The sequence below is a fragment of the Rana temporaria genome, chromosome 11, assembly GCF_905171775.1.
Source record: "Rana temporaria chromosome 11, aRanTem1.1, whole genome shotgun sequence".
NCBI classification, from domain to species: domain Eukaryota; kingdom Metazoa; phylum Chordata; class Amphibia; order Anura; family Ranidae; genus Rana; species Rana temporaria.
The window spans coordinates 113,580,613-113,859,604 of record NC_053499.1 but is presented as its reverse complement, the minus strand read 5'-3'; the positions used below and the strand labels follow the sequence as shown (position 1 = coordinate 113,859,604).

General features: G+C 45.6%; 2 protein-coding genes across 8 annotated transcripts; both read right to left on the bottom strand.

Annotated features, from left to right (window-relative positions):
* Positions 1 to 56,241: 56,241 nt before the first annotated feature.
* LOC120917511 (transmembrane protein 272-like) lies at positions 56,242 to 75,851 on the bottom strand. Of its 2 annotated transcripts, XM_040328855.1 has the most exons (4): positions 69,787 to 69,846; positions 69,522 to 69,698; positions 61,563 to 61,714; positions 56,242 to 56,438 (listed from the first exon to the last, which is right to left on the bottom strand). In XM_040328855.1, exons 1-4 carry the CDS (start codon positions 69,827 to 69,829, stop codon positions 56,376 to 56,378), a joined length of 435 nt encoding a protein of 144 aa, XP_040184789.1. In that variant the 5' UTR covers positions 69,830 to 69,846; the 3' UTR covers positions 56,242 to 56,375. The 2 variants fall into 2 exon arrangements, with proteins under 2 accessions (XP_040184789.1, XP_040184790.1); XM_040328856.1 differs by lacking the exons at positions 69,522 to 69,698; positions 69,787 to 69,846 and adding an exon at positions 75,752 to 75,851 and having other exon boundaries at positions 56,247 to 56,438.
* A 30,575-nt stretch (positions 75,852 to 106,426) lies between these two features.
* On the bottom strand, positions 106,427 to 271,942 carry LOC120917509 (transmembrane protein 272-like). Of its 6 annotated transcripts, none has more exons than XM_040328849.1 (9): positions 271,851 to 271,934; positions 271,584 to 271,598; positions 271,048 to 271,135; positions 246,577 to 246,630; positions 162,329 to 162,384; positions 130,348 to 130,407; positions 130,070 to 130,246; positions 122,220 to 122,383; positions 106,427 to 106,731 (listed from the first exon to the last, which is right to left on the bottom strand). In XM_040328849.1, the coding sequence occupies exons 5-9, from the start codon at positions 162,369 to 162,371 to the stop codon at positions 106,690 to 106,692; spliced, it is 486 nt and encodes a 161-aa protein (XP_040184783.1). In that variant the 5' UTR covers positions 162,372 to 162,384; positions 246,577 to 246,630; positions 271,048 to 271,135; positions 271,584 to 271,598; positions 271,851 to 271,934; the 3' UTR covers positions 106,427 to 106,689. The 6 variants fall into 6 exon arrangements, with proteins under 6 accessions (XP_040184783.1, XP_040184782.1, XP_040184784.1 ...); XM_040328852.1 differs by lacking the exons at positions 106,427 to 106,731; positions 122,220 to 122,383; positions 130,070 to 130,246; positions 130,348 to 130,407; positions 162,329 to 162,384 and adding exons at positions 208,311 to 208,610; positions 214,660 to 214,823; positions 216,264 to 216,440; positions 216,542 to 216,601; positions 241,813 to 241,862 and having other exon boundaries at positions 271,851 to 271,936; XM_040328848.1 differs by lacking the exons at positions 271,048 to 271,135; positions 271,584 to 271,598 and having other exon boundaries at positions 271,851 to 271,942.
* Between the last annotated feature and the right edge of the window lie 7,050 nt (positions 271,943 to 278,992).

Genomic DNA, 278,992 nt, shown 5'->3' with positions numbered 1-278,992 from the left:
CTGCCTGCACAAGTCATCAGTTTAAAAAAAAAAAAAAAAGACACATACTGTAAGTGGTTTGTGGAGCAATATAGTAAACAAGACAACAGCAAGTAGTATTCTTTCTCATTTACAGAAAACATTGAAGACGGAAAAGGTGAACAAAAGAATGCAGGCCTAAGTTATCCATAGGTGAATTGTAATGAACTTGTAATAAATAGTGGGCACAATTGAGGGCCCACAACATGGGTTTGTGGTCGCCACAATTTTTATTAGATTGAAGCTTTTAAATAATAAAAAAAAGAACAAAAAGAGTGGGCTTTCAGGCAGGAAACACATTTTTCCACAGGTGTTGGGATTTAACAAAAACCCCTGTTGTGACAAGACACACTCACAGTTGTCCTGGATCGGCTTGGCTGGAGCTCCGCTATCATACTAAGCTATTCATACTACTGCTCGCCAAGCCGTGACAGGACATAAAGTCCTTAGTGCGGAAGGTATTGGAGAAGGCAGCGTCTGAAGGTGGCGATGAATGGTTACAGTGGCCTGGCAATTAGTGATGGATGAGCATCCGACGGGACGGTTTGTGAACGTAAACTTTCACAAATGTCCGCAAGTTTGTGGCGGGCCCCATTGACTTTAATGGCAGGCGAATATTAAAAACCTTCAGGTCATATTTGCAGCCACAAAATACTTACTAGCTGTGCACAAATAGTCCCACAACATGGACACTGACCTACCAGAAGTATTAAGTGAAAAACTGGATACGAAAGTAAGTGCCGCCTATTACATGCCCCAAAAATGAGCCCACAGGCCTTCACGGGACAGCAAACAACTTTGTATTCTGTGGCTGGTGGTACATTAGGCATTCACCGGATACAGAAGTAAGTGTGGGCCATTACAGGCCTCAAAAATTAGCCCACGGCTACAGGTATTCACCTGACAGCAAATGACCTTGTATTCTGTGTATGGGGGCAGGAAAATAAGGAGTCAGCCGAGGAGGAGAGGGAGGATGGATTAGGAGGAGGAGGAGAAGAAGAGGCAAGCCTGCATGCAATCCGTGGCGGTAAAACCAAATCTAGATTGGTGCCACAGGTTACATGCTTGACGGCCGTCAGAAGGTTCACCCAGTGGTCAGTGAAAGTTATATCCCTTCCCTGCCCGTGTTTGCTAGACCACATGTCTGTGGTCAGATGTATCTTGGCACCTGTTATTTCTTTCCTTGTAATCAATCGAAATCCAGGTGTTTGAAAGTGAAGATCATTTAATCCAAAATGCAGTAATACATTTTAGTGATGCTTACAAGGTGAGAGAAAAAGCAAAAAAGAGTGAGAAGAAGGGAGCCCCCACCTTCTCATCCTAAGGCCCGGTACACACGAGCAAACATGTACGATGAAAGCGGTCCGTCGGACCGTTTTCGCCGTACATGCCTGCCAGAGGGCTTCTGTACGATGGTTGTACTAACCATCATACAGAAGTCCGCGCGTAAACACTACGCGGGGCGTGTCCGCGTCGTCGCCGCGACGATGACGCGGCGATGACGCGGCGACGTGGGCGGGCCTGCCATTTAAAGGCTTCCACGCATGCGTCTAAGTCATTCGACGCATGCGAGGGACGGTGGGCGCTCGGACATGTACGGTAGGTCTGTACTGACGACCGTACATGTCCGAGCGGGCAGGATTCCAGCGGACGGTTTTAAAACACGTCCAGGAATATTTGTCTGCTGGGAAAAGGCCCGGCGGGCAAATGTTTGCTGGAATTCGGCCCGCTCGCGCCTACACACGACCGAACATGTATGCTGAAACTGGCCCGCGGACCAGTTTCAGCATACATGTTTGGTCGTGTGTACGGGGCCTAAGAGAAAAACAACAATAACACTTCTTATTGGCTAAATTAGCTAAGGAAGATCTGTCTGTACCTGGCACAGACTGGCACTTTATTACCAGACAGAGCTTCCTGCACAATCTGTTATCTATATATTACGTATGGGGTTAGTTAGAACAAAAGAATATAACAAGTTAGTAACATGTGCTCGGAAGCCATGAGTGTCAGCTCTGTTTTAAATAGACGCACAAACAAAACTTTTCTAACACACTGACACTGTGTGCCAGAGATACATTCACTTGCCGCTGAACATGGCCATATAGCTCTGGGATGCCCTTCTGTGAAAAACAATTCCTTCCTGGGACCTTCCATTGTGGTGTTTCAATGGCCATAAATGTTCGAAAGGCCTCTGACTCCACCAGTTTATATGGCAGTAGTTGGCGGGCTATCAGTTCCGACAAGCCAGCGGTCAACCGTTGGGCAAGAGGGTTATCCGGCATCATCGTTTTTTTTACAATCGACCATTTGAGCCACGGAAGCCTGCCTTTTTGCAGAAAAACGTGAGGAAGGCATGATGGAAGGTGGAGTGGAGGACAATTGTGAGCATAGAGGGGAAGGAGATGGATAAGAGGCTGGACGGTGAGAGCCTGGAGTGTAGCTTTGTGGGTTCTGATGGCGTTACTCCCACTGGGCTCGGTGATGGGAGGCCAGCTACCTTCTTAAGGTGGTCGTCCCTAGGTGTTGTGTTGGGCTTACCACGACTTATGCGCTGACTGCAGATGGCAACACTATTGTCTGCAGCGGACACGTTAAAAAAAGCCTACACTGCGGAGCCATGGGCCGGCGTCCTGGGAGCGCTGGATGTGACCGTACATGGTTGATGGCTCACTCCTGATACATTAGGAGTCTGGTTTGTCCCTCCTGTGCAATGTAAGTTTGGCCTGCTTCTCCTCCCTACCCACAAGGGGCACTTGTCCCCATCAACAAAGCACCCCCCATATTGAGTGCATTTGGCCTGGTATGGTTCAGGAGGGGGTGCTCTCTCGCCCCCTCTTTTCTGACCTGCCGGGCTGCATGCTCGGATAAGGGTCTGGTAGGCGTTATGGGGGGCACGCCTTTTAAAAAAAAATTGGCTTGTTTTTTTTCTGAATTTTCTATTGGTCGGCAAGCCCGCTGACAGCTGTCTCCTTGTTAAGCCACTCCTTAACAACCAGCTATTCTTCACACAGAATTTGAATAGGTCGATATATTTTTGACCGATCTGAATTTGAATCACTCCGAAAATTTGGAATTCGTTATAAAATAATAAAACAAAACTAAACTAAATGAATTAGGAAATTCATCAACGGCACAAAATTAACATAACATATCTATCTAAAACAAGAAAATAAATTCTGTTGAGCACATGTAAATTTTCAATTCTCTATTAAGGTGAGTCAAGTTGAAAAAAAGAAAAAATGTATACCACTTTTGAAAAATACGATTTTATTCAATATTTCAATGAACACAAGAACAATTTCCAACATTTTAACAAAACTGAGTTTTATAGAACATTTGTTTAGCTTATTACATGGAAGTAAGGTTAATATACAATATAACTTATGCCCCGTACACACCATCACTTTATGTGATGAAAAAAAACAACGTTTTTAAAAACGTCACTTTAATTGACCGTGTGTGGGGGAAAACGTCATTTTATGTCTTGTAAAAAACGACCAAAAAAAATTGAACCATGCTTCAATTTTATGTGTCGTTTTTCAAAACGTCATTTTTTACTTCACAGAAATTGACCGTGTGTAGTAAAAAACGTTGTTTAAAATGACGTTTTTTCACCCGCGCATGCCCAGAAGCTACTTATGAAGCAAGCTTCAATGGAAAAAGTGGTGAGAACGTAACCTCGCTTTGCTAGAACATTGTGAGAAAAACTATCTATCTTTTCCATTCTTCAACGACCTCTTTTAGAGATTGGATGCTGGTCTGCTCAACTGGTCTCTTCAGAATTCCCCATTGATGTTCGATTGGGTTAAGATCAGCAGACATACTTGGCTGCTGAAAAACGTTCACCCTTTTCTTTTTCAGAAATTCAACAGTGGCCTTAGATGCTTGTTTTGGATTATTATCATGTTGGAATAGTGCACGACGATCAGGAGCACGGAAAGATGGTAGCATCTTATCATTCAATATAGGGGCAGTACATCTGTGATTTCATGATACAATGAAATGCAGCTCCCCAACACCAGCAGCACTCATGCAGCCCTACAAAAGGACCCTGCCAACACCATGTTTCACTTTAAGCACCATGCATTTTTCTTTGAACGCCTCACCTTTGCGGCACAATACAGTTTTGAAGCCATCAGTTCCAAAAACATTTATCTTGGTCTCATCACTCCAGAGTACAGAGCCCCAGTAGTCGTCTTCTTTTTCAGCATGGGCCCTGGCAAATTCTAGGCAGGTTTTTTTGTGCATAGGCTTTAGGAGAGGCTTCCTTCATGGATGACACCCATACTGTACATGTCATTCCTCTGCAGTGTACGCCATATTGTGTCATTGGAAACAATCACCCCAGTTTGGCTTTCTACTTCTTTAGCCAACTACAGTGAACTTGCATGGTGATTTTCTTTAACCCTTCCCATCAGAAGACACGCTTGTCGAGGTGTTAACTTCTGTGGACCACCTGGATGTCTCTGTGAGATGGTTGCAGTACCATCATCATAAACATTTTTGTATCACTTTTGCTACAGTTTTCTGACTGATAAGTAAAGCTTTGCTGATCTTCTTGTAGCCTTCACCTTTCTTGTGTAAAGAAATTATTTTCTTTCTCAGGCCTTGTGACATTTCTCTTCCATGTGATGCAATTGCTGACAGCTTGAAATAGGAAGTGGTCAGTGGCGGCTGTCCATTAGGGGTGGAGCCCCCCTATACATATGTCCAGCCCCCTTATCTACATGTAGGGTGCCGGACGCATGGATTCCAATGGGGTTTTTTTCCCATCAAGCTCAGAAAAAATTGCAGAGTGTGAACTTTACTCTGAACCCAATTGAAGTCAACAGAGAAGTGTAAACCTTTTAAATCTGGAAATTTTTAAGGTTAGGATTATCAAACAAAGGGCATGGGGAACTAGGCATTCCTATATGGGACATTTACCAATGGAATAAGCAACTTTAAGAAATACCTTCAGTGGGAAAGGGTCCTCCATTTTATGCAATTGCGAGTCTGATGTGGGAAAACCACAAATTCTTCAAATTACACGCTTGAGGAATCCCTAAAGCTTTATCAAGTAATATAATAATAATCATAAAAATAATAAAAAACACAAGTTAATATACTATAAAACAAATAAGACCATTAGAATTAAGGTGCACCTTTACACTATGCTCAATCTTTAGGCATTTTTTGTTCACTACATTACACCATATTATTTTATGGTTTATGCATCGTCCTTTATATGGTTCACCGTCATATTCACCCTTATTTTTTCCCTTTTTTTTTCTCCCCCTTTTTTCCCCATTTCACTTTGAATTTGTTTTTCTTTCTTCTTTTTTAATTAATTTCACTTTACTTTATCGCACTTCAATTCATATCATATTTTTCTGTTTTCTTAATATCATTTTATTTGTTACTTATACAAGTTATACATGTTTTACACATATCATTCCATTTCCTGTCCACTTTAATTCACTTCTCTTACACTCAAATATATTTCTTCACACTTACACATACTCCTACACTCTCTTTCACATTTTTCTGCACCCCACTTCTCTATTGGGTCAACACATCATTTTATCCAATGTTCACATCACTATTCACTATGAATTTGCATGAGACATAGTCCACATGAGACACTCTCTGATTGTCTGTCGAGACACACCCAAACTTCACAGGGGACCCTGTTTAACTTAATTGTTTCCAGAGCCCCCTCCCACTCATTGGGTTGTAAGGTATATATTCACTCATTTTACTGTTTACACACTAGCTATGAAGAAGCACTAAGGCATAGTGCGAAACGTCAGCTTTTCTTTTGTTGTGCTGTTTTTTGCTGTGGCATGTATTTTGTGATTTTTAATTAAAGGAGGAGTTTTTTTGGAGTGCGGCTGTCCCAGCTTTTGTCCTGATTGGATAGATTGAGAACAGCACAGCCATTGGCTCCTGCTGCTGTCAATCAAATCCAATGATGCTGGAGTCAGGGGCTGGACCGAATCCTGCTGTCTGTGTCAATAGATGCAGCAGCAGGACACGGAAGCGCACCCGCACGGTTCCCGCTGAGGGAAAGTGCTTCTCCAACAGGGCACTTAAGAAGAGGAGGAGCCAGGAGCACTGCCAGGGAACCCCAGAAGAGGAGAATCGGGGCCACTCTGTTCAAAACCAACTGCACAGAGGAGGTAAGTATGACATGTTTGTTTTAAAAAAGAAAAAACATTACCTTTAGATATCCTTTAACATAGATATGAAGCTAAAGTCTTCAACTTTGTAACAATTGCCAAAGAGTGGCAACACATGTTTCATAGCATAGCCTTTGATCGTCTTTTGTGAAATATCACACTGTACTGTTCGCAAAGTTTGATCAAATCAAAAGGATAAGTGCATCCTCACATGTAGTGCACATGTGGATGCACGATAGTATCGCGTATGCCACGTCCTAAACAAAATTTTTAAAGAAAGAATGACCTAGGGGCTAGTCATGGACTTTAACGGCATAGTAGGTTGGTAAGGATAACAGTCACCACAAAAGGGAATTTTTATATAAAAGGTTATTTATTACAAAAATATACTTTAAACAAATTTAAAAATTAGTCTCCACGAATGTGCACATGATGTCAAGATTGCACAGCGTTAACAGTGATTATGGAGGCTTTGTCACAGAAGATTACATATGGTCATGATGAGATAACATCCAATTCAAACATTTCAATACTAAAAACATATGTTTTCAGTATTGAAATGTTTGAATTGGATGTTATCTCATCATAACCATATGTAATCTTCTGTGACAAAGCCTCCATAATCACTGTTAACGCTGTGCAATCTTGACATCATGTGCACATTCGTGGAGACTAATTTTTAAATTTGTTTAAAGTATATTTTTGTAATAAATAACCTTTTATATAAAAATTCCCTTTTGTGGTGACTGTTATCCTTACCAACCTACTTTGCCGTTAAAGTCCATGACTAGCCCCTAGGTCATTCTTTCTTTAAAAGTTTGATCAAATGTTTACACACAAAAACAGTTCAAAACCACAACCCCACATTCCAGACATTACAGTAAATAATTGTAGCGCCACCCCCTCAGGAGCCGCTGGTTGTTGTTGGGATCGGCATATTAAGTTACCCTTTCAGTGTTGTCTAGGGGTGTAGTTGATAAGTAGAGTAGCTTAGAGTAGTGAGCGAATGTCCAGTCATTGAATGAAGGTTTTCAAATGCTTTATTTCCAGGCCCAACATGGCCAACATCAACATCAAATGAGGAGAAAAAGGTTGATGAAGCAAGAGAGAACTTTGCAGTATCAGGCCTGGATATGAACCGAGCAATCCTGCTCTCAGTAACACAGTAGTGATAAACACAATTCGTCGCCACTCTAGCCAGAGTGGGTGAAGTGCCCCCGGACAGACTTCTGCTACAAGCCTGGCAGCTGAAGTGTCACATTTAGATTTCTGGGAGGAACAAAGGAGTTGTGAAAAAAATGGGTCGTTCGCGCCAAATTCGAGTGACGCACAACGGCCCATAATTCCCTGCGGCATTGCGCGGTGATGATTGGTCAAGCATGCACTATGACCCTGCATGCTTGGCCAATTACAGCGCGCAAAAAACAGAGAACAATAATTGGCCAAAGCCAGGATAGCTTTGGCCAATTATGGCTCAGGGGGTTTAGTACACGCCCCACACTATATAAGGCCGCCTACAAGGCGGCCACGTGTAGTGTGTTGCGGCGTTGTTACAGATCAGACAGTCAGTCAGTTAGAGAGAGAGAGAGAGAGATAGAGAGAAACACAGTGTCTTTTCTACCAGATAGATAGATAGATAGATAGAGCAGGCAGGCTAGTCAGTTTAGTTAAATTTACAGTGCGTAGAGGATATATATACATCCTAGGAGTTGTACATATATTTATACACTGTATAGCTTAGCTAGATCAGCTATTCCTATTTGTCAGGCAGTAGATTGTGCTAGCTGCAGCGTTCTAACGTGTTGTATTGCCTGTGTACTGTTTAGTTTACACCTAAACGTACTTCGTCTTACTGCACGTGGGCTGTTTAATTGCACATAAACGCAGTTGCTGTTAGTGCACGTGTGCTATTTAATTGCACATAAACGCAGTTGCTGTTACTGCACGTGTGCTATTTAATTGCACATAAACGCAGTTGCTGTTACTGCACGTGTGCTATTTCATTGCACATAAACGCAGTTGCTGTTACTGCACGTGTGCTATTTATTTGCACATAAACGCAGTTGCTGTTACTGCACGTGTGCTATTTAATTTCACATAAACGCAGTTGCTGTTACTGCACGTGTGCTATTTAATTGCACATAAACGCAGTTGCTGTTACTGCACGTGTGCTATTTGTTTGCACATAAACGCAGTTGCTGTTACTGCACGTGTGCTGTTTAATTGCACATAAACGCAGTTGCTCTTACTGCACGTGTGCTGTTTAATTGCCCATAAATGCAGTTTCTGTTACTGCACGTGTGCTGCTTAATTGCCCATAAACGCAGTTCCTGTTACTGCACGTGTGTTCTTTATTTGCCCATAAACGCAGTTGCTCTTACTTCACGTGCGCTATTTATTTGCACATAAACGCAGTTGCTGTTACTGCACATGTGCTGTTTAATTGCACATACACGCAGTTGCTCTTACTTCACGTGCACTATTTATTTGCACATAAACGCAGTTGCTGTTACTGCACGTGTGCTGTTTAATTGCACATACACGCAGTTGCTGTTACTGCACGTGTGCTGTTTATTTGCCCATAAATGCAGTTGCTCTTAGTGCACGTGTGCTGTTTAACTGCACATAAACGCAGTTGCTGTTACTGCACGTGTGCTCTTTATTTGCACATAAACGCAGTTGCTGTTACTGCACGTGTGCTATTTATTTGCACATAAACGCAGTTGCTGTTACTGCACGTGTGCTATTTAATTGCACATAAACGCAGTTGCTGTTACTGCAGGTGTGCTATTTATTTGCACATAAACGTAGTTGCTGTTACTGCACGTGTGCTATTTAATTGCACTTAAACGCAGTTGCTGTTACTGCACGTGTGCTATTTATTTGCACATAAACGCAGTTGCTGTTACTGCACGTGTGCTATTTGCACATAAACGCAGTTTCTGTTACTGCATGTGTGCTATTTATTTGCACATAAACGCAGTTGCTGTTACTGCACGTGTGCTATTTATTTGCACATAAACGCAGTTGCTGTTACTGCACGTGTGCTATTTGCACATAAACGCAGTTTCTGTTACTGCATGTGTGCTATTTATTTGCACATACACGCAGTTGCTGTTACTGCACGTGTGCTGTTTAATTGCACATAAACGCAGTTGCTCTTACTACACGTGCTGTTTATTTGCCCCTAAACACAGTTTCTGTTACTGCACATGTGCTGTTTAATTGCCCATAAACACAGTTGCTGTTACTGCACGTGTGCTCTTTATTTGCCAATAAATGCAGTTGCTCTTACTTCACATGTGCTGTTTATTTGCCCATAAACGCAGCTGCTCTTACTGCACGTGTGCTGTTTATTTGCTCATAAACGCAGTTGCTGTTACTGCACGTGTGCTGTTTATTTGCCCATAAACGCAGTTGCTCTTACTGCATGTGTGCTATTTATTTGCCCATAAACGCAGTTGCTCTTACTGCACGTGTGCTATTTATTTGCACATAAACGCAGTTGCTGTTACTGCACGTGTGCTGTTTAATTGCACATAAACATTTTTGCTGTTACTGCACTTGTGCTGTTTATTTCTGATTTTGTCCTGTGCAGGCCATTAAAATGTCTGGAAAGACAACAAAGAGTCAGAGAGTCACGAGGCAATGCTGGTGGTGGACACGGTGCATCCTCTTCAGCACGTGGCCGTCTGACACGCTCGTGCTTCTTTTTGGGAGCTGGCCGTGTTGAGCCTCAACATGCAGAGAAATTAGTAGAGTGGATGACCAAGCCGTCCTCATCCTCCTCATCCTCTCTCACCCAGGCTGAGCTTAGTTTGTCTGGCAAAGCAGCTGCCTAGGCGTCCTCTTCCCTCTGCACAATGGCATCACACAATCCTTCCCTAGTCCCACCATGTCCTCCTGAGGAGTCCCCCGAACTGTTTCAACACAGTGTTGGGTACATGCTGCATGAAGATGCGCAGAATTTTGAAGGCTCTGATGATGGAACACAGATAGAGGAAGGCATTGCTGTGAGCCCAGAGAGAGGGGGTGCCCGAGAGGGACAGCAATCTGGCAGTCATGTTCCCCCAGCTGCAGCATACTGCCAGGTTTTCGACAGTGATGAGGAGGGAGGGGATGATGAGGTTACTGACTCTACATGGGTGCCTGATAGGAGAGAGGAGGAGGAAGAGGATGAGGCACAGGCACATCTCCAAAGAGGCAGGATGCCTTCCAGGCACCAGCTTAAGGGCAGCACACCAACTGCATTACATCGCAGAGCTACGCCTGTGCAGGGCGCTGCTGTGTCTCAACGTTACAGCAAAAGTTCTTTGGTGTGGGCCTTTTTTGAGGCATGTGCATCAGATCGCACCGTTGCTATTTGCAACATATGTCTCAAGCGTGTCTCGCGTGGCCAAAACATCACCCGCTTGGGCACCACATGCTTGACCAGACATATGTCGACCTGCCATGCAGTTCGTTGGCAAGCATACCAGAAAGACCCACACCAAAGAACAAAGCGGACCTTCCTTGCCCCTCATCAGCTGGGACCTCCAACCCCACTAGACACTCAGTCCTCTCTGAAGCCTGCACTGATACGACTAAAGGTGTAGAAATAGGTGTGTCATAACCTAGTAGTACATGCGGGAAATCTAGTGATGGTAGCAGACAAATTTCCCTTCCCCAGCTGCTGCAGCGCCGAAATAAGTACTCTCCCAGCCATCCACATGCCCAGCGGTTGAATGCTAGCTTAGCGAAATTGCTAGCACTTCAACTGCTACCTTTTCAGTTGGTAGATTCTGCCCCCTTCCGTGAGTTTGTGGAATGTGCGGTACCTCAGTGGCAAGTACCCAAACGCCACTTTTTCTCACGGAAGGCGATTCCCGCTATCTACCGGCATGTGGAAAGCAATGTCCATGACTCGCTGGACAGGGCGGTCAGTGGTAAGGTGCATCTTACCGCTGACTCATGGTCCAGCAGGCATGGACAGGGACGTTACCTCTCTTTCACGGCGCATTGGGTGACTCTGCTGGCAGCTAGGAAGGATGCAGGGCAAGGTACAGTAGTGTTGGAGGTTGTTCCGCCACCACGCCTTCAAAACACTACTACTGGTTGTGACACACCTCTCTCCTACACCCCTCCTCTTCTTCTTCCTCTGTGGCCTCTTCCTGTGCTGATGTGCTCGGGAGACATGAGCCACACTGGGGCAGAGGTTCTGTCAGCTCTACAGGGGCAGGTTCAGAGGTGGTTGATGCCACGCCAGCTTAAGCCAGGAATGGTGGTTAGCGACAATGGCACCAACCTCCTCTCTGCCCTGCGACAGGGAAAACTGACCCATGTGCCCTGTTTTGCTCATGTTCTGAATTTGGTGGTGCAGCGGTTCTTGGGCAGGTACCCGGGCTTACAGGATGTCCTGAAGCAGGCCAGGAAAGTCTGTGTGCATTTCCGAAGGTCATACAATGCCACTGCTTGGCTGACATACCTCCAAAGGGAATACAACCTGCCCAAGAACCGCCTAATCTGTGACATGCCCACCAGATGGAACTCTACATTGGCCATGCTGCAGCGGCTGCACACGCAGCAGAGGGCCATCAATGAGTACCTGTGCCAATTTGGCAGCAGAACTGGGGCAGGGGAGCTTGTTTTTTTCCCCCCGCCAGTGGGCCTTGATCAGGGATGCATGCACTGTCCTGTCACCATTTGAGGAGGCCACAAGGATGGTGAGCAGTGACAGTGCATGCATCAGTGAGACTGTCCCTCTTATTCACATGTTGGAGCACACGCTACGTGGAATATTGGACAGGGCCCTTGAGGCAGAACAGAGGGAGGAAGAAGAGGTCTTCCTTACCTCTCAAGGCCCCCTTTATCCAGACAGTGCTCCTGCTTGCACGCCTAGCACACAGGAAGAGGACGAGAAGGAGGAGGTGGAGGAGGAGGAGGATGATTGTATCAGCAGCATGGAGGTGGAGCCTAGCACTCAGCAGCAGCAGTCTTCAAGGGATCACTTACAGTCCCAAGGAACCCGTGGACTTTTACGTGGCTGGGATGAGGTGACTGCGGATCCTGTCGTCCTCAGTGACCCAGAGGACTGTGCCCCGAATGCCTCAGCAAACCTACACTGCATGGCCTCCCTGATCCTGCAAAGCCTGCATAAGGATCCTCGTGATCGTGATATCAAGGAGAGGGACCATTACTGGCCGGCAACTCTCCTTGATCCACGTTACAAGAGTAAGGTTGCGGAGCTTATCTTGCCGTCGCAGAGGGAGCAGAAGATGAAACATCTTCGGGAGGCCTTGCAAAAGGGTATGTGCAATGCGTTCCCAGAACCTGGGGGATTACCAAATCCTGTTCCTGGACAACGTGTTGCTGAGGCTTCGGTGAGTCACAGAAGGAGCGGTGGAGAAGGTGGCCATCTGACCGACGCGTTCAGACAATTTTTTAGTCCGCAGCCCCAAGGTATGACCGGTTCCAGCAACCATCGCCAGTGTTTGGTTTACATGGTGCGTGAATACCTAGTTGCAAAATCAGACTTCGACAACTTCACCACTGAAAATCCTCTGGCTTACTGGGTCTTGAGGATGGATCACTGGCCAGAGCTTGCACAGTGCGCAATTGAGCTACTGGCTTGCCCTGCATCCAGCGTTCTTTCAGAACGCACATTCAGTGCTGCTGGAGGCTTTGTGATCGATCACAGGGTGCGCCTCTCCACCGACTCCGTCGATCGACTGACCTTCAAAAAAATGAATCAGGCTTGGATCAACACCAGCTACCAAGCACCTGATGCTTATGTAACTGAATAATTTTTTTGAAATGTCAGATCCCTTTGAGACAGCCTATGCTAATGCTGAGTGACATGTTATGCTGCTGACTGAATATCCTTTTCCTCCTCACTGATCTTGCTGATAGCTAGTAAGACAATTTTTGTTTCTGGGCTCCGCCACCAGTGCCTAAGGCCCAATTTTTCTGCCCCTGTTCAACAGGGGCGTCTAATAAAAAAATTTGATGCAATACTTTGCATGTGGCTCTTTGTTGCGCTCCAATTACAGTATCTGTGAGGGGTTGCAGTGTTGTGTTGTGCCTAAGGCCCAATTTTTCTGCCCCTGTTCAACAGGGGCGTCTAATAAAAAAATTTGATGCAATACATTGCATGTGGCTCTTTGTTGCGCTCCAATTACAGTATCTGTGAGGGGTTGCAGTGTTGTGGCACGGCCACCAGTGCCTAAGGCCCAATTTTCTGCCCCTGTTCTAGTATTTTTCTTTGTTTGATTCTTTTCTAATTTGAGTTCATTTTAGCTTTCTCCTACGTTATCATAGTGTCATGTTTATTTTCCTGTACTAAATACTCATCATTGTCAATGTAAACACCACAAATCTAGATTTGTTCTTTTAGGCAGCATTGATATAATAATAAGCCACACATTGTTGAGTATCCAAAAATATTTATTGTATCACACTTAAAAATGTGTCATTTTTATTTTTTCAAAAAATATCTTAATAGAAATTCTTTAATTTTTTGTCAAGAAATATATTTTTGCTTTAAAATACTTGTCTACATCTATTTTTTTTTTATTATTTTTTTTATATATTTTTTATTATTTTTTTTTAAACCCTCCCCAGCACATCAATGAGATTCTTTAGTTTTTGGTCCACCTTTTGGTTTTTCTTTTTAAGCTTCTCTAAGGCGAGGTTTGTGTCCTCTATTTCTGCCCTGCAGGACAAGATCTCCCCAATTAAGACCTGGGCACTGTAGGTGTCCAATCCGCCCCCAACAGCTCGAACACCTCCTGAAATTTTGAAAAAAAACATGTATTAAAATTATGCAGGCCTACATGTATTACCTGAAGCTGTGCTGTATGACACTGACCTGATGTGGTGGCATTTTCCACTTCCTGCACATCCGGCGAGGGTGGGGCTTGCCTCTGTGTGGGGTTAGTCAGCTCCACTGCTGCAGCTTGATTGCGCCCTATGAGATTGTAAAAAAAGGGATACATAAATCAAAAAGATTAGAGGTCTGAAAGAGGAATATCAATCATTCTGTTTATAAAGTGTGGTACAATTGTCTGTTTTTACAATGCTTCTAAGCTTAACACAGGATTTTATCCATTACCAAAGCTGCTGCATTTCTCTATCTTTGGCCAAGTTTCCTACATGGAAAAACAACAAGTATCCACTGGATCACCTGTGTGACACCCTAACTAGGTTGTTCTTGTGGCCAACACTCAGTGCCGATCCTGCCCTTCCTGGGGCCCTAAGCAAAATTACATGGCACATTAAAAATGAGAAGCGGGGGGCGCTGACGACAGTGACATGTCACATTAAAGAAAGTGAGAAGTGGGGGGAGGGGGTGTTCTGCTGTCGGAAATTACATCTTACATTAAATTGAGAAGCAAGGTGTGCGGACTTCTTGCCTCTTCTCCCATGCAGTCAGCGAGTTGAGAAGCGGGGTGAGGGGGCGAAAATGACTTCTTACCAGGCGGGGCCTCTAGTAATTTGGGGGGCCCTTCCCAGCTTTGCGGGGCCCTAAGCGGCTTGCATAGTGAGCCTATAGGGCGGATCGGCCATGCCAACACTTCTGCTACTGAGTCCATATGTGTAACCAACTGCTGAGCATACTCTCCTTTTACTGTATATTGACTTAAGTTGGATTATTTAAATCTAGTTAATAACACATCTACATTAAATAAAAAATTGGTCTCACATAAAAAGATCTTAAATAGAATGAACAACCAATTATAATGCCGACAAACATGAACCTTGAGACATCTATTCTTGAACTGTATATATACACAACCTGAAATAAAAAGCACATGCCGCAAAATAATAAAAACAAATATTCAAAGTACACATGAAAATTACTTATGTCTTCTGATGACTCTTCAAATTCTCTCCATCTGGTCCGGCTCTCTTATTTTCAAATCAGACCATCTCTTGCGCAACTGCTCCCTGGACCTCTGCACCCTGAATTTTGCATGGATAGTCCTCCGTACCTTCTCCATGATCTCGGCCTTGACTTTATTTGGGTTCTTGTAAGGCCCTTTTTTGCAGTCGTAGTCCTCCTTTTTAAGAATAGCCACCATCACAACCATCTCGTCGAAGGTCATGTTGGTGGCTTTGTACCTCCTGCTCCTCCTGGTGTGTGACTGGCCTCTCTCCTGCCTGGTTGCAGCTTGCTGTCTCTCCTCCATCATGTCTTCACCGTCTTGCATTGACCGACTGAAAAGGGGCGTGGCAATCACTAGAATGATCGTCATGGGCGGGGAAACGTGCAGAGCTTCTCACATGCGCAGTGTATAAAGGGATATTGCGTGAGTGAGCACGCCGTTCACAGTCGGTAGAAAACGTCGGAAAAACGATCGAGCAGTACGACGATACGAAACTTGATTTTGGACTTCATGATCAGTGGATGAGTTTGTGTGTTAGATATGGGGAGAAAGCTAAGGCTTGACTGACATTAGCTTTTTTTGCTTAATTTTGAATTGCAGAAATAATGGAGGCCTTCAGAGAACAGGAGTTCTTCACAGAATTTGTTCAAAGGGGGCCCCAGATGGCAACCCCCCCTTTTTTCTAGAATTTTTATTTCCCCCCCAAAAATGTTTTAAGCCAAGATGTGGCATTGTAATGCCCCCCCCCCAGCCCCCCCCCAACCCTAAAATAATCGACATATTGTTGCCACACAGCACGTGCGCTTTGGGGGGCCAAGCCTGTATGGACAGTCTCACGGGTCACCACCACTGGAACATCAGTGGCCTCATAAGGCACAAGTGTCATGTAGTTTGTTGAGGGTCTCTTTAGGAATTTGTGCAATATGCAGCAGCAAAGTATGACATGGTTCAGATTCTACCTAACAAACCTACAGTCCATATCTTGTTTGCACCGCCTGTATACTGCTGTTCAAAGTATATAGGGCCAAAAGGTCTTGTCAGGGCCGATCCTCACTATAGGCTCACTATGCAAGCCGCTTAGGGCCCCGCAAAGCTGCAAAGGGCCCCCAAATTACTAGAGGCCCCGCCTGGTAAAAAGTCATTTTCACACCCTCACCCCGCTTCTAAACTCGCTGGCTGAGCCATTTACGACAGCTCTCCCCCCGCTTCTCAACTTTCTTTAATGTGACATGTCACTGTCGTCAGCGCCCCCGATTCTCATTTTTAATGTGCCATGTCATTTTGCTTAGGGCCCCAGGGAGGTCAGGATCGGCACTGGGTCTTGTAATGACCTGGGGGGAGTGGTGGCGGGGAAACTCATGCTATTTTTTTCAATGATTTTTATCCATATTACAGGGACCAAACATTACATTAAAGCCGCAAGCAGTATTAAATTAATTTTTCTGAGAGTAATCTCATGTTGTGCAGGGACATTTCTAAACACGTGCCACTACTATAGAAACCCAGCAGGTACGATATTTAAAGGAATTTTTCATTTTTTTTTTCACTTTAAGCATCATTAAAATGCTCCAGAAAAAAAAAAACAGTTTTTAAAACTTTTTTTTTCATTGATACATGTTCCCTGGGGCAAGACCCGGGTTCTCAAAGACGTTTTCCAACAATAACTTGAATATTGGGCTTTAAATGAGCACTTTTGAATTCGAAAGTCCCATAGGACTTCAATGGGGTTCTAAATGTTCGGGCGAACGTTCGGTCTGTTCGAAAGTTCTGGTGCGAACGTTCGGCTCATCCCTAGCTTAGAGTAGTGAGCGAATGTCCAGTCATTGAATGAAGGTTTTCAAATGCTTTATTTCCAGGCCCAACATGGCCAACATCAACATCAAATGAGGAGAAAAAGGTTGATGAAGCAAGAGAGAACTTTGCAGTATCAGGCCTGGATATGAACTGAGCAATCCTGCTCTCAGTAACACAGTAGTGATAAACACAATTCGTCGCCACTCTAGCCAGAGTGGGTAAAGTGCCCCCGGACAGACTTCTGCTACAAGCCTGGCAGCCGAAGTGTCACTTTTGGATTTCTGGGAGGAACAGGACTCTGCCACAGACCTGGCTCTAGGGCCTCTGCCACAGGCCAATTACTTGAATGAGCTAAATGGACGGATTGAGATTAAGCGAATCCTCCCAGTAGATTAAGCATAGGTCACCGGATGACAGCAATAGTGTACCTGTCAACATTCCGGTCACCAGATCCCCGATGGTTCGTTCAAGCCCTGTTGGACAACCTGCCTCCGGGTTCTCCTCAAGCCGACCCCCATCGAACGGCACACAGCCTGGGGTCTCCTCAGTCAAACTGGGGACCCAGCAAGTCACTGGGGCCCCTTTCAGCAACATGGAGCCATCACCGGGGTCCGTTGAATGCGCACACCCTGAAGGTGGGTGCCGCACCTGGAACCTAGAACCCGCGAAGAACCAAAGAAAATGGCGTCTGCCACAGATATACTCTCCCCCAGCATGCACCGCAAGGACAAACTCCTCTAATTGGCTGCTGGGGAAAAGTGGCTCTGCCAGAACCCCTCTAGCGCCAACTGTCGCCCAGGGGTGGAAACAACACCCCTGGAGCGCAGACTGATCTACAGGACAGTTCAGGAATGACAGCAGCCCAAATTTAGAAAATTGTGAATGGGAGCAAGATAACTCTCCAATTCCCCACTAACTTTAGCGTAGTGCCCATACTGAAAGTAAGTGGGCGCTACATAATATTCTACAGACTCACTGCACGTCACGTAAGCTTTTTTACTAGCCCTCAATGTAAGAAGTAGAGACTTGCCAGCCTTTATTGTGCAATAAAAAGTTCAACTCATCAGAGAAAACAGACACACATCACATAAATTATTTTACAAGTCTATAATGTAAGCAGGAAAAGTGAGGCAGGTTTTATTATTGTCAAATAGAATTTTGGGTGTGTTTTTTCAGGTTTAAACAGCAAGGAGACCAGACACATAGCTGCACAAGTAAACTGAGACCAAACAAACAAAGTATACAGTATCTCACAAAAGGGAGTACACCCCACACATTTTTGTAAATATTTTATTATATCTTTTCATATGGCAACACTGAAGAACAGGGGCGGACTGACAACTCATGGGGCCCCCGGGCAATAGAAGATTATGGGGCCCCCAGGCTTACAGGTGGCCGCCATGCCAGGAGTAAGTAACAAACATAATAACATAGAGTACAGCAGTCAGGATGAGTGCCACGCTCACATCAGAATCCTCCCTTACATCAAAGTCCCAACATTCTCCCTATACATCACAGTCCACAGAGTCCTACCCTATGGCAGAGCCCCTCCAGCGTATCACCTTCCATCAGGGTCTCCTTACACATACACACCTTTGCACCTTAATGCTTGGTGTGGCAGGCAGCTGGCAGGAAAAGGCATTTAAATTAGAAAAAAAAAATCCACTTGTTGCAGGCTCTGAACTGTGCAAGCGAGTCTTAGAGCCAGCGGAATAGTGAACTGCTGTGGTTGGCCTCAGATCGGGCAGTGGGCGTGTGAATAAAAGCCATGCTTGATGTGTGCCATGATATCACCACACAGGTGTGTACCCAGACCTGCCCTACTGCCTGATCTGAGGCCGAACTAGCAGTTCACCATTCAGCTGCCTCCGAATGGCAACAAGTGGATTTTTCATGGGAACGGGATTGTTAGATCGACTTCTGTTTAGCGGCAGTAGGCACAAATGAAACATACACACACACACACACACACACACACATTATACCAGGGATTGACAAATTTGCTTGGAATCTAGGAGCCAGCTAAAAAAGTTAGGAGCCAGGAACGCGCCCCGTCCCGCCAAGCTCGCATGCAGAAGCGAACGCATATGTGAGTAGCGCCTGCATATGAAAGTGGTGTTCAAACCAAACGATTGGTAGAGCGAGAGCAATAATTCTAGCCCCAGACCTCCTCTGTAACTCAAAACATGCAACCTGTAGAATTTTTTAAACATCGCCTATGGAGATTTTTAAGGGTAAAAGTTATATATACACATAGGGCCATATTCTCAAACAAGTTACACCGGCGTATATGGAGATGCGCGGCGTGCGTGTAAAGATGCGCCGTCCTATCTATGCGCCATAGTCACAGAACCAGATCCGCCAGAAATCAGGCTACTCCTGTCCGTCTTAACTAGTTTAAGTTTACGCAGCGTAGGCGTATATTTCAGCTGATGGCATCCTAGGCTGCCATAGAATTAGTATTCAAATATGCAAATGATGTAGATGCGCTGATTCCCGAACCTACGCGCGATCGGCTTAGGCTACGCGCTGTGCGCGTAAGACGATTGTCCGGCTGAAAGTTACCCCTTATAAAGCTCGGTTAACTTTGCTCCAGACCTGAGTAAGTTAGCTTGAAAAAAGCAAATACAGCAGCACCATCCCGGACGAGCTGAGCAACCAAATTTTACGGACAACACATTCGTATGCCAACATGCCAGGGGCAGGCGTGGTCTTAGCACTGCTAGTGTGTGAGGAGGAAGAGGCACTTAGAAGGAGGAGGGCACGGAGGAGGGCACGTGAGAGGATCTACCCACAGCGCATTAGCCTCTTTGGCATGGCTGATGTGGATGTGTATCACCGTTATAGATTCAACCCTGATGCCATCCTTGAAATTACCAGAGCCCTGAAGAATGACATCAGCAGCCCAACACAACGATCCCATGCAGTGCAGCCACTGGTGAAGGTCCTGGCAACATTGCATTTTCTTGCCACAGGCTCTTTTCAAAGAACCAGTGGAGACGTGGTTGGGATATCCCAAACCAGCATGAGTAGATGCGTGCACCAAGTTGTCCCCGCAATACTCCGACGCATGTCGCACCACATAATCAGACCCACCCAGGAGGACATGCGGCTGAAGGCAATGACAGATTTCTGCCTAATTGATGGTTTCCCACGCACTGTGGGTGCAATTGATTGTACCCATGTGGCAATACAGCCCCCCCACGAGACCGAGCACATATACCGCAACAGAAAACATTGGCATTCTATCAATGTCCAAGTGATCGTGGATGCACATGGCCTCATATGGCAGGTCCGTGCAAAACACCCAGGATCCAGCCATGACAGCTTTATATTCAGGCAAAGTGACATCCCAAGACAATTTGAGCAGAATGTGTATGGGGACAGCTGGCTGGTTGGTGAGTGACATGGGTGTCAGGTATGACTGTCCCCCCCCATGATGCAGACATCACGAGGGTCACATGCATGACTAACATCCTCCTGTCTTTTCCCTTCCAGGTGACTCTGCCTATGCACTGGGACCTCATCTCATGACTCCATTCCGCAATCCTCAAACACCAGGAGAGAGAAGATATAACGAAGCACACGCACGCACCCGTGCAGTGGTTGAGCGAACATTTGGCCTCCTTAAGTCACGCTTTCGATGCCTGGATAAGACTGGGGGTACCCTGCTGTATTCCCCCAACTTCGTGTGCCAAATCATCGCTGCATGTTGCATGCTGCACAACTTCGCAGTGAGAAAGGGCCTGCAGATTGACCTACGTGAGGACCTGACCCCCCAACCACCATGTCCCCCCCTAACCGAGGCTACCCCGTCTGCTGATGGTACAGCAGTCAGGAGATGTCTCGTGGAGCGAATCTTTGAACGTTAAACACACACATTAAACATGGCACACAGAAAATGCACGCATGCACACCACTGTGGTCCCTAGCACACACACCCCACATGCACATCCCATTGGATTAGACCGAAGTACACCGCACGGTACTAAGGAGCAGCAACGCCGCGTCAAGGCTCCAATGATGTTGCTGTCCATTCATACACCTTTCACACGGACCTGGGGAGAACTTATCCCCAGCGACCGAGGGTGACACCCCTTACTGGCAGGAGTGTCACCCCCCCCACATTCACACACCATTCACACTGTGCTATGCACTACTTTGTGCAGCACAAAAAATACAACAGCTCTTACTTAGAGCATAAATAAAATAATATTAAAAAGCTCTTACTTAGAGCATAAATAAAAAATCATACTTAGAGCATAAAGAAGCCCAAATAAATCACCGGCCCCGGCGCGGACTCTGCCTGGTGCCCAGGTTCCTGGCCCTCGCTTGTCTGGGGGGAGCCTCATTTGGGGGTGGTGGGGCATCAGGTGGAGGAGCCTCCCTCGGTGGATAAACATCCCCAGGTGCCTCCCTGGCTGGCTGTCTGCCCTCTAGAGCCACTGCTATACGGCTGAGCAGGGCCTCCTGGCATGCAGTCTGGGCCTGCACAGCCATCCGCAGGCCCCTGACCTCCCCCACAAGTTCGGCTGTGGTGGTTTGCAGCTCACCCAGACTTGTAATGGTGGCTGCAGAGTTTCCTGCCACATCCTGCAGAGCGTCGGGCACTGCTCCAGAGGAGGACAGGCTATTATTGAGCCGCCTCAACTCCTCCAAAATGTCCCCCATATGGCGGCTCTGCTGGTCCTGCTGCCTGACCAGCTTTTCCTGCAGGACTCCTGCCACACCCCTGGTCTTATGGGTGGCCTTCCTGGGGACAGGAGTGCCTGGGGCCCTTGAATAGGGGGAGGGCCGTGAGGGGCTGGTGGTGAGGGGCATGGGACGGGAGGGGCTGGAGAGGGTGATGGAAGACCCTGAGGGGCTGGTGATTGGGTGGTGCTGTGATGTTCCGGGCATCTCATGTGAGTCGTCAAGAAATAAAATGACCTCCTGCACACTCTGGGCCACCTCCTCTTCATTGCCCACCACCTCCTCATGGGCAATATCCTCCTCAACCACCTCCTGTGCGGAGGACTGGCCACTCCCCTCCAAAAAGGCCTGTAGGCTTCCCAGGGGGTCAGCCACTGTAGCAGACTGCTGGGGGGATGGTGTTGGACGGACAGCAGAAGACGGCCCAGCTCCCTCCTGCACACCTGTGGATGACACAAAAAAATCCCATGTTGGTGGACCCACACACTTGTCACATGTCCCCCCCCCCCAAACATGCTACACACCATATAGAAGATAAAACACACTTACCTGTCCTCATGGGTGGGTCACTGGAGTCATGGCCCTCCAGGCCCTCCACCTGCTCCCTCCGCAGGCATCTGGCAATAATTTCCTCCTCCTCTGACAGCCGGATCGGACAGGGTGGCCCACCTCCAGTGCCCCTGGCATGTTTGGCAATGGTGGCCATTTTATTTCTGACCACCCCCCGCAGGTCATTCATTTTTTTTAAGATGTCCTGGGGGGTCCTCACCTCATGGCCAAGGGCATTGACCTGTGCCGTCACTTTGCGTAAGATTTCTTCCTTTTTGATTTTGCTGGTATTGCCACTCTCAGCACCATGGAGCCTGGCATCAAAGCGCTCCATTGCTGAGATAATAACTTCCCTCTCAGCAGGGCTGAAGTTTTTTTTCCTGCGGTCTTTCCTTGGCATAGCAGCAGCAGCAAAGTGAAAACTCCAATAGGGAAATACAAGGGAGTCACTTTGCACTAGCTGGGCGGATGCTTGAAGCTTTTATACACTGGGCCGGCCCAACTTAGCATGGATTTACGCCTATTGTCATTGTGCGCATGCGCAGAGGGCGGAGCACGTCCGGCACATGCGCCGTTAGGTCTGGACATCATTTGCATGGGGTCACGGATCATTATAATGCTTCACGCCCACATCCCTCCTACCGTCACTTGCGCCTACTTACGCCAACACATTTAAGTTACGCGAGCGCAGCGTAGGACGCAGGGGGTTCGGGAATATGGTTCGGCTCTCGCCAAGTTAAGCCGGCGGTGCGCATCGGAGGTCCGCTCCGCCTCACTAAATATGCGCCGATCTACGAGAATATGGCCCAGAGACACCAGTGGCGGTAGGTGCTCAAATTTTTTGGGGGGCGCAAGCAAACGGAAAAAAATAAAAACATTAATTGCAGCCACTGTGTCCATCAAGCACAGCCACTGTGCCCATCAATTGCCGCCACTGTGCCCATCAATTGCCGCCACTGTGCCCATCAATTGCCGCCACTGTGCCTATCAAATGCTTCCAGTGTGCCCATCAATTGCCACTACTGTGCCCCATCAAATGCTGCCAGTGTACATCGCCCGGCACTTGCCTGTCTCGCAGCAGGTCAGCGGCAGGGTCCTGAACGTCAGTGATGTCTTCTTCCGTCCCCTCTATCACAGCGTCTGGCGTTTCAGCCAATCAGGTGATCGGTAACAGAACCGAGCACCTGATTGGCTGAGAGGCGGTTTAGTGTAAGCAAAGTGAATTCCTTCACTTTCCTAACACACAGCTGAGTGCACAGCGAATGTCCAGCATGGCGCCCGCTGTTCACCTTTTTGGGCGCATATTAGAGCCTGTGGCTCTAATCAGGTGCTTCCAAAAAACACCCCCGCCACTGTAATTCAGGTGCCCGGTGCCCAAAAAGGTTCTGAACACCTGAATAGGGGGTATCAGTGGCAACCATATGTAGCGCTACCCCCGCAGGAGCCGCTGATTGTTTTTGGGATCAGCATATTGAGTTACCTTAATGTGGCGTATGGGTGCAGTTGGAGAACAAAGCAGTGAGCGAGAGTCCAGACAGTGAATAAAGAGTTTTCCAATGCTTTATTCCAGGCCAAACACGGCCAACATCAACATTAAGTGGGAAGAGCAGGTTGATAAAGAAGAAAGGAGAACCTTGCAGTGTCAGGCCCGGATATTAATTGAGCAGTGCTTGCTCAATAGAGTACCAAATTGTTATTCGTCGCCACTCTAGTTGGAGTGGGTAAAGTGCCCCTGGACAGACCCCTCTCACAAGCCTGGCAGCCGAAGCGTCACTTAGGATTTTCTGGGAGGAACAGATCTCTCTCACAGACCTGGCTCTAGGGCCTCTGCCACAGGCCAATTACTTTTAAGTGAGCTAGATGGATAGATTGAGCGAATCCTCCCAGTAGGTTTGTAGCATAGGTCACCAGATGACAGCCAAGCGTACCTGTCACCATTCAGGTCACCAGATCCCCGATTGGTTCGTTCAAGCCCTGTTGGACAACCTGCCTCCGGGTTCCCCTCAAGCCGACCCCCCAATCGAACGACACCCAGCCTGGGATCCTTTCAATAGAACCGGGAATCCAGTAAGTCACTGGAATCCCTTTTTACCTCAGGATGAGGGTTTATGTAGACTTGTGGGCTTTGCTGGCGGGGTCCATGGATGCGCGCACCCTGAAGGTGGATGCCACACCTGGAACTGGGACCCCGCGAGAACTCTGTTAGCACATGACACCTGTCACAGATATACCCCTCCCCAGCATGCCTTGCGAGGGAGAAACTTCTCTGATTGGCTGCTGGGGAAAGTTGCTCTGCCAGAACCCCTTTGGTGCTAACTGCTGGCCAGGGATGGTATTGCATCCCTGGAGCACAGACTGACCCAGTGGATGTTTCTGGAGTGACAGAAGTCCCAATTTTAACAAATTCAGAATGGGAGCAAAGTAACTCTCCCATTCCCCACTAACTTTAGCGCAGTGCCCATACTGAAAGTAAGGGGGCGCTACACATAGATAGATTAATGCAATACATGGACAGGTGGAGGAGAGAGGAGGCGGCGCCCGTTATGGACGCACCACCACTGATAGACACACAGTATACACATAGACACATAGACGCACATATATATATATATATATATATATATATATATACACACACACATACACACACACACACATACATAGACACACAGTATACACATAGACACACAGTATACACCAGTGGCGGCTGGTGCTCAAAATTTTTGGGGGGGCGAAAACGAAATAATAAAAATAAAAATTTCAGCCTCACTGTGCCCATCAAATGCAGCCACTGTGCCATCAATTGTCACCACTGTGCCATGCCATCAAATGCAGCCACTGTGCCAATTGTCATATGGGTCTCTCTTAAAATAGGGGATTATCTGAACCTCAACTTGGTCACTGTATTAAATAAATTCAAAGTAAAGTATGGACTAAATTATCTCTCTCTGTGAATGGGCGAGCAAATTTAATAAAAATGTTCTGGGCCCCACAGTCACTTTATGTTTTGCATAACTTGCCAATGTGCATTTCGTTTAAATGGTTTAAAAAAAATGATTCTCTGTCCCCTTTGTCGCCTCTGTGCCCAATGTCGCCGCTGTTCCCTGTAAAATGCACTTACCTGAAGCTTCCATGTCCTCCCTCGATGTCTTCTTCCGCCTTGGTGACGCTTCAGCCAATCAGGTTCCTCATAACCAGAATCCGGAACCCGATTGGCTGAAACGGCCGTCAGTCTTATCCAAGAAACGCAGGGGGGCTGCTGGCTCTGATAGGCAGTTCCGCTCAGCCAACCAGCTGCCTTTATTCAGGTAACCGGCGCCCTATGTCCGGTTATCTGAATAGACCAGGCAGCTTGCAACCAACAATAACATACATTCGTGCAATACAATGCATGAATGTATGTTATTTGCGAGAGGGGGTGGCGCTGCAGCGCCCTCTATAGGCGGCCGCCAGAACTGCAGTTAAAATGTAAAAATGACATTTTAGCCAAATAAAAGTTCTTAAAGGGCCCGTTTTTTTTTTTGTGTGACTACGGGAGGGGGGGGGGGGGGCACCCTGGCGTCCCTATGGACGGACCGCCACTGGTATACACATAGACCTAGAGACACACAGCAGCACTTTTCCCCCAAAAATCAGCCTGATTGAACAGAAGCAAATAAGTTCGCATGTGCCGCGCTATATAAGTTTTTCATTCATTCATTCATTCAACACACTGCTGCCCCATCTCCTGGCATGCTGGGACTTGTAGTGCCCCATCAGCTCACAGACACATTAGGTGGTAATGCAGGAGAGGAGGGGACTGTGCCTGTGTGTTGGTGGGCAGCTGAGTAGGCAGGGTAGCAGAGATTGGGGGAGAAATTCAGAACATCCTTCCTCCATAAGCATGGCACTTCTCACACAGAAAATCGATCTATCAGCTTCATAGACAGGAGGAGCCATGCTAGAGGAAAAACACATCCACCCCTCCCCCCTGCTCACCAGGGTAAGCCAGTGACAAAAATAAACTCTTCTGAGTTCTGCTTAGCAAGCTTACCTTCAGGCACACTGCAACCCTTCCCACACTGCAGGCTGTGTCTCCTCCTTCCTCTCCTCTCCTTCAGCTGTTGGCAATCTCCCGCTCAAAAATCAAATAAGCCGCGGGAGGGGAAGGGGCGTGTACACTATGTTCCCATTGGCTGAGGAGACAGAGGCGGGCAGCTATAGCCGCACAATTTTCACAGAAAAATGATGTCGGCAAGGGACATATCAGAGATAGATGTAAAAATATACATATTTTTACATACTGTCCCTGGTTTTACTGAGGCTGGACATCCTGATGGTGCCCCCTAGTGGCATGGGGCCCTCGGTCCGTGCCCGAGTGCCCTAATGGTCAGTCCGCCCCTACTGAAGAAACACTTTGCTACAATGTAAAGTCGTGAGAGTACAGCTTGTATAACAGTGTAAATTTGCTGTCCCCTCAAAATAACTCAACACACAGCCATTATTCGAACACTGTTAAAGTCTATGGGACTCGAACGTGAGAAATCAAAAGTGCGAATTTTAAAGGCTAATATGCAAGTTATTGTCCTAAAAAGGTTTGGGGACCTGGGTTCTGCCCCAGGGGACATGTATTAATGCAAAAAAACGTTTTAAAAACGTCTGTTTTTCCAGGAGCAGTGATTTTAACCACTTGACAACCGGGCCTATTTTGGCACTTCTCTCCTTCATGTAAAAATCTAATTTTTTTCGCTAAAAAATTAATCAGAACCCCCAAACATTAAATATTTTTTTAGAAGACACCCTAGGGAATAAAATGGCGGTCATTGCAACTTTTTTTCTCGCACGGTATTTGCGCAATAATTTTTCAAACGCCTTTTTTTGGTAAAAAAAAAACAGTTTCATGAATTAAAAAAAAAAAAAACAGTAAAGTTAGCCCAATTTTTTTGTATAATGTGAAAGATGATGTTACACCGAGTAAATAAATACCTAACATGTCACGCTTTAAAATTGCGCACACTCATGGAATGGCGCCAAACTTCGGTACTTAAAAATCTCCATAGGTGACACTTTAATTTTTTTTACAGGTTACTATTTTCGAGTTACAGAAGAGGTCTAGTGCTAGAATTGTTGCACACGCTCTACCGCACGTGACGATACCTCACATGTGGGGTTTGAACGGCGTTTACATATGTGGGCGGGACTTGCATGCATGTTCGCTTATGAGCGCGAGCTACCGGGGACAGGGGCGTTTAAAAAAAAACCACAAAAAAAAACATTTTATTTTACTAATTTTTTTTTTTTTACACTTTTTTTACATATTATTTTTTGATCACTTTTATTCCTATTACAAGGAATGTAAACATCCCTTGTAATAGGAATCACTGTGGCAGGTCCTCTTATTGACCCCACATCTCTCCTCCAGGCTTACAAGCATTAGATTGTGAAAAAAATTCACCAATCTAACGCCGACACCTGCGATTGCGGCTTTGTTTACTTCTGGGTACCGGGCGTGACGTCATAACGTCGCGCCAGGACCTCCGACGTGCATAGAGATGACTGGTGACCATCTAGCCCGGAGAAGCACCGGATGGCGGCGGGGGGGGTGGTCCCCTCCCGCTGCCTATAAGAACGATCAAGTGGCTGAACTGCCACTTTGATCGTTCTTATCGTGCAGAGAATCGGCGACTGAAGACGGTGATATCTGAATGATGCCTGTAGCTGCAGGCATCATTCAGATATCACCGCACAAAGTCGAGGACGTCCATGGACCTCCTCGATCGTCAAGTGGTTAATGATGCTTAAAGTGAAAAAATAAAAGTGAAATATTCCTTTAAATATCATACCTGGGGGTGTCTTTAGTATGCCTGTAAAGTGGCACATGTTTCCTGTGTTTAGAACAGTCCCTGCACAAAATGACATTTCTAAAGGAATAAAAGTCAATTAAAATTGCTTGCGGCTGGCTGTAAGGTTATGTCGGGTTCCGGCAATATAGATGAAAATTATTGAGAAATACAGCATGGTCCCCCCAGCCCATTACCAGGCCCTTTGGGTCTTGTATGGATATTAAGGGGAACCCCCGCACCCAAATTAAAAAAAGAAAAGGGATGGGGACCCCAGGCCCTATATACTCTGAACAGTAGTATACAGGTGGGCCAAACAAGACAGGGACTGTAGGTTTGTTCTTAAGTTGATTCTGTTTGTAATTTGGAACAGGTACATTTGTAAGTGTAACTCCAGCCAAAAAAATAAATTTAAGCTTTTTGGATAACATAGGGAAGGGTTATCATCACCCCTGTAACATTTGTTTTGCTGTCTGTGCCCCTGTTCAGAAGATTTCACCTCACTTTCTGTCCCAATGACAATTGTATTTAGAAAATTTGGGGTTTTTAGGGAAACAAGGATTGGTGATAAAGCATCAGTGGAGACACATTTTTCCCATATTAACTCTAACAGTAGAGAATTTCACTTCCTAGGGGTAGATTTCCTCTCACTTCCTATTGTCTCCCTCCGTTTGAAAGTAGGAGTCGTTTGTAAGTCGGATGTTTGAAAATAGGGGACTGCCCTATATACTCTGGAGAAATTTTGGCCTTAGGTGTTGGTGGTACCAGAATACTGTAAGCCCTCACAGTTACTCCTGGTAGGCGCTGGAACGGGCCCTGCTGTGAAATATATCAAGAATTGTAATTACACGCCCCTGTTAAACAGGGGCAGAAAAATTGGGCTTTAGGCACTGGTGCTGGTGCCACAACACTGCAACCCCTCACAGATACTCCACTTGAGAGCAGAAACGAGCCCTGCTGCGAAATATTGCAGCAAAAATTGCAATTACACACCCTTGTCTGCCACAGATGAGGCAGTTCTTGGGAAGGTTGCATTCATTTTTGAGGTTAGCCAGCCGAGCACGGGCATTATATGTCCTGTGGAAATGCCCACAGACTTTCCTGGCCTGCCTCAGGAGATCCTGTAAGCCCGGGTACCTGCGCAAGAACCGCTGTACCACCAAATTAAGGACGTGAGCCAAACAGGGCACATGGGTCAAGTGTCCTTGATGGAGGGCGGAGGGGAGGTTGGTGCCATTGTCGCAAACAACCATTCCTGGCTGCAGCTGGCATAGCGTCAACCACCTCTGAGCCTGCCCCTGCAGACCTGACAGAATCTCTGCCCCAGTGTGGCTCCGGTCCCCTACGCAGACCAACTGAAGCACTGCATGGCATCTTTTGCCTGGGTGCTTGCGTAGACCCTAGAATGCCTACGGAACATCGCTGGTTCCAAAGGACAAATCTGCACAGGAAGAGGCCCTAGAGGAAAAAGAGGAGGGGGTGGAGGAGAGAGGTGTGGCAGAATCAACACTACCAGCATTTTGGAGGCGTGGTGGTGGAACAAGCTCCAACAATACTGCACCCTATCTTGCATCCTTCCCAACTACCAGCAGAGTTACCCAGTGCGCCGTGAAAGAAAGATAACGTCCCTGCCCATGCCTGCTAGACCATGAGTCAGCGGTAATATGCACCTTACCGCTGACCGCCCTGTCCAACGAAGCCAAAACATTGCCTTCCACATGCCGGTAGAGAGCCGGAATAGCCATCAGAGAAAAAATGGCATTTGGGAACCTGTCACTGAGGTACCACACATTCCACAAACTCTCGAAAGGGGGCAGTCTACCAGCTGAAAAGGCAGCAGTTGGAGTGCTAGCAATTTAGCCAAGCTAGCATTCAGCCGCTGGGCATGTGGATGGCTGGGGCCAAATTTCTTTTGACGGTTTAGCAACTGGGGTAGGGAAATTTGCCTGCTACAATCGGATTTAGGTGTACCACTAGCAGATTGCCTGCAAGTGCTTGGGACTAGGGATGAGCTTCGAGTTCATGTCGAACCCATGTTCGACTCGAACATCGTCTGTTCGGACGTTCGCCGAATTTCGAACATTAAGGGCATTCACGCCAAATTTGAGTGGCGCGTCATGGCCCATAATTCACTGCGGCATCACAGTGCATTGCTTGCTGATGATTGACCAAGCATGCACTATAACCCGCATGCTTGGCCAATCACAGTGCCGTAAGCAAAGAGAGCCATAATTGGACAAAGCCAGGGTGGCTTTGGCCAATTATGTCTCAGGGAGTTTAGTACATGCCCCACACTATATAAGGCCGCCTGTGCGATGATGACCTTGTGTAGTGTGTTACGGCAGTGGTGAAAGACAGACAGAGAGAGAGAGACAGTGTTATTTCAATTGAGTTAGATAGAGCAGGCAGGCGAGTCAGTTAGCTGCAGTTACAGTGAGTAGAGGATATATATGCATCCCAGGTGTTGTATATATATTTATACACCATATTCAGTTTAGCTAGATCCGTTCCTGTATTCTCTTCCTAATATACCGACAGGCAGGCAGGTGATTGTGCTAGCTGCAGTATTTTCACTTAGTGTAATGTGTCCTTTGCACAGTGTTCACCTAAAGCTACCTGAATACAATTGCTGGTGTTCTCATATCAATACCACAGGCAGGGTTCTGCAAGTATTGTCAGTGTACTGTGTCTTTGCACAGTGTGCACCTAAAGCTACCTGAATACAATTGCTGGTGTTCTCATACTAATACCACAGGCAGGGATCTGCAAGTATTGTCAGTTAGTTTACTGTGTCATTGCACAGTGAGCACCTAAAGCTACCTGGTCGTGGACATGGTGCATCCTCATCAGCATGTGGCTGTGGGACATGCTTGTCCATTTTTTCGGCAGCTGGCCTTGTTGAGCTGCAACATGCCAGAGACTTGGTAGAGTGGATGACCAAGCCGTCCTCATCCTCATCCTCTCTCACCCATGTTCAGGGTACTTTGTTTGGCAAAGCAGCTGCCAACGCGGCCTCTTTCCTCGGGTCAATGGCATCAGTCACTCCTTCCCTAGCCCCACCAGGTCCTCCTAATGAGTCCCCCGAACTGTTTGACCACAGTGTTGGGTACATGCTGCATGAGAATGCGCAGCGTTTTGAAGGCTCCAATGATGGTACCCAGCTAGAGGAAGGCAGTAACGTGAGCCCAGAGAGAGGGGGTACCCAAGAAGGACAGCAATCTGGCAGTCATGTTCCCCCCGCTGCAGCATACTGTCCGGTTTGCTCCAGTGATGAGGAGGGAGGGGATGATGAGGTCACTGACTCCACGTGGGTGTCTGATAGGAGAGAGGATAAGGAGGAGGCGGCACATCTCCAACAAGGCAGGATGTCCTCCAGGGGCCAGCTTAAGGGCAGCACACCGACTGCATCCCATCGCAGAGCTCCGCATGTCCAGGGCGCTGCTGTCTCTCCGCATTATTCCAAAAGTTCTTTGGTGTGGGCCTTTTTTTGAGATGAGTGCATCAGATCGCACCGCTGCTATTTGCAACATATGTCTCAAGCGTATCTCGCGTGGCCAAAACATCACCTGCTTGGGCGCCATGCAGTTCGTTGGCAAGCGTACCCAAAGGACCCATACTAGGCTAGCAGTCATAAAGGAGCCCAAAAGGGGCTTTATCTGGAGGAATAGGAAATGTATAGTGGTAAATCTAGGGTGTATGGTCTTAGGCAAGATAAGCTAGATATAAAGGGTTTCTTATACACTAAGTGTATGTAGAGCTAAACCTACAAATTGAATAAAGTTTATTTATATATATGTGTATGTATATATATATTTATATATATATATATATATATATATATATATATATATATATATATATATATATATATACATACACACACACACACATTTCCTATTCCTCCATATACAGCCCCTTTGGGCTCCTTTGTGACCGCCAGCCTAGTATCTCCACACAGACCCTGCTGCCTGTTCTGACTTGTTCCGTGGCGATGTCCATGCACTTCGCCCCCTCAGCTCCCGATATGGATACACATTTTCCGCCTCCCTGGTATACAGCGATTGGTATCTCAGCCCAGCACAGTGGTGAGTATGTGGTCTTCCCTAGGGTCTGACCCCTTACCATTGTTTGTGCCTCTAAACCACCAGTTTTATACATCCTACCTTTTTTACTATTTTTATAACAGATGCAACCTACATGCATCTCCCCTTGAGGAAGCGAGCGGAGCTCGCAAAACACGTGGGACACTCACAATGCGTTTGTACACCTGTTTACAATGAGGACCCATGTTGTCGGCTCTATGCTCACACTTTGTCCCAATATCAACAATTTCTTTATACAGTAACCTTGTACTGTGTGCGTGTTTTTATTGGCTGAGTAATTTACAACCTTTTATTGTTTCATTTTGAGTTATTTTTAACCATCTGTATTGTTGTTTTATGGATGTACCATATTTGCAATGTAACAACATTTATTTGGCTATTGTGCCTGGTGACGCACATTTATTGCTGTCTCCGTTTTTGTCATATTCCATTTGCTACCATTAAATTGTTTTTTATTGCAATATGTGTGAGCTTGTGCCCATTCTCTTCCACCTCACCCAAAGTCCCAGGGCGACCTCTCTTTCTGTTTTGTTTTACTACAGGGATGTAGGTGGTTGAGTGGTTGCAGCAGACCTTATTTCTCTTTTTTGCTTTATCCAGACAGTGTTCCTGCTTGCCCGCCTATCACACAGGCAGGGCCGCCATCAGGGGGGTACAGACAGTACACCTGTAAGGGGCCCGGAGGTCCCCAGGGGCCTGGATGGCAACCCCCCTTTTTTTTTTTTTTTTATAAAAAATTTTTTTTTTAATATATTTTTATTTTATTTTTTATTAAAGGGCCAATTATTATTATTATTTTTTTTTTTTAGAGGTCCGGAGGTCCCCAGGGCCCCGGATGGCAACCCCCCTTTTTTTTATTAAAAAAAAAAATGTTTCTATATATTTTTTTATTTATTTTATATGTATATATATATTTATTATTAAAGGGCCCAGAGGTCCCCAGGGCGCCGGATGGCAACCCCCCCTTTTTTATAAAAAAATATATATTTTTTATATATATATATATATATATATATATATATATATATATATATATATATATATATATATTAAAGGGCCCAGGGCCACGGATGGCTACACCCCTTTTTTTTTATATATATATTTTTTTCTTTATTTCTTCTTTTTTTTGTGTAAAGGGCCCCCCCCCGCTTCTTAATTCGCAGCAGCCCCCCCTTCTCAATTTCAGGCGACAGCACCCCCCCCCTGTTCTCTGCTCTATGGGGCCCGAAGCTGTGTAAGGGGCCCCATAATTCCTGATGGCTGCCCTGCACACAGGAAGAGGACGAGGAGGAGAAGGAGGAGGAGGATTGTGTCAGCATGGAGGTGGAGCCTAGCACTCAGCATCAGCAGTAGTCTTCAAGGGATCAATTCCAGTCCCAAGAAACCCATGGACTTGTATGTGGCTGAGAGAAGGTGGCTGCGGATCATGTCGTCCTGAGTGACCCAGCGGACTCTGGACCAAATGCCTCAGCAAACCTATGCTGCATGGCCTCCCTGATCCTGCAAAGCCTGTGGAAGGATACTCATATTCATGGTATCAAGGAGAGGGACCATTAATGTCTGGCAACCCTCCTTGATCCACGTTACAAGGGTAAGGTTGTGGACCTTATCTTGCCGTCGAAGAGGGAGCAGAGGGTGACACATCTTCAGGAGGCCTTGCAGAAAGGTCTGGGCAACGTGTTCCCAGAGACTGGAAGGTTACAAAATCCTGGTCCTCTGCTGGATTTTAACAGGAACCCCTACACCGAAAAAACGTTGTGGGGGTCCCCCCAAAATCCATACCGGACACCTATCGGTATGCGGCAACCCCCACCCCAAAGCACCCTGTCCCCATGTTGATGAGGACAGGGCCTCTTCCTGACAACCATGGCCGTTTCGTTGTTGGGATCTGCGGGCGGGGGGGGCCCAGATCACGGCCCCCCAAGCTATGTGAATGAGTATGGGGTACATCATACTCCTACCCATTCACCTGGTGGAAGAAAAATGTCAATAAAAAAAACACACTACACACACTATTTTTAAAGTAATTTATTAGGCGACTCTGGGGGGCTTCTTCTGACTTCGGGGATCTCTTCCAACTCTACGGCCTCTTATCCTGCTCTCCGGTAAGGATGAGCCGAACACCCCCCTGTTTGGTTTGCATCAGAACTTGCGAACACACCAAATGTTTGTGTGAACTTTAGAACCCCGTTAGAGTCTATGGGACTCGAACATTTGAAAATCTAAAGTGTTAATTTTAAAGGCTAATATGCAAGTTATTGTCCTAAAAAATGTTTGGGGACCTGGGTCCTGTCCCAGGAAACATGTATCAATGCAAAAAAAGTTTTAAAAACTGACGTTTTTTCAGGAGCAGTGAATTTAATAATGCTAAAAGTGAAACAATAAAAATGTAATATTACTTTAAATTTCGTACCTAGGGGGGGTGTAAAGTCAGCATGTGAAAAAGCGCATGTTTCCCGTACATAGAACTGTCCTTGCACAAAGTGTCATTTCTGAAAGGAAAAAAGGCATTTAAAACCAGCTTTGCGGCTCTAATGAATTGTTGGCTCTGGCAATTACAGAGATGATTCATTCATAAAAGATAAAAATAAAAAAGCTGGGGGTCCCCCCAAATTCCATTAACAGGCCCTTCAGGTCTGATATGGATATTAAGGGGAACCCCGCTGTCAATTTAAAAAAAAAATGACGTGGGGTTCCCCCCAAATATCCATACCAGACCCTTCAGGTCTGGTGTGGATTTTAAGGGGAACTCCACCCCAAAATAAAAAAAAATGGCATGGAGTTCCCCCAAAAATCCACACCAGACCCTTATCCGAGCATGTTAACCTGGCCGGCCGCAGAAAAGAGGGGGGGGACAGAGTGCGCCCCCCCTCTCCTGAACCGCACCAGGCCACATGCCCTGAACATGGGGAGGATGTCCCCATGTTGATGGGGACAAGGGCTTCATCCCCACAACCCTTGCCCGGTGGTTGTGGGGGTCTGCGGGTGGGGGGGCTTATCAGAATCTGGATGACCCCTTTAACAAAGGGGACCCCCAGATCCTGGCCCCCCCCTATGTGAATTGGTAATGGGGTACACTGTACCTCTACCATTTCACGAAGGAAGTGTTAATAGTTAAAAAAAACACAGACACCGTAGAAAAAAATCCTTTATTAATAAAAAATAAATACAAAAATCCAGCGATGTGAATCCACTCTCGGCCCGGGCCCTGCTCCAACGTTGTCTTCTATCCTGCGACGGATGATCTCTCCAGCGACGGACGGGTGATCAGCGGTCCGGTCCAGCGATGAGAAGATCCATCCGTCCAGAGCGCAGCAGGCAAGCTCCACTCTCTGCTGGACACAGCCCAGCGGAATGAAACGCAGGAGCTGTGACATTTCTTATATAGGGGAAGCGGCCACCCGTCACGTGACCCCGCCCCCTCTGAGGCACCCTCGTACGTCACTGGGAAAGCACGGTCTTTCCGGGCAACATACAATAGTTTGAGTGCTAGCGCGATAAGCAGAGCGGGCCCGGTCAAGAGTAAAGCAGCGTGGGAAAGAGATTTGGGAACAATATCACCCGAACAGTGGGATAGGATTCTTTAACAAGGCGCTTTGGTCTCAATTGCCCCAGCGCAAAGACTGTCCCACTTGTTCTTACTGCATAGGGTATACTATACCCCGCATAAAATGTTTAAATTGGGGTGGAGACAAAATAATGAATGCCCGAGATGCAAAGATAAAGAGGATCTAATACACATGGTCTGGAAGTGCCCTAAACTCTATGGCTTTTGGGTGGAAATAATAGAGAGGATAAATGAAGCATTTGGAATATCCCTTGACCCAGTGGCTAGGATTTGCCTCCTGGGGTGTATAGAGGACATAAGAGTACCTCAAGACAACTTGGAAGCTGTACTGAGATGCCTCTTCCAGGCACGAAAAACGATAGCCCAAAAATGGCAGGCGCAGACTCCTCCGTCGGTAGAAAACTGGTTAGCGGCCATGAAATTAACAATCTCAAATGAGAGAGTGTACTTCACTAGACAGGGGAACTACGGGAAATTTGCTAGTATATGGGGGCCGTGGCAGAGGGGGGTAGGGAACCTATGCTAGGGGTACCGGAGAAAGTGCCTCCAGGATATCATGCCCCCCCCCCGTTAGCGATGGCTGGCACCCATTGCGGCAGGAGAGGGACTGCCGGGAGCTCCAATAGGGTTCAGTACCCTCGGGTACCTGACCCTTAACATCAACACAAAGAGATAAGTGTAAAGCACAATGGCCTCCTCTCTTCTCTTCTCGCCTTCTCGCTCAGTGGATCAATTAATGGGGTAATACGTTCCCTTAGTAACGGGTAGGGAGGGGGGAGGGGGGGGAGATTAGATTCATGGCTAGGAGACCTAGCAGGCATCAGGTACATTCGGCTATACAAGCTAAGAATATGCTCAGTATTGGCTGCAGTTTGTTGTCTGTTTCTCCTCTGCACCCATCAATCAATACATACATTCATGCATGCATGTTTGGCAGAAGTGACATCTAGGGCGGGAGAAGACTTCGAGGGAGCGTTGATGTCTGGAGGATGATGGCTGACCCGAGAAAGGTAAGTGCCGGGTGGGGGGCAAACTGGCGGTTTTTGTGGAGGCAAACTGGTGTAAATTGATGGCATGGCACAGTGGCGACAATTGATGGCATGGCACACTGGCTGCGTTTGATGGCACAGTGGCGACAATTGATGGCATGGCACATTGGTTACAATTGATGGTACAATGGCTGCGTTTGATGGCACAATGGCGACAATTGATGGCATGGCACAGTGGCGACAATTGATGGCATGGCACAGTGGCGACAATTGATGATACACTGGCTGCGTTTGATGGCACAGTGGCAACAATTGATGGCATGGCACAGTGGCAACAATTGATGGCATGGCACAGTGGCGACAATTGATGGCACAGTGGCTGCGTTTGATGGCACAGTGATGACAATTGATGGCATGGCACAGTGGTGACAATTGATGGCATGGCACAGTGGTGACAATTGATGGCATGGCACAGTGGTGACAATTGATGGCACAGTGGCAACATATGATGTCACAGTAGCGACAATTGATGGGCACAGTGAGGCTGCAATTGATGTTTGTTTGAGCCCCCCAAAAAATTTGAGCACCAGCCGCCACTGTGTTTCACTGTTGGTGATATTCTACCTGAAGTATTTTAGAGTGTACCAGCCAGATTCAAGTAGACTTACGATGGCGTATCAGTAGATACGCCGTCGTAAGTCCGAATGAGCGCCGTCGTATCTTTGCGCGCATTCTTAAAATGAGATACGCCTCACTGTTGCTAAGATATGACCGACGTAAGTCTCCTTTGCCGTCGTATCTTATGTGCATATTTACGCTGGCCGCTAGGGGCGTTTACGTGTTGAATATGTAAATGAGCAAGATACGCCAAGATACGCCGATTCACGAACGTACGTACGCCCGTCGCAGTAAGCTACGCCGTTTAAGTAAGACATACCCGGCGTAAAGATAAACCACCAAAAAGATGGCGCAGCCCATGCAAGGTATGGACGACGGAACAGCCATCGTATTTTACTTCGTTTGCGTAAGCGTACGTGAATGGGGCTGGGTGTAGGTTACGTTCACATCGAAAGCATTGAGTATTTGCGACGTGATTCTGAGCATGTGCGTGCATGCGCCGTACCAATGGCTCTCATTTACATGGGGTCACGGTTAATTAAAATGTAGCCTGCCCACTACCTGCCTAATTTGAATTAGGCGGGGTTACGCCGGGCCATTTGTGCTACGCCAACGTAACTTAGGGAACAAGTGCTTTGTGAATACTGGCCTTTGCCTCACTATGTTACGTCGGCGTAGTGCAAATGGGATGCGCTACGCCGAACTAAAGATGCGCCCGTCTCTCTGAATCTGGCTATAAGTTTATACTGTTCATCTTCAACTATCTTTATCATATTAGTAAACAAAGTCTCTTGGTTCAACAGATTGTAGTGTGTACTGATTCTACCAGCAGCCCTTAACTACATGAGTATCTTAGCAAACACAGTATACAAGGATACGGGAAATTATTTTTTAAATGAACACACACACACACACACACAGGTTGAACTGGATGGACTGATGTCATTGTTTAACCTCATTAACTATGTTGAGATCCTCCTTAATGTGAACCTGAACTCCAGAAAAAAAAAGAAAAAACCTTTTGCCCAGAATTTCTTCTTAGAAAAATAAAAAAAACACTACAATTTCTGTACCATAGCTCTATATCTGCAGTGAGAGGTCATCTAGGGCACCATCAGACTACTGCAGAAGGATTTGAGGACCTTTAGTACAGAGATCTTCCTGCCTCTGATTTAGTCAGTCATTCTGGCCCAGATTCACGTAGAAGTGCGGCGGCGTAACGTATCGTAGTTACACCGCCGCAAGTTTTCATCGCAAGTGCCTGATTCACAAAGCACTTGCGAGAAAACTTCGCCGGCGGCCTCCGGCGTAAGCCCGCGTAATTCAAAGGGGCGTGTGCGATTTAAATTAGGCGCGCTCCCGCGCCGGACCTACTGCGCATGTTCCCTTTTGAATTTCCCGCCGTGCTTTGCGCGAAGTAACGTAATTTTTTCGAACGGCGACGTGCGTAGCGTACTTCCGTATTCCCGGACGTCTTACGCAAGAAGGAAAAATTTTCAAATTTCGACGCATACGTGTGCTGTGTAAAGTTAGGGCAGCAAAAACGACGACTAACTTTGCGACAGGAAAATAGACTAGCAGCGACGTAGCGAGCGCGGAAAACCGCTGTGGATCGCCGTAACTACTAATTTGCATACCCGACGCTGGTTTACGACGCAAACTCCCCCCAGCGGCGGCCGCGGTATTGCATCCTAAGATCCGACAGTGTAAAACAATTACACCTGTCGGATCTAAGGGATATCTATGCGTAACTGATTCTATGAATCAGTCGCATAGATACTCTGAGAGATACGACGGAGTATCTGAGATACTCCGTCGTATCTCGGCTGTGAATCTGGGCCTGTGTGCTCCCACCACCTCTCCTCTCCTGCTTTTTGAATTTTCTCCCACCGGTCACCAGGGAGGAAGCCCTGACATGAGGAAGCAAAGCCCCGCCACTAGTAAGCTGGTAATCTCCACAAGAGAGAGTGCAAAACAAGGCATAATTCTTTAGTAATGGGAAGCAATCAAATGTAGGGACTCGATTTGCCATATCGGCATCTAGTCCTTTGTCATCTGTTTGCCTTTTTTTGGCACAGTTTAAGTCATTTTATATATATATATATATTATATATATCTATATATAAAAAATATATTGCATTGTCACATACACATATTTACAGAGGCAATAAAATGTGCAATTCATGCATTGCTTGTTGTATTACACCCCTGCAACTAAAAAGATGTTGTTTACATGCTAAATAATAACATACGTGATTAGAACAAAGCATAATCATGCAGTAAACAATACTTACATATCCAAAATCATCTTACTTATGCAGGAAACAAAGCCGAAAGATACCTGTAATAGAACGGACTACGAGTTTAAGCTTAGACATGGAGAGAATGCAGAATGTCTGCTTTTACTTGTTTCATGCATTTATATTTAAAATGAATTCAAAATGTGTAACAAATAACAGCTTCAAGCATTTGTGTCATCTTAAAACCGGTTTTGTGTAAAAAAAAAAAAGGGCAGAGAAAAGCCTGTGTAGTGAGCAATTATGGCAATCTGATCAGTTCAATATTTTCCCAGAGTAGTTCACAAATGTAATCAGATGAACCTATGGCATCTGAAAGATAGTGTTAAAAAGCTACTGTTACTTTAAATTATTTCTAGTTCTAGCCCTAATCAATAGGAGATGGACTGCCGATTCGCGGCAAACTTTGCGTGTTCGCGGTGCGCCGAACCGGCGGACATCTGGCGATGTTCGCGGCGGTCCGCAATGTTACATGGGTAAGAACTTTGACCTATGACACATCCATCAGGTGGTGCAGGACAGCCAATTGAGACATTTCAGCACATAGACATACCCCCTACCTTATAAATAGACCTGATCTGGCGGCCATCTTACATTCTGCTTTTTGTCAGTATAGGGAGAGGATGCGGTTTGGAGCAGGGACAGGCTGTATTCATTCAAATAGCTATCTAAAAGGTCCACAGAAGTCCCTTTAAGGACTGGTATAGGTGTGCTACTTGCTCTGCAGTATATAGGTGTCCAATACATTCATATACTTTTTGTCAGTGTAGGGAGAGGTTGGCGTTTCCAGCAGGGACAAGCTGTATTCATTCAAATAGCTATATAAAAGGTCCACAAAAGTCCTTTTAAGGACTGGTATAGGTGTGCTACTTGCTGTGCAGTATATAGGTGTCTAATACATTCATTCATATAATTTTTGTCATTGTAGGGAGAGGTTGGCGTTTCCAGCAGGGACAGACTTTAACGACACAAATCGCTACCTAACAAGTCCACAAAAGTCCTTTCAAGAACTGGTATAGGTGTGCTACTTGCTCTGCAGTAGATGATAGTGTGTAATACATTCATATATTTTTTTGTCAGTGTAGGGAGAGGTTGGCGTTTCCAGCAGGGACAGACGTTAGCGACACAAATCGCTACCCAACAGGTCCACAAAAGTCCTTTCAAGCACTGGTATAGGTGTGCTAATTGCTCTGCAGTATATAGGTGTAATATACACTTAGGCCCCATGCACACGAGACGCTGTTAAACTCGAGTTCAGAGGCATTTGGGCATTTTTTTCAACTGCCCCTGAACACATTTAATGTTATCCTATGTGTCCATGCACACAATCACGTTTTTTGGCGTTTTAAAGCAGTTGGGTTTATGTCCGTTTTTTCAGACGCAAAATTTTGGGTTCAGAAGCATTCAGTTTTCGCGTTTCAGACGCAAATCGCGGCAAAACGCCGCTAATCGCGGCAAAACGCAGGTGACGTGAAAAGTGGACAATCCACAACTTGTGGCAGGTGTCGTGGTCAGGTGATGTGGCAAGTGGACAATCCACAACTTGTGGCAGGTGACGTGGCCAGGTGACGTGGCCAGGTCATGTGGCAAGTGGACAATCCACAACTTGTGGCAGGTGACATGGCCAGGTGACGTGGCAGGTGATGTGGCCAGGTGACATGGCCTGGTGACGTGGCAAGTGGACAATTCACAACTTGTGGCAGGTGACGTGGCCAGCTGACGTGGCAGGTGATGTGGCCAGTTGACGTGGCAGGTGACGTGGCCAGTGGACAATCCACAACTTGTGGCTGGTGATGTGGCAGGTGATGTGGCCAGGTGATGTGGCAAGTGGACAATCCACAACTTGTGGCAGGTGACGTGGCCAGGTGATTTGGCAAGTGGATAATCCACTTGTGGCAGGTGACATGACAAGTGGACAATCCACAACTTGTGGCAGGTGTCGTGGTCAGGTGATGTGGCAAGTGGACAATCCACAACTTGTGGCAGGTGACGTGGCCAGTTGACGTGGCAGGTGACATGGCCAGTGGACAATCCACAACTTGTGGCAGGTGACATGGCCAGGTGATGTGGCAGGTGATGTGGCCAGGTGACGTGGCCAGGTGACATGGCAAGTGGACAATCCACAACTTGTGGTAGGTGACGTGGCCAGTTGACGTGGCAGGTGACATGGTCAGTGGACAATCCACAACTTGTGGCAGGTGACGTGGCCAGGTCACGTGGCAGGTGACATGGCCAGGTGACATGGCAAGTGGACAATCCACAACTTGTGGCAGGTGACATGGCCAGGTGACGTGGCCAGTGGACAATACACAACTTGTGGCAGGTGGCGTGGCCAGGTGACGTGGCAATTGGACAATTCACAACTTGAGGCAGGTGACGTGGCAAGTGGACAATCCACAACTTGTGGCAGGTGACAAGGCCAGGTGATGTGGCAGGTGACATGGCCAGGTCACGTGGCCAGTGGACAATCCACAACTTGTGGCAGGTGACGTGGCCAGTTGATGTGGCAGGTGACATGGCCAGTGGACAATCCACAACTTGTGGCAGGTGACGTGGCCAGGTGATGTGGCAGGTGACGTGGCCAGGTCACGTGGCAGGTGACGTGGCCAGGTCACATGGCAAGTGGACAATCCACAACTTGTGGCAGGTGACGTGGCCAGTGGACAATCCACAACTTGTGGCAGGTGGCGTGGCCAGGTGACGTGGCAGATGACGTGGCAATTGGACAATTCACAACTTGAGGCAGGTGACGTGGCAAGTGGACAATCCACAACTTGTGGCAGGTGACATGGCCAGGTGATGTGGCAGGTGACATGGCCAGGTCACGTGGCCAGTGGACAATCCACAACTTGTGGCAGGTGACGTGGCCAGTTGACGTGGCAGGTGACGTGGCCAGTGGACAATCCACAACTTGTGGCAGGTGAAGTTAGCCAGGTGACGTGGCAGGTGATGTGGCCAAATGACGTGGCCAGGTGACATGGCAAGTGGACAATCCACAACTTGTGGCAGGTAACGTGGCCAGGTGACATGGCAGGTGATGTGGCCAGGTGACGTGGCCAGTGGACAATCCACAACTTGTGGCAGGTAACGTGGCCAGCTGACGTGGCAGGTGACGTGGCCAGTGGACAATCCACAACTTGTGGCAGGTAACGTGGCCAGGTGACATGGCAGGTGACGTGGCCAGTGGACAATCCACAACTTGTGGCAGGTGGCGTGGCCAGGTGACATGGCAGATGACGTGGCAATTGGACAATTCACAACTTGAGGCAGGTGACGTGGCAAGTGGACAATCCACAACTTGAGGCAGGTGACGTGGCAAGTGACACACTAAATACACGTACACTGCTCTCTCAGCTGCTCTGGTCTCACAAAATGGCTGAAATGGTTAAATAACACTGTTTTTTGAGCTTAGGGAGGGTCTTATGATGTTTCTTAACAAATGCTTATAAACGCAAACGCGGTAAAACGCGGTAAAACGCAGCGAAATTCGCGGCAAAACGGGCGTTTTAAATGCCGTTTTTTGCGTTTGAAAACTTGTGTTTAGTTGAGTTTGCATTTGCTTCTCGTGTGCATGGGGCCTATATTCTTTCGAATATAGAAAGCATATTATAGTGGATTTGTATTGTGCAGCATTGTGACTGGCGGTGTATTTGGTTACTGCTGGATTTTTACCTCTTTTGCAGCGTTACCTCTGCTACACACATAAAAAAAAAAATCCTGAAAAAAAAGTTTCATAACTGGTGCGATAAACCAGTGGCCCCCCAAAACGACAGATTTTTTTATATACAGTACCTTCTTCCACATATACTGCACTTCTCTAGAGACTTTTATTGTCACAGGGTCATTTCAAAAAATGACAGGCAGGGGTGGTAGGGGTAGAACAGGAGCACCAGGCTGGAGCCAAAGTGGGGAGTGGCACAATGTTTGTTTGATTACGTCAAAGGACGCACCAGACTTGGTTGAGTGGCTCGCCACCAACACCACCACCACCATATACCCTCCGCTTGAGTCACAGGAATTATTTTCCGATCCATCAGAAGACATTTCGGATGCGCAGCCATTTTTGGCATTGGATCAGGAAGAGGAGGTAGCAAGAACCGGCACGCAGCAGTCTGACGACAGTACTCAGATCAGCCCAAGGAGGTTGGTGCCCGCTGTTGCTGCCTACTCCGAGATCTCTATTGTTAGTGATGGGGAAGGTGACGTCGATGATGACGTGTCTACAGACGTCACGTGGGTGCCCACAAGAGAGGAAGAGGAGGGAAGTTCAGAGGAAGAGATGGACCAGCAGATAGGGAGGAGAAGCAGGCCAAACTTACATTGCACAGGAGGGACAAACCAGACTCCTAATGTATTAGGAGCGAGCCATCAACCATGTACGATCACATCTGGCGCTCCCAGGACGCCGGCCCATGGCTCCGCAGTGTGGGCTTTTTTTAACGTGTCCGCTGCAGACAATAGTGTTGCCATCTGCAGCCTTTGCAGTCAACGCATAAGTCGCGGTAAGCCCAACACTCACCTAGGGACGACCACCTTAAGAAGGCACCTGGCCTCCCATCACCGAGCCCAGTGGGAGCAACGCCATCCGAACCCACAAAGCCACACTCCAGGCTCTCACCATCCAGCCTCTTCTCCTTCCCCTCTATGCTCACAATTGTCCTCCACTCCACCTTCCATCATGCCTTCCTCACGTTTTTCTGCAAAAAGGCAGGCCCAAATGTTCGATCGTAAAAAAAAGACGATGCCGGATAACCCTCTTGCCCAACGGTTGACCGCTTGCTTGTCGGAACTGATAGCTCGCCAACTACTGCCTTATAAACTGGTGGAGTCGGAGGCCTTTCGAAAATTTGTGGCCATTGGAACACCACAATGGAAGGTCCTAGGAAGGAAATCTTTTTCACAGAAGGGCATCCCAGAGCTATATGGCCATGTTCAGCGGCAAGTGAATGTATCTCTGGCACACAGTGTTGGTGCCAAGATACATCTGACGACAGACACGTGGTCTAGCAAAACACGGGCAGGGAAGGTGTATAAAACTTTCACTGCCCACTGGGTGAACCTTCTGACGGCCTTCAAGCATGTAACCCGTGGCATCCATGTAGATTTGGTTTTACCGCCAAGGATTACATGCAGGCCTGCCTCTTCTTCTCCTCCTCCTACTCCATCCTCCCTCTACTCCCCCGGTACAAACAAAACATGGCGGAAATGTTACCACCATCACAGAGGGCTATCAGAATGCAGCACTTCCAGGCCTTGCTTCGAGAAATGCTGCATTCTGCTTTTGCGTCCGCTGGCAGAGGAATTTCCACTCACAGAGAAACAGTTTCAGGTACCAATCCAACAGAGCCTGCAAGAAAAGGGCGGTTTGAAGATGTCTTAGTCACTAATGATATGAGATCATTCTTTCAGCCGACCCATTAATAGCTGTCCTCCGGATCCAGCATCAGGGAACACCTAGACCGACAGGTGTCCAACTACATCGGGTTAACAGCCAATGTGGACGCACTGAGAAGTGATGAACCCCCCAAAAGGACATTCAGCGCAGCAGGGGGGTCGTGACTGATAAGCTCACAACAGTGTTGACTACCTCACATTTATAAAAATGAATGAAGCATGGATCTCGGAGGAATTCAACACATGTGACCAGTAGACCATGTTTAATTCAAATTCTGGTGAACGCCTGTGGGCGTAAGGTTGTTCCTGCTATTAGGAGGCGCAGCCAATGTTAAGTATGGACGTCGTTCCCGCTTCGAAATTTGAATTTTTTACGTCGTTTGCGTAAGTCGTTCGCGAATAGGGCTGGACGTAATTTACGTTCACGTCGAAACCAATACGCCGTTGCGCCGTACTTGGGAGCAATGCACACTGGGATATGTACACGGACAGCGCATGAAAATCACGTCAGGTCATCATATATTTACATAAAACACGCCCCCCTTCCACATTTGAATTACGCGGGCTTACGCCGGCCCCATTTATGCTACGCCGACGCAACTTACGAAGCTTTGTGAATACAGCACTTGCTCCTGTAAGTTACGGCGGCATAGCGTAAATACGATACGCTGCGCCGCCGTATCATTGCGCGCCCCTACCTGAATCTACCCCTATATGTACTCTCAAAGTACCTGAGCTATATTGCCTCTCATACATATCTATTAGTTGCCAGTACAACTTGTGTATTATACGTGTATCCTCAAAGTACCTGAGCTACACTATCTCTCTTATGCAATTAATACTTGTTACTACAAATACAATTTACCACGTGCTTGACAGAAGTATAAAATACTTATAGGCCTCGTCCTAATTGTTGAACATGTTTGCTTTTCTATGCTAGGGGTTGATGCTATTTCATAGCATCTCCCCTAGTGGCCTAAATACATCTCTACATGCTAAGGTTGATATGATGTAGAGAACCCCCAAATTCCTGTTGCTAGGATTGACGCCTGGGGTCCCTTACTGATAATCACCTGCATGTAGTGGTGTATTGGGATATTGACCTTGAACTAATTTTAAACGCTAAGCCTTGGTCGCATGTTGTAATATCGTCCATGCTTAGTAGCTAGGAATTTACGACTGGGGCCTAATACTGAGTTGTCGCATAGATAATCGCATTGAATTCCTTGATAACCGCAGTTGTGGTTCACTCCGTTCACCAGTGCTGTTACAATGCCTAATGTACTACCAGCCACAGAATACAAGGTTGTTTGCTGTCAGGTGAACGCCTGTGGGCTAATTTTTAGGGCCTGTAATGGCCGACACTTCTGTATCCGGTGAATAGCTTAATGTGCCTCCAGGAAAGAATACGAAGTTGTTTGCTTTCAGGTGAACGCCTGTCGGCTAATTTTTGAGGCTTGTAATAGCCGGCACTTACTTATGTATCCGGTTTTTCACTTAACCTCCCTGGCGGTATGATTCTGTCTGGAATTACGTACCAAAAGCGGTACAATTATTTTGCAAGGAAATTTGGCGTTTTATACTGTAGGCCTGCAATTCTTAGGCCGAGTACTCACGAGCAAACATGTCCGTTCGAAATGTCCGACGGGCTGTTTCCGGCGTACAAGGCAGTTTTTTCATTTGGCCCGCTGGCTTGTACACACCAGCGGACGATATTTCCCTGCGGACCTGAACGCGTGCACGTAATCCACGTTTGACGTCACTATAAAGGGAAAGGCCAAAGTCAATGGCGACGCCCTCTGTTCCGCTTTTGCTAGTTACGGCTTTGCTCGTGTTAGTGAAGGTTTGGTTAGAGCTGATTCGCGCTTCTCGGTCTCCAGGCTTTAGCAGGTAGTATTTTCTCGTTCAGTGCGTGTGCTTGTGGGTACGTAGTTGGCATTCGGGTACAGGCGTGCAGTTCGTTCTGCTTAGCAGATTCGTACTGTGCGTTCGTATCTGTGTGTCGTGCGTTCTTTGCAGGTCCCGCTGGATTTGATTGTGCTTTCTGTTGGAGTGTGTTCTTGACTGACCAGCCGGCCGGTTTGAAGCCATGATGGAGCAGCAGCGTCAATTTTCGCGAGTTGGTGCTGTTTATGGGATGGCTGCTGGATATGTTCATTTGTCCAGTACTTTGGCCAGAAACAGGGGGCGGAGGCGTTTCTGGACCAAGAATTGGTTGCGCCAGCGTGACCAGTTCTCTCATATGCCTCTGCTTAGGGAAATCCAGGAGAATAATCCTAATGACTATAGGAATTTTCTCCGCATGACGGACCCCGTATTCAACAGTCTGCTGGAACTTCTGTCCCCCTATATCACGAGGCAGGACACTGTGATGCGCCAAGCCATCACGGCCGAGCAGAGGCTTATTGCCACGTTGCGGTACCTGGCGACTGGGAGGAGCCTGCAGGACCTCAAGTTCTCAACAGGCATCTCTCCGCAGGCGCTTGGGGTCATCATACCGGACACGTGTGCTGCCATCATTAAAGTTATGCACGAGGAGTATATGAAGGTAAGTTTCCTCATTTTAACCTCACAATGTGTCTATAATAATGTGGCAAACTAACTTTTTATTTTATTTCCCAGATATGCTGTGTGTTTAACTAACGTTCCCTTTTCTCCCTATGCATGTTGATATCAGCTTTTACATGTTATTTTTATTTTGGCCTACCTGCATATTTTGATCTTACCCAATATTAACCTGTCCAGCATGCTATCTTCGGGCCAACCCCCACCATGCCATTTTTTTTTTTTTTTTTTGGTTTTCTAAAAACAGTTTAAACACCCCCCACCCCCCTTCAAAGTGTTTTTGTCCCCATCAGAGGGCTGTGGAGTCTCTTATTAATTAAGTGGGCCTATATATTTGTGCCCCGAAATTCTCCCTTCCTAATTTGCAAATGCTATTTTAAAAATGTAAAGTTGCACAAGGATGCTTGTATGATTATGTTTGCAATGTTTATGTGCCAAAGTACTAAATCTCTTTTTTTGTTTGTCCCCACAGCTACCCTCCACACCACAGGAATGGCAGTCTGTGGCTTCCCAATTTGCCGAGCGGTGGGATTTTCCTAACTGCGGTGGAGCAATAGATGGGAAACACGTCCGCATTGTGCCCCCACCCCACTCGGGGTCCTACTATTATAATTACAAGGGTTATCATAGTATCGTGTTGATGGCGGTGGTGTCGGCACAGTATGAGTTTCTATATGTGGACGTGGGGAAGAACGGCCGGATGTCAGATGGGGGAGTGTTCGCACGGACTGATTTCTATGATCGTCTCCAAACTGGTGGTCTGGCATTGCCACCAGATGAAGATAATGTGGAAGGACTTCCGTTTGTGTTCCTAGCGGACGAGGCTTTCGGCCTTGGACCTCACCTAATGCGGCCTTTTCCCCAGAGGACCCTCACCTTAGAGAGGAGTGTGTTCAATTTTCGGTTGTCCAGGGCTCGGAGGGTAGTCGAGAATGCCTTTGGGATCCTCAGCAACCGGTTCCGCCTGTTCCTGACATCGATACATTTGGCGGAATATAAATTGAACACCGTTATATTTGCCTGCTGCATTTTGCACAATTTTCTACGCAGGCACTCCCAGACGTACCTAGCCTCCATGGGCTCTGAGGCAGGACTACCCTCAGAGAACATTCCTGGCCTGGACACTGGTCGCGCTGGCTTGGCCCCCCAATCTGCTCGTGAGGTACGCGACAAATATGTTGAGTACTTCATGGGTCGGGGGGCCATTGCTATGCCAGATCATATTTCTTTCTAATTCGGCCCCCAAAGAAAGGAATATTCTCACAACTAATAAATAATTAGACCATTGGACTTTATACAGTTGTTTGTCATTACTGCTTTTTCTCTATTTTTCTGTCTTCCAGGTTCTCTCCAAAAATTGTGCACTTCTAGTGCCAAATTTACTTCATCAGATGTATTAACTAACCACATTTGCACATTATTCACTCATCTACAAACTGGGTATTCAGTCTAGAAATAAGAAGCCACTCATTTTTCTGCTTTTGATGTCACATTTTTTTTTTTTTATTTTAGTCATTTTTTAACAAGAAATGTGTATTTTTAGGCAGAAAACATTTCCTGCAAATTTTTGACACAAAATATTGGCTTTTAATTATTAATTTTTTTGTCTTTATTGACAGTGATTAGCAATAAGAATGTTCGAAACACAATGTAAGAATCATTTCATTGAAACTATACGCAAGAATTTTTGGGCTTGTCTCCTATATATCTATCTCTAGATATATAATATATATATATATATATATATATATATATATATATATATATATATATATATATATATATATATATATATACACACTTCTAAACAGAATTTTTTGAGACTTTGGTAAAAATTTTTAGTTCTTATTTAGTTTGGTTTCCAATAACCCAGACTAATTTATGTAGTAATTTTTTGGGTTATTTTTTATTTTCAAATATTTTTTTGGGTATTTGTTTCGAAGACATTTATTTACATTTAGAAATTTTTGTGTATTGTTTTTCTACAAAACATTTTTTGTCTTTGTATTTGTTTGTGTCTAATTTTTTCTACAAGATTTTAACACAACACAAATTTTTCTATTTTTTTTACAAAAATTAGTTAACTTCTTTCTTTAGGTGAGATTTCTTGTTCGTTTTGTGATCTGAAACTGGAAACATTTACAAACCAAAAAAGATCAACACCAAACAAAAATTTAAAAAAAGAACAGCAGTCAGTCATATGGATGGTGTGCTTTCACACTGGAACACGCCAAAATTTCTAAATGCACACATTCAGTGAAAACTCGCCAAATGTCATTGGTTAAACAGACAAATGGCCACATGTGCTATCTGACATCATGGGTGATCAATGTCTGTGTTTTGTGGGAGCAAACCCTTCCTCTCAACTACTTGAGGATCGAGGAGGGGTTTGTACCCACAAAGCACAGACAATAGATAGTCTGTGATGGCAGATAGCACATATTGGCACACTGTGTGTGCATTTAGAAATTTTGGCGTATTATAAAGTACAAAAAGTAAAAAGGGTTTTGTGGGCGGGGGATGGGCGGGGGATGGGCTTCTGTGGTTCAGTCTTTGACACGGCCCATCATGTCAATGATATTTTTGTAATTTTGTTCGATGACTAGCATCCTTTGTCGCATGTTCTCCATTTCCGTGCTACACTCTGAAATGACATTTCGCACATTCTGCTCCATGACTAGCATCCTTTCCCGCATAATGTCCATTTCCGTGCTGCACTCCATTAGTTGCTGTACAATTATAGAAGCACTTGCACGTGAAAAATGTGCGACTCCATCTTCATCCCCTAAAAATAAACAAATTGTCATTCAAAATATGTAAATAATTTCCAGCCTATCTGCATATGTTTGGCCCTATTAATATAGGGGTGACACTGACCTGATGGGCTGATAATTTCCACATCCCCAATTTCTTCATCTTCTATCACTCCTCCTTCTTCCACCACCTCCCCATCATCTTCTATCACTCCTCCTTCTTCCACCACCTCCACATCATCTTCGACTCCTCCTTCATCCATCAATCCACCTTCTTTCAATTCTCCAAATTGTTCTTCCGCCACTTGCCCTTCATCTGATATAAATTCTAAGTCCAAAATAACTTCTTCCTCCTCTCTTCCTTCCTCCTTTCTTCCTTCCTCCTCTCCTTCCACATCCTCTTCTCCTTCCACATCCTCTTCTCCTTCCACATCCTCTTCTCCTTCCACATCCTCTTCTCCTTCCACATCCTCCTCTCTTCCTTCCCCAGCCTCCTCTCTTCCTTCCACAGCCTCCTCCTGCTCAACATGTGGAGGTGTTTGATGTTCCGGGTGTCTGGCCCTCTCTGCCTCCTCCAATTGCTGGCGTCTTCTTTCCCCTATAAGAAATAATAAAAAACAAAAGGTATACTCATCAGCACACAGATATTGTATATCATAAATCGCACACATTGCATAGACGATACATTTATGATGATTTTTGGTTGTTTATTCTTTCAGCAATCCTCCATTTTTGGCGTAGTTCTAGGCCAAGCTCTGATCCTGCCCCTTTTTTGCAAAGAAGTGACACAAATGGATGTCCCCCCAAAACATTAATTCTCGTCGACCCTCCAAATAAATATAGTTTGATTTTTGAGACACAGGTGCTTTGCATTTCAAGATGTTAAAACATCATCTTTATTTGCATTTTGGAGAATGAATCTTGTTTGCCTGTCACATTCACTCAATTTAATTTCTGTGATTTTGCTAGTCAACAATGTTTTTTAAACCAAGTTTGGGGCCAGTCAGCCATGTCCAGGTGTGTTGTTCCTGGAGTAACGTCACATTTTTGATAAACAATGTCATATTACGCGTGTTTACTATTTCCCAAAATTTGTTTAAGGTTGTTATTTGACATAAACACAATACAGTATCTACACGTGTTCAAAAGTACAAGCAGGCCAAGGATGCAGATGTGAAAAAATACATGTCAACACATTATTGCAGACATTCCCCCCCCCCCCCTTAAATAATATGGACTTACTTTTACGCAGAATTTTGAGGATCTTCTTCATGTGATGTGGCTCCCTCAATTTTAAATCGGACCAACGCTTACGTAGTTGCTCCTTTGACCTGGTGACACCAAACATTCTCCTCATTCTCCTTGCCACCTTGTCCATTATGTGTGACTTCCTACGGTTCGGTGTTTTGTAGGGCCCACATTCACCATCATAATCCTTCCTCCTCATGATGTAAACCAACTCCACCATTTCTTCGAACGCCATATTAGTGGCTTTATATCTTTTAGGCCTGGATCGGGACGGTCCTGCCTCTGTCCCTTCACTTGCGCCATGAGAGCTCCGTGCCCGCTCGTGTGACATCGCCATCTTTCCTTCCCACAGAGATTAGGGGCGTGGAAACGAGGAAATGTCCCGTCAGGGGCGGAGATGAGGGCGGGGATTCTTGCATATGCGGAGTGTCGCGAATGCCAACAACGTATTGACGTAGGTTACGCGGAGAATATTCGCGCGATTCCAGAACCTACACAGTTAACGCCATATTTACTTTTTCAATTGATTAGGGGCATGGCAAAGGTGACGAGGGCGGCGTTTCATACATACGCGGAGTGGATAAAAGGCGCTTGACGTGATTACGTAGGTTACGTGTTAATTCAGCGAGCGGAAGAAACGAGGATTGTGAGAGAGGCAGGTAAGAAATTTAAACATGGGATCAGCAGCGGGCTCTAAAATGTAGAGCAATGGGATGGGGGTTTGGTCTGTTGGTTGCACAGTTTTATTAAGCTATTATGTCTCTTGGATACCAGAATGTGATTTTCGTACCCAAATGCTTTTGTAGACATCACAAAATAGAGAGGTCAAAAATGCTGTGACTCATTATCAATTATGTAGGGTGTATTCAGATCAGGCCAAGTATTGTTCTGTGTTGGTTGGACAGAGGTCATTAGGAAGTTTCTTTCATGTAATCAATGCTGAGGGGCAGGATATCTACACATGCAATAGTGCCTTGATGAATGCTGTCATTTGTAATAATTGTGTATGGTTGTAGATTTATATTATTTCCTGCAATGTAACCAAAGGGGCGGCATGTCTAAAAAAAATGTTAGCTAAAACCAACCAATGGGGCAGAGCTGGCCAGCATTTTCTAAACAAGAGACACTGTGTTTGTATTTCTATATAGGTACTACTTTTTAAACAACATATTCTATCAATGTAAATGCTGAGGCTTTTTTTAATTGTGTTTTTGGTTTCTTTTCATTTTTTCAATCTAGAATAAAAAAAAGTTAATCATAACTTCACAATGGATCTCCTGCAGAGCCAAGACATTATCCAGCATTTGCTGGATAATTTTAGGGAAATGCCCATCCTGTGGGATTCAAAGCAGGACCATTATCATAACAAGGACATACGAGCGGCAGCACTTGAACAGCTAGCAGCATACATGAGGACATGGGTGCCAGAATGCAGTGCCAACATGGTGAAGGATAAACTTGCCAACCTCAGGGGCACATATAGGAGAGCGTACAAAGCTCACCAAAAGCAGCTAAGATCTGGAGCAGCAGCAAGACCACCAAAGGAACCCAAGCTGTGGTATTACAACCAGATGTCATTTTTGCGGGATCAACTGGAAGGCAGGGCATCAATGTCAAGTCTCAATCCCAACCTTTCCTCCACGCTACCTCCCAGCGGGACTTCCCCAGATCACCACAGCCCTGCAGAGTCAGATGAAGAGGGCCTGGCTGACAGAGAGGCAGATCTGCGCCTCTACGATGATGAGGTATAGTAGTTTCATAACTATTTATGTAATAATCTTAATTATTGTTTGATTCTTGACTTGATATTGGTTAATAAAATACAAGCTGGGAAGTAAAAATCTAAAATCGTGGGCAAACAAATAGGTGTCAGGGATGACAACTGCAGGGGTCAGAGGGTGAGTCTGTTTTCAAGTTTAAATTCAAGGCAAAAAATAAGATTCAAGCATGAAAATGTGAGTGAGTATATTCCTAAATATATTACAACATGTCCCTTTTTTTTACACAGGAAGAAGAGACCAGCCAGGAGGTGGCAGATCCTCTCCTCACTGTCAGCCAGGACGAAGGGGTCAGTGGCAGCCAGGAGGAGGCCGGGCCCAGTGGCGTTCAGCAGCTCCCCAGGACAAGCACCACCAGCCAGGCTCCTCCCCTTTATATTAGGCCACCAGGCCGTAAGAAGAAATTGGGGGCAGTAGAGGAAGCCAGCCTGAAAATGATTCAGGAGGCGAGTGCCATCATGAGGGCCCCCCTCAACCCCACTGAGGCCTACAGTGCCTCCGTGGCACATGACCTCAATAAAGGCACGGAGGAGCAGAGGCAATTGGCCAAGGGCATCATCAACCAGGCCCTTTGGTGGATGCAGAGGGAGCTGCTGACCCCAGACACTGGGCTATGTGACCCGGCCCGGCTTGCTGAACACCATTCTCCTGCTGCCACATCATCCCCACCTGCAAGGGCCCAGGGAAGACCCGCTGGAAGGCAGCCTGGAAGGAAGGTTGCAAGGAAGAGGAGACGTTGATGCCCTGCCTTCCATTTGATCCCCCACAAATGGCATCTTGTTTGGACTACCACAGCTTGGGTTCCTTTGGTTATGTGCTGCTGCTTCAGATTTTATTTTGTGTGCTTCCTGAGGTTGGCTAGTTTATCCTTCACCATGTTTCAAATGCAAGTTTGCATGTATGTTGCTAGCTGTTCAAGTGCTGCCATTCTGTTTTTGATCCTTTTTATAATTTGCTCAAATAAAAGCCTTTTTGTTGATTTGAAAAACGTGCCTATTGTTTGTAATACTGTGGGTATTATTTTAGGCATCAAACATTACAAACAAATAAAATGTTTAATCTAAAATATTCACTAACACATGGGGGGGGGGGGGGTCATTTGGTGTGCCAACATGGTAGACAATTTAAACAACCTTCAAAAAATTCATGTTAAATATACAAACAAAAGCTAAATCAAAACTATTTGCTATTAAAATATTCTAAATGGTGACATAACTATAAACACCTAAAGAAAGTGGGAAAGATAACCATTAAACATTAAAAGCAAAAAATTTGAAATGTGGAGGACCAATAAAAATATGATACGTCGGGACAATAAAAGTTTGCAAAAATCTTACTACATCACAGCGAACAAATGTCACTTTTCAGTATGGAACAACTCAGTTGAAATAACATGAGCTAAATAACTGATTAGTTAGAGCAAGAGAAGAATGAATAAAACGACGGCATCAAGCGTTGGTTATTGTGTGTTTTGCTTCAGTGTTCTATTGCTAGAATTAATCTTTCTATTGACGAATGTGCCATATCCCAAACAAACGTGAGTTTTACCTGAACGAGCGCTCCCGTGGCCTCATTTAGTCTGAGCATGCGCGGGGTTTTTGTACGTTGGTTTTGTGTACTCACCACCAAACATGTACGTTCGGACAGGATTTGAGCGGACGGTTTTAAAACAAGTTTGGAAATAAATGTCTGCTGAAAAACGGCCCGGCGGGCAAATGTACGGCGAAATTCTGTACGCTCGTAACTACACACGACCAAACATGTATGCTGAAACTGGTCCGCGGGCCACTTTCAGCAAACATGTTTGGTCGTGAGTATGGGGCCTTAGGAATAACTCATTTAAATCTGACCAAACAAGAGTCTAGTAGGCATCCCGGGTATGATTTTTTTTTTAAAACAAAATTATAAATTATAATATAATAAATAATTATAACAAATAATAATATAATTATAATCAAAATTATTCAATAATGTAATCAACTCAAAATCACTGAAATTTGCTCAGTTGCAGAATTGTCGCTGTCATTACTTTTATTTTTTTATTACGAATTTCCCCACAAATCGCTATCGCACAATTCTGCAAGTGATTATAATTTATTATCGCTGTTTTCTAGCTGCTCTAAAACCATTTTTGACATAAAGGGACACTTTTGGTTGCTATGGACAATCTACAGTTTGCAGTCAGAAAGAACAGTTTTTATTATATAAAAGAACATGTAGGGCACTGGGCAGACCACTAGGGACAAGGGGGGTGTGTATTTTTTACATACAGTACTGTAATCTATAAGATTACAGTATACTGTATGTAATGTGTTTGTTTCCTTTTTTGAATTTGGTGCCGTTCTCCGCCCCCGTGCGTCGTAACGTCGCAGGGAACGGAGATCGGCGGCACACGGGGACACTGTGAATCGAGCGAGGACCCGCTTGCTCACACAGCGGGGATGCATCGCAGGATCCAGGGACAAGGTGAGTAACTTGTCTGTGGATTCAGCGAGCAGCTAAGCCGCGCCGCTGCACATCTACCCAGACTCGGGGATACCGATCCTGGCATGGAAAAAACACCCCGAGTCACGCTCGGGGATACCGCCAGGGAGGTTAATACTTCTGGTAGGTCAGTGTCCATGTTGTGGGACTATTTGTGCACAGCTAGTAAGTATTTTGTGGCTGCAAATATGACCTGCAGGTTTTTAATATTCGCCTGCCATTAAAGTCAATGGGGCCCGCCGCGCACTTGCGGTTCGCGGACATTTGCGAAAGTTTGCGGTTAGCGTTCGTGAACCGTCGGATGTTCGTCCATCACTACTAATCGTAACTTGTGAATAGAGATGGGCTTTATGTTTGAGTTGAACGTATGTTCGGCTTGAACATCAGATGTTCGTTTGTACGTTGAACAAATGGTGCGCTCGTGGTTCATCCACCGCCGAGCGCCCCATAATGCACTGTGAGATCACAGTGTTTAGAATACAGTCATTATGCAATATTTTTCAGAGTTTTACCTAAAGAAAATAATAGTACTACATTTAGGATGCAATTACATTTATATATAACAAAACCATCATCAAAAGACAAATATATTAACTTTTTAAGATTTTTTATGTACAATGTATTTCTTCCAATTTAATTATCCATCAAAATGCAGTTATTTCAAATAAGTGTGTCAACTTAGTTTTCTGCCGAGACCAGATGGGCGGTTTCTGTTTTAGCATCCATGGGCATTCGTGCAGACTAAAAGAAAAAAAAGTACACCGTTATATTTTGTTAGGCACAAGTAACTATTTGAATGTTTCTAGAAAATAATCTACATTATAGTGATGCATGCAATAATGGTTTGAGAAATTAGTATTAATATTAAAGCTGACCATCAGTCATTTTTGTCAACTTTCCATCTATTAAATCTTCTGCCCTTGTCGTTTTAACTTTGAAATAGTAAAATCATTTTTGACGTCAGCAGGGAGGACAAGAGGAGAGCTCCAGCGTGTCACATGAGTGCTATAAATAAGGTATTTTTTTACAATAATGTTACATAAAGACACAAACTGGACATTATATAATAATTTTACAGCATGGATTACATGATTTTACAAGGGCTTGATTTCGGGGTAGGGCTTATATTGCAGCCATCCTAGAAAATTGAGATGTCTTATTTTAAGTGAAGCTCTTATTTTTCGGGGGAAACACAGTATCTAAGAAAAGTTCAATATTGTAGACTCATGGTGTCACACTCTAATCAGCTAATTAACTCAAAACACCTGTAAGGATTTCCTAAACCTTTAAATGGTCTCAGTCTGATTCAGTAGGTTACCCAATCATGGGGAAGACTGCTAACTTGACATTTGGGATGGGTCAAACATCCCCCGGTTTGGTTTACACCAGAACGCCTCGAACAGGCAAAAAGTTCTAGCGAACATGCGAACCCTATTAACCACTTCCCGCCCGCCCACCGTCAAATGAAGGAGAGATGGTATGGTCTCGTTCTGGGTGGACATCATATGACGGTGCCCCAGAAGGGGCGCGGTGGCGCGCAGCACGGCGATCATGGCAACGATGTGTTGCTAACCATGCGATTGGTTGTGTCCAATCACAGCCGGTCACATGTAAATACGGAAGTGCCGTGAATCATCTCTCCTTGCCTCACACTGACAGAGTGTGTGGTGAGAAGTGCTGATCAGCAGCATCTCCTTGCAGGGGAGACCAGGGCAGGTAATCACAATCAGGGCACTGTTCATCAGTGTCCCGATTACAGGAAAGCCCCATCAGTGCCCATTAGTGCCACCAATCATCGCCCAGTGCCACCAATCAGTGCCCAGTGCTAATCAGTGTCCAGTGCCAAGAATTAGTGCTTTGGGGGGGCACTCCATGTTGAGGGCAAACGGCCTGGTATGGTTCAGGAGGGGGGACCCCACGCAGTTTTTTTCTTAATTCTGCCATAGGGTTCCCCTTAACCACTTTAATACACTGCATTATATACTCTGCACTGCATTATATACACCAGTGGTTCTCAACCCTGTCCTCAAGTACCCCCAACAGGCCATGTTTTGGGAGTTTCTCCTAGATAAAAATAACTGTCCAAAAAACCAAGCCATTGACTCCGATTTAAAGCACCTGTGCAAGATAAAGGAAAATCTGCAAACATGGCATGTTGGTGGTATTTTGGGATAGGGTTGAGAACCACTGATATACACTACACTAATTGCACTATATTATATACACACACACACTCTACACTGACTGCACTATATGTTCTATTTTTGTCGGCAGTAGCCAGACCACGCTACATACAAACTACTGGCAATATCCCCATACCTGGATATCACTGCAGCCCGGATCCATGCCACCTCTAAGTTATCCACTAGCTGCACCCACCCTGCCATCCTATCTGCAGTTGCTGGGGACACCCTAAGATATCTTCCACCAGAAGACCCTCCATGACAGAATCCCATTGTTGCTACAATATTATGCTTACTGGAGAACTCTCATCCTCTGCAAACGGATAAGTACCATTACTACGTTACATTTATTTCTCTAGAATTAATCGGTTCACATATAGCTTTACTAAGTACTGTATTTGAATCTGCCTCTACTTCATACTTCCATGCTGCTTGGGATTACTTGTTGTGCTTTCATCTAACAGTTGTGGAATATCTTAAAGGGACATACTCTCTTAACCACTTAAGCCCCGGACCAATATGCAGCCTAAAGACCCAAGGGGTTTTTACAGTTCGGGACTGCGTCGCTTTAACAGACAATTGCGCGGTCGTGCGACGTGGCTCCCAAACAAAATTGGCGTCCTTTTTTCCCCACAAATAGAGCTTTCTTTTGGTGGTATTTGATCACATCTGCGGTTTTTAGTTTTTGCGCTATAAACAAAAATAGAGCAACAATTTTGAAAAAAAAGCAATATTTTTTACTTTTTGCTGTAATAAATATCCCCCAAAAACATATATAAAAACATTTTTTTTCCTCAGTTTAGGCCGATACGTATTCTTCTACCTATTTTTAGTAAAAAAAATCGCAATAAGCGTTTATCGATTGGTTTGCGCAAAATTTATAGTGTTTACAAAATAGGGGATAGTTTTATTGCATTTTTATTTTTTTTTATTTTTTTACTACTAATGGCGGCGATCAGCAATTTTTTTCGTGACTGCGACATTATGGCGGACACTTCGGACAATTTTGACACATTTTTGGGACCATTGTCATTTTCACAGCAAAAAATGCATTTAAATTGCATTCTTTATTGTGAAAATGACAGTTGCAGTTTGGGAGTTAACCACAGGCGGCGCTGTAGGAGTTAGGGATCACTGTGTATGTGTTTACAACTGTTTGGGGGTGTGGCTGTAGGAATGACGTCATCGATCGTGTCTTCCCTATAAAGGGAATGACGCGATCGATGCGCCGCCATAGTGAAGGACGGGGAAGCCGTGTTTACACACGGCTCTCCTCGTTCTTCAGCTCCGGGGAGCGATCGCGACGGAGCGGCTATAAACAAATAGCCGCGCCGTGGTCCCGGATCGCTCCCCGAGCGGACCCGACCTCCGCATGTAGCGGGGGGGGTCCCGATCGGACCCCCCACCCGCTAATAGGGGAGGACGTACCCATACGCCCATGTGCCTGTACGTGCCATATTGTGGACGTATATGTACATGGGCTGGTCCTTAAGTGGTTAACCCATTCAAGCTACAGTTGCCTCTCTCAAGTATAAGCTATCTGCATACAGTATTTTCATATGCTACATGCTTGACATTTGTTCTTTAAAGTATACTCCCTCCTGGTGGTAAATACCAAACATGTTCGCTATACCTTTTTAACTCTAAGGGTTGAAGGTATGTTGTATTTCCTTCTCCCTTAGTAGCTCAATGCATTCCTATATGTGAGAGATATGATGTAGTGAACCACCAAACTCTTTTTCTCTGATTAGAGTGACGTCTGGGGTCCAGTACTGAAAATCACATTACATAGAGAAGTGCATTGAAGTCTTTTCCCTAAGCACAGTTGTGCTTCACTCTCGTTCACTGTAGGTTGAAACAGAACCTTTTGGATGCTAGGGGCTGAAGGTATGTTGTAATACCTTCTTCCTTAGTAGTTCAATACATTCCTTTGAAATTGGCTGTTCACAGAGTGCTGTATCCAAGCATATTAATGGAAAGTTGAGTGGAGGGGAAAAAAAAAAGTGGTAAAAAAAAGTGCACAAGCAACAGGGATAACCACAGCATTGAGAGGCTTGTGAAGCAAACGCCATTCAAGAATTTGGGGGGAGAATGACAAGGGGTGGACAACGGCTGGTATTAATGCTTCCAGAGCCACCACACACAGACTTATCCAGGACATGGGCTACAACTGTCAAATTCCTTGTGTCAAGCCTCTCCTGAAATAGAGACAGCATCAGAAACGTCTTACCTAGGCTGAGGAGAAAAAGGACTGGACTGTTGCTCAGTGGTCAAAAGCCTTCTTTTTGAATGAAAGTAAATTTTGTGTTTAATATGGAAATCAAGGTCCCAGAGTCTGGAGGAAGAGTGGAGATGCACAGAATACAAGTTCCGTGAGGCATAGCCCCCAATTGTCCCTGATTTTGAGGGACTGTCCCTGATTTCGAGCAATGTCCCTCTGTCCTCCTCATTTGTCCTTCATTTTGGTCTGATCCATATAATTGTATATAAAATGCACTTTTTATCTTTCAAAAATATATTTCCTAGTGCTAAACCTTTCATCGGATTTCTAATTTGCTGCATTTGTACATTTTACAAACCAATATACAGGAATGTACGTGGTAAAAAAAAAAAAAAAAAAAAGCCCTTGTGGATTTAAATTAACCTTTTTTTTGGTTGGTTCTCCTTTAAGGGTCACCCCCAGGGGGTGTATCCTATGCCTACATAAGTTTGATAGTAGGTGTCCCTCATTCCCATCTCAAAATGTTGGAAGGTATGCATAAGGTCCAGTGTGAAGTTTCAACAGTCAGTGATGATTTAGGGAGCCATGTCATCTGTGGTCAGTGATGATTTAGGGATCCATGTCATCTGTTGGTGTTGGTTCACTGTGTTTTATCAAGTCCAAAGTCAATGCAGCTCTCTACCAGGAAATTCTAGAGCACTTCATGATTCCCTCTGCTGAGCAGTTTTATGGAGATGCGGATTTCATTTTCCAGCAGGACTTGGCACCTGCCCACACTTCCAAAAGTACCAATACCTGCTTTTATGATCAATGTATCACTGTGCTTAATAGGTCAGCAAACTCGCCTGACCTAAACCCTATAGAGAATCTGTGGGTTATTGTCAAGAGGAAGATGAGACACCAGACTTAACAATGCAGACAAGATGAAGGCCGCTATTAAAGCAACCTGGGCTTCCATAACACCTCAGCAATGCCACAGGCTGATCGCCTCCATGCCACATTGATGCAGTAATTCAAGCAAAAGAAGCCCCGACCAAGTATTGAGTGCATTCTATACTGTATACATACTTCTATACATAATTTTAAGTAAGCCAACATTTCTGTATTAAAAATTTTTTTTTTTTTATTGGCCTTATGTAATATTCTAGTTTTCTGAGACACTGAATTTTGGGTTTTTTCACTAGTTGTAAGCCATAAATCAGGTCAACTCTTCTATAAAAGCAAAACAGACATATATTGCCAAAGTGACACAATAAGGAAAAGTAAGTCTACTGAAAGGATGCAATAATATGGCACAGCCTTTAGTGTTCTTTACACAGTACTGTAAAAGGAATGTATAGTGGTTCTGTTTGAATGTTCACTTTACATTTTTTTGTGAGCATTACATTTTTTTCTATTTAAGTAAAACATGAAATATTGCGCATTATGATTTTGTAGCTTTCAGCTTTAAGCCTTTCTTACCAAAAAACAGATGAAACAGCAGCATAGACAAACAATTGCAGAAATAAAGGTTAAGACGATATATTTCAATATCAAGACTCCAAATGTGAATTTATAGATTATATCATCACAGTTTCTATTATCTTGATAGATGCTAAATACCCAGATGCTTCCTAGGAAAAAATGTTGGGATGTTGATGAAAATCCAATGTAACATTTCTGATATTATTAAATTACAGTCTTGTCCACAAACATCAATGTTCTCCATTCACTAAAGCATATTGCATTTGGGTCATGTGACACAATTTCTTCCAAATACTGCATGGCATACTAAAAATGTCAATTCACTATCCCTTTATGCACCATTTACCTAAAAAGCAACAACACTCAGTAAATACTGCAGTAAAGAGCATTAAAATAAATTCACCAAAGAAAAATAAGTAAATGCATATGTTAAATATGAAGTGGTTCAGACATGCGATAGTTAAAGAATGTATAGCAGTCCTTAACCAGTAAATAGCTGGTTGTAAAAGAGGAGTTCCAGTCTCCTGTTAAAAAAAAAAACATGCACATACGCCACAACCTGTAGCCGCCGACTTTAAACAAAACAAAAAAAAAACAAGCTGTAATTCCACAATAGGACATACCGGCATATTGCATGGGTCAGTGTTTGATGGTGATTGGAACAAGCTTCTGCTCCAGAATGAGCGAGCTGGATTGTGGAGCTTGGTGCGAAATACCCCCCACCCCCCGGGTTCAGTGACCAACTTAGTTTTCAGACAATTCTGGAGGACTTCTCAGGGGGGATATGAAAAATACCAGTGGGTTCACCAACTGCCCAATATTTATGAACACAAGTATTTCTGTGCTACTATAGAGGGCACCGAGGTGGAAGGATTTCACCAGCTGGACCTCTAGATATATATGTGTCTGTTACTAAACATGATGTGGATTAATATATTATGTGGATTATTGTTTAATTCTTTGTATCTGCTCTATGTATTGGTAGATATTCATTATCATATCTCTGTATCATATGGATTTCTGCCTGCCATGTTCCTTGTTTTCTTGCCAATCTTTCCATGCATTAAACATCCTCTGTCATTTTCCACAATTTCACTTTGTGCCACTAGGGGGTTTTCTGCTACCCCATCTGGGACCCTATGTACTCCCACGCGGCACAGGTCATGCAGGGGGCCTTTTCATCGTCCCCGAGTGGAATGGTGGACGGTCGGGGTCACCACTGTCCCTTGAGTGTCCACATCCTCCCCTTAGGCTGCTCTTTGTGTGCATCAGTGGACTGCCCATGCATGACGGCACCCCGCATCACAATGGACTGGCTCTGTGCGTGGACACTTCAGGGGAATCGCCCTGTTACCACTCTGCGCAAGCGTGCCTCTTTTGGCGCACGTTGAGCATGTGTGAACTTTTACGCACTGCCAGCATCCATAACTACATTTATGGCAGTCAAAGAGTGCAATGCTGCCTGTGTCATTTGGACTGGCACCATACTCTCTCCACACACATCTTTAAGTCAAGCTATTTCATGACTTCTCTCCTCATGCTGAGATCATCTTTTGAGACTCATTGTTGGTTATTATAAAACAGAAAAAAGGTCGCGCTAAATGTGAGAAAACATTATGCCCATTGATATATAAATATATAGTAAGCACAATAAGATAAACAATAATCAATAACATACAGTGAATATCAAATACCATATGTAAATATACAAGTGTAAATATGATGAGAAATAGGAAAAAATGAAGTCCAAATTGTAATAAAAAAAAGGAAGAAAGAAGTCCGCCAAAGGTGCAAATGATCCACAGGACGGTGTAAAAGATGACGACAAAGAACCTCCACCACCATCAAACACTGACCCTTACCAGAGCCTGAGATCTCAAGGAGATCAAACATAGCAGTGCTATGAGATAGCAAACATCCTTCACAGTGGGAACACCATAGGAACATCCATCAAGGAAGCAGGCAAATCTTCACCAATGTCTCAATCATCGAGGGGTGTCAGCACTCACAGATTTGTAAAAGAACCAGGGGGGACTTGCATAGTGTAAAATCCTTTGGATGTTTAATGAATAAAAAGAAATGCGCACTTACATCATATCAGTAGCATTCAATCATAAAAACGAATAAGCCGGCCGGCATATCAGAAGCGTGTACCCGTCTCTCCCGGGTCTTAACGCGCAACGCCTAGTGACAGGACACTGATCTTCTGCTCCCTGTCATCAGGAGCAGCAATCAGTGTCCTGTCACATGTAGTCCAGCCCCCACACAGTTAGAATCACTCCCTAGGACACACTTAACCCCTTCACTGCCAGTGTCATCTACATAGTAATCAGTGCATTTTTATAGCACAGAACGCTGTATAAATGACAATGGTCCCAAAATATCGTCAAAAGTGTCTGATGTGTCCGCTATAAAGTCGCAGTCACGATAAAAAAAAAAAAAAAGAAAGCTATAAAACTATCCCCCATTTTGTAGACGCTATGGGGCAGATCCTCAAAGATCTGCACCGGCGCAGCATATCTGAGATACGCTACGCCGCCGTAACCTACCTGGCTTTGGCTTGAATCCAAAAAGAATTTGCGCCGTAAGTTACGGCGGCGTAGTGTATCTCTCACGGCGTAAGGGCACGGAATTCAAATGCAGCGAGTAGGGGGCGTGTTTCATTTAAATGAAGCGCGTCCCCGCGCCGAACTAACTGCGCATGCCCCGTCCGTCAAAACTCCCAGGGTGAATTGCTCCAAGTGTCATTGTTTTCGACGTGATGGTGTCCAGCCCCATTCACAGACGACTTACGCAAACAACGTAAAAATTTCAAAATTATACGCGGGAACGATGGCCATACTTAACATTGAGTACGCCACCAGATAGCAGCTTTAACTATACACTGGAAAAAGTCGAACGGAAACGACGTAAAAGAATGCGACGACCGCTCATACGGTCGTGGATCGTCAGAAATAGCTAATTTGCATACTCGCCGCGGATTACGACGTGAACGCCACCCAGCGGCCGCCGGAAAATTGCATCTTAGATCCGACGGCGTACTAAGGCGTACGCCTGTCGGATCTAACACAGATGCCGTTGTATCTTGTTTGGTGGATAACATTTGAAATTACGCGGCGTATCAACAGATACGCCGGCGTAATTTCTTTGAGGATCTGCCCCTATAACTTTTGTGCAAACCAATCAATATATGCTTATTGTGATTTTTTTTACCAAAAATATGTAGAAAATGAGGAAAAATGTATTTATTTTTTATATATTCTTGGGGGATATTTATTAAAGCAAAAAGTCAAAAAAATTGTTTTTTTTTTCAAAATTGTCGCTTTTTTTGTTTGTAGCACAAAAAATAAAAACTGCAGAGGTGATCAAATACCACCAAAAGAAAACTCTATTTGTGGGGGGAAAAAAAAGGACGTCAATTTAGTTTGGGTGCCACGTCATACGACCGCGCAATTGTCAGTTAAACCGACGCAGTGCTGAATCGCCAAAAATGGCTTGGTCATTTGGCAGCCAAATCCTCTGGGGTTGAAGTGGTTAATATATGAGCTTGACCACATGAGACCCGTCACCATAAAGAGACAAGAGGCTTACCAGAAAGCCAGTGACCGCCAGTACTCGGGGGGGTCAAAAAGGCTGGTTGGATCTGAGATCCGTTGGAGAGATGTCATGATAATTCCCCACCAGGCGGTTCTATATCTATTGCCTGACACTGGCCGAAGTTGCGTGACGTCACTCCCATGCATGCTAGCGGCATTTGCTAGGGGAGAAACAGCACAGAGGGCCGTTTCTTCACAGGGCATGCACTGATGACGTTGGTGCAAGCGTATATGGTAAATATCTCCTAAACTGTGCAGGTTTAGGGGATAATTACAATACCTACAGGCAAGCCTTATTATAGGCTTACCTGTAGATACAAGTGGTGTAACTAGGTTTAAAACCACAAACACCACTGAAAAAAAGGATTGAACCCTTCTTAAAATGCATCGGGTATATGGACAAGACAGTGTTACTAATTTGCACATACCCTAAAGTCAGCTCTTTTATTGTTGATGGCTTTGTTTTTATCATTTATACAGATGATGTACTACATTTTTATATGAATGCAATAATAAAAGCATTATACAATATAAGTTAAACTCTTCTGACCCAAGTTGACTTTAAAGTCCCATAAGTACCTTTGGGGGTTACGCATAATGTTATTGTCACATAGCAAGCGGAAGTGGGAGCGGGAAACCTCCCAGGCTCCTCAAAAAAGCTATTTTTCAAGCAGAGCGGGGAACTGGCCCTTAAAGCAAAACTCCCTTTTTTGGGTGGATCTGCTCTTTAAGGAGCCGAAACCCGATGCGTCCCTATACAACGCATGTAAACAAAAGAGTCGACTTTAAAAAAAAAAAGAAAAACACACACACACACACACACTGCATGGGGGTCTCGCTCAAATCCATACCAGGCCATTTGGTTCTGGAGAAAAGGTGCATTTTGCTTAGTTTTGCTGTGTTTTATTGTCTAAGGATGGCAAAAAAAAGAATAGAATTATTGGTACAGCAGGTGGGGGTCCTTTCCCTGCACCCGCTGTCACAATTTGAAAATAGCAGGTTTCTGCCCACACGGTAGCGTCATTCATTCACAGTTTTCTGTGAATGAGTGCCTACAAGTACCGACAGCCATTGTGGCTGACAGCTTGTAGTTCTCAATAAACTATGAGGGCGCTGGTGGTAGTTCAATGATTCTTCCTGCTCTCAGGAAACTGCCTGCCCATAAGATTTACAGGCAAACAACCATCCTGAGAGTCTCTAGGAGCAAGAGATTGCACCCACAATCTGCCACAATCTGCTGATTGCATGTGCAATGCTCCTGCAGGCTGCTCTAACCTGTGAAAAAAAAAGTTTTTTTTTTTTTCAAAATGTGAACTTATCCTTTAAACCCATAAACGATGTGCGGTTGTCTGAAAGACCCCCTTAGAATGAATGTCCATAAAAAAAGTTTTGCCATAGCTACAGTCAAATCGATATTTGAATTAGCTTTTGAAATTCGACTAAAAGCCAATTCATATGTAGGAGTTTGAGTAATTTAGACTCTGCACATCAGCCCCTGAAGGGCTTTTTGCCCTTCATAAAAGCTCTTCTAGCATGCAAATACCAAATATTCATGTGTAGCGCCTGGTTACTTCTAAGTACCGGTGCTGACAAAATTTAGGGGGTAATCAGAGTGTACAGACTCTGATTCGGATTTCAATTCTAAAAAGGGTCTCTGTTTCAGCTGGGCTGCGCTGTGGGTTCATTCTGTTTTTGCCGGGGTGCCATACCACCCCGGGGCGACAGGTGGCGCCAGTGGAGTTCGGGCTGGGGTGCCTCTTGCCAGCAGCCAATCAGGAGGGAGTTTCTCTCGCGGGGCATGCTGGGGGAGAGTACTTCTGGAGCAGACGCCATTGGGGCGGGGCTCTTTTCCTGAGGTGGCACCCACCTTTAGGGAGACCACACATCACGGCCCCCGGCGAGATGGCCTACCAGGCCGGGGTGCGCGTGCCACGCGGTGTTCCTGGACCATGTTGGTCTGGAGCATTTAAAGCTGTGGCGGGCTCCAGTAATCGACTGGGTCCCCAATTCTTTAGAAGATCCCAAGCAAGATAGCTGTTCGGTGGGGAGTCCACCTGAGGAGAGCCAAGGGAGGCTGGAGATCCAACAGGGCCTAGACAATCCATCGGGGATCCTGTCAGTCGGTAACCTGATTGAAGACACTACCTGAAGGAGATTCAAACACAAATTCTACCAAGGAGGATTGTCTCCATGATCTAAGTCAGGGCTCAAGTCCTGCGGGAACGCGTGGGAATGGAGTTCCTGCACTTTCATCACAGCAGGAACTCAGTTCCCTTTGCAGGACTAGAGCAGCTGAGCCGCCCGAGCCAAACCTTCACTAAGCGGCGATGCCCAGCTCGAGTCACTATCAGGGGCAGGCGAACCTTAGTAATCCTTTATGTTACTGGCCGCTTCCTGTATATGGATTCATCGGGTAGTGTGCGGGTATTCCGTCACTTCCTCGATGCCGGAATGTCTCCTGGGAGCTTTTTTCATTGTTCCCAGGAGACACTGCGGAGGTCTGCCGCGAGTTATCGCGGGATTTAGAAAGAACTTGCTTCTGGCCAGTAACATAAAGGATTACTAAGGTACAGCGGATCGGGAAAAAAAACGTTTAGTATTTATGCATATGAGCGTATAATTTTTTTTTTTTGGTGGGGGAGTTCCCACACTTTTTTCCCCAGGACTTGACCCCTGATCTAAGTTCTAGGGAGGGTCTGTGGCAGAGATCTTTTCCCTCAAAGTTCCGAGTGATACTCTGGCTGCCAGGTCGGTGTGAGAGGCCGGTCCAGGTACACTATACCCACTCTGGCTGGAGTGGCAACGAAAGCGAGGTGTTGTTGGAAGCAGAACTGTTTCTATTCTGTTACACCTAAATCTGCTATTTCTTCTCCTCATACATGTTTACTCTCTACCTCAAGTTTTACCCGGTTGGGTAAATAAAAGCACAAGAAAAGACACCTGCTGTGTGGACCTTCCATTGCTTGGCTCTCATCAACTACCCTAGACGGCAGGATCACAGAGGTAACATGCCACCCAATCTATAATCAGCGGCTCCTTCAGGGGTGAGCGCTACACATGGTTTACCTATCAACTGGTAACTGGCAGTGCTCCTCAATACAAGTGTAGCTCTCACCCCCGAAGCAGCCGCTGGTTATAGATTGGGATAGCGTGTTACCTCTGTGAGTGTCTAGGGTAGACGATGAGAGCCTTAGCAAATGGAATGTCCAAACAGCAGATGTCTTTTCTTGTGCTTTTATTTTACCCAACACGGTAAACAGTAAAACGTGAGGTAGATAGCAAAGAAGGTGAGGAGGAGAAATAGCGGATTCAGGCTTAAAGTTACGGAAACAGTCCTGCTTCCAACGATACCTTACTTTCGTCGCCACTCCAGCCGGAGTGGGTATAGTGTACCTGGACAAGCCTCTCACACCAACCTGGCAGCCAGAGTATCACTTGGAACTTTGAGGGGAAAAGATCTCTGCCACAGACCCTTCCTAGAACTTAGATCATGGAGACAATCTTCCTTGGTAGAATTTGTGTTAGAATCGCCTTCAGGTAGTATTTTCCTCCAGGTAGTATTTTCCTCAGGTTACCGACTGACAGGTTGCTGACATCCAACCTCTCAGTGTCCGGTTACCTCGATCCCCGATGGATTGTCTAGGCCCTGTTGGATCGCCAGCCTCTCTTCGCTCTCCTCAGGTGGACTCCCCAGAACAGCTATCTCGCTTGGGATCCTCTCAGAATTGGGGACCCAGTCGAATACTGGGGCCCCGCCACAGCTTTAAATGTTCCGGGCCGACATGGTCCGGAACCAGGAACTCCTCGTGGCACGCGCACCCCGGCCTGGTAGGCCATCTCGCCGGGGAGCCGTGACGTGTGGTCAGGTCACCCTGAAGGTGGGTGCCAAACCAGGAACAAGAACCCCTCCTCATGGTGTCTGCTCCAGAAGTACCCTCCCCCAGCATGCCTCGCGAGGGAAACTCCCTCCCTATTGGCTGCTGGCAAGACTGGACTCCACTGGTGCCACCTGTCACTCCGGGGTGGTATAGCACCCCGGAAACAACAGAATGGACCCACAGTACAGCCCAGCTAAAGCAGAGGCCCAATTTAGCCAAATCAACTGGATGAGAGCCAACTAACTCTCTCATCCCCCTTTAAATTTAGAATAGCACCTGTACAGAAAGTACACAGGCGCTACACAAGGTAGGTTGCATTTTTCACCATTATATGAGGATTCATTGATACAAATGACCTTCATTGTCACTTTGTTGCTCCAAGCACCCTGTCCTACAATATTTCGGAGTTATGCATGCCTTCCGGAACCAATGATTCAACTGTTTAAACTCTATAGACCATATAATTCAGGAATCAGTCTTACCTGCAGTAAACCAGCACAATGAAAAAAGGCTCAATATTATCTCCAAGAAACAAGTACATTTTACAGAGACAGTCTTCAGTAAATAAAGTATAAATCCAGCCAAATAAACAGCTCCTGACACTATAAGATAGATAGGAATTTTGGGCTCCACTGGACACTTGTCTATATATAAGGAACCTTTAGGTAAAAAAGAATATGCAATAATTATCAGTCAAATTATATGATAGCATCTGGCTTCCCTACAGTATAGACAATATTGTATTACCTAGGACAATCATGGTTGTGCCAATTGTTATGCAGAGAAACATACAAAATACACGTGAACCTGTAAAAAAATAAAATAAAAAATAAGTTTGTAATTAAAAATTATCATATATATATTTTTTTAATTATATGAAGAATGTTGGCCTGATCTACCTTCTATAAATGTCAAATGCCATTTTTTACACCAACTTAAAGCTGAACTCCAGGATGAGAGAACATTGTCTAGAGACAAGAGCCATGTGTATTGTTATTTAGATCTTGGTGTTATGTGTATTTCTTGCAGATCTGTGATCCACCAGGTCGTCAGCCATCACACAGCCAGAGCTTCCTCTGCTGGCGCTGCAAAGGTAAGAGGAAGTGGGAGGGGTGGAATTCCTCCTTAAAACACCTCTGCCCAACCTCCTGGACAAAACTACCTTTCCCTGCTGTCTAACTGGTCCCTGCTAGCCTATAGGGGGCCTCCATCTGCCCCAGGTGGGAGGAGGGGGATGAGGCTCACTATTAACCCCTTCCTGCTTTCCCTGACTTCCTCTATTAGTCTGTGGCACCTAGCCCTAATTGGCCCGGTGCCAACCAATCATGACATTTTGCCGCTGTGCTGGGAGCTTCCTGAAATAAAGACCAGACACTATTGTTCTATTCCTATGTGGCAGGTGACTGGGCTTGTATCCGCCCTCTTGTAGTCTTTTGCAAACAGCCAATAGTTCGTAGAGCCCTTGGGTCCCCCCCTCCCACCCCCAACAGCTACGGTCTCTACACAGACTATGTGCAGCACAGCAATGATGTTGCTGTTACATTGACAAGGGAAAATCTGGGGTTGAAAAATATATTTGTGGCACACAAAGTAGGTTTATATCCTTTGTGGTTATTCAGGAATATATTTCAATCAAAGGTTTTCCTGCCCATAATTAAAGCGCAAGACCCCTTTTACACTGGAGCGGTTTGTAGGCGCTATTGCGCTAAAAATAGTGCCTGCAAACCGACCCTAAACAGCTGCTGCTGTGTCTCCAGTGTGAAAGCCCTTGGGCTTTCGCACTGGAGCGGTGCGCTAGCAGGATGGAAAAAAAAGTCCTGCTAGCCGCATCTTTGGAGCGGTGAGGGAGCAGTGTGTATACCGCTCCTCCACTGCTCCTGCCCATTGAAATCAATGGGAGCCCGCAGCTATACCGCCGGCAATGCACCTCTGCCCGAGGTGCTTTGCGGCAGTTTTTAACCCTTTCTTGGCTGCTGGCGGGGGGTAAAACTGCCACCGATAGCAGCCGAATAGTGTCACAAAATTGGTGGTAAAGCGCCGCTAAAAATAGGCACTTCACTGCCGACTCTGCTCCCGCCCCAGTGTGAAAGGGGCCTATCCAAAAAGGCAAACTTTTTTTTTGGGGGGGGGGGGAGAAAATTTAGAGCACTTGTCAGGTTTTTATTGAGGTCTGTGTCCCTGTTAGAGAGATGTACCCTATTTGTTCTGATTACTTTGGTCAGCAAAAGTGAAAAAAATCCCAAGTTTTGGGTTGATACCAGAACAGTAATTGAGGGGAAAATTTCCAACAGGTACACTAGTTCTGGCGACACACTGGGATTCCCTTCCACTTCCTGTTTTGTTATGGGACAGGGGGTGAAGGGACATCTCCACTATGGGACACAGATGACAATTTTTTATTTTCTTTAACCGGTTAAAGACCGCCGCACGACTATTTACGTCGGCAGAATGGCACTGCTGGGCACATGGACGTACAGGTACGTCCCCTTTAAGATGCCCAGCCGTGGGTCGCGAGATGCCCAGTCCTGTCCTCCTTGACCGCGCCCGCAGGACCTGTGGACCCAAATGCCGCCGGTGTCCCGCGATCGGGTCACAGAGAGGAAGAACGGGGAGAGGCGAGTGTAAACACACCTTCCCCGTTCTTTCTAGTGTAGCTGTCACCGATCGTTTGTTCCCTGTGTTAGGGAACGACGCACAGCCACGCCCCCCACAGTAAGAACACTCCCTTAGTACACACTTAACCCCTACAGCGCCCCCTCCTGGTTAACCCCTTCACTGCTAGTGTAATTTTTAAAAAAAAATGCTGATCTCCGCCATTAGTAGTAAAAAAAAAAATTATTAATAAAAATGCCATAAAACTATTCCCTATTTTGTAAACGCTATAAATTTTGCGCAAACCAATCAATAGACGCTTATTGCGTTTTTTTTTTTTTTTTTTACCAAAAATATGTAGAAGAATACGTATCGGCCTAAACTGAGGAAAAACATTTTTTTTTTAATATATAGTTTTTGGGGATATTTATTACAGCAAAAAGTAAATTTTTTTAAAAACTACATTAAAAAATGCAGCATGTTCGAAAAAAAAAATTGTCGTTTTTCAGAAGCCGAAAAACGATGTGAAGCCCACACACGATGATTTTAAATGACTATTTTAAAAACGTCGGTTTTTTTCATGATGAAAAACGACCGTGTGTATGCGTATAAGGCCACTGACAGAAGGCAGTAAATAGTGTAAGAGCCAGATTCTGAAAGGACTTACGACGGCGCAGCGCCATGTACGCCGTCGTAAGTCCTAATCCGACCCGTCGTATCTATGCGCCTGATTCTTAGAATCAGTTACGCATAGATATCCATTAGATCCGACAGGCATTAGTCTCTTACGCCGTCGGATCGTAACTGCATTTTTCCACTGACCGCTAGGGGCGTGTAAGCCGATTTACACGCGAAATATGTAAATCAGCTAGATACGCGAATTCACGAATGTACGCCCGACCGACACAGTAAAGTTACGACGTTTACGCTAGGCTTTTCCCGGCGTATAGTTGCCCCTGCTATATGAGGCATAAGTGCGGCGTACCAATGTCAAGTATGGCCGTCGTTCCCGCGTTGAAATTTGAAAAAGTTACGTCGTTTGCGTAAGTCGTCCGTGAATGAGGCTTGACGTCATTTACATTCACGTCGAAACCAATGACGTCCTTGCGGCTTACTTTGGAGCAATGCACACTGGGAATTCTCTCCCCGAATAAGGGTCAATTCTATACCCAAAATAAGAATTTTGGACCAACCCCCCACAGCTAACCCAGTCAAAATTCTTGAAGCTTTCCATGACTTATTTTCTAATCTTTACAATTCTCCCATTCAAATTGATAAGGACTCAATTTTTAGGTTTCTAGGTGATCTTCCCATCCCGACACTTCACACCGAGATCCACTAGTAACAGATTTCACCGTGGAGGAGGTCACGGAAGTCATTAAGAATCTCAAATCGGGTTCAGCTCCGAGTCCTGATGGATTGTCCATCCCGTATTACAAGGCCTTTGCTGATATTTTGGCTCCACACCCAACAACATTTTTTAATGCTAACACATCGGGAGAACCATTGGATATACACCTCAATACAGTGTATATAACAATTATTCCTAAACCCGATAAAAATCCTGAAGAAATTCCCAATTATCTTCCAAACTCTTTAATAAATAATGATATCAAGATCATGACAAAAATTATGGCCAACCGCTTAGCTTCTTTTATCAAAACATATATACATAGGGACTAAGTGGGCTTTATCCCAGGTAGGCAAGGCCATGACCAAATAAGAAGAGCCATAGATGTAATCTCTATACTCCAGTCTTACTGGGAGGGGGGCGCGAGACAAAAGGGGTTTCTTTTGGCCTTGGGTCTCCAGAAGGCTTTTGAATCGGTTTCCTGGCCTTATTTATTCGACCTTATGGAACAATGGGGTTTTGGGGATCGTTTCTTGGGTCTTTTTTGCTCCCTTTACTCTTACCCTAAAGCGCAAATTCGCCTACAGGGGAATTATTCCAAACCATTCAACATAGCTAGAGGAACTAGACAAGGGTGTCCCCTTTCCCCTATAATCTTTGCGATAGCCATTGAAACTTTAGATATTGCTTTACGCCAAAAACCAAACATTCAAGGGGTCTCCTGCGGAAATCAAATACATAAATGTGGTTTGTTTGCAGATGACATTCTCTTATTTGTCGCATCCCCTTTGATTTCATTACCAAACATTTGCAAGGTCTTGAACAAATTCTCTAAGATATCGGATTTGAAAGTTAACTATTCTAAATCACAGGCCCTGAACGTCTCGCTCCCCCCTGTAGTGTCTTCTCTAAAACAAGCATTTAAATTTGAATAGCAAGACTCCTCTATCAGTTATTTAGGCATCACTCTCACAGCCCGTATAGAAACTCTTTACGATCACAACTACCCATCACTATATAAGTTTGGTTATCAGGCACACAGAGTTGGAGGTTAATGTGGGGTTGTATCTGAGGGGTAATGGTGTTCACCTTTCAGCGGTGGGTATAGACCTATGGGCGCTGGGGCAGGCTTCAGGATGGAATTTAGCAGGCCCTGAGGGTGTGAAAGGGCCCTTAAGGGTAAGGTGTTATCCTTGCGGGCTGTGGCGGTGTCCTTGGTCTTTGATGGTGGCAGTAACCTATATAATGGAAGTGGTGGGGGCTCACCTGTGGTATGGGCCCCTCTGGGGTATTCCAGTGAAACAGTCTGCTGGAATACAGTTATGATTGCACTGCGGGAAATGGGGGTTGTGTCTGAGCTGGTGATACGGCTGGAGGCCTGATATGGTAAAAAGGTCCTGCAGTTTTGACACATTTTTGGGACCATTGTCATTTTTACAGCGAAAAGTGCTATAAAAATGCATTGATTACTACGAAAATTACAATTGCAGTTTAGGAGTTAACCACTAGGGGGCACTGAAGGGGTTAAGTGTGACCTCATGTGTGTTTCTAACTGTATGGGAGCGGGGCTGGACGTGTGATGTCAGTGATCATCGTTCCCTATATCAGGGAACAGACGATCACTGACATTGCCACAGTGAAGAACGGGGAAGGTGCGTTTACACACACCTCTTCCCGTTTTTCAGCTCCTGTGACCGATCGCGGGACACCGGCGGCGATCGGGTCCCGCAGGCGCGGTTACAGAGCTTCAGACCGGGTCACGTGCGACCCATGGCTGGGCTCTTAAAGGCGACATACCTGTACGTGCCTGTGCCCAGCTGTGCCATTCTGCCGACATATATCGGCGTTAGGTGGTTAATGAGCTGTGGTGCAAAACAATAAACAGTAGGAAGGTGAAGGGATAGCAAAATAGAAGATAGCAAATTCAGGTGTAACTGGATATGGAAAACAGTCCTGCTTCCAACGACAACTTTACTTTGCCACTCCAGCCGGAGTGGGTACAGTGCACCTGGACAGGCCTCTCTCACCAGCCTGGCAGCCAGAGTTTTACTCGGATGAATAGGATTAAGTCTCTGCCACAAACCCTCCTGAAGATTGGAGACAATTGTGGTCCAAAACCCTTCTTGACTGGATTTAGCACCCGGTTCTCCTTCACATAGCTTCTGGTTTGATCAGCAACTGATAGGCAACCCACGTCCAGCCTCTCAGAACCAAAGTGTCCTCCGATGAATAGACAGGCCTCTCCTGAAACACCAGCCTCATGCTCGGTATCTCCCGGACAGGTTCCTCATCAGTCAGCTTCCTCCAATTGGACAGACAGCCCAGGACCACTCGGCAAAATAGGGACCCAGTCGACTCACTGGAGCCACAATCTAGATGAATGCGCTCCATACCAACATGGTCCCGGAGCCAGGAACACGCACTACACTTGACCCCACTGCTCCCACCTGCCGTCCGGGGGTGACGGGAGTCCCCAGAAAAAAGGATAGCACACAGTACAGCCAAGCTGGAGCAGAGACCCAAAATGTAACGAAATAACAGGTTCAGAGCCAACTACCTCTCTGAACTCCCTCTAAATTTACCATAGCACCGGCTCTGAAAGTAGCCAGGCGCTACAGGTTCAATTAAAAAACTAGGTTTTTCAGACATGTCAGACTTAGTGGGTCTAGCTTCATTGGAGATTTCACTTAGAGCAATTTTTCCAAAATAATGGCATCAAGAATAGGAAGAATAACGGTTTCTGAAAATATTCATATTACCTAGTCTTACCTGAAATGTTTAAACTGTCACACTTATTCAACATTTCTCTGAAAATATTTGGAGTTTCTTTCATTTTCTGTGTCTCTGAAATACAGAAATACTATATGTAGTAATATCTCATGCATAGTTTACAGGAATATTACAATATTTTGTTAGGAGTTCTGGTTTCAGTATTCTGCCAGAATAGTTTTAACCTGTAGCCTAGGGGGCCTGCTAGCATTGCCACACTTGGTGATCTGGACCTGCATTTCTTTGGACCACTAATCTTAAAGGGGTTGAAAAAGGTTTATTTTTATTTTCTAAATAGGTTACTTTAAGCTAGTGCATTGTTGGTTCACTTACCTTTTCCTTCCATTTTCCTTCTAAATGTATTTTTTCTTTGTTTTCTTTGTTTGAATTTCTCACTTCCTGTTCCTCCTCAGTAAGGTGTTCAGTAAGCTGTTCTAAATGGCTTTCCACCGCTCGGATGATGGTGGAAAGCTTACTGAGCAGAAACAGAAAATGTGAGAAATTCAAACTAAGAAAGAAAAACATTTAGAAGGGAAAAATCAAAGGAAAGGGTAAGTGAACCAACAATGTACTAGCTTAAAGGAACCTATTTAGAAAATAAAAGACAAACCTTTACAACTCCTTTAAGGATTACATATCACATGACTAAAAAGGGCATTTTTGACAACTGGCAGATAAGCCCAGATCGCAGATCCCTTCCCCATCCACAAATGCAAATTATTTTTTCTTCTGAGTTGCAACTGTCAAGGAGATATATGATGCATTTCTTTCTGGCAGCAATGTTCTCAGTGTCACCAAGGGGTTAGTGCCATAGCAAAAATGGGGTGTGTAGCCATTTGCTGGACTACAGAAACAAATTACAGAAAGTTTTACTTTCACTTTCTACTGCTATATTGAATGTTCCTGCACGATCCCCTCCGGCTAGCAGAGGGAGAACTATAGCCAGAAGTGTAAACCCTAAAGGATGATGGGAATTAGATCTGTGACAGCAGACACAGAATGGCACTCATGGTCTCCAATTTCTAAGAGCACTCTGGGTCAAAGAAGGAGTGGTGGAATAGCTTTTTACCAGACTGCTGTACAGACTGCTTCCACCTTTCAGCGTGAGAGCTGGGATGTGCACATTGGTCGTGGTGTACACAGATCATCCAAGGGTGGGTGACCAAAGCCAAAGACTGAGACCTGGAGGCAGAGACATTCAGGGTAGTGCAGCACAGATCACAGCGTTCACAACTATACTGCTACCACTGGAAGAATGGACCATCCTCTCACACTCTACTTCCCACCCCTTATCACTGGGAGCATTCTGTGGAGAGACTGAGAAGGCCCCTGCATTGCAGGAACTAGTGAGAGGGCTTACTACCCATCATTCACACGATTAATAGAGGTTGAGTTACTGGAGGCAGGGCATAAGGCTTACTGCATCTTTACCTCACTTATACTGCATTCAGGTTTACTGAAACTGTTGTTAAGTGCAAACACTCAAAGGGCCCTAACGATAGCCCGCAATAGAACATAAAGGACTGCCTCTCCCATAAAACCATCCAGCAAATCCTCTCTTCCTTCCCTTCTCACATTTCCTTAATTTCTTTGGACAGTACCTACCCAGTCAGGTTAGGCCTAGCATAGCCGCCTTTAGGTCAAGCTTTATTGCAGATCACTGTTGCACTGCTACTGTATATGCAGACCTGGGCGTTACATGTTATTTTACAAAATGGCCAACAGGCATATGCTGAACTAAGCATATGCTGAACTGTGTTACCACAATAGCTAATATATTTGTATGTATTTAATGAAGTTTACAGAATGAGTACATAAGATTACCTTTTGTAGCGCCCCCTTACTTTCAGTATGGGCACTACGCTAAAGTTAGTGGGGAATGGGAGAGTTATTTTGCTCCCATTCACAATTTGTTAAATTGCAGGGCTGCTGTCCTTTCAGAACTGGCTTGTAGGTCAGTCTGCGTTTCAGGGGTGCGTTTCCACCTCTGGGTGGCTGTTGGCGCTAGAGGGGTTCTGGCAGAGCCACTTTTGCCCAGCAGCCAATTAGAGGAGTTTTCACTCGCTGGGCGTGCTGGAGAAGGGTATATCTGGGGCAGACGCCATTGATTCTAGGTCCTTTTCGTGGGGTCCGAGTTCCAGGTGCGGCATCCACCTTCAGGGTGCGCGCATCCATGGACCCCGCCACATGGTCTACCTGGCCAGAGTTGCACACTGTGCAGAGCTCCATCCTGATGCGGAAAGGGGCCCCAGCGACTTGCTGGGTCCCAACCTTTGCTAAGAGGATCCTAAGCTGAGAGCTGTGCGGTGGGGAATTCGGCTCAGATTCCCCACCGCAGAGAGGTTATCCAGGAGGCCTGAACGAACCATCGGGGATCTGGTCACCACGATACTGACAGGGAAGCCCGGAGTGACATGACAAAAGACAAATAACGGAGGGCTGGGCATGACTGTGTGAGGAGTAGTGCAACAGAGGGTTAAGGAATGAAGGAGGTGTTTTCAGGGGAGTGGCTGTAGGAGGTCTGGTGACTGGGTAGGAGGAGCCCCTTTATAAGGGGGCGGGGGCGCACGTGGGACACTCTGGAAAGTTAGCACGCTGGGAGGCAGGTTTTTCCCACCCACCCTCCCTGTTTTTGTGGTATGTTTGGTGTTGTGAGTCTGTTTTCTTTTCTTTCAGGTTCGGAAGAGGGGTTGCCAAGACAGGGTTGGCGGTGTCCTTCGGTCTTGGATGGGGACGGTTCACAGATGGAATGGAAATGGTGGGGGGGCTCATCGGTGGGATGGCCCCCTGGATGGTGTTATTCCAGTGGAACGGTGTCCGCTGGAATACGGTTATGGTACACTGTGGGGTAAAAAAGGGGTGTCTCCGAGCTGGGTCGGCTGGGGGCCGGATATGGTAATGGTAACGCAGTGTACTGGAAAACATAACAAGGTTTAAGTGGGGTTGCTACCCACCTTCTCTGTTTTTGTGGTACGTTTGGTGTTGTGCGTCTGTTTTCTTTTCTTTCAGGTTCGGAACAGGGGTTGTCACGACAGTGTTGGCGGTGTCCTTTGGTCTTTGATGGTGACAGCTAACAGATGGAATGGAAATGGTGGGGGGGCTCATCGGTGGGATGGCCCCCGTATGGTGTTATTCCAGTGGAACGGTGTCCGCTGGAATACGGTTATGGTACACTGCGGTGTAAAAGGGGGTGTCTCCGAGCTGGGTCGGCTGGGGGCCGGATATGGTGATGGTAACGCAGTGTAATGGAAAATAAAAGGTTTAAGTGGGGTTGCTGTCAAAAGATCAAATTGGACGGGTGTTAATAAAGTTAATAAAGGGATAGCAAAATAGAAGATAGCAAATTCAGGTGTAACTGGATATGGAAAACAGTCCTGCTTCCAACGACAACTTTACTTTGCCACTCCAGCCGGAGTGGGTACAGTGCACCTGGACAGGCCTCTCTCACCAGCCTGGCAGCCAGAGTTTTACTCGGATGAATAGGATTAAGTCTCTGCCACAAACCCTCCTGAAGATTGGAGACAATTGTGGTCCAAAACCCTTCTTGACTGGATTTAGCACCCGGTTCTCCTTCACATAGCTTCTGGTTTGATCAGCAACTGATAGGCAACCCACGTCCAGCCTCTCAGAACCAAAGTGTCCTCCGATGAATAGACAGGCCTCTCCTGAAACACCAGCCTCATGCTCGGTATCTCCCGGACAGGTTCCTCATCAGTCAGCTTCCTCCAATTGGACAGACAGCCCAGGACCACTCGGCAAAATAGGGACCCAGTCGACTCACTGGAGCCACAATCTAGATGAATGCGCTCCATACCAACATGGTCCCGGAGCCAGGAACACGCACTACACTTGACCCCACTGCTCCCACCTGCCGTCCGGGGGTGACGGGAGTCCCCAGAAAAAAGGATAGCACACAGTACAGCCAAGCTGGAGCAGAGACCCAAAATGTAACGAAATAACAGGTTCAGAGCCAACTACCTCTCTGAACTCCCTCTAAATTTACCATAGCACCGGCTCTGAAAGTAGCCAGGCGCTACAGGTTCAATTAAAAAACTAGGTTTTTCAGACATGTCAGACTTAGTGGGTCTAGCTTCATTGGAGATTTCACTTAGAGCAATTTTTCCAAAATAATGGCATCAAGAATAGGAAGAATAACGGTTTCTGAAAATATTCATATTACCTAGTCTTACCTGAAATGTTTAAACTGTCACACTTATTCAACATTTCTCTGAAAATATTTGGAGTTTCTTTCATTTTCTGTGTCTCTGAAATACAGAAATACTATATGTAGTAATATCTCATGCATAGTTTACAGGAATATTACAATATTTTGTTAGGAGTTCTGGTTTCAGTATTCTGCCAGAATAGTTTTAACCTGTAGCCTAGGGGGCCTGCTAGCATTGCCACACTTGGTGATCTGGACCTGCATTTCTTTGGACCACTAATCTTAAAGGAGTTGTAAAGGTTTGTCTTTTATTTTCTAAATAGGTTCCTTTAAGCTAGTGCATTGTTGGTTCACTTACCTTTTCCTTCCATTTTCCTTCTAAATGTATTTTTTCTTTGTTTTCTTTGTTTGAATTTCTCACTTCCTGTTCCTCCTCAGTAAGGTGTTCAGTAAGCTGTTCTAAATGGCTTTCCACCGCTCGGATGATGGTGGAAAGCTTACTGAGCAGAAACAGAAAATGTGAGAAATTCAAACTAAGAAAGAAAAACATTTAGAAGGGAAAAATCAAAGGAAAGGGTAAGTGAACCAACAATGTACTAGCTTAAAGGAACCTATTTAGAAAATAAAAGACAAACCTTTACAACTCCTTTAAGGATTACATATCACATGACTAAAAAGGGCATTTTTGACAACTGGCAGATAAGCCCAGATCGCAGATCCCTTCCCCATCCACAAATGCAAATTATTTTTTCTTCTGAGTTGCAACTGTCAAGGAGATATATGATGCATTTCTTTCTGGCAGCAATGTTCTCAGTGTCACCAAGGGGTTAGTGCCATAGCAAAAATGGGGTGTGTAGCCATTTGCTGGACTACAGAAACAAATTACAGAAAGTTTTACTTTCACTTTCTACTGCTATATTGAATGTTCCTGCACGATCCCCTCCGGCTAGCAGAGGGAGAACTATAGCCAGAAGTGTAAACCCTAAAGGATGATGGGAATTAGATCTGTGACAGCAGACACAGAATGGCACTCATGGTCTCCAATTTCTAAGAGCACTCTGGGTCAAAGAAGGAGTGGTGGAATAGCTTTTTACCAGACTGCTGTACAGACTGCTTCCACCTTTCAGCGTGAGAGCTGGGATGTGCACATTGGTCGTGGTGTACACAGATCATCCAAGGGTGGGTGACCAAAGCCAAAGACTGAGACCTGGAGGCAGAGACATTCAGGGTAGTGCAGCACAGATCACAGCGTTCACAACTATACTGCTACCACTGGAAGAATGGACCATCCTCTCACACTCTACTTCCCACCCCTTATCACTGGGAGCATTCTGTGGAGAGACTGAGAAGGCCCCTGCATTGCAGGAACTAGTGAGAGGGCTTACTACCCATCATTCACACGATTAATAGAGGTTGAGTTACTGGAGGCAGGGCATAAGGCTTACTGCATCTTTACCTCACTTATACTGCATTCAGGTTTACTGAAACTGTTGTTAAGTGCAAACACTCAAAGGGCCCTAACGATAGCCCGCAATAGAACATAAAGGACTGCCTCTCCCATAAAACCATCCAGCAAATCCTCTCTTCCTTCCCTTCTCACATTTCCTTAATTTCTTTGGACAGTACCTACCCAGTCAGGTTAGGCCTAGCATAGCCGCCTTTAGGTCAAGCTTTATTGCAGATCACTGTTGCACTGCTACTGTATATGCAGACCTGGGCGTTACATGTTATTTTACAAAATGGCCAACAGGCATATGCTGAACTAAGCATATGCTGAACTGTGTTACCACAATAGCTAATATATTTGTATGTATTTAATGAAGTTTACAGAATGAGTACATAAGATTACCTTTTGTAGCGCCCCCTTACTTTCAGTATGGGCACTACGCTAAAGTTAGTGGGGAATGGGAGAGTTATTTTGCTCCCATTCACAATTTGTTAAATTGCAGGGCTGCTGTCCTTTCAGAACTGGCTTGTAGGTCAGTCTGCGTTTCAGGGGTGCGTTTCCACCTCTGGGTGGCTGTTGGCGCTAGAGGGGTTCTGGCAGAGCCACTTTTGCCCAGCAGCCAATTAGAGGAGTTTTCACTCGCTGGGCGTGCTGGAGAAGGGTATATCTGGGGCAGACGCCATTGATTCTAGGTCCTTTTCGTGGGGTCCGAGTTCCAGGTGCGGCATCCACCTTCAGGGTGCGCGCATCCATGGACCCCGCCACATGGTCTACCTGGCCAGAGTTGCACACTGTGCAGAGCTCCATCCTGATGCGGAAAGGGGCCCCAGCGACTTGCTGGGTCCCAACCTTTGCTAAGAGGATCCTAAGCTGAGAGCTGTGCGGTGGGGAATTCGGCTCAGATTCCCCACCGCAGAGAGGTTATCCAGGAGGCCTGAACGAACCATCGGGGATCTGGTCACCACGATACTGACAGGGAAGCCCGGAGTGACATGACAAAAGACAAATAACGGAGGGCTGGGCATGACTGTGTGAGGAGTAGTGCAACAGAGGGTTAAGGAATGAAGGAGGTGTTTTCAGGGGAGTGGCTGTAGGAGGTCTGGTGACTGGGTAGGAGGAGCCCCTTTATAAGGGGGCGGGGGCGCACGTGGGACACTCTGGAAAGTTAGCACGCTGGGAGGCAGGTTTTTCCCACCCACCCTCCCTGTTTTTGTGGTATGTTTGGTGTTGTGAGTCTGTTTTCTTTTCTTTCAGGTTCGGAAGAGGGGTTGCCAAGACAGGGTTGGCGGTGTCCTTCGGTCTTGGATGGGGACGGTTCACAGATGGAATGGAAATGGTGGGGGGGCTCATCGGTGGGATGGCCCCCTGGATGGTGTTATTCCAGTGGAACGGTGTCCGCTGGAATACGGTTATGGTACACTGTGGGGTAAAAAAGGGGTGTCTCCGAGCTGGGTCGGCTGGGGGCCGGATATGGTAATGGTAACGCAGTGTACTGGAAAACATAACAAGGTTTAAGTGGGGTTGCTACCCACCTTCTCTGTTTTTGTGGTACGTTTGGTGTTGTGCGTCTGTTTTCTTTTCTTTCAGGTTCGGAACAGGGGTTGTCACGACAGTGTTGGCGGTGTCCTTTGGTCTTTGATGGTGACAGCTAACAGATGGAATGGAAATGGTGGGGGGGCTCATCGGTGGGATGGCCCCCGTATGGTGTTATTCCAGTGGAACGGTGTCCGCTGGAATACGGTTATGGTACACTGCGGTGTAAAAGGGGGTGTCTCCGAGCTGGGTCGGCTGGGGGCCGGATATGGTGATGGTAACGCAGTGTAATGGAAAATAAAAGGTTTAAGTGGGGTTGCTGTCAAAAGATCAAATTGGACGGGTGTTAATAAAGTTAATAAAGGGATAGCAAAATAGAAGATAGCAAATTCAGGTGTAACTGGATATGGAAAACAGTCCTGCTTCCAACGACAACTTTACTTTGCCACTCCAGCCGGAGTGGGTACAGTGCACCTGGACAGGCCTCTCTCACCAGCCTGGCAGCCAGAGTTTTACTCGGATGAATAGGATTAAGTCTCTGCCACAAACCCTCCTGAAGATTGGAGACAATTGTGGTCCAAAACCCTTCTTGACTGGATTTAGCACCCGGTTCTCCTTCACATAGCTTCTGGTTTGATCAGCAACTGATAGGCAACCCACGTCCAGCCTCTCAGAACCAAAGTGTCCTCCGATGAATAGACAGGCCTCTCCTGAAACACCAGCCTCATGCTCGGTATCTCCCGGACAGGTTCCTCATCAGTCAGCTTCCTCCAATTGGACAGACAGCCCAGGACCACTCGGCAAAATAGGGACCCAGTCGACTCACTGGAGCCACAATCTAGATGAATGCGCTCCATACCAACATGGTCCCGGAGCCAGGAACACGCACTACACTTGACCCCACTGCTCCCACCTGCCGTCCGGGGGTGACGGGAGTCCCCAGAAAAAAGGATAGCACACAGTACAGCCAAGCTGGAGCAGAGACCCAAAATGTAACGAAATAACAGGTTCAGAGCCAACTACCTCTCTGAACTCCCTCTAAATTTACCATAGCACCGGCTCTGAAAGTAGCCAGGCGCTACAGGTTCAATTAAAAAACTAGGTTTTTCAGACATGTCAGACTTAGTGGGTCTAGCTTCATTGGAGATTTCACTTAGAGCAATTTTTCCAAAATAATGGCATCAAGAATAGGAAGAATAACGGTTTCTGAAAATATTCATATTACCTAGTCTTACCTGAAATGTTTAAACTGTCACACTTATTCAACATTTCTCTGAAAATATTTGGAGTTTCTTTCATTTTCTGTGTCTCTGAAATACAGAAATACTATATGTAGTAATATCTCATGCATAGTTTACAGGAATATTACAATATTTTGTTAGGAGTTCTGGTTTCAGTATTCTGCCAGAATAGTTTTAACCTGTAGCCTAGGGGGCCTGCTAGCATTGCCACACTTGGTGATCTGGACCTGCATTTCTTTGGACCACTAATCTTAAAGGGGTTGAAAAAGGTTTATTTTTATTTTCTAAATAGGTTACTTTAAGCTAGTGCATTGTTGGTTCACTTACCTTTTCCTTCCATTTTCCTTCTAAATGTATTTTTTCTTTGTTTTCTTTGTTTGAATTTCTCACTTCCTGTTCCTCCTCAGTAAGGTGTTCAGTAAGCTGTTCTAAATGGCTTTCCACCGCTCGGATGATGGTGGAAAGCTTACTGAGCAGAAACAGAAAATGTGAGAAATTCAAACTAAGAAAGAAAAACATTTAGAAGGGAAAAATCAAAGGAAAGGGTAAGTGAACCAACAATGTACTAGCTTAAAGGAACCTATTTAGAAAATAAAAGACAAACCTTTACAACTCCTTTAAGGATTACATATCACATGACTAAAAAGGGCATTTTTGACAACTGGCAGATAAGCCCAGATCGCAGATCCCTTCCCCATCCACAAATGCAAATTATTTTTTCTTCTGAGTTGCAACTGTCAAGGAGATATATGATGCATTTCTTTCTGGCAGCAATGTTCTCAGTGTCACCAAGGGGTTAGTGCCATAGCAAAAATGGGGTGTGTAGCCATTTGCTGGACTACAGAAACAAATTACAGAAAGTTTTACTTTCACTTTCTACTGCTATATTGAATGTTCCTGCACGATCCCCTCCGGCTAGCAGAGGGAGAACTATAGCCAGAAGTGTAAACCCTAAAGGATGATGGGAATTAGATCTGTGACAGCAGACACAGAATGGCACTCATGGTCTCCAATTTCTAAGAGCACTCTGGGTCAAAGAAGGAGTGGTGGAATAGCTTTTTACCAGACTGCTGTACAGACTGCTTCCACCTTTCAGCGTGAGAGCTGGGATGTGCACATTGGTCGTGGTGTACACAGATCATCCAAGGGTGGGTGACCAAAGCCAAAGACTGAGACCTGGAGGCAGAGACATTCAGGGTAGTGCAGCACAGATCACAGCGTTCACAACTATACTGCTACCACTGGAAGAATGGACCATCCTCTCACACTCTACTTCCCACCCCTTATCACTGGGAGCATTCTGTGGAGAGACTGAGAAGGCCCCTGCATTGCAGGAACTAGTGAGAGGGCTTACTACCCATCATTCACACGATTAATAGAGGTTGAGTTACTGGAGGCAGGGCATAAGGCTTACTGCATCTTTACCTCACTTATACTGCATTCAGGTTTACTGAAACTGTTGTTAAGTGCAAACACTCAAAGGGCCCTAACGATAGCCCGCAATAGAACATAAAGGACTGCCTCTCCCATAAAACCATCCAGCAAATCCTCTCTTCCTTCCCTTCTCACATTTCCTTAATTTCTTTGGACAGTACCTACCCAGTCAGGTTAGGCCTAGCATAGCCGCCTTTAGGTCAAGCTTTATTGCAGATCACTGTTGCACTGCTACTGTATATGCAGACCTGGGCGTTACATGTTATTTTACAAAATGGCCAACAGGCATATGCTGAACTAAGCATATGCTGAACTGTGTTACCACAATAGCTAATATATTTGTATGTATTTAATGAAGTTTACAGAATGAGTACATAAGATTACCTTTTGTAGCGCCCCCTTACTTTCAGTATGGGCACTACGCTAAAGTTAGTGGGGAATGGGAGAGTTATTTTGCTCCCATTCACAATTTGTTAAATTGCAGGGCTGCTGTCCTTTCAGAACTGGCTTGTAGGTCAGTCTGCGTTTCAGGGGTGCGTTTCCACCTCTGGGTGGCTGTTGGCGCTAGAGGGGTTCTGGCAGAGCCACTTTTGCCCAGCAGCCAATTAGAGGAGTTTTCACTCGCTGGGCGTGCTGGAGAAGGGTATATCTGGGGCAGACGCCATTGATTCTAGGTCCTTTTCGTGGGGTCCGAGTTCCAGGTGCGGCATCCACCTTCAGGGTGCGCGCATCCATGGACCCCGCCACATGGTCTACCTGGCCAGAGTTGCACACTGTGCAGAGCTCCATCCTGATGCGGAAAGGGGCCCCAGCGACTTGCTGGGTCCCAACCTTTGCTAAGAGGATCCTAAGCTGAGAGCTGTGCGGTGGGGAATTCGGCTCAGATTCCCCACCGCAGAGAGGTTATCCAGGAGGCCTGAACGAACCATCGGGGATCTGGTCACCACGATACTGACAGGGAAGCCCGGAGTGACATGACAAAAGACAAATAACGGAGGGCTGGGCATGACTGTGTGAGGAGTAGTGCAACAGAGGGTTAAGGAATGAAGGAGGTGTTTTCAGGGGAGTGGCTGTAGGAGGTCTGGTGACTGGGTAGGAGGAGCCCCTTTATAAGGGGGCGGGGGCGCACGTGGGACACTCTGGAAAGTTAGCACGCTGGGAGGCAGGTTTTTCCCACCCACCCTCCCTGTTTTTGTGGTATGTTTGGTGTTGTGAGTCTGTTTTCTTTTCTTTCAGGTTCGGAAGAGGGGTTGCCAAGACAGGGTTGGCGGTGTCCTTCGGTCTTGGATGGGGACGGTTCACAGATGGAATGGAAATGGTGGGGGGGCTCATCGGTGGGATGGCCCCCTGGATGGTGTTATTCCAGTGGAACGGTGTCCGCTGGAATACGGTTCTCCGAGCTGGGTCGGCTGGGGGCCGGATATGGTAATGGTAACGCAGTGTACTGGAAAACATAAGAAGGATTAAGTGGGGTTGCTACCCACCTTCTCTGTTTTTGTGGTACGTTTGGTGTTGTGCGTCTGTTTTCTTTTCTTTCAGGTTCGGAACAGGGGTTGTCACGACAGTGTTGGCGGTGTCCTTTGGTCTTTGATGGTGACAGCTAACAGATGGAATGGAAATGGTGGGGGGGCTCATCGGTGGGATGGCCCCCGTATGGTGTTATTCCAGTGGAACGGTGTCCGCTGGAATACGGTTATGGTACACTGCGGTGTAAAAGGGGGTGTCTCCGAGCTGGGTCGGCTGGGGGCCGGATATGGTGATGGTAACGCAGTGTAATGGAAAATAAAAGGTTTAAGTGGGGTTGCTGTCAAAAGATCAAATTGGACGGGTGTTAATAAAGTTATTTGGGTTAAATGTTAATGAATAAAGTTTTGGTTACTTGGAATTATTTAATTGGATTTAAATATTTAATTTGGTTTGAAAATAAAATAGGCTGTCGTGGCCGATTTTACTCCAACTCCTGTGTCTATCTCGTTAATGGGAAATGGGAAAATGTTTAAAGAATTTGGGGGGTGCTAAAAGGTGGGAGAAAAAGGTTGGACTATCTAATCTACACTAGTCAAGGTATATTGCAGCTGTCAACTGGTGGCTTTAACTGAATTTACTGGGAGGATTCGCTCAATCCAATTATTGCACCCTAAATCGCTAGGCCTGTGGCAGAGGTCCAGAGTCAGGCCTGTGGCAGAGGTCTGTTCCTCCCAGCAATTTGCAAGTGACACTTCGGCTGCCAGGTTTGTGGCAGAAGTCTGTCCGTCTGTTTTCATATCCAAGGCCTGATACTAAAGTTGTTCTCATGCTTCATCAACCTTTCCTTTCTTGTCTTATGTTGATGTTGGCCATGTTGGGCCTTGGAATAAAGCATTGAAGAAAATCCAATTGATGACTGGACCTTCGTTCATTGTCTCAACTCACTAGTATCACCCCTAGACACCCTGTTTACTTTCTTTTAGACTCAAACTAGTGTGCCAGAGGGGCTGGGGCCCTTTGGAAGGTCAAGGCAAGGAACAGAGAACTCCTATTATTTAGCGGCTCCTGCAGGGGTAGCACTACAGGTGAAATGGAGTGCAATAACGGATAAAAGTCAGAGATCAGTAAACATTTTACTGAAATTCCCTGTAAAAATCAGATTATCACCTTGTTTTTTCCTGTGTTTAACAGATTATAAACTAGATTATTCCTAGAATTGTAGCTGGATTAGCCTTGGCTTTATTTTATATATGTATCACTACCCCCAGAGGAGCTGTTGGTTTGTTTTGGGTGGCACATTTACCTCGTGGCTCTTCCGAATTCCTAGGGGTGAATGGTGCATATAGCAATAGTAAAGTAATGTGAGAGAAAGAGAGAGAGAGAAAAAGAGAGAGAAAAAGAGAGAGAGAGAGAGAGAGAGAGAAAGAGAAAGAAAGAGAGAGAGAGAGAAAAAGAAAGAAAGAGAGAGAGAGAGAAAAAGAAAGAGAGAGAGAGAGAAAAAGAAAGAGAGAGAGAGAGAAAAAGAAAGAGAGAGAAAAAGAAAGAGAGAGAGAGAGAAAAAGAAAGAGAGAGAGAGAGAAAAAGAAAGAGAGAGAGAGAGAAAAAGAAAGAGAGAGAGAGAGAGAGAGAAAGAAAGAGAGAGAGAAAGAAAGAGAGAGAGAGAGAAAGAGAGAAAGAGAGAGAGAGAGAAAGAGAGAGAAAGAGAGAGAAAGAGAGAGAAAGAGAGAGAAAGAAAGAAAGAAAGAAAGAAAGAAAGAAAGAAAGAAAGAAAGAAAGAAAGAAAGAAAGAAAGAAAGAAAGAAAGAAAGAAAGAAAGAAAGAGAGAGAAAAGGAGAAAGAGAAAGACAGTCTATCACAAAATACTACACACTATTGCAGAAACAGCCCAGCTGAGAAAAAACAACTACAAGAAACCATCCAACAACCAACCCAATAAATGGTTCGACAAAGAATGCAAAGCATTAAGGAACACCTTACGGACCGTCTCCAATAACAAACACAGAGACCCTGACAACACTGACCTAAGGATAGTCCAAACAAACCCTTAAAAAGAAATGGCAAAACCTCATCTCCAAAAACCTGCAACAGCTGGAAGAGGCACTTGAGGAAAATTCTTTCTGGGAAATATGGAAGAATATTGGCTCAGCACCCAGGAAAAATAACCTCCACATCCAAAATGGCGACATCTGGCTCAACTAATTTAAGGACCTCTACAAAAATATTCCAGAGGAGGCTCTAACTGTAGAACAAAAATACATCATCAAAAGACTACATGACATGGAGGAAACAATTAAGGACTTCCAGAACCCCCTAGACGTACCGATTACACCACAAGAAATTAGGGAGAAAATCCAAAACCTGCAAAAAATCCAGTGATATGGATGGAATCCTGCCGGAGATAATTAAACACGGCTCCCCAGAGGTACACGCTGCAATGTGTAAACTGTTCAATCTGGTCCTGAGTGCTGGTTAAACTTGTGCACAGAAAAAAAAATTGTTTTTTTTTTGTTCCGTTTCGTATCGTTCCGTAGGTTTGTTTCCGTTCGTTTTTCGTAAGACGCCGTTTTCCTGTTCGTTCCCGTTCGTTTTTCGTACGACAAGATTTTTTCGTATTCCGATCGTTTCGTATTTTCGTTACCGTTTTATTTTCGTACATGCGGGATGGTTCGTTATTCTGTTTAATTCATGTTCGTTACTTGTTAGACTATAATTTTCGTGAATTTTCGTCAATGATTTGCATTCTGTGTTTTGGATTCCTTTTTCTGTTCGTGTTTTCGGTCGTGTGTTCGTGTGACATCTATGACAATTTGTTGTGGATGTCATGTGGGCGTGCGACTGAAGATACGAACAGAAAAAGGATTTTCGTCATTTTATACTTTCGTAAATATATCGCGGGATTCGAGGCACTTTCAACACGCGGCTCATCCATATTAACTATTGTTAAGCCCCATACACTTGGTCAAACTTTTTTAACAACAAACATAAAAACGATCGTTTTCCCTTCGTTCTCAGAAAATTTGTTTGTTTTTAAACTCCATCAGAAAACCATTTTTGGGTTCAAAAGTCTGGCCAACTGATCTCCCTTCAGATGAAAATCCACAGAAAAGTTTATTTGGCTTTACTGTACTACTCAGCACAAAAGAGAAGCTGCTAACTACACTCACTGCCCATTCAAAAAAACAAAAATTACATCTATGGCAAGGGATTTGCATTCTGTGTTTTGGGTCCTTTTTCTTTTGGTGTTTTCGGTCGTGTGTTCGTGTGACATCTGTGGCAAAAGATTTGCATTCTGTTGAATCCAAAATACGAACAGAAAAAAGGAATTCAAAATACAGGGTGCGGGTCTTTTGTTGTGGATGTCGTGTGAGCATGCGACTGGGGATGCGGACAGGGAAAGGATTCAAACAAAATGCAGAGTGCGGGTCTTTCGTTGTGAATGTCATATGAGCATACGACTGAGGGTGCGAACAGAGAAGGGATTCAAACAGGATACAGAATGAAAATCTTTTGTTGTGGATGTCGTGTGAACATACGGCTGAGGATACGAACAGAGAGGGGATTCAAACAAAATACAGAATGCAAATCTTTTGTTGTAGGTGTCATGTGGACATGCGGCTGAGGATACGAGCAGAGAGGGGATTCAAACAGGATACAGAATGCAAATCTTTTGTTATAGATGTCATTTTTGTTCTTTTGCCGTTTTCGTTTTGTCGTATTTTCGTCGGATCGTTCGTTCGTATTTGCGGTTGTTCGTTATGCGGCTCATTCGTAATCCCGTTGTTTTCGTATTTTGGTGCTTTAATTTTTTCGTATGTACACATTATTCTGCGGATACGAAAATGAACATTTTCGTACGAAAATAACATTCGTACAAACGGGAATGCACATATCTAGTGCTGGTTACTACCCTACAGTATGCAACCAAGGCCTCATAACACCTATCCATAAGAGTGGAAACCAGTATGATCCAGCCAACTACAGGGGGATATGTGTCAGCAGCACACTAGGGAAACTATTCAACAGTATCCTCAACAAACGGATCCTCAACTTCCTGACACAACACAATGTCCTCAGCAGAAGTCAGGCGGGGTTCATGCCAAACCATCGCATTACAGACCACATCTACACCCTGCACAGCCTCATCAAGAACCATGTCCACCACACAAAACATGGGAAGATATTCGCCTGCTTTGTGGACTTTAAGAAGGCATTTGATTCAGTGCACCCAGGCCTGTTCCTCAAACTATTGGAGAGCGGAATAGGAGGGAAAACATACAACGTCATCAAGAGTTCATACACTGAGAACAGCTGCAGCATAAAGGTGAATGGGAAAAGAACTGAACACTTCCGGCAGGCCCAAGGAGTCAGACAGGGCTGCAGCCTAAGTCCAACCCTCTTCAACATCTACATCAATGAACTGGCTGCAGCTCTAGAATCCTCCCCAGCATCAGGACTGACTCTACATGACACTGAGGTGAAGTTCCTGCTGTATGTGGATGACCTCCTACTTCTGTCACCAACAGAGAAAGGCCTACAAGACAGCCTGGAAGTTCTGGAGAAATACAGTGCCACGTGGGCACTACCAATAAACTCGAGCAAAACAAAAACCATGGTGTTCCAAAAGAAAAATACAAAACAAACAATGAGCCCTTCCTTTACAATAAACAACTGCACTGTGGATGAAACTAACAGCTACACATACCTCGGCCTAAACATCTCCCAATCAGGAAGTTTCAAGCCAGCCATAGAGGCACTAAAAGACAAGGCATGCAGAGCCTACTATGCCATCAGGAGACGGCTGTACCACCTAAAACCACCCGTGAGAGTCTGGCTCAGAATATTTGATGGCGTCATCGCCCCAATTCTTCTTTATGGCAGTGAAGTTTGGGGTCCTGTCACCTACCCAGACCAATCCAAATGGGACCCCTGCCCAACAGAAAGATTCCATCTGGAATTCTGCAAGCACCTCCTCCAAGTCCATCGGAGCACCTCCAACAGTGCTTGCCGGTCCGAGTTGGGCAGATTTCCCTTACTTCAAGCAGTACAGAAGAGGGCGCTATCATACTGGGACCACCTACAAAACAGCAGTCCCAACTCATACCACCATAAAGCCTTACTGGACAGTAAGAACCAGTCCAAGCCGTGCGGCCTGCAACATCTCATCAACACCTTGTCTATACCAAACTCTCAACAATGCGGCCTGACAAAATCTCAAATAAAAAACATAATGGATAACTCCAAAGAAAAACATGTTGGAGAATGGAGATACGAAATTACAAACTCCAAAAAACTAACGATTTACCAGTCACTGCAGAGAGACTACAAACTGGCCCCGTACCTGGAGGTGCTACAAGACCCCAAAGACAGACAGACAATGGGCCTGTACAGACTGAGCGCCCACAGCCTGGAAATGGAATTAGGACGGCACAGACAGACCTACAAGCCCAGGGAGAGTAGACTGTGCCAGCAATGTGACCAGGGGGTCCCGGAGGATGAGGAACACTTCCTGCTACATTGCCCCAAGTACTCATCAGTGAGGGACACTCACTTCCAGAGACTCTCCGCTCTCATCCCGGACTTTAACTCTACAGAAGAGAAGAGGAAACTCCAATTTCTACTGGGAGAAGAGGAGCCAATGGTGAAGATAGCTGCCCAATATGTGACAGCGTGTCACAGACTGAGAGGGACATGAGAAACTGAGGACTTAATCCTTTCACAGACTTATGCCCATTCCCCTTTATATTACCCCCCTTCCCCTTTTCCTATACAAACTCAACTGCTTTGGCAATGCTAACATGTATTTGGTCCTGCCAATAAAGCTTATTTGAATTTGAGAGAGAGAGAGAGCGCAGTGAGTCAAAGAAAACAGCTCACCCGTTCCTTAAAACGGAGGTTCACCCAAAAAATACATTTTTAACATTACATTCAGCCGAGTTGTCCTAATGACAATCGGCAGTTTTTTTCCCCCCTGTACATACAGTATTTTCACCGCCGCTTCCGGGTATGTCTTCTGCGGGACTGGGAGTTCCTAATTGATTGACAGGCTTCCGACCGTCGCATACTGCGCGTCACGAGTTGCCGAAAGAAGCCGAACACCGGTGCACAGGCGTCGTATAGAGCTGCACGTACGCCCAAGCTTAGCGATCCAAGCCAAGCTTAGCGGTGCGAGGTTAACTCTCTCTCTGCCGGACAGTTCCCACACAACACCAAACACTCTTCACTCTTTAGTAAATTGCACTCATTAATTTCTCTGGTTGTCAAAGGCAACAGCCGAATCCCGGACGAGCCCCCACGTGTAGCGCTCACCCCCGAAGGAGCCGCTGATTAGTTTGGGAACGGCGTATTAAGTTGCCCTCTTAATTTTGTCTAGGGGTGATACTTGTGAGTGTGGATAAAGAGCGAGTGTCCAGACATCAAATAAGTTTCCAATGCTTTATTCCAAGGCCCAATATCAACATGGCACACAATAGAGAAAGGTTGATGAGCATGGAGAGAACTTTAGTATCAGGCCTTGTATATGAAGGAGAGCAAACCTGCTCTCGGCAATAATTTAGCTAATTTTGTCGCCACTCCAGCTAGAGTGGGTAAAGTGCCCCCGGACAGGGGGTTGCCACGGGCCTGGCAGCCGGAGCGTCACTTGCAAATCACTGGGAGGAACAGGCCCCTGCCACAGGCTTAAAGATTTTAGGTATAAGGGATTGAATAGAGTTAATCCTCCCAGTTAGTTCAAATAAGGGTCACCAATTGACAGCTTTAGTGTACCTGTCATGCTACGTGGTGACCGGATCCTCGATGGTTCGTTTAGGCCTTTCCGGACAACCTCTATCTCTAGGTTCTCCCTGAGCCGTTCCCCCACCGTACAGCTCCCAGCTTAGGATCCTCTCAGTGAAGGTCTGGGACCCAGCAAGTCGCTGGGGCCCCTCTCAATGTCAGAGTGAAACTCCGCATGGCACGCAGCTTCGGTCAAATAGGACACGGTGGCGGGGCCCATGGATGCGCACACCCTGAAGGTGGATGTCGCACCTGGAACTCGGGCCCCGCACAGAACAGCACAGCTAATGGCGGTTGCCACAGATATACCCCCTCCCAGCATGCCCAACGAGGAAACCACTCCTCTGATTGGCTGCTGGGGGAAGGTGGGTCTGTCTGGACCCCTCTAGCGCCAACTGTCACCCAGGGGTGGTAACGCACCCCTGGAGCGCAGACTGACCTACAGGACAGTTCTGAATTGACAACAGCCCAAATTTCAACAAATTGTGAATGGGAGTAAACTAATCCTCCCATTCCCCACTAACTCTGGTGTAGTGCCCATACTGAAAGTAAGGGGGCGCTACACCGTCCTTCTGTTGGTTTCTGGTATTGCTGGTTAAATGTCACGCAGTATCATTACAGGCATGCCCCACTTTTAAGTACACACTGGGGCTTATTTACTAAAGCTGGAAAGTTCAAAATCAGGCTTACTTCTACATAGAAACCAATGAGCTTCTAACCCCAGCTTGTTCAATTAAGCTTTGATAATACAACCTGGAAGCTCAATGGTTTCTATGCAGAAGTGAGCCTCATTTTGCACTTCTCTGCTTTAGTAAATAAACCCCATTGTGTACTTAAAACTGGGGTATGCCTGTACAAGCTTTCAAGAGACGATACAAAGAGGGATTTCATAATGCAGCATTAGAAGTGCAACATATCACCCACCAGTATGAAAAACATGACATTCAAATCATCGATTCGCAAACAGTGGAAATGAGGCGCCCATTACCCAGAGGTAAGTAGAACGCTTACCAGAACATAAAACCTCCCAAGCAGAGGCACAGTGCATGTATTATCATGCCTGGGGTGAATGGATCACTCTGCATAGAGTACACTGTAGCTTGATCCACAGTTCCAACACAGCAGACCTTGACTTGTCTCCTCGCCTTATGCAACTTAGTATCACCATAAACATGCAGGAAAAGATAAGCAGATGGCCCGCATGTATTAAAGTGCAATATTAAAAGGCTTTATTGTAAAATCAAACATAAAACACAACTTTAAAACGTAGAGGTGCTGCTGCCTCCCCGGAAAGGCGGTATGTGATGCCAGCAGGATCAAACTCCACTCTACATACATTTCATCTGATAGATCATCAGAGATTAGGCATGCTGACAAGTCACACACTACATCATAAAAGATTACCTCATGCGCCCCTCCCCAACTTCCAGCACTCTCAGTTACCCTGAATGGATCACTTGGATGTTTTGTTGCGAACAGCATGCCCCCCCCCCATGTGGATGGGGACAAGGGCCTCTTCCCCACAACCCTGGACAGTGGTTGTGGGGGTCTGCGGCCAGGGGGCTTATCGGAATCTGAAAGCCCCCTTTTACAATGAGGACCCCAGATCCCAGCCCCCCAATGTAAAGGAGTATGTTGTGCATAGCACCCCCTACCCATTCACCAAAAAAGTGTAAAAGGTAAATAAAAAACAAACAGACAGTTATTGACAAGTCCTTTATCCAAAAAAAAGAATGTCCCCCAGCCCCAAAGAACCCCCCCTAATTTCTCAGCCTGCATGCTCAGATAGGGGTCAGGAACAGATTTTGAAGGGGATCCCATGCTGTTTTTTTTTTGGCCCGTAAAAATCTATATCCGAAGTTCTCTCTCTTCCTTCTTGCACTGCTTTCTTTCAATAAACCTTCTAGTGATTAGGTTCAGTTCAATTTTCTACAATCTCCAAATTTAGGATTTTAACTATATTAGAATACGCAAAACTAATCTATCACAGCAAAACATGTAAGCAATATTTTCAACAAGCAATCATCCAATCAAAATGTTAGCAGGTTATATTTAAATTTGTATGTTGTATTTTAAGGAGGCAAAACCTTTTTTTAAATTTTGGATACAGTAAGTGAGGGTTATAACACCATCAGATTTTTTTTTCCTCCCTGTGTCCCATTGGGGAGGTTTCCATTCCCTTCCTGCCTCATAACCAAAAGGAGGAAGGGAGAAGAAATTCCCACAAAGTGAGGAAATCCCTGGTTGTCACCAGAATTAGTGTCCCCAATGGAAGATATCCCATCTATTCCTGTCCTAGGGAAAACCCAAAATTTTGAATTTTCTTTTAATTTTAGAACAGTAAACAGGAGAGGAGGGGCAGACAGCAATAAAGAGTGTTCCAATCTAGCCCAAACTATCTACCCCCCCCCCCCCCCCCCCCCAGGGGCTAGGCTAAAGGTGTTGCCTTTAACTCCCGCAGCACAACCAAAAGCAGACTTGTGTAGAACTATAAAAATGTAAGTAATTGTGCATCTACCAGAAAAGTGACAAAACACAATGCATTATATAAATGAGCTAATGTACCCAACTTTAAAAGAATGGATTGACACAAACTTTGCAGTTTGAACTTTTGAGATTCTATGTATTGAAAAGGAAATCATTATCACTATGGAGGAAAGCAGCCAGCACACAAAACAATATCGTGCCAAATTGTTGAACCGGTTTTGTCATTCCTAGCATTCCTATGAGGGGAGAGTGAGCCTCTTGTATCCCAGTGCTTAGCTAATACAACACATCAGAATAGAGTAACATAGTCATTTAGGCACTGGCTGTCAGATTGCCACACGCCAATACTCATTTTGATTGCTTTACCTTCCATTTTGTAGAATAGACCTAAAATTGAAATTTCAATTGGCAGTGAAAAGTACAAGACAGTTTCTGATTTAGTTATGACGTGTGTGGCCTTTGTACATCAAGGGATCTCCAACCTCTTCTCGGGCCTCTCCAATCATAAATATTTTGTAGATCTCCTAAGAGCAAAGGGAAATCCAGCAACCCCTAATTAAATTCACCTGTCCTCCTGGGAGGAATTACACATAATAGGCATCACCGGTGAAGACTAATGGCCCATACACATGATCCGAATATCATCCGAAAAATGTCGTCCAAGGAAGAACCGTACGATAATCGCATTCTTAGTACAGAGCTTTCGAGAGCCGATCATGACAGTTCATCCGATATTATTTTATTGGACATGCATGAAAATTTTTCTCGTACAATACCAGATCATACGATTTTCGTTTAGTCAGTACAGTTGTCATCTGAAAATACAATACAAATACATTACAATACATGACATCACTTCCGATTTTTTTTTTGGTCGTACGACAATTTTCGTGACTTTAATAACCATTTAATTTCTACTTGCGACTATTAAGCGAAAAAAGTCGTAAGATCTGTCGTGCGATATTCGGATCGTGTGTGCGGGCATAAGGCTGGGTTCACACCAGTCAGGTGTGAATTCCAACTCAGTTTTCCCTGCAAAGAGAAAAATCAGTTGTTCAGCGGTTCCTGTCAGTTTTTGATCAGTATCAGGTCAGGATTGTATCAGTATCAGGTCAGGTTTATATCAGTATTTTATCCTGTTCACAACAGGACACATCTGCGAATCAGAATGTATGCCCATAGAAGATAATGGACCTGAATTCGCACCTGAGCCGGACCGCACTGCTTAGAAAACGCACACGTTTTTTGTGCAATGCGCAGTGCAAATGCCCAACAGATATGTGAACCAGCCTCATTAAAATGAATGTATTTTAAAATATTATGCAAATTGGATGTGGTGTAAGCTGCATCCAATTCGCATAGGTGTTATTTTTTTCTTCAGATTTACCAAAAACATAGAATATGAGGTCAAACCTTAAGGCCGGGCTCACACTTGTGCGACACGACACTAGTACTACTTTTGATCCGACTTTGTCCTGCGACTTGAAGCAGACATATGTCCGACTTTCAATGAACGGGGATCCGACTTGGATCCCTGCCAATACCAGGCACTGTGTTTGATATGAATCTTGAGGGGGAACTCCACGCCAAATTTTAAACAAAAAACCGACAAGGGTTCCCCCTCCAAGAGCATACCAGGCCCTTGGGTCTGGAACGGATTTAAAGGGGAACCCCCTACGCTGAAAAAACGACATGGGGGTCCCCCCAAAATCCACACCAGACCCTTATCCGAGCACGCAGCCCGGCCGGTCAGGAAAAGGGGTGGGGATGAGCGAGCGTCCCCCTCCTGAGCCGTACCAGGCCACATGCCCTCAACATGGGGGGTGAGTGCTTTAGGGCAGGGGGGCACCCTGCGGCCCCCCCCAGCCCAAAGCACCCTGTTCCCATGTTGATGAGGACAGGGCCTCTTCCTGACAACCCTGGCCGTTGGTTGTCGGGGTCTGCGGGCGGGGGGCTTATCGGAATCTGGGAGCCCCCTTTAACAAGAGGGCCCCCAGATACCGGCCCCCCACCCTATGTGAATGAGTATTGGGTACATCGTACCCCTACCCATTCACCTGGGGGAAAAGTGTAAAAAAAAACAAAAAACATTACACAGGTTTTTTAAAGTAATTTATTAGGCAGTTCCGGAGGTCTTCTTCCAACTTCGGGGGTCTCTTCTGACTTCGGGGGTCTTCTTCCGACTCCGGGGGTCTCTTCCGACTCTACGCTCTCTTCTCCGCTCTCTCCGGTGCTTTCTGCCGGGCCCCTCCACTAGCTTCATGCCCTGGGACTGTGACATCATAGGGGCGGGGTCACCGGGTGTGACCACGCCCCATGCCTATAGAAATAGTTGCGCACCGCTCACCTAGCAATACAGTGGGAGAGCTCGTCGAGTCCACATCGGGACAGGAGAAAGAGGGTAGAAGACCTAGTAAAAGAGCTGCAAGAAGATAGTGAGGTGCCCGGCAGAAAGCACCGGAGAGCGCGGAGAAGAGAGTTGGAAGAGACCTCCCGGAGTCGGAAGAAGACCCCCGAAGTCGGAAGAGACCCCCGAAGTTGGAAGAAGACCTCCGGAGCTGCCTAATAAATTACTTTAAAAAACCTGTGTAGTGTTTTATTTATTTTTACACTTTTCCCCCAGGTGAATGGGTAGGGGTACGATGTACCCAATACTCATTCACATAGGGTGGGGGCCTCCTTGTTAAACCAACGATCAGGTTTGTCAGGAAGAGGCCCTATCCTCATCAACATGGGCGCCCCCCTGCCCCAAAGCACTCACCCCCCATGTTGAGGGCATGCGGCCTGGTACGGCTCAGGAGGGGGGGCGCTTGTCCCCACCCCTTTTCCTGACCGGCCGGGCTGCGTGCTCAGATAAGGGTCTGGTGTGGATTTTGGGGGTGGACCCCATGCCGTTTTTTCGGCGTAGGGGGTTCCCCTTTAAATCCGTACCAGACCCAAGGGCCTAGCATGCTCTTGGAGGGAGAACCCATGCCGGTTTTTATTTAAAATTTGGCGTGGAGTTCCCTCTCAAGATCAGCAAAACACAAGTCGCATGCTAAAGTCAGATCATGCACGACGGCCTTCCACTTTAATCCGACTTCAATGATATTCAATGGAGTGAAGTAGGATCAAAGTCAGACCATGTGTCGGACTAGTTAGGACGGCTCCCATAGGAAAACATTGATTTTCACACGTCATGCGACATGAGCTCCCAATGTCGGAGCGTTTGTCGGACCAGTGTGAACCCGGCCTAAGAGTTTCAATTTGTATGCAATCAGGCAGGCCTTTGCAATACATGTTTCTTGTAAATCTAATAACAAAAATCTGCAGAAAACCTAATAGTGTGTATGGGGTCTAAAGCCTCGTACACACGGTTACGATTGTTGGCCAACCGATCATCAGATTTTTGTCAAAAGGGCGTGGGCCAGGATCTTGTCTTGCATACTAACGGTACACAGTTGTTCTGCCACAAACATGAAAGTAGTGACGTACTAAGAGGAATTTCAGGTCTTGACCACCACCCTTTGGGCCCCTTCTGCTATTTTCGTATTTGGTGAGCATTGATTCCGAGCATGCGTGTTTGTACTTTCGACTTTTATGTGACGGATTTGTGTACTGACCATATAAAAGTCCGACAAAAAATATACTAGCCTGTCATCTAACATTTGTTGGCCGAAAGTTGGACAACATTTGTCAAAAGGAGCATACTAACTAAGATTTTAGGACAACAGTCTGTCAACAGACAATGCCCTGCCAACAACTGTATCGTGTGTACGAGGCTTTAGGCCTGGTTCACACCCATGCAGGTTGCAGTTGATGCATATTCCAGGTGCATTTTGCGTTTTTTCAATAAACATTTTTGATCAATTGAAGTCTATGGAACCAAAAACACAACCTGCTGGTCCCTGACCCTTTCCATAAAATGCACAGATGTGAACGTGACCCATAGGAAACCATGTGCAATGGACTGTAGTGTGTTTCTGCAAAACTGAAATGCACTAAAAAAAAATGCATAGGTGTGAACAGATATGTGAAATCCGTGTACCTTTCTGAACATGTTGCACCCATATTTAAGGTGTAAAATTATACACGTTACCTGCAAAAATGTGTGCATTTATTTATTTATTTAACCCCTTCAATACAGGGCTTTTATACCCACCTCCATACCGGGCCTATTTTGGCACTTAAAATACAAAAAAGGTACAGCGCTAGAAATATTGAGTGATAATAACCAAATAAGTGAAAATTAATGACAAATTCAAAAGAATGTGAATAAGATGATATAAAATAAACGTTTGAAACCAATATTATATCAATGTAAAAGTCCCAAGTAGTGAAGTGGTTGATAATTTGAAAAAAGAAGCGAGGTGCACTGAAAAGATCTTCTTCCACCAAAAAGGGACACCCAGGTAGTGAGATGTAGTCTCCTTACCGAATCGGTAAGGGGATGTCCCCTCCCGCCGCCTATAAGAACGATCCGCCGCTATGATCATTCTTATGGTGCGCAGAATCGTCGCCGGCAAAAAATGATATCTGAATGATGCCTCTAGCTGCAGGTAGGGAAGTGGTTAAAGGTGTACATATCCTTTAAGCAGTGGCGGAACTACTGCCATAGCGACCCACGCGGGCGCTATGGGGCCCGCAGCCGAGTGGGGCCCGGTGAGGATCAGTGTTGCCAACCGTCCGTTAATTTACAAACAGTCCGGTACAGGGGCGGACTGATCAGTCGGGCAGAAACCGAGGACCCCAGAGTCAGGGGGGCCCCATGAGCTGCTCAGTCTGCCCCTGGATGTGCCCACAGTTTATTATGCAAGATTAGGAAAGTTTGTGCACCGCAGAGGTAGTGAGTGATGTCAACCCTGCCTGCAGATGATGAGGCTGTATGAGAGGACTAGGTGCTGGCCAGGATTACAGAGCGATCATGGAGACATGAGGATTATTGCAATGACAGGCGCTCTGGCCACCTATCCTCCTAGGGAATTCAGCAGAGGGGCGGAGCCACAGTATACATCCATGCCGCGGGGGAAAGCCAGTGAGAGAGCTGGAGGCTGGAGAGGGAAGACACAGTGGAGTCATCATGTCGGAGACAGTCACCTGACCTGCCTTGTTGTGTGCGGCAGCAGGTCAGTGTCTGTGATCATCAGCCAGGCTAAGTGTTCCTTCTTCCCCAGTGCCCATCTACCAGGAGCTATTCCCTGACACATGGATATCTGTACACTGAGTGTCCAAGTGTACAGATATATCAGTGTTGTATACAAGGAATAGCTCTCAATATACAGATATCAGTGTCAGGGAAAACACTCAGTGTATAGATGTCAGTGTAACACATAAGGAATAGCACCAAGTGCTATTCCCTATGTATAACTGACATCTATACACTGAGTGTTTTCCCTGATATCTGTATATTGAGAGCTATTCCTTGTATACAACACTGATATATCTGTACACTTCGTCAAAAAGAACCATCAGTGGGAAGAATGTCCCTTACATTAGTGGTCAGCAGAAAGAATGTTCCTTACATTGGTGGTCCCCAGAAAGAATGTCCCTTACATTGGTGGTCACCAGAAAGAATGTTCCTTACATTGGTGGTCCCCAGAAAGAATGTTCCTTACATTGGTGGTCCCCAGAAAGAATGTTCCCTACATTGGTGGTCCCCAGAAAGAATGTTCCTTACATTGGTGGTCACCAGAAAAAATTGTTCCTTACATTGGTGGTCTGTGCGAATAATGTTCCTTACATAGGTGTTCAGCAGAAAGAATGCTCCTTACATTGGTGGTCAGCAGAAAGAATGCTCCTTACATTGGTGGTCTGTGCGAATAATGTTCCTTACATAGGTGTTCAGCAGAAAGAATGCTCCTTACATTGGTGGTCAGCAGAAAGAATGCTCCTTACATCGGTGGTCTGTGCGAATAATGTTCCTTACGTTGGTGGTCAGCAGAAAGAATGTTCCTTACATTGGTGACCTGTGCGAATAATGTTCCTTACATAGGTGGTCAGCAGAAAGAATGCTCCTTACATTGGTGGTCTGTGCGAATAATGTTCCTTACGTTGGTGGTCACCAGAAAGAATGTTCCTTGCATTGTTGGTCACCAGAAAGAATATTCCTTGCATTGGTGGTCTGTGCGAATAATGTTCCTTACATAGGTGGTCAGCAGAAAGAATGCTCCTTACATTGGTGGTCACCAGAAAGAATGTTCCTTGCATTGGTGGTCACCAGAAAGAATATTCCTTGCATTGGTGGTCAGCAGAAAGAATGTTCCTTGCATTGGTGGTCACCAGAAAGAATATTCCTTGCATTGGTGGTCAGCAGAAAGAATGCTCCTTGCATTGGTGGTCAGCAGAAAGAATGCTCCTTACATTGGTGGTCACCAGAAAGAATGTTCATTGCATTGGTGGTCACCAGAAAGAATGTTCCTTGCATTGGTGGTCCCCAGAAAGAATGTTCCCTACATTGGGGGTCCCCAGAAAGAATGTTCCCTACATTGGTGGTCCCCAGAAAGAATGTTCCTTACATTGGTGGTCACCAGAAAAAATTGTTCCTTACATTGGTGGTCTGTGCGAATAATGTTCCTTACATAGGTGTTCAGCAGAAAGAATGCTCCTTACATTGGTGGTCAGCAGAAAGAATGCTCCTTACATCGGTGGTCTGTGCGAATAATGTTCCTTACGTTGGTGGTCAGCAGAAAGAATGTTCCTTACATTGGTGACCTGTGCGAATAATGTTCCTTACATAGGTGGTCAGCAGAAAGAATGCTCCTTACATTGGTGGTCTGTGCGAATAATGTTCCTTACGTTGGTGGTCACCAGAAAGAATGTTCCTTGCATTGTTGGTCACCAGAAAGAATATTCCTTGCATTGGTGGTCAGCAGAAAGAATGTTCCTTGCATTGGTGGTCACCAGAAAGAATATTCCTTGCATTGGTGGTCAGCAGAAAGAATGCTCCTTGCATTGGTGGTCAGCAGAAAGAATGCTCCTTACATTGGTGGTCACCAGAAAGAATGTTCATTGCATTGGTGGTCACCAGAAAGAATGTTCCTTGCATTGGTGGTCACCAGAAAGAATGTTCCTTGCATTTGTGGTCACCAGAAAGAATGTTCCTTGCATTGGTGGTCACCAGAAAGAATGTTCCTTGCATTGGTGGTCACCAGAAAGAATGTTCATTGCATTGGTGGTCACCAGAAAGAATATTCCTTGCATTGGTGGTCAGCAGAAAGAATGTTCCTTACATAGGTGGTCAGCAGAAAGAATGCTCCTTACATTGGTGGTCTGTGCGAATAATGTTCCTGGCATTGGTGGTCACCAGAAAGAATGTTCCTTGCATTGGTGGTCACCAGAAAGAATATTCCTTGCATTGGTGGTCAGCAGAAAGAATGTTCCTTGCATTGGTGGTCACCAGAAAGAATGTTCCTTACATAGGTGGTCAGCAGAAAGAATGCTCCTTACATTGGTGGTCTGTGCGAATAATGTTCCTTGCATTGGTGGTCACCAGAAAGAATGTTTCTTGCATTGGTGGTCACCAGAAGAATGTTTCTTGCATTGGTGGTCACCAGAAGAATGTTTCTTGTATTGGTGGTCACCAGAAGAATGTTTCTTGCATTGGTGGTCACCAGAAGAATGTTTCTTGCATTGGTGGTCACCAGAAGAATGTTCCTGCAGACCCTGATGTAAGTGGGAACTCTGATGTAAAGGGAATGCAGTGGACTCTGATATAAGGTGGTCTCTGGTCACCAGAGCCCCTCCCCCCCACATCAGAGTTCCCCCTTAGATCATGATCTGCAGCGTTCCCCTTTACATAAGAGTTCCCTTTTACTGTAAGGGGATCCCTGCAGGCTCTGATGTAAGGGGGGAACCCAGTGCTGGTAGGGTTATAGTGACCTGACCTTCATGTAAATGGAGAAATATGTTTTTTGACTTTTGTTTAACTTAAACACATTGCTAATAGTAGTAGCTACATGTTTATAGTTCAAAAATTTTACTTGCACTGTTTAGCACTGAAAACAGTAATTTTAGGTAGTTTTTTGCAGTGCCAGTAAAAAGTTGGTGTCGTTCGTAAATTTTGGCATCCTTGCCAGTAAATTTCACTTCAGGGGGTTGGCAACACTGGTGAGGATGAAGAATGTAAGCCGGCTCCCAGCCCCGCGAGCCCGGCCGTGTCCTGAGCAGAGGCGTCGTTAGGCCCGGGCCAGGGGGGCTGGAGCCCCGAATGTGCCCCCGAAAAGCCCCGAGTCTCAAAAAGGGCACCATACACTATTTAGCCCCGAACGCCGGCGAGCAGGAAGCGATCTGATCTGCCGAGTCACAGGTCCCGCCTTCTGGAGCCTGCAGAACATATGATGTCCATCATACGCGCCGCCGGCTCCAGAAGGCGGGAGTTTCCAATCCCGCAGCCGCCGCCACATCACAACACTGAGATCCCCGCTCGGCGCTGAAGCGTGACTCAGGAGAGTTCAGATCAGGGCAGCAAAGGAGTGATCGGGCAAGTCTGAAATCTGCCACTGACTGCACCGATGAAGAGGAGGGGGATGAGGATGACCGGAGGAGCCCGCTGCACTGGGGTGAGTGTTGATTACCTGACCTGAGCTGTTGTTCAATGGCATTAGTTCTTTTTTTTTGCTATAGGGCCCTGTGATTTCTAGTTACGCCCCTGCGTGATTATATATGTGGATGAGGGCGCTGTGGTGCAACATGTGAACCAATTACACACATATCCTAGTGAATGAGATTCACCTGGTAGGTGAAACAAAAAATAAAAAGGTACTGCTATTGTGCGATTATATAAACATCTAAGAAAATTGATTAGAATTAAGTTTCAACACATCAAAATTACAGGAAAAAACCCGCCCAGATGATAACAGATTTCATCCAAAAAAAATGTAAATGCAATAACACAGATTGTCACAAATGTGATGTGATCATGTGAGAAAGTTCATAAAGAGAAAAGTTCATGTGGATAGATGCTTGTAAAGGTAAACATGTGGTTAGATTCACAGCAGATAAGGAAACGACTTCACCATCTAGTTTCACCCAAAGTGCTCTGGATAACTTATGCGCTTACCCTTAAGTATGGACCCCTTAGGAAAGTGGGACATGCGCGCTGAGCAGGATGAGTGCCTGCACACTGTATGGCAGAAGCTGCAACAAGGAATCCACTTGTACAAAACGATGTTTTTAGCTTATTATGAAATACTTGCCTTAGAACGAGGCGTCGGTACCTCTGCCGGTCCACGCCGAGGGAGATGACATTTCCCCTCGGCGTATCTTCCGGGTATCGCGGCTCCAGCGCTGTGAGTGGCTGGAGCCACGATGTCGTCACTCTTTCCGGCAAGGTCCGGCGTCTGCCGGGCAAGACTTCTGCCGGGCAAGACTTCTTTCCGGCAAGGTCCGGCGTCTGCTGGGCCTTAAGCCGAGAATCCCCTGTGCGCATGTGCCGCTGCGCCATTCAGTGGCTCATTGCAAGGGGAATATCTCCTAAACCGTAAAGGTTTAGCAGATATTTTTTTACCTACAGGTAGGCCTTATATGTAAAAAAAAAGACTATAAAACCACTTTAAAATCTAATAATGGCCATATACTGTAGGTAATTATAAATGATCAATCAAACGTAGGTTTGAATAATCCCTTTCTTGAAATGTATTGTTTTACACAAGAGAAAAACATTGATCACACCTTTTTGATGGAAACAAGCAGCCCAATAAGAGCAACCAATTTATATAGAAAACATATTTATATACTTTTTCTACATTTATATACACACTGTATATACAATTTTTCACCAAAACAACTTATATTGTATGTACATATACAACGTAGTTGCATGTAAGACCAAGGTGAAAAATATCAGTACTTGTATTTTAAAAAGTAACATTTGGTATGAATTTCCCCTTCCTTGCACAATATCCACACAATTGTAGTACTATGCCGTTTGTGTATGATAAAATGCAGAAGATGCATCACATAAGTTCATCTTTAAACTTTCTATTCATCATAGATATTGTTCGGCAGATTTTGTATGGCCCATCCATGTTTACTCAGATTTATTTCTAATCCACACCATTCAGTAACCAGATACGTTTGGTAAATACTGGACCTGCAAACTGCCCACCCACCCACATATTGTTACTGCCTTCAAAAAAATGCTGGAAAAAAACTTAAACATATTCAAGATATTTATTTTGATTCAAAAGCAGTTTTATTCAGCTAGACTTTTTCAAACATGAATGAAAATGTTAGAATTGTTCTTTCCTTTTTAACACTTTATACAGTGCTTTAAGTAGTAACCAATATGATGCATATTATAATGTTTATAACTTAAGAAACATAAATGTCTGTATACATGGGTTATATCTTCACCCCGTGAATCCACCATTTCTGTTCATAAACCAGTTCCATTGCCAGAGATGCTTCCTTTGGATTAGGTTGAGTTGAGATGAGCTGCTTCGTTGGTATTTGCTGACTAAAATATAAAAGCATGGAATAACTTAAAACTCAGGAATTATAAAGGAATCTTATTTTACTCTAAAGCCTCATACACAGGATCGGACTTCCATCGGACAACTCCGTGGATTTTTGTCTGAAGGGTGTTATCCGTGAACTTGTTCTGCATAAAGACGGCAGAAAATTTTCAGCCAACATACACCAAACTACGTGTTTTTTCAGCTCTTTGCCGCCACCCTTTGGGCAACTTCTGCTAGGGTTGCCTGATGTTTAGCATTGGTTCGAACGGACTTGTGTACACGCGATCGGATAATCCGACGGAACACATTTGTTGTCGGACAATTTGGGAGTATGCACAGCCAACATTTGTTGTCGTAAATTGCGACAACAATTGTTCGATGGAGCATACAGACGGTCGGATTATACGACAAAACACGGCCATCGGATAACATGGAAAAGTGGAAATGAATGGACAGCCGCACTCCAAAGGAACTTGAAGAAGTAGTCTTTATTAATAAAAACTGGACATGCAAATCCAAAGATACAGTCACATAAGGAGACATCCGACGCGTTTCGCACACAGTTTGAAACCATGACTAAGCACTAACTGTGTGCGAAACGCGTTGGCTGTCCCCTTATGTGACTGTATCTTTGGATTTGCATGTCCAGTTTTTATTAATAAAGACTACTTCTTCAAGTTCCTTTGGAGTGCGGCTGTCCATCCATTTCCACTTTTCCATGTTTGCCTAGTGCATTGCCAGCACCTTGGATTCCTGGGAGGTTCCTTGATTTGTCTGCTAAAGATCCACCTGGAGTGGTGAGTCCTCTTCACGGCCATCGGATAATTGTTGTCGGAATATCCGATCGTGTGTAGGGGCCTTTAGAATGGTAATCTTTACTTATAGAGTGGTGAGAATGTAAAACTCACTTCCACAGTTAGTGGTGTCAGAGGGGAGTGTAGATAAATAAAAAAAAACGTTTAGATGTGTTTCTTAAGGCCTGTACACACGATCGGATATTCTGACAACAATTGTCCGATGGACGTGTTTTGTCACATAATCCGACCGTAGGTATGCTCCATCAGACAATTGTTGTCGGAATTTCCGACAACAAATGTTGGCTGTGCATGCTCTCAAATTGTCAAAAAACAAATGTGATTATCCAATCTTGTGTACACAAATCCGTCGGACTAAATTCCAAAGTACAAACATGCATGCTCCGAACCTGATGCTAAATATCAGACAACAATAGCAGAAGTTTCCCAAAGGGTGGTGGTAAAGAGCTGAAAAACCACGTAGTTTGATGTATGTTGGCTGAAAATGTTCTGCTGTCTGTATGCAGAATAACTTCATGGACAATGCCCTTAGGACAAAAATTCATGGATTTGTCCGATGGAAGTCCGATCCTGTGTATGAGGCTTTAGTGAACACCATGTACAAGAATATGGAAAACAGTAGTCCCACACACACACGCACAAGTTGAACTGGATGCATTAGTGTCTTTATTCAACCTTACCAACTATGTACAGTAACTATATAAGAGTAAAGCCAAACAGACTTGAGGGCTAACCTCTGCTTAAGATTTAAATCGATATTAAACCCAAATGTAAACATTTATTATTGTCCCCGACCCGGGTCTGAACCTTTGACCGCTGTCTGGCAATATCTCTTCTTGCTGAACCACCTGAGATGCTGGACAATTCCATGAACGATCTTCCCTTGAACCTTGTTTCTCTTGAACCTTGAATCCTTTGCTCCTCCCTCGAACTTCCTATTTTAACCATGCCTTTGCACTTCCTGTTTGCCAGATTATTGTGCTCTCTATATTTAGCTCTTGTCACCCCTGTTGCTGTCTGTATCTTTGCTACCACTTGTTACTGACCTTTGGCTTGTTTACTAAGGTCTGCTTGATCTCGATGTCCTATATCTGCTACTGAACCCCAGCTTGCTCACCTGCTGGTGGGGTGATCCTGAGGACCGTGACCTGCTACTAACCTGCAGCAAAACCCATCTTCACCGTCAAAAGCTCTAGGAACACAAGTTAGTGCTTAGACTCCACCTCAGGTGAGCTTGTGCCATCTACCAGGGTGACCTGCTGCTATACTTATCCTAATGGTCAGTGGGGGCCTTTCTACTGTTATAGCTACTGGTGTCCGAGCCTGACCCCTGACCATGACAATTATACTTCAGTTTACTAATTCATTTGTTTTATTTTTGTCTTTCTTACCTTTATTTTTACCTTGTAATCTAGCCAGTGAGTCTGTTATTTTTCAACAGAACAAGCTGTCCTGCAGCTGTAGCAGTTAGATGCTTGAGACAAACCATTTACCACTGACTGGGGTGCTTACAATGGTCAGCACTGTTTCCCATCATTATACTCTAGAGTGATTAAAATGACTTAAAAGAGTAGCTTCACCCATAGGAGTGAGTTTGGGGTAGAGGAACGTGACTGGCCTGCACAGAGTCCTGACCTCAACCCGATAGAACACCTTTGGGAGGAATTAGAGTGGAGACTGCGAGCAAGGCCTTCTCGTCCAACATTAGTGCCTGAGCTCACAAATGCGTTTCTGGAAGAATGGTCAAACATTCCCATAGACACACTCCTAAACCTTGTGGACAGCCTTCCCATAAGAGTTAAAGCATTCATAGCTGCAAAGGGTGGGCCAACTCAATATTGAACCCTACAGACTAAGACTGGGATGCCATTAAAGGTCATGTGCGTGTAAAGGCCGGTGTCCCAATACTTTTGGCAATATAATGTATGTAGCACCCTTCTAGTTTAGAATTGGCTGCTGGGAAGATTTTGTTTGGCTCCTCTGTAAACAGTGGAGCAGGGATTGATTGCTCGGGGCTGCTCAAGCTTCCACAAGTTGCTTTTCTGTTACTTCCCCTGTCATCTAGAGCAATGGTTCTCAACTCCAGTTCTCAAGTACCCCCAACAGGTCATGTTTTCAGGCTTTCCATTATTTTGCACAGGTGATTTGATCAGTTTCACTGTCTTAGTAATTGCCACAGCTGTTTCATCTGAGGGAAATACTAAAAACATGACCTGTTGGGGGTACTTGAGGACTGGAGTTGAGAAACATTGATCTAGAGCAGTGGTTCTCAACCTGGGGGTCGGGACCCCCTTGGGGGTCGAATGACAGTTTGCCAGGGGTCACAAATCCTGGTCTGTTTCTGAATCCATCGCTCTCCCAGCCTTTTCATGGCTGCCCAGCTGCGCTGTTCCTGGAGCCTGCGGCCACTCACTCAGCCTCTTCACAGCCACCCATTCAGTTCATGGCATGGCTGGGGGACCGAGACTAGAGGTCAGCTGGCTGGTGAGGAATGAGAAGTGGGAAGGGCTGGAGGAGACCCCATCTCCTGATTTCGGCATAGGTGTCACTGCTACGGGACACCAAAGTCGGAGACAAAGTGAAGCCAGAGACACAGTGAGTAACACTACCTGTGATTAGAGTTGCCATTAAAAATCCCCACTACAGTTCTCAGATCAGCAGATGACCTTGATCAAGAGCACCTAAGTTCGCTGAACAGATATCCCCCCAGCACTGCCACTCATCCCCACCCCCCACCAAGGAGTAAAAAATGAAGAATACATCCTTCTGTTTAAAAAATAAAAATAAAAAAAATTATAGAAAAAATAAATAACAATTATAGAGAATACATGGAAGGGGGGGGGGGGGGAACAAAGAAAAAAAGGGAGAGAAAGAATAAGAGAGAAGAAACATGGCTAGAGAGAGGGATGGGGGGGGGAGAAATTAGGATAGAGAGATAAAAAGGGAGGAGGAGAACAAAGAGTGGTACATCTGTATGTGTGAGGGGTGCAAATTACTTGCCACAGGTGCTGACAACCCACGCTGCAAAAATATTTTTACTGTTAGGGGTCCCCACAAATTGGGAAATTTTATCAAGGGGTCACGGCACTAGAAGGTTGAGAAACATTGAGCTAGAGGCTTCTAGAAGCATAGCTGGAGGGAGAGCAGGACAGCCAGCCTGAATATTTATGAGATGTCAACCAATCCTTGGGAGGGAAAACCCATAAGTAGTCAGAGGCCTACTGTATGTAGCAGGGTGCAGTGTTCCTGGGTCAAGTCCTGCAGGAGGAGACCCCTGTGCAAATGCTTAGCCCCTGTGGCTAAACCAGAGAAACCAGAGTAAAGACACTGAGGTCCCAGCTATACTTTGCTGAGGGGACTACCACAGAGCTTTTGTTCAGGGATTGAGCTGGGTCAGGATGAGGCTCACTGGAGAGAGTCAGGAGGAAGTTGGTGGGAAGAAGTCCAACTGTCCTGTGGTGGTGCAAGTCTACATCTCCTTCACTAGGAAGAGCCTGTGGATATCGGCAGGAGGCAACCAATGATACTGTGGCTGAGTGAGTAAATGATCCCCTCCTTTTTTTACTGAGGACTTCTACGGGAGTACAAATCACTATCAGGAAAAGTAATCCTGTGGGACAGTCAAGTGCAGCCAGCAGTGTGTGGAGAGCAACCACAAGCACAACCAGCTGAGCATAAGGCACAGCCAGAAGTTGATGAGTCCTTAAATTTGTTCCAGTTACAGTTTACCAGGAGTATCCCATACCTCCTATCCTCATCCAAGTTCCTGTTCTAAAAAAAAAACCTAAAAACAACCCCTACACTGTTTCCTGAGCCAGTAAAAATGCTGTGTGCCTGGCTGTGTGCGCTACAAAATGAGATATAGGACCAAATTCACCAACAACTCCTCAGAGAGTGTGCTACATATGCAGTATGATTAGAGGTTAGTGGCCCAACCCTCCCGAGGGGGTCAATCTGTGCAAAGGAGCTGTGTGGAGCGTGTTGCTCCTTACTGTCCATGCTGGGACAGTGAAAGTCTGAGCCTGTAAGACCCCATTCACACCTGAGCGTTTTGTAGCTTGAAGCCTGAAGCTACAAAACGCTGGAGGGGAAAAAATATATTATTCTCTATGGAGATGGTTCACATCTCCACTACAAAACACCTGAAGCCAGAAGCTCCAAAACGCCTGAAGCTCAAACAAGTTCTGGGACTTTTATTTAGGCAGATTTGGGCGTTTTTCTTCTTTTTACATTGGTGACCCTTTGACCTGTGCCAAAACGCGGTAAAAAACGCCGCAAAAATCGTGGCAAAATTGTTGACCGCTATCCTAAGGTGTGAATGGGGCCTAAGGATGTAGTAGCAGGGAACTGCAGGAGAAACAGTCGAGCCCTGTACACACGATCGGATATCTGATGGAATCTAATCCGATGGATTTTTTTGTCGGATATCCGATGAAGCTGACTTTCATCAGTCTTGCCTACACACCATCAGTCAAAAATCCGATCGTGCCAAAACGCTGTGACGTACTACACAACTACGACGAGCCGAAAAAAAATGAAGTTCAATGCTTCCAAGCATGCGTCGACTTGATTCTGAACATGCATGGATTTTTGTCCGATGGAGTTCCACACTGACGATCGTATTTTTCTATCGTTTTTTTATCCATAGGAAAAATTTAAAACATGTTCTATTTTTTTTCACCAATGGAAAAAAAAAAAACGATGGGGCCCACACACGATCGGTTTGTCCGATGAAAACAGTCCATTGGACAAACCGATCGTGTGTACACGGCTTCAGAGTTGAGGTTCAGCGTTTAGTGCACAAGCACTGGGACTGTGTGTTTGACGGTCTGGAAGGCCAAGGCAGGAGGCCTAAGCAGAGATACTACAGGGAAGAGCCACAAGGTTAAGTACGGTTTGTCACAATAATTGCGAGAACCCCTGCGAGGGATACTATTCTGATGTGAACTTTTACTTTCTTTTCAATAAAAGTGGGCAGAAAAAGCCCTAAAACAGACTTTGAGGAGTTGAAGTGGAGTGGACTCACTGTTTGGCGCTACCAATGAGCTAAAATACTGAATATCATCACAATATATACCGTAATATTTGAAAACATGAGCACAGTTTACTAATAGACACACATCAACACATCTCCAACAAAAGTCTATTTTTATAATTTGTATATTCCTCTAGCTGTACATTAATAAAATACTCACATTTTTCCTACTTTACTTCTCATATTTTTTAATTGTTGATCCTGCAATATTTTTCTAGGTACATCACTTCCTACAGATAAAAGTATTTACCTGCAAATTCTTGCCAAAAAGCATGTACAGTAGCTGAGATGTTCTACAGGGCTGGGAAAGGGGTGACAGGAGTGATGTTCTGTGGTAATGGGAGAGGGATAGTGTCATGGACCTTGCCTTGCAGTGCTGGAATGTTTCTACTTGAAATCCTAATTCATGTATATCAGAAGATGGGACATTACTGACAGTTCATTGCAGGAGATACTGGACACATTACAAGTGGTTTAGTTGTCCTGACTAGGTCAATAGACAATGACCCTTCAATGCTTAGCTCAGACTATTGAAATGCTAAGTGGACCCAGCTTGTGAAATACCTTTTATTGTGTTCTGTAGGTTAAGAGTGGGTGTCAGAGACGACCCGTCTCTAGGAGATAATTACCTCCACTAAATGACTTTTAGAATGTATGTTTGAAGATGTATGTGTTTACGCTAAAAGACTTTGTATTGTTCTAAAGGTCAGAAGCCTCCTGTCAGGAGCATTGAATTAGCATTCTATTGTCTAAAGCAGGGGTGGGGAACCTGCGGCCCGCGGGCCGCTTGCGGCCCGCGAAATCATTCCATCCGGCCCCCCATGGGTTTGTAAAACAGCGCCGCCGATTGTCACTATGGAGCGGAGTAAATGTATTGCTAAACACACTGACAATGAATAATTGATCATGGCGATCATTCATTCATTGTCAGTGTGTTTAGCAATACATTTACTCCGCTCCTGCGGCCCGCCCCTGTTAGCCGGCGCCAGCCTCCAGCCAATAGGATGATTGCATCTGCAGCTGATGAGCTGCTCCCCTTGGTTTGCAGCCCCGCCGCCCGTCCTGGCGGCGTGACGTCACTCACGGCGGGCGGGTATTACACTTCATGGCTGGCTGGGATGGCACTGATGGGAGGAGCATAGAGAGGACGAGCCAGCGCCACCGACGAGGAACTATTTCTACAGCAGCAAGTAAGCCATGCTGACGGCATCATGACATACGGCGTATTTTTTTTTAATATGCAGCATAGTGGCGGGGGGAGGGGGGTAAATGTCCTGCACAGTGCACAGGACATTAATACATAAGTTACCATGACCAGTGCAGGACATTTACCCCCCCCCCCCACATGCTGCATATTAAAAAAATGCAGCATGTCGGGGGGGGGGGGAGTAAATGTCCTGCACTGGTCATGGTAACTTATGTATTAATGTCCTGTGCACTGTGCAGGACATTTACCCCCTCCCCCCGCCGCTATGCTGCATATTAAAAAAATCACAGACAGTCATCAAAGTTAATAATCTTCAGACTGCATCATTCTTTATGCAGTCTGTAGATTATTAACTGTGATGACTGTCTGTGATTTTTTTAACATTCAGCATGGCGGCGGGGGGAGGGGGTAAATGTACTACCTACACAGTTGCACTGGTCATAGTAACTCATGTATTAATGTCCTGCACTGTGAGTTACCATGACCAGTGCAGGACATTTACCCCCTCCCCCCATGCTGCATATTAAAAAAAATCACAATGTCATTAGGGGAAAGTTCTTATCTTTATTCAGCAGTTCTGAGTCCCGACAATCTAATCTCCCCACGTCCTCTTCTATACAGATACCCTGGTTGAGTAATGTAATTGCCGAGAACCTCTGCACAAGGATTACTCCGCCTGAGCCCGAAAATCATCAAATAGTCCCTGCAGAGTAATCCTTGTGCTGCTGATACCGGCAATTACATTACTCAGTGTATCTGTATAGAAGAGGACATTGGGGCTCAGATTAAATTGTCCAAACTGCTGTATAAGGATAAGAACTTTCCCCTACCAACTTTAACTACTAGTGTTCCTCCACCAGTACAGTTTGAATCGTGTGACTCCGGGTTGAAGGCGGAAGGAGACCCTGACACATGATTCAAACCCTGTACTGTCCGGATCAATCCCGTACAGGTGGCAACCCTAGGAAAATGTCCTGCACTGGTCAATGATCATGGTAACTCATGTATTAATGTCCTGCACAGTGCAGGGTGCTGTGTAATGTAAAGGGGTCTAGTGATGCAGGGTGCTGTGTAGTGTAAAGGGTCCAGTGATGCAGGGTGCTGTGTAATGTAAAGGGTCCCTAGGTACAGGGTGCTGTGTAATGTAAAGGGGTCCAGTGATGCAGGGTGCTGTGTAATATAAAGGGGTCCAGTGATGCAGGGTGCTGTGTAATATAAAGGGGTCCAGTGATGCAGGGTGTTGTGTAATATAAAGGGGTCCAGTGATGCAGGGTGCTGTGTAATGTAAAGGGGTCCAGAGGTGCAAGGTGCTGTGTAATGTAAAGGGGTCCAGTGATGCAGGGTGCTGTGTAATGTAAAGGGGTCCAGTGATGCAGGGTGCTGTGTAATGTAAAGGGGTCCAGTGATGCAGGGTGCTGTGTAATGTAAAGGGGTCCAGAGGTGCAAGGTGCTGTGTAATGTAAAGGGGTCCAGTGATGCAGGGTGCTGTGTAATGTAAAGGGGTCCAGTGATGCAGGGTGCTGTGTAATGTAAAGGGGTCCAGAGGTGCAAGGTGCTGTGTAATGTAAAGGGGTCCAGTGATGCAGGGTGCTGTGTAATGTAAAGGGGTCCAGTGATGCAGGGTGCTGTGTAATGTAAAGGGGTCCAGAGGTGCAAGGTGCTGTGTAATGTAAAGGGGTCCAGTGATGCAGGGTGCTGTGTAATGTAAAGGGGTCCAGTGATGCAGGGTGCTGTGTAATGTAAAGGGGTCCAGTGATGCAGGGTGTTGTGTAATGTAAAGGGGTCCAGAGGTGCAAGGTGCTGTGTAATGTAAAGGGGTCCAGTGATGCAGGGTGCTGTGTAATGTAAAGGGGTGCAGTGATGCAGGGTGCTGTGTAATGTAAAGGGGTCCAGTGATGCAGGGTGCTGTGTAATGTAAAGGGGTCCAGAGGTGCAGGGTGCTGTGTAATGTAAAGGGGTCCAGAGGTGCAAGGTGCTGTGTAATGTAAAGGGGTCCAGTGATGCAGGGTGCTGTGTAATGTAAAGGGATCCAGTGATGCAGGGTGCTGTGTAATGTAAAGGGGTCCAGTGATGCAGGGTGCTGTGTAATGTAAAGGGGTCCAGTGATGCAGGGTGCTGTGTAATGTAAAGGGGTCCAGAGGTGCAAGGTGCTGTGTAATGTAAAGGGGTCCAGAGGTGCAAGGTGCTGTGTAATGTAAAGGGGTCCAGTGATGCAGGGTGCTGTGTAATGTAAAGGGGTCCAGAGGTGCAAGGTGCTGTGTAATGTAAAGGGGTCCAGAGGTGCAAGGTGCTGTGTAATGTAAAGGGGTCCAGTGATGCAAGGGGTGGGGCACGTTTAATCCCCGCTAGCAGTCGAAGAAAGGGTTAAATGCGACTGTGTATCGCTGCTGCCGAAGCGCCCCCCCCCTGAAAAAATGTTTGACCAAATATAACAGGCTAATTTTTAAGTTGATCATTTTGTACGGCCCTCGAATGATGTTACAAAAATCCAAATGGCCCTTGGCAGAAAAAAGGTTCCCCACCCCTGGTCTAAAGGAATGTAAACTCTCAGAGGTAGTAATTAAGTAGACCGGGTTATTGTGTACATTGATTACCCCCTGGGGCTTCTGTCTCAATACACAAGTCTTTCTATCCAAGCTATTGGACCAATCCCTGTTGACTATTTCAAGTCCTCATTTGCATGGTCAAGGAGGACCAGCAGCGAGTTCAACAACGGTTGGCATTATATGGTGCTAACCCATCAGAGACGGCCATACAGAATACCATTAGAGACCTCCAGCTGCAGGAACAGAGAGAACGAGAGTGGCAACAGAGAGAACGAGAGCGGCAACAGGAGCTGAGAATTGGAGAAATACGGCGATCGGTGACAACGCCTAAAGAAGCAGCACCAAATGAAAGAAGAGGAAAGGTACAGATACCAGTAACCATGGAAGAGGAATTCAGAAGGAGGTTGCGAGAGAAGCAGATAGCACAGAGGACCAGTATCAGAGGAGGTCCTGCTTGGATGGTCTGATTCGATCCGCTGCGAACTCTGGAAAGAAGCGCTAGCCCGCGAGCAGCGACACCAGGGAAAAGCTCTCCCCTCCATCCATGTAAGGTACTGGTCACAGTATGAAGTAAGAATGCTGTTATTAGGGGAACAACCGAAGCAGGAGTGGACAGCAGAGTTAAGCAGGCTGATCCGGGCAGAGATGCGGTTGGACGAGAGCTACAGAGCCCTCCGGTGGTATGTAGTCCAAGAGTGCCCGTGGTCAGCGGATGACAGCCCCACGGAAGGCTTTGACTATAATGGCCTGGGATTGTTGTATTGGAGGATGTCCAGGGATCCCAACTTTGGGATTGATCGGGAGTGGCGTTGGGAGGAAATAATGGAGCACAGAGAGCGAAGACTGAATGTCCCGGAAGTGCACTGGTTACAGGAAGATTTGGAATTCCTGGCCGCTCAGGAATGGGAACTGGAAATCGCCTACAAACAGCTGCTAGACTTCGCTCAGCAGCAGGGTGAGGTTCCCTTTACATGGGACTATGAGGAAATATCAGCTGACAGTGATGAAATTCTGGCTGATGAATCAGCAGTGGAAAATCGGGAGCTTGTCATTCCCAAAGCTGAAGTGCTGACTGCAGGGCTGAGCTCTGCTAACCTCTGCTCAGTACCTATACAGTGATGAAAATAAGTATTTGAACACCCTGCTATTTTGCAAGTTCTCCCACTTGGAAATCATGGAGGGGTCTGAAATTGTTATCGTAGGTGCATGTCCACTGTGAGAGACATAATCAAAAAAAAAAAATCCAGAAATCACAATGTATGATTTTTTTTAACTATTTATTTGTATGATACAGCTGCAAATAAGTATTTGAACACCTGAGAAAATCAATGTTAATATTTGGTACAGTAGCCTTTGTTTGCAATTACAGAGGTCAAACGTTTCTTGTAGTTTTTCACCAGGTTTGCACACACTGGAGGAGGGATTTTGGCCCACTCCTCCACACAGATCTTCTCTAGATCAGTCAGGTTTCTGGGCTGTCGCTGAGAAACACGGAGTTTGAGCTCCCTCCAAAGATTCTCTATTGGGTTTAGGTCTGAAGACTGGCTAGGCCACGCCAGAACCTTGATATGCTTCTTACAGAGCCACTCCTTGGTTATCCTGGCTGTGTTCTTCAGTGGTCATTGTCATGTTGGAAGACCCAGCCTCGACCCATCTTCAAAGCTCTAACTGAGGGAAGGAGGTTGTTGCCCAAAATCTCGCAATACATGGCCCCGGTCATCCTCTCCTTAATACAGTGCAGTCGCCCTATTCCCATGTGCAGAAAAACACCCCCAAAGCATGATGCTACCACCCCCATGCTTCACAGTAGGGATGGTGTTCTTGGGATGGTACTCATCATTCTTCTTCCTCCAAACACGGTTAGTGGAATTATGACCAAAAAGTTCTATTTTGGTCTCATCTGACCACATGACTTTCTCCCATGACTCCTCTGGATCATCCAAATGGTCATTGGCAAACTTAAGACAGGCCTTGACATGTGCTGGTTTAAGCAGGGGAACCTTCCGTGCCATGCATGATTTCAAACCATGACGTCTTAGTGTATTACCAACAGTAACCTTGGAAACGGTGGTCCCAGCTCTTTTCAGGTCATTGACCAGCTCCTCCCGTGTAGTCCTGGGCTGATTTCACACCTTTCTTTGAGACATTGAGACCCCACGAGGTGAGATTTTGCATGGAGCCCCAGTCCGAGGGAGATTGACAGTCATGTTTAGCTTCTTGAATTTTCTAATGATTGCTCCAACAGTGGACCTTTTTTCACCAAGCTGCTTGGCAATTTCCCCGTAGCCCTTTCCAGCCTTGTGGAGGTGTACAATTTTGTCTCTAGTGTCTTTGGACAGCTCTTTGGTCTTGGCCATGTTAGTAGTTGGATTCTTACTGATTGTATGGGGTGGACAGGTGTCTTTATGCAGCTAATGACCTCAAACAGGTGCATCTAATTTAGGATAATAAATGGAGTGGAGGTGGACATTTTAAAGGCAGACTAACAGGTCTTTGAGGGTCAGAATTCTAGCTGATGGACAGGTGTTCAAATACTTATTTGCAGCTGTATCATACAAATAATAGTTAAAAAATCATAAATTGTGATTTCTGGATTTTTTTTTTTTTATTATGTCTCTCACAGTGGACATGCACCTACGATGACAATTTCAGACCCCTCCATGATTTCCAAGTGGGAGAACTTGCAAAATAGCAGGGTGTTCAAATACTTATTTTCCTCACTGTAGCATCTTCTGGGTTTCATGGACAGGAGATGGTGAACCTCTATCCCCAGGCACCAGTTGTAGAGACAGGGGATTTGATAGACTTTTCTGCTGAGGAAGAACAACCTGGGGAGCCTCCAGCAGAAGAGCTGGTATTAGGGCCAAACTTCACTGTGCTCTGCCCAGCACCAAGGGCAGTATTTCTGGAGTTACAAGGAACTTCCCCAGCTGAAGCGCTGGTCACCGGACAGAGGGATCAAGACCTCTGCCCCACCCCTGTGGCAGTTCCGGAGGCTCAGGGTGAGAAGATGGTGATCACTCCCCAGCCACAGATTACAGAAGGTATGGACTGTTCAGAGGATGTTATGGATTATGCACCCCCAGCAGAAGTGCTAGCAACAGGGCAGAGTGCTAGCCATCTCTGCCCAGCACCGGGACCAACTGTGGAGTTCCAGGGAGCCGGGGCGGTTGGCCCCCCTCCCCAGCAACAAGCTGAGGTGGTAAAGCTTGTACTTCCAGCTGAATCACTGGCAGCAGGACAGGATGCTACTGGCTGCTGCACACAACTACAGCTTGAGCGGATATCGGTGGATGGGACTGTGGTCCCCACTCACAGCAACCCAGCGGAAGAGCTGGCAACAGAGCAGAGTGCCCCGGGCCTCTGCTCTCAACTAACAGAAGAGGGGGTTCCTGTGGTAGTGGATGGGACTCCGATCTCCACGGACACAACCCCAGAAAATGGTGCGGCACTGAGACAGGAGGATGTCGGCTTTGCTTTGCAAACACCGGGGGATTTTTACCTAGCATCAGTGGATGGGACTGCAGTCTCCACTGGTATACCCCAGGAATGGTGGCCAGTTGGCCCAGATTCCCAACGGCATGATGAACTGAGCCCAGCCACCCTGTCTTCTCTCCAGCGGCTGAAAGGACTCCAGGGAGAAGGGCCAGTCCAGGCCTCTCCCCAGCGGCAGGCGTGTTCTCTGAGACAGGCAGAGATTGGCTGGGTGAGTAATGCTCTCTTTGGGACAAGTTATCTGGGGTACTGGGTGGGTACCGGAATTGGGGTCTCTCCCAGTGTTAGTCTCCTGCCAAAGGGGGAGATGTGTGACAGACCTAGCCGGGACAGGGGCTTTTGGAGAGGACTGAATGCGAGCCTCTTGCCGTCCGATTATGGGCCAGGACCTCAAAACAGGAAGGCAGATGGGTCATCCCAGCAGACAGTCCTGGAACCTTAAGACTACTTTTCCAACATCCTCGAGTTGACCCGTTTGGGTCCCACTGCGGCTGTTGGACTGTTTCTCAGGGGAAGTAATGTCATGGACCTTGCCTTGCAGTGCTGGAATGTTTCTACTTGAAATCCTAATTCATGTATATCAGAAGATGGGACATTACTGACAGTTCATTGCAGGAGATACTGGACACATTACAAGTGGTTTAGTTGTCCTGACTAGGTCAATAGACAATGACCCTTCAATGCTTAGCTCAGACTATTGAAATGCTAAGTGGACCCAGCTTGTGAAATACCTTTTATTGTGTTCTGCAGGTTAAGAGCGGGTGTCGGAGACGACCCGTCTCTAGGAGATAATTACCTCCACTAAATGACTTTTAGAATGTGTGTTTGAGGATGTATGTGTTTACGCTAAAAGACTTTGTATTGTTCTAAAGGTCAGAAGCCTCCTGTCAGGAGCATTGAATTAGCATTCTATTGTCTAAAGGAATGTAACCTCTCAGAGGTAGTAATTAAGTAGACCGGGTTACATTGATTACCCCCTGGGGCTTCTGTCTCAATACACAAGTCTTTCTATCCAAGCTATTGGACCAATCCCTGTTGACTATTTCAAGTCCTCATTTGCATGGTCAAGGAGGACCTGAGTGAAGACTGCATATACAGTACTTTACAATTGACCAATAGGAAAGCGGTTGTTGGGGGTGGGATGTTCCAAATTCTGTATAAAAGTGTGCTGTGTACTTGAAAATAAAGAGTCCTGTTTGAACTTACATACAGCCTGCCTGGTGTGTGTTCTTAATGGGTCCGAATGGCACATAGCTGTAATTCGGATCCTGGAACCTTGGATGACTGGACCATCAGACGTTGCAATCTGCAAGCTGACTCACTGGTAGCAGAGGAGTGTCGGGAGAGCAGAATCGAGCGAGCAAAGGGTCTCGTCACAGATAGCAGTAGAGATGCTCTGTGAGGATGGGAGAGGGGTGACAGGAGAGATGTTCTGCAGGGCTGGAAGAAATGGGGTGACAGGAGAGATGTTCTGTGGTGATGGGAGAGGGATAGCAGTAGAGATGTTCTGTGGTGATGGGAGAGGGATAGCAGTAGAGATGCTCTGTGAGGATGGGAGAGGGGTGACAGGAGAGATGCTCTGCAGGGCTGGAAGAAATGGGTTGACAGGAAAAATGTTCTGCAGAGCTGGAAGCGGGGTGAAAAGAGTGATGTTTTGAAGGAATGGGAATCCCTCCCTTCTATCACCCTTAACCCCCCCCCCCAAATGTGTGCAGGGGGGAAATGTGCATGTGGAAACCTTTACACAGAGGGGATCAATGTCTATGGGGTAGGGGGAAATGTGTGTGGAGGCTGGGTTGAGGGGATTCATACACAGGGGGCAGAGTGTGCAGGGGAAAAGGGGGCAATATGTACAGAGAGGTTGGAAATGTGAACAGAGGGGGAGCAGTGTGTAGAGAGAGACAGAATGTAAACTGGGGATATGTAGAGGGAAAATGGGAACAGTGTGTACCAGAGCTTTTTTTCCCAGAAAACAGGTGCAGGAACTCAACCACCACCCCCGTTCATATTTCACAAACAGTAGAAGGGTCTTAAAGGGGCATTAAATCCCAGGATTGCATTACATACAGAATGCAGAGTTCAGGGGGGTTACACACAGAGTGCAGAGCTGTCACTTGTAAACACAGAAACCAGACTGCTGTGTTTACAAGTAATTGTGGTGAGCAGGCACCAAAGGGTCTGAGCCAGAGGTGGTGGAACTGAGTTCCCCCTGAAAAAAAGCCCTGGTGTGTACAGTCAGTGAATTTTATTTGTGCTAAATCTCAAGATTTTTCATTGTTTCCAATCAGAATATATTAGGCCATGGTCCATTATCAATTTAATTTAACCATTCCCACATCTCCCAATAAATCCTTATGGATTTTATGTGCGTTGTTTTTAAAATCCTTACCCTCAATCCTAGGCAGCAACCACAGCAAGTGCACAGGCAGATCAGGAATACAGCAAGACATAAAAAGACGTATTCAAAGATCAAGATTCCAAATGCAAATGTATAAACTGTATCATCACAGTCTCTAGGGCTGACTTGGTAGATTCTAAACACCCAGACACTTCCTAGAATGAGAAGCAAAATATTAGATCTGTTCACATCTTGCTTTCATAAATGGAAACGTTTGTACTGTACAATGGGATTCTACATCTATAATAATGCAGTGATTTAAATGTACCTTATTGTTTCTTAAAATTCAAAATTTTCTCAGTTTAAACATTTAATATGTTTTTTCCCCCATATTATGTGGAAAAAAAACAGTTGAAAATATACATCAAGGTAATCTGCAGGAGAATATTGCAATGTTGTACCCATTTTAACCACTTCAATACAGCGCTTTAATACCCACCTCCATACCGGTGCATTGCCATGAAATGAGATTTGCCATGGAATGAGATGGTCCGCCTCCATCTCATCCTATTGGCTCACTCATGTCACGTGACAAAACATCAGTCACAGCTAGGCTATCATAGGGAGAGGATCTCCTCTCCCTGTGATAGCCCGATAGCACTGTCAGCAGCGTGCCTCCCGCCAGCGCTAAGTACACCCCGCGCCCGCAGCTCTACTCCCCGTCCCCCGCACCCTGCAGCTCTACTCCCCGTCCCCCGTTAAGGCTCAAGGAACGGGGCGAGTCTACGCTATTAGCATAGACCTAGCGTTGGCTACGTTAGTAGCGTAACGTAGCCAACGCTAGGTCTACGCTAATAGTGTAGACTCGCCCCAGAATGATGGCAGAGCTGGTGGTCTAATAGCGTAGACTCTTATAGCGTAGACTCGCCCCATTCCCTGAGCCTTAACGGGGGACGGGGAGTAGAGCTGCGGGCGCGGGGTGTGGGGGACGGGGAGTAGAGCTGCGGGCGCGGGGTGTACTTAATCGGGGAGTAGAGCTGCGGGCGCGGGGTGTACTTAGCGCTGGGGGAGGCACGCTGCTGACAGTGCTATCGGGCTATCACAGGGAGAGGAGATCCTCTCCCTATGATAGCCTAGCTGTGACTGATGTTTTGTCACGTGACATGAGTGAGCCAATAGGATGAGATGGAGGCGGACCATCTCATTCCATGGCAAATCTCATTTCATGGCAATTCTCTCCTACATGTACAAATCATCATTCTTTTGCTAGAAAATTACTCAGAACCCCCAAACATTATATATGTTTTTTTAGCAGACACCCTAGGGAATAAAATGGCGGTCATTGCAACTTGTTATCTTGCACAGTATTTGCGCAATAATTTTTCAAACGCCTTTTTTTTGGGAAAAAAATGGTTTCATGAATTAAAAAATAACAAAACAGTAAAGTTAGTCCAATTATTTTGTAAAATATGAAAGATGATGTTACGCCGACTAAAAAGATATCTAACATGTCATGCTTTAAAATTGTGCACACTCATGGAATGACGCCAAACTTCGTTACTTAAAAATCTCCATAGGCGACGCTTTGAAAATTTTTACAGGTTACCAGTTTAGAGTTACAGAGGAGGTTTAGTGCTAGAATTGTTGCACACGCTCTAAAGCACGCGGCGACACCTCACATGTGTGGTTTGAACGACGTTTACATACGTGGGTGGGACTTACGTGTGCCTTCGCTTCTGAGCGCGAGCTACCGGGGACAGGGGGGTTTTAGTTTATTTTATATTTTTTTACTTATTTATGTATTTTTTACACTTATTTTAACTTTTTTTTTCCAATCACTTTTATTCCTATTACAAGGAATGTAAACATCCCTTGTAATAGGAATAGTGTGTGACAGGTCCTCTTTAAGGAGAGATGCGGGGTCAATAAGACCCCACATCTCTCCTCCAGGCTGGAAAGTATGAGATCGTGAAAAAAAATTCACAGATCTCATTCTTACTAGCCGCAATTGCGGTTTGTTTACTTACGGGTACCCGAGCGTGACGTCATCACATCTGGTCACCAGTCATCTCTATGCTTCCCATCCGGCGCACAGCGATCATCTCCCCGGGCCCCCGATGGCACGGGAGAGCCTGGAGAAGCACTGGATGGTGGTGGGAGGGGGGATGTCCCCTCCCGCCGCCTATAAGAACGATCAAGCGGCGGAACCGCCGCTATGATCGTTCTTATGGTGCGCAGGATCACCGCCGGAACAAAATGATATCTGAATGATGCCTCTAGGTGCATGCATCATTCAGATATCACCGCACAAAATACAGGACATCCTATGACGTCCACCCGGGATAGGTTGTCATATGATGTGGTTGTCATATGACGGTGTGCGGTATTGAAGTGGTTAAATGCAAAAAAAGTATCAGCTCCACTTTTTGCTTAAATTACTGCCTAAATTTTGCTTCTAAATTACTGCCATAGTGCTGATCTATAAGGATATAGATGCCTCCTGTATGTATCCTTACCTGTCAAATGTTTCCCCTCTGTCTGTTAAAAGAACTGAAAAACTGCAGATTCTGGGGGTGGAGCTCGGTGGGTGGAGTCGTGATGTCAGTAGACTCCCCGCCCTCCTCTACATTCCCCTTGTCAACATGCATTTTTTTCCTGTGTATTCCTTACACTAAATTCTGCTATGATCACTAACATACAGTCAAAATCCAGAAAAGTAACCACATGACTTCAGAAAAGGAGTGTCTGTCTCCAGGCTAGTGCATGAGATATGTAAATAACCTGTTACTCACAGCAAGGGGGCGGAACGGACTAAGGTTTTTCTCTGTAAGTCCGTTTTATTTCACTGAACAATAAAAGAGGATTTCTCAGAGCTAGATTAACTCTGTGTGGCAAGACTGGGCACAGATGATAGAAAATTGTATATTGTACATTGTGACATAAAAAAATAAAAAATACATTCGGGTTTACATCCACTTTAACCACTTCCCGCCCGGTCAATAGTATATTGACATCCGGGAAGTGGTTCTGTTATCCTGACTGGACGTCTATTGACGTCCTGCAGGATAACAGCAACTGCGCGCCCGTGGGGGCACGCATCGCGGCGATCGGTGGTGCGGTATGTCAGTCTGACACACCGCTACACCGATCTCGGTAAAGAGCCTCCGACGGAGGCTCTTTACCACGTGATCAGCCGTGTCCAACGGCTGATCACGATGTAAACAGGAAGAGTAGAGGAGAGCTGATCAGCGGCTCTCTTGACAGGGGGGGTTCGGGCTGATTATTCATCAGCACAGCCCCCCCTTGGATGATCACACTGGACCACCAGTGAAGCCGCCAGGACCACCAGGGAAGCCTTCAACATGTGGATGGCCACGTACATCCCCAATGGCCATCCACATGTTCCAAAAAATTCCAAAAATATGCCAATCAGTGCCCACAAATGGGCACTGACTGGCACAACAGTACAGTAGTTAAAACAGTGATGCCCAGCAATGCCACACACCAGTAATCAGTGCCCCTCAGTGCCACTTATCAGTGCCCATCCGTGCCCACCTATCAGTGCCCATCCGTGCCCACCTTTCAGTGACCATCAGTGCTCATATGTGCCACCCATAGGTACCCATCAGTGCCGCCCATAAGTACCCATCAGTGCCACCCATGAGCAGAGGCGTCCCTAGGGGGGGGGCCAGAGGGGGCCCTGACCCCCCCAACATCATGCTGTGCCCCACCATGTGCCCCCCCAAAAAAAAAAATTTTTTTTTGCAATTTTTGTATTTTGCTCCCCGAGAGGGCTCAGTCAGCTCTGCAGGGGATTCCTCCCCCTCCCTCTGCTCGCCGACACTGCATAATGCAAGCGCTCACACAACCAGATATTCTAGCCTGGACCGTGTTTAAGTGTGTGCACTGCAGACTGCAGTACACTGTAATCACTGAACTACATTATCTCCATCCCTTCTGTCCCCCCCGATCTGTCTCCCTCCCCCTCTCCTGTTCTTTCAAAACATTCACAATTTACTTTCACTTTCGGTTAGGCAGATAATATACGGTGCAAATTTCTTTCCTGCATCCACAGATTGCAGGAAAGAAACTTGTATGATTCCCCCATCAACAGACAGTGGTGACAGGGGAATATCCCTCCTGCCCAGCAATTATATTCTCCCGACAAACAGTGATTATCACCAGTGACTATACAGTAACCACTAGTGATAATTATAAGAGAATCTGCTCATTAATGGTTCAAATCTCAGCCAATTTCTGCTGAACCAGCTGAGATTTAAACTGTCTATGGCTGGTCTTAGCTCTTAGGCAGCCCATACATTGATTAGCACTGTGGAGTGTCGGCTTCCTGGCGTGATCGGGCATGTGGGATTTCAAACACACCCGAGCCCATCTCTATTGGTTGTAGACAGTTGAGCTCCCTGCAGGTTGCTTAGCAGCAGTGGACCCTTCTCTGACATGCTGATCGGGATGCAATCCAGGTGATGCTCTTAGTCAAATCCTAGTCATAAATATCAGTGATTTTATTGATCAAAGCCCACACTTTACAGGCATAGAGCCCACATGGCTGCTGATCATACGGTTGATTATATTTATGTGGTTGTACTCTTGATGCTAATAAATACTGTGTTTATTAGATCTGACTGGGAGCATCACCTGGATCACATGCCGATCAGCATGTCAACAGAGAAGGTTATACAGCATTACTGCTGCTAGGTGACCAGCTGGGGGCTCGGCTCTCTATAACCAATAGTGCCAGCCTTCCCCTGCATGCACCCATAATGTCACCAGCACTAGGTCCTAATAGACTGCCACCGCTGCCAAGGAGACAGATGCCAGACCAGCGCTGTAAATAGCAGGGACAGGACAGCTGGGGATCCCCACTGTGGCAGAACACCAGGGCCCCGGTGGCAAGACAACCTTTGCAACAATGATAGTTCTCCCACTGCTTTGTACCCTTATATTTTCTCGGTGTGCTGGTGACATATATCTTGTTTTCTGCCACCCTGGGGGGCCCCAGTATAGTAGGAAGGGAGCTCACTGCAGAACATGTGAAAGGGCCCATAGTGGGATCGTAGTAAAGGGCCCCAGGAGATTATATATATATATATATATATATATATATATATATATATATAATTGCATTTTATAGTTGGCCCCCCTACTTTTGTCCCTGTCCCCCCATGTGCCCCCCCTAAATATGAAAGCTGGAGACGCCACTGCCCATGAGTGCCCATTAGTGCCGCCTATGAGTGTCCACCAGTGCCGCCTATGAGTGCCCATCAGGGCCGCATACTAGTGCCGCCTATCAGTGCCCATAAGTGCCGCCTATCAGTGCCCATCATCAGTGCTTATCAGTGCCACCTCATTGGTGCCCATCGGTGCTGCCTTATCAGTGCCAGTCAGTGCAGCCATATCAGTGGCAGTCATTGAAGAAGAAAAAGTATTTAAATAAAAAAATAATTTAACAGAAACATATAAAAACTTTTTTTTTCAAAATTTTCGGTCTTTTTTTATTCGTTGTGCAAAAAATAAAAATCGCAGAGGTGATCAAATACCACCAAAAGAAAGGTCTATTTGTGGGGAAAAAATGATAAAAAAATTGTTTGGGTACAGTGTAGCATGACCGCGCAATTGTCATTCAAATTGCGACAGCGCTGAAAGCTGAAAATTGGCTTGGGCAGGAAGGTGCGTAAGTGCCTGGTATGGAAGTGGTTAAAGTGAAGTTCCGCAAAAAAAAAATAAAATAAAAGTCAACAGCTACAAATACTGCAGCTTCTGACTTTTAATATATGGACACTTACCTATCCTGGATGTCCGCGATGTCGGCACCCAAAGCCGATCTGTCCCTCGGCTTTTGGGTGCTGCCACCGCCACTTCCTGGTTCCCTACTGTGCATGCACGAGTCGCACTGAGCGATCCCACTGGTCCCTGCTGTCTTCTGGGACCTGTGTGTCTCCCAGAAGACAGCGAGGGGGGGGCGGAGAAGGCCCCGGATGTGGCGTAGGTCGCTGTGGCCCAGAAGTGGGAGCAAATATCTTGATTACACAAGTATCTGCTCCCTTCTCACCCCCAGAAAGGTGCCAAATGTGACACCTGAGGGGGGGGGGGCTGATCCCGAAAAGCGGAAGTTCCATATTTGGGTAGGACACCTCAGCATTTTAGGTTTGCAGAATTGCACAGCAATTAAAAATAATGCTACCTGAACCTGCATTTGTGATTGTAATGCAGTTTGAGATCACGGCAGAATCCCAGTGATTCTGCTGCAATCACAAAATACAAAGGTGTAAATGAAGCCTTAGGCCCCGTACACACGACCAAACATGTATGCTGAAACTGGTCCGCGGACCAGTTTCAGCATACATGTTCGGTCGTGTGTAGGCGCGAGCGGGCCGAATTCCAGCAAACATTTGCCCGCCGGGCCTTTTCCCAGCAGACAAATATTCCTGGACGTGTTTTAAAACCGTCCGCTGGAATCCTGCCCGCTCGGACATGTACGGTCGTCAGTACAGACCTACCGTACATGTCCGAGCGCCCGCCGTCCCTCGCATGCGTCGAATGACTTTGACGCATGCGTGGAAGCCTTTAAATGGCAGGCCCGCCCACGTCGCCGCGTCATCGCCGCGTCATCGTCGCGGCGATGACGCGGACACGCCCCGCGTATTGTTTACGCGCGAACTTCTGTACGATGGTTAGTACAGCCATCGTACAGAAGCCCTCTGGCAGACATGTACGGTGAAAACGGTCCGACGGACCGGTTTCATCGTACATGTTTGCTCGTTAGTACCCGGCCTAAGAGCCATGTGTCTGGCAGCCGGTCCCACAGAAGCCAGGATGAATGAAAAAGGTCTGCCCATTGGCATCTGATAAGCACTTAAAGCCAATGACTGAGAGTGCTGACCGTTGTATTCAGGTGAGGAGGCCATCCCCCTGTCAGACCACAATAGCTCAGCGGGCGAGATCGCTTTACTAACATGGGATTGTTAGTAAATTAAACGAATCACAAGCAAAAAAAAAACTGATAGTGTGTACAAGGCTAAAAGCTCCAAATAGAAACACAGATAAAAACAAATACATTTTTTTAGTAGAGTGGAAAGGAATACTCTGTGTCTTCCTGTTCTGGTGAAAAACTCACAGGAACAGAAAGTAAAAAAAAAAAATCATAAAAAAACTTACAGAATTTTTATTTCTTCCCTACTCTATCCAAGACTAAAAAAAACATAGGCTTTAAAGGGAAGTATAAGTAATGCCGCGTACACACGATCGTTTTTCGGCATGAAAAAAAACGTTGTTTTTCAGCATGTCCAAAAAAACGAAGTTTTTCCAACTTCATCATTAAAAACGATGTTGCCCACACACCATCGTTTTTGAAAAATGATGAACAAAGCGCGGTGACGTACAACACGTACGACGGAACTCTACAGGGGAAGTTTTATTCGCCTTTGGGCTGCTTTTAGCTGATTCCTTGTTGGTAAAAGACGATTCGCGCTTTTTTGTCTGTTACAGCGTGATGAATGTGCTTACTCCATTATGAATGGTAGTTTTACCTGAACGAGCGCTCCCATCTCATAACTTGCTTCTGGGCATGCGCGGGTTTAAAACGTTGTTTTTGCCCACACACGATCATTTCTTACAACCCGAAAATCAACATTTTTTAAAACGACCTTAAAAAATGCAGCATGTTTGAATTTTTATTTTTGTCGTTTTTCAGAAGCTGAAAAACGATGTGAAGCCCACACACGATCATTTTAAAAACGACATTTTTTTCATGCCGAAAAACAATCGTGTGTACGCGGCATAATGCAAATGCTTTGGGGATTTGGAAGACTGGCACCTTCTGTACGTATAGATATGCATCTCCATCTGTGTAATATAGTGCAATATATTTTTCATACATATACCTGCAATGAACCAACACAATGAAAAGAGACCCAGAATTCCCTCTATGGCATACATTAACTTCTCAAAGACCAACTTCAGCGGTAAAAGCACAAATCCAACTAAATGAACTGCACCAGCCACTATTAGATAGATTGGGATCATGGGCTCAATGCTGCATTTATTGATGTATAAAGACCCTGTTGGCAAGAAAGAATACATTAATCACACACATTGTATTATAAAACTAGCAATATAATTACTTATGTGTAATTGGAAACAAATCAAATGTTGCAATTACCTATGACAATCATGGCTATGCTGAGTGCTGTCCAGATTACCACAGAGCATATCTGTGAACCTGAAATTGTATCAAATGGTATGTTAATTGTGAACAGTTATACCACAAAGCTAATAAAACGATGAAGCAAAATAATAACAGCATCATAATAATCAACAGCAAAACCATCAATAATTTGGATAACTAATAAAAGTAATTAGCTTATTCAAACCATCAACCCAGATATTCATTTTTATTTGTTTAGTGTTTCCCAAATTGAAGTGATGCACTCATACTCCTTCCTGCTTTCCTGAGGGTCACTTACATGCTTTTCTTGTTTCTCACCCCAGCACTCTGATCACTTAGGATGAGGAGCTGAAGCCCATTAAGTAGTATTCCGTTATGCCGCATACAGACGGTCGTTTTTTGTGATGAAAAAAAATGACGTTTTTGAAAACGTCATTTAAAATGATAGTGTGTGGGGAAAATGTCGTTTTATGTCTTCAGAAAAACGACCAAAAAAAAATTCGAACATGCTCGAATTTTTTGTGTCGTTTTTCAAAATGTCATTTTTTGTGTCAATGAAAATGATAGTGTGTGGGCAAAACAACGTTTTTAAACCCGCACATGCCCAGAAGCAAGTTTTGAGACGGGAGGTAAAACTACCATTCATAATGGAGTAAGCACATTCATCACGCTGTAACAGACAAAAAAGCACGAATCATCTTTTACTAACAAGTAACCAGCTAAAAGCAGCCTCAAGGCGAATAGAACTTCCCCTTTAGAGTGCCGTCACTTTGTTCATCATTTTTCAAAATGATGGTGTGTATGCTACATCGTTTTTGAAAATGAAGTTTCAAAAATGTCGTTTTTTTTCATCACTTCAAACGTCATTTTTTTTTCATCACAAAAAACTATCGTCTGTATGCGGCATTAGAATACTGATGAAATTGTCCTGTTTCTGCTAGGTCGTGGTTGCTCACCTGGTAGCTAGTGGGCTGCATGCGGCCCCCAGGACCTTGTTTTGCGGCCCATGAAGAGGACTAGGTAGTCATGCCCTTGCACTGTGCAAGAATGAGCTGTCAAACTGACAGTTCAGTCCTGCTTGTGGGGAGGTGCAGTGTGGTGCAGTGGCATTAAATTCGCAGAGTGCAATTGCAGAGAACAGAACTTGTAATATTGCAGTCCAGTAATTCACAACAAACCCGGCATGAAGGCACCCCACCGGAAAAACTCATGGCAGTCTACAGCAGGGGTAGGCAACCTGGGGCCCTCCAGCTGTTGCAGAACTACAAGTCCCATCATGTCTCTGGGAGTAATTTAATTGCCAGCCTTGCAATGTTTAATGGGAAATGTAATTTCACAACAGCTGGAGGGCCCCAGGTTGCCTACCCCTGGTCTACAGGCTATGGTGCAAATCATTGAAAATAAATCACACCGGATGCATTGACAGCCTATCTAATTTCTTGAGGCCCTGAAATGTCAGGACAGTACAAATACCCCCCTCTTTGGAAAGTAGACAGTCCAAGGTATTTAGTAAGAGGCATAGCAAGTTTTTTTAAGGTGCAATTGTTTCCCACAATTCTTTGGAAAATTAAGAAATTGTTGTTATTATTATTATTATTATTTTTTTTACACAAACTTGTCATAATAACAAGTTATTTCTCACACACAGCATATGCATACTTCCAATTATATATTCTGCTACTCCTCCTGAGTATGGCGATACCACATATGTGAGACTGTTTTACAGCCTAACCACATACAGAGGGCCAACATGCAGGGAGCACCGCCAGGCGTTCTAGTAGCATAAATTACACATGTCATTTCCTAATGACCTATCACACTTTTGAATGCCCTGGAACACCGGGACAGTGGAATTACCCACAAAAAGACCCCATTTTGAAAAGAAAACACCCCAATGTATATTCTTTGAGGCATTATGAGTCTTTTGAACGTCATTTTTTTCCACACATTATTTGGAAAATGAAAACTTATTTTTTTTTTACACAAAGTTGACAATTTTTAAGATATATCTAACACATAGCATGTACATATAAAAAAATACACCCCAACATTTTTGTAGTTCTCAATTAACTGATAAGATGCTGGTGAGCATCCCCATTGTTCACTAATGCTGGCCATACACTATATGAAAATTCGGCCGACATTCGGTCGTTAAGAAAGATCTTTCGTTTTTCGGCCAGTTAATGGGCACCAAATCGATAATCGTTTGGACGTTTTTGAGCCAAAAAAACGAAGGACAAGTTTGGAAAGTTTCTGCCGAACGAACGATAAATCGGAAGGTTAATGTGTTTCCCGTCCGAACTTTCTGCACTAGGTATATGTAAAAAAAAAAAAAAACGTTTTTTTTTTTTTTATGTCCACTGAGCGATTTATCGGTCATTACATGATGGCACTATTGTTTGCGCTCACGAACGAACTTTTGTTTTTTGAAAGTTCGTTCAGGCAATTTTTCGTGGAGTGTATGGCCAGCATAACACTGCCTACAGCTTTCAAAAATAAATCATATAAAGAGGTACCAGCTGAAAGCTGTAGGCAGTGTTTGCAGGAGCCAAAGATTGCATCCATGATCTGCTGTTGGCAGGTATCCTAAAAAATGCTATTTTTTTTACCTGCAAAAATATAGGCATCTACTGTTTTGTTTTTAATAAAAAAAGGTAAACTTGGCCTTTAAACTACATGTTTTAGGATTTGAGGGATGTGTTGTGCATAAAGGCAACACGATTCCAAGATTCTTGTAGAAACAGAGCTTAGTGGATGTTATTACATATTGTAATGTGTGTGTGTGTGTGTGTATATATATATATATATATATATATATATATATATATATATATATATATATATATATATATATATAATATATAATAGTATTGTATAAGTGGCACCCTGGGGGGGACCCAGATAGCATCCTGGTTAAGAAACACTAATTTAATATATCAAGAAAATGGGTTTACTATTTACTATCCCTTTAAAATGTAAATACATATATATAATAAATACATGTTATTTATATATATCTATAAATAGATATGTATTATGTATATACAGTATGTATGTATTTATGTGTTAAAATATTAAAGGGATATCAAAACTGTTGCTATAATTTTCAGACTGTTACATGATATAATAGATCAGTGTTGCTCAACCGGGATGCTATCTTGGTTCCACTTGGGGGGGGGGGGGTCCGGTTTTTCCTAATTCTGCGTCATGGGTTACCATCGTGTAGACATGCCAGCTGCCAGAACCATAATCAATGATGCTCTAAGGCCAGGACACACAGCGTCATTTGCTATTATGGTGATGGGAAGGCTTGCCCGCAACATGACAATGCATGACTTTGATTTAGGAAGGACAGCATGCAAGGCTGCCCCCCGCATTCAGGAGAAGATCAAAGTTTGTCTCCTCCACCTCCTGCCCCCCACAGGAATGCTAGAGCCAAAAGGTATGGCTGTCATGTGAAGAGGGTATTGTGTGATTGGAGGACTCTGTGATGGGTGGGGGGTGAGACTGAAGCACTGTGTGATTGGGGGGGCTATGATTGGAGTACTGTGATGTGATGGAGGGACTAATCTATAGGGGGCTTCCAATATATAGGGGTGACTCTGAAGTGATGGGGGGCTCTCGTGTATAGGGGTGACTTTGTTATGATATAGGAACTCTGATATGATAGGGGCAATCTGATGTGATGGGGGGACCTCTGAGGTAAGAAAGGGAGCTGATGTGTTGTGGGGGGGGGGGGACCTCCAATGTAATGGGGAGCTTCTGATGTTAAATTCCTCAATGCAGTTGCATGCCATGCATTGTCCCAGGCACAGGTTTCCAATTGTTGAGTAACATTTGTATGTTTTACATTTACTCAAGTGCCTTGAGATTTTGCATATTTTTAAAGGGTGCCATGACTGTTTTTTTTTTTTTTAGAAATGCTGTATAACATAACCACAGCTTCAGGGATCCTAAGTTGGAGAAACATTTTGTTTGCCAACATGCCATTAAAGCAGAGTCCCAGAAAAAAATACACAGCGCAGTAGAAGGCTTCACTGCCGGTTTCCCTCAGTTGCAATGGCAGCTTCTGCACCCGAGGGGGGGCGACATTGCAGGATCTCTGGACAGGTAAGTGTCCTTATATTAAAAGTCAGCAGCTACTTAGCCCTGTGTAGGGCTAACAAAGAAACATCAAACAGCAGAGCAGCACAATAGAGATAAAGGGGCTTGTTTCTAGAATTTCCCAATACAACAGATTCCTGTACAAGATATTCGTATTTTTTTATGGTCATTTACCACAGGCCACATATACTTCACAAGGGCCTTAGTTATAATTGAGATGATTCTTCCATTCTGCTTTGAAAAATTCAGTCCTTTGAGTTTATTTCCATGTAATCCAGCTGCTTTCATTTATTTATTTTTATTTTAATGTTGTCTGCTTAGCTCAGCTGCATATACAGTGCATGGTACTTTATAAAATCTGACATTTTTTCCTGTATATATTTTGTACCATATAAATGTTCTAATTTTCCACCAATGGCTTCAACAGATTACAATATGAAGTTCTTTATAGAGGATCATTCAAAATTCTGGCCAAATGGATTGCCAGCAAATGACCAGAGTGATGATTACTTAATTTTGTTTCTGTACATTATGCACATTATGTGTTAACGTAATGATGTAATTTGTGGTCAGTTCGTTTAGTTTCTAACAATGACAGTTCACATCCTTCTGTTAGTGTGAAGATAGAGGCTGTTCCTTAAACGGAGTGAGAAATTACAATGGTACTTTACTCAAACCTGCAAACTTGCTCAATGTGCTCCCCTATGTCTTAGGCCCCATACACACGAGAGAATTTATCCGCGGATACGGTCCAGCAGACCATTTCCACGGATAAATCCTCTCAAAGATTTCCGCAGATTTCTATGCGATGGAGTGTACACACCATCGCATTGAAATCCGCGCGGAAATCCTCTGGCGATGACGTGTCGCGCCGTCGCCGCGATTATGACGCGGCGACGGGCGCGACGCTGTCATATAAGGAATTCCACGCATGCGTCAAATCATTACGACGCGTGCGGGGAATCCCTTTGGACGGATGGATCCGGTGAGTCTGTACAGACGAGCGGATCCATCTGTTGGGATGGATTCCAGCGGATGGATTTGTTGTGCATGTCAGCAAATATCCGATCTGCTGGAATCCATCCCAGAGGAGATTTCTCCGCGGAAACAGATCCGCTGGCGTGTACACACCATAGGATCTATCCGCAGAAACCCATTTGCTGGGATTTATCTGCGGATGGATTCTATCGTGTGTATGGGGCCTTAGAAGAAATACCACCTTTGCCTAATTTCTGCACATTTGTGAATACTAAATTCTTTTTAGACCACTTTTTTGATATTGCCATCATCTACAAGGGCAAGGGAAATTTGTGTACAGATTATCTTATTTCCGAATTTCTGTATAAATGGCTCCCAATATGTGATCTGATGTTTATCTTGAGAACAGAACAAAAGATTACAGTGCACACATACAGAAATGTCATTAAAATCCTACAACTTCAAAACCGGAAGGATTTGCCCCCTTAATGACCAGGTAATTTTTACGATACAGCACTGCGTTACTTTAGCTGACAATTGCACGGCCGTGCGATGCTGTACCTAAATAAAATTGATGTCCTTTTTTTCCCCACAAATAGAGTTTTTGTGGTATTTGATCAATAAATGGTTGTGGGGGTCTGCGGACGGGGGGGTTTATCGGAATCTGGAAGACCCCTTTAACAAAGGGGACCCCCAGATCCTGCCCCCCCTATGTGAATTGGTACTGGGGTACATTGTACCTCTACCATTTCACTAAGAAAGTGTAAAGAATTGTAAAAATAAAACACACACACCTTGGAGAAAGTCCTTTATTAAAAAATAAATAAAAAAATCCAGCGGTGGTAATCCACTCTCGGTCTCTGCTCCAACGCCATCGGTATCCTGCGATGGGTGATCTCCTCTCCGCCGGGGTCCAGTGATGAGAAGATCTCTTCATCCAGGTCCGGAATCCAGTGCACGCATCGCCACCTGTCTCCACCGGAGACAGCCCGGCGAATGACGCAGCTTGAGCCAGTGACAGCTCTTATATAGGTGAGGAGGGACCGCGGGGCATGTGGCCTGGTACAGTTCAGGAGGGGGGGGTGCTCTCTGGCCCCCCCTCTTTTACTGCAGCCTGCCAGGTTGCGTGCTCGGATCAGGGGTCTGGTGTGGATTTTTGGGAGATCGCCATGCCATTTTTTTTATTTGGGGTGGAGTTAAAATCCACACCAGACCTGAAGGGTCTGAAATGGATAATTGGGGGGAACCCCACGTCATTTTTTTTTATTTGACGGCGGGGTTCCCCTTAATATCCATACCAGACCTGAAGGGCCTGGTAATTGAATTTGTATTTATTTTTATGAATGACTTTTCTCTGAATTGCCTCGAGCTGACAATTCATTATAGCCGCAAGTGATTTTAAATTACTTTTTTTCCTTCAGAAATTACACTTTGTGCAGGGGCAGTTCTAATCACGGGAAACATGCGTTCCTTTACAGGCATACTATACACCCCCCCCCCCCCAGGTATGAAATTTGAAGGAATATTTCACTTTTATTGTTTAACTTTAAGCATTATTAAAATCACTGCTCCCGAAAAAACGTCTGTTTTTAAAACTTTTTTTTTGCATTGATACATGTCCCCTGGGGCAGGACCCAGGTCCCCAAACACTTTTTAGAACAATAACTTGCATATTAGCCTTTAAACTTAGCACTTTAGATTTCAAACGTTCGAGGATCCTGAATAGATTTACTTGCGGGCAATCTGCTAGGGGTACACCTAAATCCGATTGTAGCAGGCAAATTTCCAGTTGCTAAACCGTCGAAAGAAATTCGGTCCCATCCATCCACATGCTCAGCATCTGAATGCTAGTTTGGCTAAATTGCTAGCACTCCAACTGCTGCCTTTTCAGCTGGTAGACTCTGCCCCCTTTTCGTGAATTTGTGGAAAGTGTGGTACCTCAGTGGCAGGTTCCCAAATGCCATTTTTTTTTCTTGGAAGGCCGTTCTGACTCTCTACCGGCATGTGGAAGGCAATTTCTTGGCCTCGTTGGACAGGGTGGTCAGCGTTAAGGTACATATTACCACTGACTCATGGTCCAGCAGGCATGGACAGGGACATTACCTTTCTTTCACGGCACACTGGGTAACTCTGCTGGCAGCTGGGAAGGATGCAGGACAGGGTGCAGTATTGTTGGAGCTTGTTCCGCCACCACGCCTCCAAAATGCTAGTAGTGGTGATTCTGCCACAGCTCTCTCCTTCACCCCCTCCTCTTCTTCTTCTTCTTCTTCTTATGGCCTCTTCCTCTGCGGTGCTCCGTAGGCGTTCAGGGGGCTACGCAAGCACTCAGGCAAAAAGATGCCATGTGGTGCTTGAGTTGGTCTGCTTACTTAGGGGACAGTAGCCACACTGGGGCAGAGATTCTGTCAGCTCTGCAGGGGCAGGCTCAGAGGTGGTTGACACCACACCAGCTTCAGCCAGGAATAGTGGTTTGTGACAATGGCACAAACCTCCTCTCTGCCCTCCGACAGGGACACTTGACCCATGTTCCCTGTTTGGCTAACGTCCTTAATTTGGTGGTGCAGTGGTTCTTGTGCAGGTACCTGGGCTTATAATGCCAGTGCTCGACTGGCTGACCTTCAAAAGGAATGCAACCTGCCCAAGAACCGCCTCATCTGTGAAATGCCTACCAGGTGGAACTCAACGTTGGCAATGCTGCAGTGGCTGCACACTCAGCAGAGGGCCATCAATGAGTACCTATGTGAGTATGGCACCAGGACAGGGTCAGGGGAGCTTGGCTTTTTTCGCCACACCAGTGGCTACTGATCAAGGATGCATGCACTGTCCTGTCACCATTTGAGGAGGCCATGAGGATGGTGAACCATGACAGTGCATGCATCCGTGACACTGAACCTCTTGTCTTTCTGTTGGAGCACAGGCTGCATGGAATAATAGACAGGGCACTTGAGGCAGAACAGAGGGAGGAAGAGGAGGACTTCCTTACCTCTCAAGGCTCCAGACAGTATTCCTGCGGGCCCGCCGATCACACAGGAAGAGGAGGAGTGAGGATTGTGTCAGCATGCAGCACTCAGCATCAGCAGCAGTCTTCAAGGGATCATTTTCAGTCCCCAGAAACCCATGGACTTGTACATGGCTGGGAGGAGGTGACTGCGGATCATGTCGTCTTTAGTGACCCATAGGACTCCTGTTCAGTTTATGAATGAACAGGAGCCAAACTCCAGCTCACGCTTTATAAGCAATTACAGCAAACAGTTTTTTTGGGATAAAGGTGTTTCATGAATAAAAGCTGATCATTGTAAGCACCCCTGTTATTTTTAAATGGTTTGTCTCATCCCTGCAACTACTACGTCTGCAGGAGAGCTTGTTCTTTTGAAAAACAACAGAATTAGTGGCAGGTCCTTAGGTAAAAATAAAAGTAATGAAGCCTAAAAAAGAAAACTAATGCAGACATCACATCTAAGAAATTGTAAGCTGCAATATAAAAAATATTTGATTTGGGTTTAATGCTGTTTAGACCTCCAGCTTTTGAGGAACTACAATTCCCATCATGCCTCTGCCTCTGGGAGTTATGCTTTTGACCATTAGTGTACTTCAATCCCTAATAGGACTTGTTGTTTTGCAACAGTTGGAAGACCAAAGTTTGCCTACCACTGGACTAGGAACTCCACACACTATTCGCCGTAGTGTAAGCCCACTTTCCCTTGTCTGTTTGACCTGTCTGCTTTCCTAGTGAGTTTCTTCAGTGTTTTTAATCAGCATGGTTATGCTTCCTATCTCTACTATCCTATGAATACTACAAGTCTCCCTTTCTGGTGCAATTGCATGCTTTAGCTTTGAAATCGATTAAACACAGAATTGTGGAAGAACAAATAAAAGCTTTAATGGCTGTTTTCAAGCAAGGTCTATTGGAACACATTATGAGTGACTTAGTTGGTATATTGTTGTCCTTATCCCGGATTCCCATGGTTACCTATCTTCTCTTCTGATTATGACTTTGCTTTTTTTTGGGTTCCTGGTCTCCATCTCCCACTCACTAGCCCTGACTCTGCTTGTGCTAAAATGGGTCTGAACTCTGATGGCCCCAACTTCAGACTTACTCTAAATGTCTTCATAACCTGAAAAACTTGATTCTTTAAAAATAAATTCAAGTTTGTCAGGTTATGACCCTCCACACTCTTCTCCTGTACATACCACCCTCTGTCATACTATCAGAGATACGCTACGCCGGATGGAGGAAGGCGCCGCGCTACGTGGATCTGCCCCTCAGTGTTCATCTGCAAATATGGAACCAGTTTATCAACCTGGCAAGGTTCTGTTGCCTGGATATCGGTGTCTGCTGTCACCTAAATGAGCAATGAGTGCTGCTTGTAAAGTTTAAAGTCCTAGCAATTGTGTAGCCAATATAAATAAAATACCATTGTGTAACATTAAAAAAAAAATCCTTGTTACTTGGATTTCTGCCAGCTTCAAAATGGAGACTTGGAAAACGATGTCTGATAATATAAATATCTTCCTTTAGGTAAAATGTTGTTGGTGAATCATTTAAATCATAAACAATTTCTTACAGCTGTATATGCAATCTGCGAGATAACAGGGGGTAACATGGACCCTGCTTGAGGCATCCACAGCTGGATTTGAACCTCTTATCCTTTGAAAAAAAAGTCTATCACACCAATTGCAGTAAACATGCCTATGGGAACTAACAACCACCTCAGATTTTTGGCACTCTGCCAAAACTTAATTCAGATTTGCAGATAAGGCCCCATGCACATGGGCAGAAAAAAGGCTGTTGGAAACATCTGGCCTTTTTTTTATATGCCCCTGAAAGTAGCTCCAGTTATCTAATCATCATTTGTATGGTGTGTCGTTAACAGGCATATTTTAGAACAGTATTCAGGGGTATAAGAAAATGTCCTAAACCTGAATTCAGAAAGACGTTTTCCAGTTTAAAGGGGTTGTAAAGGATTTTTTTTTTTCATAAAAGGCATCCTTTACCTGCAGACATTCCTCTTTTCACTTCCTCATTGTTCGTTTTTGCTCAGAAGTTGCTCTATTTCTTCTCTGTTCTGTTCACTTCCTGCTTGTCTGATTGTTACTCACCACCATGAAGGGAGGCTTTACTGCGGTGGTGAGTAACGGGCTCGCCCTCCTCCTGGGAACTACATTTGTGCGGCAGGACGCTCTCTACGTAGACTACGTGTTAGAGACTTCAAGGAGGTGTGAATTACTGGGCATGCCGCAATGCATAGTGGAAAATGTAGTTCTTACATGAACGAGCGCCGCAAACCAGGAAGTGAATGAGAGAACAGAAACTAGAACACCGGAGGTGATATAGATGAAGGAATTTAATAGGTATTTACTCGTTTTTTAAAAGAATCATTACACTATTCTGTCTGTCTACCTTGCAGACTCCTTTAATTTACACTCATACGTACATAAACACGCATAAAATGCGGGCACATTCGTGTAAATTTATTCTAAATATACTAGCCAGTAGAATGAGTTTACACTGATACACACCTAAACGCAATACACTTATAAATGCACATAAAGAAACAACACTGGCAGAATAAATGCCGCATATTTTCATATGCCCGTGTGCATAAGCCCTAAAGCAGGGGTCCTCAAACTACGGCCCGCGGGCCACATGCAGCCCACAGAGGACTTTTAACCGGCCCACCCCACCCTGACAAGCAACGCCGGTTACACGGCAGGTTGTAACACAGCGGTCCCGCTGTGTCATGGAGATCACAGTGTTAACAGTTCGGGCCCGCTGTGATAAATGTCCCGCCCTCCTCCTCCTCCTAGACTAGCTTGTGTGATAGAGCCAGTGTTCTGTCTATCACACAAGCTGGTCTAGGAGGAGGAGGGTGGGACTTTTACCATAGCGCTCCAAAACTGTTAACAACACTGTGAGTTTCGTGACACAGCGGGAACGTGACAAAGCGGGATCGTGACACAGCGGGAACGTGACAGCAGTTTGGCACAGTAAGGAGTAAGGTTGTGAGGGGCTTACGATGGTGAGGGGAGGGAGGGAGCGGGGGGGGCTTGCGATGGTGAGGGGGGTTGCAATGAGGGGCTGATGATGATGTAATGATGATGATGATGGTGGGGGGGGGCTTGCAATGAGGGGCTGATGATGATGTAATGATGAAGGTGGGGGGGGCTTGCAATGGTGAGGGGGGTTGCAATGAGGGGCTGATGATGATGATGATGGTGAGGGGGGCTTGCAAAGGTGAGGGGGGTTGCAATGAGGGGCTGATGATGATGATGATGTAATGATGATGGGGGGGTTTGCAATGATCTTGATAGGCTTGCAATTAATGATTGTGAGGGGGGCTTGCAATGAGGAGCTTACAATGATGATGGCAAGGGGGGGCTTGCAATGAGGGTCTGATGATGATGATGATGTAATGATGATGGTGAGGTGGGGGGGGGCTTGCAATGATCATGATCGGTTTGCAATTAATGATTGTGAGGGGGGGCTTGCAATTAGGGGCTTATAATGATGAAGGGGGAGGGTTGCAATGATCGTGAGGGGCTTGCAATGGTGAGGGGGGGGGCTTGAAATGATGTCTTGAATTTGAAATGGTGGTGAGGGTGGGCTTGCAATGATGGTCTGAAATGATGGTGAGGGGGGCTTGTAATGATGACTTGAAATGATGGTGAGGGGGGCTTGCATTCTTCATTTTAAATATTGTATTTGTTCCCATTTTGTTTTTTCACTTCAAAATAACATATGTACAGTGTGCATAGGAATTTGTTCATAGTTTTTTTTATAGTCCGGCCCTCCAACGGTCTTAGGGACAGTGAACCAGCCCCCTGTTTAAAAAGTTTGAGGACCCCTGCCCTAAAGCAATACACACAATGTAATGCATAGCTCCCAACTGTCCCTAATTTCAAGGGACTGTCCCTGATTTGGAGCAATGTACCCCTGTCCCTCTTTCCCCCTCATTTTGGAATGATCTATATAGATGTATAAAAAATTCTTTTTTTATCTTTCAAAAAGTGTTTACCTGTGCTAAGCCTTTCATCCAATTTCTAAATGGCTGCATTTGTAAATTTTAAAGGCAATATTAAGGAATAGCAGTGGTAACAAATAAGCCCTTGTGGATTTGATTAAGCTTTTTTTTTTTTACTAAAGGCAAATAGACTATGCACTTTGCTAATGTAGCACTACCCCCGAAGGAGCTGCTGCTTTAGATTGGGTTTTGCACGTTACCTCTAAGTTAGTTGTCAGGGGAAGAAAGTCTGTAGAAATTGCAATGTCCACCCAAGATGTAAAAACCTCAACTGTTAGGTTTTATTTTTGCTGCATAAAACTTGTGAAGAGAGTGGAGAGTATAGAGAGAAGGGGAAGGTTCAGGTACGCGGTACAGAATACACAAAAATATCTAAAGTTCCAGTATTCACCACTCTCTCTTGAGTGGGTATTGCTCATCCGGATAAACCCCTCTCACATGGCCTAGCAGCCGGAATGATGCACAAACAGTATGAGAACAGTCTCTGCCACAGACCGTCTGAGAACGAAAAATGCATAGTCAGGAATCCTCTGCCACAGGATTTAAGTCCCGAACTTCCAGCCTTACAGTGAAGAGCCTTTAAGCTGATCCGGCGGACGGTAAGACAAGTAGAATAGTGGATCCCTTTATAACTAAGTCACCAGGCCTATCCCGAGACATTAGCTTGCCTTGCTTGGTCTCCTCCAGGGCAGGTCTTCCCCCCAGTTTCCTTTGTTAAGCAGCTTCCTCCACTTGGATAAACAGCTTGGGATCCCCCTTTTGAATCGTAGGCCCCAGCCAGCATAGCTGGGCCTACTTAATAGAGATGCAGCCTTGGACCAACGTGGAGGGCCACGAGGCGAAGTACCCCAAAAAACTGCGTCTGCCCCTTAAGTATCCCCTCCCGGCATGCACAGTGGAGCACCACTCCCACTGGGCTGCTGCCGAGCAGGGTCACTCAACACACCATGGTTCGCTTGTGTTCCAAAATGGGCCTGAGGTGGTACCGCCACCTAAAGGCAACAGGGGAAAATTCTATCAAGCAAAACCATAGCCAGAACAGAGGCTAATTTCAATGGAATTCAATAAAGTCTGAGCCCATTATTGGCTCAGACGCCATCTAAATTTAGAATAGTGCCTCAGTCATTGGGAGCAGGGCGCTACACTAACTTTTTCCAGAGCTTAATAAATGTGGTAAAGCTTCACATTGTAAAGAATATCCAATTAGGTGCTCAGAAAATACAAATAAACAGCATTTTTGCTTGCACATGATGGATAAGGAAATCATCCCTCCCCCATCCATACACATTGCCCTCCTCTGTACACATTTACCCTTCACTATGGGCACTATGACATATTGCTGACCACTGAACTCTATAAATTGTGTTGTACATAACTAGGTGCTTACTACTGTACATTACTTACTCCTTGACACACTGTTAATTGTCTCAACAGTTGCTGATTATTTTCATGAAGTTCTTCTTCAAGGTAAGCTCAAACATATGTCAACTCATTGTTTTATATTTAAAAAGTATCGTTTAGGTTTATGTATATCTGTGAATCTCTCACTTGCAGTAGAGTACAGTAGTTAAGGAGTATTTTGTGAATACAAGAACTGTGGCATAAATGTGCAGTGTGCACTATGAGTAGGCTTAAACTCTACTTAACACTCTTTCTTTAGGCCATACCCAGTATTCAGTGTAATTTACCCACATCCACTTTTTTCCATGGTTTCTCGTTTTTTAAGTTGTTACTCTTTCTCATATTCTGATGTTGGTAGACATGCATGTAGACAGGTGCATTTTACTTTCTCCATTGCAGGTGGCGCAATTTCACAGTGGCATTGCAGTTGGAGAGGAAGGCATGAAATACATGGTTTCTATATGGTTTCCTGGGTCACTGGGGAAGAGATCCAATTGGATGATCCCACCTATGTGACTCTAGCAGCTATCTTGGGTCAGACAGAGCTTTTTTAAGGCCCTGGCTCCCAGATTTGGTGTGCATTTTGTGAGTTAGTAGAGTAGACACAGGTACCCCATCTGGTAGGGACAGAACTAGCAGCAAAGAAAGGTTCCTGTTAAGGAGGGAAAGCGTAGAACTCACAACTTCTCTGGACATCTGCCTGGTTGGGTACAAGATGGCCAGGCTGCATTCTACACCTCTCAACAGGCACTGTCAGTTCGGCTGACTCCTGCTCTCTATATACTGTCGGAACTGTGAGTCTTCCCGACTGGGCTGCTTTCCCACCAGTTTATTTGTGAACTGTCTCTGTATTATTTCAATACAAGTTTTTAATTGCACTGGGACTGAGTGTATTATTACCACCGCACAACACTGCACCCACCTACATGCAGGTTACAAACTGTAATAATTATGCTGTGCTTCCTAAACTTGTTCAGCTCAGATGGACACAAAACAGACACCTTGGTGTTAGACCATTTATGAAAGTGTTGCAAGAGCTGAAAAACAAGCAGGTATGCTGTATTTGATTTAACTGTCCCCTGTCTGTTATTATTCTATTATTTTCTATATCTATGTTTCTTGGTTCAGCTTTACATTTAGACTAACTGTGGGTTACCCCCACATCTGCGTGCCTTTCTGCACTATACACTGCTTACGGTTACAACATATTTTGCTATCATGCTGGCTGTTGCTATAAATGCCACACCTTCGTTTCCTGACAGTTAGAGCATGTATTCTGCTTTGCTTTAGTTAGTGTTGATTCTTCAAACAAAACATCATAGGCAGGATCTATCAGGACTAGGGATGAGCCCGATGTTCGAGTCGAATGCAAGTTTGATTTGAACATCAGGTGTTCGCCGAATAGCGAATGATTTGGGGTGTTCGCTGCAAATTTGAAAGCCGCGGAACACCCTTTAAAAGTCTATGGGAGAAATCAAAAGTGCTAATTTTCAAGGTTAATATGCAAGTATTGTCATAAAAAGTGTTTGGGGACCTGGGCCTGCCTCAGGGGACATGTATCAATGCAAAAAAAATTAAAAAAATGGCAGTTTTTTTGGGAGCAGTGATTTTAACAGCTTGGGACAAGTCCTTTATTAAAAAACATAATTCAAGCAATGTAAATCCATCCTCAAGTTCCGGAGGATACGGAGAAAAAAAAAACGCTGACACAATCCACCTCCATGGGAGGTTCCCATCTAATGACACTACACCCCCCGTGACAGCTCTTAAATAGCTGAGGGCGGGGCCACCTGTCACGTGTGTGGGTGACCCTGCCCCCTCTGACGCAGGGGGAGACTCCGCGGGGTTACCTAGTGACATGTACGGTAGACCCCACCCCCCTCTGATGGCACAGGGTTTCCTGGTGTGGAATTTGGGGGGACCACCACACAATTTTTAAAAAAATATGGGTTCAGGGTTCCCCTTATTACTCATACCAGACCCAAAGGGCCTGGTAATGGACTAGGGGGGCATGCCGTTTTTTTCAATGACTTTTGCCTGTATTGCCAGGATACAACAATTCATTATAGCCACGAGTAGTTTTAAATGACTTTTTTCCTTCAGAAATGTCTTTTTGTTCAGGGACTGTTCTAAACAGGGGGTAATGCGCCACTTTACAGGCAAACTATGGACACCCCCAGGTACAAAATTTAAAGGAATATTTTAATTTTATTGTTTCACTTAAAGCATTATTAAAATCACTGCTCCTGGAAAAATTGCAGTTTTTACAACTTTTTTTGCATTGATACATGTCCCCTGGGACAGGACCCAGGTCCCCAAACACTTTTAATGACAATAACTTGCAGATAAACCTTTAAAATTAGCACTTTTGATTTTTCACTTCGTGTCCCATAGACTTTAACAGTGTTCGCATGTTCGGTTGTGAACCGACCCGGTGGGGTGTTTGGCTCATCCCCAATCAGGACTAAGGATGAACTTTGGGTTTGAGTTGAACATGATTTAGAATTACTCGAATTAGTATGTTCATAATTAGATGAACCAGTGAACAAACTTGTAGGCGGGGCATACACACACTGCGGGGGGGGGGGGGGGGACCTTTCGCCATGCATATGCTCATCAATGTCCTGGTACCAGGCGGAGACTGCAGGCATGTTAAAATCCAACATTAAGGCAGTTTCCCCGACTAAGAGATGAGCCATCATACTGTGTGCAATAAAAATAATCTGAAAAATGTATGTCCCATGTCACCACACACTGTGCCCTAATGTAAGTTGCATTAGGAGGGATGCTGCTGAGCCTGTGCCCTCTCCACCAGTCCAGTTAGCTCACTCCTAATAACATAATGGGGTCCCGCTATGCATATAGCACAGACCTCATGGGACAGCAAGCAGGAACATTTGACCATATACATAAATACCTTTAATTAAATTAACATAAATAATTTAAATAAATAAATAAATAACAAACACTCCTCTGGGGTTTTAAGGCCGCGGCTGCTTTATTATTGGTTTTAAACATCAAATTATATTCAAACCATTAAATTTATTCAAAATTCAACTTCTTAAACAACCTAGTCACACGGCTCAGGCTGCATTTATCATAAAGTTAAAAAATTCCACACTTTTATTAACATGAATTCATAACAAGCTTTGTCCCCCCTTACCATATATATAACATACCATACTTATGCATATATAAGCAAAGGTGACACACCACCACATAATAGCAGCCTGCGACAAAGATACACATAAAATAGGGAGGGGGGGGGGGGAACACCACAGGTCCTATCCTCTGAGGCGAATTGGTTCCGTACCTGCAAAGCTCGCCTTATATAGCCCCAAAAACAGCTGGCTGGAACCAGATAAGACCAGCTGAGCAGTCCACTTTCTAAAAAAGACCGGGAAACGACGCGTGCTATTGCTTTCCCGCCCGCGTGATTCCTGCCTAGTTCCCCCAGAGATAGGGGAACTTGAAACTGCCCCTGAGGCTATCATTACCTATTTTTTTTAAGTCCTGCTGCCGACCCATGAGAAAAGGGGGGAATTGAAACCGTTTTCCCCCCTTTTCTTACATGGGACAGCAAGCAGGAACATTTGACCATATACATAAATACCTTTAATTAAATTAACATAAATAATTTAAATAAATAAATAAATAACAAACACTCCTCTGGGGTTTTAAGGCCGCGGCTGCTTTATTATTGGTTTTAAACATCAAATTATATTCAAACCATTAAATTTATTCAAAATTCAACTTCTTAAACAACCTAGTCACACGGCTCAGGCTGCATTTATCATAAAGTTAAAAAATTCCAAAAGACAGGAGGGAATTCATGCCCACCTGTCACCAGCACCCACAACCGCGGCCATTTCAACACAGGAACTCAAACCCGTGTTGAAAATGTCCAATCCAATATTGGACAGGTGGATTCCATCAGCCCTAAACAGACCAGGAATCAACCCCTCCAATTCCGTGTGCCTGTAACAAATAACACCCAGAGGAGACAGTAATTTAGACAAGGCCCTATTTATGCGCCGACTAATTTTCTCCAAAGGGCGCAAAGGGGGGAAGGAAAGCCATCTCCATCTTTGCACAATCTCTGAAAAAACAAAAACAGTATTCGGGAAAGACAATTGGAGACTATGGACGTCATCCCTAACTTTAAAGATGATGTTCAATGTTCTCAGCTTTCCAATATCATTCCCCCCCAGATGTAAAATAAGAACATCTGGAGGAGGATGATGGCGAAGAATCTGACTAATTTCCCAAAATAAACTTGACCAAATCATGCCTCTTCTACCGAACCATATAACTTTGAAAAGCGCCGGATCCAGGCCCAGATTGCTAGTGTAGCTGCGGTCAACTGCTCTCTGATGAGCCCAAAAAATAAAGGAATGCCCGACGATCCAAATCGTTCGGACGTTACCTGAAATGAATCAAAAGAACAAGTTAGGACGGACGTATGACAAATATCGATCAGATTTCCACCTGCCCACCCGTTTTATTATGCTTTCATCCAAACCCAACCTGGCAGCTTCCGTTGCTGCCCCTATTCTGAAAGAGTGCGAAGACAACACCCTTGTATTTAAATTGAGCACCTTCAAACATTTTCGGAACACGCTATTGAACTGAAATTTGGTGAGATGCCGTCCGGACTCGTGAATGAAGAATTTCTGAGAAAAACCGGGTCTTACCTTAATATAGTTCCTAAGTAATTTTACTGGACATGCCAACGATCTTTCGCAAGCCACTAAATTGATCCAGATGCCTTTTCCCATCTGGTCCGTTTTTGACCGACGCAAAAATACCCGAACCGCCTCGTCGGAAAGAAAGACATCAGATACTTGAATAATGTCTAAATCTGATATCCGAAGTGCTGCAAAAAACATTAATAAAAATACAGCCTGAAACAGTACAGCTTCAAAATTCGAAAAACAAACTTGGCCTGTAACCGCGCATAATTCTGACAAAAGCGCCGGCGTCACTGGCAACCGACGATCTTGAGTAAAATGCTCTTTTTTATAACCTTTTAAGGCTTAAGGCGCACGGAAAAATAACTTAGGCAGGATGGTAAACCCTTGAATTTGCCAAAGAAGGATATTCCCGCCAAAGTTTTTGAAACATAAGACCAAGAATATTTCTGTACAAATAAAGATTGCATAAACAACAAAATTAAATGTTCCGAGAACATGCCAGCCGGCTGTCGTATAGAGTTCAAGAAGGCTAACCACATCAACCAGGCCGATCGGTATCCAACCCAGGTAGAGTGTGCCACAGAATTCACAATATACTCAGAAATAGGTCTCAGATTAACATCCATAGCTGAGGAGGACAGTGCAGACCTATCGAATCCGCCTCTGGAAAAAGCCGAAAAAACCGATCCATCTGTTGGCGAGACAAGGCATCCGCCAAATCATTATCTTTCCCCGCCACGTGAACCGCTTTTAACCATATATTCAAGCTTAAACACTTGAAAATAACGTGGCGGAGCAAGGCAATGACAGGCGGAGATTTTGATGATAGGCAGTTGATTGCAAACAAAACTCCTTTATTATCGGTTCTGATAATGATCCTTTTGTTCTTAAAAAATGTTCCCCAGAGTTCCAGAGCCACAACTATGGGAAACAATTCCAAGAAGACTATATTTTTTAATACACCTTTCTGTTTCCAGCTGCCATGCCAACGTTCAGCGCACCAATGGGTTCTCCATAGTGCGCCAAAACCACAAGAACCGGCCGCATCAGTAAACAGAAAAAGCTCTTTGTTGGAAATAAATTCAGTTTGCCATACCATCTTTCCATTAAAGTGGTGCAGAAATTGCAACCATACCATGATGTCTTCCTTCATCTCAGATGTGACCCGTAAATGCGAAGAGGGGGATTTTAAACCTGAAATGGCCAGGTATAGTTTCCTAGAAAATACCCTACCCATCGGAATTATTCTTGTCGTGAAAGCTAATGAGCCTAACAGAGACTGCATGTCTTTCAGACACACCTTTTTTTTCCTGAGAACTGCTAACAGCAAACCTCTTAACTTTTCTAATTTTTCTTCCGGCAGTCTAAATTCCATGAGTTCTGAATCTATAGTGATGCCCAAAAAATCCAGACAAGTGGATGGCAAAGCCATCTTTTCCAATGCTAACGGGACCCCGAAACGGTTACATATTTCAAAAAACGCATGTAAAGACCTATAACAATCATCCGAATCCGCTTTTCCTAAGAATAAAAAGTCATCTAAATAGTGAATTATAAATTTAGAACCCGACTCTGAACGTACTACCCATTCTAAAAAAGTGGAAAATGATTCGAAATAAAAACACGATAAAGAGCACCCCATGGGGAGACATTTATCAAAATAAAATTTATCCTGGAAACAAAAACCTAACGAATTAAAACAGGATGGGTGAATAGGTAGCAGGCGGAAAGCAGATTTAATATCTGCTTTAGCCAACAGAGTCCTGTGACCTAACTGCCTAAGCAATATCAAAGCATCCTCAAAAGATGAATACCTGACCGACGCGAGGTCTTCGCCTATTTGGTCATTCAATGAATCATCCTTCGGGAATGAAAGATGGTGTATTAACCGAAAAGAATTTTTTTCTTTTTTGGGTACGATTCCCAAAGGAGATATCCTAAAATCAGGGAAAGGAGGGAACTGAAATGGACCCTCCATCCTGCCTTCCAGGATCTCCCTTGAAATTTTTTCAAAAACAATAGAAGGACATAGTTCTGCGGATTTTAGATTCCTAACGACCTTACAACCTGAACCTAAAAAAGACGGTAGTAAAAAACCTTCCTGGAAACCGTCAATTAGTAGACGCGCCATCCCCTTGTCTGGGTAAATTCGTAACCATGGGAACATACTTTGCCAACTCACCGGTGTGATTGCCTTTCTGAACACTAGGCCCTGTTGACTGATTGGCTGCGGCCATCTTTTTGAAACATTTGGATACTGCGTGTGTTCCTGAACAAAAGGCACACTCATGCCGGTATCTGCACGAGTTTGGCCATTTACATTGTCCATCGTTAAAATTAAAGCAAATACCCTTTTTGTATACTGCTGATGTGGAGGGCTGTGCCGTGACCGGTTTGCTATAATTAGACTTTTGGGGGAGAAAAAGATTCATACATAATCCGACATCTTTAACTCCCCATTTTAAAGACGGATGTACAGATAGTTTTTGGCGAAATGCCTCGTCGTAAGAAAACCATGCTGTACCTCCAAAATTTTTATACGCTTCAAGAATTATGTCTAGGTGCTGAAACAGACCTATACTTTTTTCCGGAAATTTCTCGCAGAGAACTCCTGAAAATATGAAAAATGATTGCAACCAATTGTTAAAGGATTTGGTAACTGGTCTGCGTCTGTCGTCATCTTCCTTCTTATCCTTAAACATAAACTCTTTGGCTGAAGGAAGCAAAGAAAGCATGTCGACAAACTCACCATCCCAAATCCTTTCCTTGATTGCTAAAGCTAAATGATATCCCAAAGGAGAGACCTCACATTGTATTGGGACTTTCAGACAAGTCTCTGGTAAATTTTGTATGCGAGCAGAGTGAAAAGAGGACATAGGAATAGAATCAGAAATTTTTTCTGTGTTATTAACAATTTGACCACAAGATGGTGCCCATATCTCCCGAGCAGCATCTTGCAGTGGCAAAACTTGTTTGCTCTTTAAAGTTTGAACGTCCTTAACTAAATTACACAACAGCTCAGACATGTTAGCCAACAATGACATGTTGACTGACTCACCTGATTCTTGTGCTGGTCTCAAAGGACAGGCCTGTGCTGACACAGCCTCCGCACTCCGCTGTACTTCTGTATTGAATGCAGCGCCGTCATCGATCACCCCCAGGCTGATGGCATCTTCCTCTTGCCTGGCCAGCCGACACCAATCATCCGCCAAGGACAGCTGTGAAAAAATAGGATTCTCCACCGCTCCAACTCCGCTCACCTGGGTACCTCCAGCTGGATAACCAGCCGAGTCATACGTTACCCTTGCGCCGCCTTTCACGCCTGTTCCGCCTCTTGTCGCCGTTCCCGATCCTCTACCGCGACCTCTCGTTTTCTTCCCCGCAGCCTTGGATGCCGACATACGTGGTGGGGACGGGGAGAGCCGTAGCAGCGGCATGCGCCGCCTCTTCGCCGACGTGTTCCGGTCACCGGACCTGCTGTCGACGCTCCTCCCCCGCTCCGAGTCGTCTTCCGGCGGAGTGACGCCATCTTCTTCCGGGCGAAGTGCAGGCTCCAAGCTGTAGGTGCCGCTGACCGCCGAGATGCTCTCCGCCGACGACCGGGCTGCTTCAATTGCCGACGCTGCCGCTCCCACCGGAGCTTCTTCTCTTGATGTCCGGGGTAAGTTCAGGCATTCCCTGACCCAGTCTTCTCCGCCGTCTTCACCCGCTCTTTCGATCAGCTGACGGAGAAGGGACATCTTCTGGCCTCAGAGGAATCTGTTTGTTCAGGGAGGAAAACCTCTAGAACACCACAGGTCCTATCCTCTGAGGCGAATTGGTTCCGTACCTGCAAAGCTCGCCTTATATAGCCCCAAAAACAGCTGGCTGGAACCAGATAAGACCAGCTGAGCAGTCCACTTTCTAAAAAAGACCGGGAAACGACGCGTGCTATTGCTTTCCCGCCCGCGTGATTCCTGCCTAGTTCCCCCAGAGATAGGGGAACTTGAAACTGCCCCTGAGGCTATCATTACCTATTTTTTTTAAGTCCTGCTGCCGACCCATGAGAAAAGGGGGGAATTGAAACCGTTTTCCCCCCTTTTCTTACATACCTGCAATTGTTAACTCCTATAAACTGAAAACCTTGTGTTAAAAAAAAAAAAAAATTCTTTTGGCATTTTCCAAAAACATATGGCAAAAAATGTAGTCTTCAAAAGACTCACCATGCCTCTTAAAAAATACCTTGGGGTGTGTAACACAAATGTGAATGTATATGTAACATACAGTACATGTAAGAGTAGAATAGTTTTGCCAATATCTGGGGGCTGATGAAATCTGTAGAAGTAGTGTATTTGTAGACATAGTTTAATTCTGTGTTACTAAGGGGTTGTAAACCCTCAAGGTTTTTCACTTTAATGAAGGCCCCTTGATCCGCCCGGCACTAAGGAAAGGGAGCCTTGACTGCTGGATGCTTGGCAACCAAGTGGGGTGTCAACCTAATCAGGGAGTAGGAGTGGCTCCGTTGGGATTGGCCACAATGGCACGAGGTGGAGCCTGAACTCTAGAAAAAACTATGCAGGGGCACGTCCCACTACTCCCAAGAGAATCTGACGTCACAAGAGTTGGGTGGAAAACCTCCTGTGATGCAGCGCCACCCCCCCCCCCCCCCTCTTTACTTACCTGAACCCGGTCTTTCTAGCAAAGGGAACCAGTACACCAGCTCCAGCCGGTGTCTTGGGTCCTGATTGGATAGGTCGATAGCAGCGCAGCCATTGGCTCCTGCCAATCAAGTCCAATGATTGTTTTTTGTTTTTTAAACAAACCTTTAGATATCCTTTAAAGATTCCATATTCACTGTATTCATAGACATATGTTCACTAATTGGCATATGAAAAGGACAGAGGAAGCTTATAGATTGACACCTAGATGCTGATAAAATTATCCCATTCAAGTAGACATAGATTTCTCACCTTCGTGAACCTCAAAGAAAGTTCTAGTCATTTTGGCTACAAGAATCAGCAGGGGACTGTGAATAGGCCCCGAACTGTTTGCCAGCTTTGATTTATACCAACAGATCTGAGGAAGCTTGTCAAGCTTGACAAAGGAGCTTGTCTGTCCATTCCACTGACAGTGTGCAGGCTCACATCTAGGCCACAGAGTGCACAGAGTCGGCAGAGGACTTTCTATGGGTTCCTGAGTGACACAGCCTGTTGAACCAGCAAGCAAGAAGATGCACTGCTGCAGGATGTTCATCATGCTGATCGTTTTTAACCTCAATGTGACTGTTTTTAATTATTGTACCATAAAGTTTCTATAGTTAATATTTAGAAGGCACCTCTTTCTTTACCCTTTTTCTACATGTTTTGGATCGTGCTTCTGTTATCCTGAAGAGGCTTGTGTTATGTACTGTTTCTTCTTCACCCCTGGATAGCACCATCTATCTTGCACGGTTTGTGCTCTTCCCTGATCCACACCCATTACAATAACACAGATTTAGGTTCTCTGGCATCATTTGAACTATAGTTTGCGCCAGAACCACCCCCATTTCCAGTGATTCCCACAAAACCAGTTCAACTGGGAAATTACAAATGTTTCCGACATGCTGCTGTCAAAGGATAAACTTTGGTAAAGGTTATTTCTGATTGTATCTCTTTTTTTTTTAATAGTGAAAAGCAAATTGTGTAGGTCTTTTTGTCATTTTTTTTGTAATTATTTTTTTCGTTGTATATATTTTATGCACTTTTGGGATATTAAATTATACAATGAATAAGTAACTTCTGTGTGCTAAGATAGGGCTCTTATGCACTTTAGAGATTGTTTCATTTGAGTGTCTATGTACTCGGTTAATTTGCCAGACGGAGATCTCTTTGTGTGTTGTTGCCTAGTAGACCAGTCTGCAGACAAACGGCTAGGTGATGGCAAAGGATCGTTTGTAGTGTGTCTGGTTTGTGGATGTGTGGACAGTGGGAAGAGTGATTAACACTGGGGTTCTAGCTCGTAGCATAGCTAAAGGATTCCTGGAAGGGGGTGCTAATTACTAGACTGCTCCCCAACCCTTAGGCCCCGTACACACGGTCGGACAAAACCGATGAGAATGGACCGAGGTTCAGTTTCATCGGTCCAAACCAAAGTTGTGTATAGCCCATCGGTCTGTTTTCCTTCGGTCCAAAATTTTAAAACATGCTTCAAAACCAAACCGATGGACCGCTGCCCGATCGGACCAAACCGATAGTTAGTACAGAAAAGCATCGGTTCAAAACCCGCGCATGCTCAGAATCAAGTCAACACATGCTTGGGAAGCATTGAATTTAGTTTTATTCAGCACGTCGTGTGTTTGACGTCACCGCGTTCTGACCCGATCGGTTTTTGGAACGATGGTGTGTACGCATCATCAGACCATCAGGCCACTTCAGCGGTGAACCGATGAAAACGGTCCAACGGACCATTCTCATCGGTTTTGTCCGACCGTGTGTACGGGGCCTTAGAGTGCACCAGATTGTGTGTAAGATTTGTATCTGCCTGTGTGTGGTCAGCTAGCTGGATTGGAGTAGAGTATCCCTCTACTAGTGGTCAGAGGTAGTGTGGGATGTGAATGTATCATGGGCAGTCTTACTTAGAACAAGTCCACCCTCATTGTCAGGTCACCTGAGGCCAGGTGACAGATGCACACCGCTGGGGTCAGGAGTGCACCGCTATGATAGTGGACCCTATGGCTGACTGCTGCGGATGGAACCCTGGGTGGTGCAGGAAGGCAGGTCTACTGGGGCGCCAACACGGATCCCACAGGGAGCTAGAACGTAAGATTCCCCAGGGCACAGAGTCTAAGAGCCAGCAGGTGTTCACCAGAGCCTCTAGTGGTTCGGATGGACTACGCTGCAGCTGACTCCAGGTCACGGCCCTCAGGGTCTCCCAGCTCACGCTCATGGTAGGCTATAGGAAGATAAGCTAAAGGTTGGGGCGACTAGCAGACAAGGATAAAAGGAGAACGCGTCAAGGGTCACAAGCAGGCAGGGATAGTCGAGAACGCGCCAAAGGTCAGGGTCACAAGCAGGCGGGGATGGTCGGTAACACGCCAAGATCGGTAGAGAAAAACATAGAGCACACGGCAAGCAGGAAACAGGAAACCAAACACACAATATTGCACGGCAAGGCAGGCTTGGAGAACACAGTGTTAAATAGTGGTCCCTGTTGAGGCTGGGGTGGAGCCACACTGAGGGAAGATTACTTAACCATGCAGGTGTGAGAGAGCAAGCCCTAAGGCTGATACACAGACAAGGTAAGAGACAGACAGGTCATGAAAGTATTACTGCAAGGTCATGACACTCATACCCCAATTCAAGGATAACCTTCCAGTTAGCTAGTCATTGACAGGGTGTTTACTCTCCAAAAGGTGGTCATTATGTTTGTGTTTCTACTGTCCTGGTTCTCCAGAGTCTCCAAAATGTTATAGGTAGTCAGCTTTGTAAAAACGAAATATGTATTTAGTTTAATTTCCAAAAAATTGTGGCAAAAAACTACAACTTCAAAAAATGTACAATGTCTCTTACTAAATACATTGGACTGTCTACATTCCAAAAAGGGGTAATTTGTTTTTTTTGTACTGTCCTGGCATTTGAGGACCTCAGAATCTGAGACAGGCATTTTTTTTTACCAAAGAAGGTATCGGAGAATACATTTGGCCTAAATGTATGCAGAGAAATAATTTATTTACAACGTTTTATAACAGAAACTAAGAAAACTTTTTTGTCCACGTTTTTGGTCTTTTTTTTAATATAACAACAAAAGACCATCACCAGTGGTGATTAAATACCAGAAAATGACAAAGAAGTCATTCAAAGTGTGACCGTGCTGAAAACTGTAAAATGGCCTGGGCAAGAAGGGGTCTTGAAGTAGTTTAAAATAATTTCACATTTTTAGTGTTTCACTTTAACCATTACCAAAAATGTTGCTCCTTATCAAACTGAATTTTTAAAAATGTTTCTTTGCTTTGGCAAGTTCCCCAAGGCAGTGCCTAGCCCTTCCCCTGCCATATGTTTGATAATCATTTGCCAACGTTTAGTCACAAACTTTAGTAATGTTTGCCAAACCTGCCTCCAACCAAACCCAGGTACATTCAACTCTTTACTAATCCTAGGGTTCCACAGAACCCTGGTCAAAAAAGGCTGATGAATTGTATGTAGTTACCTACAACATCAGAAAAAAAGTCCTTTATGTGAATACATGGAATCCTGTGAAAAGTCCTGTAAATTCCAAGTCAATTTTAGGTCAATCCTAGATAAATTGTCAGGGAATTTCTTGTAGAGGTAAAATACATTTTAATTTGAACCCTGAAGCTGAACCTGGGATAGTTAAAAAATAACCTTTGCAGTAGCAAATACAGGGCAATTTAGGTAACAGCGATCACAGGTCAATTGGCTTCAGTATAAATCACACAAATAGGAAACATAAGGGGAATACAAAGACAATACATTTCAAAAGAGCCAACTTCCCTAAACTACAAACCTTACTAGAAGGCATACATTGGGATAAAATCTTAGGAACAAAGAACATGGAGGAGAGATGGGTTTGCTTTAAGAGCATATTACATAAGGGCATTAGCCAATGCATCCCAATGGGTAAGAAATTTAAAAGAGCGAGCAAAAGTCCTGGATGGCTTAACTCCAATGTAAAAATGCATATAAAAGCAAATGAGAAGGCCTTCAAAAAATACAAGGTTGAGGGATCATCATCAGCATTCAGACTTTATAAAGAATGCAAAAAAAAATGTAAGGGTGCAATTAGGGCGGCTAAGATAGAACATGAAAGACACATAGCGGAAGAGAGCAGAATAAATGCCAAGAAATTCTTTAAGTATTGTAGGGGTTAGCTCGGTAGTGGGGTGTGTGACCCCCTGGATGGGTTCACTACACACTAAATTTATACTGACAGGCAGTCGAAGACGGTTGAAAACAAAGATTTTGGTTTATTCTTCCATCTTGCTGGAAAACAAGTGCAAGCATTCAAACAGCATAAACAAACAAAATCAAACATAAAATAAACCCTGGCCACTTGGGGCGTCTATCTTCACCACACAGGAACCTATCTAATGACGTCTGGCACAACCTAGTGCTGGGCAGACACTGCTGGTCATACAGCAGAAAAACAATAGTCTTTTGATGTTATCACACAGAAAAAATCAATCCTCTCCTCACCTTCTCAGAAGACTTTCTGGCACTGCTCTCCTTACTCACAAAGACTCAGGATGCAGCAAATTAGTGGTAATCCTCTGGACTATTTATAGAGGCCTTAATTGCCTCATTCTGGACAGCTGAAGTCTTCCAACGCCCTTAGACCATTTCTGGCTACTTTTCAGCCGACGCCTAATAGCAATTGGTGTATTGTCTAAACAAGGCAGAAATGTATGTCCCGTCTGTGACAACACCCACAGATTTACCTGACTTCCTGTCACAGTATGTAAACAGTAAAAAAGGGAGGCCCCATAAAGAATGAGGAAGGATATCTGGCTGCAAAGGATGGGGAGATGGCGATGGTATTGAATTTATTCTTCTTCAGTAACCAAAACACAGCACAGGAAGCACCTCCATGGTTAACAGAGGACAGAAATAAAATTATACTTGGGAAACTTGACATTAATAAATCTCCAGGACCAGATGGCTTGCACCCAAGGGTACATAGGGAACTCAGTAACTCAAGTAATTGCCAGACTATTGTTCCTATTTTTTACTGACAGTCTGACTGGAATGGTACCATGTAGCACCAATATTTAAAAAGGGCCCAAAATACATCCCTGGGAATTACAGACCAGTTAGCCTAACATCAATAGTATATAAGCTCTTGGAGGGAATGATAAGGGGCTATATACAAGATTTTAGTAATACGAACGGTATCATTAGCAGTAATCAGCATTGATTCTCGAAGAATCGTTCTTGCCAAACCAATCTATTAATCTTCTATGAGGAGGTGAGTTGCCATCTAGATAAAGGAAGACCTGTAGACATGGTGAATCTGGATTTTGCAAAAGCATTTGACACAGTTCCCAATAAACATTTACTGTACAAAATAAGGTTCGTTGGCATGGACCATAGGGTGATTACAAGGATTGAAAACTGGCTACAAGGGCGACTCCAGTGGTGAAGCTGGAGATTGTACGCTTTTGGGACATGTTTGTCCCCATAGTGAGGCTTGGTTTAACTATACCTGTTAGATAACGCTGCCTACCATGTGAGTATGATGGCGGACGTGAGAGACACCCCCCTCCGCTGTCTTATTGGCGTTGACCAATGGAGGGGAAGTGTGTTTCTTTTCCTAGTGTTGAGATGCAAACCACTTGCCACTTCCTGGGACGGAACACAGCCTTGTTAACAACTAATTAGGAATTGATTCTTTTGTATATAAGCGCAGCGTTCGTAAGAACGGATACAGCCAAGTTTAAGTTCAATAGAACGAAACATGTTCTTCTTTGCTTATCACTGCGCTTAATCCTATTTTTATCTCGTGATCACTTTTTATCTTTTGTACACACCGAAGGGTGTTTGCTGTACAACTTTTTTTTACATTAAACCATTTTTGACCTATGCCATGTGGAGGCCTTTTCTCTCTTTTCTTTCTTTGATCCATGCTCCAACATCTTTGTCGCTACCAATGCGAGGGGCCACCAATTTTCTTACTTTGTTTACCACAAAATTACCTGTGATATTGAGCACCGGCTGGATTACCACCTGGAGATACTTCTCAGCTGTCCTTTGGAGGATCGTCCTCCGAAGAAGCAGGCATCACTCTCACGCTGTTTAGACTCACCACTGCTGTGGGAGAGTCCACACCTTTCAGCTTATAAAAAACGATGTTTTCAGCCTCTAAAAAAAAAGATTTTTTTTCCAACTTCATCATTAAAAAGATGTTGCCCACACACGATCGTTGAAAAAAAATACTCTAGCAAAGTGCGGTGACGTACAACAGGTACGACGGCACTATAAAGGGGAAGTTCCATGCGGATGACGCCACCCTTGGGGCTGCTTTTTGCTGATTTCGTGTTTTCTTGCTTTTCTGTCTGTTACAGCGCTCCCGTCTCATAACTTGCTTCTGAGCATGCACAGGTTTTTCACATCGTTAAAGCCCACACACGATCATTTTTTACAACCCGAAAAACGACATTGTTTAAAACGTTGTTAAAAAATAGAGCATGTTCGAATTTTTTTTTTTCGTTTTTCAGTACCCGAAAAAAAAGCTGTGAAGCCCACACACGATCATTTTAAGCGACATTTTTAAAAAACTTTGTTTTTTACAAGCCGAAAAATGATCGTGTGTACGCGACATTAGAGTTGATCTTACCTACCTCCAGTTTAGTTTCTGGAGGTAATTCTTTTTAAAAATTTTCTGCACATTTCAGAAAAGCTACTAAAACTGGTGACAGGGATTTTTGAACACTTATGCTGCATACACGCGGTCGTTTTTCGGCATGAAAAAAACACGACTATTTTAAAAACGTCATTTAAAATCATCGTGTGTGGGCTTCATATCGTTTTTAGGCTTCTGAAAAACGACAAAAAAAAAAAATTCGAACATGCTGCATTTTTTAACGTAGTTTTTTAAAATGTTGTTTTTTCGGGTTGTAAAAAAATGATCGCGTGTGGGCTGAAACGACGTTTTAAAACCGTGCATGCCCAGAAGCGAGTTATGAGACGGGAGCGCTCGTTCAGGTAAAACTACCATTCATAATGGAGTAAGCACATTCATCACGCTGTAACAGACAAAAAAGCGCAAATCGTCTTTTACTAACACGGAATCAGCTAAAAGCAGCCCAAAGGCGAATAGAACTTCCCCTTCAGAGTGCCGTCGTACGTGTTGTACGTCACCGCGCTTTGTTCATCATTTAGAAAAATCGATGGTGTGTGGGCAACGTCGTTTTTTATGATAAAGTTGGAAAAACGTTTGTTTTTTGGACATGCTGAAAAACAACGTTTTTTGAAGTTGGAAAAACAACGTTTTTCCAACTTCAGTACAGACACATGAGTAATGCCCCCTCCTAACTTAACCCCTCAGTACAGATTCCCCCCAATACAGACCCTCTGTCCCAGCCAAACCCCTCTGAACAGACCCCCAGTAGAGACCTTTCACAATACAGATGTTCCCTCCTAGCCTAACCCTACATACAAACCCACCAATACAGATCCTCCCCAGTACAAATGCCCCCTCCTAACTTAACCCCCAGTACAGATTCACCCTCAGTACAGACTCACCCTCCCAGCCAATACTCTCAGCACAGACTCCACCAGTAAAGATCCTCCCTCCCAGCCTAACCCCTCAATACAGATCCCCAATTCAGTCCCTCTTTACCATCCTAACCTCTCAGTACAGGCCCCCCCCCAGTACAGACCTTCCACAGTACAGACCCTCCCTCTTAGACTAACTCCTCCAGACAAACCGACCAGTAAAGATTCTCACTAGTACAAACGCCCAAATGCAACTAAGCCCCTCCAGTATAGATCACCCCTAGTACAGATGCTTTCTTTCAGCCTAACCACTTAGTACAGATCCCTGGTACAGTCGCTCTCTCCCAGTTTAACCCTTCAGTACAGATCCCCCAGTACAGACCTTCCGCAGTACAGACCTTCCCTCCTAGCCTAACCCCTCCATAAAAACCCATCAGTACTGACCCTCCACAGTACAGATGTCCCCTCGCAACCTAACACCTCAGTACAGATCACCCCCCCCCCAGTACAGACCCTCTCTCCTAGACTAATGCCTCAGTACAGACCCCCCCCCCCAGTACAAATGCTTCCTCCCAGCTTAAAGTGTTACTAAACCCACAACAGTAAAATCAGTCTGTATATTCAGTAAAGCATGCTTGTTATACTCACTGTGGAACCTAAGGGGTTAATCCTCTGCATTGTGTAAAAAGGCTGTTTGATCCTGTATACACAGATCCTCCCCTTCTTGTCCGAATAAGACAGAGTTACTGGACTCAGGTTGCACATGCTCAGTTTGGTGTGTATTGATAGAGTTTTTTTTGGGAGAGTGCATGTGATCAGCACAGAGCCAATCAGCACTGCCCAGACAGAGGCTCAGGGGTCCTGCATCCTGATGAGACAGCCAGTGCAGTATGAAAACTCCTCCTACAAGCTTTAACCAGGCACTGATAGATGTCACAAGACTGCTATATACTGCTCATGAAAAAAAGTATTTATATTTACTAAATTATTGCATTTCCATGTTCTGTGTACTGTGGGAGACCAGATATAGTGAATTTAGGGTCCTGAGTTTAGTAACACTTTAACTCTTCAATACAGACCCTCCAGTATACCTCCCCCTCCAATCCCAGCCCCCCCCCCCAAGTAAAGACACCCATTACAGACCCATCTACTACTTGACTCCTCTCAGTACAGGCCTCTCTGAGTACAGACTTCTTCACCCAGCCTAACATCATATAGACCCCCTCGGTACAGACAACCCCTTAGTTCAGACCCTTCTTCAGTAAAGATCTGCTCTCCCAACTTACTACATGCAGTGGCAGTTCAGAAAGGAAGTCTGCCATTCATCTGTGTCATGTGACCAGAGCCAAGTAGACTCTTAACTGCAGCTGTCAGATGAGCAGAAGCACCACTACAGTACTAGTATAATAGGCACTGCAATGTCGTAAACACAAAAAACGAATGTTAGGAGGCTGACTGGCACCCCCAGAGCACCAGTACACGGTGTGGGCTACACCCCCTAAATATGTCACTGCCCTAGGATGTGCTGTGATGTTTTCTGTTTGTCAGATGCTATTAACAAATCAATTAATATGTCAGAATTACTTACCTTTGGAGGTTGTATTAGAATTAGAGGATGAAGAATCAGACATAGTGATAGTGTTTCTGAAAGAAAAAAAAAAATGATGCTAAAAAATAATATAGTCATACTGTATGTTATACTTTAAAGTAGAACTATAGGAAGCACTTTTTTATTCAATTTTGGATAAAGTAAGGGAGTAACCCCTGTCAGTTTTATTTCCAATTGTGTCTGATTGGTGAGATTTTCCTTAATTTCCTGTCCTGACAAAATAGGAAGAGAATCCCTGCAATTCAAAGTAGATCTCTTTGGGCCCCCAGGTCACAGTGTTGCCAACTGTCCGTATTTTTACAGACAGTTCGTAAAAACGGGCACTTTTTTTCCCGTTCGTAAATGTCCGTGGTTGCGGGAATGTGCCAGTAAAAATAGTCGAGATCGGTTCGGCTTGGAACTGTGCATGGAGATTGGAAGCAGGGGGTGATTGTTGCTGCGGTGGCACCGCAGAGGGGGATGGAGGCAGGGGGCAATGGAGGCAGGGGGTGTTAGTGGCAGGGGGTGATTGGAGGCAGGGGGTGATGGTGGCACCGCAGAGGGGGATGGTGGCACCGCAGAGGGTGAGGGATGGAGACAGGAGTTGTTGGTGGCACTGCAGAGGGGGATGGTGGCACCGCAGAGGGTGGGGGATGGAGACAGGGGTTGTTGGTGGCACCGCAGAGGGTGATGGTGGCACTGCAGAGGGTGGGGGATGGAGACAGGGGTTGTTGGTGGCACTGCAGAGGGGGGGATGGAGGCAGGGGGTGTTAGTGGCACTGTAGAGGGGGTGGTGGCACCGGTTGTTGTTGGCACTGCAGAGGGGGGATGGAGGCAGGGGGTGATTGGAGGCAGGGGGCCTGGGGGAGATTGGAGGCAGAGGGAGATTGGAGGCACTGCAGAGGGGGGTGAAGGCAGGAGGTGTTGGTTGCAGAGGGGGATGGAGGCAGGGGGTGATGTGACTAAATAATTTGCCTTTATTATATCAAAAATAACAAAAATATGTTTTTTTATCTTAATATCTACCTTAAATCACATTGCTATTTGCCTAGCGTACTTGTTTGTAGCCTAAATATTGAAATTTGCACCAAAAAAATTAATTTATTAACTTTTGTGAAATGCCAGTAAAAACGTGGCTGCGCCAGTAAATTTCGGGTGTCGTGCCAGTAAATTTCAATCTGGTAGGTTGGCAACTACTGCCAGGTCACCAGAACTAGTATCCTGGTATTTCCCATCTATTACTTTTCTGGGGACAACTCAAAATGTGGGATTTTCTTTTAGTTTCACTTTCAATGATAATGGAAAACAGGACAAATAGAAGGGTTGACTCCCCCTAACAGGGGCAGAGGTAGCAAACATCATAGCTCCCAACTGTCCCTGATTTGGAGGGACTGTCCCTCATTTGGAGCAATGTCCCTCTGTCCCTCTTTCCCCCTCATTTGTCCCTCATTTTGCTCTGATCTATATAGCTGTATATAAAATGCACTTTTTATCTTTCAAAAAGTGTTTCCCAGTGCTAAACCTTTCTTATAAATTCTAAATCGCTGAATTTGTACATTTTAAAAGTCAATATAATGGAATTGTAATGGCAAAAAAAAGCCCTTTTGATTTTAATTAACCTTTTTTTGGGGGTTAATTCTTCTTTAAGGGGGTGTGTCAGGGGGCATGTCCCATGCCTACATACATTTGCTGGTAGGTGTCCCTCATTCCCATCTTAAAATGTTGGGACGTATGGCAAGCATGTAGAAAAAGATTTGCCTTTAGCTATATTTTAAGGCTGGGTTCACGCTGATGTGAAGTGGATACGGATTTCCCTGCATCCAATTTGCATAACAGGAGTCTGTAACTGGCGCTCTATGGAGCCGGTTCACACACCTCAGGGGCGGCTGCGGTCCGAATTGCAGAAGGGTCGTGTGCGTCTTCTGGTTTGTTTTAGGTGCAAATTCAGCCAAAAAATTGGACATGAATTGCGCATAAAACTGCGAACAGGGATGCACCGGACCCCCTGCTGTGAGCCGCGGCCGCAGCTAGTGTGAACCCAGCCTAACAGCTTCCAGAGGTACACTCTATTCTCAATGGAAAAAAGTATTGATACACTTAGGGCTCTTTCACACATCCGTTCAGTTTTTCAGATCAGTTTTTTTTTCATCAGTTGATCCGTTTTTCCATCAGTTTTTCGTCAGTTTTTCGTCAGTTTTTCCATCAGTTTTTTTCCATCAGTTTTTGCATCAGTTTTTCCATCCGTTTTTCCATCGTTTTTTTTTTTTTTGGGGGGGGCTTTTTACATAGAAAAACGGATGTTAGCGGAACGGATGATAAACGGATCATCCGTTAACGTCCGTTTTTCGTCCGTTCCGTTTTTTAGACGGAAGAAAAATAGGGTTTTCTTCCGTCCAAAAAAACGGAACTGAACGCAGACGGATGCTAACGGACGTTAGCGGATGCTCATCTGCTAACGGACGCTAGCCCATAGGGAAGCATTGCGGTCCGTTAACGGACGTCCAAAAAACGGACGAACGGAACGGACGTGTGAAAGAGCCCTAAGATTTAACAGAATACAAAAAAGCATTTTTGAATGGAACAAGAAATGATAGATTATCTGGAGACAAAGGAGACTGTTGTCATTAGGGGAAACGGCATGCATCTACCCTGTTGCCTGCTACTTGTCATTCTACCACCATGTGGTACCACTTTCCCACCTTGCTACATCCTGCTTTGTTCCAGGTTTAGGACATATAATGCCGCGTACAGACGGTCATTTTTTGTGATGAAATAAAATGACATTTTTAAAAATGTCAATTAAAATGATCGTGTGTGGGCAAAATGGCATTTTATGTCTTCTGAAAAATGACAAAAAAAAAATTCGAACATGCTCGAATTTTTTGTGTCGTTTTTCAAAATGTCATTTTTTGTGTCAATGAAAATGATAGTGTGTGGGCAAAATGACGTTTTTAAACCCGCACATGCCCAGAAGCAAGTTTTGAGAAGGGAGGTAAAACTACCATTCATAATGGAGTAAGCACATTCATCACGCTGTAACAGACAAAAAAGCACGAATCATCTTTTACTAACAAGTAACCAGCTAAAAGCAGCCTCAAGGCGAATAGAACTTCCCCTTTAGAGTGCCGTCACTTTGTTCATCATTTTTCAAAATGATGGTGTGTATGCTACATCGTTTTTGAAAATGAAGTTTCAAAAATGTCGTTTTTTTTTCATCACTTCAAACGTCATTTTTTTTTCATCACAAAAAATGACCGTCTGTATGGGGCATAAGACTTGGTTCACACCTATGCATGTGGCTGTGGGTGTGGGAATTGCAGCGATTCTCACATCCGCAACCACACAAAGTGAAAACACTCTGCTGTGTAAAAATGTGTGGGTCTGCCATGGATTTTGAATGGCACTTCCAGGCATGTAAAAACGCAGCGCATTTGTGGGTGCAGGAACCACAGGGCCACGTTTTGAAAAAGGTGCATACTTTTTTTGCTTGAAATGCAGGCATGGCAGAAAATTCAAATGAATGGGCTGCTGTGCTTAGGCAAATGCAGGTCCAAAAAATCCAGAGATACAAACCAGAGGGTAAGTGTCTCCAGATTTCAGCTGCTGCTTGGTATAGCACCTGCATGGCCAGTCCCTTCTCAGCATATTAATCAAGCTCAATCGTTTAGCTGTGCTAAGACCAACTACAGTTGCCCAAGTTAATTGATGCATTTTTTCAGCCCAAGCTCTAATCTGTTTGAAGCTGGCTTTACATTTGTAAAGTTTAGTTCAAAATATTTTCATTATTAACAGCGAAGAGCCAACCCTCTTTAATAGATGCATCGTACTGATCCTCTCAGTTGTGATCTTTAAGCACACGGTTGGGTAGTGAATTTTACATTTAGCCTTGCTGGCATGGGTTACTGTGACCTTGAAATCAATGATGCAGTGTGCCTCGTTTGTCACACCACTTGTTCCTGAACTGCGTGGCGTTCAAGGACGCTCTCTACGTGTTAGAGACTTCAAGAAGGTGTGAATTACTGGGCGTGCCGCAATGCATACTGGGAAATGTAGTTCTTACATGAACGAGTGCCGCAAACCAGGAAGTGAATGAGAGAACAGAAACTAGAACGCCGGAGGTGATATAGATGAAGGAATTTAATAGGTATTTACAAATTTTTTAACAGAATCATTACACTATTCTGTCTGTCTACCTTGCAGACATTAATTTTAGGCAAAAAAATGTTTTCCTTTACAACTCCTTTAAATGCCCTCACTGTGGAACCATAAGGAACTGCATATCAAACATTCAAGGCTCTGTGTATTCCTCTCATAATAAAGGTCTTCGCTGGTAGAGCAATTGATTAAAACAAGGAAGCAGCTGATCTATGCAGAGAATCCAGGCCGGGTCAGAGTACTAAAGCTAGCTTGGATACTTTTAGCCAATGACAGGGCAAAGCGGTACAGAGAAGTGACTGGCAATGCAGCGCTGTGGGGATGATGTCACATACTACGAACCAGGAGGGACGTGGCTGCACGTTTCAGGACAGAAAATGTTATACTTGCTTCTGTAGAGTGTACAGAACTACATGACGCAGCAGGGAAGGAATCATATTTTAAACCTCTGGGCTACATTTCCTGTGGGTGTAGAAGTATATATAAAAATTATAAAAAGTGATCAGCATATGTAAAAAAAAGCAAACAATAACATGATTAATAAAAAACATAATACCACCGTCATTAAATAAAAAAAGTGAAATTTATTTAATGCCTTAGGCCGCGTACACACCGGCAAACATGTACGATGAAACCGGTCCGCCGGACCGGTTTCACCGTACATGTCTGCCCGGGGATTTCTGTACGATGGCTGTACTAACTATCGTACAGAAATCCGCGCGTAAACAATACGCGGGGCGTGTCCGCGGCGACGTGGGCGGGCCTGCCAGTTAAATGCTTCCACGCATGCGTCTAAGTCATTCGACGCATGCGAGGGATGGCGGGCGCTCGGACATGTACGGTAGGTCTGTACAGACGACCGAACATGTCCGAGCGGGCAGGATTCCAGCGGACTGTTTTAAAACAAGTCCAGGAATATTTGCCCGCTGGGAAAAGGCCCGGCGGGCAAATGTTTGCTGGAATCCTGCACGCTCGGGCCTACACACGACCGAACATATCTGCTGAAACTGGCCCGCGGACCAGTTTCAGCAGACATGTTTGGTCGTGTGTACGGGGCCTTAGGAGATAAAATGAATGTGTATACCGTATTTATCGGCGTATAGCGCGCACTTTTTTGCCCTGAAAATCAGGGCAAAATCGTGGGTGCGCGGTATACGCCGATACCCGCTTTCCCACGCCGAGTTTGAATACCGAGCGCAGTACACTCGTGAATTGTCGGGCAGTCTCGGGTCCTCTCGCGCTGACGTCCTGGACGTACAGGACGTCAGCGCGAGAGTAACCGAGCCTGCCCGACAATACACGAGTGTACTGCGCTCTGTATATGTCGGCGCAGTATTCAAACTCGGCGCAGGAAACGAGGGGACACCCGAAGCCGCAGACAGATGCCGGACCCGACGAGGCCGCCGATGGACGCCACGCAAGACACCAAAACTGTAAGTACAAAAAAACTTTTTCCACAGGAATTCGGGGCAACTTTAGGGGTGCGCGCTATACGCGGGAGCGCGCTATACCCCGATAAATACAGTAATTGAATAATAAATAAATGTCCCAACTTGAACTTGAACAACTCATTACTTCTATATACTGTAATACTCTTACTCACTGGAAGCTTACTTGGAGTAAGATAGTGAGGACATCTTATTTTTAGATAACTGTACTAACCTCAAATTTTTTGTTTAACCCTCCCCTGCGTCAATGCATTAAGGGTAAAAATGCACGCAAAGCTTCTTAAAACATTCAGCCTTGGAGCTACTGTTGCAAATACTTTCAATGTCCCATACTTTCAACCCTTTAGTGCACAGGTGTCAAACACAAGGCCCGCGGGCTGAATCCAGCTCTCCAGGCCTTTTTATGTGGCCTTCGCACCTCTCCTGCAGGTACAGGAGAGCTCCAGCCCTTCTCTGGTCCTCCTACAGACCCCTACTTTCTGCTTTAAAGCAATGCACCCAGCTTCTTCCCAGCAGCAGCATAAGGAAAGGGGGTGCACTGTGATGTAAGGGAGAGTGGGGGACTCAATTTCTGATGGTGGAGTGGCTCATGACATCTAATGTAAGGGTAGGGGATGCGCTGGATATCTAATCTTACAGATACAACCGGCCCTTTTGAGGACAAGCATAATGCTGATGCGGCCCATGATGAAATTGAGTTTGACACCCCTGTGGATTTCTCATGTTTTTTCTTACAGTATATAGGGATGTTATAATCAGTACTATCCTGCTCAATAACATGGCAATGTTCGCCAAATCTGATAGTCCTCCCTACATACAAACGTTACATGGGCAAGTCAAACAATATATGACAAATTCAATGTAATAGTTAAAAAAAAAGTGGCTGGAGCGGCGATGACGTCACTCCCGCGCGTGAGCGCGGTAGATTTAAATTCGGCAAGGTCTGGCGGCTGCCGGTCCTTTAGCCGAGGATCCCCCCTGCGCATGCGCCACTGCAGTCAGCGGCGCATTGCGAGGGGAATATCTCCTAAACCGTGCAGGTTTAGGAGATATTCTTTATCCCTACAGGTAAGCCTTATTATAGGCTTACCTGTAGGTAAAAGTAAAAAAAGTGGGTTTACAACCACTTTAACTGCTCTGAAGCCTATGCCAGAATTTTGTTATTCAGATTTAAAATACTTTTTCTCTTATCGTCCATGGACGGACACAGCTCCTTAAATCTTGACAAGTGGGTTATGTTCCTGTTCACAGGAGAGGACTAGGCAGAAACATGTTAGATAATTAAATACATGTTACTTTAACCACTTAAGACCCGGACCAAAATGCAGCTAAAGGACCCGGCCAGGTTTTGCGATTCGGCACTGCGCCGCTTTAACAGACAATTGCGCGGTCGCGCGACGTGGCTCCCAAACAAAATTGGCGTCCTTTTTTTCCCACAAATAGAGATTTCTTTTGGTGGTATTTGATCACCTCTGCAGTTTTTATTTTTTGCGCTATAAATAAAAATAGAGCGACAATTTTGAAAAAAATTCAATCTTTTTTACTTTTTGCTATAATAAATATCCCCCAAAAATATATAAAAAAAACATTTTTTTCCTCAGTTTAGGCCGAAATGTATTCTTCTACCTATTTTTGGTAAAAAAAACAAAATTGCAATAAGTGTTGGTTTGCGCAAAATTTATAGCGTTTACAAAATAGGGGATAGTTTTATTGCATTTTTATTAATTTTTTTTTTACTACTAATGGCGGCGATCAGCACTTTTTTTTGTGACTGCGACATTATGGCGTACACTTCGGACAATTTTGACACATTTTTGGGACCATTGTCTTTTTCACAGCAAAAAATGCATTTAAAATGCATTGTTTACTGTGAAAATGGCAGTTGCAGTTTGGGAGTTAACCACAGGGGGCGCTGAAGGGGTTATGTGTGACCTAATATGTGTTTACAACTGTAGGGGGGTGTGGCTGTAGGTGTGATGTCATCGATTGTGTCCCCCTATAAAAGGGATCACACTATCGATGACGCCATCACGGTCACAGAGCTTCGGACCGGGTCGCGGGCACGACGACGTATATCGGCGTGAAGGGGTCCTTAAGTGGTTAACAGAGTTGAACAGCCCCACCCAGGGGGCGGTCCCACCAGACATAACCCTCCTCCCTGCAGCAAGCAGTCTCAGTTTCTTTCTGCCTAGCAAAAGAGAAGGACGTATGGCTCCCTTTGGGCCCAGCGCCCTGAGGGAAAAAAAAATGTATTTTATTTTTTTCATGAAAGAATCTTCTATCAACTGTCGGCTGAGAGACAGGCTGCATATTATAGATCCTTGTAGTCTCCTCAGTCCGGCCAGCGAGCGTGAGCACACTTTTGCAAAGAGGCTGGGTCTGCCACGACATACCCCATGACTCCTGTGGTGGCCGGAGAGCTTCTGCTCCAAGGTCCACATATGACTGGGCTATGGTGTTGTCTCACTTACAGTGGACCGGGCCGACCGATACCTCCAACGCGGTTGTATACCTGTCAGGAATGTGCCAGTGGGTCCTCGCGTGGAAGGGTAAGTACAGACCCTCCCGCTTAGGTGGGTTGATACGGCTGTGCATTCCTGTGGTTCGGAGGTCCTCCCTTCCCTGCTCTCTGTCATATTTCCCTCTGCTGACTATTGCTACCGGGGTGGACCTGTGGGGGGGGGCTCATTTTCCCACCAGGGGGCTGTAGGGTGTCTGGCCTGTGTTTTTTTCTGTGGGGGTGTATTTGCTTGGAAGGGCCTCCTTATGCCTTCTCAGCCACGTCGTGGCATTTTGCCGCCATTTTCTCTGCGCCAGCGCCATTTTTTTGTAGCCTACTGGTACCATTAGGATTTCCCATTGGCGGGCATTTTGTTGTGGCCGCGCTATGACGTAGTTTATTATTGCGGACGGCCATGTTTCTGTGGCCGTTCCTGCTCTGAAGCGTCCGGTGGCCATTTTGGAGGTGATTTTGCCTCTAGTGCTAAGCTTATCAGCGCGCAGCACAGATCTCCTCCCAATGTTTTGAGCAGCTTTACCTCACAACATTTCTCCTTACAAGCACATGCTGTGTTCTGAGGGCAGAAGGGGGCGCTGAACGGTCTCCTTCGGTGATTGGTGAATCCCCTGGGTAACCCCCAGTCAGCACAGCAAAGACGGTGGGATTTCTTCAGGTCTGAAATGGGTCCCTGAGAGCTTTCTAGATGGAGTCAGTGTCTGGTTCTTCCTCTCAAAACATGCCAGAGGTGGCTGCTGGAGCTCCTGCAACTGCAGTTCATGGACACTTTGTTGGAGCGGTGTGTTGGCGTGTGGGTGTTAAGGGGGGTTAAATAGTGCCCCCACCATCCCCTAGGGACTGCTCTGTCACAGACTAGGACCTGGCTGTCATGTCCCTGGTTCTGTATTGTCCGTGTATGTGGACCAGAACTTTTCTTGTGAGGGGGACTGTTCACTTGGGTCCAAAGACATAGGTGCAGAGCACTTGTCAGTGCGCTGTATGGAGCTCCCTTGTGCTGCCTGGTGCAGCAGAGGTTTCCTCTGAGGGCTCGGTCTTTTTTTGTGCACACAAATCAGACCGCTCTGTGAGGGTTTTCCTTATATTTTCTTTGACTAGTTCATTAATAAGGAATGGGAAAGGCCGCAGAAGTCCTTGTAGTTCCTCAACGCCCGGGGTTTTCGGTACCCCTTTTGAGGAGAGTTTAAAAAAAATCTCCTCAGGTGGTGGCCCCCTGTGCCCGGTTAATAGGGGGTGACCGCTCTCCCTATAGAAGGGACCCCTGCCTTCAAGGACCTTGTTTACCATGCTGGGGTCTGCATCGCAGCCTGTTATGGCCACAGCCTTGGTGTCTCAGACACTCACTGTATGGGCAAGGTTTTGCACCAGACTGGAGGAGCACCAGCTCCCTCCCTGATTTGTTAGACTGGCCGACCAGTTGGTCCAGGGCCTTGTATATGTCTTTGATGCTACACAGGATGCAGCATCCTCGATATCCAGAGCCTCTGTTTCGGTGGTGGTTTTGCGCCGCCTGATTTGGCTGAAATGCTGGTATGCTGTCCAAGCATCCAAAAAGCCCTGGCTGATTTACCCCTCAGGGGTAGAAGGTTTTGGTACCTCGTTGGATGACATTATCACGAATGTCACTGGGGGTAAGAGCACTCTCCTCCCTCAGTCCGCTAGGGTGAAGGAACCGCGCCGTGTCCCGGGTCCTTCATTCCCCGCTCAGAAGCGGTATTTTTCGTCAGTCAAGGCCCGCGGGAAACCCTCCCAGGCCGACAAAGGCTCAGCTCGTCCCTGGGTGCGTAAGCCGAAAACGCCGGCACCCAAACCCGCCAATGTATGTAGTCTTCCCCTGCCCGTCTCATGGGTGGGGGGACAACTTTGCAGGTTCACAGCTCGATGAACCTCCCTGCTCTCCGACCAGTGGGTCTGCGAGGTGGTCTCTTCAGAGTACTAGATAGGGTTCCTCCTATCCACCGATCTTGGTCCCAGAGAGTCTACGGGTCACAGTTCTGGAACTTTGTCATGACCACAAGCTGGCTGGTGCACTGAAGACAGCTGAACTGGTGCAGCGTACATTTTTGGTGGTCTCAGTTGAAGAGCGACTACAAGAGTTTTGTGGACCTGTGCAACACCTGTTCTCTGGAAACAAGAATAGCCGGACGAAGGCCTGGGGTCTACTAAAACCTTTGCCCGTCCCTGAAAGGCCCTGGAAAATGGTTTCAATGGACTTCATTGTAGAACTCCCGGTGTCCGAGGGGTTTTCCACCATTTTTGTTGTTGTGGGCAGATTGTCCAAAATGGCCCACTTTCTCCCCATGCAAGGTACGCCTTTGGCCATGGAGACGGCAAAGACCTTCATAAAAGAGATAGTGAGGTTGCACAGAGTTCCAGCCAAAATTGTCTCGGATCGTGGAGTCCAGTTCACCTCCAGATTTTGGAAGGCTCTCTGTGGCTCTCTTGAAATCGATCTGGCCTTCTCTTCTGCATATCACCCCCAGACTAATGGGCAAACCAAAAGAACCAACCAAACGTTGGAGCAGTACCTCCGCTGCTTCTCTTCCTTCTCTCAGGATGACTGGGTTGCCTTACTGCCTGTCGCGGAGTTTGCATACAACAACTATCTGCACTCTGCTATCAAACAGACTCCGTTATTTGCCAACTATGGGTTTCATCCCTCCTTTCTGCCAAATACCTTACCTGAATGTACTATTCCTGCAGTGTCTGAGACAATGGACTTTTTCATTTCCAACAACAAACTTCTACAGGAAAACATGTCTAAAACTCAGGAATACAATAAGAAAATGTTTGACAGGAAAAGACGAGGAGAACTCTGTCTGGAACCCGGCAACCAGGTATGGTTATCCACGATTAATCTGAAAATGGCCTGTTCCTCTAGGAAATTGGGCCCTAAATTCATGGGTCCTTTCCCTGTAAAGAGGAAAATCAATAATGTAACATATGAACTTGACCTACCCGACACCCTGAAGGTGCACCCAGCCTTTCACGTGTCCTTGTTGAAACCAGTTGTTCCTAACCCCTTAACTGGCTGTAATGCCAATCCCCCAGATCCCGTAATTGTGGATAATGATGAGTTTGAAGTGGAGTCGATTCGGGATTGTAGGAGATGAGGCAACCAGACGCAATACCTAATTAAATGGGGGGCTACTGCCAGAGGACAACTCTTGGCAACCTGAGAGTGGCATCCATGCCGAAGAACTAATGCATGCTTCCAGGAATTCCCACGCTTCTAAACTGGCCCAGCTGGGCATCCGGAGGCTGCCCTTTAGGGGGGGCACTGTCAGAGAACTCACCCTTCCAGACATAGTATTGGTTGCCTTGGTGCGTGCTCGCCAATGCGCGCTGATGTGCGTGGCCCTGTCCCCGCTGGTTCGTGTCCTGGACTGCGGGTGTGCGTGTGCACGCTGGCACACGCCTTGGATTGCGTGTGAGCGGTGGTGCGCCTGTGCGCACATGCGTCACTTGGCGCCAAACAGTCTACTTAAACCCCTAGAAGACTGCAGGCCGGTGCTGTCTGATCTTCAGCGTTCTGTTGCCCTATACCTGTTATCTGCTTAATCCGTGACCATCTGACCTTGGCCTGCTTATCCGGACTCTCCTTGTCTTCCGCCTGCATCTGACTCTTGGCTTGTTCTGACCACGCACATGCCTACCTCTCTGTACCTCATCTGCCCGCCTGTTGCCGACCTTGCTTGTACCCGACTACTCTACTCTGCTTCTGTCCAGCTCCACCCCCATGGTCCTACCAGCCTAACCGCTGTCCGAGCGGACTATCTACCTCTCCTGCATCCGGTTCCTGAGCTGCTCACACGCAACAAGTGTCCAGGCTCTCATACCCTTCCACACTCCCGTGCCTCCTGTTCCCACTTCCAGGGGCCGTGAGTCAGATCAGTACGGGAAACCTTCCTCTGCTCTATTGGGCTCGCAAGACCAGGTACGTGCAAGTCTGACATCAGCTAAACAGGCAGGCGGGCTACCTGAGTCGCCAGATGCTGGACCAGGGCGACTGGTCTTTGCACTCGTGGGTGTTTCAACTCCCTTGCAGGAGGTGAGGCTCACAGGGCATGGATATCCTGGCCACTCGTCTCAACTGCATTGTGTCGAAGTTCGTGGCCAGGTCTAGTATTCCTGTTAAGACTCATCAGACGCGTTGGTGGCCCTGTGTGGTCAGTATCAGCTACGCCTTTTTTCCATTGTAGTTGCTTCTTCGGCTGCTCCACAGAGTTGAGGCCGAGGGGATCCCGATGATCCTAATCACTCCAGAGTGGCCTTAGCGTCCTTGGTACGCCGATCTCGGGTGCCTGGTGGTGGATGTACCCTGGCGTTTGCCAGGGCGGGAGGTCCTTCTGTCTCAAGGTCCCATACTTCATTCTGTTGTACAGTCGCTGGCTTGCACGGCATGGCTATTGGAAGCCAGGTTTTAAGAAGACCGGGGTCTGTCCAACTTGGTCATCTCAACCATGCTGAGGGCACGGTAGTCTTCTTCCAGGATTGTACCTGGAAGGCCTACATCTTTTTGTGCGAAAAGATGGGGTGACGTCCACGGATGTACTCGGTGTCCAGGGTCCTGCTGTTTTTACAGCTTGGAGTGGATCTCTGTCTTAAGCACCGTGAGGGGGCAGATTTCAGCCTTGGCTGTGCTTTTTTCAGTGGCCTTTTGTGGCCCATTCTCGGGTGGGTAACTTTTGTGCAGGGAGTTGTCATATACTGTAATTTCCCCTCTTGACCCACCTCTTCCCCCATGAGTTTTGACTCTTGGTTCTTCAGGAACCTTCCTTTTGAAAACTTCCTCTCTTGGCACTATCTCAATAGGTGGCTTTTGTTTGGTGGCCATTACTTCTGTGAGAAGGCTTTCTGAATTGGATGTCTTGCAAGTCGCCATACTGGATCCTCCATAAGGATAAGGCGGTGTTTCGCCCGCAACCTTCCTTTCTTCCGAGCGTGGTTTTGGCCTTTCACCTGGATGAGGACAGTGGGCCAGATTCTCAGAAGAGTTACGACGGTGTATCTCAGGAAACACCGTCGTATCTCTGTTTCTGAGCCCGGGTATCTATGCGAGTGATTCCTAGAATCATTTTCGCATAGATACGGCCAAGATCCGACAGGTGTAAGTCACTTACACAGTCGGATCTTAGATGTAATGCGAAGCCAGCCGATAGGTGGCGTTTACGTTCAGTTGTCATTTGACTATGCAAATGAGCCTGATACGCCGATTCCCGAACAAATTTGCGTTGCGTAGTCGTCGTTTACGTAGTTTCCGTAAGCGTAAGGTTACCCCTGCTATATGCTACCTTACCCAAGTCCGCCGTATGCCATGTTAAGTATGGCGTCGGGTCAGCGTCGTCTTTTTCCGTCGGTTACGTCGTTTTACTAAGTCGTCCGCGAATACGACTTTACGTCAATGACGCTCACGTCGGCGTCATTGACGCTTTCCGTCGTGAGCTGGAGCATGCGCACTGGGCTATTTTTCCGCCCGGCGCATGTGCAGTTCGATCGGCGCGGGGGCGCGCTTAATTTGAATACAAGCCGCCCCCTTTGAATTACGCGGCCATACGCCGGGCCATTTACACTACGACGCCGCAAATTACGGAGCAAGTGCTTGGAGAATACGGCACTTGCTCCTGTAAGTAGTGGCGGCGTAGTGTAAATAGCTTACGCGACGCCAACGCAGGATGTACGGGAATCTGGCCCATTGTTCTTCCATCCTTATGTCCTCGGCCGGCGCATTCCTAGGGAGGTTGCGCTTCATACTTTGGACGTGGTACGCACTTTGCTGGTGTACCTGTCTGCTACGGCACAGTTTCAGAGATCTGACGCATTTTGTGGCGGTCTAGTCGGCCACCATTTCTTGGTGAAGAGGGCAGACCGTTATACAGGCCCATGCTCTTAGGGGGTGGGCGCCCCCTTTCTGGTCATGGCACTTTTGACCAGGGCAATTGGTGCTTCCTGGGTTTTCCAACATCTTGCGTCTGTCTCACAGGTGTGCAAGACGGCGACTTGGTCGTCCGTTCATACTTTTTCCAATTTTTACAAGGTTGATGTGAGTTCATCTTCTGATGCTTCCTTCGGCCGCAAGGTTTTGCAGGCAGCTGGTTAAAGTTGCAACTCCTCTGTTGAGGAGCTATGCTTGTTTGGGGTGAAGTTCAATTGGTTTTACTGATACTGTTCCCACCCCTCGATTTTGACACTGCTTGGGGACATCCCACTTGTCAAGATTTAAGGAGCTGTGTCCGTCCATGGACGATAAGAGAAAATAGGATTTTTTTTGTACTCACCCTAAAATCCTTTTCTCTGTCTTCCATGGACAGACTCAGCACCCACCCCTCCTTTTTAGGTTTGTACTGTTTGTTACGAACTGAGGCTGCTTGCTGCAGGGAGGAGGGTTATGTCTGGAGGGACCACCCCCTGGGCGGGGCTGTTCAACTCGGTAAAGTAACATGTATTTAACTATCCAACATGTTTCTGCCTAGTTCTCTCCTGTGAACAGCAACATAACCCACTTGTCAAGATTTAAGGAGCTGTGTCCGTCCATGGACGACAGAGAAGGATTTTACGGTGAGTACAAAAAATCCTATTTTTTTATCCCTAAGGGAAATTCCCTGATGCCTTCTGAGATCCCCAACAATTTACTGGTTTGGGGACCCGGGTCTTGCCCCAGAGAACATTAAAAATACGTTTTAAAAACAACAGTTTTTCCAGGAGCAGTGATTTTAATGATGCTTAAAGTGAATTATTTTTTTTTAATTCCTTTAAATATCGTACCTGGTGGGTGTCTATAGTATGCCTGTGAAGTGGCTCGTGTTTAGAACTGTCCCTGCAATAAAATGACATTACTATAAGAAAAAAAGTCATTTAAAACTGCTTGCGGCTTTAATGTAATGTCTGGTCCCTGCAATATGGATGAAAATCATTGAGAAAAATCCCCCCTCCCCCCAGGTCATTACCAGACCCTTTGGTCCTATATACTTTGAACAGCAGTATAAAGGTGGTGCAAACAAGACAGGGACTGTAGGTTTGATAAGTAGAATCTGTTTGTAATTTTCAACTGGTACTTCTTTAAAGTGTAGCTCCAGACAAAAAATCTATTTTTAAGCTTTTTGGAAAACATAGAGAAGGGTTATCACCCCTGTAACATTTGTTTTTCTGTCTGTGTGCACCTGTTCAGAAGATTGCACCTCCCTTTCTGTTTCAATGACAAATGTTTTTTTGAAAATGTTTTTTTTTTAGTGAAACAAGGATTGGTGATAAAGCATCAGTGGACAGGAGACACCTCTTACAGAAGAGAATTTCCCTTCCTAGGGGTAGATTTCCTCTCACTTCCTGTTGTCTCCTTCCGTTTGCAAGTAGGAGTCTGTCAGGAAGGGCATGCCAACATCCAAGATGGCGGCTGTAGAAGACGGCCTGTGACTTCAGCTCCTGTTACAGCACCACTGGTCCCATGTGCGTGCCTGTGCGACAGTTTTGGCGCCAGATAGGCCATTTAAACTGTGTCAGTACCCAGACTCAGGTGCTGTCCGTTCTACAGCGTTTGTGTGTCCTGACCCCAGTATCTGATTCCTGTTCCTGTTATCCGACCCGGCTTGTCCCTGACGCTCCTGCTTTCTGCCTGCACCCGATCCGGCTTGTTTGACCTTGCATCTGCCTGCTCCTCCTGCTACCTCGCTGCCAGCCGAATACATACCTGGCCTGTACTTTGACTCCGCTCCTGCCTACGCTTCTGTTCCTGGCTTGTCCACCAGTGTATGACCTGCTATCTCTCCAGCCCTTCTGAGTCCTGTTGAGTATCCGCCCATCCAAAGCTTCATCTGCTCTCCTGTCTGTGGTGTTCCTGCATCAAGCCTGCTATCTGCTGACAGCTGCTCCTGGTCTTCTCCTGTACCGGTGTTCCTCCGCAGTCTCTTCAGGGGTTGCAGTCCAGCGACATTATCAGCAATCCTGCCAGGCACTCATGCGACTCTGCACTCTTACGCCTCCTGTCTGCTCTACCAGGGGCCTGGAGTCAGAGCTGTAAGAGAGCCCGTCCTCTGAATATCAGGCTCTACCGCCAGGTACGTGACAGAGTTGTTTGTAAGTTGGATGTGTGAAAGTAGGGGCCTGCCGTATATACTCTGCAGAAATTTGGGCCCTAGGTGTTGGTGTTGCCACAACACTGTAAGCCCTCACAGTTAGTCTTGGTGGATACTGGAGCGCCCTGCTGTGAACTATTATATCAAGAATTGTAATTGCATGCCATTGTTGAACAGTGGTAGAAAAATTGGGCCTTTGGTGCTGGCGCTGGTGCCACAACACAGTAAGTCCTCACAGTTACTCTTGGTGGGTGCAGGAATGGGCCCTGCTGTTAAATATTAGATCAAGAATTGTAATTACATGCCCCCATTGAACAGGGGCAGAACATTTTGGCCTTTGTTGGTGGTGGTGGTGGTGGTGGTGGTGCTGCTGCTAGTGCCACAACACTGTAAGCCCTCACAGTTAGTTTTGATGGGCGCAGGAATGGGCCCTGCTGTGAAATATTAGATCAAGAATTGTAATTACATGCCCCTGTTGAACAGGGGCAGAAAAATTGGGCCTTTGTTGGTGGTGGTGGTGCTGCTGGTGCCACAACACTGTAAAACCTCACAGTTACTCTTGGTGGGCGCAGGAATGGGCCCGCTGTGAAATATTAGATCAAGAATTGTAATTACATGCCCCTATTGTTCAACGGGGACACAAAAATTGGGCCTTAGGCACTGGTTCCACAACACAGCAACCCCTCACAGATACTCTAGTTGGAGCGCAGGAATAATCCCTGCTGCAAAGTATTGCATCAAAAATTTTTAATTACACACCCCTGTTAAACAGGGGTACAAAAATTGTGCCTTAGGCACTGGTGCTGGTGCCACAACACTGCAACCCCTCACAGATATTCTAGTTGGAGCGCAGAAATGAGCCCTGCTGCAAAGTATTGCATCAAAAATTGTAATTACATGTCCCTGTTAAACAGGGGCAGACAAATTGGGCCTTAGCCACTGGTGGCGGTGCCCAGAACCAAAAATGTTCTTACAAGCTATCAGCATGATCATTGAGGAGGAAAAGGATAGTCACTCAGCATAACAGGATAGACACTCAGCATCAGCATAGGCAGGGCCGTCTTTACCTCAGGGCTAATGGGGCAGGTGCCCTGGGCCCTGTCACTGTTGGGGGCCCAAAGCAACCCCTTTGAAAAAAAAAAAATTTTTTTTTTTTTTTTTTTTTAGGGGTCCGGAGGGGCAATTTTTTTTAGGGGTCCTCAGGGGCCCCGAGGCCCACAGGGCCCCAGATGGCAACCCCCTTTTTTTATTTATTTTTTTAAAAAAAATCAATTTTTTAATATATTTTATTTTTTATTAAAGGGCCAATTTTTTTTTAGAGGTCTGGGGGTCCACAGGGGCCCGTAGTTCCCCAAGGCCCCGGATGACAACCCCCCTTTTTTTATAAAAAAAAATCTTTTGTTATATATTTCTTTATATATATATATATATATATAATATATTATAAATGTTATTATTATTATTATTATTATTATTATTATTATTATTATTATGAAAGGACCCAGAGGTCCCCAGGGCCCCGGATGGCAACCCCCCTTTTTTTTATAAAACACATTTTTTTTTATATATTATTTTATTTCTTTTTTTTCTTTTTATTTCTTTTTTTTATATATATCTATATATATATATATATATATATATATATATATATATATATATATATATATATATATATATATATATATATATATATATTTATTTATTAAAGGGCTCAGAGGTCCCCAGGGCCCCATGTGGCAAACACCCTTTATTTTTTTTATAAATGTTTATTTTTTTATTTTTGTTTATATATATATATATATATATTTTTTTTTAATAAAAAGGGCCCAGAGGTCCCCAGGGCCCTGGATGGCAACCCCCACTTTTTTTTTTATAAATGTTTCTTTTTTATATATATTTTTTTTATTTTTTATTAAAGGGCCCAGAGGTCCCGGATGGCAACCCCCTTTTTTTTGTAATTTATTTTAATTAAAAAAAAAATATTAAAGGGCCCAGAGGTCCACAGGACCCCAGATGGCAACCCCCTTTTTAAAATATATTTTTTATATATATTTTTTATTTCTTTTTTTCTTTTTATTAAAGGGCCCAGAGGTCCCCAGGGCCCCGGATGGCTACACCCCTTTTTTTATATATATTTTTCTTTATTTCTTTCTTTCTTTTTTTGTAAAGGGCCCCCCGCTTCTAAATTCGTGGCAGCCCCCCCTGCTTCTCAATTTCAGGCGGCAGCACCCCCCATCCCGGTTCTCTGCTCCAGGGGGCCCATGCCTGAAGCTGTGTAAGTGGCCCCATAATTCCTGATGGCGGCCCTGCCTCCCGTTAAGCCCCTGTGCTGCCCACAAATCAGGCTGAAAATCATCAGCGGCACGCAGCCAGTGACAGTACTGCTTCCCTTCCCAGTGTTTTAGAATGTACAGCACCCCTGGCTTCCCTTTAGACGTGCACTTTTCCCTTCCTGCCACTGGGTGCTGCTTGTATATAAAAGTGAATTAGAATGTGATTTTATAACATCCCCAGTTTGCTCTTCCCGGGGCTGACTTCTTCATGTCCTGCTCCTCAAGGTATGTCACTATTTGCTAATCTATATTGTAAATAGAAGTTTTCTGTAGAGTGTGCCCAAAGTCTTTATAATATTTGATGATTCACTGCAGGTCTGGTCAGTGTTTTAAAAAGTTCCTCTACTTTACACATGGCATGGCATGGGGTCACAGCACCGTCGGTCCATTCTGCTTTAGCACCATGGGACCCCATGCCATGCCATGTGTAAAATAGAGGAACTCTTTAAATCACAGACCAGGCAGAGTAAAGCCTCAGAGCACATGGCATTACTGTCTGTATTTAGCTGCTTGATGGGCTTATTTTGGGCCTGGCTGGTTCACATGTATGTGTTTTGGCGGCCCACATTTGCGCAGGCACAGCAGCCCATTCATTTGAATGGGCCGCCATGCCTGCGTTTCCTGCAAAGAAAAGCGCATGCCTCATGTAATAGGCTGCGCACACGGCACGCCTATGCCCATCAAGCACTGAAATACAGCACTGTCTGTCCATTCTGCTGTCTGCTGTGACTTATCTGCAGTTCCCGCACTGTCAAACTTGCTGCATTTTTAGATGTTTAGGTCACGCTTTTAAAAACACAGTGCGTTTGTGTGTGCAAGAACTGCAGGTAAGTAGCATGGTGCAAAAGCAGAATGGATTTCAAGGCAACTGTATTTTTAAAATGCTGAATGCACCTTTTTTCTGCAGGAAACAAAGGCATGGCAGCCCATTCAAATCAATGGGCTGCTGTACCTGCACAAATGAGGGCCGCCAAAACATACATGTGAACCAGCCAGGCCCAAAATAAGCTGGAGGGGGGCCCAAAAAAAATGTTTGCCCAGGGCCCAAACCATATTAAAGACGGCCCTGAGCATAGGCAGACTTGAAGGGATCTGACATTTCCAAAAAAATTATTCAGTTACATCAGCATCATGTGCTTGGTAGCTGGTGGTGATCCACACCTGATTCATTTTTATGAAGGTCAGTCAATCGACCGAGTCGGTGGATAGGCCCACCCTGTGATTGGTTAAAAAGCCTCCAGCAGTACTCATGGGCGTCCGCTGAAATTTTTCCAGGGGGGGGCATAATTTTGTGATCACCTATGCACCGCTTCTTTGACAATGTCGGGGAGGGGATGGGCTTAGTCATTATCCTATAAAGCGCAGGCATGTGCCCATGATATGCAGCCTCACTGTACAGAGGGTGTACAGTATATGTATATAGAAGGCAGCGATTGACTGGCCATCGGAAGTACCGGGAGAATCCCGGTGGGCCGATCGGATAATTGGGCCGGCCGGCTGTCAATCACTGTCATTTTCGATTGAGTATTCTTTACATGGCTTTACGAGATACCCGGCGTCGGCGGCGCCGTCAGCCAATAACCGGCGTCCTGGCCGCGTCCATCAAGCTGCGCTGGCCTGCCACTTCCCTCCGGCTCCGCCTCCTCCTATGTTTAGAGCGGCCCTGATCACCTCCCAGCGGCGTGACGTATCTCAGGGGTCACGCTCACGGACGTATGCGGGAGGGAATGGGAGGAGCCGAGCCCGAGGAGAGAGGCCTCAAGCTACAAGACGAGGTGGAGCCAGCGCCGCCGAGGAGGAACGTGGTACAAGTACAGTACGCTTCAGTGCCACCACCACCGCACCATTCCGGCAGCAAGTAAGGTTAAGAAAGAGGCAAAGGAAGTAAATTATATGCAGGAAAAATGTTAATTGCTGAGTGGATAGTGAGACTGTTTAGTGTAGACTTTTTTTTTTTTACTCTACTCATTTCTGCTTTTTCTTTCTATACACTGTACCTGCCCCAACACAACCCTCTGAGGGTTGCAAATAGAACCATCCTTTGCCCCTTTAAGTGCTTAGTTTCCTATTGGCTATTAACTAATGCCTTAGTTAGCATCGGATGTATGCAGATTATGAGATGTGATGACTGCCATTTTTTTTTAATATGCATCATGGGGGGGGGGGGGCGGGTAAATCTGCCACCACTGGTCACAGTTACTGATGTGATATGTGTATGAAGATACTCACAGTTCATAATCTTCATACACTTATTACATCAGTTACTATGACCAGTGGTGGCAGACAGTACATCCCCCCCCCCCCCCCTGCCATGCTGCGTATTAAAAAAAAATCAGAATGCTAGTCTGTGAGGGGGGGGGGGGGAATGTACTGTCTGCCACCACTGGTCATAGTAACTGATGTAATAATGTGATATGTGTATGAAGATTATGAACTGTGACTGTCATTCTGATTTTTTTAATATGCAGCATGGCGGGGGGGGGGGGGGGGGGGGAGAGGGGGAGGTAAATGAACTGTCTGCCACCCACTACTGGACATATCACATTATTACATCAGTTACTATGTCCAGTGGTGGCAGACAGTACATTACCCCCCCCCCCCCTCACAGACTAGCATTCTGTTTTTTTTTTTAATACGCAGCATGGCGGGGGGGGGGGGGGGCAATGTACTGTCTGCCACTACTGGACATAGTAACTGATGTAATTTGTAAAAAACCTGTTTATACTTACAGTGGAATGTTTTTACTTACGTTTTTTTTTTGTGTGTTTGGGAAAAATAAAGTGGGCCGGTCTGGCTGAAGTCCAGGGCCACTTTATTGTCCCAGTCCATCCCTGATAGAAGGGGTGGATGGTATTGGTATATAGAGAAAGGAAGGTGGGTATATAACGCTCTATATACAGGACAGATGTATATCTGCATTCATTGATGATGGAGGAATACAGGAAGAAAGATGGGTGTATATAGCTGTATACAGGACATATGATATGATCTTTCCTATATCTGGCACCCCCCCCCCCCTCCTTTCACTGATCATACCTGTATGCACTCAGCTGCCCCCCTCCTCTGTATATATGTCAGTCCCCCCCTGTACACAAATAGCATCCTCCCTTCACTTGTACTCACAGCCCCCACTTGTAAGGTCACGGTGGTCTTCCTTCTCCCAAGTCCTGTTTCCACATGTCCATTTGAAAATACATTACAGGCAGCAAAGCAAACATGAGGGTGCACATACAGGAAACGGCCAGAGGTGTCAGTAAAGAGCTCTGTAAGCTCCGTGACACTGTGGAGCCGACTCACACAAACAGAGAGAGTCAGCACTCAGCACAGCTACAGATGCAAGCATGGCAGACCCTTGTGGATTCCAGGGGGGGTCACTCGCCCCCCCTTAACCCTATGAGCGGACGCCCATGGCAGTACTGAATGTGCTTTTTGAAAGAACACTGGATGCAGGACAGGCCAGTAGTTTAATTGCATACTGTGCAAGCTCTGGCCAGTAAGCCAGAGGATTTTCAGTGGAAAATTGGTCTGAACGCATCGGTCAGATGGCCACCTTCTCCACTGCTTCCTCCTTGACTGACCGAAGCCTCAGCAACACGCCGTCCAGGACCAGGATTTTGTAACCTCCTAGTTTCTGCAAGGCCTCCTCAAGATGTTTTATCTTCTGCTCCCTCTGCGCCGGAAAGATAAGGTCCGCAACCTTACCCTTGTAACGTGGATCAAGGAGGGTTGCCAGCCAGTATAGCACGAATACGAGGATCCTTACGCAGGCTTTGCAGGATCACGGAGGCCATACGGCCTAGGTTTGCTGAGGCATTCGGTGCGGAGTCCTCTGGGTCACTGAGGACGACATGATCCGCAGCCACCTCGTCCCAGCCACGTACAAGTCCATGGGTTTCTTGGGACTGTAATTGATCCCTTGAAGACTGCTGCTGATGCTGAGTGCTAGGCTCCACCTCCATGCTGACACAATCCTCCTTGTCCTCTTCCTGTGTGATAGGCGGGCAAGCAGGAAGACTGTCAGGATAAAGGGGGCCTTGAAAGGTAAGGAAGTCCTCCTCTTCTTCCCTCTGTTCTGCCTCAAGGGCCCTGTCCATTATTCCACGCAGCGTGTGCTCCAACAGGTGGATAAGAGGGACAGTGTCACTGATGCATGCACTGTTACTGCTCACCATCCTCATGGCCTCCTCAAATGGTGACAGGACAGTGGATGCATCCCTGATCCTGGCCCACTGGCGTTGGAAAAAAAACAAGCTCCCCTGACCCTGTTCTGCTGCCATATTGGCACAGATACTCATTGATGGCCCTCTGCTGCGTGTGCAGCTGCTGCAGCATGGCCAACGTAGAGTTATACCTGGTGGGCATGTCACATATTAGGCGGTTCTTGGGCAGGTTGTAATCCTTTTGGAGGTCTGCCAGCCGACCACTGGCATTACATGACCGTCGGAAATGCACACAGACTTTCCTGGCCTGCTGCAGGACATCCTATAAGCCAGGGTACGAAGAACCGCTGCACCACCAAGTTAAGGACATGGGCAAAACGGGGCACATGGGTCAGTTGTCCCTGTTGCAGGGCGGAGAGGAGGTTGTGCCATTGTCGCAAACCACCATTCCTGGTTTAAGCTGGCATGGCGTCAACCACCTCTGAGCCTGCCCCTGCAAAGCTGACAGAACCTCTGCCCCAGTGTGGCTACTGTCCCCCAAGCACACCAGCTCAAGCACTGCATGGCATCTCTTTGCCTGCGTATCTGCGTAGCCCCTTGAACGCCCAAAGAGCACCGCTGGTTCCGAGGACACATCAGCACAGAAAGAGGCCACAGAGGAAGAAGAGGAGGAGGGGGTGGAGGAGAGAGGTGTGTCACAATGACCAGTAGTAGCATTTTGGAGGTGTGGTGGCGGAACAACCTCCAACACTACTGTACCTTGTCCTGCATCCTTCCCAGCTGCCAGCAGTGTCACCCAATGCGCCGTGAAAGATAGGCAACGTCTCTGTCCATGCCTGCTGGACCATGAGTCAGCGGTAATATGCACCTTACCACTGACCACCCTGTCCAGTGATGCATGGACATTGCCTTCCACATGCCGGTAGAGAGATGGAATCGCCTTCCGTGAGAAAAAGTGGCATTTGGGAACTTGCCACTGAGGTACCGCACATTCCACAAACTCACGGAAGGGGGCAGAATCTACCAACTGAAAAGGCAGCAGTTGAAGCGCTAGCAATATATCTAAGCTAGCATGTGGATGGCTGGGAGAAAACTTATTTTGGCGCTGCAGCAGCTGGGGCAGTGAAATTTACCTGGTACAATCTGACGTCGGGGTACCGATAGTAGATTTCCCACAAGTACTTGGCTGTGACACACCTAATTCTACACCTATAGCCCTATCAGTGCAGGCTTCAGAGAGGACTGGAGGTATAGTGGGGTTGGAAATCCCAGCAGATGAGGAGCAAGGAGATGTTCGCTTTGTTCTTTGGTGTGGGTCTTTAACCACTTAAGACCCAGACCTTTAGGCAGGTAGTTTTTGCGATTCGGCACTGCGTTGCTTTAACTGACAATTGCGCGGTCATGCGAAGTGGCTCCCAAACAAAATTGGTGTCCTTTTTTTCCCACAAATAGAGCTTTCTTTTGGTGGTATTTGATCACCTCTGCGGTTTTTATTTTTTGCACTATAAACAAAAATAGAGCAACAATTTTGAAAAAAATGCAATATTTTTTACTTTTTGCTATAATATATACCCCCCAAAAATATATAAAAAAAAAATATTTTTCCTCAGTTTAGGCCGATATGTATTCTTCTACCTATTTTTGGTTAAAAAAAATCGCAATAAGCGTTTATCGATTGGTTTGCGCAAAATTTATAGCGTTTACAAAATAGGGGATAGTTTTATTGCATTTTTAAAAAATAAATTTATTTACTACTAATGGTGGCGATCAGCGATTTTTTTCATGACTGCGACATTATGGCGGACACATCGGACAATTTTAACACATTTTTGGGACCATTGTCATTTTCGATCGGGTCCGCGGGTCCTGCGGCCACGGAGCTTCGGACCGGGTCACGGGCGCGCGCCCGCGACCCACGGCTGGGCACTTAAAGAGGACGTACCTGTACGTGCTTGTGCCCAGCCGTGCCATTCAGCCCACGTATATCTGCAGGAGGCGGTCCTTAAGTGGTTAAGGTACGCTTGCCAACGAACTGCATGGCAGGTCGACATATGTCTGGTGAAGCATGTGGTGCCCAAGCGGGTGATGTTTTGGCTACGCAAGATATGCTTGCAACATATGTTGCAAATAGCAGCGGTGCGATCTGATGCACTCGTCTCAAAAAAGGCCCGCACCAAAGAACTTTTGGAATAACGCGGAGAGACAGCAGCACCCTGCACATGCGGAGCTCTGCGTTGTAATGCAGTCGGTCTGCTGCCCTTAAGCTGGCCCCTAGAGGGCATCTTGCCTCATTGGAGATGTGCCTCCTCCTCCTCCTCTCTCCTATCAGGCACCCATGTGGAGTCAGTGACCTCATCATCCCCTCCCTCATCACTGTAGAAAACCTGGCAGTATGCTGCAGCTGGGGGAACATGACTGCTAGCTCAGGGCCCCCACCCTACAGACAGGAAGACAGGAAGTCTGTCCTGGGAATCAGGTGGATTCCCAAAATCCCTCTGAGTGGAGTCAGAGGCTGTGTGTGTGCATGTCTGCAGGAGGCAGATGTCACTAATGATGGAGCAGCAAGATGCTGACAGGAGTAAGCGAGGTTTGAGCTTATCAAGTGTAAATATGCTAGATACGCCTGAAACTAGGCTTCTTCCGACCGATGTAATTTTCCTACGCCGGCGTATTGTGGGCGCATATTTACGCTGAACGCATCTGACGCACCCATTGATTTCCTATTCAAATATGCAAATGAGGGAGATACACTGATTCACGAACGTACGCGCGTTCGGTGCAGGCTACGCGCAGTGCGCGTAAGTTCTACGTCCGGCCTAAAGTTACCCCTCATAAAGCAGGGGTAACTCTGCACCAGACTTGCACAGGTCAGCTGGAGAGTAGCTGCAGCAGCACCGTTACTGACGAGCTTAGCAACCACACTTGCAGGACAACACATCTGTATGCCAACATGCCAGGGGCAGCCGTGGTCCTAGCACTACTACTGTGTCCACAGGCACGTAGGAGGCCACAGGAGAGGATATACCGAACACGCATGATTGTCTTTGACATGGGGGATTCGGAGGTGTATCGCATCTTCAGATTTAGCCCTGCTGCCATCCTGGAATTAGCCACAGCCCTGCATGATGACATCACCAGCAAGACACAACGCTCACATGCAGTGCAGCCACTGGTCAAGGTACTGGCAACACTGCATTTCCTTGCAAGTGGATCTTTTCAGCGTACAGGTGGAGTCGTGGCTGGGATGTCACAATCCACCATGAGCAGATGTGTGCACCAGGTTGTCCCCGCAATCCTCGCACGCATGTCGCACCACATCATCAAACCCACCCATGAGCATCTGCGGCAGAAGGCAATGCAGGATTTCTACAGAACTGCAGGATTCCCACGCACCGTGGGGGCCATTGATTGCACACATGTGGCACTATGGCCCCCCCGTGCCACAGAGCATATGTACCGCAATCGTAAGCAGTGGCATTCCATCAACGTACAGGTGATAGCCGATGCCCAATGCCTCATATGGCACGTCCGTGCCAAACACCCAGGGGCCAGCCACGATAGCTACATATACCGTCAAAGTAACATCCCAACAGAATTCGAACAGAACATGTACAGGGACAGCTGGCTGGTTGGTGAGTGACATGGGTGTCAGGCATGACTGTCCGACCCCATGATGCAGACATCACGAGGGGCACATGCACGACTAACATACTCCTGTCTTTTCCCTTCCAGGTGACTCGGCATATGCACTTGGGCCCCATCTCATGACTCCATTCCGGAATCCTGAAACCAGAGGAGCGAGAAAATACAATGCTGCACACATACGTATCCGTGCAGTGGTGGAGCGCACATTTGGCCTCCTGAAGTCCCGTTTCCGATGCCTGGAAACGTCCGGGGGGGCCCTGTTGTATTCCCCAAACTTTGTGTGCCAGATCATCGGTGCATGTTGCATGCTGCACAACTACGCCATGAGAAAGGGCCTGGAGATTGACATACGTGATGACCTGACCCCCGAACCACACAGTCCCCCCTAACCAAGGCTACCCCGTCTGCTGAGGGAAGAGCAGTCAGGAGATGCCTCGTGGTACGCATCTTTGCACATTAAACACACACATTCATCATGGCACAAGGAGAATGCATGCATGCACACCACTGTGGTCCCTAGCTCACACACACCACATCCACCTCACATTGGATTAACCCAAGTCTACCATGCAGGACCAGCAGCAGCAAGCAACGCCGTGCCAAGGCCCCAATGGGGTCGCTGTCCATTCATACCACATTCACACGGTCGTGGGGATAACTTCTCCCTGACGACCCAGGGTGACACACCTTGCTGGCAGGTATGTCACCCCCACATTCACACACCAGTCACACTGTAGCCTGCACTACTGACCGTGTGCATACATAATAATAAAAAAAACGCTCCTCACCGGAGCATAAATTTAAAAAAAACGCTCCTCACCAGAGCATAAATTAAAAAAAACGCTCATCACCTGAGCATAAAGTAAAAAAAAACGCTCCTCACCGGAGCAAACAAAATCCAAAAAAGGCACTCAATTGCCCTGTCGTGGGCTCCGCCTGGTGCCACGTCTCTGGCTCCTCAGTTGCCTGGGGGGAGCCTCAGGTAGGGGTGGTGGGGCATCAGGAGGAGACTCATCCTCAAGTCTGCCACTCCTGGCAGGTGCTGGCTGCCTGCCCTCCAACGCCAGGGCAATGCGGGTGAGCACCGCGTTTGTCTCAGTCTGCATCCGCAGCTGGCGGGTGGTATTGTGCTGCTGGTGGCGCCTCCTCTGCCTCCCTTCCGCCTCTATGGCAGCCGTATTGGCCTTTACAGCCACTGTCAGGCTCTTGACCTCTGTCACGAGGCGTGATGTCGTGGCCTGCAGCTCACCAACGCAGGTCACCACAGCTGCACAGTTGGCACTTATATCCTGCAGACTGTCGGGTATTTGTGCCGAGGAGGCCAGGCTGTCTGCGGCACGTCGCATGTCCCGGGCAACAGCACCCATATGGTGGGTCTGGCGGGCCTGATCCCTCGCAAGAGTTTCCTGGATGGCTTCAGGAACACCCATGGTTTTGCGGGCAGCCTTCCTGGGGGCAGGAGAGGCTTGTGGGAGGAGGGTTGGGAGGGTGTAGGGATGATGGGATCCTCCTGAATGAGGTAGACCACTTCCTCCAGGTCCCTGTGCTCCTCCACTACTTCCTCCAGAGGAGAGGTGTGGGCACACTCATTCGTGGATGGCCCAGCCCCCTGCAGCACATCTGTGGATGACACAAAACATTCACATGTTGGTGGACCCACACACTTGTCACATGTTCCCTTCCACCCCCTCACATGCTACACACCGTATAGGAGATAAAACACACTTACCTGTCCTCAAGGACTGGTCACCGGAGTTAAATCCCTCCATGCCCTCCACCTGCTCACGCTACAAACATTCGGCAATGACCTCCTCCTCATCCGTCAACCGCAGCGATGAGGCTGGTCCTCCTCCCGTGCCCCTGGCATGCTTCCTTATAAGGGCCAGCTTCTCACGGACCTGACGTCTCAGGTCATTTTTTTTTAACATCCTCGGGGGTCCTGTTCGCATTCCCCACGGCACTGACCTGCAGGCTGACCTCCCCCAGGATCTCCTTCTTCCGTGCCTTGCTGGTCTGGGAACTGAGGGCACCATGGAGGTATTTATCATATTTGGCTATTCCAGCAATAATTATAACCTTCTCCTCCTTTGAAAAGTTTTTCTTCCTCCTCTCCTTGCCTCCATTTCCAGCAGCTGCCATCGCTCAGCAAAAGTACCTTGTTTCAGGGGGGGGGAAAGCAGGATGTACTTTTGCGCCGGACGGGCGCATGTCTGGGCGTATTTATGCGCTTGGCGTAAGCCGGTGTATCCCAGGAAGTCGCGCCAGCGTAGTTGTGAGCATGAGCACAGGGGAGCGATCATACGTCCACGTCACTGCGCATGCTCCGTTCATGATACGCCGGGCGTAAAACACTGCTCCACGCTTGGACCATCATTTGCAAAAGGTCACACCCACTTACACTTACGCCGGCTTACGCCGATGAAATTACGTTACGCCGGCGCAAGGAGCAAGTGCTTTGTGAATACTGTACTTACCTCTCAGAGTTACGTCGGCATATCGCATATGAGATGCGCTACGCCGGTATAAAGATGCGCGACTACGTCAATCTGGCCCTGTGTGTTCTAAGAAACAAAACGGGGGCCTAGGCTAAAGGCCTGAAACAGCCGGATGGCAAGTGTGACAGCCAGGAGGCTAAACTGTTGAGTTGACAAGATACAGGAATGGTGCAACCCCCTGCGAAGGCTGCTATTGTAATTTGTGAACTTTCGTGTTTTTAAATAAAAGTGGGCTACCAGGCCCTTAAAAACTCAGTTCTGGATTGGCGTACTCACTGGAAAACGCATCTATCGCTGGAGTCTAATAACCCCAATCTTACATGTGGTGGAGGTATTGCTTCGGGCAGTTTTGGAAGAGTTCCTGATCCTCGCATACCAAAAACAGTGAGTAGAAAGAAACTGTGGGCTGGATTCACGTAGCACTTACGCCAATGTATCTCTATATACGCCGCATAAGTGTCAATGTGCGCCGTCGTATCTATGCGCCATACCCATAGAACTAGATACGCGTGAAATTAGGCTTCATCCGACCGATGTAAGTTTCCTACGCCGTTGTATCGTGGGCGCATATTTACGCTGGCCGCAAGGGGCGCTTCCATTGATTTACGCGTCGAATATGCAAATGACCGAGATATGCCGATTCACGAACGTTCACGAAACACCTATAGGGAGGCGCAACCCATGCAAAGGTATGGACGACGAAACAGCCGTCGGATTTGATGTCGTTTACGTAGGACTACGTGAATAGGGCTGGGCATAGGTTACGTTCAGTGATTCGACATATCTTAGGCGTTCGATCCGACGTGATTCTGAGAATTCGCACTGGGAAGCGTCCACGGGACGGCGCATGCGCCGTTCATTCGGCCCTTCATTTGCATGGGGTCATGGTTAATTTAAATGTATCACGCCCACTACCTTCCTACTTTGAATTAGGCGGGCTTACGCCGGCCAATTTACGTTACGCTGGCGCAACGTAGGGAGCGAGTGCTTTGTGAATACTGCTCTTGCCTCTCAGAGTTTCGACGGCGTAGCGCATATGAGATGCGCTATGCCGGTATAAAGATGCGCCGAGCTACGTGAATCCAGCCCTGTGTGTTTTGCAGCAATACTGTGATGAGCAGCCAATGTGAACTGAAAGTTAAAGTTTTCTGCTGTGAACTGCTGTTAGCTGTGTGTGGCAGCCAGGCGAACTGCATTGCACAGAGTTCAATTGATGGACTGTGTTGTATACAGGTGGTGTACCTGTGGAAGTGATCTTAGTGTGGCCTTAGAAGATGTATCCACTTGGGAAGGCCCAGTGAGTGGATGGTTCAAGCGGAACCGCAAAGAGTGAAGTCTGCATGTGAAAGTGTGTCGTTTGCAAGTCTTCGAGACAGTGCACCAACATTTTCCTGTGTTTAAAAGGAACTATGTTAAAAACCATTGCCCTGTTTGCAGCGATGGGGAGGTAAGAACGCAAACAGAAAGCAATGATTGCAGAAATGAGAGACAGAACTTTATGGCTGGAGAGGTTGTTACCGACAGAACAAGCCCCAGACTGGTGCAAAATGCACTTGGCTGCGCTGAACCAAGCCAAAGGGAAAGTGCATGCTGTTGCCCCTGGCAACGCTGGTGTAGCCCGGCCAGCTATCAATCTGAAAAGTGTTGAAAGCCAGGTGCGCTGTTTGCAGTGCAGTGAGTAGGGGCATGAAGTTTCCAAATGCCCTTTGTCCCAGGCTTCAGCAAAGCATAGGTATGAGAAGCCTGCGCTGAGTGTAAAGAGTGAGCAGATGGGTGCAGTTGCCCATAGCAACGCCTATGATGTTAGGTCAGTGGACCGCAAGACAGGGATATTGCCTACAGAGGGTCGTGGCAACTTTAAAGCAACGCCGCCTCACGGAGAGAGCCAGCAGCGTGCAGCTGGGAGAGCGTCGTTTCCGTTGGCAACGGGAGAGGATGTGTCAATGGGAAGGAGGAGCTGCAGGGAAGAGGTGTATCACCACCCCTATAAAGATGCAAGTGAAATTCTGCGTGTTGGGAGAGTGCCATCTCTCTTAGCAACAGGAGAAAGTCGCCAAACACCATGCCTGGAATATGGTCAGTTGGGCCACGGCATATTTTCTTGCCCCAGATTCTGGGGTGCAGCTGGAGGTAATGTTGCTGAGCTGAACTCTTTGTCGGTGGGCCAAGATTCCCTTTCAGATATGTTTGCAGTTACCCCTGGCAACAGGGAGTTTTCTGTTGTGTCTGCAGGGGGTGCTAAACAGTGGGAGATTCCTGCTGTGATTTCATCATGTGGCCACCAGAGGGAGTTGGCCAGTAACTATGTAGCTGAGAGACAGCGCACTCAAGTGAAGATGGACTTGCCAGTTACGGGATATGGTAAGACTATTGCAGTTTGTGATCCAAGTGAAGTAGCAGTGTGTCCGGTGAGGAGATCTGCAGACGGTGTAAAAATGGACTTGCTGCAGTGTGTTACCCAGATCAGTGGGGAGACACAGGTTAAAACCCTCCTTGCAGCAAGGTCAAAGTCTGAAAAGGACATATGGACTCTGGGTGCACCTAAGGTAATCCAGCAGGGTGCTGGGAGAGATTTGTTAGGGGTGACCAAAACAGTTGGTGTGCCATGTTCCCTAGCGATAGAGACAGCTGCTGCGGAGTTGCCAAGGGAAACCGCCAAGGAGCCTGTATTGGTAAGACAAGTGGTTTCCCAGGACAACTGTGAAGCTACCCTAGTGGGAAAAATAATTCCTTTGGAGAGGAAGGGTGATGTGTTGAGTGGCATGCAGGGTGCTATGCATTCTGACAAAAGTCAATCTGATAGAGATTATAAAACTGCTATGTTTATGAATGCTGATGATGAAGATATTGCTGATGATACATGTACTTATGGTGATGTGATGCTTAATGAGGTAGGGGTGATCGCTAAGCAGGATATGCGATTCCCCTTAGCAACCGTAGATAAGGCTGCAGAGCTGTCCTTAGAAACCTCCAGGAAGCCAGGAGTTGCCTGGGAAAACTGTGGTGCCACCCTGATGGATAAGAGGGTAATTGACCTTGGTGATGAGAAAAATGGTAAAACTCAAATGTTTAAAATTACTTGTAGTGATAATGGGTTACTACGGTCTGTCACTGCTGGCAGAAAAAGTCTGCATGAGTTTAATGAAGCGCCACCCGAGCAAAGTGGTGAAGTTATGTTATTGTAGCCTGCTTTGTTTAAAAATGTGTTTGCAGTGAAGCCACTCTGTTCTGTGTCTCCTTTGGCAGTTGGAGCCGTACTGCATAGTACCTCTGATGGGAGCACAGAGAAAGTAGACTGGGACAGATGGGCCATAAGTTTGTTGGCTATATTGAAAGAAGGCTCAGTGGGTAACAGTGAAGTGGACACAATTTCTGCTGTGCTAAAGGGAGAGACTGCCGGGCCGGTAGGCACAGGTGCGTTGGCTTTTGCAGAAGTTAACCCTCTCCCATTGGAAGGATCTGAAAAGGGCGCATACATAGCAGAGGTTTTGTTCACAGCAAAAGAGATGAGGAATGTTGAGCTTCAGGATGATGGGGTAATGGATAGCGAGATAAAAAGATTGGTGTGATGTGAGTTGGTAGAACAATTGCTATTGGAGTGTTGGACAACAAGGGGCGATGTGAAACTGCGGGAATGTCCCATAGGGAGTAACTGCTTGCCTGTGGGTGATCCCTCCATAGACATTGTCCTAGCAAACAAGAGGACAAGAGGCCCCGGTGACAGTGTTGAGTTGAGTAACCCTTTGTGGAACATTGCTAGTGAGGTTGAACAGAAGGGTGTGGTGTTGATCTCAGATGGTTTGGTTGCCAAAGGTAACCACATAGGGGTTAGTGAACCTCAGAAACAAATGTTGTTGGGTAATGTTACGTCAGGTATTGAGAGCGGTCAGTCCCTGACAGATTTTATGGAAGTAGGTCCCCAACAGTCCCAGGAGAGTAGGTCTGTGGGAGGAAGAAGAAGGATCTTGAGGCCAGAAGGTAGAAGGGATAGAGAGATTAGTGGGAGCCCACGGTTCAGAAAGGAGTGCTGGTGGAAGCACAACCGGAAGAAGATGTGGGTGGAGTGCCCCTTTAGAGAAAAGGTTGGGCAGGTTAGGATTCCTGCTGCTGATAGTTGGCACAGAGGCGCCACGGTGAAGTGTTGGTGGAAACATACCCGGAAAAAATGGGCCTACGCAGCCAATGGCTGGCACATTGGTGTCCCATTTCTGATGATGGGTCTATGTGTTCCTCCCTCCGGTTCGAAACAGGAGGGGAGGATATGTGAAGGTGAGACTCTGTGCTATGGGAAAGATTGCTGGTTTACGCCATATGTTGGAGAGAAAGACACACTAATTACACAGCTGTGTGTTCAGCTATTTAGTTATGACCTGACTATAGCTCAGGGCCCCCACCCTACAGACAGGGAGTCTGTCCCGGGAATCAGGTGGATTCCCAAAATCACTCTGAGTGGAGTCAGAAGCTGTGTGTGTGCATGTCTGCAGGAGGCAGATGTCACTAATGATGGAGCAGCAAGATGCTGACAGGAGTAAGCGAGGTTTGAGCTTATCTCTAGGAAACTGGGTGTTCTAAGGAACAAAACGGGGGCCTAGGCTAAAGGCCTGAAACAGCCGGATGGTAAGTGTGACAGCCAGAAGGCTAAACTGTTGAGTTGACAAGATACAGGAATGGTGGAAAAAAAAGTGGGCTACCAGACCCTTAAAAAGTCAGTTCTGGATTGGCGTACTCACTGGAAAACGCATCTATCGCTGGAGTCTAATAACCCCAATCTTACAATATATATATATATATATATATATATATATATATATATATATATATATTGTAAGCTGGGGGATAGGTAGCAGGTACAAACGCTCCCTGGGATGAGCAGGCACAGATACCAAGTCCATAATATAAGTGACAAACAGTGGGGTGTTTATTGGTGCTATATACAAAGTCTTTTTACAGGTGCTGTACAGTGTGCAGAAAAGCAAAACAAAAGTAATTAAACAAAAGCCTAGCCGTGTCCTGGCTCTAACTATACAATATGCACCCCCTCACTACCAGGCTGAACAAACCTACAGCTTGTCAGCCTCCACATAGATTGCTTAACAGTTTTGTTTACCAACCTCTTTGCTCTCACAGACCAACACTATCATCTGTGTGTCCCAGGGCAGAGCAAAGACTGTCTGCACAGGTGAGCTTAAATTGGCCTGGGGGAGAGGGCCAACCCCCATACTGGATCAGAGCTCAGAGATCCCTGAATGTATACGAGAGGAGCCTGGGAGAGGTGTGAACCCCGAACAGGACTTTCCCAGGCTCTCTCTGGGACGCTCTGCTACAATATATATATATATATAGCACTACCCCCGAAGAAGCTGCTGGTTTAGATTTGGGTTTTGCACGTTACCTCTAAGTTCGTTGTCCAGGGGAGAAAGTCTGTAGAAAATTTCAATGTCCACACAAGATGTAAAACCTTCAACTGTCATGCCGCGTACACACGATCATTTTTCGGCATGTAATTTAAAATGATCGTGTGTGGGCTTCACATTATTTTTCGGTTTCTGAAAAACAACATTTTTTTCCGACCATGCTGCATTTTTTAACAACGTTTTAAACTATGTCTTTTTCGGGTTGTAAAAAATGATCGTGTGTGGGCTAAAACGATGTTAAAAACCCGCGCATGCTCAGAAGCAAGTTCTGAGACGGGAGCGCTCGTTCTGGTAAAACTTCCATTCGTAATGGAGTAAGCACATTCATCACGCTGTAACAGACAGAAAAGCGCAAATCGTCTTTTACAAACAGGAAATAAGCTAAAGCAGCCCAAAGGCTGGCGTCATCCGCATGGAACTTCCTCTTTATAGTGCCGTCGTACGTGTTGTACGTCACTCACCGCGCTTTGCTAGAGCAATTTTTAAAAACGATCATGTGTGGGCAACGTCGTTTTAATGATAAGGTTGGAAAAAAACAAAGTTTTTTCTACATGCCTAAAAACTTCGTTTTTTTGATGGCGAAAAATGATCATGTGTACGCGGCATCAGGCTTAATTTTTGATGCATAAACTTGTGAAGGAAGCAAAGAGTATAGAGAGAAGGGGAAGGTTTAGGTACATGTTACAGAATGCACAAAAAGTATTCAAAGTTCCAATGTTCGCCACTCACTCCTGAGTGGGTATTGCTCACCCGGATAGACCCCTCTCACATGGCCTAGCAGCCAGGATGATGCATAGACAGTATAGAAACAGTCTCTGCCACAGACCGTTTGAAAGCACAAGATGGATAGTCAGGGAATCCTCTGCCACAGGATTTTATGCCGCGTACACACGATCATTTTTCGGCATGAAAAAAATGAAGTTTTAAAAAAATGTAATTTAAAATGATCGTGTGTTCACATAATTTTTCGGGTTCTGAAAAACGACAATTTTTTTTTTCTGAACATGTGGCATTTTTTTAACTACGTTTTAAACTATGTTGTTTTTCGGGTTGTAAAAAATGATCGTGTGGGCTAAAACAACGTTAAAAACCTGCGCATGCTCAGAAGCAAGTTATGAGACTGGTAAAACTACCGTTCGTAATGGAGTAAGCACATTCATCACGCTGTAACAGACAAAAAAGCGTGAATCGTCTTTTACTAACAGGAAATTCGCTAAAGCAGCGCCTAGGGTGGCGTCATCCGCATGGAACTTCCCCTTTATAGTGCCGTCGTACGTGTTGTACGTCACCGCGCTTTGCTAGAGCATTTTTTTTAAACGATCGTGTGTGGGCAACGTCGTTTTAATGATGAAGTTGGAAAAAAACAACGTTTTGTCTACATGCCGAAAAACAACGTTTTTTTCATGCCGAAAAATGATCGTGTGTACGCAGCATTAGTCCTGAACTTTCTGTCTTACAGCAAAAGAGCCTTTATGCTGACCCGGCGGACCGTAAGACAAATTGTGTATTGGATCCCTTTAGTTAACGAGGTCACTAGGCCTTTCCCGAGACATCAGCTTGCCTTGCTTGGTCTCCTCCAGGGCAGGTTCTCCCCCTGTTTCCTTCATTAAAAAGCTTCCCCCACTTGGATGGACAGCTTGGGATTCCATCTAGAGCCATAGGCCCCAGCCAGCATAGCTGGGCCTACACGATAGGAGCACAGCCTCGAACCAACGTGGTCCCTGGGCTGAAATCACACACGCACCTCGCGCCAGGAGGGTCATGAGGCAAAGGACCCCGAAAAACAGTGTCTGCCCCTTAAGTATCCCTTCCCAGCAAGCACAGCGGGGCACCACTCCCACTGGGCTGCTGCCGAGAAGGGTCACTCAACATACCATGGTTTGCCCGAGTTCCAACATGGGCCTGAGCTGGTAACGCCACCTACAGGCAATAGTGGAAATTTCTACCGATCACAACCACAGCCAGAACAGAGGCTAATTTACATAGAATTAGTAAAGTCTGAGCCCAATTATTGGCTCAGACACCCCTAAATTTACAATAGCGCCCGAATCATTGGAAGGCCAGCGCTATACATATATATATATATATATATATATATATATATATATATATATATATACACACATACACACACTGCTCAAAAAAATTAAAGGAACACTTTGAAAACAGATCTCAACGGGCAAAAATCTCATGCTGGATATCTATACTGATATGGACTGGGGAATGTATTGGGAATGAAAGGATGGCACATCATTTGATGGAAATGAAAATTATCCACCTACAGAGGGCTGAATTCAAAGACACCCCGAAAATCAAAGTGAAAAAATTATGCAGCAAGCTAGTCCATTTTGCTCAAAATGGTCCTCAGTAGTTTGTATGGTCCCCAAATGCTTGTATGCATGCCTGACAACATCAGGGCATGCTCCTAATGAGACAACGGATGGTGTCCTGGAGTATTTCCTCCCAGATCTGGACCAGAGCATCACTGAGCTCCTGAACAGACTGAGGTGCAACCTGGCGGCACCGGATGGACCGAAACATAATGTCCCAGAGGTTTTTTTTTTGGATTTAGGTCAGGTGAGCATGGGGGCCATTAAATGGTATCAATTTCTTCATCCTCCAGGAACTGGCTTCATGCTCTCGCCACATGAGGCCGGGCATTGTCATGCACCAGGAGGAACCCAGGACCCACTGCACCAGCGTAGGGTCTGACAATGGGTCCAAGGATTTTATCCCGATACCTAATGGCAGTCAGGGTGCCATTGTGCAGCCTGTAGAGGTCTGTGCGTCCCTTCATGGATATGCCTTCCCAGACCATCACTGACCCACCACCAAACCGGTCATGCTGAACGATTTTACAGGCAGCATAAAGTTCTCCGCTGCTTCTCCAGACCCTTTCACGTCTGTCACATATGCTGAGGGTGAACCTGCTCTCATTTGTGAAAAGCATGGGGCACCAGTGGCGGACCTGCTAATTCTGGTGTTCAATGGAAAATGCAATCGAGCTCCACAGTGTCCGGCAGTGAGCACAGAGCACACCAGAGGACGTCTGGCCCTCAGGCCAACCCAATGAAGTCTGTTTCTGATTGTTGGTCAGAGACATTCACACCAGTAGCCTGCTGGAGGTCATTTTGTAGGGCTCTAGCAGTGCTCATCCTGTTCCTCCTTGCACAAAGGACAAGATAACGGTCCTGCTGATGGGTTAAGGACCTTCTACAGCTCTCATAGAGTATCTGCCTGTCTCCTGGAATCTTCTCCATGCTCTTGAGACTGTGCTGGGAGACACAGCAAACCTTCTGGCAATGACATGTATTGATGTGCCATCCTGGAGGAGTTGCACTGCCTGTGCAAACTTTATAGGGTCCAAGTATCGCCTTGTGCTACCATTAGTGACACTGACCCTAGCCAAATGCAAAACTAGTGAAAAACAGTCAGATGAGTAAAAAAATGTCAGACACATCCACCTGAACAAAAACTTTCCTGTTTTGGAGGTCTTCTCATTGTTGCCCATCTAGTGCACCTGTTGTTAATCAGTTTCAGCTGCTTTGCTGTTAATTGAAATTAACAACCCCTTTCTGTATACACCCCCCCCCCCCCCTCTGCTACTTAACTGACCAGATCAATATCCCAGGAGTTCTGATTCAAAAGTGTTCCTTTTTAATAACAGTGTATATGTGTGTGTGTGTGTGTGTGTGTGTGTATATGTGTGTGTGTGTGTGTGTGTGTTCCTCCAGCAGCCCCCCTGCTGATAAGACTGTTTACTGATGAGAAGTTTAAACCCACTTGACCTGTGTGTCTAGGGTCATTGGACAGTTTAACCCCCCCCTATTACCAAGGGTGGGGGTAGGTGTCTTGAAGTGGGATATCTGTGTAACATGTGCTCGAATAAATTAGTCTGCTGGTTTTTACCCTACACTGAAGTATGGCTAATGACTGGGGGGGGGGGCTAAAGAGTCTTGGATAGTGCTGGTTCTGGACAGAGGAAGCATTGACAGCAAACATAGTCCTGGGTTCGTCACACTACCCTGAAAGGAAAAAGCATAATGAGCTAGTATGCACCGCATACTAGCTCATTATGAAATACTTACCTTAGAACGAGGCCTCTGCCAGTCCACGCCGAGGGAGATGACATTTCCCCTCGTCGTGTCTTCCGGGTATCATGGCTCCAGGCTGGAGCCACAATGTCGTCACTCCCGCACATGCGCACAGGAGACTTTTTGCCGGCAAGGTCTGTCGTCAGCCGGGGGTTAACCCGAGAATCCCCTGTGCGCATGCACCGCTGCATTCAGCGGCTCATTACCTACAGGTAAGCCTTTTTATAGGAGAAGAAAAAATCAGTTGCGCTAAACCATAAGTGAGTAAGAAAATAAGTGAGTAAAAAATAAATTGATATAAATAATGTCCATAAAGTCCAATGAACAAAAAAATTTGTAGTATAAATTCACATCGCGTGAGTGAAATATTGAATGAGAAAATATTAAATCCCATACACAACGTGACTAGCAAGTATAGAATCCTCCACCAGTGAATGGATGAATAATTGATTATGCGCTTACCAGATAGGCAAGCAAACAAGGCTTGCAGCTGGAACCCCCAGCTAGGGTCTTTATCAGGAACTGCCGCTGACACTCTAGATGGTGATCCTCCAAATGTGTGGATAAGATGGAAATCCAAGGTACATGAAAAAAATTTCATATAGTGATGTACCGCAAATAAAACTCAAATTATAGTAGCACACCAAGGAAAAGCCACCACCGATAGGTATCACCAAATAGGGGGGACTCTTACCAGACACATAAAGACAAACAGCTTGTGGCCAACCCAGCCAGGGCCTTTAGAGAAATTGCCTCCAATTCACCAGCCAAAGCGTCGGATACTCTCACAAGCAGCCACAGCGATGTGTGTCACCAAAAAAGAAATGAATCCACATAGTGATGTACCGTAGATAATAAAAATTTAATAAAAAGGTTGCACTTACATGAAAATCAATCAATAGCAGCGTAAAAAATCGAGCCGGCCGGCTACTACAAACGCCCGTCCTCCGGGACCAAGACGCAGCACGTCAAAGAGTCTCCTCCTCCCGACGTATGTTTCGTCAGTATGTGAGGTCGTCTGGGGAACGGGCGACGATATGACGTGTCGCGCTTATATACACATAGTTAAAACCAAGCCTCGATGTGGAACCGAGACCTATGGCATCACGTGACAGGAATCAACCAATCACGGGAGCCATGAACCACACCGAAACGGATAGTAAACAGATACCGCACGGAGACTGATGCAATCTCAGTGCTGCACCCGAAACACAAGAAAACCAAACAATAATAAATATAACATAGGAAGTGTGAACAACCTCGAGTCGAGCCAACCACTATGGCCAAAACCGGGCAGAAGAACCTTACCCAATATTAATTTGATAAGGGCTAAACACCAAAAAATCTCCCAAGTATTATAAAAATCTTTTAAAACCCCACATATATTAATCCCCTTCATACTATAATGATTGTTAGTCAGTTATTTTGGCAATAAGTATATAGATGAAGGAAGGAACATCCCCCTTGGTAAACCAAAAAGTTAATTAAGGGACAATGATTAACAAGGGTAAATATCAAAAAAGCTCTTATTTAGCAGTTAAATTGCAGATGACAAAAAATATATATAAAAAACCCCTTAAATGTGCCAAAGCACTAATTAAAGAGAAAATAATCAGTAAAGGCAGGTAGAAAAAGCCTTAATGGCCCAATATGGTAATGCCATACCAAGTATTTACAGACATCACCCTAAAATCCAGACCGCCTATTGGCCAGGAACTAACATTTGAGGTATATATCAATTTGAGGAAATACGATCGATGATGAAAAATGAAAATAATAATAATAAATCATATTATATATAAAAGTGAGGCTCACCCCATTAAAGGCCCACAGATATAAAGCCTATGTTGGGCTCGACTCAAGTTTACATAGGACAGAGACCAACAAAAAAAGGCCCTAAAAAATGAAATAAAAACACCTTAACAACAATATTTATGAATATTTGAAAATTATTTAAGAATTGTTAATAAATGCATTAACGTCTACCTCCACGTTCAGTCCATGAGGGATGTAGCATTTAACCTTATGGATCCAAGCCATTTCAAGTCTTGAAATACTCCTAACCAGAGAACCCCCCCGCCAGTGTGGGGTATATTTGTCAATCCCCAAAAAAAACGTTTTAGAGGGGTCTTTGTTGTGTGATAGTAAATAATGTTTAGACACTGAATGGTTGGCGAATCCATTAAGTATGTTCGTAATATGCTCATTGAGCCTAACCGAAAGGGGTCTCTTGGTTCTGCCGATGTATTGCAGCCCGCACGGGCATTGGAGCAAGTAAACTACCCCCTCAGTGGAACAGGTAATGAATGGTTTAATCTTATGCTCCTCTGAGGTGGACGTAGAAGTGAAAACATGGGTCCGTCTATGTGTGCACCCATTAAGGGAGCACACCCGACAGTTCCTACATTGATAAAATCCTGTGTAGGAATCCAAAAATGTCATCCTTGGGGGAGGAGGTTCAATAACGTTAGGGGCCAATCTATGTCTCAGTGCTGAAGCACCTCTGAAGATGACCTGTGGTACAGAGGGTAAGACAGGCCCAAGTATGGGATCGTTTTTCAAGATATGCCAATGTTTCTTAACTAGTTGTTTTACACTGTGATGTTGAGTCGAGAAGGTAGTAAGAAATGGAACCATAGATAAATTATTTTCTTTGGGAGGTTTCATGGTAAGAAGAGTTTCTCTATCCAGTACTTTAACCTCCTCCAAAGTAGCCATAAGCGGGCCTAATGAATAGCCTTTTTCTAGAAACCTTTCAGTCAAGAGTCCACTTTGATTCAGGAACTCCTGATGATCAGTACAATTGCGCTTAATTCTCAGATATTGGCTCTTGGGAACGGACTGTAACCAGGACTTGTGATGACAGCTGTCAACTGGAATATATGAATTGCGGTCCGTTTTTTTGAAATGAGTAGATGTGACAAATTCATTATCCAAGATGGAAAAGTTCAAATCCAAAAAACTAATACTGGATTGGCTAGCCTCAAAATCTAAATGTATGCCCCTAGAGTTGTTGTTTAGAAACTCCATAAAGGCTTGTAGATCTTGAAGAGACCCCTCCCATAGGAGGAGGATGTCGTCAATGTACCTCCTCCACAGCTTAAGCTGGGGTGTCTGGCTAACATAGACATCGTCCTCCCATAAGGCCATAAAGAGGTTGGCCAAACTGGGGGCATACTTAGCCCCCATCGCCACACCTCTGTCTTGGCGGTAAAACTGGTTCTGAAACCAGAAGTAGTTTCTGGAGGCAGCAAAATGGAGCAGATCTAAGATGAAACAGATTTGTTCGTCAAACAGGCCAGAGTCACGCCTCAGATAGTATTCCATGGCAAATAAGCCTAGGTCATGCGGAATTATTGTATATAATGATGTAACGTCCGCAGTGACAAGCCATACGTTGGGAGATGGTTTAAGGCTAGACAGAATGTTGATGGTATGCCGGGAATCCTTAAGGTGTGATGGCATCGCTGCCACCAACGGCTGGAGAAAAAAGTCAATATACCTGCCCACCCGGGAAGTGAGGGAATCAATCCCACTCACTATGGGGCGTCCCGGGGGGCAGGTTTGGCTTTTATGGACCTTGGAGAGGTAGTATATTATTGGCGTTCTAGGAGCCAAAGGAACCAAATAGGCCCTCTCCTTTTTGGTAATGATACCTTCCCTAAAGCCATTCTTCACAATACGTTCAAGTTGTTCTGAATAATTCTTTTTAGGGTCGGATTTCAAGGGGGTATAGGTGTCACGATCCCCTAAAATCCTATTCATTTCCAATAGGTAATCAGATCGGTTAAGGACAACAATCCCTCCGCCTTTATCGGCAGGCCGAATAACAATATCCTTGTTATCACACAAAGAATTAAGGCCAGCCAAAAGGTCATGGTCAACTCTATTGTTTTTAACAGGAAGTTGTTCTAGATCTTTAAGGAGGGCATCTTTAAAAACCTTTATGGCGGGAGCCATAGTGGTTGAAGGATTATATAAAGATGCATTGGATAAACCGGTATGCACAAAACCCCCCAATTGGTTTTGATTATTGGGGATAGGATTGGAAATCATATACCTCTTGATATGTACTTTACGTATAAATTTGTGAATATCGATGTAGGTTTCAAATTTATTTAATTTTCGGGGTAAAACGTATTTGAGGCCTTTATCTAAAATAAGTTTCTCAGCTTGGTTCAAGGCAACAGTACTCAGATTATAGATTCCTGATCCTGCTAAAACTTTTGCCTTTTTGACTCGTACCCTTCTCCCTCCTCTGACTCCTCTCCTGGGTCGCCCGCACGTTTCACGCCCTGACTGGGCCTGTGAAAACCCCACTGCTGGGGGGTTGGACCAGAGGAGCCCACACTGTTCTGGGGGTAGGCAATGTTAACAACCTCAGACAAGCTCCCTTGTAATGGGTAATTAACAGTATTCCTACCAAAGTATTCAATTGGTCCCTCCTTGTCTCGGAGGGGGTAAAAGCGGTTTTGTGTATCCACCTGGTAAGAGAAATCCTTATCTTGTGTGCTAGGAGGGTTATACTGACTCAAGCCTGCATGATGACCATAATTAGAAGGTTGAAAATAAGGAGGACCCTGAGAAGGAGGAAAAAAAGGGGGGGGGGGTGGTGGACCACTAATATATTGTGGATAAGCTTGGGAGTAGGTTGGAGGTGGGCGCCCCTGATTGGGATAAGTATGGGTATAAGAATTACCCCGATTGCCACCCTTACCTGGGCCATGTGATGGTTTTGAATTCCTAGGTGGAAGGGGTTGTGGGTGTGGCTGTGAAGAACCACCCCTACCTTGATTGGGTGCCCTAAAGGGGGATGAATGTGAACCCCTTCTCCTGGCACCCTGGAAAGAGGGGCGACCCTTTATTAGAGGTTGGGGTTCAGTAGTATGGGTAGCCGAAGCGGATGTCCGCAACTGATTAGTTTCCATCTCGGCTTCCCCGTTTCTGATCCTGTTTACCTCCAAAATTCTCTTTTGCCAAGAGAAAACCTCTCCAATATGATAGTCTGAGAGATCTCTGTTATATTTTTTCTTTTTCTTATTTTTCTGATCTCTCTCCTCTTTCTCCAAAAATTTAGAAAGGGACTGTGATTTGTCCTTATACTCTACGGTCTCACGTAAGGGGACAAGCTTCTCTGCAATGGTTTTGATCTCCTCGTCTAGTCTGGTGAGTTTAACACGCTTCCTAGCAATCAAAAAACAGAGAAATTTGACCCCAGCATCATTGAAATATTTAAACCAGTCATCAAGCTGGGTGTCACCCTTCTGAGGTGCAACTTCCCATCTGAGACTGCGTGGGACCATGTTTTCTTCAAAGTAAGTTTCTAAGTAGGCTATATCCCACTGAGTGTGGGTTTCTGATATAGTCAGATTTTTGAGTCTGGTAAAGATACCGGTTAGATCACCCTCATCGTCTTTGTATGACTCAAAGACCCCTGAGGTGTCGACCTTTTTGGAAGCCCTATAATCAAAAACATCCATAGTGAATAAAAAGCTGCAGTAACTGGGTATATACAAGAATAAAAAGGAAAAATATGATACTGCGCTAACTAACTAAACAAACAAAAAATATGTGAGCTGCAACAAAAATTGTGATATACACACAATGTACATAAGAGAAGAAAAAATCAGTTGCGCTAAACCATAAGTGAGTAAGAAAATAAGTGAGTAAAAAATAAATTGATATAAATAATGTCCATAAAGTCCAATGAACAAAAAAATTTGTAGTATAAATTCACATCGCGTGAGTGAAATATTGAATGAAAAAATATTAAATCCCATACACAACGTGACTAGCAAGTATAGAATCCTCCACCAGTGAATGGATGAATAATTGATTATGCGCTTACCAGATAGGCAAGCAAACAAGGCTTGCAGCTGGAACCCCCAGCTAGGGTCTTTATCAGGAACTGCTTTTTATAGGTAAAAGTAAAAAAAAAAGACTATAAAACCACTTTAAGATCTAATTATGGCCATATACTGTCGGTAATTATAAATGATCAATCAAACGTAGGTTTGAATAAACCCTTTCTTGAAATGTATTGTGTGACACAAGAGAAAAACATTGAACACACCTTTTTGATGGAAACAAGCAGCCCAATAAGAGCAACCAATTTATATAGAAAACGGGCCAGATTCTCAAAGAGATACGACGGTGTATCTCCTGATACACCGTCGTATCTCTGAGTTCGGCCGGTCGTATCTATGCGACTGATTCATGGAATCAGTTACGCATAGATATGCCTAAGATCCGACAGGTGTAAGTGACTTACACCGTCGGATCCTAACTGCAATTTTAAAATGGCCGCTGGGGGCGTTCTCGCTGATTTGCGCCAAGAATATGTAAATCAGCGAGATACGCCAATTCACGAACGTACGCGGGCCCGACGCAGTCACTTTACGCCGTTTACGTAAGGGTTTTCCCGGCGTATAGTTACCCCTGCTTCTATGAGGCGCAGCCAATGCTAAGTATGGTCGTCGTTCCCGCGTCAAATTTTGAAATTTAACGTCGTTTGCGTACGTCGATTCACAAAAGCGCTGGACGCAAGTTACGCTCACGCCGAAACCAATGACGTCCTAGCGACGTCATTGATAGCAATGCACGGCGGGAAAATTCACGGACAGCACATGCGCAGTTAAATCAGCGCGGGGACGCGCCTGATTTAAATAATACACTCCCCCTAGCCGCGGAATTTGAATTCCGCCGGAGGATTTACGATACGACGCCGCAAGTTTTGAGGTAAGTGTTTTGTGATTTACCCACTTGCCTCAAAAACTTGCGGCGGCAGATCTTAAATCACATAGGTTACGCGCATCTAAAGACCTGCTAACCTATGTGAATCTGGCCCAACATATTTATATACATTTATATACACACTGTATATAAGATTTTTCACCAAAACAACTTATATTGTATGTACATATACAACGTAGTTGCATGTACGACCAACATGAAAAGTAACACTTGGTATGAATTTCCCCTTCCTTGCACATTATCCACACAATTGTAGTACTATTCCGTTTGTGTATGATAAAATGCAGAAGATGCATCACATACAAGTTCATTCTTAAACTTTCTATTCATCATAGATTTTGTTCGGCAGATTTTGTATGGCCCATCCATGTTTACTCAGATTTATTTCTAATCCACACCATTCAGTAACCAGATACGTTTGGTAAATACTGGACCTGCAAACTGCCCACCCACCCACATATTGTTACTGCCTTCAAAAAGATGCTGGAAAAAAACTTAAACATATTCAAGACATTTATTTTGATTCAAAACAAAGTTTTAGACTTTTTCAAACATGAATGAAAATGTAAGGCCCTGTACACACGATCAGTCCGTTTTAGACTGAAGTTCAGTTTCATTGGTCCAAACCGACCGTGTGTGGGCCCCATCGGTCCGTTATCGAAAAATTTAGAACTTGCTTTAAAATTGAACGGATGGACGCCTAACCGATAGGTCAAAACCGACGGTTAGTACGCAAAAGCATCGGTTCAAAACCCGCGTATGCTCAGAATCAAGTCGACGCATGCTTGGAAGCATTGAACTTAATTTTTCTCAGCACGTCGTTGTGTTTTACGCCACCGCGTTGGACTTGATCGTTTTTTTAACTGATGGTGTGTAGGCGCATCAGACCATCAGTCAGCTTCATCGGTTAACCGATGAAACTGAACTTCAGTCCGTTTTAATCGGTTTAGACTGATCGTGTGTACAGGGCCTTAGAATTGTTCTTTCCTTTTTAACACTTTATACAGTGCTTTAAGTAGTAACCAATATGATGCATATTATAATCTGTTTTATAACTTAAGAAACATAAATGTCTGTATACATGGGTTATATCTTCACCCCGTGAATCCACCATTTCTGTTCATAAACCAGTTCCATTGCCAGAGATGCTTCCTTTGGATTAGGTTTAGGTATAATAAGCTGCTTCGTTGGTATCTGCTGACTAAAATATAAAAGCATGGGATAACTTAAAACTCAGGAATTATACAGGAATCTTATTTTACTCTAAAGCCTCATACACAGGATCGGACTTCCATCGGACAAATCCGTGGATTTTTGCCTGAAGGACGTTGTCCGTGAAGTTGTTCTGCATAAAGACGGCAGAAATTTTTCAGCCAACATACACCAAACTTCGTGTTTTTTCAGCTCTTTACCGCCACCCTTTGGGCAACTTCTGCTATGGTTGCCTGATGTTTAGCATTGGTTCGAAGAATGCGTGTTTGTACTTTGGATTTTTGTCCGACGGACTTGTGTACACGCGATCGGATAATGCGACGGAACACATTTGTTGTCAGACAATTTGGGAATATGCACAGCCAACATTTGTTGTCGGAAATTCTGGCAACAATTGTTCGATGGAGCATACATACGGTCGGATTATACGACAAAACACGGCCATCGGATAATTGTTGTCGGAATATCCGATCGTGTGTAGGGGCCTTTAGATTGGTAATCTTTATTTATAGAGTGGTAAGAATGTAAAACTCACTTCCACAGTTAGTGGTGTCAGAGGGGAGTGTAGATAAATTCAAAAAACTTTTAGATGTGTTTTTTAAGGCCCGTACACACGATCGGATATTCTGACAACAATTGTCCGATGGACGTGTTTTGTCGGATAATCCGACCATCTGCATGCTCCATCAGACAATTGTTGTCGGAATTTCAGACAACAAATGTTGGCTGTGCATGCTCTCAAATTGTCCGACAACAAATGTGATTATCCGATCATGTGTACACAAATCCTTCGGACTAAATTCCAAAGTACAAACACGCATGCTCCGAAACAATGCTAAACATCAGACAACAATAGCAGAAGTTGCCCAAAGGGTGGCGGTAAAGAGATGAAAAACCACATTGTTTGATGTATGTTGGCTGAAAATGTTCTGCCGTCTGTATGCAGAATAAGTTCACAGGCAACGCCCTTCAGACAAAAATCCTTGGATTTGTCCGATGGAAGTCTGATCCTGTGTATAAGGCTTTAGTGAACACCATGTACAAGAATATGGAAAACAGTAGTCCCACACACGCACAAATTGAACTGGATGCATTAGTATCTTTATTCAACCTTACCAACTATGTACAGTAACTATGTAAGAGTAAAGCCAAACAGACTTGAGGGCTAACCTCTGCTTAAGATTTAAATCGCACTTCCGGTTTGCCAGATTATTGTGCTCTCTTCAGACAATATTTAGCTCGTCACCCCTGTTGCTCTCTGTATCTTTGCTACCACTTGTTACTGACCTTTGGCTTGTTTACTAAGGTCTGCTTGATCTCTATGTCCTATATCTGCTACTGAACCCCAGCTTTCTCACCTGCTGGTGGGGTGATCCTGAGGACCGTGACCTGCTACTAACCTGCAGCAAAACCCATCTCCACCGTCAGAAGCTCTAGGAACACAAATTAGTGCTTAGACTCCACCTCAGGTGAGCTTGTGCCATCTACCAGGTTGACCTGCTGCTGTACTTATCCTACTGGTCAGTGGGGGCATTTCTACTGTTATAGCTACTGGTGTCCGAGCCTGACCCCTGACCATGACAATTATACTGCAGCTTACCAATTCATTTGTTTTATTATTTGGCTTTCTTACCTTTTTTTTTTAACCTTGTGATCTAGCCAGTGAGTCTGTTATTTTTCCACAGAACAAGCTGTAGCAGTTAGATGGTTGAGACAAACCATTTTCCACTGACTGGGGAGCTTACAATGGTCAGTACTGTTTCCCATTATTATACTCTAGAGTGATTAGGATGACTTAAAAGAGTTAGGCCCCATACACACGAGAGGATCCATCCGCTGAAAAATCTCAGCGGATCGGTTTCAGCGGATAGATCCCCTGGTGTGTACGTTCCAGCGGATATTTATCCGCGGATATTTCCGATTTCCAGCAGATAAAAATTTGTAGACATGCTAACAAATCTATCTGCTGGAATCGGCTCCAGCGGATCGATCCGGTGGTCTGTACAGACTCACCGGATCGATCCGTCCGAACCCATCCCTCGCATGCGTCGAAATGATTCGACGCATGCGTGGATATCCTTATATGACAGCGTCGCGCACGTCGCCGCGTCATCATCGCGGCGACGGCGCGACACGTCACCGCGATGGGAATTCGGCGCGGATTTTGATCCGATGGTGTGTACACTCCATCGGATCAAAATCCTCTGAGGATTTATCCGCGGATACGGTCCGGCGGACCGTATCCGCGGATCAATCCTATCGTGTGTACCAGGCCTAACTTCACCCGTAGGAGTGAGTTTGGTATAGAGGAACGTGACTGGCCTGCACAGAGTCCTGACCTCAACCTGATAGAACACCTTTGGGAGGAATTAGAGCGGAGTCTGCGAGCCAGGCCTTCTCGTCCAACATTAGTGCCTGACTTCACAAATGCGTTTCTGGAAGAATGGTCAAACATTCCCATAGACACACTCCTAAACCTTGTGGACAGCCTTCCCAGAAGAGTTGAAGCATTTATAGCTGCAAAGGGTGGTCCAACTCAATATTGAACCCTGCACACTAAGACTGGGATGCCATTAAAGGTCATGTGCGTGTAAAGGCAGATGTCCCAATACTTTTGGCAATATAATGTATACTGTATATGTAGCACCCTTCTAGTTTAGAATTGGCTGCTGGGAAGATTTCATTTGGCTCCTCTGTAAACAGCGGAGCAGGGATTGATTGCTCGGGGCTGCTCAAGCTTTCACAGGTTGGTTTTCTGTTACTTCCCCTGTCATCTAGAGCAATGGTTCTCAACTCCAGTTCTCAAGTACCCCCAACAGGTCATGTTTTCAGGCTTTCCATTATTCTGCACAGGTGATTTGATCAGTTTCACTGTCTTAGTAATTGCCACAGCCGTTTCATCTGAGGGAAATACTAAAAACATGACCTGTTGGGGGGTACTTGAGGACTGAAGTTGAGAAACATTGATCTATAGGCTTCTAAAAGCATAGCTGGAGGGAGAACAGGACAGGCAGCCTGAATATTTATGAGATGTCAACCAATCCTTGGGGAGGTGTGCCCAGAAGATGGAGGGAGAACCCGTAAGTAGTCTGAGGCCTATGTAGCAGGGTGCAGTGTTCCTGGGTCAAGTCCTGCAGAAGGAGACCCCTGTGCAAATGCTCAGCCCCTGTGGCATGGACGCTAGAGAAACCAGAGTAAAGACAATGAGGTCCCAGCTATGCTTTGCTGAGGGGGCTACCACAGAGCTTTTGTTCAGGGATTGAGCTGGGTCAGGAGGAGGCTCACTGGAGAGAGTCAGGAGGAAGTTGGTGGGAAGAAGTACAACTGTCCTGTGGTGGTGTAAGTCCTGAGTGAGTAAATTATCCCCTCCCCCTTCCTTTTTTATACTGAGGACTTCTACGGGAGTGCAGGTCACCATCAGAAAAAGTAATCCTGTGGGACAGTCAAGTGCAGTCAGTAGTGTGTGGATAGCAAGCACAACCAGCGAAGTAAATTTGTTCCAGTTACAGTTTACCAGGGGTATCCCATACCTTCTATCCTCATCCAAGTTCTTGTTCTAAAAAAAAACTAAAAACATTCCCTAAACTGTTTCCTGAGCCAGTGAATAAATGATAAAAATGCTGTGTGCCTGGATGTGTGCGCTACAAATAGGATATAGGACCAAATTCACCAACAGCTCCTCAGAGAGTGTGCTACATATGCAGTATGATTAAAGGTTAGTGGCCCAACCCTCCCGAGGGGGGTCAATCTGTGCAAAGGAGCTGTGTGGAGCACGTTGCTCCTTACTGTCCATGCTGGGACAGTGAAAGTCTGAGCCTGTAAGGATGTAGTAGCAGGGAGCTGCAGGAGAAACCGTCAGAGTTGAGGAAGGTTCAGCGTTTAGTGCACAAGCACTGGGACTGTGTGTTTGACGGTCTGGAAGGCCAAGGCAGGAGGCCTAAGCAGAGATACTACAGGGAAGAGCCACAAGGTTGAGTACGGTTTGTCACAATAATTGCGAGAACCCCTGCGAGGGATACTATTCTGATGAACTTTTATTTTCTTTTCAATAAAAGTGGGCAGAAAAAGCCCTAAAACAGACTTTGAGGAGTTGAATGGCGTGGACTCACAGTTTGGCACTACCAATGAGCTAAAATACTGAATATCATCACAATATATAATATTTGAAATCATGAGCAGAGTTTACTAATATACACATCTCCAACAAAAGTCTATTTTTATCATTTGTATATTCCTCTAGCTGTACATTAATAAAATACTCACATTTTTCCTACTTTACTTCTGTAGCGCTCACCCCAGAAGGAGCCACTGGTTGATTTTGGGATCGGCCTACTAAGTTACCCTGGCGTTGTCTAGGGGTGTAGTTGTGAGAACAGAGGTAGTGAGCGAAGGTCCAGACAGTGAATAAAGGTTTTCTCAATGCTTTATTTTCCAGTCCAAACACGGCCAACATCAACATCAATAGGGAAGATCAAGGTTGATGAGGGAGAGAAAAAGAGAACCTTGCAGTATCAGGCCTGGATATTAAATGGAGCAGTCAGCACTGCTCTGCATAGTACCAATTTGTAACTCGTCGCTACTCTATCTGAGTGGGTAAAGTGCCCCCGGACAGACCCCTTTGCATAAGTCTGGCAGCCAAGGTGTCACTTAGGATTTCTGGGGGGATGCAGGCCTGTCTCACGGGCCAATTACAATTACTGAGCTAGGTAGATAAATGAAGCAAATCCTCCCAGTAAATTTCTGCGTTGGTCACCAGATGACAGCAACATACCTGTCAGTACTCTGGTCACCGGATCCCCAATTGGTTTGTTCAGGCTCTGTTGGACGACCTGCCTCTGGGTCCTCCTCAAACCGACTCCCCAATCGTACGGCACCCAGCCTGAGATCCTTTCAGTGGAACCGGGAACCCAGCAAGTCACTGGGGTCCCCTTGTACCTCCGGATGAGGGTTTTCGTAGACTGCAACTTTGGCCAGGTGGGCCACGCCGGCGGGGTCCATGGATGCGCGCACCCTGAAGGTGGATGCCGCACCTGGAATGGGGACCTCGCGAAGATTTTAGAACACATGACACCTGTCCCAAATATACCCTTCCCCAGCATGCCTTGCAAGGAAGAAACTTCTCTAATTGGCTGCTGGGGAAAACTTGCTCTGCCAGAACCCCTCTGGCGCCAACCGCTGGCCAGGGATGATATTGCATTCCTGGACCACAGACTGACCCAGTGGACATTTCTGGAATGACAGGAGTCCCAAATTTAAACAAATAGTGAATGGGAGCAAAGTAACTCTCCCATTCCCCACTAACTTTAGCGTAGTGCCCATACTGAAAGTAAGGGGGCACTACACTTCTCATATTTTTTAATTGTTGATCCTGCAATATTTTTCTAGGTAAGTATTTACCTGCAAATTCTTGCCAAAAAGCATGTACAGTAGCTGAGATGTTCTACAGGGCTGGGAAAGGGGTGAAAGGAGTGATGTTCTGTGGTGATGGGAGAGGGATAGCAGTAGAGATGCTCTGTGAGGATGGGAGAGGGGTGACAGGAGTGATGTTCTGCAGGGCTGGAAGCGGGGTGAAAAGAGTGATGTTTTGAAGGAATGGGAATCCCTCCCTTCCATCACCCTTAACCCCCCCCCCCCCAATGTGTGCAGGGGGGAAATGTGCATGTGGAAATCTTTACACAGAGAGGGTCAATGTCTATGGGGTAGGGGGCAATGTGTGTGGAGGCGGAGTTGAGGGGATTCATACACAGGGGGCAGGGTGTGCAGGGGAAAAGGGGGCAATATGTACAGGAAGGTTGGAAATGTGAACAGAGGGGGAGCAGTGTGTAGAGAAAGACAGAATGTACACTGGGGATATGTAGAGGGAAAATGGGGACAGTGTGTACAGTCAGTGAATTTAATTTGCTCTAAATCTCAAGATTTTACATTGTTTCCAATCAGAATCTATTAGGCCATGGTCCATTATCAATTTAATTTAAACATTCCCACATCTCTCAATAAATCCTTATGGATTTTATGTGCGTTGTTTTTAAAATCCTTACCCTCAATCCTAGGCCGCAACCACAGCAAGTGCGCAGGCAGATCAGGAATACAGCAAGACATAAAAAGACGTATTCAAAGATCAAGATTCGAAATGCAAATGTATAAACTGTATCATCACAGTCTCTAGGGCTGACTTGGTAGATTCTAAACACCCAGACACTTCCTAGAATGAGAAGCAAAATATTAGATCTGTTCACATCTTGCTTTCATAAATGGAAACGTTTGTACGGTACAATGGGATTCTACACCAAAACACAGCCAGCAAAAACATATAAGACCAATATTGATGTAGCACCGGCTTAGTATTGCCTCTGTAATATATGCAGAGTATTGCTTTCTGAAATATTGCATTTCATTTTCTGGCTAAACTGATAGCAGGAGGAGAGGATTGGGTACAACCGCAGGATTGAAGGCAGATTGGGCCCTGCTGTAGCCAAGAAGGAAGCCCACCCTTAACAACAAAAACAAGGAAGGACGGGATTGGATAGCAGCCCAGGAGAGCTGTGATTGGGGGGAGAGAGAGGAGGACACATGAGAAGAGACAGACGGACATTGTGTGAGCCAGACAGAAAAAGGATCCCATGTGCTTGTCTCCTAAACACTTCCAGAGCCTGTGTTGCTGAACACTCGAGAGGGGGGTTTGCAGTCTGTTATTCTGCCTGATTACTGAAGATGTGCAGCGAACAGTGCAGTAAAATATCTAGAGACAAATTTCAGTACTGCAGCAATCATCATCATTATCCTTTTTGGAGGTTTCTGTGGCATGTGTTGCACCCATCACCATCCAGTCGACTGAAGATATATCAAGTGCATCTAATGGTGAGAGATCTTCTGGCATCCTTGTGTAAGTGGATCTTGCTTAATCCTGCTAGGTCCTATTTACCGCTAATGCAGCTCTATCTGAAGGTGGATCACCACATCTGTCAATCTTTGTTACCATGTGACACTTTGTGAAGATACCCCTTTCCATTCTGTGGATTACAAATATTACTTCACAAAAGTCTGAGTACTCAAACACATGATTTAAAGGGCCCCAACGCTGGCAGACTCTGTGTTTGTCTGAATAGAATGCCCACTGGCCAGTGGTTAGCTAGAACCTACAAGACCTAGATAGAAACTTATAGTCAGTAACATCACTTTTGGGAAATTGCTGAACATTATTTTTGTATTGTATTGAAACATTTTGTTCACCACTCATTCAGTGCATTTCAGGCAAGGCCTCCCACTGGCGGTTAAAGTGAACGAACACCAATCTTGTTTTCATTTACTGAGCAGTGGTATTATATCATTGCATTTTGGTATTCTGTTAATCAGTTTATCTCTTTTCAGGGTGGGAAGGATTACTCTGTGTCTTCCTGTTCTCGTGAAAAACTCACAGGGGCAGAAAGTTAAAAAAAAATAAAATAATCATAAAAAAGCTTACGCAATTTTTAGTTATTACCTACTCTATCCAAGACTAAAAAAACATAGCTTAAGTTAGGCTTTAAGGGGAAGTATAAGTAATGCAAATGCTTTGGGGATTTGGAAGACTGGCACCTTCTGTACGTATAGATATGCATCTCCATCTGTGTGATATAGTGCAATATATTTTTCATACATATACCTGCAATGAACCAGCACAGTGAAAAGAGAACCAGAATTCCCTCTATGGCATACATTAACTTCTCAAAGACCAATTTCAGCGGTAAAAGCACAAATCCAACTAAATGAACTGCACCAGCCACTATTAGATAGATTGGGATCATGGGCTCAATGCTGCATTTATCGATGTATGAAGTCCCTGTTGGCAAGAAAGAATACATTAATCACACACATTGTATTATAAAACTAGTAATATAATTACTTATGTGTAATTGGAAACAAATCAAATGTTGCAATTACCTATGACAATCATGGCTATGCTGAGCGCTGTCCAGATTACCACAGAGCATATCTGTGAACCTGAAATTGTATCAAATGGTATGTTAATTGTGAACAGTTATACCACAAAGCTAATAAAATGATGAAGCAAAATAATAACAGCATCATAATAATCAACAGCAAAACCATCAATAATTTGGATAACTAATAAAAGTAATTAGCTTATTCAAAACCATCAACCCAGATATTCATTTTTATTTGTTTAGTGTTTCCCAAATTGAAGTGATGCACTCATATGGGAAAGCAGGCGGTAATAAGATAGAGCCACAATTCATTTTAAACTTATGATAAGAGAAATTGACAACAGACCACTTGCTGGATAATAACGGCCGCGGATGTTTATTGTTGTTTTAATTAAATAATAAATATGTAAATATATAAATAAATAATATAAATAGGGTAACCAATAATTTAATATATTAAAATATGTACAGCTTTTAGCAATCCTAGCCACTACGGCCCAGGCTGCAAATTACCCAACCAAGCTTATCAACATCCATCCTCCTATAAGCATTATTCCTCTTTTTTTTTTTTTTTTTTTTTATAAAAAACTTTATTTATTGAAATTAGAAACTTATAACAACCACAAGTCCCCCTCTGCACACGCAAAGGTGACCCAAACACACAACAACATCCGCGACATAATGAAAAACAGGGGAGGGGGGGTGGGGGAAAACACCACAGTTCTTCTGTCCTCTGGAGCGACTGAGCTGTGAAGCCACGGACCTCTGTTTATATAGCCCTAACCCTAAGCCGGTTCAGGCGAGTTCAAGCCACTTTTGTGCGGTCTTTTTTTCTGCCTGGCAGCAGGGGTGACCTATCAGTGACCTGGCTTTGAGCGGGCTTTCCAAGTCACAGAGGGGTCAGTGAACCTTCTTCCCCTGCAACCTGTGAGCCCGCCAAAACTACCTGAGGGGATAATAGCTGACAAATTAATCTACTAAATTCATTTATTAAATTAATTAAAACCCCTTCTTCCGCCACTTTCCCATGAGAAAAAGGGGTCAGAGGCTGCCATTAACCTTTTTCTTTCACTCCTTCCTGCTTTCCTGAGGGTTTCCCTCAGTTGCAATGGCAGCTTCTGCACCCGAAGGGGGGTGACATTGCAGGATCTCTGGACAGGTAAGTGTCCTTATATTTAGAGTCAGCAGCTACTTAGGACTGTGTAGGGCTGACAAAGAAACATCAAACAGCAGAGCAGCACAATAGAGATAAAGGGGCTTGTTTCTAGAATTTCCCAATACAACAGATTCCTGTACAAGATATTCGTATTTTTTTTATGGTCATTTACCACAGGCCACATATACTTCACAAGGGCCTTAGTTATAATTGAGATGATTCTTCCATTCTGCTTTGAAAAATTCAGTCCTTTGAGTTTATTGCCATGTAATCCAGCTGCTTTCATTTATTTATTTTTATTTTAATGTTGTCTGCTTAGCTCAGCTGCATATACAGTGCATGGTACTTTATCAATCGGACATTTTTCCCTGTATATATTTTGTACCATATAAATGTTCTAATTTTCCACCAATGGCTTCAACAGATTACATTAGGAAGTTCTTTATAGAGGATCATTCTAAATTCTGGCCACATGAATTGCCAGCAAATGACCAGAGTGATGTTTACTTAAATTTGTTTCTGTACATTATGCACATTATGTGTTCACGTAATAACGTAATTTGTGGTCAGTTCGTTTAGTTTCTAACAATGACAGTTCACATCCTTCTGTTAGTGTGAAGATAGAGGCTGTTCCTTAAACGGAGTGAGAAATTACAATGGTACTTTACTCAAACCTGCAAACTTGCTCAATGTGCTCCCCTATGTCTTTGAAGAAATACCACCTTTGCCTAACTTTACCTGCACATTTGTGAATACTAAATGGGATAGCAGACGGGAATAACCTTACACTTCAATAACTAAGCAAACAATAAATAAATAAATAAGAGACAAAGACCACTGCTGGATTTTAAAGGCCGCGGTTTATTTAATATTGGTTTCAAAATATTGTGATAATTAATATCAACAGCGTGTAAATAAATAATCATCAATATAAAGCTTTTAAAGCTAACCTTGCCATTACAGCTCAGGTTGCCAACACAATTACCCAGCTAGAACAACGGTGCCCAACTTTATAGCAGATAACTTTCCTGGATAAAATAATATGAGCATAGCTAGTCCCCCTTTGCTTTTAAAAGATTTTTTTTTTTAAAAACTTTATTATATATATATATATATATATAAAACAAAAAATTTTTTTTTTTTTTTGCAAAGGTGACACTACCACATACCAATAACCGCGACAAGGTATTTTTTTTTTTTTTTTTTTTAACAAAAAAGGGGGAGGGAGGGGGGGGAAGAACACCACAGCTCCAAGTCTTCTGAGGCGAATGAGCCTGGACTGGACGGAACCCGCTTTAAATAGCCCAGAACGGGCTATAATCCACAGGTTCCGACCAGTTTAAACTGGATCTTCCCGGGCTTTCTGACCAGAAGCCCAGGAGGGTCATTCAAAGTTCAAAAAAGCCCGCCAGGTTCCCTCAGAGAGAGGTCACCTGGAGGGCAAGATACTAAATTTAAACCGACCTTTCCCGGGCAAACTACTCAGCCCAGGAAAGGTCACCCAGAGGCCACTGGCCATTCTCCTCACAGGAGGAAGGGGGGGGGGGAACAAACCCCCCCCCCCCCTTCCCCAGGAAGAACCACTGTTCCCCGTCGCTCTCCCATGGAGAAAAGGGGGGTAAAATTGCCCCCTTTTCTTTTCATGGGATAGCAGACGGGAATAACCTTACACTTCAATAACTAAGCAAACAATAAATAAATAAATAAGAGACAAAGACCACTGCTGGATTTTAAAGGCCGCGGTTTATTTAATATTGGTTTCAAAATATTGTGATAATTAATATCAACAGCGTGTAAATAAATAATCATCAATATAAAGCTTTTAAAGCTAACCTTGCCATTACAGCTCAGGTTGCCAACACAATTACCCACAAGGCGGGTGGTTCTCAAAACCACCAGCCACAGACCCCAATACCGCGGCCCATTCCACACAGGAGCCTAAGTCTGCATTAAATATGTCTAAGCCTATATCAGAAAGATGTACTCCGTCGGATCTGTATAAACCCGGAATGCCTCCTTCCAGCTCCGTGTGCCTAAAGGAAAAAATTCCTACCTCTACCAGAAGCTTTGACACTGCCCTATTTACTCTTTTCCTGATCTTTTCTACAGGACGCATGGAAGGAGGAGAAAGCCATACCAGTCTTTGTATTATTTCTGAGAAAATAATGACACATTTTGGAAATATGGTTTTAATTTTTTGTAAATCATCTCTGATAGAGAAAATTATATCCAAAGTCTTGCGTTTGCCAAGGTCATTTCCCCCAAGATGAATAATTAGCGTGTCAGGTGGGGGGAAACGAAGACAAAGTTGGGACAATTCTACACATAACTCAGACCATACCATGCCCCTCTTACCACTCCAAAAAATCTTATATTTATTACAATCTAAGCCTAAATTAACCGAATAATTTCTGTGTTTTGCTCTATGTTGCGCCCAGTGCACAAACGAGTGACCGACGATCCAAATGATCCGAGGGTTTTCTGAAAAATTAAAAAGAGTGATTAGGACGGACGTATAACAAATAACTATCCGATCTCCACCTGCCTATTTTTTTTATTTTGTTAACCTCCAAACCTAATCTGGCTGCTTCAGTTGCTGCCCCAATCCTAAAGGAGTGAGATGACAGCTGAAGGTGATCCAACTTTAAAAACTTTAAACATTTTTTAAAGACACTAACAAATTGAAACTTTGTTAGGGGCAATCCTGACTCATGCAAAAAGAATTTTGAATTCCCAGCAGGTCTAATCTTAGAATACTTTTTTATCAGCAGGACTGGGCATATGTTAGAGTTATCCCAAGAATCTAAATGTAGCCAACTACCTCTGCCTAATTGATCAGTTTTTGACCTCCCAATTAGGATCTCAACAGATCTCTCTGTGATAATGACATCAGATGCTCTGATAGCAACTAGTTCGGAAACTCTCAGAGCTGCAAAGAACATAAAGGAAAAAACAGCTTGGAACAGAACAGACTCAAACGAAGAAAAACAGATTCTATCTGTTACCGAGCACAAATCACTTAAAACCTTTGGGGTTATGGGCTTACGTGAATCAGCTGAGAAATTTGCTCTTTTATACCCTTTCAACGCCTGTTTAATCGAAAAGTACTGCATCAGAGAAGGAAGATTATTTAGCTTCAGAAAAAATGAAATTCCAGAGAGGGTTCTCTGTACATAAGACCAAGAATACTGTTTCTGGAATAAAAAACTTAAAAAACGTAAAGCTAAATTTTCAGAAGAAGCCTCAGCCTGCTCATGTACAGATTCCAAAAAACTTAAATAAAGCTCCCAGGCTGACAGATATCCCGCCCAGGTTGATGGAGCCACTGAGTTAGCTATGTATTCTGCTATGGGCCTTACACCAGATCCCATAAATTGTGAGGGCATGCCGATCCCACCCGATCCGCCTCTGGAAATAGCTGGAAAAACCGGTCCATCTGCAGACGAGATAACGAATCCGCCAGGTCATTGTCCTTCCCTGCTACATGAACAGCCTTGAGCCAGATATTTAGACTCAAACACTTGAAAACCAAATATCTCAAAAGGACAATGACCGGCGGAGACTTGGATGTTAAACAGTTGATGGCATAAACAACACCCTTATTATCTGTTCTTATTAAAATCCTTTTCCCACTGAAAAAGGACCCCCAAATCTCCAGGGCTACCACTATTGGAAATAGTTCCAACAGAACTATATTCTTCACATAACCTTTTATTTTCCAATCCTGGTGCCAAAGATCCGCACACCAGTGGGTCTGCCAGATTGCAGCAAAACCCACCGATCCTGCAGAGTCAGTAAAAAGAAAAAATTCTCTGTCTAGAATGAAGTCCCCCTGCCAAACAGCTCGACCATTAAAATGCATGAGAAATTGCAGCCAGACTAAGAGGTCTTCCCTCATGTCGTGAGAAACACGCACATGAGAGAAGGGGGACTTCAGACCAGAGATTGACATGTAAAGTCTTCTGGAAAAAATCTTCCCGACTGGCATAATCCTAGTGGCAAAGGCTAACATACCTAATAAAGACTGCATATCTTTTAAAATAACCTTTTTTTCCGAATTAATGACAATAATAATCGATTAAGCTTATCTATTTTTTCATCAGGAAGTCTAAATTCCATCAATTCTGTATCAATATTGATACCCAGGAATTCTAGAGACGTGGCTGGCCAGACTGTTTTTTCCATAGCTAATGGCACACCAAAATTAGTACAAATTTTAAAGAATGTGTCCAGCAGCTTGGAGCAAACCAGTGAATCTGGGGGGCCTAAGAATAAGAAATCATCAAGATAGTGGACTATCAGTTCCGAACCTGATTCAAAACTGACAGACCACTCCAGAAATGATGAAAAAGATTCGAAATAAAAGCAGGACAGGGAACAACCCATGGGCAAACATTTGTCAAAATAAAATTTCCCTCTGAAGTAAAAACCTAACGAATTAAAACAACCTGGATTTATCGGGAGCAAACGGAAGGCAGACTTAATGTCGGCCTTAGCCAACAAAGCCCCCCTTCCTAAACCTCTTAACTTTTTTAGGGCATCTTCAAATGAAGCATATGAGACTGAAGATAACCCATCATCAATCTGATCATTAAGCGATTTTCCTTTAGGAAAAGACAAGTGATGTATCATCCTAAAGGAACCTTTGTCTTTCTTAGGGACAACACCTAACGGGGAAATTCTGAAATTTCTGAAAGGAGGAGCAGAAAAAGGACCCTCCACTCTTCCCTCCATAATTTCCGTCTCAATTTTTTTTTGAACTATCTCTGGATACTTATCAACTGATTTAAGGTTATTTACTAACGAGCAACCTTGCCCGGAATAACTTGGGAGCGTAAAACCATCTCTAAAACCCTCAATGAGGAGCTGAGCCTTCAACCGGTCTGGGTACCGGCTGAGCCATGGGTACATATTTCGCAGAATCACCGGGGTTACTGCTTTTGTAAATACTTGACTGCTGATTGGTTGCAGACATTTTTTTAAAGCATTTGGCGACTGAATGACCCCCTGCGCAAAAGGCGCACTCATGTCTGTATTTACATGAGTTAGGCCATCTGCACTGGCTGTCATTGTAGTTAAAACAAATCCCTTTTCTGTAACCGGAATTGCTTGTACCACTGGATTGTACATTGACGTTTGACTTATTAAAGGCTGGTCTTTGGGGGAGAAAAAGATTCAACCAAAGACCTACGTCCTTTACTCCCCACTTTAGAGAAGGGTGAACTGACAGTTTTTGACGAAAGGCTTCGTCGTAATTAAACCAGGAGATACCACCAAAATTTTTATAAGCCTCTAGGATTATATCTAGATGCTGAAATAACCCAGCGCTTTTTTCCGGGAACTTTTCACATAAAGTCCCCGAAAAAATGCAGAAGGCCTGTAACCAGTTGTTAAAATTTTTGGAGACAGGCCTTCTTCTTTCTTCCTCTTCTTTCTTATCTGACTTAGCAACAAATTCTTTTGCAGATGGTAACAAAGACAATATGTCTATGAACTCCCCCCGCCATATCCTTTCCTTTGTTGAACTGGATAAATGGAAACCTAGCGGAGAGATTTCACATGCCATAGTCTCCTTTAAGCAAGTTTCAGGTAAATTTTGGGATCTAGCTGAAAGAAAATCAGGGTTAACATTACTTTGTGAAATTTGATCGCAGTTAGGTAAAACGCCACTAGATGGCGACCATACGCTAATAGCAGAAGGCTCACTAGCTGCAGTACCCTGTGCGGCCTGAGGATTCGCCTTCAGTTCCCTAGCAACCTGTGACAACAAATCAGCAAGATTATACAACAGAGTGTTAGTGGGTTCGTTCATACCTGGTCTATCTGAAGGACCCAGGGTAGCAGCAGGCACTGGGACATTCTGCGCTGTTCCGGCATCAGTAGCAGGAGCTGCCATAGAACTAGAGGCAGCCCCCGTCGTCCTCTGAGGTGACATCTGTGGTGCTGGCGATGGCTGTGAGGAAGCCCATCTGCCTGATGATCTTCCTCCTCTGGCGCTGCCTCTTCCTCCCGTTGCCGGTTCACCAACCGGAGACCCGGAATTCCTGTATGGGAAAAAATTTGAAATTCCCGCGGACCCCCCCCTGGCTCTGCCTCTAGCTCCGCCCCTGGCCCTGCCTCCGCAACACGTGTTAAGGTCCTCAGAAGGACCCGCTCTCTGAGAATTGGCTGCACGGGGAGGGGAGGGAGAGTATACCCTGCGCGGAGTGCGCGTTCTTTTGGCCGGCTCCGGAGCACGAACGGGGGTGCCGCTTCTTCTTTGCCGCCGGACCGGAACCTCGACCTCCATCCTCGGCATGGCTTCTTCTTGGTTCTCGGCGGGATCCCGGACCTCCAGCGAGCGCCGCTCCGGATCGGCGACGGACGAACCGGAACCTCTGCTGACCGTTGCGGCTCCCACCGGAGCCTCTTGACCCGAAGGTAGGTCCAGACACCGGCGGATCCAGTCCTCTCCTCCGTCCTCTCCCGCTCTCTCAATCAGCCGACGAAGCAGGCTCATTCTTCCGGCCTCAGAAGACGCTGTTTGCTCAAAGAAGAACACCACAGCTCCAAGTCTTCTGAGGCGAATGAGCCTGGACTGGACGGAACCCGCTTTAAATAGCCCAGAACGGGCTATAATCCACAGGTTCCGACCAGTTTAAACTGGATCTTCCCGGGCTTTCTGACCAGAAGCCCAGGAGGGTCATTCAAAGTTCAAAAAAGCCCGCCAGGTTCCCTCAGAGAGAGGTCACCTGGAGGGCAAGATACTAAATTTAAACCGACCTTTCCCGGGCAAACTACTCAGCCCAGGAAAGGTCACCCAGAGGCCACTGGCCATTCTCCTCACAGGAGGAAGGGGGGGGGGAACAAACCCCCCCCCCCTTCCCCAGGAAGAACCACTGTTCCCCGTCGCTCTCCCATGGAGAAAAGGGGGGTAAAATTGCCCCCTTTTCTTTTCATTCTTTTTAGACCACTTTTTTGATATTGCCATCATCTACAAGGGCAAAGGAAATTTGTGTCCAGTTTTTCTTTTTTCAGAATTTCTGTATAAATGGCTCCCTAAATGTGATCTGATGTTTATCTTGAGAACAGAACAGAAGAATACAGCGCACACATACAGAAATGTCATTAAAATCCTATAAGGCTATTTAACCACTTCAACCCCGGAAGGATTTGCCAATTTTTACGATACAGCACTTTTTTTTTTCTCAATCAAGATATTTATTGAAAGATTAAACAAAATATACAGATGACATATCTTTTACAATGCATACAGAGATCTTGTACAGAAATATAAAAGGTCAATGTCCGAGAACAGTGAACGTAGTATTGTAAGTAAAGGCTTCTTACAAGAAAGCGGGAATAAGAGGCTAGCAACTGAACTAATAATTGTGGAAAGGAAAAAGGGAGGATGGGTAGGGTTAAGGGGAGGGGGGGGGGGCAGGGAGGGGAAAAGGAGTGGGTTAGGATCATGGAATAGACCATATATAATAAGTGTCATTCAGGATCATATATAGCAAGAGTAAGCAGGGTATACAGCGTCATTATACAGTATACAGTATAGTGGTAAACTGGGGTGAATAGTATCTTCACATACATAGTGCTTGGTATTCACCAGATAATGTAAACAAGAACCATGGTTGCCAAAGGACATTAAAACCATCACTATTTTCCTTTTTCATTGCCAATATTTCTTCCATTTTATATATGTATGTAACCCTGTCAAGCCAATCCTTGACCTTCGGTGTGTGCTTAGATTTCCAATGTAAGGGTATAAGGGTTTTGGCTGCATACAACAAGTGCCTAGTGAGGGTTTTCTTGTACTTGCTAATCGGGAGGCGATTAGTGTGGAGCAGACATGCAGCTGCATCAAGATTTATGGACGTTTCCGTGATGTGTCTGATCCACCCAATCACATGCCTCCAATAGTTAGGAATTCGTGGGCATTCCCACCAAATATGCAAAAAGGTACCAACATCTCTTTCGCAAACGCCAACAGGTATCAGAAGTTGTATGTAACCACTCCCTGGCTCTCTGCGGGGTGATGTACCATTGGGTGAGTATCTTATATGAGATCTCCTCGTATTTAGTGCTCAAAGAGCATTTATGTGCCATAATACATGCTCTTTCCCACTGTGTATCCTCTATCTGTATGCCCAGGTCCTTTTCCCACTTCAATTTATGCTTACTAATCTCATTGGATAGTGGCTGAATCAGCCACGAATAGGCCAGAGAAGTAGTGTGTGGGACCCGAGATCCTTTAAGGCAGAGTTTTTCAAGAGTTGTCAGTGGGCGATAGAATGAGGACCGAAATGTAGTATTTACCGGGAAGTCTCTTAGCTGTAGGTAGAACCAAAAGCCAGGGAATAGTTTGCCATGTTCTTTGTAGAGTTTCGTATGTTTTGACTTTGGGTCCGAACAAACAGTGGGTGGAGAGAAGATTAGGAACCTCCCTTCTATGAAGGCCTGGGTAGAAGTCAGGGTTGTTAAAAATTGGGGTGAGAGGGCCAGGTATCGAAGCAAGGTCATGTTTACCTGCAATTTTGTGCCAGATCATGAGTGTGGTAGCTATCAAGGGGTGTTTTATTGCCTTAGTCATCTTTGAGTGTAGTGTCCATGGGTAGAATATAGTTTGGTGGGGGGCTAGCTGCTGTTCCAATCGGACCCAGTCTTTTTCCTTGGTGTGACAGTGCCCGTCAATAATTCTGGTGATATGGGACACCTGGTGGTATTTTTTGTAATCTGGAATCCCTATACCCCCCCCCCCACTTTTGGGCAAGGTAAGTAGTCTGAAATTGATTCTGGGATTCTTGTCCGCCCACAGGAAACGTCTCTGTATCCTACTTAGTTTAATAAAAAATATGAATCTGTAACATGGACAGGGAGAGCATTAAAGATATATATAGAAGTCTGGCGAGGACTGTCATTTTTAGGATCGAGCTCTGCCGAACCAGGAGAACAGTTTTGGGGTCCATTTGCGGAGGTCATTGGAGATAGATTTTAGAAGTGTAGTGTAGTGTAGAATAGTGAGTCTATAGTGTTGGTCAGGTGGATACCTAGGTATTTAAGCGTCGAAGGAACCCACCTGAATGAGTAGTTTGATTTCAGCAAATTTAAAGGGTCTGAGGCCAGGGTTAGGTTTAGTGCTTCCGATTTGGATTGATTTATTTTGAAGTGTGAGATAAACCCAAAAGTGTCAAATATTTTTTGTAGGTTGGTGTCAGAACCTGTACTCACCGAGACCGAGATGCTGAGGGCGGCTCACCTTTGCGACCCTGTGCAGACCACTCCCTGGAGTTGGGACAGAGGAGGGACGGCACAAGGAGGCACCGGCGCCGGGAGCTGGCAGGAAGACTTGGTGCAGCTGACAGAAGCAGGGCAGGTGCAGAAGGCTGGAAACAAGCGTTGGTCAGGCAGGAACTGGTAGGTGAGTCTGGTAGGGTCCACAGGAGATGAGGGCAAATCCGAGTCACAAGCCGAGGGTCAAGGGCAGGAGAGTTCAGAGGGAGTCCATGAGAGCAAGCCAAGGTCAAGGGGCAGGAGACAACAGCAATCCAGGTAACGTTAGCCAAAGGGTCAGAGGTTCCAGGTGAGAGGAGAGTCGTCAGGAATTCCGGGTCAAAACAGGCAGGTACGGCAACAGGTAAACACATAGGAGCTGAAGACAAACCAGCAACCTGTTCAGGGAAGGCTGCTGGTTTAAATAGGAATGTCCGGCCTCTGATTGGCCCCAGGGTTGCCGCATACGTGCACGTGCGCGCTTCCACGCACACGGCGCGCTGCCGTACCGCGCATGCATGCGCGCAAACCACGCACAGGCATGCGCCGAAATGTCATTCTACTGGGCATGTGCGGGAATCTGTCAGAGATGGAGCTAGTACCCTGACAGTTGGGGATATGAGGTTGTGTGAGGAAGAACAGCAAATCATCTGCATATGCAGCCACTTTGTACTCCATGTTGTTTACTTTGAGTCCTCTTACATCTTTGGAAAGATTAATAGTTCTGATCAATGTGTCAGGAGAGTTTAGTAGACCAGTACTGTGTGCCTACACAGAGGAGACCAAGACTGTATGCAGTGAAATAAAGGTGTTTATTTACAAATAAGTGAACAAAACATGTGGGACAACCAGTGCACAATAAACAGCAAACAGTATATACAAACAAAGGGAGATACCGTATCCATAAACAAAGCCAGGCCAAGGTCATACACGTGGGATGTCAGCAGATGGGTGAGGATGGGGACAGAACAGAGCAGGCAGCAGACGGATGGACGGGCTGCGAGGTAGGAATTCAAGGGAAGCAGGAATCAGGAAATAGGGAGGAAAGTCCAGGCAGGGATCAGGATCAAGGATCAGAATCAGGGTCCAGAAGTCAGGATACAGGCTCAGGATCAAGGTAGTAGACTGATACCAGGGCGAGGACTGATTACACACGCCGGGTATATATAGAGGCTTGCTAATTGCGTTCAGGTCACACCTGAATGCAGGAAGGGCTGTATGCTCCATACTGCCAAGAATCCCCCGCTGGTGGACGCCAGTACTGCAGCCCAAGGATCACATAACACCACCAGTGAAGTACTCCCCCGGCAGTCCAAGACTGCCGGGAGACACCTGGTGGTGGGCCACAGTACTGCACGCCAAATACCAGGCAGTAACACCAGCGGGGGGAACCTTCCCTGACAGTACCCCCCTTCAAAGGAGCGGCCTCCGAACGCTCCAATTAGCTGTTGCTGGGGAAAGTCTGTGGTGTCAAGCCGGGCAGCAGATAAAGTCACATCAGGTTGGGCCGGAGGTAGGTCCATGACTTTAAACAGGGCAAAGTGCAGCTCAAGCTGGGCAGCGGGTACAGAAATCTCAGGCTGGGCAAAAAGTACATCAAGCTGGGAAGCGGACTCCGGGTCATCGGGCTGGGCAGCAGGCTCCGGGTCATCGAGCTGGGCAGCAGGCTCCGGGTCATCGAGCTGGGCAGCAGAAAGAGGCTCCGGGTCGTCGGGCTGGGCAGCAGGCTCCGGGTCGTCGAGCTGGGCAGCAGACAGAGGCTCCGGGTCGTCGGGCTGGGCAGCAGGCAGAGGCTCCGGGTCATCAGGCTGGGCAGCAGGCTCCGGGTCATCGGGCTGGGCAGCAGGCTCCGGGTCATCGAGCTGGGCAGCAGACAGAGGCTCCGGGTCGTCGGGCTGGGCAGCAGACAGAGGCTCCGGGTCATCGGGCTGGGCAGCAGACAGAGGCTCCGGGTCGTCGGGCTGGGCAGCAGACAGAGGCTCCGGGTCGTCGGGCTGGGCAGCTGGTACAGGAACAGGCTGGGCAGCTGGTACAGAAACAGGCTGGGCAGCTGGTACAGAAACAGGCTGGGCAGCTGGTACAGAAACAGGCTGGGCAGCTGGTACAGAAACAGGCTGGGCAGCTGGTACAGAAACAGGCTGGGCAGCTGGTACAGGAACAGGCAGGGCAGCTGGTACAGGAACAGGCAGGGCAGCTGGTACAGGAACAGGCAGGGCAGCTGGTACAGGAACAGGCAGGGCAACTGGCACTGGAACAGGCTGGGCAGATGGCACTGGAACAGGCTGAACAGATGGCACTGGAACAGGCTGAACAGATGGCACTGGAACAGGCTGAACAGATGGCACTGGAACAGGCTGAACAGATGGCACTGGAACAGGCTGAACAGATGGCACTGGAACAGGCTGAACAGATGGCACTGGAACAGGCTGGGCAGATGGCACTGGAACAGGCTGAACAGATGGCAACTCAGGCTGGCAAACTGGCACATCAGGCTGGCAAACTGGCACAGGAATGTCAGGCTGGAAAACTGGCACAGGAACATCAGGCTGGCATACGGGAACTTCAGGCGGAGGCACTGGCCGGTAGAGGTTTGGCAGAATCAGGCTGGTTATCAGGTTCAGCTGGCATGCAAGCAGACTGGAGCAGGTTGGTTGGTGTGGAGACAGGTTGGGTTACTGGCAGGATCGTCTTGGTTGGGAAAAACTTTCGTTTTTTCTTGGGCTTAGCCACAGAAGCTCTGTAGGTAAGGGGTGCAGCGGACTGGAAAGGAGGATTGGGATATGGCAGAGAAGAGGGAACAGTAGCTGGAGGAAGTTTTTGTGGGTTTGTAGGCGGCTGAGAAGAGACAGGTGGGTTGTATGCAGGATAGGTACAGGGAGCAGAGACTGGGTATTGGTATCTGGTGGGAAGCAGTGTATACTGAGCTGCGACTGGGGTTGCCATGGGTGATGGGAGAAAAGACTCTTGAACAGGTAGGTGTCTGATGGTAGAAGTGGCTTGCTGTGGGTTTGTAGGCAGCTGAGAAGAGACAGGTGGGTTGAATGCAGGATAGGTACAGGGAGCAGAGACTGGGTATTGGTATCTGGTGGGAAGCAGTGTATACTGAGCTGCGACTGGGGTTGCTATTGGTGATGGATGGATAGATTCTTGGAAAGGCAGGTGATTAATGGCAGGGCTGGAATGTAGTGGTTTGGCTGAAATCAGGAGATCTGACCATGCCTGCAGCACAGGTTGAACAAAAGCAGATTCACACACACCCTGTTTAATCAGAGACTGCACTGAACTAATGCACTCAGACAACTTCTGCTGGGAACAAGAGGAATAATGTTCATCAAAAGAAACTGGATCATCCTCTAATAACCATATCAAGGATTCAACTTGGTCACGACTGAAGGGAGGAGAGAAATCATCACTACCATCTGGGATGAACGACAGGGCCGGTTTAACACATAACTGGATTAATGGCTGAATATCATCATAAGACATATAACCCTGATCCACCATAGAATGGGCTGATCGGATGGCTTCCATCAGCTGGTCACTTGTCCATCCCTCAAAAACCTGGCGACAATACTCCTCATCCTCCTCTGCCAGCAGAGAAAGGTAAGTGATTTCATTGAAATCCATCTTCAAAAAACGCACCGCAACAGGATGGTTCCTCAATGCAGGCACGTCTGGTCAGGGATGGCCCTGGTATACTGTCAGGAGAGTTTAGTAGACCAGTACTGTGTGCCTACACAGAGGAGACCAAGACTGTATGCAGTGAAATAAAGGTGTTTATTTACAAATAAGTGAACAAAACATGTGGGACAACCAGTGCACAATAAACAGCAAACAGTATATACAAACAAAGGGAGATACCGTATCCATAAACAAAGCCAGGCCGAGGTCATACACGTGGGATGTCAGCTGCGAGGTAGGAATCCAAGGGAAGCAGGAATCAGGAAATAGGGAGGAAAGTCCAGGCAGGGATCCGGATCAAGGATCAGAATCAGGGTCCAGAAGTCAGGATACAGGCTCAGGATCAAGGTAGTAGACTGATACCAGGGCGAGGACTGATTACACACGCCGGGTATATATAGAGGCTTGCTAATTGCGCTCAGGTCACACCTGAACGCAGGAAGGGCTGTATGCTCCATACTGCCAAGAATCCCCCGCTGGTGGACGCCAGTACTGCAGCCCAAGGATCACATACCACCAGTGAAGTACTCCCCCGGCAGTCCAAGACGGGAGACACCTGGTGGTGGGCCACAGTACTGCACGCCAAATACCAGGCAGTAACACCAGCGGGGGGGAACCTTCCCTGACACAATGGTTCCAAAGAAATAATAAAAAGTATTGGGGAAAGAGGGCAACCTTGGCGGGTTCCGTTTCTTATATTTATTGGGTCAGAAAGTATATTATTTACTTTGACTCTAGCTCGGGGGTTTTGGTATAAGGCTGAAATCCAAGACAACATGTTTCCTCCAAGCCCTATGTGCGAACAAGTGGCAAGTGTAATTCCATGAGATTCTATCGAAAGCCTTTTCGGTGTCGGCGGATAGCAGCATCCCCCTGGACTTAGATTCATGGGTGAAATGAATTAGGTTTAGTGCCTTTGTAATATTGTCCCAGGCTTCCCTACCGGGCATAAAGCCTACATGTTCGGGACCGATAATTTTGTTAAGGAGGGGTTTCAACCTATCAGCCAGGATTTTGGCCAGGAGTTTCAGATCCACATTTAAGAGTGAGATGGGTCTAAAGTTGGCGCAGTCAGTGTAATCTTTGTCAGGTTTGGGAACAACAGCAATGTGTGCCATAAGAAATGAATTGGAGGTGTTTTTGTTTTTTGCTAAATAATTAGGGGCAGTTAGTAGGGGTTTACAGAGTAAATTTGTGTAGGTCTTGTATTATTGAGAGGTGAAGCCATCTGGGCCTGGGCTCTTCCCTGCTTTTAAATCTTCGATGGCAGCTTGTAATTCCATTAAATGTATGGGTTCGTCCAATTTGGATATTTCATCTTGGGCAAATAAGGGGAGTTCGCTGTCTTTTAGGAATTCTAATATTGTTTCTGCCTTTGAGTTCGTGATGTAGGGGGGTTTGTGCTGATCTGGTAGGTTATACAGTTTATCATAACATTTATGAAAGAGCTCTGCTATATTTTCAGGTTCATGTCTTAAGGTCTTAAGGTATCCCTAGTAGTCACCAGAGGTCATGTAGTTTGCTCAAATAAGAGAAAGCAATGCTGCATATCGATTACTTCATAGGCCTGTCCATTGGTGTGAGGCATATCTCTGGCTGAATTTTCCCCAATTTTTATCTCAAGGGAATATATGTTCATTGAGAAGTGACATAAGGAGTCATCAGATTACTCATGGTTGGGACAGCCAGGAAACCAGTGTAACATTTAGTGCTTCCAGTGGATGTCAGCTGAGTTGTGTCCGTCCAAAAAGCTGAAGAGGTAGTGCTCCAGGGACCCGTAGTGTGTAGAACGGGAGGGCAGTTCTTATCAAATAGGAGCATGGGCCTAGAATTTTGCAATAAAGTTAGTACAACATAACAATGAGAAGAAGGTCAAAGGGCAAACATATAAATTTAGCCTCGCAAACTATGAACAGATCGGCGGATGCCAATAACATGGAGAAGTTTAGTGTACATCACCTATATGATAGCATAAGGCTGAGGTGAAAGAGAAACAAAAAAGAAAAAGAAAAAAGGGAAAAAACAAAAGAAAACACAAGGTGAAAAGTTAATCCCTGCATAGGGCTTATGAGCTCTAAGTGAGGGTTTCTTCAAAAGGCAGCAGCAATGTCTATCTTTAACCAAGTGCTCCATCTGGTGGCGAAACTTAGAATTTCCTCTTTTGCATGGAAGGGAGGGAGCATTGCAGACTTCAAATTAAAATGACGGGATGCCCAGGGAGCTGAGGAAAATAAAAGTAAAAATCGAGTAAAAATAAAAGTAAAAAAATGAAGAAGGTGAGGTGGGGCCGAAAAGAAAAAATAAGTGTTGAATGTGCTCCTGCACATTAAAACAGTTGAACAAGTAACGGATAATTGGCAATAGGAAGAAACTTTAGAAACGTTGTGCTTCTTTCATTCTTGGGCTTTTGAAGCTTTTGGAGGTTGCTGGTGAGTCGATGAAACGGCTGTTCGGGTTGTTGCGTAGATTCCTGTGCTGGAATGGGAAGAGCATCGACGATGGGCCAGGTGAGTGAGGATTATTGATGAGGGGTGGCAGGAGAAATTCTGCATACCAGTCCGGTAGGTCAACAGAATCGATCTGCAAGTTCTCACAGAATTTCAGTAGATCCTCTGGGACCCTGAGCATGTGTTGTTTGCTCATGTAATTAGCCTGCAAGACGAAGGGGAATTTCCACTTGTAGGTTATGCCCTTCTCCCTGAGTACTGCAAGAAGGGGCTTCAGAGCTCTCCTATTTTTCAAGGTGATAGGGGATAAATCTTGGAACAATTGAATCGTAGCACCTTCATGTACGATCTGATCTGCATTTCTAGCCTTGTGTAAAATTTCCTCCTTTAGTCCAAAGCTTGGGAGGCAGCAGATAATGTCTCTCGGGGGGTTGTTGTCTGGGGCTCTGGGTCTGAGAGTTCTGTGCGCTCTGTCAAACTCGATGGGGGATTGTTCCGGCCTATCTATCAGGTTGTTAAAGATGGCGGTAAGGGTAGGCCTCACTTGATTGGGGTTCACTGACTCTGGGACACCCCTCACCCTGATATTGTGTCTCCTCCCCCTATTGTCCAGGTCTTCGATATGCCTGTTCATATCGATCAAATGATGGCAATGATTAGTTGTGACATCGTCGAGTCTGAGTATGGCCCTGTCTCGCCTCTTCCCCGCGCGCTCCATTACGGCCATCTGCTCAGTGAGCCTGAGGAGTTCGGTCTTAATGTCCGTGATGGCCGCAGAGAAGGAGCTTTTAATATCCGCGGCTATATCGGTTATCATAGCATAAGTCAGGGGGAAGTCGCTGTTGTCATTACCTCTAGATGACTCCTCAGAAGCCGGGAGAGAGACCTCATCGTCCTCCTCCATGTCCTCCTCCGTGCACAGTCTGTGTTGTGGCGCCATCTTGGAGGCCTTACTGCTGCCGTTGAAGCTAAATTTGCTAAGGTTAGTGGGGGTAATCTTCCATTTAGGTGTATTTAGAGAGCGTAGGGATCGGTTGTGTGACCCTCTCCGAAGTTGGAAGGACATAATCACCCGAGAACTGGTCGATTTCTATTCCCAGGTCCCAGGGGTTGCCGGAGCTCCTTCACACTGCTGCCATTCGCACCACGTGCCAAGCCACGCCCCCTACAGCACTTTTTACGATACAGCACTGTGTTACTTTAGCTGACAATTGCACGGTAAAATGTATGTCTTTTTTTCCCCACAAATAGAGTTTTTTTGGTGGTATTTGATCACCTCTGTGGTTCTTATTTTTTGCACTATAAACTAGGGATGCACCGATATATCGGAGACCGATACATATCGGCCGAAACTAGCTCTTTTGGGGAAATGCCGAAACAACAAAAAATGTGCAGATAATGACCCACCTCCCCTGCCCGCCCACAGTACAAACTCCAAACACTGCCCACCAATCTGAAGCCCCCGCCACCTGCTGTGACTCTGCCCAGATCCCACTCAGACTGACCTTCTGTGCGAGCGGTGGAAATTCTCCGGTACAGTGCAGGTATATCAATAGATGGCCACATTAAAAATGAGGGAGGGAGTGGGGGGATCAGCACAGCTAAATTCCTTCAGGCCCGAACCTCTAAGCCGCAGTTATTTGACGTGCTTACAATCAGCTCCCTGCGGCATAATCTTGCGGCCGGCAGCTGTCTTTTACTTGATTCCAGCCTGGACGTCTGAGGCGCTGCGGAGGTATCTCTGCTCCCCCACATCATCCCATTCCCAAGACCCCCCCAATCACACCTCACCATCTCCCGCTGGCTGATCCACTCCGGGGCCTCTGCCAGCTCCGCTTCCTGTATACCTGTAGCGATACCCCCTCAGGGGCTGCTGGTTGATTTGGGATATACTCTCTTTTGCTTAGCTCACCCCTGTTTAACTGGCTCGAACCCTCCCTTGACACATCAGAAACCTGGTGGGTGTATTGTGACCTCTGCTTGGCTGGGGTCACAATAACAGGCACACAACATGAGATGACAATATCAACGGTATTACCTGCCTTCATGGATGATCCTTCCAGGTGAGAAAAGTACACTCCACACAGTCAATATATTTAAACCAAAGATGATAAGTTTACTATATATGTCAGAGAAGGCAAATATGGGTTTGAAACACAGTAAACAATTGGTATGCAATGACACAATATGATTCTGCAGGGGCCCTTGCAGGAATCAGTAAATAACAATTATTAAAATATCCTAAGCTAAGAATGGTACCATTCAATTAAACTAGTGTAGGCAGTCTATGATCGCGAGCTCCCTCTAACGGGCGATCCTACGGAACAGCTAAGGAATGTCTCGAGACTAAGGTCCACGTTGCGGCCGGTTGGTGTATGTTAATTTATAATCCGCAAATGATAAACGATGAAGAGAAGTTAGTCAAATAAAGGATCCTGAACAGCAACGTTGGTGAACTGATCGCTCGTCAGCGTCAGTCACTTCTGTATAATAACTATAAAGTAAAGGTCCCCTAAGTCTCAGCTAGAGGCCAAACACGTATCTCCGGCTTGTAGGGTGGCACTAAGTTAACTGTCTGAAAGGGAGGATTGGAAGTTGAGCATGTGCTCTCTCACCCGACAGGCCCGATCCACCTGAGTTCTTCCCAAAAAGGACACGTTGGTAGATCACTGCTCCACAGCACAAGGATCCCGGTATCAGGCTCTCCACTGTTTCAGATGTCAGCTGGGCGGCCTCTCCGATCTCCTGGAACACGAGCTGGGTATAGTGGTCTTGCTTCCTTCTGGGTGGCTGGTCTCCCGGAAAGGTTAGGCCCAGGATTCAGGCCTAACAGCACGGCTGTGCTTCAGTCAGCAGCTCCGCAGAGGAGAAGATGCAGGTCCAGAGAGAGCGAGATCAGCCACTCCCTTTCCTTAAGTAACCTCCCCCATAAGTCTGTGCGGAGGTGTCACATGTTCCAATAACACAGGGCATTGTGGGAAGTGTAGTCTGTTTCTCCCAAGAGTCAATGGAGTCCATATCTCCCGCTACTCACAGTCCCACAATGCATAACTCCTTAAAGGTATCTTACATATTTACAAGCGTGAATAAAGTTCCAGCGGGATTCAGGCCTGTCATTATGTTCTGACAGGGCAACCCCGCTACACACTCCCCCTACTCAAAATCATTGGTCCCCAAAGAGGGCGACAGTATGTATCCTGATACATGCTTCTCAAAATACAAGCAGAGAGAAGTTTGTTAGATCATGCAAGGCAACAAACACTGTGCATTATCTCTAACTGTGCTTAAAGCTAAACAGCTCATTGACTGACATAGGGTGGACAGGGGATCCTCCCACCAGTCATTGGGTACGGACAGGCCACTCTGTCCACTGTTTACCAATACTAAGGTATTAGATTCAGATGTGTCAGGGGGTGAGCAGGGGTTGACCTCCACTAAATTTGCAGCTGGAGGATCACACAAGACATTAGACCTTTTTGAGGTAAGGATAGCTTCTTCAGAACACTCTCCTAATTGACTATAGGTCAGTCTCTTTGGGGGATGAATGACTCTTCTTTCTTTTGATTCTTCCGGTATTGAGGAGATAGGAAGAACAGGGTCTATTTCACTATTCTGAAGAGCAGGATCATCCTCTGTTTCTGACACAAGAGATTTCACATCTCCTGGATAGGGATGAGCTTCGAGTTCGAGTCGAACTCATGTTCGACTCGAACATTGCTTGTTCGCCTGTTCGGCAAACAACGAACAATTTGGGGTGTTCGCGGCAAATTCGAAAAGCCGCAGAACACCCTGTTAAAGTCTATGGGAGAAATCTAAAGTGCTAACTTTAAAGGCTAATATGCAAGTTATTGTCCTAAAAAGTGCTTGGGGACCTGGGTCCTGTCCCAAAAAAAGGTTTAAAAACGGCTGTTTTTTCGGGAGCAGTGATTTTAATAATGCTAAAAGTAAAACAATAAAAGTGAAATATTCCTTTAAATTTCGTACCTAGGGGGGGTGTAAAGTTAGCATGTGAAATAGTGCATGTTTCCCATACAGGCATACCCCACTTTTAAGTACACAGTGGGACCAGAGCATGTATGTAAAACGGAAATGTACTTAAAGTGAAGCAATACCTTTTTCAATTCTGGAGTGTCAGGGACTGTAGTGGGGGTGTCAGGGGCTGTAGAGGGGGTGTCAGGGACTGTAGTGGGGGTGTCAGGGACTGTAGTGGGGGTGTCAGGGAGTGTGTTTCCAAGTAGCGGGGAATCTGAACTATCCGTGCACGGATTACTCAGCTGCAGCTTCAGCTTGAGAGCCACTTTACATACACTCACGGGTATGTCCTTACTCGCGAGTGTATGTAAAGTGAGTGTACTTAAAGCGGGGTATGCCTGTACTTAGAACTTTCCCTGCACAAAGTGTAATTTCTGAAAGAAAAAAAGACATTTAAATCTGACTTGTGGCTATAATGAATTGTCGGCTCTGGCAATTCAGAGCGTATTCATTCATAAAAGAAAAAAAAATTGCGTGGGGTCCCCCCAAATTCAATTACCAGGCCCTTCAGGTCTGGAATGGATATTAAGGGGAACCCCGCCGTCAATTTAAAAAAAAATGACGTGGGGTTCCCCCCAAATATCCATTCCAGACCCTTCAGGTCTGGTGTGGATTTTAATGGGAACTCCACCCCAAATTTAAAAAAAAATGACGTGGAGTTCCCCCAAAAATACACACCAGACCCCTTCTCCGAGCACGTTAACCTGGCCGGTCGCAGAAAAGAGGGGGGGATAGAGTGCGCCCCCCCTCTCCTGAATCGTACCAGGCCACATGCCCTCAACATGGGGAGGATGTCCCCATGTTGATGGGGACAAGGGCCTCATCCCCACAACCCTTGCCCGGTGGTCGTGGGGATCTGCGGGTGGGGGGCTTATCAGAATCTGAAAGACCCCTTTAACAAAGGGGACCCCCAGATCCTGCCCCCCCCTATGTGAATTGGTAATGGGGTACATTGTACCCCTACCATTTCACGAAGGAAGTGTAAATAGTTGGAAAAAACACACACACACCGTAGAAAAAAGTCCTTTATTAATAAAAAAAAAATAAAAAAAATCCAGCGGTGGTAATCCACTCTCAGTCCGGCTTCCTGCTCCATCGTTGTCTGTATCCTGCGATGGGTGATCTCCGGTCCAGCGATGAAAAGATCCGCTTTTCCGCGATGAAAAATGGCGTGGAGTTCCCCTCAAAAATACACACCAGACCCCTTCTCCGAGCACGTTAACCTGGCCGGCCGCAGAAAAGAGGGGGGACAGAGTGCGCCCCCCCTCTCCTGAACCGTACCAGGCCACATGCCCTCAACATGGGGAGGATGTCCCCATGTTGATGGGGACAAGGGCCTCATCCCCACAACCCTTGCCCGGTGGTTGTGGGGATCTGCGGGTGGGGGGCTTATCAGAATCTGAAAGACCCCTTTAACAAAGGGGACCCCCAGATCCTGCCCCCCCCCTATGTGAATTGGTAATGGGGTACATTGTACCCCTACCATTTCACGAAAGAAGTGTAAATAGTTGGAAAAAACACACACACACACACACACCGTAGAAAAAAGTCCTTTATTAATAAAAAAATAAAAAAATAAAAATCCAGCGGTGGTAATCTACTCTCAGTCCGGCTTCCTGCTCCAACGTTGTCTGTATCCAGCGACGGGTGATCTCCGGTCCAGCGATGAAAAGATCCATCCATCCAGAGCGCAGCATCGCCGACCTCCTCTCTCCGCTGGACACAGCCCAGCAGAATGATGCGGGTGAAGCTTTGACATTTCTAATATAGGGGAGGCGGGACCACCTTTCACGTGACCCTGCACCCTCTGACGCACCCTCTGCTACATCACTGGGGAAGCCTAGTGTTCCCCCTTGCGTCAGAGGGGAAAGAAGAGTCATTCACCCACCCAAGAGATTGACTTATGATCATTTGGGGGAATGCTCTGAAGAGGCCATCTTCACCTCTCAAAGATCCAGTGCCATACCTAGTTCTCCCACTGTGACTTTGATGGGGGACCACCCTAGCTCACCCCCTGGCACATCTGGGCACGATACCTATGTGTTATTGAGTAGTGGACAGAGTAGCCTGCCCTCAGCCGACAATTGGTGGGATGATTCTCTGTCCACTTTATGTAATAAGTTGAGTTGTTTGACTTTAAATACCGTTAGGGATAATGCACATTATTTGTTGCCTTGCATGACCTAACTAACTTTTTTTCTCCGCGTGTATTTACCAAGCATGTATCAGGATACATACTGTCGTCTTCTTTGGGGACCAAAGACGTTTGATGGTTATGCATACCTAAATACCCCGGGAGTTTCAGTCACATTGTATATAATAGTGTTTTACTTTTTTCTAAAGCAATGCATTGTGGGATTTGAAGGATTGGGAGAAACGAACTCCATTGACATTAGTAGGAATAGACTATGTATCTTTCCCAGAGAACATTGCAACCCCGCACAGCTTTATGGGGGAGGTTACTTAAAGGCGGGGAGGAGCTGGATTCGCTCTCTTGGGATCGGCGCTCTCCCCTCTGCGGAACGAGGGAGAGCACTACAGCCCAGCAGCTAGGCCTGAAGCCTGAGGCGGGATCCAACGAAAGATCTACCATCCAGAGAGAGAGAGAGAGACAAGATCAAGTGTCTCCAGCTCATGCTTCCAAGATACCGGCGAAACTCACCAGCTGACGGCGTGACAGTGGAGAGCAGGATACCGGATACTGTGCGTTCCAGAGCGACCACTGATCAGCGCATCTTTCGTCAGGGACTCAGGCGGACCGGGCCTGCTCGGGTGCCAAGTTTCAATATTACCTCAGCCTTGTGACTTATAGTGCTTCACATACCAGAGCAACGTATTGTTCAATGTTCTAACTCAGAGGCCTAACATCTGAAAGTCACGCTATCCAAGTTGACCGCTGCTGACTTGAAGATCGGTTCGCAAGCATCTGTGTTGATCATACCCCTTTGACTAGGCCTGAATACCTTTTTGGATTAGAAATAAGCTTAAAGTGCACCAACGTATTCACAATAGACTTCACCATTGAGGAACTTTCCGGAGTTGTCTGGGCCAGGCCTGGCAAAGATTACAAGCAACTGAATTACAGAATTGCCCACTAGGGGGAGCTCGTGAGCATAGACTACCTATAGCCACTTAGACTTAGTGGGGGAGATTCAGATAGAGATACGACGGCGTATCTCCTGATATGCCGTCGTATCTCTGAGATCCGATGGTCGGATCTATGCGACTGATTCATAAGAATCAGTTACGCATAGATCTCCCTTAGATCCGACAGGTGTAAGTGACTTACACCGTCGGATCTTAGGCTGCAATCTCCTGCCGGCCGCTAGGTGGCGCTTCCATTTGTATACGTGACGAATATGCAAATGAGGAGATTCAGAAACGAACGCCCGCCGCTTTTTTTTTACGTTGTTTCCTTTTGGCTTTTTCCGGCGGATAGTTACCCCTGCTATATGCGGCGTATCCAATGTTAAGTATGGCCGCCGTTCCCGCACCGAGTTTTGAATTTTTACGCCGTTTGCGTAAGTCGGTCGCGAATACGGATGGACGTAATTTACGTTCACGCGGAAACCAATGACGTCCTAGCGACGTCAGTGGGAGCAATGCACGCCGGGAAAATTCGCGATCGGCACGGGGAAGCGCCTGATTTAAATACTACACTCCCCCTAGCTGTGGAATTTGAATTCCTCCAGGGGATTTACGATCCGCCGGTGCAAGTTTTGAGGTAAGTGCTTTCTGAATACTGCACTAGCCTCTCAAATTTGCGCCGGCGGATCGTAAATCAGATAGATTACGCGGATCTAAAGATCCGCTAATCTATCTGAATCTAGCCCATTAGTATTAACATTTTTTTTTTTTTTTTTTTTTTTTATTGACACTTGCAAGGACGCTTGCAGAGTCGACCATATACATATACATATATTTGTGTGTGTTTTAATCTGTTGTTCAATCACTTTATCTCTATTATTACATGCCAAGTAAAGTTACCCTTGGTTTACTATACTGAATGTGTGAGATGTGTTTACTCCTGAGAGCCGCAAGTTGAATAAGGTAACGACATTATTGCATTGTCATTTTATGTTTCACAGCCAAGCAAGGGACTCGTAATACAATTGCATTTGTCTGGTGTGCCACGGGAGGGTTCGAGCCTGTTAGAGGGGTGGATAGGTCAGAGAGTAGACCCAAAACGAATCAGCAGCTCCTATGGGGGTACCGCTACAAGTATAACTTCCCCCCCCGTCCAATCCTAGCCCCCCCAAGTAAAGACACCCCTTACATACCCCTCTACTACTTGACTCATCTCAGTACAGGCCTCTCGGCGTACAGCCTAACATCTTAGTATAGACCCCCTCAGTATAGACAACCCCTCCCAGTCTAACCCCTTAGTTCAGACCCTCCTTCAGTAGAAATCTGCTCCACCAACTTACCACATGCAACTGCAGTTCAGAAAGATCCAAGTAGGCTTTTAACTGCAGCTGTCAGATGAGCAGAAGCACCACTACAGTACTAGTATAATAGGCACTGCAATGTCGTAAACACAAAAAACAAATGTTAGGAGGCTGACTGGCACCCCCAGAGTGCCAGTACACAGTGTGGGCTACACCCCCTAAATATGTCACTGCCCAAGGATGTGCTGTGATGTTTTCTGTTTGTCAGATCTATTAACAAATCAATTAATATGTCAGAATTACTTACCTGTGTAGATTAAATTAGAGGATGAAGAATCAGACATAGTGAGAGTGTTTCTGAAAAAATAAATAAAAATGATGCTAAAAAATAAAATAGTCATACTGTATGTTATACTTTAAAGTAGAACTATAGGAAGCACTTTTTTTATTTCATTTTGGATAAAGTAAGGGAGTGTTATAACCCCTGTCAGTTTTATTTCCAATTGTGTCTGATTGGTGAGATTTTCCTTAATTCCTGTCCCATAGCCAAAACAGGAAGGAAATCCCTGCAATTCAAAGTAGATCGCTTTGGGCCCCCAGGTCACCAGAACTAGTATCCTCACTGGAAGATTTCCCATCTATTACTTTTCTGGGGACAACTCAAAATGTGGGATTTTCTTTTTACTTTATATGATAACGGAAAACAGGACAAATAGAAGGGTTAAATCCCCTAACAGGGGCAGAGGTAGCAAACATCATAGCTCCCAACTGTCCCTGATTTGAAGGGACTGTCCCTGATTTGGAGAAATTTCCCTCTGTCCCTCTTCCCCCTCATTTGTCACTCATTTTGATCTGATCTATATAGCTGTATAAAAAAAAGGAATTTTTTAATCTTTCAAAAAGTGTTTCATAGTGCTAAACCTTTCTTCTAAATTCTAAATCGCTGAATTTATACATTTTAAAAGCCAATATAATGGAATTGTAATGGTAAAAAAAGCCCTTGTGGATTTAATCTTTTTTGGGGGCTTTCCTTAAGGGGGTGTGGCAGGGGGTGTCCCATGCCTACATACATTTGCTGGTAGGTGTCCCTCATTCCCATCTCAAAATGTTGGGACGTATGGCAAGCATGTAGAAAAAGATTTGCCTTTAGCTATGTTTTAAGTAGACATGTACACTGCCAAAAAAATCGTTTTTTTCGTTTATGTTATTTTCGTTTTTTTATTTTTTTTCATAAATTCGTAAATTCGGGAAATTCGAAAAATTAGTTTTTTCCGTTTTTGTTTATTTTTTCCGGAAATTCTGAAATTTCGAAAAAAAATAAATAAAATTGTTTTATTCGATTTTTTTGCTTTTTTCGTAAATTCGGGGAAAACGAATGAAACGGAAAAAAATGAATTTTCGGAAATTCGGAAATTTACGAATTTTCGAAATTTTGAATTTTCGAAATTCAAATTTTTGAATTTTTGAATTTTTCAATTTTCGAAATGTCGTATTTTCGAAGTTTCGTATTTCGAATTTTGGAATTTTTCAAATTTCGAAATACGAAAATTCGGAAATACCAAATTTCGAAAATTGAAAAAATCTAAATTCGAAAATTCGAAAATTGAAAAATAAATAAAATAAATCGGACCTGATAAGGCTTGGTTCACAGCTATGCGTGTGACTGCGGGTGTGGGAATTGCAACGATTCTCGGTCTGCCATGGATTATGAATGGCACTTCCACGCATGTAAAAACGCAGTGCATTTGTGGGTGCAGGAACCACAGGGGCACGTTTTGAAAAAGGTGCATACTTTTTTTGCTTGAAATGCAGGCATGGCATAAAATTCAAATGTGTGGACTGCTGAGCTTAGGCAAATGCAGCCCAAAAAATCCAGAGATACGAACCAGAGGGTAAGTGTCTCCAGATTTCAGCTGCTGCTCAGCATATTAATCAAGCTCAATCGTTTAGCTGTGCTAAGACCAACTACAGTTGCCCAAGTTAATTGATGCATTTTTCAGCCCAAGCTCTAATCTGTTTGAAGCTGGCTTTACATTTGTAAAGTTTAGTTCAAAATATTTTCATTATTAACAGCGAAGAGCCAACCCTCTTTGATAGATGCATCGTACTGATCCTTTCAGTTGTGATCTTTAAGCACACTGTTGGGTAGTGAATTTTACATTTAGCCTTGCTGGCATGGGTTACTGTGACCTTGAAATCATTGATGCAGTGTGCCTCGTTTGTCACACCACTTGTTCCACTTTGCTGTGTTTGCTAACACACCTTTTTTTTATTGTAAAACGAATAAAACTTTTGTAAAACAATTTTTTTTAATTTAGGCACCACTCATACCTGACAGTTTGGACATGAATGTAGGGAACACCAGGAACACTGACAATAGCCCCCCTCCCTGCCCGGTAGACGGAGAGGCCTCATTACCCTAGGAGGCAGATGTCCTGCCCGGGATGATTCCGATCTCCCCTCTTCCTCCCTCCCCTGTCTCCGAGCCAGGGAGTGCTGGATGCTGGGTGGCTGAGCCGCTATTGTTGAGCCATCCCTGCAGTCACAGTGGCAGCTGGTGAGTCAGTCGGACTTCTCGTTCGTCTCCTCCCACCTTGCGCTTTCTTCTTCCTCCTCCTCCCTCCACTTTCTAGGCCAATAGGATCGCTTCTCCTTTCGGCCGATCGGAAATAGGGGCTTACGACCCTCTTCCTGATTGGCTGAGAGTAGAATCAATGTGACAATATTGAATATTCATTCGCTATTGTCACACAACTGGGGTGGCTCAGTGCGCATTGCTTTTCATCCCAAGCCGCTGGCTTTAATCATGTGCTTCCAAAAAAAATCCCATTGGAATCCTGCATGTAGATCAGGGGGCCGGACGCATAGGGGGGGGGGCGGAACCCGTAATAGGCCGCCACTGTTGAAGCTTGAAGTTCATTCCAATAGCCCCTGTGCACAACTGAGCATTTGGTTGCCAGTAGCAAAATGCCTGTTATTCAAAAAGTTAATGAGCTTCTTTTTGGAAGATTGGAGGCAGATTGGGCCCCATAGACTTCAATGAAAACACCTGAAAATTAGTGACCTGAGCGTTTTACACGTGTATTGTTGCACTTTCTCTGCTCAAACATCAGCTCTCCACCCCTAATTTCTTCCCCCTAGGGCTTTCCATCGGCTAAACAAAAGCACCTGAAGCTGTAAAATGCTTGTAGAAAACTTCTAAAATGCTCAAAAACTCTCGAATAATAGTGCTTGAAAATTGTCCGCTCACGTGTGAATACCCCTTTAAAGAACGTTCATTTGATTTGATAATCATTAGTGGGGTTAAATTGACATTTGTTTTTGACCATAGTGATGAGAAAATTAAGGTACAGGATTTAAACATTTAGAAATTTATATTTATTCCAAAATCGAAAAAGTTAAACTTCTATGCATGAAGGTAAAAAAACCTTCTCCTGTGTAGGTTAGGGTTAAGGCATTTGGCTTGTACCGTTGACCTCTATTGTTTTCTGCCCACTCTGACCTTTTTCCTGTCTCCGTTTTTTAAATTGCATGTTGACTTTGTACCATGCACTGGTTCTATGCCTGCTCAGCTATCATTTGCACAAATGTCTCTGCAGGTTACAACATTGTAATCCGCCAGAAAGGTTAATCATTCCTTGCATAGTGTTTTGGTGAAGATCTGGTGGTGTGTTCTTAGATTCTGTGCATTGGCTCTTTTAGGGGCTCATACCCCCTCCAAATTTGCAGACAATGCAGAGGGTCCACTATCCTATACTTTTTGTCCATGACACACTCCTTCGGATTGCCTCAACTCCAGAGCTGTTCTCAGCTGAGTAAAGGAACCATGAAGAAAAACAGAGTTCACAAGTGCAATAAAGGAAATGGGAGGTCTAAATGGGATGGGATTAAAGGGGCATGGTTAAATAAAACAAAATTCTTAAAATATGCTTTGATTGCTGTGCCACGAGCAAGAGTCTCACAGACATGTATGTAGCGCTACCCCCTCAGGAGCCGCTGGTTGTTGTTGGAATCGGCCTATGAAGTTACCTCTCAGTGTTGTCTAGGGGTGTAGTTGATGAGTAGAGTAGTGAGCGAATGTCCAGTCAATCAAAGAAGGTTTTCAAATGCTTTATTTTCAGCCCAACATCAACATGAGGTAGGGAGAAAAGGTTGATGAAGCGATAGAGAACACTGCAGTATCGGGCCTGGATATGAAAGAGCAATAGCCGCTCTCAACAGCACAGTAGTAGTAGTTACATTTCGTCGCCACTCAAGCCAGAGTGGGTGAAGCGTCCCCGGACAGACTCCTGCCACGAGCCTGGCAGCCGAAGTGTCACTTTAGATTGCTGGGAGGAACAGGCCTCTGCCACAGACCTGGCTCTAGGGACCTCTGCCACAGGCCTAGTACTTAAATGAGCTGAACAATTTGAGCAAATCCTCCCAGTAGATTAAGTAAGGGTCACCGGGTGACAGTTGAAGTGCACCTGTCAATGTCCCAGTCCCGATCCCTGATGGTTCATTCAAGCCCTGTTGGACAGCCTGCTTCTGGGTTCTCCTCAAGCCGACCCCCCATCGAACGGAATTCAGCCTGGGATCTCCCCAATAGAGCTGGGGACCCAGTAAATCACTGGGGCCAATTTCAGCAACATGGAGCTCCACGTAGCATGCGACCCCGGCCTGGGAGGCCATCGCCGGGGTCCGTTGGATGCGCACACCCTAAAGGTGGGTGCCGCACCTGGAACCCACGAAGAAACTCACAAAATATACTCTCCCCCAGCATGCCCCGCAAGGGAAAACTCCTCTAATTGGCTGCTGGGAAAAAGTGGCTCTGCCAGAACCCCTCTAGCGCCACCTGTCGCCCAGGGGTGGAATCGGCACCCCTGGTGCGCAGACTGACCTACAGGACAGTTCAGGAATGACAGCAGCCCAGAATTTAGCAAATTGTGAATGGGAGCAAAATAACTCTCCCATTCCCCACTAACTTTAGCGTAATGCCCATACTGAAAGAGCTACATGTATAAACGTCAGCACAATTTTTTTTTGGGTACACTTAAAATAGACAGAGAACTAACACTTTATCTAAGCATACCTTAGAGATGAACTTCTTCACGAAAATAGTCAAAGACTGCTTAGCAACCAGCAACTGTTGAGACAATAAACACTTTAATCAGGCATATATAGTGTGCAATATAGTGTATATAGTGCAGGAGTCTGTAATGTGCAAGATAATGTATATTGTGCAGGAGTACAATATAGTGTATATGGAGCAGGAGTCTGTTAAGCTGGCCATAACACGGATAGTTTTAACTTGTTCAGCCAATGGACTTAAAGGAAAATTTTTTATTGATTCCTCCATCCACACAAATTAGGTGATGCAGGGGTCCCTCCCGCCAGGGCATTGTATTTTCACAGCGGCACTAGAAACTGCTAGAATATACTGATCAGCAGCTGCAGCTGAATGATGAAGTGTAGTTTTATTGAAATCAATGTTAAAAACACGCATTAAATGCCCTCACTGTGGAACCATAAGGAACTGCATATCAAACATTCAAGGCTCTGTGTATTCCTCCCATAATAAAGGTCTTCGCTGGTAGAGCAATTCATTGAAACAAGGAAGCAGATGATCTATGCAGAGAATCCAGGCCGGGTCCGAGTACTGAAGTTAGCTTGGTTACCTTTAGCCAATGACAGGGCAAAACGGTACAGAGAAGTGACTGGCAATGCAGCGCTGTGGGGATGACGTCACACACTACGAACCAGGAGGGACGTGGCTGCACGTTTCAGGACAGAAAATTTTATTCTTGCTTCTGTATAGTGTACAGAACTACATGACGCAGCAGGGAAGGAATCATATTTTAAACCTCAGGGCTACATTTCCTATGGGTGTAGAAGTATAGATAAAAATTACAAAAAGTGATCAGTATATGTAAAAAAACAAACAAACAATAAAACATGATTAATAAAAACATAATACCACCATCATTAAATAAAAAAAGTGGAATTTATTTTATGCCTTAGGAGATAAAGAATATACAAAAAATCATAGCGTCTATGGCTGAAATCCATTAAAAGCCAGTTATGACTATTTGTATGTATAAAATGAATGTGCATAATTTAATAATAAATGTCCCAACTTGAACAACTCATTACTTCTATATACTGTATTACTCTTACTCACTGGAAGCTTACTTGGAGTAAGATAGTGAGGACATCTTATTTTTAGATAACTGTACTAACCTCAAATTTTTGAGTGGCTCATGACATCTAATGTAAGGGGAGGGGATGCGCTGGATATCGAATCTTACAGATAGAACCGGCCCTTTTGAGGACAAGCATAATGCTCATGCGGCCCATGATGAAATTGAGTTTAACACCCCTGTGGATTTCTCATGTTTTTTTCTTACAATATATAGGGATGTTATAATCCGTACTATCCTGCTCAATAGCATGGCAATGTTCGCCAAATCTAGAGTTCTGATAGTCCTCCCTACATACAAACGTTACATGGGCAAGTCGAACAATATATGACAAATTCAATGTAATAGTTAAAATAAAGTGGAAATGGGAAATGACTTTCCCATTTCCAACAAAGGATCTTTGGCTCTGTATAACAAAATTGCATGTGAGGCAATTACATTTGCAGCATTGAAACATCCCTAAGGCCTCGTACACACGACCGAACATGTTTGCTGAAACTGGTCCGCGGACATGTTCGGTCGTCTGTACGGCCGACCGGACCGGATTCTCGGCCAACCGGACATGTTTGCCCGTGTGTACGAGGCCTTAGGCCCCGTACAGACGAGCGGACAGTCCGATGAAAACGGTCCGCCGGACCGTTTTCAGCGGACATGTCCGCTCGGAGATTTTGGTCTGATGGCTGTACACACCATCAAACCGAAATCCGCGCGTACAGACAGCGCGATAACGTGGCGGTGCAGTTGACGCCGCCAAGTCACCAAACCAGGAAGTAAAATACTTCCACGCATGCGTTGAATCCATTCGACGCATGCGGGAGATATCTGTCCGCTGGTTAGGTGTACTAACCAGCGGACATGTCCGCCGGACAGCTTTCCAGCGGTCATGTTTCTTAGCATGCTTAGAAACATTTATCCGCTGAAAATCTGTCTGCTAGCCTGTACACACGATCAGATCTGTCCGCTGACACTGGTCCGCGGACCAGTTTCAGCGGACATGTCCGGTCGTGTGTGCGAGGCCTTAGAGATGGAAGAATAGATTCCCTTGGCTGATGTGAGGTTTGATCTTTTTAGTAATTTGGGGTTTTCTAGGGAGAGGGTCTTGTGGGAGTAAGTTCCAGTACTTTCTTACATTGAGTAATTGACACAGATCGGGTTGGAATTATCTTAATCTTCCTTAACCTCAGATTAATATGGGGGCGCAAAAAGATGCAATAAGCTTTTTCAATGATTTCTCATGAATAACTCTTATCCATGAATTTCCTTTTTCGCACCCTACTTTGATCTACAGTGTATAGTTCTCCTCAGAAATTCAATTTTTGTTAAGCCGGTGAAATTGGCTGCTAGGTATATTATGTTTTCACCTAGGACGGTGGAATGGACACAGGAATTCCCCACAATAGCTTTAAAATGATTTTTAGACTTTATAACCTGATTAACTCCAGGTCTAGGAAGACAAGGAACATGGGGGGTTATTTACGAAAGGCAAATCCACTTTGCACTATAAGTGCAAACTACAAGTGCACTTGAAATTGCACTTAAAGTGCACTTGGAAGTGCAGTCGCTGTGGATTTTCCTTTTGTAAATAACCCCCATGGTGTCACATGAACGTGTGAAAGACAACCCAAAGATATTGTTACAGTAAGGGAAAAGTATTTGATCCCCTGCTAATTTTGTATGTTTGCCCACTGACGAGGAAATGATCAGTCTATAATTATAATGGTAGGTTTATTTTAAAGGGGTGGTTCACCCTAAAAACTACTTTTTTTTATTAGACTGGCCCCCCACATTACAATACGATTAAGGCTATTATTTTTTTTTTAATGCTGTACATACCTTTGTACAGCATATTCACCCGTTGCTTCGGGGTTGCGAGTCCCGCGGTAGTGGGCGTTCCTAACATGTCTGTGATTGACATTTTGACCAAAAACGAGCTCCCCCCATCGCGTAAGCCGCGTCACGATTAGCGAAAGGAGCCGTACGGCGATGCGCATGCACAGTATAGCGCCGACTCGCCGTTCGGCTCCTTTCGCCAACCGTGACGCGGCTTACGCGACGGGGGGAGCTCGTTTTTGGTCAAAATGTCAATCACAGACATGTTAGGAACGCCCACTACCGCGGGACTCGCAACCCCGAAGCAACGGGTGAATATGCTGTACAAAGGTATGTACAGCATTAAAAAAAAAATAATAGCCTTAATCGTATTGTAATGTGGGGGGCCAGTCTAATAAAAAAAAGTCGTTTTTAGGGTGAACCACCCCTTTAACAATGACAGAATAACAACAAAGTCTAGAAAAAAAATCCAGAAAAAAAAAAAGCATTTCAAAAAAATTATAAATGGATTTGCATTTTTGCATTTTAATGAGTAAAATCAGTATTTGACCCCTTCGCAAAACATGACTTATTATTTCAGTTCAGGTTTCCATAGCAATGGGAGTGTCAGAGGAAGTTGCTGATCCTTATCTATGCAAACCTCTCCTCCCCCTCCTCCCTCCAGAAACCAATAAATATACTAAATCATTTGTTTCTGTGCAGATATATTTACATAACAAGATTCTAATATATATATATATATATATATATACAGAGCTTTTTTTCTAAAAAAATTGGTGCAGGAACTCTACCACGACCCCATTCAAATTTCACAAACAGTAGAAGGGTCTTAAAGGGGCATTAAATACCAGGATTGCATTACATACATAGGGGCAGATCCAGAAAGAATTGCATGGGCGCAGCGTATGTGAGATACGCTACACCGCTGTAACTTACTTGTTGTAGCTTTGAATCCTCAAAGAATTTGCACCGTAAGTTACGGCGGCGTAGTGTATCTCTCGCGGCGCCTAATTCAAATCGGCGAGTAGGGGGGCGTGTTTCATTTAAATGAAGCGCGTCCCCGCGCCGAGCGAACTGCGCATGCGCCGTCCCTAAATTTCCCACCGTGCATTGCGCGAAAAGACGTCACAAGGACGTCATTGTTTTGACTTGGACGCAAATTACGTCCATCCCGCGATTCACGGACGACTTACGCAAACGAAAAAAAAAATTCAAATGAAACGCATAAAGGATGGCCATACTGAACATAGCAGGTCTAACTATACACCACTAAATAGCAGCTGTAACTATACGCCGGAAAAAGCCGACTAGAGACGACGTAAAAGAATGCAACGGCCGTTCGTACGTTCGTGGATCGTCGGAAATAGCCAATTTGCATACTCGACGCAGAAAACGACAGAAACGCCACCCAGCGGACGCCGAAGAATTGCATCTTAGATCCAAAGGCGTACGAAGACGTACGCCTGTCGGATCTAACCCAGATGCCGTCGTATCTTGTTTTGAGGATTCAAAACAACGATACGACGAGGGAAACTTGAAAGTACGCCGGCGTAATCTCTTTGTGGATCTGCCCCATAGTGTAGAGTTCAGGGGGTTACACACAGAGTGCAGAGCTGTCAATTGTAAACACAGAAACCAGACTTCTGTGTTTACAAGTGATTGTGGTGAGCAGGCACCAAAGGGTCTGAGCCAGAGGTGGTGGAACCGAGTTCCCCCAAGTTCCCCCTGAAAAAAAGCCGTGTGTGTGTGTGTGTGTGTGTGTGTGTGTGTGTGTGTGTGTGTGTGTGTGTATGTATGTATGTATGTATGTATGTATGTATGTATGTATGTATGTATGGATATATATATTTATGGTCGTTACCCTCTGACCGAGAGAGATGTGGATCACATAAACACGCGACAAGACTTACAACATAAATAGACCTGAAGTGTGGCTTGGTGGTCTGGTCAGTATGCCAAGAAAAGGGGGCATACCCAAGGTAAGTAATGGGTAGTTAATTGAAGAAGGATATGCTGAGAAGTGCCCTGAAAAAGGGAAGGGCGGGAGGGTGTCGAATGCGATTGAATGCGCAGACTCACGGACATGAGGTGAGCTGGGAAGAGTCGGCCCAGTGACGTGTAGTACTGCACACTGAACCGACAAAGAGCATGTGTGAGTGGGCTGCTTAAATACCCTCCGGGCTCCTCCCATAAACTCAGGCCACCATACTGGCCTTCTTATTTATGGTCGTTACCCTCTGACCGAGAGAGATGTGGATCACATAAACACGCGACAAGACTTACAACATAAATAGACCTGAAGTGTGGCTTGGTGGTCTGGTCAGTATGCCAAGAAAAGGGGGCAAAAGACTCAGATAGGGAAATAGTTTATATTGATTTCTTGTATTTATTTAGCCAGCTTGGTAAAGGCTTGTGCCATTCCTTCATGAGGATTAGGGATGTATGTGGCAAAACAAGGAGACTTCCATCAGCCAGGTATCTTGATTACGTAGTCTGGTACTCCCTGTTGGGAGGCAACTGAGGCTGCTCCAAAGAATGTCCAGAGAACTGAGTGGGGTTTGAAGCCCAAGTTACTTAGGAGGATTCTGACATGCTTGACACACTGGCTGACACTCAGGGAGCTGGTTTAGAAAGTGCAGCAATGAGCTACCATCGATTGGCTGGGTAGATGGAGCAGTAGTGGGTCGAGCACCGTCACTGGGCATCAGGCGTTGTCAGTCTGAAACAGGTTGATGTCAACCCCAGGGGCTGGTTTGTTGCGTTTGCAGACTGTGAGAGTGTAGTGGTTTGAAAGCGAGCCGGGTGGCGTCAGAGCAGTGTGTGACTGCCGGAGCCGCTGACTAAATTCACTAGGTTGTAGGGAACCGTAGAAGGCCTGGTAGATGGCTGTTCGGGTGACTAGTCTGGGCAAAGCCCTAAACAGGGAACGAGTAAGGATTTTAGACATGTCCCTAAAGAGGGGACTCTTGAAAGGTAGGCGCTTGCCACTGACTACAGGTTGGTGCTTCTGTATGCCCTGTAGGAGGGACTTGACTGCATGGGCTCGAGAATACTGACGGTTTACTGGGGTCGTGCAGGGACAGGAAATGCTGGATGCCATCTAGATATGGCGTGATAGTATTGAGAAATGGTCAGCTGCATGTGGCAATACGATATGAAGGCTAGGATGTGTCCAACTGCTGCTTCGGGGCAAGGGGCCAAAAATTTGCGATTAGTGTTCCAAGCAGTGCGATAGGCCTTCACTGTGTTGCATGCCAAGGAGTGGTTAATAAGTTGGATTGTGTTGGTGAGATGTGACTTCAGTCCATCGTCAGCAATGTCCATGGTGGGACAGGGATAGTTGTTGGGTCGGCTCCAGGCTCTTGCTGGAAAAACATCCATTCCAAGGTTGGAATAGGAAAGCGCATCAGCTGCTTTTTGCATTTGCCTGGAAAAGGTCTACATAAGATATTAACTGGTGACAGAGTGACAGCTGCGCGAGCCTGTGCAGGAAGTGATGTAGAGTGACTTAGATCTACCTTAATTGATGATGTCGGCTGTGGCCTGATTGTCTGTGGTGAAGAACAGTGTCTGTCCTGTTCAAGTGTGGTCCCAGACCTGGGCAGCTGCCACGATGGGGTGCAGCACGAGGTGTGATGAAGACTGGGTGAAAAAATTAAGAGAATTTCTGGGGGCCAATTTTTGGAGAACCAGTGGCGGCCTAAAAATGGCTGCAAAAGCCTTTGGTGGCTCGGCTGACACTGCCAGGATGAAGATTGAAATGCTGTTCTATCAGGTGGGGAAGTTGTCCCACATAGCTAAGTCTGCTACTGATGCTTGGTCTAGTTTCAGAACTTGGACTGGATCTTGCATTGGTGTGAGAAAATCAAGACAATACACAGGTGCTCAACAAGACGATATACATGCACTCGCAGGCCAACGTGCACTCGCAGGCCAACGTGCACTCGCTGGTGCTGGATGAAAAACCTGAACCAACCGCAGGGAAAAAAACAGAGAAAAGATGAGCGGCCCGTGCGCCACTGAAGACGAACGGCCAACTGGGCGCCACTGTGTGTCTGTGTGGCTGATCGTTTGTCACTGAGGTGTGTTTGCAAGTTTAGTTTGTATTCGGGTTTGCACGTAGGTGCCTGCCGCAAAGTGTTTTATACTACTGCAGACAATATTGTGCGGTTGCAAGGGTGTCAGTGAGTGTCAGGTTGCTGGGACGATATTGTGTGGTTGCAGGGGCCTTGAGTATTAAGGTTTGTTTTGAGACGGCATTGCAAGGGTCTCAGTCTGGTTTGCTGAGACGATATTGCGTGGTTGCAAAGGTCTCGATAAGTGTGGCGCTGCTGAGACGGTATTGCATTTGCAAGGGTCTGAACTACGGTGTGAGGCTGCTGAGACGGTATTGCGTGGTTGCAAGAGTCTTGATGAGTGTGGGGCTGCTGAGACGGTATTGCATTTGCAAGGGTCTGAACTATGGTGTGAGGCTGCTGAGACAGTATTGCGTGGTTGCAAGGGTCTCGATGAGTGTGGGGCTGCTGAGACAGTATTGCGTTGCAAGGGTCTCAACAATGGTGTGAGGCTGCTGAGACGGTATTGCGTGGTTGCAAGAGTCTTGATGAGTGTGGGGCTGCTGAGACGGTATTGCATTTGCAAGGGTCTGAACTATGGTGTGAGGCTGCTGAGACAGTATTGCGTGGTTGCAAGGGTCTCGATGAGTGTGGGGCTGCTGAGACGGTATTGCGTTCGCAAGGGTCTCAACAATGGTGTGAGGCTGCTGAGACGATATTGCGTGGTTGCAAGGGTCTCAGTCTGGTTTGCTGAGACGATATTGCGTGGTTGCAAAAGGTCTCGATGAGTGTGGCGCTGCTGAGACGGTATTGCATTTGCAAGGGTCTGAACTACGGTGTGAGGCTGCTGAGACGGTATTGCGTGGTTGCAAGGGTCTCGATGAGTGTGGGGCTGCTGAGACGGTATTGCGTTTGCAAGGGTCTCAACGATGGTGTGAGGCTGCTGAGACGGTATTGCGTGGTTGCAAGAGTCTTGATGAGTGTGGGGCTGCTGAGACGGTATTGCATTTGCAAGGGTCTGAACTATGGTGTGAGGCTGCTGAGACGGTATTGCGTGGTTGCAAGAGTCTTGATGAGTGTAGGGCTGCTGAGACGGTATTGCGTTTGCAAGGGTCTCAACAATGGTGTGAGGCTGCTGAGACGGTATTGCGTGGTTGCAAGAGTCTTGATGAGTGTAGGGCTGCTGAGATGGTATTGCGTTTGCATGGGTCTCAACAATGGTGTGAGGCTGCTGAGACGGTATTGCGTGGTTGCAAGAGTCTTGATGAGTGTAGGGCTGCTGAGACGGTATTGCGTTTGCAAGGGTCTCAACAATGGTGTGAGGCTGCTGAGACGATTTTGCATGGTTGCAATGGTCTCAACAGGTGTCAGGTTGCTGGGCCGAGATTGTGTGGTGACAATTTTTCATTTTGTTTTTCTATATATTTTTTTTCATTTTTGCGTTTTTTTTTTTTTTTTTTTTGCATTTTGTAAGGGTCATGTGTTGCAAGGGTCTCAGCAAGGGTATCAGACTGCTGAGATGATTTGCATGGTTGCAAGGTCTCAATCAATAAGAATTGGGTTACTGAGAAAGGATAGAAACACCTGGATTGTTTGTACCTTAAGCAAGCAGTATAAGGTAGAAGGACAACGCCTGTTTGAATCGTAGGTTCCGCAGGGGCCACTAATGAACGATATGGGAGAGAACGAATGGTAGCAAATTGATAAGACATAAAGCATGTGTAAATCTTACTTGCGACAGTGGGCCATGCGAGTGAGTCTGCGGCGGACTGTGGCTGGAGTGAAACATGTCGGGAACGTGTAGCGTGATGCCGTGCATCGGGCAAAACAACGAGGTTTGGTGTAGAAAATAGAACACGAGAAGTACGTATCAATGCTTTGTAAGCTCCACTGCGGGAACCAAACATATGGTACAGGTGACACCATGAGTGGCCACGAATTTGACATGACAAACAAGCTAACGAATCCTACCTGGGACAGTAAAGTGCGACTGGGTTTGCTTTGGACTGGAGTGGATGTGCAACACATCCCAAGAGTGTATTGTGGCGCCATGCATGACGCACAGGCAATAACTTTAGTAAATAAATGAGAGAGAAGAGCCGTGTACAAGCAATTCGTAAGTTCCGCTGTGGGAACTAAAACACACGACATGGGGGAAACAATGAATGACAACGGTAGAAAGTATGCAATGTATCTGATACAAAATGGTTGTAAAATGCATGAAATGAAATCCGATACGAATTGATAGTAAGGAGTATTGAACGAATCTGATACAAATTGGTTGTAGAGTGTATGCTACCCCTTGCTTTGAAACCGAACACCTACCAACCACCCATCCCCCCAGGCTAATCAAGTGCAGACAAGGCACCATGTGAGTCCAATTACCACCTCAATCTGCCAAAGAACCCATACAAACACATGTCAATCTCCAAATGGATTTACAAATGAATCGTATGTTTGGCAGAAGGAAGTTGCAAATGTATTATGCCTGAGCCAAATGATGTTGAAACATAAGCAACAGTAACTCAGAGGCAATTTTTTCCCAAAAGGGATGCAGGATAGGAAGCATAACGTATTGCAAGATTGCACAAGATACGAAAAGGTTTGAATCCTACCTGCGACAGTAAGCGGGAACCGCCGGCGAAGACCATGAAGGGAGAAGCCGCAAAGCGCGTGCGATGTCGAATGCGATTGAATGCGCAGACTCACGGACATGAGGTGAGCTGGGAAGAGTCGGCCCAGTGACGTGTAGTACTGCACACTGAACCGACAAAGAGCATGTGTGAGTGGGCTGCTTAAATACCCTCCGGGCTCCTCCCATAAACTCAGGCCACCATACTGGCCTTCTTATATATCATTATATATGTATCTTGTGTGTGTGTGTGTGTGTGTGTGTGTATATACATATACTAGACATGTGTGCCGTCAATCAATTCATTTTGTTTAGTTCCGTTTCGCATTAGCCGTTATTTCGTATTTCGTGCCTGAAACTCAATTCGGATTCGTACGAAATACGAATTTTCATTCACTTTTCGTAACAATTACCAACATTCATTATGATGAATTTAAAGCTGGACGCTTAAAGAGGACTTATAGTATCTGCTGTGCTCACTATGAGGGGTCCCCACCATCCCTGTGCTGTGCTGACTTCCTGGGTTTGTACTTCTGCAATGCTCATTATGAGGGGCTCCCACCATCCCTGTGCTGTGCTCATTATGAGGGGTTCCCACCATCCCTGTGCTGTGCTCATTATGAGGGGTTCCCACTATCCATGTGCTGACTTCCTGGGTTTGTACACCTGTTGTGCTCATTATGAGGGGTTCCCACCATCCCTGTGCTGTGCGGACTTCCTGGGTTTGTACCCCTGCTGTGCTCATTATGAGGGGTTCCCACAATCCCTGTGCTGTGCTAACTTACAGGGTTTGTACTTCTGCTGTGCTCATTATGAGGGGTTCCCACCATCCCTGTGCTATGCTCATTGAGGGGTTCCCACCATCCCTGTGCTGTGCTCATGAGGGGTTCCCACCATCCCTGTGCTGTGCTGACTTCCTGGGTTTGTACCCCTGCTGTGCTCATTATGAGGGGTTCCCACCATCCCTGTGCTGTGCTGACTTCCTCCTCTTTCCCCCAGCACAGCACATTGTCACCATAACATCGCGCATCGCCCAAGCACGCCACATCGGCCCCAGCACACCGCATCGGCCCTAGCACACTGCATCGCATTGCCCTCAGCACATCGCATTGAATGGCAGGTGGTACTGGTTGGTGGCACTAATTGGCACTGGCAGATGGCACTGGTTTGTACTGGCTGGTGTCACTGATTGGCACTGGCAGGTGGCACTGGCTGGTGTCACTGGCAGGCACTGATTGGCACTTTCACACTGAGCCGATTTTTCTGCTTCAGTTACACTATATGTAACTGAATGCAGAGACCAGCTGTCAGCATGATGTCGGGGGTAAGCAGGAACCCGGGGTGGGCGGGGCCATGCAGATATAAAACACCAGCCAATGATTGGGCTTCTTAAGAAAGTGGGTGGGGCACATACACATAACGGCCCGTCCAGATTCTATACCATTGGCTGGTGTTTTTAGCTGCAGGGCTGGGTCCCGCCCCCCCCCCCCCGTAGCCCTGACATCACGCTGATTTCTCTTTCTGCAATGCATTCAGTTTCAGATCAGTTTTACACACTGAGCACGGAGCCGTCAGTGTCAGTGTAGTGTAGGGAATAGCAATGGCAAAACAAACCTGTTTGCCCTTATTTAAAATGGAGCCGGGCGTCACATTGCATGCTACGGCCCAGGGCCTTCTGGGATTGATGACAAACATCTCCCAGAAGGCATAGCGGTACATAGATGGCGAACTAAGGCTCCTGCTGCCGAGGCCGGAAAGAAAAAAGACATCTAGATATAACCAGTGAGCTTTTAAAAAAAAAAAAAAATTAGATGCCAAAATTATATAAGGGGGACATAACTACAGGGGATGCAGCATAGTTGTCAAAGAGGGTGGAACTCCACTTTAAAATAAACCTACCATTAAAAGCATAGACTGGTCATTTTTTTGTCCGTGGGCAAACATACAAAAGCAGCAGGGGATCAAATACCTTTTCCCTCAGTGTATATCATCTATATGCCTATATAATCTAGTGTGCATAAGGGTTATGATTGATTATATACTGTAATGGGTCTTCTGTAGGCCCATGGTGAGATTGATAGAGGGTACTGGAACAAAGTCATTCACAAGAAAGGTTCCCTCTTTTTCTAATTGATCAGGGCCAGATTAGGAACATCATGTTCCTGGTGCTGAGGATTTTGGTGGGCCTTTTATAAAAGAAAGAGGGAGAGAAGAGGGAGAGAGAGAGGGAGAGAGGGAGAGATGGGGAGGGGGAGAGAGAGAGAGAGAGAGAGAGAGAGAGAGAGAGAGAGAGAGAGAGAGAGAGAGATGTGGAGGGTATGATGGGGGCAGTATCTACAGGAGAGGAGTGTGGAGGGTATGACAGCCGGCACTATGTATGTAGCGCAGGCATTTTTGCCTTTTAAACTTATGTTAATATTGTGCAGTATTGTTTCCTGACTAATGCTATAAATTGGTATTTGGCACCATCAAGTGGCTAAAACGGGAAATGGACTTCATTTATTCTTTTGTTGTTTTTCAAGAACACGGTGAGGTATTATGCAAATAGCCTACCCATGAACACTCGGGGCTGAAGTGCATGCTGGGAATAAGATAAAAAGCCCTGTGGTGGCCATTTTAGGTTTCTTGTTCCTGGGACGCATGGCCTGCCAGCAGAGCTCTGTATGTGTGTGTGTTTCATAGAGCTCGGGCCTGTTAACTGCTGAGCAGAACAGCAGCCTTTGATCCTGTTTTACACCACAGCGTGCTGGAACAGCAGTGTGGTCGAACCAGAGACCCTTGAAGGAGGTAACAGAGGACTCCCGGTCATCTGTGAAACAGAACAGCGTGACAGTGTGGTCGCAGCAAACAGACTGAGATCCCGTGGAGCGGAGGCATCCATCTGTCTTAACCTTGTGTGGTGAGAGGGCTGATGCCCAGAACTCTGTACTGTTTTCACACACCTAGACTGACTGCATAGTGTTGCTGGGACCGGTAGTTCCACGGAACAGTTCAGTTCAATAGAGTCACATGTGCATCGGCCTTAAGCCTGATTTGATTGCTTGGTGACTGCCGCTGCATTTCTAGGAAGGAGCACACAGATACTTTCCACATTTTAAGCTACAGTTCTATGTTGTTCTACATTGCTTTATTGATCAGAGAACCCTTTGGATTACAATCTTTGTTTCACAATAGCTAGCAGAAGACAGAAGAAAAAAAGACCAGAGACTATACCGTTTCTTACCGTAAGGCCTTGCGGTGCTGTTACCACTCGAGACTGTAGGGGGAATATTGAGTTAATTATACTGTGATATATCATTCTTGTCGAATACTGTGTGCTGGAAGTGGGAAGGTGCCCAGTGCTGAGGTTGTTGCCTGAGCATTAGTCCCACTTGGAGACACTTCTGCTGAAGCAATACAGGTGGCTCTCAGGTGATTGCCATTTACAACCTCTTGTTTCATTGTTGTCTACCAATTGTGATTCCATGCCAACGTTAAAACCTGTTCTAGTAAAGTTACCTTTTGCTTTAACACAATCTGTTGTGAGGCTTGTTAATTCTCCAAGCAGGTGTAACAGTGTATGCCCGGGTGACAACACAGATAAAGTGAATATAATCTGTGTCTATTTGCCTGTCTTTTTATTATTGAGCTTTACACCAGCACTGCACCACAGCTGTGTCAAGGGGAGTGAGACCAAATTATTGGGGGTGTTCGAGCAGAGTACAGACCCAATCAATTACCAGCGGCTCCTTTGGGGGTATCGCTACATGTACAATAGAGGAGTTTATGAATGTGGGCGGTATGTTCAGGAGAGGAGTGTGGAGGGTATAACAGCCGGCACTATGTACAATAGAGGAGTTTATGATTGTGGGCGGTATGTTCAGGAGAGGAGTGTGGAGGGTATGACAGTGAGCAGTATGTCCAGGAGAGGGGTGTAGACGGTATGATACTGAGCAGTATGTACATTAAATGAGTGTGAAGGGGAAGGCAGTGAGCAGTATGTACAGGACAAGAGTGTGGAGGGTATGACAGCCGGGACTATGTACAGGAGAAGCGCGTGTAGGGTATGACAGCGGGCACTATGTATAGGAGAGAAGTGTGGAGGGTATGACAGTGAGCAGTATGTACATGAGAGAAGTGTGGAGAGTATGTACAGGTGAGGAGAATGAAGGAATCTGGGAAGGAAAAATGTAAAGGTTTGTGGAAGGATGTTTAGGAAATGCATAGTGGTTAGCGGACCATACATGGATTGAAATTACGCCAATTAGGCAGAGACCAGCCATAGTCGATCTATGTATGGGCTAGCTGGTTTTACACAAGTCAATCTATTATCTGACTTGAGTACAACCAGCCTGCCAGGTTTTTCCCAAAACAATCAGTGCTGCCAGCTATACAGTAGTTGGCAACACTGATCATTGTATTCAAAGGCAGAACACAATAACACTGCAGGAGTGATTTCCCCATTATTCAGCAAATAAGAGGGTGTGTGGGGACAGGCTGGGGAGAGAGACTAGTCAGTCCCTGGGAAGGCCCTGGCTAGTATCAGAGAAAAATACACACAGGTTACATACGCCACGATCGTTAGAGCGAGAGCAATAATTCTAGCACTAGACCTCCTCTGTAACTCTAAATAGGGATGAGCTTCGTATTCGAGTCGAACTCATGTTCGACTCGAACATCGTATGTTCGATCGTTCTTCGAATTACGAATCTTTTGGGCCGTTCGCGCCAAATTCGAGTTACGTTTCACAGCCCATAATTCACTGCGGCATCGCAGTGCATTGCTGGCTGATGATTGACCCGCGTGCTTGGCCAATCACAGCTTGCAAAAAATGGAGAGCCATAATTGGAGTAGTTAAGAGAGAGACAGAGAGAGTGTCATTTTTTGCAGGTAGATAGAGCAGGCAGGCTAGTCAGTTAAAGTTACAGTGTGTAGAGGATACTGTATATATACATCCCAGGTGTTTTACATATAGTATTTATACACTGTATATTTTAGCTAGTTCTTCCTAATTTACTGGCAGGCAGTTGATTGTGCTAGCTGCAGTGTTCTCATGTGGTGTACTGCCTGTGTCCTTTGCAGTGTGCACCTAAAGCTACGTGGTGTGTGTACTGCCCGTGTCCTCTGCAGTGTGCACCTAAAACTACGTGGTGTGTGTACTGCCTGTGTCCTCTGCAGTGTGCACCTAAAGCTTCATTGTGTGTACTGCCTCTACCAGCATGTGGAAGGCAATGTCCCTTCCCTCGCTGGACAGGGCGGTCAGTGGTAAGGTGTATATTACCGCTGACTCATGGTCCAGCAGGCATGGAAAGGGACGTTACCTATCTTTCACGGTGCATTGGGTGACTCTGATGGCAGCTGGGAAGGATGCAGGACAAGGTACAGTAGTGTTGGAGGTTGTTCCGCCACCACGCCTCTAAAATGCTACTACTGGTTGTGACACACCTCTCTCCTCCACTCCCTCCTCTTCTTCTTTCTCTGTGGCCTCTTCCTGTGCTGATGTGTCCTCGAAACCAGCGGTGCTCCGTAGGCGTTCAAGGGGCTACGCAGGCAAAGAGATGCAGTGCTTGAGCTGGTGTGCTTGGGGGACAGGAGACACACTGGGCCAGAGGTTCTGTCAGCTCTGCAGGGGCAGGTTTAGAGGTGGTTGACGCCACGCCAGCTTAAGCCAGGAATGGTGGTTTGCGACAATGGCACCAACCTCCTCTCTGCCCTGCGACAGGGACAACTGACCCATGTGCCCTGTTTTGCTCATGTCCTTAACTTGGTGGTGCAGCGGTTCTTGGGCAGGTACCTGGGCTTACAGGATGTCCTGAAGCAGGCCAGGAAAGTCTGTGTGCATTTCCGACGGTCATATAATGCCAGTGCTCGGCTGGCAGACCTCCAAAAGGAATACAACCTGCCCAAAAACCGCCTAATCTGTGACATGCCCACCAGGTGGAACTCTATGTTGGCCATGCTGCAGCGGCTGCACACGCAGCAGAGGGCCATCAATGAGTATCTGTGCCAATATAGCAGCAGAACTGGGTCAGGGGAGCTTGTTTTTTTTCCCGCGCCAGTGGGCCATGATCAGGGATGCATGCACTGTCCTGTAACCATTTGAGGAGGCCACGAGGATGGTGAGCAGTAACAGTGCATGCATCAGTGAGACTGTCCCTCTTATTCACCTGTTGGAGCACACGCTGCGTGGAATAATGGACAGGGCCCATGAGGCAGAGGAACTTCCTTACCTCTCAAGGCCCCCTTTATCCAGACAGTGTTCCTGCTTGCCCGCCTATCACACAGGAAGAGGAGGAGGAGGATTGTGTCAGCATGGAGGTGGAGCCTAGAACTCAGCATCAGCAGCAGTCTTCAAGGGATCAATTCCAGTCCCAAGGAACCCATGGACTTGTACGTGGCTTGGACGAGGTGGCTGCAGATCATGTTGTCCTCAGTGACCCAGAGGACTCCGCACCGAATGCCTCAGCAAACCTACGTTGTATGGCCTCTCTGATCCTGCAAAGCCTGCGGAAGGATCCTTGTATTCGTGCCATCAAGGAGAGGGATCATTACTGGCTGGCAACCCTCCTTGATCCACGTTACAAGAGTAAAGTTGCGGATCTTATCTTGCCAGTACAGAGGGAGCAGAAGATGAAACATCTTCGGGAGGCCTTGCAGAAAGGTCTGTGCAACGCGTTCCCAGATACTGGGAGGTTACAAAATCCTGGTCCTGGACAACGTGTTGCTGAGGCTTCGGTCAGTCACAGAAGGAGCGGTGGAGAAGGTGGCCGTCTGACCAATGCGTTCAGACAATTTTTTTTTATTCCGCAGCCCCAAGGTATGAACGGTTCCAGCAACCATCGCCAGCGTCTGTTTTACATGGTGCGGGAATACCTAGGATCCAAGATCAGACTTGGACACCTTTCCCACCGAAAATTCTTTGGCTTACTGGGTCTTGAGGATGGATCACTGGCCAGAGCTTGCACAGTACGCAATTGAGCTACTGGCTTGTCCTGCATCCAGCGTTCTTTCAGTGCTGCTGGAGGCTTTGTAACCGATCACAGGGTGCGCCTCTCCACCAACTCGGTCGATTGACTGACCTTCATAAAAATGAATCAGGCTTGGATCACCACCAGCTACCAAGCACCTGATGCTAATGTAACTGAATAATTTTTTTGCTGAGTGACTATCCTGTTATGCTGAGTGACTATCCTTTTCCTCCTCAATGATCATGCTGATAGCTTGTAATAACATTTTTGGTTCTGGGCACCGCCACCAGTGGCTAAGGCCCAATTTTTCTGCCCCTGTTTAACAGGGGCGTGTAATTACAATTTTTGATGCAATACTTTGCAGCGGGCTCATTCCTGTGCTCCAACTAGAGGATCTGTGAGGGGTTGCAGTGTTGTGGCACCAGCACCACCACCAAAGGCCCAATTTTTCTGCCCCTGTTCAGGGGCATGTAATTACAATTCTTGATCTAATATTTCACAGCAGGGCCCATTCCTGTGCCCACCAAGAGTAACTGTGAGGACTTAAAGTGTTGTGGCAACAGCGCCAGCACCAAAGGCCCAATCTTTCTACCACTGTTCAACAATGGCATGTAATTACAGTTCTTGATATAATAGTTCACACAGCAGGGCGTTCCAGCGCCCACCAAGACTAACTTGTGAGGGCTTACAGTGTTGTGGCAACACCAACACCTAGGGCCCAAATTTATGCAGAGTATAAACGGCAGGCCCCTACTTTCAAACATCCAACTTACAAACGACTCCTACTTGCAAAACGGAAGGAGAAAACAGGAAGTGAGAGGAAATCTACCCCTAGGAAGGGAAATTCTCTTCTGTAAGAGGTGTCTCCTGTCCACTGATGCTTTATCACCAATCCTTGCTTCTCAAAAAAAAACACATTTTCAAAAAATCATTTGTCATTGGGACAGAAAGTGAATTGCAATATTCTGAATAGATGCACACAGACAGCAAAACACATGTTACAGGGGTGATAACCCTTCTCTATGTTTTCAGAAAAGCTTAAAAATAGATTTTATGGCTGGAGCTACAATTTAAAAAAGTACCAGTTCAAAATTACAAACCGATTCTACTTAACAACAAACCTACAGTCCCTGTCTTGTTTGCATCGCCTGTATACTGCTATTCAAAGTATATAGGGCCAAAGGGGCTTGTAATGACCTGGGGGGAGTGGGAGGAAACCCATGCTATTTTTCTCAATGATTTTCATCCATATTGCAGGGACCAGACATTCTGCCTGCCATCCACTGGTCATTGTTGTGTTGCTCCTGCTCCTGCATAGGGTCTCTTTTCATTCAATTCCTCCTCTGAATCTGTTGGAGTGGGCTGTTGTCTTACACACGCTAATATACACCTATACGAGTTCCACCTGGAAGCACGGATTAACCCTACGAGGAGCTGAGGATTCTACCACTTCACCTGTGGAGAGACGCCGACTTGCTTCTAACACTTCAAGGGATCATAATCTCCTACTCTGCCTGTTTGGACTCATCCTGAAAGGGATAAGTAACAGGCTTACCGGTAAGCCTTTATTCTCACTGGTGTTGGGCCACTGACGTTTGATTTTTCCTTCTCTTCACCTGTGGACTTCTACATTGGATTTTCACCGCTTTCATCTTTTCATCACTTGAACTGGAAGGGGTTAAATACTCCTAGCCTCTTCTGTGGACTTTATTGTTTCGATTTGCACTTTATGTGCTGAATCAGTCACTTTATTCTTATTTTTTATATTCATTTGATTTGTTCACAACATTGGTTGATTCATATATTAATTTATTGGATACCTGCTGTACAGTGCTACATTGTTTGGCACAGAAGTAACAGTAATTTTTCTGTTTTCACATTTTTTGCACATTGCATTTTTGAATTAATGTTCTAAATGATTCACATCACTCTTAGTTTAACATTGGTTATACTCGCTGCTTTATATATTTATTTATAGGGTATTTGTTGTCCAGCACAACACTGTTTTTTTCACATATTTCTTTACACTTCGTATCTAAGTTGTAGTGTTTAGCAGCAGGACGTCCCTCTCAGGACCTATTCTTAATTGTTCATCAGCATCACTATATTTATTATTTGTTCACTAAGCGCAGATTCCCCTACCCCATTTTTCCTCCTTTACACATTACATTAAAGCCGCAAGCAGTTTTAAATTACTTTTTTCTTATAGTAATCTCATTTTGTGCAGGGATAGTTCTAAACACGTGCCACTTCACAGGCATACTATAGACACCCAGCAGGTACGATATTTAAAGGAATTTTTCCATTTTATTGTTTTTTCACTTCAAGCATCATTAAAATCACTGCTCCAGAAAAAAGACCGTTTTTAAAACTTTTTTTTCCATTGATACATGTTCCCTGGGGCAAGACCCGGGTTCTCAAACCCGTTTTCCGACAATAACTTGCATTTTAGGCTTTAAAATGAGCGCTTTAAAATGAGCACTTTTGAATTCGAACGTTTGCGTCCCATAGACGTCCAAGGGGTTCTAAATGTTTGCGCAAATGGTCGGTCCGTTCGAAGGTTCTGGTGCGAACCGAACGGGGGGGGGGGGGGTGTTCGGCTCATCCCTACTCTGCAGCTTACACATGTATTTGCAAATGTGTGCACACTAAACCCCTGTTTTTAACGCATACTGTTAGACAGGATAATTTGGCTGTTTGTAGGCTGGTCGGTAAGTTGAGCTGGGAATTTTTTTTGGTTTTGTTTGATATATTGTAATGAGTTTTCCATACAGTTCCCATTGGGACATTTATATATTTGTTTATTTATTTATTATTCACTTATGCACATTCATATTAATACATACAAATATTCATAACTGATTTTAATGGACTTCGGCTATAGACTCCATGGGCCGGATTCAGATAGGTTAGCGGATCTTTAGACCTATCTGATTTACGATCCCCCGCCGCAAGTTTTTGAGGCGAGTGCTTCAGAAAGCACTTACCTCAAAACTTGCGGCGGCGTATCGTAAATCCCCCGGTGGAATTCAAATTCCGCGGCTAGGGGGAGTGTACTATTCAAATCAGGCATGTCCCCGCGCCGATCAGACACGCATGCGCCGTCCAGAAATGTTCCCAGCGTGCATTGCTCCAAATGACGTCGCAAGGACGTCATTGGTTTCGACGTTTACGTAAATTACGTCCGGCCGTATTCGCGAACGACTTACGCAAACGATGTAAAAAATTCAAAACTCGGCGCGGGAACGACGGCCATACTTAACATAGGATACACCGCACTTACCCCTGCTATAGCAGGGGTAACTTTCCGCCGGAAAAAGCCGAACGCAAACGTCGTAAAAAAAAAACGCCGGGCGGTCGTTCATTTCTGAATCAGCGTAAATGCTCATTAGCATATTCGACGCGTAAAAGACACGGAAGCGCCACCTAGCGGCCGGCCTGGAATTGCAGCCTAAGATCCGATGGTGTAAGTCACTTACACCTGTCGGATCTTAGGGATATCTATGCGTAACTGATTCTAGACCGGCCGGCCTTGGAGATACGACGGCGTATCAGGAGATACGCCGTCGTATCTCCTATCTGAATCTGGCCCCATGATTTTTTGTATGTCTTTTAATGTCTGAAAAAATGTCTTCCTTTTTTGGTGGTATTATGTTTTTTTTAATCATGTTTTTTTTACTTATGCTTAATTGTAAAAAAAAATTATATATGCTTATTTTTTATATTTTTTTAAAAATATTTTTTTATAACTGTATATAGGGACGTAAAAAATTTACTGATGTTCATAGTTAACCACTTAACGCCCGCCGCACGCCTATATACGTCCGCACAATGGCACGGACAGGCAGAAGGGCGTATATATACGCCCTTGCCTTCTAGCGGGTGGGGGGTCCGATCGGGACCCCCTCCGCTGCGTGCGGCGGGCGGGATCCCTCGTGGAGCAATCCGGGACGACGGCGCGATCGCTCCCCGGATTTGAAGAATTGTCGCTCTATTTTTGTTTATAGCGCAAAAAATAAAAACCGCAGAGGTGATCAAATACCACCAAAAGAAAGCTCTATTTGTGGGAAAAAAAGGACGCCAATTTTGTTTGGGAGCCACGTCGCACGACCGCGCAATTGTCTGTTAAATCGACGCAGTCCCGAATCGCAAAACCTGGCCTGGGCATTTAGCTGCAAAATGGTCCGGGGCTTAAGCGGTTAAGAGACCTTTTTTACATCTGGTGCCAGGGACACCAGATGTAAAGGAGGGCTCTGCTGCCGGGGACACCAGATGTAAAGGAGGGCTCTGCTGCCGGGGACACCAGATGTAAAGGAGGGCTCCGCTGCCGGGGACACCAGATGTAAAGGAGGGCTCCGCTGCCGGGGACACCAGATGTAAAGGAGGGCTCCGCTGCCGGGGACACCAGATGTAAAGGAGGGCTCCGCTGCCGGGGACACCAGATGTAAAGGAGGGCTCCACTGCTGGGGACACAAGCTTAAAATAAACAGGTGTTTAGGTGTGTATACACTGTGAGGGGGTTAGCTCAGCAACGGGTGTGTGTGACCCCTAAAAGAGTTCACTACACAATTTGGCACAGCGAACAGCAGAGAAGGTGAAAAAACAAAGGTGCTGTTTATTTACACTATATACAATGGTCAAAAACACCAAAACAAATCCTTGCCAACTTGGCCACTTACTACATACACAGGTTCCCTGGCTATCATCTAGGTGCAGCCTTGTGCTGCCCCCAGCACCTATATCTCCCTGTTAAAGAGGCTTGCCACACAGGCGTTGTCTCACCGCACAGACAGGTATCACATTCCCCAGTCTAAACAGGCACAAAACTGTTTCCAGAATGGAGCACCCCGGGCCCCCTAAGCATTCTGGGAGTTTTTGTAGAGGTCTTAGTGAGCATACTTGCCAACAGTCCCGATTTTTCCAGAGAAAATCCCAATTTTGGGACCCTCATTCCGATTAATTTCCTGGGATTTTGCCTTTGTCTCGGGAAAATCGGGAATGTTTTAGGAAAAACGGCCAGCGGACTACAAAAAGATGGCCGCTGCCACCGCCTCGAGGATTATTTCCCCATGTGTTCAGTGGAGAGGGGAGGGGCAGCCAATCAGCTTCTCTCCTCTCCACTGAACACACACACACGTGAGAAAGCCAAGAACTGCCGGGAACTGTAGATGCCGCGCTGCTGGGGGCCTCAGCGTGCGGTGACGTCACCGGGAGGCGACGTGCTGACGTCACCGCACGCTGAGGACGAATCCGTTCTGACATGCCGGCCGGCTTTTGCATATGCTGATTTTAAACTTCTTAATTTTGGTGGATTGGTGACTTCTTGGAAGATCGTATCAAGAGGCAGGCTTCATTGCAATTCATGTGATTTGGCTATTTCTGCACTTTCTGATCCGTCAGGATCTTACATTCTGGTAGGGGTCAGCATTTCTATTGAGTGGTGGTTCCAGACTTTTTCACCTTTGCAGCAGTATTCATACTACACAGATTTGATACATTGTTGGACTTTTTACTGTGTCACTAATTGGACTAATTTTCATTCATGTTTATGGTCCTTTCACCTATTTCTACATGACCTTGTTAAGGCATATTCACTCTTCAAAAGCAACTCCCCTTTTTTGCTTATGATATTTATGTTTGTATAACATTTTTGAGTTTGCTGCTCTTTCTTTCTTTCTTTTTTATTGTATTTGGTAAGCGCATTATTTTCACATTTCTATTGATGTAAGGAAGGCTCTGTTGCTGGGGGACACATATCGCTCTGTAAGGAGGGCTCCACTGCTGCCAGCTGCTGGGGACACTGAAGTAAGGAGGGGTGTGTTGCTGGGGGCCACAGATATGTAAGGAGGGCTCCGCTGCCAGGGACACCAGATGTAAAGAAGGGCTCCGCTGCCAGGGACACCAGATGTAAAGGAGTGCTCCGCTGCCGGGGACACCAGATGTAAATGAGGGCTCCGCTGCCGGGGGAACCAGATGTAAATGAGGGCTCCGCTGCCGGGGGAACCAGATGTAAAGGAGGGCTCCGATGCCGGGGGAACCAGATGTAAATGAGGGCTCCGCTGCTGGGGACACAGATGTAAAGGAGGGCTCCGCTCCGGGGGGCACCTGATGTAGGGAGGGACTCTGTTGGGGGCACCTGATGTAGGGAGGGACTCTGTTGGGGGCACCTGATGTAGGGAGGGACTCTGTTGGGGGCACCTGATGTAGGGAGGGACTCTGCTAGGGGCGCCTGATGTAAGGACGGACTCTGCTGGGGGCACCTAATGGCATCTGGTGGTAGGTGACACGCACAGGGGTCCCACTGATTCTGGATTAGCGTAGTTCGCCACATTTTTCTTTTTTTGCTATGTCACGTCTACAAACGCATGCCCCGTCCCCTAATGATAATAAGACTCCACCTACAGCCAAAAAAGTGTCCCTATAATTTTTTTTACAATGTTGGCAACTATGAATGAGCAAACGTACTTCAGCTGGGCTCATTAACTCTATCCCTGCAGGACTCAGCACTCCCCCCTAGTAGTACAAAATCTGCATAGAGCCTGAATCTAGGACACACATATTTGCCACCCTGGACACAACCAGGCGATTTTTACCTGCCTGTTGTCGTAACACATTATATATTGTATGGGACAACTTCATCACCTAAAGTTTTCATATGTTGTGTTCTTCCACCATTTCTGTACTGTGCAGAATAATTCGTTGCATAGGTAATGTCACCTTAAAAGGGGTTGTAAAGGTTTTTTTATTTTTTCCATAAATTGGTTCCTTTAAGCTAGTGCATTGGGTTCACTTACCTTTTCCTTCGATTTTCCTTCTAAATGTTTTTTTTTCTTTGCTTTCTTTGTCTGAATTTCTCACTTCCTGTTCCTCCTCAGTAAGCTGTTCTGGCTAACTAACACCCAGCCAGAACATGGGGGCAAACTAACTGAGGAGAAACAGGAAGTGAGAAATTCAGACAAAGAAAAAAAACATTTACAAGGGAAATGCACCAGCTTAACCATTTAAAGCGGTTATGAGAGTGTCAATTATCATCTGTTACTTGTCATAGGGAACGAGGATCAGTGACATACTGTACGCCAATCCATGCGCTCACACAGTAAGAATCACTTTCTAGGGAACATTTAACCCCTGCAGCACCCCCTACAGGTTAACCCCTTCACTGCCAGTGACATTTTTACAGTAATCAGTGCATTTTTATAGCTGTAAAAATGACAATGGTCCCAAAATGGTGTCAAAAGTGTCCGATGTGTCCGCCATAATGTCGCAGTCACAATAAAAATCGATGATTGCCGCCATTACTAGTAAAAAAAAATTATTAATAAAAATGCCATAAAACTATCCCCTATTTTGTAGACGCTATAACTTGTGCGCAAACCAATCAATAAACGCTTATTGCAATTTTTTTACCAAAAATATGTGGAAGAATACGTATTGGCCTAAACTGAGGAAAACATTTTTTTTTTACTGGTATATATTTTTGGGGGATATTTATAATAGCAAAAAGTAAAAAAAAATTGTCGTTCTATTTTTGCTTATAGCGCAAAAAATAAAAACCGCAGAGGTGATAAAATACCACCAAAAGAAAGCTCTATTTGTTTGGGAGCCACGTCGCACGACCGCGCAATTGTGAGTTAAAGCGACGCACTGCCGAATTGCAAAAAGTGGCCTGGTCCTTTAGCATCAAAATGGTCCGGGGCTCAAGTGGTTAAAGGAACCTATTTAGAAAATAAAAAACGAACCTTTACAATTCCTTTAACTACTTAAAACCTTGGAATTAGTGTTTACATGTTTACTATTACAAACAAAGTTTTGTTATTTTTGTTTACTTTTGAATTTCTTTAGTCTCTTGACTACAGCTTTCTTATATACAGTATGTTTCATTAAAGTGCTATAAATTACCTTAGGTTAATGATAAGTCTCCTGTAAAACCACGACTATTTAAAATGAATGAAATTGAAATGGTAGTAGACTGGCAGCTCTCTTTTTCCTAATGCCGCGTACACACCATCACTTTATGTGATGAAAAAAAATTACGTTTTTAAAAACGTCACTTTAATTGACTGTGTGTGGGGGAAAACGTCGTTTTATGTCTTGTAAAAAAACGACCAAAAAAAATTGAAGCATGCTTCAATTTTATGTGTCGTTTTTCAAAAGTGCACTTTTTACTTCACAGAAATTGACCGTGTGTAGCAAAAAACGTCGTTTTCTAAGACGTTTTTTCATCCACGCATGCCCAGAAGCTACTTATGAAGCAAGCTTCAATGGTAAAACGTGGTGGAACGTAACCTCACTTGCAAGAACATTGTGAGAAAAACGATGGTGTGTAGGCAACTTCGTCTTTGAAAATTGAAGTTTCAAAAACGTCATTTTTTACTTCACAGAAAGTGTCGTTTTTTTTCATCACATAAAGTGATGGTGTGTATGCGGCATTAGACTTTGGTGAATGGTCCCTAGGGAAACATAAATGCCCCAATGTGATTATTATGAATTAGTCGTCCTTCTGATGTCACTGTCCAGTGGTACTTCTATATTATATTGTGTAATTTATTTCTTGGACTGCCTTTCTCTCTGTGAAGATTAGCATGTTATTAATAGAACATACTGATTCTATATAACCCAGTGTAGAGTAGATGCTTTCATGCTGTCTGTCTATTGGATTATTCCTGTTATGTCTGTAAAGAATAACCATCTTTGCTACTTACATTTTGCTGTACGAGTACTAGTTGTACGAGTTGTTTTTCTGCTTCCTGAGTTGTTCACTACTTCCTTTGTGTTTTTTTTTTTTTTTTTTTTAAATAGCTTTGGCCCATCCCAAGAACCTCCTTCCCACTGACTTGAACTAAAACAAAAACTGGAACTAAAGAGAGATTGTGATGTGTTCCTGCACCCTTTCACATGTTTTGAATGGGAGTAAATAAAACAAAAGAAAAACATTTTTTACAAGGATTAGCAAGGCATTCAGGGCGTGCAAGGAATTCAGCTGCCAATGCATTTTTTTTCCTAACAATGTTCACTATTTGAAGGTGAACTTTAGCTTTCCTTATCCCCCACCTCTTAAAGAATTGGGTGTTGTTCCCTTTTGAACAAAAATGTTTTCCACCTTTTTTTAACTGCTCTGAAGCTTATGCCAGAATTTTGTTGTTCTGATTTAAAATACTTTTTTTTTATCCCTAAGGGAAATTCCCTGATGCCTCCTGAGATCCCCCAAATTTTAAGTGCATTTTTGTGCATGCGCTGATGTACTTTAGGTCTTTAGGATATGGCAGAGACCTATGGCACATCTGTGCATGCATTGGGAATTTCCAGACATGCTCAAACAAGCCGCAAAGCACCACAAATTGCATGTGTGCAAATGTGCACACGTGTGGAAATGCACTGCACATGTGCAGATGTGCTGTAGGCAGGGGCGGACTGACAACTCATGGGGCCCCCGGCAATAGAAGATTATGGGGCCCCCGGGCTTACAGATGGCCACCAAGCCAGGAAGCAGTACAGAGGCGGGGCAGCTAAAATCTCGGGATTTTCCCATCAAAAGCATGTCGGTTTTGGACATATCAGGGACAGATGTAAAAAAAAAAACACAGATTTTTACATACTGTCCCTGGTTTTACTGAGCCTGGCAACCCTGATGGGGGCCTCTCGGGCAGTGCCCGAGTGCCTCAATGGTCAGTTCTCCCCTGGCTGTAGGTCTCTGCCAGGTCCTAAAAACCAGGCAGAGACCTGATTTACATCTGCCCACATGCAAGATATTAAAAGATAGTGGCCTCCAGAGCATATATGTGTAGCGCCTGGCTACTTTCATAGTAGGTGCTGCTGTAAATTTAGAGGGGGTCAGAGAGTAAGTTGCCTCTAACCATGTTTATTTGGCTAAATTTAGGGCCTCTGCTCCAGCTCTGGCTGTACTGTGTCCACTATCGTTGTCTGGGGAACCTCACACCCCCAGACAACTCCTCGGCAGCCAATCAGGAGGGTTGGTCGCCTCGCTGTGCATGCTGGGGAGAGGTATTTAGGGGGCAGACGCCATTGGTTTGGGGGTCATCTTTGCCGCCATCCGCCTGTGCAGTCATCTCACCACCCCTGTGTGTGGCTCTCCTGGCCGGGGGGTGTGTGTTAAGTGTTCCTGGCTCCGGGACTACGTTGGTCCGGAGAAAATGATCTACCTTGTAGGCTCAGTGTGTAGACTGAGTCTGCGGCTGCAGAGTTGTCCGGTGCTGTCCATCCCGAGGGAGGAAGCCGATTGATGGAGAACCTGTCTGGGAGATACCGAGCACGAGGCTGGTGTCTCAAGAGAGGCCTAATGCTTCATCGAAGGACACATAATTTCTGAGAGGCTGGATGAAGGTCGCCTATCAGTATTTAAAAATTACTCGAGCTGTTCAGAGGAGATCTGGGTGCTTAATCCAGTGTTCAGAAGGATTTTGGACCAAAGACATTTCTGCCCTTTGGGAAGGTCTGTGGCAAAGACTTTGCTAAAGTTCCAAGTGACACTCTGGCTGCTAGACCGGTGAGAGCGGCCTATCCAGATGTAATATACCCACTCTGGCTAGAGTGGCGACGCAAGTTGTCGTTTGAAGCAGGACTGTTTCCCGAAATACTGTTATGTGCCTGAATCCATTACCTACCACTTCTTCTATCATCTTACCTATTACCACTTTTACCATTTTTACCCCATTGGGTAATAAAGCACAAGAAAAGATACCTACAGTGTGGACATTGACTTTATTATAGCTCTCATCCATTACCCTAGACGGTGGAGAAACAGAGGTAACGTGCCACCCAAATCAAACCAGCAGCTTTTTTGGGGGTAGTGCTACATACACACAAAGTTCCTTGAGCGTTAAAAACTGTCTGCCGTATACGTTGGTATACAAACCCTGAGAGATGTAAGATGGGCTAAAACCCCGTGCAGCTGCCAACCACTGGAGGGATAGATAACAAGAGACAAAAACAAAGAAGCAACACTCGATGGTTAAGGCATTAATACTTGTTGACATTTGGCTAAGTAAAAAGTTAATTTTATTGCACTTCTAAAAATTTAAAAGCAACTGTAAATAAGAGATTGCAGATGTTGCAAAGGCAGTCATGGAAGCATGTAGCCAATATAGATACTGAATAAAAAAATTGTTATAAAAAATGTTACCACTATAACATACGGGTGGGGAAGGGTCAACATCAACCGATCAGCTTGCAGGTTAACCATGGAAAGGAATGTGATTATCCATGTGGATGACGATGGACGCCCGGTGATCAGTGAGAGATGGCCAAGTCACAACCCTTCAACTCCAGCTGGCGGTCAGATGCCACTGATGCCCAGAAAGGAGTACACCGGAGTACCCTTGTGACAAGCGGACGACTCTGTAACTGGTCGTGGGTGTGGACCCCACTGAACCGCAAGCAGTGTGGTATGATGTCCACCGCTGGAGGATAGGACCTGGAGCGCCGAACAAGCTGAATAGAGCCGGGCGCACTGGATGTCGTGGCGGACCGCAAGCTCTGCGCTTTTTCAAAGTCACAGAGGAAGCGCCAACAATGGTTTTTAAGTAGATTAAGGGGAATGAGGAGGGGTCGAGATGACAAGCATGAATGTGATGTTAACACCTCACTCGACCCTGTATTAAAATGAAAGGTACAGAATGCATATGAATCTACTTGATTAACAAATAAAATCTAATAGTAAGCTGATGTATACAAAAATGTAATCAATAAATTGGGTGAGCACAAATAAATATATAACAAATATTGCTCATGATGACCAACAATTATAATTAAAATAAAATGTAAGAACAAATATGATATACCGTATTTATCGGCGTATACAGCGCACTATTTTGCCCTGAAAATCAGGGCAAAATCGTGGGTGCGCGATATACGCCGATACCCGCTTTCCCGCCATGAGTTTGAATACTGCGCCCGCATATAGCGAGCGCAGTACACTTGTGAATCTTCGGGCAGTCTCGGCGCCTCTCGTACTGACGTCCTGACGTCCTGAGCGTACAGGACGTCAGTGCGAGAGATGCCCGAGCCTGCCCGAAGATTCACGAGTGTACTGCGCTCGCTATATGCGGGCGCAGTATTCAAAGTTGTGGCGGGAAACGAGCGGGAGGACGCCGCCGAAGGACGCCGGACCCGCCGAAGATGGACACCGGACCCGCCGAAGATGGACACCGGACCCGCCGAAGATGGACACCCGACCCGCCGAAGATGGACGCCCGACCCGCCGAAGACGGACGCCGGACCCGCCGAAGAGGACACCCGAAGCCGCAGAAGGACGCCGGACCCGACGAGGCCGCAGATGGACGCCGCGCAAGACATCAAAACTGTAAGTACAAAAAAACAAAAAATCTTTTTTTCCCACAGGATTGGGGGCCACTTTGGGGGTGCGCGGTATACGCCAGAGCGCGTTATACCGCGATAAATACGGTAAATGAATGGTGATTATAATGAAAATTTAAAAAAATAATAATACATATCAATAATAAATTAATAATTGGTGAAAACAAATATAAAAATATGAACAAAAAAATAATAGAGCATATGTCTGTGCGGATGCAGGGGCTTTATGCAATCCCTGGAGTACAGTTGCATACAGACACATCTTCTAATTCATCTCAATGGGTGGCTTAGGGTCAAAAGAGAGTAATTACGCAGGCTACACATGCTGTATGGCCCCTGCATGGCTGTGTGCATGAAGCGATACAATCAAATGTCAAGCATTATATAAGTAGAAAGAGAATTAAACCACCACAGCAACAATATTACTAAATTATGACTATCTTGCAGTATATTGCTTTTTGACTTTCTACCCTTTTTGCTAAATGTATATTCTTTTGTACATATCTGGTTTTCAAATCTGTGGTGTGCTCTAATGTCATGCAAGATACATTTTCTTTATAATGTTAACTCAAACTTGCCAAGTAACCGCAAAGGAAGTAGGTATACAAATTAAGAATGTTCTAAGTTTATTTTCTGTGGGTGGGAACATTGGATGAAGGTGCCACAGGTGCCACGGGTGCAGACAGAAGAAAGAGTCATACGTGTGCAAAAGAAAGGAGGCAGCAATATAAGGGATGCATAACTGAGCAATGGTGAAGCTTTTTAATTGCTCCTTTTCACTTTTTCCAAATCTATTTACAGCCTTTTGAAAAAAAATATTGTCTACTGGCCTCAATAGCTCAAGGTACAATTTATGCACTGCTGAAATGACTCTGCAGTGACTTAACTCTAATTCAATTGCTTATTCTGAAGTCTGAGGCAAACTTAACCAAGAACCGGGCTGTGCTTTGGGAAACATTTGTCATGTTTGTTCATGTTTATTTGTAGAATGAAGAATGAATGTATATAGTAAGTCAACAGGTATGTGTCAAGTCTATCCCAATGCAGGTGGTCAGACACTATAGCTAGCTACTGTGTGCTTCACCTTTTGCAGCCTCCGTTCCCTTAATGCAAGCAGGCCTACCAGTACTTGGTTGCCCCCAGGACTTGTACACACTGCTATAGTGCTTGGCCACCATGCCAGGGCAGATGCAAACTAAGCAAACATACTATTTGCAGTTAGCAGACAGAGAGCATAGTTCTATGACAGTCCAGGTAAAAGGCAGGCTGAGTTGAGGGAAATGTCCAATATCCAAGCCAGGTCATACACAGAGAAATCCAAACTAGCAAAACAGGGAAGACAAACGGGGGGCTCGATCAGGAACAACGCAGGTATCACTGTCTCTATCACAAACAAGGGACAGAGCGTTTGGCTTGCTGATAACAGGTAACTGACCATATCAATCACCTTGCAGGTGGACACAGACAGGGAGAAGGCAATAGCCAAAACCCGGATGCTGGAATGAGGAGCAAGAGCGAGCAGTTAAGTGATCCTGACAGTATGAAACAGAACTTTTCCTTTTCCGTTTTATATAAAGTGGGAAGCATTATAACCCCTGTTGGATTATTGAATATTGAGAATTGGTATTTGGGGCTCTGTTAGAGAATATGGGTGAGGTACTGGCTGTTCTCTGTTTGGCAAACAAGCAAACTAAATAAACTGTTTGTCCACCTGCCAAAGCAAGTATTCAGTAGCTGCAGAAAGTCATTGCTACCACCACTAAATGTTACCACTTTCTGCTCAAGACTGTGCAACCCTTTCGCCAACTCCAACGCCAAGTCCAATCAGAGAACACTTTGCATTCGTTCAGCTGCAGCACATTCTCTAAATGGAGCCACCTCTCCACCTCATTCAATTCTCTGAATGGAGCAATTTAGCTTGTAGTTATAGTGACCCCTGGTTTTAGTCCTGTCTGAGACACTAATTGAGAGCGAGAATGGAAATCAAGAATGTTTAAAGTCAGAGGTACTTATTTGCATAGCTGTTCTAGATCAATGCTCATAGTATTAAAACATGGAGGCCACCGTGACAAGCATCAACATTCTCAGTAGGATTGCACATAAATGACAGGGTTTTTAGTCCCCAGACACCTTAGGAGTAGTACATGGCTGGGAGGAGGCAGTTCCAGATACTGTAATTCTCAGAGACCCCCGAGGACTCTGTTTCTCATGCCCTCTGCAAACTTGCGGTGCATTGGCTCCCTTAGTCTTTAACCTCTTGACCACCGCCCCATGTCAAAAAGACGTCCTCTTTTTAAAGTTGAATACCTCGATAACGGCAGCAGCTGCTGCCACAACCGAGATATTCATCTTTTCAGGGGGCGGTGGTGTACACGATAACGGCGGTCTCCGCGGCGGATTCGCCGCGAGATCGCCGTTATCGGTGGCGGGAGGGGGCCCCCCCCCCTCCCGCCGCTCTCCCGCGCCCTCCGCCGCTTACCGGAGCCGTCGGTAGCGGCGGAGGGGATCGGATGTGTCCGGCAGCTGAGCGGGGACGGGACTGAAGGAGAAATCTCCTTCACCCGTCCTCATAGCTCTGCTGGGCGGAAGTGACGTCAAAACGTCAGTCCCGCCCAGCCTCTTAAAGAAACATTTTTTTTTTTGTCATTTGAAAAAATGACTTTTTTTTTAAAAATTTTTTTGACCCCAGATCTCATATTTAAGAGGACCTGTCATGCTTTTTTCTATTACAAGGGATGTTTACATTCCTTGTAATAGGAATAAAAGTGATCAATTTTTTTTTTTTTTTCAGTGTAAAAAATTATAAAACTAAATAAAAATAAATAAGAAAAGCAAAAAAAAATTTTTTAAAGCGCCCCGTCCCGACGAGCTCGCGCGCAGAAGCAAACGCATACGCGAGTAGCGCCCGCATATGAAAACGGTATTCAAACCACACAAGTGAGGTATCGCCGCGATCGTTAGAGTGAGAGCAATAATTCTAGCCCTAGACCTACTCTGCAACTCAAAAAATGCAACCTGTAGAATTTTTTAAACGTCGCCTATCGAGATTTTTAAGGGTAAAAGTTTGACGCCATGCCACGAGCGGGCGCAATTTTTAAGCGTGACATGTTGGGTATCATTTTACTCGGCTTAACATTATCTTTCACAATATATAAAAAAATTGGGCAAAATGTATTGTTGTCTTATTTTTTAATTCAAAAAAGTGATTTTTATCCAAAAAAAGTGCGCTTGTAAGACCGCTGCGCAAATACGGTGTGACAAAAAGTATTGCAATGACTGCCATTTTATTCCCTAGGATGTCTGCTAAAAAAAAATATATAATGTTTGGGGGTTCTGATTAATTTTCTAGCAAAAAAATTGTGATTTTCACATGAAGGAGAGAAGTGCCAGAATTTACCTGGTGGGCAAGTGGTTAAGGGAGCACAGGATGTCTAGGACACCTTAAAGAATAGCTCGACAAACCACAGGCACCAGGTCACTATTGCGACTTGAAAATGAGGCCTGGCACCTG

Coding starts and splice junctions, on each gene's coding strand:
- LOC120917511 (XM_040328855.1), bottom strand. CDS start 69,829: ATGTTTCTCTGCATAACAATTGGCACAACCATGATTGTCCTAG. Junction 69,699..69,786: donor CACAACCATGATTGTCCTAG/GTAATACAATAT, acceptor TTTTACCTAAAG/GTTCCTTATATATAGACAAG. Junction 56,439..61,562: donor GCTGTTTCATCTGTTTTTTG/GTAAGAAAGGCT, acceptor TTTTTCTTTTAG/TCTGCACGAATGCCCATGGA.
- LOC120917509 (XM_040328848.1), bottom strand. CDS start 162,371: ATGTCTGATTCTTCATCCTCTAATTCTAATACAACCTCCAAAG. Junction 130,247..130,347: donor CATAGCCATGATTGTCATAG/GTAATTGCAACA, acceptor TCTTGCCAACAG/GGTCTTTATACATCAATAAA. Junction 122,384..130,069: donor ATTGTGTTGGTTCATTGCAG/GTATATGTATGA, acceptor TTCTCATTCTAG/GAAGTGTCTGGGTGTTTAGA.